A 288,358-nucleotide genomic window follows, 5' to 3' on the forward strand; every position below is an offset into this window, starting at 1 on the left:
TTTTCCCACTAAAAATCTAGTCAAAATATTAAATGAATGGCCTGAAAAGACTTTGATCCTAGAACTAAAATTCAAGAACTACAAGAGAAAATATCACACAGGTGAGGATAACAAGATTTTACATAAAATAGACTGGGAAGACTTCCACCTAAGAGAATTTAGACACTCGTGCTGCTGCTGAAGTTTGAAAAATATTCATATTTCAAGGAAGATGCAAACCTAGGTTGCACGTGCTAGGTGACCATAGTTGTAATACTGGAAACTGCAATGTGGTATTTCCAAAGGCAAACCAAAGAATGGTTTTCACATCTCTGTCTTAGAGCACTTATTAACAAAAACAAACAAACTTACTATTGTAAATTCTTCCTCTGTCCCTTTGGGATGTATATGTATCCCCTACAACCAAGGGTGTCTTTTTCAGGGACTTGAAAGCCATTCCTTTGAAATACGTAATCAGCAGGAAGGATGGGGCCCCTGCCTCCTGTTCTCTGTGGGAGGACAGAATCTTAACTTCAATAAGGGCTAGCTGGAAGGCACAGCTGGCCTCGAGGCAGCCTTGACCTTGACCTCTTACCCCGTTTTTTTGTAATGTTTCACTTCCCTGAATGTGCTTGGGCCTCTGCTCACCATGCCCTCCACTCCCCCACTCTTCCTTTAAAGCCCCAGTCACCCCCTCACCAGTCCAAGGAGGGCTAAGTTTACTCTGCACTCTTTCCTACTACAGGAAGTATGACTAAACAAAACGCTTTTACCACCTTGAACTAGTATCCAGCTTTATCTCTGACAGACAGCTGTTGTGTCGTGGAAAACATTTTGCTGAATTGCTGTGTATGGTTAACGGTAGGATCCACTGACAGAGAGCCTCCCTTTTGCCCTCTATTTATTTCATGGTCCTTTGCATATACAAGTGTCTACGATTACCACAGTTTTAAATCTGTCCTGTCATCCAGACATTACTAGTCTAGTTAAACTTTCTAGTTATGGATTTGCAGAACTCTGAACTATTGGACGTAAAAATGCTTTCACTCCCATTTGGTGATGAGCAGGACCCCCGACTGACATTATTTATCAAGTTGTTCTGCACATGGTTTTAAGGTCTGTAAATACTTCCTAGTTTTGAAGCCAATTGTTTAAATGTTCAGACTGTGCAGGTCATTTATTGTAATTACAGGGTAGTTAGGCTGACTATTTCATCTCTAAAACCCAATGAGAAACTATTGCTAAATGTAATAAACTGAGATTTGTTAGGCCAACATATAAATACATGCGTTTTGCAATTTTTAATAATACGATCCAAGCAGAATATTTATGTAGTATGTATGTAAGTCAAAACACATTTGAGTGTGTTTTGTTTTGATAAGGAGGTAAGCAGAATAGAACTTTTAAGTTTTAGGATTTACCGTAATAACAGATATTATTTATTATTTACATACTAGGAGTCAGAAACTTTATGTAGTTTATATTTAAGCGTTACAACAGAACTGCAGGGTAGGCAATACTTTTCCAACTTCAAAATGAAGGAAGTGAGACTCAGAAAGCCTTTGTAATATGGAATGTAAACCTCAGTCTGTGTTATTCCTAAATCTGTGCTCTTTCTACTATACCATGCTCCCTCCGGACTCACACACAGTTGACAGTTTGGAAAAGAAAGAAGTTTTTGCTGAACTATTCTCACGAATTTGCTCCAGAGTCAACAACACGGCAAAACTGTAAAGGGAAATCCCTGACTGAAACTTGGAGACCAAAGAAATGAGAATTTAGGGGCTGTTGCTTAACAAATAGAGCCAAAATAATTTCAAAAATAACTGCGTTCTATGATGACTTCTGTTTACTCCAAATTTAGAGTTCTAGGGGACCGTGGAGAAAGGTGAAAACTTGGCTGTTTTGCAAACTTAGAATGAATACGTTGTATACTATTTTTTTTTAATGTTGCAAAGAACTTTCCTAGGAGGTGTGCTAAAATTATACAAAGGAAAAAGCTGTGTGAAAGGAAATTGGAGAGAAAATACAATAAAAAACAAAAATATCCTCCATAAGTAGAAGTTAAATATTCCACTTGTTAAATGTTACCTCTTTTATGGTTTGTAATTTAATTTATTTTCTTGTCAGACATGGTGCTTAAGTAGAAATAACTCTGCCTTTTTATTTTTCTAGTGTGTTATTACTTATTTTTGCTTCTGCTCCAACTGGCAACCCTCTGTAGTTAAACTGCACTAATATGTTGAGGGTAATTATGACAATAAAATTAGTTTGCCTATTTGATATAATAAGTGGTCCCTATCCAAAGAATTTCTAGCCTTATGAATAAAATAAGTATTGTAACAGGGTTTGCTATAACTCTATAAGGCTAAGGGTGACATAGCATTTTTTCAATCAGGAACTGAATTTCATATCTCTGAAGGTTTCTAAATTACCACTAGACAGGGCTTAATTTTAAGGATCAGATTAAATTTAGAATCCATAGTATGAACTCTTTTAGACTTTAGAATTAAACATAATTCTACACAATTGTGGAATTTCTCATTTTGGCTTTGTTTTTCCTCTACCCATCTTGGGTTCGTTGCCTGGAGCCCTATACATTAAACTCGAAAAAAACAGATTACCAAGAAAAAACATGAACACAATTTTATTAACGTGCATCACGCATGTACACATGAGAGTACTCAGTGATGAGTAACACAAAAGGGTGGTTAGAAGTTGGGTTTATACACCATCCAAGGCTACAGAAAGGGAAAGGTTTTGAGGGTTGGGAATTCTGAGTGAGGGACACAAGTTAATGGAATGTGCCCAGGAAAAGTATGGTAAACAAGGGTTGTTTAGCATTTTTAGGGCAGATTTAAGTCAGAGATTTCTCCACTGATGAGTTAAGAGTCCTCTTCTTCCTGGTACAGGAGAGGGATACACCTTTACAAATGGAAATTTCCTTTACAAAAGGAAAACTTGTGCCCCATTTTTAGAGCTTTTCCCGGATTTGCTGATCCTCGTTGGCTTTTAGATCAAAATAATCTATATGCTAAAGAGGCATATTTTGCAGTGGCATATTCTGGTACCCTTTATGGTAATGTCTTTAAATCTCCCTTTTGTCTTTCAACATTTGGTCCACAGAATGGTCTTAGTACCCCCAACTATTTAAGAATAAATCCTTAAATAGTTATTATTATTATTTTTCATTTGGACACAACAGTAGAATTTCACAATCTCAGAAACAAAAAAATTTTTTTTGTTGTTGTTAGGGAATAATTTCTTTAAATAATCCAGAAAATCCAAATTAGTTGTTGTGTTTTCTTTCTGTGCATAAAGGATGGGGCTAATGAGAGGGTCTTGTACCCATCAATGTTTTTTATGGTATTGGGTTCACGGGGCGTCATGACAGCTTGGATTTGGACCCGTAGCTTTGGTTTGAGACAAAAAATACAACTGCAATGTTTTTACTTCTTTTTCAATAAAAATTTTTCCACTTTATTGTTAATAAAAAGCTTCTGCTTAGTTTCAGGGTTCTTCATCTAATGCTTTTTTAGTTTCTCATGCTTTATATCTTCTTATTGTATTTTCTAATCAACCTTTAAAGTGAAACTGTATGGTCAATGCTGAAAAGACCCAAAAAGCTTAAATAATTTTCACTGCCAAGAAGGTTGTTTTTTTTCAGTCTTGTTTTCTCCCTCTTACTGTCTCTCCCTCTGTCTCTCCATTCTTCTTTTGCTCACTTCTTTCCTTCCTTGCTTCATTCCTTCCGCCGTCTTGACACTTTTTAAAATATATTTCAAATACATTGAATATTAGCATCTTCTGGGCTTTTGACTCCCGCCCCTGCCCCCACCTAAGGAATCTAGTTTCTTCCTGAAGACTTCTCCCAGTTGTCCTATTTCTCATTGCTGTGTTATTTAGCACACGTTATAACCAAAAGAAGTCAGAATTAGAATTGTATGTGATGTAAATCAGCTAGGTCCTCTAATTTGATTACTTAAAATATTCTAGTTTATCTCTGCCCTTGAAATCTTTTCCCTCCTGCCCTTAACCCTATTCTACTTTTCTTGCCTTATGAAGTTGGATATAAACACAATTTAAAGAAGACAACTAGGTGTTACTGAAATCCAAATTAGGAAGCACAGATATTTCTAATAAACTTTCTCATTGTTGTGGTTTTTCAAACATGGAAACAAGCCCTGGTCTGAAAGCCCCAGTTTGGCAGTGTTGGGGGCAGCAGGCCTCTGGGACTCTGGGCTACAGTTTCCATGCGAATGTGTGCCCATCAATTCCTAGTCTACCCATTTCAGACTGTGACTTCTTACACTTAATAGAACAGAAAAAGTAATTAGAGATGAGAAGGAGTGGGAAGAGAGGGCATTGATAAGAGAGATCAGGGTTAAATCAGGTCTTGAGGGAGGACACCGTGTGGGGGTCAATAGTTTGAACTCTGTTTATCAGAATTCTATGAACATTTCCTACCTTTCTTATTTCTTCTTTCTCAGCCTTTGAGGAATGATGTCATTTGTTTCTAGTGTGTTATATAAGTCTTCTTCACATACATATTTTATTTCTTCTTTTTTCCGATACTTATTTTTGGATTTTATTCAAATATAAATATTTGAGTTTATGTTTTCATACTTCATATAAATACAGTTTTATAAACCACAAAGGAATACATTTTAGTCGTATCAAGTGACTATGCAGGTGGGAAATACCTAGACACTTAACTGGGGCCTTTAAGGACCTTCAAAATCTGATCTACACCAACCTGGTCATCTTCCCAATTCCCTTACAGAGAAACTTACTATCTGTTTGAGGAGACAGATATAAATACAAATAGAAGATAGAGATTAAAACTCAGACTGACTAAGAAAAAGAAGTGATACTTGAATTGGGCTTTAAGGGGTGACTGAAATTTCAGTAAGTCTTGGTGGATTAGTACCATCCCAGGAGTAAGAAACAATATGAACAAATTTCTGTATGATGTTTTGGCAAGTTTCCTGGTATGATATCAAGTTTCCTGGTATGATTCGTCTCCAGGGTTGTTGTAGTGGTTGGTAAAGAGAAGTATTTATTATTTTGGGTTAGTCATAGAGAGCCTTGAATAAGACATTATTCCATTGCTTCCAGAAGAATCATAAGGTATCTAGAGTGAGGAGAATGTTAAGATTAAATCTGTACTTTAAAAAAAATTGTTTTTTTCTTAAGCCATACCACCTTCTAAAAGACTATGCAATTTATTTATGTACTAAGTTTATTATTTACTATCTATTTTCAAGTCCACAAGAACAGGATATTTGGTCTGACTTTTAAAAATAAGGCTTCCAAATGGCTAGTATGTGCATGGTTCAGAGAAGATACTCAGTAAATATGTGGTGAATGAAAGAACAGATACACACTTTGGGAAGTTAATTCTTGTGATAATGAGAAGGGCATGCGCGTTGTCCTGCGATCCTGCTTTTATTCAGTCTCCAACTCGACTGGCTCACTTACTCTTTTTTTTTTCTTTTTCTTTCCCTTTTCTTTTTTTTTTTTTAACGTCTTTATTGGAGTATAATTGCTTTACAATCGTGTGTTAGTTTCTGCTTTATAACAAAGTGAATCAGTTATACATATGTTCCCATATCTCTTCCCTCTTGCGTCTCCCTCCCTCCCACCCTCCCTATCCCACCCCTCTAGGTGGTCACAAACCACCGAGCTGATCTCCCTGTGCTATGTGGCTGCTTCCCACTAGCTATCTGTTTTACATTTGGTAGTGTATATATGTCCATGCCAAAACCATAATTCAAAAAGAGTCATGTACCAAAATGTTCATTGCAGCTCTATTCACAATAGCCAAGACATGGAAGCAACCTAAGTGTCCATCATCGGATGAATGGATAAAGAAGATGTGGCACATGTATACAATGGAATATTACTCACTTACTCACTCTTAAAGTCATATCCTGTATTTCCTTCTTGCTAATCCTCTCCCTTTTACCTATAGGGTATTTTCTGTGACCCAAGCCTTCTGTTCACCTACTTGAATCTCACCCACGAAAAGGAATAGAGAGAACATTGTACACCTGGGTCCAAACTTTTTTTTTTTTTTTTTTGCTTCCTTAGGGCTGTTACCTCACCTACATGTAAAATGTGCATAAAAATACTGCTTCAGAGAATTGCTATGAGACTAAAATGAGAAGACTTATAAAATTCCTAGGAAAGTAACCGATATATTATAGAGGCTCACTAAACGTTAGTTTCCTTAGCTTTCCGTTCTTCAAGAGCTCAAGTTTCTATCAGATCCTTAAAGTCTTTTCTGACCACCAGAGATCATGGCGCTGGCCCTGGGTGCTGAAATACATCCTTCCTCACACACTCGCTGACGATGTCACTTGCTTAGCATCTGGACTCTCTTTTTGACGCAGAGCCCTGCACGGCCATGTATTCTAGCTGTTTCTGAATGTACGTGGCTTCAGAGTGTTACCACATCTGATTATCCTTTGCCGTCAACTAGAGTTACTAGCACATAACCTCATGTACAATGAACGTTCATATTTTTGTGTTTGCCTGCATTGCACTACTTTGTATTTAATCTTCCCCACATTTTATTCTTTCAGTATTATTTACTGAGACCCTGTTGTCTAGGCAATGGAGATACAACATTTTCTCTACCTCACAAAATTTACAATATCATAAAGTTTTATTTTACAACAACTTACTCCTACTAATAAAGTAACTGCTTTGTATTATTTGCAAAGTGTTCTCTGGAGTGCATGCCATGAAATTTCAATAAACTTGAACCTTGCTGGGTTTTTATCTGAAGGACAACATAGGAGAGTTGGGTTGTGCTCTTATCCATTTTTCTTGCATCTGTTTGCTGCCATACCATAAGTTCATTCTCTAAGTCTGTGAGTCTGTTTTGTAAATAAGTTCATTTGTATCATTTATTTTTTGTTTCCACATATAAGCAATATCATATATTTGTCCTTCTCTGTCTGACTTACTTCACTCAGTATGACAATCTCTAGGTCCATCCGTGTTGCTGCAAATGGCATTATTTCATTCTTTCTAATGGCTGAGTAATATTCCATTGCATATATGTACCACGTCTTCTTTATCCATTCATCTCTTGATGGACATTTAAGTTGCTTCCATTATTGGAATATTAATAGTCAGTTTGCCCAGAAACTGGGCTTTGTTGTATTTTGGGGAGATTAAAGTGTTTAGAAAATCCATTTTTTGGCAAAGCTATTTATTTAAGTCTGTAGGCTTATTGGGGTCTCAAAAATCTTAAATCTCAACATCTGAATATTGACAACACTTTCTTTACATTTTCTTTTTTTATCACCAATCCTGAGCCACCTTGAGGCAAAAGCATGCCTTTGGTAGAATGGAGATGAGGTGGGTAGAAGGAAACGCAAAGGAGAAAAGGCACATTCATCCCGTCCTATACATATGACCAAGCTGCGCTGGGGAGGCGGCCATGCCGTGAGGGAAGGGGCAAGGTCCCAGGGTCTTCATCTTTTGATAACAGAGGTGAAAGTTCACTGGGGAGCTCTAGGGTGGAACTTTTAGCAGGAAAAACTTCAAAACCAGGAAGGGCTTGGTGCTGCCATAAAGCAGAGCAAGAAAGTCAACCATGAAAAGGAAGCATTAAATCCAGCTGAGAAGGGAAGGAAGTGCAATGTCACAGCAGAAGTACTGAGGGCACCCAAGACTTCCCTGAATATTTTAGCTTCCTTTACAACCAGTGACATTACTCATGTGTTTCTCTATGTTGCATCTGCCGAGGGACTTATGAGAGAGAATAATTAGATGTATGGTATTCCTTAAGGATGGTAGGATGCTAGGTATACATTGCTAGTTGGGATGATGTTTCTTGTGGTCTTTATACAAAGAAAGTAGGTCGAGAAAATTTAGATTAGGTCTTGAAACCTATAGAACGAAAGCAAACCAAATTATCTAAGTCTTGGGCTTTTGAGCCTAATAGCCTATGCTGAAATTTACAATCAAAAGTCAAAAGATTAAATCCATGGGGAGGAGGTATAATGATGAACACTAGTTGATTGTGTTGAAAACTTTCATTTGAATACAGATCATCTGGGGATTTTGATTCTGGTTTGGTAGGTCTGGGCAGGGCCTGAGACTCTGCATTTCTCACAAGCCCCTGGGACAGTTGATGGCCTTAGTCATGGACCACCTTTGAACAAGACGCTAAAGAAGAGCTCTCAGAGAGACTTGATTGGCCTACTTGGGTGTCAGAATTGTCCTGGGGGGTCCTGGGATTTGTATTTTTCCAGACGAATTTTAGAATTCGCTTATGTAGTTAAGGGTGGCAGAAAATGCCACCCCAAAATATACCACTTGGCATCAGGATTATTTTGAGTTAAAGGCACTTGAAAAACAGCAGATACCAAAGGGATACTCTGCCTGCCTGCTTTCTGCCCGAAAGCAGGAGATAAAACTCCATGTGAGATTTGCCTTCTCTGTCCTAGGAGAAAAGAAACATTCTTATCACCAGAGATGCTGAGTTGAGCCTGAGAAAAACCTGTACAAATAGACTTTGAAAAATAACTCTTATCTTCCTTTCGCCTCCCTCTATGTTTTAGTTACTTTTCTTCGGCTGCCACTCTTTGTTCAATCTACTAGATAAACATCTGGGTCTTGCTGCTGCTTCTTTGGGTCTTTATTTCCTGTGGGGCTGTGAGGTACATGGAAATATCTGTACGCTTTTCTTCTGTGAATCTGTTGTCTCAGGCCCAATCACAGACCCTAGGAGAGCCCAGGTAAAGCTTTGCACCCCCTTACGGTAGCTTCATGAAAAATTCCCTGGATATTTTGGTTGAAATTACATTAGATTTGCAGATAAATTTGAGGAGAAATTGAGATACACATAACATTGACTCTTCCCACTCAGTATTAATGTCTTTCTCCAGTTATTTAAATTTTATTTATATCCATCTATGAAAATTTATAATTTTTCTGTATAGCAGTTTTACATTCCTTTTATTAATTTTGTTCCTAGAAGCACCATGTTTGTTGCTGCTATCACCATGTTTGTTTTTATGTTAGTGCTTTTTCTTTTCTTTTTTTTTCTTTTGGCCACACTGCACGGCATGCGGGATCTTAGTTCCCTGACCAGGGATCAAACCCCTGCCCCCTGCCTTGGAAGCTCAGAGTTTTAACCACTGGACTGCCAGGGAAGTCCCATTAGGGCATTTTCTAATGGGTTATTGCTGGTGTGTAAAGACACCACTCACTTCTCCGTATTGATCTTTCCCCCAGATTTCATGCAGAACCCTCTTATTTGTTCTAACAGGTTGTCTATATATATATATTTTTTTTAATTTTTTCTGTGAAAGCAGATGTTTACAGATGACAGTTCTGTCTCTTCCTTTCTTCCCTGCTGTCTCTTATTTCTGATACTTCTTTCTTTTATTGGCAAGGAATTCCAATATGATGTTGATTTTTGTCAATCACAATAGACATTGTTGTGTGTTCTTCTCTTAATGGGTGATACAGCTATTTGTTCTCAGAAAAATTAAAATGATTTCCTACCTCAGGAAACTTTCACCTACCATTTCCTCTGCCAGAGATGCTGTCTCATCCATATTCTTCCCAACTCTTTCCTTTAGGTCACTCATGCCAAAGCTGAAATCTCACCCGTGAATAACTCATGATTATTCATGAGTAATGCTACAGGAACCAACGACAAGCTAAGTAACTTAAGCAATTTAGGGGCAGTGCATTGGCCTCAAACTGAAACATGCGGAGGTGATTGTGGCTTTAGTCACAGCCGGGATTGGAATTGAGGGCTTCCTCTTTTTCTCTTTCACTTCTTAGACAAATTCCCTGTAGGTTGTAAATGTGACTGCGGCCAGCTTTTTTAAAGTTTAGCAACTCCACGAGATGGGAATTTTTTTCTGTTAAAGTACCAGATTCTGACTGCCCTCCTTTGGGTTATGTGCTCATCCCCAAACCAATCCCTGTTATAGAGGAAAAGACACAATCTTATCTCCACGGTAAGTGGACTATAGGCGCCTTGGCCAACGGTCTGTCCAAAATTTCTCAGTGCCGAAAATGAATAGCTCACAGATCAAGCTGGATAGACCAAAACATCTGAAGTCCACCAAAGTCGCTCAGAGGTATCCTTCCTGACACCCGCCCCCATCCTTTAATTCTCTCCCTAAGCCCTTTGTAACCCGCCTATCACTGATCCTGATTTGGAATTATTTCATTTAGGCGTATTTCCTGAACTAGAAAATAAGCTCCACAACGGATGGGACACCAGCTTATTTGTTCACCGTTGCATCTCCAGGGTATAGGCTGATGGGGGCCACATGGGAGGAATTCAATAAATATTTTGCTAAAAAGAATGATTAAATTTAACTGTAAATATCAGGAATCTGTACTTGAGAAGGATAATCTTCTAACCAATACTTATTGAGGCGACAATACTCAATATTATCATCTTCTTCACTTTTTTGGAAAAAAGTTGACAAGAGAAAGTGGAACATTAGCTTTTTGCTTCTCATTTTTAAGGAGGTCTGTTGCCAGTTAGATGCCTACTTACAGCCAAGCAGAGCTATGACTGTCACCGTGAACTTAAATGAATGAAAGGCCGATCTACATGAACAATTTATAAGGTCTCTTTTTTTCAGAACTACACCTTGCTTTTTACACGTATTGATTATCAGTATGTTATTATATGTGTTCTTGTTATGTTATCTCAGTCATCTTACTTAACTTCTCTAAAAGCCTTCATTATCATGTCTGTAAAACTGGAGTCAATACCTACCTCACAGGATATCAGGAAGATTAAATGAGAAGATATATTTTTGAAAACTAAGTACAATACTTTGCAATAGTGGGAACTAAAAAATGATCATTCTTATTGTAATTGTTTCTGGCCTTCTGGTAAAGAGTGTCTTTTTCGGGCAGAATTCTCGTCAACCGCGTTAGAGGTGGCTGGGTTCCCTTATAAGCCATCTTTCGTATAAAATCTTTGGCAAATATAGCATATACGTGGCATTCCTAGTACAGTCCTCTGTCTCTAGGCTAACCGTTTCTTTCAATTCTCTATCATATGGCAATTTCAGTATATGTGCCGCCAAAGCGAGCACTAAAAATCGTATTGCAGAGGACACAGTGACTAAGTAGAAAAGAGAAAAAAGGTATCACTGACATTTTCTCATAAAACATCAGTGCTCATGGCAGGCGCCTAGGCCTCAGGAACTCACCGATGTTCACGTGGGTGGTGGAGAAGTGGGAGGACGGGACGCTGGGAACTGAACTTCCTGTTTCCCACTGACTATTCTAAGGTCATTCCTTCTATGTGGCTTATGAAATGTTTCCTAGGGTTATTACAGATTAATGTAGTAGACGGGTTTATCATTAAAGACATTGGCTTCCATGTAAAGTCATCTAAAGCATGCCAAGTAAAAAATGTAGAAACAAGTGCAAATCGTTTCGAGCAGCAGCGATAGGCTGAACTGTCCAGATACGCTTGATGGACACTTTCCTTCTGGAAGGTCCACTCCTTCACCTGAGCCAGCTGCATTCACATTCTTGCTCCCAGATTCATGACTTAGCTTTGCCCTTCTAGAACTTTCCCAGTGAAGACACTAGAAGCAGCTGGGAAGGGGTGCTCAGCCAGAAGGGGCTGTGGGAACTGGATTTTGCAGGGAGAACTTCCTGGGATGTGAAAGCCCTGCAGGAAGGTGAAAGATACCTGGAACCACAGAGCCAGAGAGGCAAATAGTATTGAAAGCCTGCGTTCAGAGCCAAGCCCTGCAGGACAAAGGAGACAATAAGAGAAGCAGGTTAAGGTGTTCCAGTCGATTCCTTGAAACAGGTTTTGTTGTTTTATTACTTCCTCTTATGGGTAAGCCGTGGTGGTGGTGGTGGTGGTGGTGTGTGTGTGTGTGTTTGAATGTGAGGGTGTTTGGATGTGGGTGTGTGCGTTACAAGAACCTGGACGAGATAGACACATATCCCAGCAGTGAGCAAATAGGTAAGTCAGACTGAAACATACAGGGAACTATCAGTCATTAAAACCTCAGTCACTGGTGCTTGATGCACCTGCTGTCTGATTTTCCAAAGTTTTGTATAGATTGCCTATTTTTCTTTCCATTTATTTATTTACTTTCCCCTTTATTTCTCCATATCTGCTTGGATACTTTCCTACTGCATGTTTGAGTGTTTGACATATCTTCCAGGGACCAATTTCATTTCGCACGTATTTTCTCTTGGTTTCTTCTTGTCCGTTCATATTATTGCCTGCTTTTCAGTTCAGTTATTTTCCTCATCTTCTTTTGTTCCCGTGTTTATCCAGAAATTGATTTTATGTTCATCCTGACCTTCGATGCTGGTTTCAACTCGTAAGTTTTGCCTGGGTGATGACTCACTTCCTGGATTGTGGGACACGGATGGGTGGATTTTTCAAGCCCTGCCGTGGGCAGCCCAAAGAAACCGAGAAGTAGTGTGCGTGGTCCCTGGGGTGAATGAAGAAGGAGAAGTGTCTGCTAAAGGGAGAAGGCAACTGCTTCCCCAAACCTTCGGCTCTTACATACTTTTATCCAAATCTAGCCTGGCTGATCATAATTTGTTTGAATTTGTGTACTATCCCCCCAAGTGACCTTTCTGTCACCAGTCTTTGTAGCTCATCTGTCTATCACAACGAAGCCCTGATGATTCTTTCTTAAAACAAAGCAAGTATGTTCTTTTTTTTTCCCCCTGTGCTATACAGTAGGTCCTCACCAGCCATCTACTTCATACATAGTAGTATACATGTGTCAGTCCCAATCTCGCAATCCATCCCACCCCCTTCCCACCCCTGGTGTCCATACGTTTGTTCTCGATGTCTGTGTCTCTCTTTCTGCTGTGGGGAGGGGAGTGGAGAGGGGGAATGGAGAGTTAGTGTTTAAAGGGGACAGAGTTTCAGTTTAGGAAGGTGAAAAATTTGGGAGAGAGACGGTGGTGAGAGTTGTACAACAATGTGAATGTACTTGGTGCCACTGAACTGCACAGTTAAATATGGTTAAAAGAGTATGTTTTATATTGTCTTTTACCACAAGAAAAAAAGCATTTAAGACAAGTATGGTTCTCCTCCAATGACACTTTTTTCTTGCTTTCCATTATCTAAGAGAAAACCCTCTTATCTCTACAAAGTCCAAGCTCCATGATCAGGATCTTCACAGCTTTGCTCCAACACCATCATTCAAGCCTCACCGCCCACTACCCATCACTCTTGTTTCCACCCTGGGGACCTAGACTCCCATCTAACAGTACTTCTCCAAACCACTTGTGTTATTTTCTGATTTGTCAACATTACATATATTCCCTCAGCCCAGGATAGTTTTCCTTATAGTTTCTTCACCTCATCTTTTACAGCTCACTGTCAAAGATCACCTCTTCTTCCCACACTGACTTTCTGAAATGCTCACTCACGTTTAACGCATCTTCTTTATCCCTTCTTTGATAGTTGCTCTCACCCTCCCTCTCCTCCCTTTCACCCTTCTCTTCTTTTCCCTTTATTTCTTTCAACTGTAGACAGAAATAATAAACAATCTATAATACGAATAGAAAAGAGTTTTATTTGAGCCCAGCTGAGGACTGTAGCCTGGGAGACAGCCTCTCAGATAACTGAGGAAATGCTCCAGAGAAACATGGTTTTCAGAACAGTGTTATATCTTGTCAGAACAAAGAATCTCAAACAAGTCAGGTGTACATTTCTTCAAGGTTTCAAAAAAGAAAAAAAAAAAAACAAAACAGAACAGCTCAGCACATACACAGCAAGTCAGTATGGCCTTGGCACCTGGGAAGGAAGTCTTATCACTGAGGGAGTACAAGCATTGGTGTTCCAGGAAGGGAGACATTTAATTTTTATTTTTAACATGGACATTCTTTACTTCTGGTCAATGCACCCTTTTCTTTAATAATTAAAGTAGATGTACAATGTATGTTTGATAGTCCACAAACAGGCTCTTCTAGTTAGCATAAAATTCAACTTAAATTGTGTATAAGCCAGAATGACTTCCCTAGACCTCAATATGTGAAAATTGCTTTCATCACAACAAATATTTTTGGAGTGTACCCTTTGTGCCAGATGGTGTGTTAAATGGAAGCCAAGGGTCCCTATCCTCAAGGAGCTCACAGTTGCAGTGCAACCTCATCGTTTATTGCTTGTGTCCCCTACTAGTTGTAAACTACTTGCAGGGCAGGAACTGACTTGTCATCACATTTTCAGTAATAGTACAGCAGAGGGCACAGAATAGACTCCCAGAACTGTTTCTAGAAAGAATGACGAAAGAAGTTAATGAAGTTTTTAAATAAAAAAATTTTTTTCTAGCTGTATTATGCATATTTAGTATGTTTTTGTAATCTATCTGATAAAATGAACAGACAAAAACAAATGCAACACTACCATTTGGGCACTGGACTGAGCTTGTATGTGCATGATCTCATTTATACTTCACAACCCTCTGAAAAATGTTGTTATTATCTATAGTTGAGGAAACCGAGGCATGAATGGTCACTTGCAGATCTTGGTGGACTTCAGCGTCTGAGTTTTCAATCATTTGCTCTCTCAACTGTCTCTAAGTTCAGTCTTCTGCTCTCTCTTTGTAATGATTGGAGCTACAGTAAAACTGTTTTTTGTCATACATATACATTAAAACTCGAATGGCCTAATATTCAATGTATTATGATTTTTATGAAAGAAAACAATGTCCCACTTATAAAACAAAAAAGGGGGCTTCCCTGGTGGCGCAGTGGTTGAGAGTCCGCCTGCCGACGCAGTGGGCGCGGGTTCGTGCCCCGGTCTGGGAAGATCCCACATGCCGCGGAGCGGCTGGGCCCGTGAGCCATGGCCGCTGAGCCTGCGCGTCCGGAGCCTGTGCTCCGCAATGGGAGAGGTCACAACAGTGAGAGGCCCGCGTACCACAAAAAAAAAAGGAACATGGAATGTTATAGTACTGAACATACACTTTTGATTTTAAATATTGAAAACAAGAGTATGTCATAAGTGGATAAACAACAAGGCTCTGCTGTATAGCAGAGGGAACTATATTTAATATCCTGTGATAAACCATAATGGAAAAGAATATGAAAAAGAATATATACATGTATATAACTGAATCACTTTGCTGTACAGCAGAAATTAACATAACATTGTAAATCAACTATACGTCACTAAAATAAATTTTAAAAGAGAGTATGTCATAAGTTCCTTTAAGGTGTACACCAGAGTTATTGTTTGCTTAAGACTGTCTCAACTTGGTACAAAAAGTTCCTGCTTTAAATTTCAAACAGGATCACAGTAAATTTCATAATAACTTGTCAGCTTGTTTAAAGTAATGAGCTTCTGGAGGCTTACACCCCACTGGGCATATTCTAATGACAAGGAAATGCCAAATGAAAGTACAATAAATCTGTACCAATAGAGTCTGGGTGTTGTGACAGTACCATCATTGGAAGATTGGTTTTATAATTTATTCTGCTATTATATTCTCCTTAAATTTGGTCTCCATGCTGCTGGAAGGATTAACAAATGCCATTAACACATGTTTAGCCTGTTTAATGCTTTCATATACTAAATCAAATCTAAAAAGGAAGCACATTATTTCAAACATATGGAAAGTTTTCTTCTCTGCTGCAAATGTTAAATATAAATATTTAATATCTATAAATATTATATATAAAGGCAAAAGTACAATATAAAATGCCTACTTCACTCAACCTTAAGATCAGTGTTATAATATAAAATAATATAAATATATAAGTATTTTATATATCTATTTAACATATAGGTTATATGCTATAAGGGTGAGTGAGGTGGGCATTTTATGTTATACTTTTGCCTTTCCTGAGGGCCTACTATGCTTGTCTCTAACATGTTCACCATTTTACTTTTCAGAAATATTTATGGAGTATAACCAGCTGTTAGTTGATGTGTTAGTCTCAGGTACACAGACATAAAAAGTAAAGTTTCACCTCAAAGAACTCAGTAAATTTGGGACGATGGTCAAGAAAAACAATAATAACATAGAGAATAGCTGTTTTAATAGATGTATACACAGAGTATTTTGGAAGTCAAGAAAAAGTGACTCAAAGGAAAACCTGAGTTTACTATATTCAACATGCTTCTATAATCTACTTGATACTGTTTTCCAAGGGGAGCTGAGTATTGTAAGATGATGACATGATATTAACTGCACATATTAGAATGCCAAACTCAGAGAACAACAGGTATAAAGGTGCCCCTGACATATGGTAATATTTAGAAAATTTTCAGTAATTTAATATATTTGCAGCAAAAGATATATGTAGGTCCCAGCTGAGGGATATGGCTGGAGTAGTAGGATTTCCAGACCGCCAAAGTCAGTGATAGAGTTCCACTAGAGAATTTTAAGCAGTGATGTGACATGATCAAAAGTGTATCTTTCTTTTTAGAATTAGCCTTTTGGACTGGTTGAGGATGACTAAAACCTGCAGTATGGAAATTGTTTGGAATCCATATGAGAAAAGATTAAGATCTGAACTATAATAATGGCAGAGGGAACAGATAACAAAATTACCAGAACACATAGAGACCAATAAATCAAAGGGTGGATGGTGAGAGCAAGACATTTCAGATAACTTGAAAGTCTAGGGCAAAACCTAATGATGCTTCTGAGAGACAGAACACGGGAAGTTGTGGTTTAGTTAAGTCTGGCATTAGAAATGAGTTTAATGTGAGTTTAATGAATTTGGAACCCAGGTCAGTGAACTGGGCTGTTGATATTGACCTGAGAGTAGTTATCACACGGGTGACAGTTGAAGCTTTTTGTTTGGATGAAATTGTCTGAGAATCACACAAAGTGTGAGATGAAAAGAGAGCTGGGCATATACCCTGAGAAAACCATAATTCAAAAAGAGTCATGTACCACAATGTTCACTGCAGCTCTATTTACAATAGCCAGGACATGGAAGCAACCTAAGTGTCCATCAACAGATGAATGGATAAAGAAGATGTGGCACATATACACAATGGAATATTACTCAGCCATAAAAAGAAACGAAACTGAGTTATTTGTAGTGAGGTGGATGGACCTAGAGTCTGTTATACGGAGTGAAGTAAGCCAGAAAGAGAAAAACAAATACCGTATGCTAACACATATATATGGAATCTAAAAAAAAAAATGGTCATGAAGAACCTAGGGGCAGGATGGGAATAAACATCAGACCTACTAGAGAATGAATGGACTTGAGGACACGGGGAGGGGGATGGGTAAGCTGGGATGAAGTGAGAGAGTGGCATGGACATATATACACTACCAAATGTAAAACAGATAGCTAGTGGGAAGCACCCTCATAGCACAGGGAGATCAGCTCAGTGCTTTGTGACCACCTAGAGGGGTGGGATAAGGAGGGTGGGAGGGAGGGAGACCCAAGAGGGAAGAGATATGGGGATATAGGTATACGTATAGCTGATTCACTTTGTTATAAAGCAGAAACTAACACACCATTGTAAAGCAATTATACTCCAATAAAGATGTTAAAAAAAAAAAAAGAGCTAAAATTGAAGACAGCTGCCGTTGAGAAGCCCATGAAAATCAAGGCATAGAAGTATCCATTAGGGTTGACCATATTAAGGTTGCCTTTGGGAGATAAATTTAGTTAGAATATGTGGGGTTAGAGCCAGACATACTGTGATATAGATAATAATAATGTATTGACATGTAACAATCATTTTTTAAAATCTTTTATTTTAAGGGAATACAATGCCATTTTGATAAGTGAGTAAATTATATGCATAAATATGACAATTATATTGTTTTATGTCCTAGAGATCACCCAGTCATGCTCCATGTAAATAACTGAATGACTCTCAAAAACATATTAGTCATATGGGGACAAGAAGTTTTCCAAACGTAAATCAGTATATGAGTGGTGAACTCACACTGGCTGATTTGAGAAGTGACAAAGCACGCTATTTTGGAGATACTCTATATTACAGCAAGAGGACTTAACTTCAAAATCCAAGAGTTCTCATAAGGATTTGGGTGGAAGAGGTCTCTGCTCCAAAAGAAGTAAAAATTTCCCAGAAGAACAGCAAGTTTCACCAGCTTTCCTGACCAATGAAAAAGTTAATAGATTTTCAAGTGGATGAGGCATTTTTTTCTTTCCAGTCATAGAATTTGAGTGGAGGGCTTCCCTGGTGGCTCAGTGGTTAAGAATGCACCTGCCAGTTCAGGGGACACACGTTCAAGCCCTGGTCTGGGAAGATCCCACATGCTGCGGAGCAACTAAGCCCGTGCGCCACAGCTACTGAGCCTGCGCTCTAGAGCCCGTGAGCCACAACTACTGAGCCTGTGTGCCACAACTGCTGAAGCCCGCACGCCTAGAGCCCGTGCTCCGCAACAAGAGAAGCCACCACAATGAGAAGCCCGCGCACCACAAGGAAGAGTAGCCCCCGCTCACCGCAACTAGAGAAAGCCCGCATGCAGCAACGAAGACCCAATGCAGCCAAAAATAAATAAATAAATAAATTTATTTTTTAAGAAAAGAATTTGAGTGGAATTGCTGGTTGTGTTTCTTTTTTTTTTTTTTTTTTGCGGTACATGGGCCTCTCACTGTTGTGGCCTCTCCCGTTGTGGAGCACAGGCTCCAGACGCGCAGGCTCAGTGGCCATGGCTCACGGGCCCAGCCGCTCTGCGGCATGTGGGATCTTCCTGGACCGGGGCACGAACCCGTGTCCCCTGCATCGGCAGGCGGACTCCCAACCACTGCGCCACCAGGGAAGCCCACTGGTTGTGTTTCTTGAGTTCCACTCTTGTTTGTCTTCATGAAACATCCGAGAGCAATAACTATGTTCAAAGTCTCAATTTATTCCATTTTTTTTCTGTTGTCTTAATTTTTTGTTCTAAGCATATCTTTCTTAGTTGACTTTAGCATCTGTTTTCATGGAAACTTTTATTTTCTCACTGAATGTCCTGTTCACTTAGAACCTTCCATCATTTATTTGTTCTGCTTTTTCTGATTTTGGATATTATACCGGAACAGATACATGGAACAAATTTCTCACAGAAAAAAAAAAATCTTTGTAGTTACCATAGTCACCATATCATGAGTAGCATGGCTAGAAAGGGCAAGGTGATTAAAAATAAATTAAAAGATTGAATCCAAAAAACTTAAAGTATAAAGTTTATAAATAACCTAAGGTAACCTGTAACCAAGTAATAAGAAGCCTTAATTAATGGGATATAATTGGATTTACTTTTCTGGACTGATGTTCAAGAGGAAAAATAAATGAAGCGTTTATATCTGTGACCTGTATACTTCTGTATCTCTCTCTAAGCACAACAGAAGTTGTATTTGGAATAATTGCTTTTCAATATTTAAATTCTCATATTTTCAAACAACATAATTTTACTTTCTTACTATATTATACTTACTACAGGAGAAAAGTAAATTACCAAGTTTTGGAAAATTTTTCAGTAGCAGTACTCAAATTGAATAGGTCCTTACATTAATACTCAATTTAAAAAAGTCAAATAACAAGAACATTCATCCTCCAAGCATATAGATTGATTACAATTTAACTATGACGTGTATATAGAATACTTGCTTAGTAAATTATGTAATAATTTTAATACATGACAATCATATGTCACTGCCTTAGAATGGCCATATCAAGTAGCAGTGGATATATTTACATCATGGACAAAGTCTAGTACATCCCCAGGATTCAATAAATATGTTTTTAAACAGTTGAAATATTACAATCTTGTAATTTGACTAATAATGCAGATAAGACTCAATCCCAAAGAATCTGAGGTGCTTGATGACTGAATTATGTCCAGATCACAAGTGGGAAGACATGTGAGATCCACAGTATCTTAGATTGTCGTCTTATCAACTAAAAGGCTCTGTTTAACAAGGAAAATACAACAGAACACAATTTTCAAAAATATGAGGAGGTTAAGAATCCACTATTACTGCAGATCTTACCTTTTGAAGACATCATACCCATATTGAATGCATTTCTGAGATGTGTGCTCAGTTGAATCCAATTTTGAGCTGCTATTTTTAGAGTCTTGTTAACTGAATTGACTGACCTTTTTAGCCCAAACAGTTGAGCCATGTTTGCTTGTAGATGGCATTTTTACCAGCTATTCTTGGACTGAAAAGTGCTCTGTACTATGTGGTCTCGGCAATTCTGTTCATTGTATTTCTAAATGCTCTTAACAAAAAATCAGCAAGAACTCTTATATTCATACAATGGACTATCATTCTGCCATAAAAAGGAGTAAAATGTTGATTCATGCTACAACATGATGAGCATAAGAAAAGCCAGATACCAAAGGTCAGATATTTAATTTATTAATTAATTTATATGAAATGTTTAGAAGAGGCAAATCTATAGAGATAGGTCAGTGGTTGCTGACAGGTAGGGGGAATGGGGGAGTGACAGGTAACAGGTGTGGGATTTCTTTTTAGGGCAATGAAATGTGCTGGAATTAGATACTGATGGTGGTGACATAACCATGAATATACTAAAAGCCACTGAATTGTACTGTTTAATTTGTGGTATGTGAATGATATTTCAATTCAAATTTATAAAAATTAGCTACATCTTTAAGTCTTCACCTTTTGACTACTAAGCATGGATTAATTCAAAGTGTATTTTTAGCCTGTTTTGCAATTTATTCTTAAAAATGTATTTTTCGGGCTTCCCTGGTGGCGCAGTGGTTGAGAGTCCGCCTGCCGATGCAGGGGACGCGGGTTCGTGCCCCTGTACGGGAGGATCCCGCATGCCGCGGAGCTGCTAGGCCCGTGAGCCATGGCCGCTGAGCCTGCGCATCCAGAGCCTGTGCTCCGCAACGGGAGAGGCCACAACGGTGAGAGGCCCACGTACCGCAAAAAAAAAAAAAAAAAAAAGTATTTTTCTTAAAGGTAAATATGTGATGGGATGGACGTGTTAATTAACTCGATTGTGGAAATCCTTTCACAATGTATAGGTGTATCAAATCATCATGTTGTACACTTTTTATACTTCAATTAAACTGGGGGTGAGGGAAGAATCTAGTAAGACAAAAGAAAAAAGAAGGCTTAGAAAACTGGAGCTGGAGAATGGAGGATTGGGAAACTATAGATACATGAACAGTAAATAACCTGGTGAAAAGTAATATAAAGGAAATAGGAAGATTATGCGGGGATTTCTTCTATGCTTCTAAAATGCCATCTTAGTTATTAGAGCGTAGGTGTCTTTTATTTTCTCATATTAAAACTTCTCTGCTCAAATCAGAAACATCCAGGGCACTGATTTCACTTGGCTGTACACCTGAAACTAACACAACACTGTAAATCAACTGTATGCCCATAAAAAATTTTAAATGCATGAAGAAAGGAGGACAGCAAAAACAAACAGACAAAAAAAAGAGTATGTTTTTCTTGTGCTGATCGTAGTACTAAAGTGGTGTGAATTGTAAACCCTTTAATTGGGCTATAATTGATGTAGTCTGAGGAAAAACTGAACTTGAGACACACCCCAGGAATGGTACCAGTGGTAGTTTTGGGTTATGATGACCTGTTTCAGTAAGTGCTATTAATGATGTGATGTATGGTTAATGATTTGATTTATGTTCATGTGCAAAATAAAATAGAAGTGCTGTATTGAAGTGACCATGGTGGGAGTTTTAGTAGACCAATGTATGCCATAGCTGGACTTAGTTTATGTCCCATGTCTATGTAAATACTACTCCACATTCTGCAGTTGGCTCTGCTTGAAGGATCTGCATAGGTACAAGAGTGGGTCAGCGAAGGAACAGCCAACCCTTGACATCTGATGCTATTTCCACAAGTTTCTACCTAGTCCCATTTTATTTTGGCAACACAACTGGTGAATAACGGGATAAGTCCTCCTAAATGGAGGTTTCATTCCTCTTAAAACTACTCCTGGTGGATGTAATAATTTATAAACCACTCCTTATACTTTACATATACGTGGTTGCATCTCACCAATGATGCTGTTTATCATTTAGTATACTTTTGGGTTTCCCCCCTTTCCCAAATGAAACCATAATGTTTTATGAATTTGTCTTGGATAGGATAAGCAAGCATTTTGCTATTTATATGGTCCCTTTCCGGGAGCCTCCAAGTGAATGTTATTCTTACAGTCTCCTCAAGGTTTTCTTATACACAGATTGCATGTTCTATCTTTACTATCTCTATACTAGATGACTCTCTTATCTCGACCACAACTAATGAAACCAGAAATGGTTCCCTAAACCAAACTAGGTCGAAGTAATAAAGTGGGTGACAAATTAAGATCTAACAGAGATGCAAAACTCTGGCCGCCAGAAGCAGACTATATTGGAATGTGACAGGGTGGACCAGTTAAATTCTTGCTTTTGGGGCGGCTTAACTAGGGGACCTACTGAGGAAGTTGGTAGTTGGTAACGGTAACTAGGAGACCAAATGAGGAAGTTAGTAGTTGGTAATGGGAGCAGAAGCTGAAAAACAGTGTGGAGACATGACAAGTCTGGAGCAGCTATTATATATGGAGAAAAAGTTAGGGGAGACTCAGTCGTTATTCATGGGGGGAGTTGAAGTAAAGCTGGAGTATGTTTGAAACTCAGAGCCTTGGAATAAGTGAGCCACCGAGAGTAGGAAGCAGCGTGTGCCTGCCATTGAGGGTGTGACCAGGTAGTGACTTACGGCCTGTGTTCTGCTGTGTGTTTCGGATGGCTTCTCAAGGTCTAGGAACACTGGCTTTGCAGTGCCTTGTCACTATCTAGTCCACAGATACTTATCAACTGCTCTATGCCAAGTGCATATTCATTAATGAACAGGCGAGCTCTCACCCCTGTGGAGTTTATATTCCAGCAGCTAAGATTATTTTCATAATTTTCTCCATATCTTTATAATAAACCTTTATCACCCGAATTAATGCAAGTGTGCCTTTTTCCCTTGTAGTCTGAAAGAGTCTAATAAAAATGCTATCTCTTTCTATTTCATTTTCACAGGCATTATTTTAAAGTGGTTTATTTTTTACAAACATTAATGCATTAAACTTTCTTGATAATTCTAAAAGTATCAATTTTACAGAAGAGTCAATGAAGGGGAAAACGAGGTTTAAAGTTTTCGCCTAAAACAAGGTTTAAAATTTTCTCCTAGAGGCTTCTCTGGTGGCACAGTGGTTGAGAATCCACCTGCCAATGCAGGGGACACCGGTTCGAGCCCTGGTCCGGGAAGAAGTTGCAGGGCAACTAAGCCCACGCGCCACAACTACCATTGAGAAAGTTTTCCATAGGATTCTCACCTTTGCTACATGGTAAATCTCTACTGGTTCAGGTACAATTATTTTTTGCCTCTTCTTTAGATACTTTTATTCTGTGGAATTATGTGAAATGGTTGAAAACATGCAGACGCTTGGAATGATTACACAACCCCGGTTGGCCTCACTCTTGACTCTGCAATTTACAGAAGTGCTGACCTAGAACACAGACTGTTATGTTCACACTAAATTACTTACAAACATATTTTGAATATCATCTATCTTCTCATTTTTCTTTCGATTTATTGAATTTTGGTGTCATTCACCAAGATTCCCAAATCTACCACAAATGTTTTTGATATACACCTAGGAGCCCCAGTGGAGCAACGTTTGTTGAAATTCAAAGTTGAACATATCCCCTTGAAATTCACTAGCACAAAAGGCTTAAAATGTTTGAAATGCTGCAGGTGACTTTCAGATTTATTCCCTGAGGCATGTACCTGTTACCAAGGAAACCTTTGGCAAATGTTACTAAACGTCTCACCGACTTGCTTTTTCACGTGCCCCCCGGTTTGTGCACGTGTCCCCCGGTTTGTGCACGTGCCCCCAGTTTGTGGATTGGTGCTTATATATAGTCATAATATTTATATTTAATTTTTTAAAGGAAATTATTAAGGAAGCTAGGCTAGGAGCATTCTGACAATTCATTACATGCTTCAGTTTCTATAATAACCAACATTTGGTACTTTGCTTTAGTTAATTAATTTATTTATAAAACAATCATATATTGATTGATCACTTACTAGTAAGTGCTTGATGTTGAGGTTACAAAAATAACCTATGGTCCCTAAAGAATGCAGTTCTAACAGGGACGTGTAAAGAGAGGAATTATAGTCACGTGGTATTAGACATATGAATTAGGGAGAACATGTGTGTGTTCTATCGATCCTGACCCTCATTACTAGACTTTTAACTCCATCAACAGATTGTAAAGAATATTAGTCTTGTTATAGCTGAGGAATAGCTTGCTCATGGTTTCATGCATGGAATGACACTAGGATTAGGAAAAGGTGTAGGGAAACACATCTAATACTAGGTGGAAGGCTGTGGTTTTCAGCATTTATAACAAAGGCAAATCCACATAGTTTTGCCCTCGAGCACTCTTTTTTCACACCCATTTGTGTTTTTTTTTGTTTTTTTTCACTAGAGAAGACTAGAGAAAATTAATCTGGCTCAGAGGTGGCTGGACTACTGCTTGGCCACCCCCAAGGTTTAGGCTGCTTTTACGTGGACCAGTGATCTCATTATTGTGGTACATATCGAGCAGGACCCTGAGCCTTCTTACTCTCCCCTCAATTCTAATAGCTGATGATAACATAGGCAGGTATAAATATTGAAGAGGCAGACAACTTATTTATTTTGAAACATTTCAATGAAACTCAACCTGACTTTACTGTAATGGTCTGTAACTTGCCAGAAGGAGTCATATAAAAAATATTTCAGTCATTGAAAATTTTATTCATTGAAAATTCAATAAAAATTGAATTTAAACCATGATTATGGTTTGATTTTTGTGCTTGCTTTTCAGGTTTTGAAAATGGCAGCTAAGAAGAGTTTATAAACTGCAACAATATCTTAAGGAAATTTTATTAATAAATGTACAGAAAGTGAGAGTAAACTCATACTTTCACTCTTACACTGACCATTAAACAAGCAATAAAAATGTCACATATTTATTGAAGAATAAATACATACTTAAAGAAAGACATAAGGGTGAATAATAAAAGGCACAGAGACACCCAAATTAACTTTCAAACACTAGTTCAATTCAAATAATTTCATGTTTGCTTTCTTCCTCCAATGCATGCTTCTATATGTTACAATTTTAGCAGATTTAGCATAGTATTTCAAGGCTGCTGTCAATTCCTATGTTTTTAAATTAGTCTGAAGTTGGAGTAGATTATCTGTAATGTTTCTTCTTAAATTATAATTTTACCATGTACAGTAGTGGTTGATTTACAATATATTTTATTTTTCTTTAGGATGTCATAGATAGAGCAGAGATGAATAAAGAAATTTTATCTAAATGCTTTTCAAACCCAGGGATTCATGCATGAGATGAATGTTTTTAATGTCTAATTAAAATAGTTCTTTTAATTATTAAATAGAAATTGAAATTAGAAATGAAATTTATCCACGTATTGAAAGCCAGAAAGAAATAGTAAAAGGAAATATCTGAATTAACAAAGTTTCGTTTTTGTGGTTTAAGGAACAATTTAGGACACTATTGCTATTTTGAAAGTATAGATTTTAAATCATACATTGAAACAGGCAAATAACATGACTGATGGTTGGACTAAAACTTGGTCATCTCAAGACATATTTTAATTTTCCATAGATCATATCACTTAAATATTTGTGGGGTTACATCTTCTACAGTATGAGTGGCCAGTTCACTCAGTCAGAGAAATTAAACCAGTCGTGTCAGTGTTTTAAGATGGAGGTTCTTCGTATGCTGGGATGATGGAGAGACAGAGTAAGAATCTTTGTGTTCTCTCCTTTCCTTTTCTGTCTCTACATGTAGCATTTCCAACCTTTGGGGATCCAGTCGACTGTGGAAGAGTTAAGTTGACATGAAACGAAGCACAGAGAAATGGAACATGACTGCTGGGATGTAGATGATGATGGCAGCCCTGCATATGTTTTCTCGCTTTCAGAATTAGTATATATCCTCAGCAGTGCTGACTCTGTATTTATACTTCTTAAATTAGCTCCGGAGCAACTGCACGGCTCCCAGCAAGAATCCCTGATGAAATTGGAATGGAATTGGAAACCAAAATGGGCACCATGGCAGCTTTCCCTCTATAACACTGAAATTTCTCTTCTGTTTCTCCTTCTTATTTGTTACTTATTTTAACTTTATATTTCTTTCATGATATAGTTTTCTCAAACTTTATAGTGAAATTGTCACTCTAGAAAGATGTTAATATTTTTCTTGGAACTTCTGATCCCAGCAAACCAGGGCCCTCTTACCTCAATCAAGATCAACAACAGGGTCCACCTGAGAGGAGAGCCCTGCGATCCGAAGCATGGGGTAAGATTGCCTGTATCTTTAGGCTCCATTTCATCACTAGAAAAATGAGGGTTTTGAGTAGGTCATCCCTCAAAACTCTGTTTAATAAAACTGCTAAAGAGTAGGATTATACTGACGTGTATAATTTGTTTTCACTTTAATACACTCTTGTATGCCAAAATATTGCCCTATATCATCAGTGAAATGACATTTAAAATTCCCAAACCAATGGGAGGGAGCCATCTTGTGGTTTAGGCCCAGTGCAGCTTACATTTAGAAGAGAAAAGAATGTGAAACCTTTGAAAATATAATATTATATATAACATTATATATAATACAATAATAAATGATAGATAGTTTATGAATGTGATCTAAAGTCTTAACTTACAGGTAATTAAAAGAAAACCCTTCAATTCTGGGTATGAGTAATTGTTCTTTAGACAATTCTGGGAACTTGTTTGAAACTAAAGGTATATAGCACATACCATGTTGTGATTTATTTTCTTATTTAATGAAGATATTTCAGTAGGTACTGAGTTAGTAGTTGTAGTGCTTACTGAAGATGCCAAAGGGGTTTGGCCCATCTCACTTAGGAAATAATGCAGAAGACAGAATAATGATATGAAAAAGACAATTGCATATTACCTTTATATTCTGTAATTACTTTTCTGAGTCATAAGAATCAAACATTGATCTCTAGAATCAAACATTAACTCTCTAATTGATCAATTAGAGAGTTAAACATGCCGATAATGGCATGTGAGATCGCCATATTTTGTTGCTTAATAATACAATATATAACACATACTAAAAGGTATGCATGTTTAGCATAAATAACACCAATGTAGCAGTTAATAAAAATATGATAATAATATTAAATACTATCACATTAATATTACTTTTTAAAGTTTCCTTTTAGAAACTAATTTATATTGTCTGTTAGGTAAATAAGTCGTATGAACGTATTTTCCCTAGGTGCATTTCTTTATATAAATAAAACAACTTTTTTCATTTATCCCAATATTTTCAGTAGTTAACTTTCACAGACAATATGCAAAAAGACATTTCTAACATAAGCAATTCAGCATCAGTAAATGGGTGCTGACTTTTCAGATTCAAAGTAAATTACAGAGAATATATTATTTCCATTTATTTCTCATTCTTCTTCTTTTTCATTTAACATGGATAAAAACTGAATCAATAACCTGAACTGCAAAAATATTTTAACTTGCTATATGCAACACATCAATTTAAATTCCGTAATTTTAGAAAAGGTTGAGTCTTGTATAGAGATTAATGATTGCTCAGAAATGGTACTCACATAAAGTATGCATAAAATAAGCCTCTTGTCCACGACACATGGTTCCTGCAGATGTTCTTTTCTCCTTTGCTTTGCTTCTGAAGGTGTAGGAAGCTTTCCTATTTGCCGCCCCTTGCAGGAGGGACTCAGGAAGATTTGTTGGTGGTAATGATGGGAACAAAGGAAGAGCCCAGAGATAATATCTCCAGGTAGACTTCTGGTGCCCATTCTGGTGTTTATTAAATACAGCGTAATAGATTAAAACTATATTTCTTTCAAGGGGTTTAATAATCCATTATCAACCTTCTATCAGCAACTTTCTGGTAACTAAAAAAAAATAAATCTATGCTTTTGGATTTTCTACTCTGTTTCAAATAATTTCGAAATTTGAAAAAAATCCACTTTGTTTCCTATTTATATTTCATTCCATGTTTTTTTGGTTAGTCACTTAGCAAATACAAGGCTACACTTTGAATGATCTTGCATAGAACAAGTATTTCAAGCTAGGTCAATCTGTATGAAATTACTTTTTGGAAGAAATGTAACTGTTTCAAAAAAGACCCTGTAAGTCTAGAAATACAATTATTTCTGTAACTAGTTATTTGGAAGTCTTTTTATTTATGTATGTATTTATGTATGTATGTATTCCAAAGAAAATTGAATCTAACATCGTCTCAAAAGATTGAAAGAATGATTTTTTATGGATGACTTAAACACAGAGACCCATTTGGAAGAACAGGAGCCATTAGGTTACACAAGCAGATGTTGTCATTTGATTTCTAACTAGGATTCATTGTTTGGAGAACAAGTCTTCAGACCCTCTTGCCTCATGTCACAGCAAGGATGATGAGTGAGCCCAGCCTCCAGTTTCCAGTGTCCTGAGTGGGCTTTTTGGAGCAACACACTGTTGGGTAAAGACCGCCTACTGAGATAACTTGATAAGACAACACATGGGGTCAAATATTATATAGGGAAAGAGAAAAGCAAAATAGCTACATATTTATAGTATACCATAGTTCAGTAACTATGGTCAAATTCCAATTTAAGTTTTCCACGAATGGGTCATTAACAATGTAAATTGTACAAACTTATAAACAAGGAATATATACATAGAATATTAGTTTATCGAGGAAGAAAGCAACAGACAGCAAGAGTAAATTGGGATAAAATACCTAGAGAAAAACAACTAATTTAGTGGTATTGAAATGGTGAATAGAATGAGAATAATGAAAATATTTTAAACCATGAAAATAAACATTGATTTTTTTTAAGTTATAGTTTACCAATAAGTTACGCACATTATGCTTATTCACATACATTTTGGTTAAGTATCTTTCACCTGTCGATACCTCTAGCACTTGTAGATGACCTTGCTTGAGTCTAGGGCAGCATTTCAGTCTAGAGTTTCCACTGACATTATGGGATGAACAATTCAAGTGCAAATTAAGAAGCTAGTGAAGCCCAGCTCAACAAAGAAAACACAGTGCCAATTTAGCAAGGAATTTCCAATCAATTTTCCTGAACCTTGTGCAGCCAATAAATACATAAAGACATATAAATTATAGGTACTCCAAAAATGAGAAGCAAGTTATCATAGACCATACTGCAATATTTTCTTAAATTTCCTATACATTAATTTTTCTCTTATTTCTTTATCAACTATTGTACCATCACTAAACTCCAGCCTAATTGTGTAAAGTAAAAAAAAAGCATACCTAAATTCTAAAAAACAAAAAAAAAGACCAACATTCTATCTTGAAGTGGTCTCTATGGGCAAGTTAAATAAAAGTGGTTTATTCAATAAATAGATTTTAAGGAAAAGACTTCCAAGCAAACAAAAATTATAAAGAATGTCAAATCATTTTTCTACATAGTAACACATCTTCTCTCATTCTATTCTGAGTTGAAAAGTTCCATTCACCAGCCTCCTTACTGTACTTTTCCTATAATGGAAGGTGTATGTTAACGCTTCTCTGAATGATATTATCACTGGGTTTGTAATCTCAGTATAATCCTTTCCATCAGAACAGAAATGTATGACCTTTGTCAGGAAAACAACATGACCCCCTGATAAAATTTGATAAAATGGGACAAAAGAATTATTCATATTCTTGAAAAGTGTTCATTTTTATTGTTTTTGATCAAATAATCTGCAGTTACATGATAAATACCATATACTATATATGAGTTAATGACTCTGACTTGAGAATTTGTCACTTGCAGAATTGAACTAAAGGTAATACAGAGAGAAACAAGTTGATAAAACCATGCATACAATTTTAAATATATTTTCAGCATAGTTTCCTGAAAAATATGACATCATCTGGACAGGAATACAGACAGACATCAAACTCAGGAAGACGTGTTTTAAAACTACAGAAAAATAATTAACACCATAGAATAGCAATACTTTTTTTGGTAGTCTTTTAAACATCTTGACTCACTAATAATAAATCCCTGTATATGACATTACCATAGTACATTGAAAATATACGGCACATTTTCTTTTCATTTTGTTTTCCACAGCAGGTTATATAATATTCACAGAAGGGCAGGCTACTTCTCTCTATTTTTCCCCAATATCATCATCTATCATACATTAAAATACAAACTGAAGGAAAAGCCACTGCATAATTCATAGAGATGAAAGTGAAGGCGTGCAAAATTATTCAGGCACGTTCAATACAGTCTCATGCCGGAATCCTTTCCTGGCCTTTGACCCACAGCTTCTTCCTCTTTGTTTACATTACAAACCAGATTGGATAATGAGTCTGTAGAGGGGCTGCCAGAAGGCACGTTGGCTAAAACCACCACAGAGAAAAACCATCTATTAAAATAAAACAACTTAAATCACTATATTTTTATTATAGCTTTACTCTAAAAATATTATGTGTGGCTGATAGTTCTTTAATTCATATTACTTTGTAGGTTTTTTAAAATAATATATTCATATCATGAAATAGATTGTTAAATACTTAATTTAAAATTATTGTGTCATCATAGGAAGACATTTAAAATTACTAATGACAGTCTCTAGGTCCATCCACATCACTAAAAATGACCCAATTTCATTCCTTTTTATGGCTGAGTAATACAGAGTGAAGTAAGTCAGAAAGAGAAAAACAAATATTGTATATTAACACATATATGTGGAATCTAGAAAAATGGTACAGATGAACCGATTTGCAAGGCAGAAATAGGGACACAGATGTAGAGAGCAAAAGTATGGACACCATGGGGGGGGGAATCGGGGTAGGGGGAGTGGTGGTGAGATGACTGGGAGATTGGGATTGACATATATACACTAATATGTATAAAATAGATAGCTAATAAGAACCTGCTATATAAAAAAATAATAAAATTTAAAAAAGAAAAAAAATAAAGTTACTGCAAATGATTTACATAAACATTATATTTCATTATTTTATGAACCTGAAAACATCTCATCATTGTTTAACACAATGTGTATTGATGAGTGGCTTAAATGAGAATAAAGCTAATGATCAGGGATTGAAAAAGTGTATTGATGGAGCCTGCACACGGGCAGCAGATATGGAAAAACACACGATGAGCTGTCCTTAAGGGAATGGAGGAGACTTAGTTGGAATTTATTAAGTAAAAGTCATTTCTTGATGAAGATAAACTTTTTTTTTTAAATCACTTAAAGCTGTGTCACAGCAGAAGAGGTTGGCTTCAGAATAATGACCTACCTGTTGCTCTAAGAGCTTGAGGAGAATGTGGATAATTTTGTATCAGGAATGTACCAGGGATGGTGAAGATTCTGACATTGGAAGGGAAGCTGAACTGAAACAGCTCAAAGGTTTATTTTTAATTTTAAGGAAAAGAGAAAGAGTTAAAATGAATTTGAAGAAAGAAAAGATTAAAAAGCTTTCAGTGTTAAATCAAGTATTATTAGAAGAATAGGTTTGTGTATGTTTATGTCAGTTGTTCTCACTTGTGGAACTTTATCAATAATCCAGAATGTCATGCTTACTCTGAACATACCTTATTCACTTTTCACTCAGAAAAGTGCCAGGTACCTAAAAGGTGCTTAAGGAATAGTTGTTGAATCACTGATTGAATTATAATCTCTTATGCTGAACACTAGTATGTATACATGTTTAAAAATGTGTTTAAGAGGGCTTCCCTGGTGGCGCAGTGGTTGGGAGTCCGCCTGCCGATGCAGGGGACACGGGTTCGTGCCCTGGTCCGGGAGGATCCCACATGCCGTGGAGTGGCTGGGCCCGTGAGCCATGGCTGCTGAGCCTGCGCGTCAGGAGCCTGTGCTCCGCAACGGGAGAGGCCACAACAGTGAGAGGTCCACGTACCGCAAAAAAGAAAAAAAAAAAAAAAAAGTGTGTAAGGGATTCTGATGTACAGGTAGGAATCAGAATCACTATTTTTTAAAATACTACTCCACCACCTTTAAAATTCTCCTATTTTGTTTATGTGTGAGCCATAAAAAATACTGAGAAAACTGCCTGTTAAGACACTGTGAAATCATCCAATAGTACTAGTTATTACTGATCGTCTTTTGAAAGCACTGTTTGACAAATATTTAGTCATTCTTCAAAGACAGTCCGAGCAGTGTTTTAGAATTCTATCATTAATAGTTGGAGAAAATTTGATCCACATAGCTTTGTTCATGAGCTGTTGCAACAAAGTATTATGGTTTCATAAATAAGGGATGGCCAAATCAAATGACTGCACAGCTCATATTTCCCACCAGGAATCACTGATATTGCAAAACACATCACAGGATTATGGACATTTGCCCAGAAAAGTTGATTTCCTTTGCATTTCCAATTTGAAGAAATTTACCCCATGAACAACATATAATGAGAAGTGTGTGTGCACGTGTGTGTATGGGTGTGTGTGTGTGTATGTGTAAGAGAGGGAAAAGGAAAGAGATTAAGGCAACATAAAAAAGGTGGAAGAAAAAATTAGTAAGAGGATCCTAGCAACTAGCTCAGGACTCTGTCTTTTGGGCTGATTTCTGGTAGAAGCTTCTCCAGAATATTTTCCCTGCCCTAGTTATTTTCAAATCCTAGGGGGCTCTATTTTATGCATGGGCTCTAAGCATCCTGGTTATGGAAGAATATGCATCACTTTACTTTTTAAGTAATTAGAACAACAGCTGTTTCCCTCTGGAGGTTCAGTATATTCTTATAGAGGAACAGGGGCTGGGATAAAAGTTTAAATTTAAAGTTAATTAACAACACAATTCCTATGGTGTGCTACGTATTTATTCACAAAGAATTTATATAGCAATGAGAATAAAATGGGATTGTTATATTTTATCACTCTTTGTAGTATATGAACCAGAAAATAAAAATCAATGCATCTGCTGAGGAAGACAGCTCAGGTATTATGGGTGTTTTGTTTGTATTCAATCAAGAGGGAATGTGTGTGTTCATATACACTGTATTTTCTAAAATATTTCATTGAAAACACCCCATTGTCTTACAGCCACAAACTGTAATTCTTCTTATCATTTTTAGCATCCCTTTAAAATGTCAAAAGTGAGTTGACCTCATTTTTTAAGGTCTAAAATATGTCTTGGAAATGAGAGATGGTGTTTGCTTAGTTAAAGGTTGATATTCAATGCTCAATTCAATTAGGATGGACATGATTGTTTCTGCACTGCTATGAATGGTCCCAAGCAGAGGATACAGTAAGGAATTATGGAGGCATTGTGGAGAACAATACTTGGTCGCCATTATATTAAAAATTTCAGTCTTTTATAGAATTCTAATCTTCATGGTCATACTTTTCCACTACCCATTGTTCAGATAGGTTCAGCTAGGGAAAGTGGCCTTGTCAAAAATATTGGAAAAACTGCACCAGAAAGTCCTTTAATGTTGCTTGAACAAGTTAGACAATTCTGCATACACTTTTAAGAAATATTGAAATTTGTCACTTTAATAAATTGTGCAGTTTTTGCCACTAAATTATTCTCTGAAATGCATATGATGCCAGCAAGTTTTCATAGTCTGCCAGAGATGATGGTGCTAAAAGTTCCAACACCGCTACAATAGCGTGTAACTCAGTCCAAAAGCCAAGGCTAGGCAATAAAATTATCGAGTTCCAAAACTGAATACCCAAATGAACAAGCAAACTGTCGTTATCATAAATGTGCTTAAAAGGTAAGTATAATTCAAAAGGCAAGCTTGCAATTATAAAGGTGCAAAAACTATTCTGAGTCACTAAGACAATTTCCAACTAATCCCTTCAGTGAACTAAGATAATTATAAGTGCATAGACTATATTTCCATTGATGATATTTGCCTTGGATAGACTGTTAAAGTGCCTTGAGGTGGAAACCATACTTATTCTCTTAATGTGTTTCAATCAAGTTCATTACTTTGCAGTCTTCACCTTGTCAGCATGAATGAATATGGACTATATAAAAGTTAGTGCTGTGTCCTAGGAGTGGTCTGCTTTTCTTTACTAGGTCAGCATCAACTAGCTGAGAAATACAGATGGTATACCCCCGTAAATTTTGAGAGCTTTTGCTATTGTCTGTATTTCAAGGTCTGTGAAATCTATTTCAGAGTCGGACACATGACCTCAAAGATTGTTAATGATTGATTGGTCTAAGAACTGTGGCTTATATTCCTTCTGAGTTTCATTCTGAGAGGGCTCTAAGCGGCTGTCAGGGGACACCTGTGGATGTCAGTATTGCCAGCTTCCTACTTTTAATATTGAGAGTATTTTCTATGTTTAATATTGGCAAGTCCCATATTTCCTCCGGTCCATTTCATGGAATGTGTACTTTACCGATGAAAGAAAAATTTAGCTGCCAGTATAACATTCAGTCTTCCAAAGTGACTAGCAGGTGAGGTATATCATGTTAAGAATAGAAAAGTATATTTTTTAAATGGGATGAAAGACATTCAGAAAAGGGAATGTATAGTATGGAGGATACACGTATTATTCTCTTAAAATTATAACCACTTAAGTCGCACAGAGTGCTGAAGTAGTTAACATCTTGCTCTCTTCTATAAAACATGTTGGCTTATTTTTTCACATTTTTCCCTAAAATTTCCAGTATCTTCCATAAGATTCTGGGAGTTTATAAACCCAGTGTATGTATCTATATTTTAGGGGTATACAGATTTAAAGCATTTGTAAATCAAAATTAAAGTAAAAATTGTTAGAATATAGCCATAGAATAGGAGTTGACTGTAGGATAAGATAAGTAGTCATAACAGCCCCTTAAATACAGCAACTGGGAGTTGGATGGGCTCTCCAGGTGAGTCACTGTTATGCAGAAACATCCAGAAAGTATGGAGAAGTTTTAAAGACCCTTGGCTTTCTTGCTTCCACAGTAACTTTCTGGAATCTCTTAAATAGTAAAGAAAGTTCTAGGTCCTCACTGTAATTGAACTCCAGTTCTAATAGTTGGGAAAGAAAGAGAAGGATGGCACATATATACTAAGGTACAAGGTTTCCTAAAAATTCATATGGAACCACAGATGTCAATGGTTGAGATACATAATTATAAAAAAAAGTGAAGTAAACGGCATGTAGAAAAATTACAAACCTTCTAATGTGACTATTTCAAAATGCTTCAGAATATCCATACTAGAATTCCAGCTTATGTGTGGGTACTCAGGGTACATGCACACATTTTAATTTTCTCATCGTTAATAGATTTCTGGCTGGTTTAGTTTGAAATATTAGGTTTTGACACAGGGCTTATTTAGGCAAATACCATCTCGGGGTGTTAATTATAATGTCGTTTTCCCATTTTAAAGGGTCTATGAGAGTTCATTAGAGGGGACAGATTCCTTTAAACATTTTGAATTCAGCTGTATTTGCAATGTCACTGTTGCCATATGAGTGAAATGTCAATGCATTTTCTTAGTGTAGTGAGACAACTATATACACCTAAGCCAAGTGTAATCCTTTTGAGATAGGGAGATTTCTACCATACCAACGCCCCTGCTGAAAAAGTTGTTGTGTGGCTAGTATTTTTATATTCCAAGTTTCAGGCTTTAAAAAGAGACATTTTTAATATTCTCAAATATGAAAACAAGTGATGTCCATGAATTTCTTTGGGAGCATAGGTCCATTGTATTTGTGTTTGCTTTTGGCATAATTCACTTAATTTAAGCAATGATGAAGAACTTTAAAAATAAGATGTGTGAAGTACAGAAAAATGTATTCAAGTATTTCAGAGACACATTGAGACAATGTAGTTTATCATTAATTCAAACCAACTAGCTTACCCTCAGAGAACACCAACAGCATATCTTGGTCTAATCTATCTTGAGTACAAGAATATATTTTCATGGTTTTGGTTCATACAATCCTCAATGAAGAAGGACATGTTTAACTCTGGGGTGAACAGTCCTCAAAATAAGTAAAGTACACAGCAATAACTTCTTTCGGCTGTGGCATTTGCATTTAATGCCAAACATTTTTCTTTCCTAATAGTTTTAAATTACTTATAAAGGAGGGTAATTTGGTCTTTTACTAGCAAAAATTGCTAAACATACATTATTTTTTAAAGTTATTTAAAAAAATACAGTTAGATAGACCAAAGTTCAATAACATTGAGACATTTTAGCTTTAAATGGCAGTTCTTACTTTTAGTTTGATAATGGTTAAAAGGCAGTAACTGGTACCATCTATTTCAAGAACTGGCTTTTTTTTCCCTCTTAAATCTGAGTTAATCGTTTTCTTAATGGTTAAACTTTTCTCTGTCAATAATCTGGTACGAGTTTCCATCTAGTGAATCTGACCAGTAATTAAACATTTCTAAAAAGCATTCTAGAGCTTTTTAAAAATACAACATTAATGACAAAAATAATGCAAAAGTGGCAAAACTGGAAAAGAATCAGAGTCTGGTTCAGTTTAACCTAGAACTGTATCATATATTTGCACTTAATTACACTGCATGAAATGAGTTAATGCCCCATTGTAGTTGAAATAATTCCATGGGGATGCTGATAAATTTTAAGTAAAAATTTTATTTAGAATTATTCACATCTAGTGGATGGCTTATATATTGAAATCATTAATTCAGAAATATAAAATAATCAATCCTCACTTTGTAGGAATGACTTATTTATATAATTTAGAATTAAAATCTTCCATCTTTACATTCGGAGCTAGGAGTTGGAACCCATATAACTTTGATGGGAAAACTGTTCTTATGAAAAAATCTTTCTAAATCCATATTTGTTTTCAGTAAATTCATTTTTATCAAAATGTAAATACTATAATTCCATTGAATTTTAAAGTCTCATTCTAAGCTAAAATATAAAAGTCTTACTGAACTTTATTCAATTATATCAAAACAGTAAACATAATTACTTACAGACAATTAAGCAACTATTAAAAATCTAACAAAACAAAGATGCTGGCTTGAATTTTTCAGTGTTTGGCAATAATTAAAATTATTAAAAAAATTTAAAATACACAGCTGTAACACTTTTTAAAAACAATAATGTTTTCAGTATACCTACATTCATCCATAGAGATATAAAGTTATGAAAAGTAGATTTTGTATATAATATGATCGCTTAGGCCATTAAAAAAATTTCCAAAGAGGGAAATTTAGTATTTTAAACAACTAAATTTAGTATCTAAACAACAAAGTTTTTAATTTTAATCTTCTAATTTAAATTTTTTATTCCCTAAATTGGTTCTATAGCATGTGTATGTACAATCTTCCATCATTATTGAGCGAGTTTCCCACTGACTTATCTGATTATTTTTCTATTTTGTAACTACAGTGTAAGAAAATATTTTAAAGCCTCAAACTACTGATTTTTTATCTTCAACGTTTCCCCTTTTTCCTTTTCCAAAGTTTTCTGTGCAAATTTTACTTTTGTGATATTTAATATTGAATTAAAAATCAAAGAATTCCAAAGTAGTTTTCACATGTACTATTATGTGATATATTAGATACACATTGACAGCAATACTTCCACTTGTACGATTTACTGTGAAAAAACAGATAATCTTAAATTAATATGAAATAGAATCCCTATAATATATATATTTTGTATCCATTAAAGTACTCAACTGCCTCATGACTTTGCATAGCAAATCATAATAATACCTTTCCATATGCCACATATGACAAATGGTCATCATTTGTACACCACACACACACACACACACACAGCCCTATGGCAAAAAACCTTCCTTCTGAGTTGACAGTTTGCACACTTGCACACCCCCAGAGACTTAATCTTGTTGCTGATGAATATCCTCATGCCTAAGAATTTTATAGATAACCCAGTAGAAAATATTAAAAATCAAAAAGGCTAATGGGAAGCAGGCTCGGGAGACGGTGTCAATCTTCTTGGCCCGGTCAATGAAGACCTTCCTCATTTCATCCAGGCTCTTTGGCATTACCTGGACAGGATGGTTTGGGCCCTTTGGAGTCACACCGTCTTTTGTTTGCAGACACGGTCCCATTCCATAGGCTGTGAAACTGAATCGGCTTTCCCTTACCTCATCATCCTGTCATAAGAAAAACATTAGAAATCACTTTAACCCTGAGAAAACCAAAATTTAAAAAGAGTCATGTACCAAAATGTTCATTGCAGCACTATTTACAATAGCCAGGACATAGAAGCAACCTAAGTGTCCATCGACAGATGAATGGATAAAGAAGATGTGGCACATATATACAATGGAATATTACTCAGCCATAAAAAGAAATGAAATTGAGTTATTTGTAGTGAGGTGGATGGACCTAGAGTCTGTCATACAGAGTGAAGTAAGTCAGAAAAGAGAAAAACAAATACTGTATGCTAACACATATATATGGAATCTAAGAAAAAAAAAAAAGGTCATGAAGAACCTAGGGGCAAGACGGGAATAAAGACAGAGACCTACTAGAGAATGGACTTGAGGATATGGGGAGGGGGAAGGGTAAGCTGTGACAAAGTGAGAGAGTGGCATGGACATATATATACACTACCAAACGTAAAATAGATCGCTAGTGGGAAGCAGCCACATAGCATAGGGAGATCAGCTCAGTGCTTTGTGACCACCTAGAGGGGTGGGATAGGGAGGGTGGGAGGGAGGGAGACGCAAGAAGGAAGAGATATGGGAACATATGTATCTGTATAGCTGATTCACTTTGTTATAAAGCAGGAACTAACACACCATTGTAAAGCAATTATACTCCAATAAAGATGTTAAAAAAAAAAAGCACTTTAGTCATGGAATAGGGCATGTATAACAGGCATTTCAGAACGATAACTTAAGCTTTATCATGATAAATGATAACATTGTTATAATGAAAAGGTAAAACATATAAAGGTGAGTTGCTTTTCTTTCCTATTCAAGTTTTACTGATTTATCCTGCTGCATCATACAGAAGTGTTCATTCAATGAAACAGTCAAGTGTTATGTTTTAATGGAAAAATTAAATATTCTGGTATTGTCTACATATTGCTAGAATATCTAAATAAATCGAGCAAGAAAAAAATCTATTTGGATATTATATTATATATGTTCATGTACTAGATTTTTTTCACATCATGTGTTTAAATGTGTACATATATGATGTCAAAGGGAAAATACCATGATCATAGTTTGAATTTTTCTTTTTCATGGAGGCAAACATTTTAATGCCTGTTTCCTACAATTTCATGTTACTTCATTGGGAAATACAATCTAGATCGACAACACTGCTTGGTTATTGTTATTCTCACTTGATGTTTTATACTAACCCATTTGGCATACTATCAGATGGCCAGATATTCTAGTTCATATACTATTACTTTTAAGGTACATTGGTTTTGTTGAAATTATGAAGGAAATCTGGCAGAAGTTTCATGTTAAAGAAAATTATAACTTACCATGGTCCTAAAAGTATTGTTATTTTTCTCTAAAATGTTGCAAATTGAAGAGAATTCTCCATGTATATATATGAAAAAAACAAAATTTAAAGAAAAAATTACTTAATAAAAACACGATAGGGCTTCCCTGGTGGCGTAGTGGTTGAGAGTTCGCCTGCCAATGCAGGGGACGCGGGTTCTAGCCCTGCTCTGGGGAGATCCCACATGCTGTGAAGCAGCTGGGCCCATGCACCACAACTACTGAGCCTGCGTTCTAGGGCCCGCCCGCTGCAACTACTGAAGCCCGCGCACCTAGAGCCCGTGCTCTGCGACAAGAGAAGCCACCGCAGTGAGAAGCCCGTGCACGACAACGAAGAGTGGCCCTGCTCACCACAACTGGAGAAAAGCCCGCGCACAGCAATGAAGACCCAACGCAGCCAAAAATAAAATAAATAAATTTATTTTAACAAATGATAAATGAAATGTGTTCGTGATAGGAAAATATGGTATTTAATCCTTTATAATGAAATTCATTAATGAATAATTTAATGCATTTGTTTGGAATGTAACTGTAGGTAACTGCCAATTAATTGGATTTTTGCTACTAAAATTCAATGTTTAAAAGATGACATCTTAGGGCTTCCCTGCTGGCACAGTGGTTGAGAGTCCGCCTGCCAATGCAGGGGACACGGGTTCGTGACCCGGTCCGGGAAGATCCCACATGCCGCGGAGTGGCTGGGCCCGTGAGCCATGGCCACTGAGCCTGCGCGTCCGGAGCCTGTGCTCCACAACGGGAGAGACCACAACAGTGAGAGGCCCGCGTACCACAAAAAAAAAAAAAAAAAAAAAAAGATGACATCTTAAAAAGTTGTTACAGCTCAATTTTTATGAAAGTACTCTGTGATGGTAACATAAGAGTTAAAAGTAATTAACTGGCTCAAACTCTTGAAAATTATTTTAGGTCTGTGATAGTACAGGCCTAATGAACAGTATATTACAAAATATGAAAGCGAAAAATAGAAATTTTAATGGATTCTAAAACTGAGAGGATAATCAAAGTTGATGTAATAATGTATGAAACAGTTTTTTGGGGAATTAGGAAATAAGGCAATTATACCTGAAAAACAGAAAGATATAATTACTGGAATATATCTCAACTGTAAGATGTATAAGCAATTGAATTTTGAGGAAACAAGTCTAAAATAAAAGCTGATGATCCAAATTACATGTAACTGTTGCAGTCTTACAAAAATTGGAAATTGGTTTTCTAGTGGTCTTTAATAGGGATGTTCATTTATACTGCCAGTGTTTTTAGCCACCATGGAAATGTTAAGGCTAAGTAACTGTTTTCTTTTTATTGTCTTTATCTTTATGGGGAAATAATCGATACATCACCGTATAAGTTTAAGATATACGGCATGATGGTTTGACTTACACATATTGTGAAATGATTACCATAATAGGTTTAGTGAACATCCATTGTCTTGTATAGATACAATAAAAAGAAAAGAAAAAAATTCTCCTTGTGATGAGAACTCTTAGGGTCTACTCTCTTCACAACTTTCCACTATATCATACATGATATATCTTACAGCAGTGCTAACTCAAGTCATCATGTTGTACATTATGTCCCTAGAACTTATTTAAAACTGGAAGTTTGTACATTTTAACCACCTTCCTCCACTGTCCATCTGTTCTGGAGAATTGAATATTTTCAGACCTTTAGAGAGCCTCCCACATACACACTTGTCTCAAAACAGAGATTTAAGATTTAACATACATAGTGAACAACTATATTTTCTCAGTTGGATCTTTCCAGCAAACTGTGAGTAAAGGGGTAACACCAGGCCTGGCTGTTGAGAACTGCAGAGAAAGACCTAGTTTTTCCAGCATGATTTCCTTGAAAACAGGAATGTGGAGTTTTCTCCCTTTACTGTGGCACCTGCCCTGGGGGAGCAGTTCAGTGGCCTGAAGCCTGGAGGGGCGGGGGGAAGAAGCTCTTGAGTCGCTGTTGGACCTCCCCATGAAATGAAGATGCTGTGTCTGGCGTGTCACCTGCCTCGCATGCTCCTAGAGGACCAAGTAATCTGGAGGGTCTGATTGACAGTTTGAACCTAAAACCTCAGTGGTGGTGACGGAAGGAGACGTGGCTTTCAGATCCTTTCAGACTCAATGTAGCCAAAGGTTCTGGGAGGGAGTTCTGATGAGAACGTGACCCTGACCCTCCCTGGGTTTGAGGTTGCAAAAGCTCCACAGAAAATACTGGGGATGAATCATACTGTTGGGATATGGATGACACACACATATGCCCTGTTGAACTGGCAGATGGATGATGAGTGAGATAAAACCGAAGGGAAACAGGGTCATAAAACTGAGGAGAAAGCGGCTTTGTCTCCTAGTAACTGATTAGCTTTGTGCAGCTAAAACCACTTGGGGGAAAGAGAAACCAGAGCACGTACATCAAGCAGCTTTGCAGCCTGTGCTCACGATGAAAGCACAAGTCCAGTGGGGACCTGGAGGGACACCGCACTTCGTCTTGATGTCACTCCTCTGCCACCCCAGGCAAATGACACTGGAAACGAGTGACTACAGTGCAGCCCTGGCCAGTGGAAATATAATGGGAACCACCAACGAAAGCTATGTGTGTAATTTTAAATCTAAACTTTACATTAACTACATTTAAATTAAAAGAAATAGGCAAAATTAATTTTAATAGTATATTTTCCTTGACTCACTACGTCCTAAATATTATTCAAACGTTGACTCAAGTAGAAATTAAAGGAGAAATTTTGTGTTCTTTATTGCATACTAAGTCCTTGAAATCAGTGTGCACTTTACATTTATAACAACCCTCAATTCAGACTCCATATTTCTAGGGCTCAACAGCCTCATGGGGCTAGTAGACACCACACAGGACAAAGTAAATAGGAGCTGGGCCGCTTTGCTGAGAAGAACCAGCAGATATCTGGGAGGTTCACACTTGCCAGGATCTTTAGGTTAATTGACATAAGAGCTGATCATTTTTCTGCATGCTGCAGCTGAAAAACAACGTTTGATGTGAATGCGAACTCCTAACTTGCTGCAATGTTGCCGTTCGGGAATTGCTGGCAGGCGTAAATTCAAGGACGCTTTTGGAGTGGGTGAAGCCTTGGGTGATGTGAATCTATGCTGAGAAGGAAAGCCGTCTGTTGTCTTTCTGCTGTGTACTGGAACAGCCCTGAAGAAGACACAGCTCTCTTAAGGGATGTAGCAAACCTGGGCTGGCCATACAGTAATTAAAAAAAAAAAAATAATAATAATAATGCAAAAAAAAATGAGCCTCCCCAAACCATGTGCTCTGAGCTAAACTCTGGTAGACACGGTGATTCGGGGAGTCCCCCAGGCCTGGGTTCCCAGGTGGCTCTCTTTTGGGGAAGGCAGGAGAGTATATACAATTCATGGACACGTTTACTCTTGCAGCTGACATGCTGGGTTTCACTGAAGGAAAAAAAAATCTGGGCCATTCAGAAGAAAGAACTTGGCCAGAGAAGACTCTATCAGCTCTCTTTAGGTGGCTTTCAAGACACAGAGTGAAAAGAGCGAAAACTGACAGGATTCCTATGAAAGACTTCCTGGCACGTTGTCGCTAGCCGGGGGGGAAGCAAATCTGTTCTAGTTCCGGCAGCTGCTTCCCTGAAGGAGCCCTGTTAAATCTGGCACTTTCATCTCGGAAGTTAATCCAGTGGTGCCAATGGGAATGCAAACAAAAGGCGCTGACGCGGTGGCTGAATTGACTGCATCTGCAAAGACACAAAGAAGCCTGCCCACGAAGGCCAGGGTCTCCTTGTCCAATTCTGAGTGGGGTCCCAGGCTGTGTGCCATGGTTAATGGAGAATGGCCAGGGGTGGTGAACACAGCTCTTTGGGATTGTGGAAGCCAGTGCACCATGAGAAGTAAGACTGCTGGGAAACAAGAAGGCGAAGTTAACAGCAATGTTAAAAAGCTGGTGGAGCAGAGAAGGAGGCAGAGTTACGCTGTGTTCGTAGGTATCATGGTTGTAGTGAAAATTGCAGATAGGAAAAGAAGGGACTAAGACGTAGCCACTAGGCGGTATCACCTCTGGCTAAATGTATAACTGGGAAGGATGTGACTGTGGATGAAGGACCTTGCCATTTCTGGCGTGAGCCTAATCTTGGGCTGCTGTTCCTTAGCCCAGTTGCAATTGGATGTACTAAAATGGGAGCCCTTAGAATTGCCTAAACCTTCCGCTGTAGTAACTATTAAACAGCACAAGATTACAGGGAGGTAAAGAAAACTCAGCTCTGATTAAGGGCGTGATGGCAGCAGGGGTGCTAGCCCCTCGTTAATTTTCTCTGAAATAGTCCTGATTGGACTATGATAAAAATAAGCAGGTCTTGCAGGCTGACTGCTGACTACGTGGGTTCACTAAGGAAGTCCCTACAACTGCCTCCACGAGGTGGACATGGTAAAACCTCTCTAGGAGTTTCAGGACAGAGGAGGCTGGTATGCTTTGGTCCACTTGGCTACATCTTTCCTCTCAATCCCAATCTAAAAAAACCTCAAACAGGGCTTCCCTGGTGGCGCAGTGGTTAAGGGTCCGCCTGCCGATGCAGGGGACTCGGGTTCGTGCCCCGGTCCGGGAGGATCCCACATGCCGCGGAGCGGCTGGGCCCGTGAGCCATGGCCGCTGAGCCTGCGCGTCTGGAGCCTGTGCTCCGCAATGGGAGAGGCCACAACAGTGAGAGGCCCACGTACTGCACAAAAAAAAAAAACCCCTCAAACACAGTGAGTCTTCATGTGGGGTGGACTGTCACCTTACTCTTTGTCCCTTAAGGAAACCTGACTTCTCCAATATGTGTCACAACCTGGTTGGAAGCAGTTTGGTCCAAATCATTGTCAGACTAAGCTGGTTAATGATGAATGAGAACTTTCCTCTTGGAGGAGAAAGTCAGGCAAGGTTTGGGAAGTGTAGTAGCACACATGACTAGGTAAAGCTTGAGATTCACACTAGATGCAGCCAAGAGTCAGAGCCCAGTAACGTCAGTGAAGTTTCTGGAAATATCCTGGATAAACCACTCGAGACAATTCACAAACAGTAAAGGACACACTGCTATTCTCCTGGACCCCACTACGAGGAAAACAGCTTGCAGCACTGTTTGAAATCTGGCAGATACGTTCTGGGTTTCTGTTGGTCATGGTGTACAGAGTGACAGAAAGACAGGCTGAATTTTTTTTTTAAGGTTTTTTTTTTTTTTTTTGATGTGGACCATTTTTAAAGTTTTTATTGAATTTGTTACAACATTGCTTCTGTTTTATGTTTTGGTTTTTTTGGTTGCAAGACATGTGGGATCTTAACTCCCTGACCAGGGATCGAACCCACACCCCCTGCATTGGAAAGCAAAGTCTTAACCACTGGACCGCCCGGGAAGTCCCAAGACAGACTGAATTTGAAATGGGAACAAGGGCCAACTGTAAGACATCTGAGGCAGGCAATAACCCAAGCTGCCTCTCTGAGGCCTTAAAAGTCATCAACTGTAGAGGTATCTGCTACTAAAACATGCAGACTGGAGTTTCTGGGAAAAGCTCAATAACAGCACCCTAAGGTGGCTGCTAGGATTCTATACCAGAAAACGCTCTAATGCCATGAGCAGATTAACCTATTTGAATGACAGCTACTGGCATTCTCTTGGGCTCTGGTAGAGACAGTCCCTAGACTAAAGGAATCTGAAGAGTACCAGACTCTATTTACGTCTAAGATATCTACCATGTCATGCGTGATGTCAAAATGTCATCTCCATTCAAGTTCCCTGATAAAATTGAAAATGACATATTCAGGAACAAGCTAAGAGGAGTAACTTGGGTGAAGTACATCATATGAAAATGTATCCTTTCAACAATGGACCCATGATGGAAGCTACCCAGAGTGCTATGAACCTCATGCTTCTCTTCCCACTGAGGAAAAACAGGTCCCTTCGTTCACCAATGGAAACTCTCATATGGATGGTCAGGACTCACAGTGTACCTGCAGTGGAATGAGTAGGTAAGTCTACACAATGGGCTGATTTGAGAAGCAGTGAATGTGGCAGTATCACAAGAACCGGTTCTTGATCTCAAAGCTATAGCTTTATATCTGGATATTCAGAGACTCCTGGGTCCTGGCCAGTGGCCTTGCGTTATGGTCAGGCAAATGAGCCCTTAATTGGGCAGTTAAGAACATCCCAAGGGGGCTTCCCTGGTGGTGCAGTGGTTAAGAATCCGCCTGCCAATGCAAGTGACACGGGTTCAAGCCCTGGTCCGGGAAGATCTCACATGCTGTGCAGCAAATATGCCCATGCGCCACAACTTCTGAGCCTGTGCTCTAGAGCCCGCAAACCACAACTACTGAGCCTGCATGCCACAACTACTGAAACCTGTGTGCCCAGAGCCCGTGCTCCATAACAAGAGATGCCACCACAAGGAGAAGCCCGTGTACCGCAACGAAGAGTAGCCCCCGGTCGCCACAACTAGAGAAAGCCCATGCACAGCAACAAGACCCAACACAGCCCAAAATAAATAAATAAATAAATTTTATATTAAAAAAAAATGAAAAAACAATTTCCTCTTGAAAAAAAGGAACATTCCAAGGTGGGAGATGCAATTCCTTATAGAAATCCCAGGGTAGAATTAATTAGGTCATGTAGTCCCCATCTAATTACCAGCTCAGAAGGGGACTACAGCGCCAAGGCACATGTCTTGGATTGGTCTTTGATGTAGTCATGGTGGTGTCCAGGCCATGCAGCAATGGACAGAACGTGTCCCTCTGTTGCCCAATGAAGCCACTGATGTGGTCAGAGCTTGTCTGCAATATTAACAAGATAAAGAATTGCTTGAAAATTGCCTTTGGGTTGAATCTCCCGAGGACAAGAGCTAACACACAGCTGGCAGATAGAATGCTTAGGGTCTTTGCCCAAGCCTCTTGGAGGATTCAATGGATTTTAGCAGAAATAGATGGTCCATATTGGGCTTGTTTACACTGTAACAGAAGCCATAGCTGAAAGTACTATTAATGGCTTGGAACAGGCACTTTTATATCAGTCTGGGCCCCTGGAATAGACCCCTTTGGAGAAAGGAACACACTTACAAATGGCTAGTATATAAAATGGCCGAAGAACACAACATAGTAAGGGCATCTCACATCCCATCAGCTCACAGAGCTGAGGTTTAAACAGAAATTGGAAGGAGCAATGAAAACATTATTACTAAAGACAGGATGACCGGGACATGAAGGGCTGGTTGGTTCACTGGATGAGTGCACAGACCACGTGGGTATGAGCGACAGTAAGGGGGAACACCTTTACAGAGGTTTCTGGTTTCTGGTAGTGGAAGTGTCGGGGGATAGAGAGCAAGGCTGTGACTTAACTCTGTCCCACCTCACAGGTTTTTCTTTTGTATTACCTGATAGGATGGTTTTGGGTCCACGACTGCATTTGCACTGTCTAGCTGAAAGGATCGTTGCTACTTATGATACTGTATCTGTTTCTTTAGACTAGGAAGCCATTCATGCCCTCTGTAGGTGAGAGAACTAAGAGTCCTGTGTGCTTGAGAAGCTATAAGGCCTCGCACTTAGATGAAGACGCTTTATCTGCTCTCTCTCCTGCTTTTTATCCTACTGTAAAGCTGAGAAAATGACATATGAGATTAAAGTTTATTTCTGTCGTGCAAGTAAGTTGGCCTCCTCAAACCTGTAATCAGAGCTATGGAGTTATACTGACAAAGCCACTTTACTCTGGATATGTGTTTAAATAGAAAATGACACTTTGAACAATTTAAACTTCATCATCTTCATACAGCACTCGTCCATCATAAAAGCTGGCAACGTGTAAAATGACCACATTCTATGTACATGCAAGAATGACAGTCCAGACGAGGACAATATTTCTCACACTGTGGTCCACTCAGCAGCTGTCTCAGAATCGCTGGCAGGGACTGCTGAGATCCAGTTTTCTGGATCTCAGTTGCGGAGATTTGTACTCATGAACATTTAGGTTGTCCCAGTAATCTGCATTTCCAAGCTCTCTAGGTGATCATAACGCACAATTTGTGGAAACAAAAATTTCCAAGAGGCACAATGCAGCTCTCCTAGTTAGGCTGAATCCATGGTGATATAACATTTTTTGAACACCTCTAACACTTTCTAATTTAAATTTGAAGTGGCAGCTTATGAAAATATACTCTGTAGTGACTTCTGTGTTAGTATGGAGGTATTATTTTATTTTTTAATAATTCCTGTTTTTAAGTAAGGCTGTTTCTAGGAGAGGCTATCTATAAGGCTATTAATATGACCTGTATCTCTACTCATTTTTAAATTTATGACAGACCTAGGAATACTTTAGGAATAGACTTTGGACAATTACATTATATAATGTGACTTGGTGCAGTATTGTTTTTTCAAAAGCATCTGGAATATGATTTCACTAACAAATGTATCGCCAGTGGCTTTCCTGTTAATTTTGGAGGTGAAAAAATAGAAACTTTAATTTTAAGTAAAAATATTTCCCTTATTAAAATGTCTCATTCAAATATTTATTTCCTGGCAAAGGTAATAGAAAGCAAGATGTTGAAGGATTCTTGTTCTAAAAAATGAAAAATTGGGCATCTGCATTATTTTTTTAAAATGTCTGTGCTATAGGAAATAGTTTTCAACTATTTTATATAGTCACACAAATATATTCGATGGTCCAAATTTAAAATCTGACTCAAGATTGACATTGAAAATGCAAATGTTTTTATCGTAGTTAAGCAATTCCATGGCTTCATCATTTATTGCCAGGGGTCTGGATAGTTCCAGTTATTTAATTCTCAGATTCTTGGTTTCTTATTCTAGGGAAAGATGATTATAGCACTACATAGCAGATTTTTTTAGGGTGAGAAAAATACATACAACCCCCGATAATTGTTGCTATCGTATTATCAATATTTTGTTTGTTATAATTGTATTATTATAGATGTCACATAATACACAATGTGAAAGAAAAATACAGCTTAAACAATTTTACCATTAGATATTGTAAATCTACAGAAACTAAGCGAGCACTAAAGTTCTGTATAAAATAGGCCTACCAATTGCTGACTCCCCAGATGGCCTCACACTTGTAGACTTTTCACTAAAAATTAACTGACAGCATAAAACTAGGAGGATCACTTGGCTGCCTCACTGTCTTACTGTTGTGATGGATGGGCTTTGCTCTACAACTGCTGGGATTCTTGCAAACCTAATTCCTGCAATCAAGGAGGCTTTAGTGTTGTTAGTATGTTCCATGAAACAGCACAGGTATTTGGGGTGAGCCCATGAGATGAGGCACATGGAGTCATCTTATTTCTTAAGCAACAGGATCTCAGCTCTACTGGACCAGACTCCAGTCGCTACCCCGGAGAGAAGATGAGGGAAGCAAGGACCCCTGAACTCCAAAACGATCTTATAATTTTTTTTAAATGACTGGACTTTGGGGATCTTTTTGAAGGGCTACACTTAAAATAATAATTTTAAGCATGAATGAAGTTTTTCTATTAGCTCATCATTAATAACAGATTGCTATACTAGAAGGTGCATTAAATTATTTTATGACTCAACTAATTTCTCTGTTTTGTAAAACTCAGTCATAAAATTATCCCGTGTTTATATATGTTCAGAGGTGCGTGATATTCTTTATTCCAATTAACACTCAAATATTTTTTTGAGATAATTCAATTTTCTGGTGAGGTCTTTAGCTTGGGTTTCTAATGGACTAAAGGCCACAAAAGCAAGGTTTAGACAAACATCTAAAGCTTTTGGCTCAGACACTATATGTTAGCCAGTGTTCAACGTTCATAAAATTAAGCCACTTTGCAACTCAAAATACAGACAATAATAAAGATTAAATAGAATGAATTAAAATGAACCAAAGAACGTGGCTGATTAAAAAAGTAAAATTGAAGAAATAGCTTCATTTACCCACAAGTCAATCCTCTTATGCTTCAAGCAAGTTAGAAGGGTAGGCAATAAAAAATATAAAAAGCCATTTTGTTAGTGTATAATTCTTTCTACAGGAGGACTTGTTTTCACTAAATATGGAAGTGAGAAAAATGTTTCATTAATTAAGCAACAATACCATATTGTGAAACATTCTAAGTGCTTTTCACTTTAATTAGAGAATTATGCCAAAGACTAACTCATGTAACATGCATATTATAACTAGAATTATTACAGAAAGAAAGCCCAAGGGTAAATATAGTCATTCAGTTGAATTGCTTCATCTTTATCATCAAACATAATAAACTAACATATATATGAAACAAGAATTAATTTCCTATCCTCTTAGTCTTCAAAAATAACAATAACAAAAAATATTATTTGTTGCAGGCTTGGTGAAAGCATGAAGATTGCTAGTGAGCGGTGACAAAATATTAATTATGTAAAACAGCATAAGTGATGATTAATTATGTGAATTGCTGTGAGATACAATAGCACTAAATATGTTACTTTCATCCTAATGTTTTTTCCCTACTGGATACCTTTGAGATGTTCTTTATACAATCAAGATGCTAAGTAAATTATCCCAAAGGTTTTTTTGTTTAAATAATTTTCTGTAACTTTTCATTGTCAAGTAGGAAAATGACAAAGGAAGGAAAAGTGAATTGCTATTAATTCCCATTTATATGATTTCAAAGTGTGTAGATTTTGAAAAAATTATTAATAAACAAAACAATGGCTTGGTTTTGTTGAGAAAAAATCAACATCACTTACAAAATTCTAAGGTAAGATGAAGTATGTGAATGAATTAAAAGTTATTTTTCTGAAATAAGTATCAGCTTAAAATAAAACCCTCAGTTTAGACAACTATATACATCTCTATATCACTTAAAAATGGAAGGCTTAAAAAAATATAACTATATATGAGGTTAAAAATACTTTAGACTTGCAAGTCTATTGTCAATATAAAATTCCTTGAAATCCCAGGGGAACCTTGCATTTCTTATAGATGACATGAATTAATTATGAATTAGCCAAGTTTATGCTTGGCATATTGAATTTAGATTCAGAATGGTTTGGAGATTACTGAATGGTAAAATGTAAGCTTAAAAAGATGAATATTTTAGATGAAATATTATGAAAATGTAATACATATATTTTGGGGAATTGCTGAGAAGTCAATGAAATATTTTTTAAAATCTGTACATCTATTTCTATTTAATGTGCTAGATTCTTTCATTGCTAACTCATAATTATGGGGCAAAATAAGATACTATATTACAGTGGACAGCATATATAAAAAGCAGTGTATCTTTTTTAGTTAACTTTGTGATGGAAGTCACTAAAGTGTCACTAAATTAAGTAGAGATTATATTACTTTATTGAATATTATTTCCCTAAAGAGATATTTCAGAGGGGATATAGTTCTAAGAAATAGTTGTGTTTAACATAAACTCAAAATATTTGTTGGCAGGAAATAATTAAATTCTTACAATTTTTGTTTTACTTGAGAAAATGAAATTTCTAACCCCTGTGTATCAGAGTCACTCATATAGAATTTACTTTGAAATTATTGAGAACCTACTTTTTCTCAGGTATGTATCAAAGAAATTTGTAGGAAGTACTTACCTACTGAAAGAATATCTTCTACTCTAGAATATAGCATAAACTGACCTCAAATGGAAACTTTATTGAATAATTTAGTGTATATGGGTACCATGTTGCTTCCAAGCATGGAGCCTCATCCCTTCAACCAAAATAGTACACGTATATATTTGCATTTGTCCTAAGACTGTAGAGCTGACAAAAGGTTCAAGGCAGAAAAATCAATTATTTGTTATTCTTAAACGTTACCTTGAGTTATTTTTGAAGTAAGATAGGATATAAATACACACATAAATGGAAGTTTTTGTACTGATAGTTAAAATGCAGTCAATTATTTAAAAAAGATAACTATCACACCTAACAAAATACAAACTTGGTAATTATTTTTTGAATCTAGAACTAGTGGTCCATTCTTATTTCATTTGTGTACACAAATAATAATTAATGTACAGTAATAAGTAGGAAGATAGAGGTACTAGAACACGGTGTGTATGTGTTTTCACTCAGCAAACCATTGCAGTATTCTACTGCAGTGCAGAAGCTGCATGAAATGCATTAAAGCAATCCCATATCATCCATATTGCTCAACAAATAACATATGTTCGGAAATATTTTGAAGACTTTATAACCCTCCAGGACTCAAGTAATGATATCATACACAGGAAGAGCAACTTCCAACCAAAATACTTTCATATCATGCATGCACCCACACACACACAGCCCCGGGGATAAGCATTTATGACAAGGTGCAGCGGTGGGTGATCAGCACGCAGCAGGCTACGACAGTGTGGGGTGGGGAAATTTGGATACAAGAGTGAATGTGCATCCTTTCACAGCATATAAAAGGTTCCCTGGTACCTTCATAGAGGAAAAAGTAAGGTGTAAAACATTGTATGCAATGCCTAAGCCAATGCTGAACCAACTTAAAACTTTCCTTGGAATACCATGTACATCAGTGTACAGCCCTCTGTTGTGATCAAGCTTTCTCTAAGGGGGTGATTTTATTTATTGCCCCTTTTGCCAAACTAAAGTACTAAGAAGAACTCATGTAAGTCAGTACTCATGAAAAAGGGCGTGGCATCCACCTTGAGCCTCCTTTTCATTATATTGATTTAAAGATTTTGATTGCTCAGACCGTTTCTAAGCAAAGTGCATAGTTTAAAAAAAAAAAATGAGGAATTCATTCAGCCCAGAAGGCTATTAGGTTGACAAAAATCGTTTTCAAAGAGTGAAAATGATCAACCCCAAATTTGCATGATGATTAGAATATTATAAAACTAAATGGCGTGCACAGATTTCTAATCAATGTATTTGCATTTATTGTATTTTAGAGTGTGTTTGCATTTTAAACGATATTGTAAAAAACCATACTGTTTCTTTTTTAAAAAATAAGTATTTATTGACTGTTAGTGACAGAAATCTGATTTTTTTCATCAGAGCTCTTTCTGCATTGTTTTGTAAGGCAATATTTAATTGAATACATGTATTTTATACTAATGCTACTATATGTATGAACTGTTTAGTTACTGAAAATTTAAATATGTACCTTTCCCAAAGAGGCTACTATGGGCTATTATGCAAATTCAAGGCAATTAATTTTTTAAAAATTACCGTTAGGATAATCAAGTAAAAGTAATTGGATCATGTGAATTTTTTTTCCACCAGGGATGAAAACTGAAGAAGTAGCTAGCTATATTGGGAACAACTATGCAATTTTAGTAGAAAAGAAAAATAGTTCAGTGATTATTTAACTAAGGTGTGTAGTAGAATCTCCTGGGGAGGTTTTTTTGTTTTGTTTTTTTTGATATGGAGCTTTTTTTTTTTTGAAAGTCTTTATTGAATTTGCTACAATATTGCTTCTGTCTTATGTTTTGTTTTTTTTGGCCATGAGGCATGGGGGATCTTAGGTCCCTGACCAGGGATCAAACCCGCACCCCCTGCACTGGAAGGCGCAGTCTTAACCACTGAACGGACCTCCAGGGAAGTCCCTGGGGAGGTATTGTAAAATACACTGTATCCCAGAAATTTTTAATTTAGTAGACTGGACTGTTCGTATATGATTTCCCAAGCTAAATTCTTGGCTTTTGGTATGTTTAAAATTTAATCACTGAGTGCTATATTATGGACCTCCAAGTCAAGCTACTGATACGCTCTACTGTAGATTACATTTCTAAATATTTAGCCATTATAATTGGACATGTGTCCTTGTGACCTCTTTTTAATCGAACATTTCCGAGGATGCTATCAAAACCAAAATCATTCATTTACTCTAAAGAATTTCAACATGCTTTAACATTAAGAAAGGATGCTTGAGATACACAGGCTGGACAAAGCATTTTATTTTTGCCTTATTTTTAGGTCTCTATTTTCTGGCAAGAGGGGCTGTTTTCAGAACTTATTTATATAAATAAATTTCCCATTTATTTTGAAACTAATTTTGTCAAGGCATATGATTATTTCTTCTATGGAGACTATTATAAGATACATGTGATATTTCTGTTTAATATCTATTTTAAAATCATTTCGACCAGTTTGGTTAATAGGATGAAAGACAATATCTCAATATCTTTTGATTGAGTGAGGGAAGACAAAGGGAATTGTTAGAAAAAGAGAGTATCCTTAGCTGAAGGGGGTTGGCGGTTGTTCAGCTTTCAGCGTGCAAGGGGCTGTGTTTCCCCACCAAACACTGCCTGAGTGCACAGTGTGCTGTCTGCATTTTTACCAATGACCACATTCCTCTACTTAGAGTTAAGAAAGTGAATTTACCGTGTCTGAGAAACGGTAAAACTTCTCCAATGCAAAAGCTTCTGTCTGTGGGAAGGTAAAGTGGACCAAAAGGGATTGAGAAACCAGAGATAGATGATTAAAGTCATAGATGATTAAATATAATTGCACAATTGGTTTTAATTGCATAGATCATCTTAACATACATATGTATCAATTAATAGATTTTCACATATGCAAGGTATCCACCCCCCAAAGTAGGAAGTGAACTTAAAAAAAAAAACAACACTGGATTTTTTTTCCTGCACTAAATGTTAATTACAATATTTGCTCCCTGAATATTTCAAATAGTGATTAGAAAATAATCAGGTGTAACTATTTTTGCATTTTGATACTTTTCTAGAGTGCCAATCACTAGAAACATTAATCTTGCTGTCTTTCTGTGAGCCAAAGAATAAGGGGTGTCAAATATTTTTATCCCAATACACTTACAGGTGGTAAAATTGGATAAAGAGCTGCTTTGGTAAGGATTTTTTTTTTTTTTTAAGGAGAAATCAGAATTGAGTATCTAAACTTGTAGCCTGTTATGTTATCCATTAGCTACTCTGACTGCTGGATGTGTGATGGGTGCAGAAAATGTCTGAGCTCTCAGACCTCCCTTTGGACACCACATGTGAATGACTTCCCATTTCTGGTGTTTGCAGCACGTGGCTGATACATCCTACATGTAGGAAGGAGAAAAAAGGTACAGAAATGAAAAATAAATGTAAAAAAGTGAACGAAAATTAGAGGGGGAAATAAGTGTTGCTTTACTTCTGATTCATGTTAGAAGGAAAAAATAGTCTTAATCAGTCATTAATGGGAAAAAAGACAACAGCTTCACCCTGTGATACAGAATGCTTTGTTCTGTTACAGTGCTTCAGCCTGTGCCAGGTATCATATGAAACAGAGGAGCAAATGGGCAGTAAGGGAGGGAAAGAGAAGAGGAAAGAGAGAGAGGGAGGGTTGGGCAGAGTGAGAAAAGTATAAGGAAACCAGCAGACTGGGAGAGGTGGGGGGACAGGAGATAAAGAAAAGTTAATCTCTCCATGAAAATATATGTTAATGTATAAATGATGTGCTTTAATAGTTATAAAAATTTGATCAAATGCAAGCCCTGGCATTGTTTCTTCTGTCCACCGTGTTACCCAGAGTATTGCAATGCTGAAACTCCTTCCATGCAACAGTGAATTGGGGTATTTATTGGAGCAGGTGATGATTCTGGGGAGTCAATTAGACATGATTGGATAAGTTACTGCCTTAGAATATGTTTAATACTGAGTAGGCTTAGCACTGGGAGATCATGGCTTAGAGCTTCTTAAAAAAATTTATAAAATATATAAATCACAGTCAGTCATTCAGAAACCATAAGAAATTCCTTAAACAATTAAATCCTTAAAAATGCACACTACATATAAACCAGACTATTAATTTTAAGAGTTGAGAATGTTTTGACTTAAATATTACAGTATTTTGGATTCTGGCCACAATTTCTCCTGTAATATACAACTTTGATATTTCTCTTGATTAAGAGATCGTTTGCTTTCAAAATGTCAGCTGGCACATCCACATTAAAAGTAAACTCAAAGATATGCTGGTTGATAGAGACTCTCCCTTGCAGAAAAGGAAAGGGGCTAATTGAAATTATGTAAATATAGAGAGAGATGACATTACAAGTCTTAATAGAGGTGAACAACTGCCATCCTGTACTTACAAATCCAATTAGGAGATTACTTCTACAATTTCATGTGGTCTCCCAATGATGCTCTAAATAAAATTTCTTCTGGGTTTGACTTATCAAGTGATAGCAAGGCAAAAATACACCTTATTGTGTTTCGAGTGGGGATTCAGAAGAAATGTCTTAAAAACATAAAAGTATACATAAAAAGGAGACCACAGAGTTTTACATCAGCATCATAGTATTAATAAATAGGTGATATTTGATGGAAACAATTAAAGGAATTAGTTCGAAAAAAGGTACAACTTTAATAGCTATATTTGTTGACTTATGTCAAGTAAAACCATCAGAAACACTGCAACCTTGCAAATAAGAAATGATAGATTTTGTTAGTGGAAGCAAATAATGGTGTCCTTCCAGGACATACATTAGAAAGAAGCTGATAAAACTCTCAAGTCACCAGATCTGCTGTGTATAGTTCGATGTTACCATTTTCTCCCTGAGGCTATTTTTGACAATGTAAGTTTCAGCTGGACAAAACCAAAGGGACATCATTTCATTTAGTCCCTGTCCCCATTTCCTCTCTGTACCTCCCTATTAAATATCCCAAATTCACTTTCCAGGGAGAATTGTATCCCAGAGAACTTAATGCATTTAATCGCCTACCCTATTCTTTCTCTTTCGTCGAAATCTCAGAAGTTCTTTATGTTGTCTCGATACAAAATTGACAGCTGCATACTCCAGTAGTGCTGAAAACACGAAAAGGAGACACACTGCCATCCAAATGTCAATAGCTTTGACATACGAAACCTAGCCAGGAAAGAAACAGCGAGAAAATTGACTTGTCACTTCCATTGAGCACAATAATGAGTTATACTATTTATATACCAGCTTGGAAAAAAAAAGCAATGAAGTAACATTTCTTTTTTTTTACTTAACACATTTTTTTTACTTAAAAATTTTTCAGAAATTAATTCTGCAAGTTTTATGTTTTAGTCCTACATTAAAATGTGTATTTTTTCCTAATAAGTTTTTTCAGATGAAGCGCTAGACCAAATGTATGATGAAAGAAAATAAGATGAAATGTAATTTTACCTTCAGGGTAGAATAGTATCATGCTTGGTAAGTGTGCAGTAACATTGAAATATACCTATAAGGTAGCAGAATGCTTGAAAAAGTATGAAGTAATATTGAAACATAGATAATGCTGTTGAACTTGTAGCTCCTTATTTTCTTCATGAAAAATGTTTTTTATTTTGAAATAATTTTAACCCTACAGACACTTTGCAAGAACAGTAAAAAGAACTCCCAAGTTCTGCAGTTGTTAACATTAAGTTACATTTCTCTCCCTCTCTCTCTTTCATCTCCATCTTTATATGCTTTTCTGCCTGAATTATTTGAGTGTAATATGCAGACATGATGCCCTGAACGTTATGTGTTTTTTCTAAAAAAAAAAAAAGGACACTCTCCTACATACACCCAGTTAACCCTTCAGGTCTCACACTAAACTTCACCCAAATCCGGTTCAGAATCCCAGGAAACCTGTGCTTACCTGAACACATTGCATTGTAATTGCTTGTTTCTTGTTCTCTTTCTGTTTAGAGTGTGAAGTCTCTGAGGACAGATGGCATCTGTTTTGTTCTCCGCCACAGTGTTGTTTGACCCATGTGTGAGTGAATGGGCAGATAAATGAAGGTGTAAAATGTCAAAACATGGGGAAAAGTGAGCCATAGGTGATGATTCATATGGAAATTCACTTTATGGAGTGACACTCTGGTAATACCTTGGAATGAATTGATTTTCTTTTCAAAAGAGGTGTCAACTTACACCACATCCAATGGTGTCAACTTACATGTGAAGTATGCCAACAAAGGGACCCTCTGTGTCTCCTCCTGCATCTTTTTTTTCTAACACCTTTATTGGAGTATAATTGCTTTACATTGTTGTGTTAGTTGCTGCTATATAACAAAATGAATCAGCTATACATGTACCTATATCCCCACATCCCCTCCCTCTTGTGTCTTCCTCCCACCCTCCCTATCCCACCCCTCTAGGTGGTCACAAAGCACTGAGCTGATCTCCCTGTGCTTTGCGGCTGCTTCCCACTAGCTATCTATTTTACATTTGGTAGTGTATATATGTTCATGCCACTCTCTCACTTCGTCCCAGCTTACCTTTATCCCTCCCCGTATCCTCAAGTCCATTCTCTACGTCTGCGTCTTTATTCCTGTCCTGCCCCTAGGTTCTTCAGAACTTTTTCTTTTTTCAGATTCCATATATATGTGTTAGCCAACGGTATTTGTTTTTCTCTTTCTGACTTACTTCACTCTGTATGACAGACTCTAGGTCCATCCACCTCACTACAAATAACTCAATTTCATTTCTTTTTATGACTGAGTAATATTCCATTGTATATATGTGCCACATCTTTATCGATTCATCTGTCGATGGACACTTAACTTGCTTCCATGTCCTGGCTATTGTAAACAGAGCTGCAATGAACACTGGGGTACATGACTCTTTTTGAATTATGGTTTTCTCAGGGTATATGCCCAGAAGTGGGATTTCTGGGTCATATGGTAGGTCTATTTTTAGTTTTTTTAGGAACCTCCATACTGTTCCCCATAATGGCTATATCAATTTACATTCCCACCAACAGGGTGAGAGGGTTCCCTTTTCTCCACACCCTCTCCAGCATTTATTGTTTGTGGATTTTTTGATGATGCCCATCCTCACCAGTGTGAGGTGATACCTCATTGTAGTTTTGATTTGCATTTCTCTAATGATTAGTGATGTTGAGCATCCTTTCACGTGTTTGTTGGCAGTCTGTATATCTTCTTTGGAGAAATGTCTATTTAGGTCTTCTACCCAGTTTTGGATTGGGTTGTTTGTTTTTTTGATATTGAGCTGCATGAGCTGCTTGTATATTCTGCAGATTAATTCTTTGTCAGTTGCTTCATTGGCAAATATTTTCTCCCATTCTGAGGATTGTCTTTTCATCTTGTCTATGGTTTTCTTTGCTGTGCAAAAGCTTTTAAGCTTCATTAGGTCCCATTTGTTTATTTTTGTTTTTATTTCCATTTCTCTAGGAGGAGGGTCAAAAAGGATCTTGCTGTGATTTATGTCATAGAGTGTTCTGCCTATATTTTGCTCTAAGAGTTTTATAGTGTCCAGCCTTACATTTAGGTCTTTAATCCATTTTGAGTTTATTTTTGTGTATGGTGTTAGGGAGTGTTCTAATTTCATTCTTTTACATATAGGTGTCCAATTTTCCCAGCACCACTTATTGAAGAGGCTGTCTTTTCTCCATTGTATACTCTTGCCTCTTTTTATCAAAGATATGGTGACCTAATGTGCGTGGGTTTATCTCTGGGCTTTCTATCCTGTTCCATTGATCTGTATTTCTGTTTTTGTGCCAGTACCATACTGTCTTGATTACTGTAGCTTTGTACTATAGTCTGAAGTCAGGGAGCCTGATTCCTCCAGCTCCGTTTTTCTTTCTCAAGATTGCTTTGCGTTTTCGGGATCTTTTGTATTTCCATACAAATTGTGAAATTTTTTGTTCTAGTTCTGTGAAAAATGCCATTGGTAGTTTGATAGGGATCGTATTGAGCCTGTAGATTGCTTGGGTAATATAGTCATTTTCACAATGTTGATTCTTCCAATCCAAGAACATGTTGTATCTCTCCATCTGTTTGTATCATCTTTAATTTCTTTAATCAGTGTCTTATAGTTTTCTGCATACAGGTCTTTTGTCTCCTTAGGTAGGTTTATTCCTAGGCATTTTACTCTTTTTGTTGCAATGGTAAATGGGAGTGTTTCCTTAATTTCTCTTTCAGATTTTTCATAGGAATGCAAGAGGTTTCTGTGCATTAATTTTGTATCCTGCTACCTCACCAATTTCATTGATGAGCTCTAGTAGTTTTCTGGTAGCATCTTTAGGGTTCTCTATGTATAGCATCATGTCATCTGCAAACAGTGACAGCTTTACTTCTTCTTTTCCAATTTGGATTCCTTTTATTTCTTTTTCTTCTCTGATGTGGCTAGAACTTCCAAAACTATGTTGAATAATTGTGGTGAGAGTGGGCAACTTTGTCTTCTTCCTGATTTTAGTGGAAATGGTTTCAGTTTTTCACCATTGAGAATGATGTTGGCTGTGGGTTTGTCATATATGGCCTCTATTATGTTGAGGTAAGTTCCCTCTATGCCTACTTTCCGGAGAGTTTTTATCATAAACGGGTGTTGAATTTTGTTGAAAACTTTTTCTGCATTTATTGAGATGATCATATGGTTTTTCTCCTTTAATTTGTTAGTATGGTGTATCACGTTGATTGATTTGCATATATTGAAGAATCCTTGCATTCCTGTAAACCCCACTTGATCATGGTGTATGATCCTTTTAATGTGCTGCTGGATTCTGTTTGCTAGTATTCTGTTGAGGATTTTTGCATCTATGTTCATCAGTGATATTGGCCTGTAGTTTTCTTTTTTGGTAACACCTTTGTCTGGTTTTGGAATTAGGGTAATGGTGGCCTCATAGAATGAGTTTGGGAGTGTTCCTCACTCTGCTATATTTTGGAAGAGTTTGAGTAGGATAGGTGTTAGCTCTTCTCTAAATGTTTGATAGAATTCGCCTGTGAAGCCATCTGGTGCTGGGCTTTTGTTTGTTGGAAGATTTTTATTCACAGTTTCAATTTCAGTGCTTGTAATTGGTCTGTGTATATTTTCTATTTCATCCTGGTTCAGTCTTAGAAGGTTGTGCTTTTCTATGTATTTGTCCATTTTGGATATCTTTATTATCATTACTCTGAATTCTTTTTCAGGTAGACTGCCTATTTCCTCTTCATTTGTTTGGTCTGGTGGGTTTTTACCTTGCTCCTTCATCTGCTGTGTGTTTCTCTGTCTTCTAATTTTCCCTACCTTACTGTGTTTGGGGTCTCCTTTTTGCAGGCTGCAGGTTCGTAGTTCCCATTGTTTTTGGTGTCTGCCCCCAATAGGTAAGGTTGGTTCAGTGGGTTGTGTAGGCTTCCTGGCAGAGGGGATGGGTGCCTGTGTTCTGGTGGATGAGGCTGGATCTTGTCTTTCTCTTGGGCAGCACTGTGTCCGGTGGTGTGTTTGGGGTGTCTGTGAACTTAGTATGATTTTAGGCAGCCTCTCTGCTAATGGGTGGGGTTGTGTTCCTGTCTTGCTAGTTGTTTGGCATAGGGTGTCCATCACTGTAGCTTGCTGTGTTGAGTGGAGCTGGGTCTTAGCGTTGAGACGGAGACCTCTGGGAGAGCTCTTGCTGATTGATAATACATGGGGCCAGGAGGTCTCTGGTGGACCAATGTCCTGAACTCGGCTCTCCCACCTCAGAGGCTCAGGCCTGACACCCGGCCGGATCATCAAGACCTTGTCAGCCACATGGCTGGCATGCCTTCAGAGTTGGAGAAGCTGGCTTGCAGTGGCTGTCCTGCGCCGCACATTAGAATCACCTGCTTCTTCCTTGTTTTGCCCCAAAGGCAGTGTTCCACAGAGAAAAAGATTAGCCTTGAAAATAGTCACAGCTCTGTGATGGCTTTTTTTTTTCCCCTTTGTGCTTAGTCAGGTTTCACTTGCTCACAGGGGGCCATGTGCACCCAGCTCTTCTGACTGGAGTTACTAGTACGGAATGGCTGCTGCCAACACCTCAGCTCAGGCGGGCCATGTCAGTCCTCCTGCATCTTAAGTGTGATTTCTACTGATCAGAATGACCTCTACTGAGCAAAGAGATGTATGCCTTCAATTTATTCTAGTGCTGTGCTGAGTGTCCAGCTCTTTGTAAAGTGTAGATTTAAATCTCATGAGCTCTGCAATTATGTCAGAAATTTCTGGTTGCCCTCAAATACATACAGTCCTGGAAGATATAATACAGCTTTCAAAGGCACAGTCTCAAGCTACACCCTTCCTGGAAGAATATAACTCATAGAGTGTGTGTGCATTTTTTAACAACCTGGATCTATAATAACATGACCAAAGAGATTAAATCAGATATTTAACTTCCAAATGAACCCGATGACTGTTTTCAATGACAATAGACCTATGCAAACATCATCTGTGCAGCCAGCCTTCTGCTGCCTGTGATCCGTACCTGAGCGTTGAGCCTGAAAAGTCTATCTTCCTCATCCTCTCCTGACTCCCATCACCAACTTCAACTCTCTTTCTCCTCCATCGTCTCTGCCCCTCCGCGGACAGCAAGCACAGGCCCTGGGAAGTTTGGAACTCTAGCGCTAGTAACTTCAAAATAAAGCAGCAGTTCCTACGCCAACACGTTCACGATGTATTCACAACACACGACTCACTCCCTCTGTGACTCAGAATATCACCTTCTTTCCACCCGCTGTCACCTCTGTCCTTTGGGGCAGTCTCACTCTAAACCAGCCCATCCCTCTGGACCACCTTGCTGAAGTCCCATCGTCCACCGTGCTATTGGAACCCTGACTCTATTTTAAGCAGCCATCTCTCCTCAGTGTGACTCCTTGGACATATGAGTATGAGAAAATGAAACCTGAGTATCTGCTAATTAGACGCACCAGGCAGGAAGACTGTTGTCTTGGAAACCAATCCAAAGCCACGTGCGGAAGACCACCTCCTTCTCTCAAAGCACGCTCTTCCTGTGGCTCCTTGACCCACATTCTCCGGGTTTCTTCCCTCCACCCCACCCCACTTGGCTCCGCGGGCCTTTCCTCCCCTTCCTGAGATCCTCAGAGACATGGCCTGTGCCCCTTCTATTCTCACACTGACACTTCTCACTTCTAGCCCTTACCTGTTTCCATGGATTCAGCTCCTCCTCTGTGCTCAGGGCCTGCAAATCTCCATTTCCTGACTGAACCCCTCTCTAACCACGTTCTTACCTGACAGTACCTTTTGGATGGCACATGTACCTCAGACTTAATCTGACTTAAAAAGAAGCTATGAATCCCTACCAGACTCAGCCAAATGAACAGCAAACACACACAACGGCCACTTCCTCCTGGTGAAAAGGCGGTATGCTGTTCGTGGCTGTTCACCTCCAACTCTAGGATTCTCTCATATCAAAGACCCAAGCCTGGGAATCCTACCTTTTTGCTGTTTCTCAAATGTATCATTTTCTGTCCTCTCCTACTGCCATCGCACTGATCTCCACCACAATAACCTGTTTCGCAGTTTCTCCTAGTGCTGAAGTTACAGAGATGAGGAAGACAGACAAGATACATCTTTAATTGAACCTACATTCAAGTGGGGGAAAACATACAGTAAAAAATAATCACATAAATAAAGATAATTTAAGAGAACTGCAAGAATGAAACTACAATAGGGTAATGGGAAGAGAAGGACAGTGTGAGGGGGGCTGTGTTAGTTGGGGATGATCTGCAAAGGCCTCTCTGCAGATCTGACAGTTACCATCTCAGGCCACTTTCTTACTGGCTTACTGTGCTCTACTTTCCTTCCTTCAGTTCTTGGCACCTGAAAGCGATTGACAAGCTCCATCCTGACTCAGCAGCTTTGAACTCCTTGTTAACTTCTGGACAAGTTAACTTCTGGACAAGTAACTTCTGAACATTCCTTCCTTTGTGTAACTACTGGTTAATCCTTCAGGTCTCAGCTTAAAAACGACATTCTCAAGGAAACCTACAAATGCCCAGAACCGTACAGCCCCTTCCTGCCTTCCTACCTCAGCTTTGCTCCTAGAACCCTTGTCTCAGGTCACTCATCACAGTTGTAACGATGTTTATCCGTGGGTAGTTCTTATAAGGTGACTGCTGGATAGCATCATTTAAATGTCCCCCCTTCAGCCAATGACTCTGTTCCACAATCCCTAAGGGCTATTTTCCAAAAACTTTGGTTAGGAGGATTCAAAAATGAGTATGTTCTTGAGGATTTCAAGGTGAAAGATCTATATTGATATTTTAGCAAACTATGTGTTGATAGCAAACAACAAATAATTCATCTTATTATTGACCTGGCCCCACTGTATCAACATTATCCATTTACATATCTTTCTCCTTTTAGGCTAATATATCTTGTGAGCTAAGACAAGGGCCAGATCTTATTTGCCTTTGTATTTCTAGGACCCAACACAGTGCTCGTTATACTATGGGCTCTCAGATAATGTTCAACTGATTGAACCATGTGAAGTGACTTGCCATCATTGGCCATTTATTATTACAGAAATAATTATAATAACTAACATGCCAAGAATATTCTTAGTAGTGTCCATAAAACTACTGAGTATTCTTAGTAGTAACACTTCTAATCCCCACAATGGTTGAGGAAACTATTCCCATTTCAAAGATGAGGAGACTGGGACATGTAAAATAACTTGTCACATAGCTACTGCTATAGACTGAATGTGTCCCTTCAAAGTCCCAGTGTTGAACTAAAACCCCCAAAGTGATGGTATTAGGAGGTTGGAGTTTTGAGGGGTGATTAGGTCATGAGGGTGGAGCCCTCATGAATGAGATCAGGACCCTTATAAAAAGGACCTCAGAGGGCTTCCCTGGTGGCGCAGTGGTTGAGAGTCCGCCTGCCGATGCAGGGGACACAGGTTCGTGCCCCAGTCCGGGAAGATCCCACATGCTGCGGAGCGGCTGGGCCCATGAGCCATGGCCGCTGAGCCTGCGCGTCCGGAGCCTGTGCTCTGCAACGGGAGAGGCCACAACAGTGAGAGGCCCGCGTACCGAGGAAAAAAAAAAAAAGGACCTCAGAGAGCTCCCTTGCCCCTTCCACCATGAAAGAACACAGCTAGTAGATCACCAGCTATGAACTAGGAAGCAGGCCGTCACCAGACACTGAATCTGCCAGTACCTTGATCTTGAACTTCCCAGCCTCCAGAACTGTGAGAAATAAGTTTCTGTTGTCTATAAACCAGCCCATCTATGGTATTCTGTTATAGCAGCCTGAACAGACTAAGGCAGCTACCAAGTTGCAAAGCTAGGATCGAAAGACAGCTAATCTGGCTAAAGAGCCATAAACTCAACTACTATTGTATCAATATATCACCTGGTTATTAGGCTGCTTCTATTGAAGCTACCACCGTAAGTTAACAACTGTGAACACACTAAGTAGAAATAACTCTCTGTATCTTAATATTGCAGCCTCTTCAACTTTTATCTGAGAGTTAAGAGTGAAGTCAGTACATAAAATACATGCTGTAATGTCCTATATGTTTGTTGGTTCTGATCTGAAAATCTAGCAATCAGCTTCCTAAAAGACAATGTAGAAAAGGAGTTATGAGCACTGTAATTACCGCATAAAAACAAAATAATTGCTCTGCAGAAGCAAAACTAGATCAGGGAAACATTTTATCCTCAGAAATACAATGAAAGTCTCCCCAGCAACATTCTCACATTAACTATAATGAAGTGTTTTTATGAGCTGGGAGACCATTGACTACTTGCCATGTGATAATCTGGGACCAGATTAGCTTGATAAATTACCATTTGAATGTGCAGAGCTGGTTTACTGCAAGGCTTTATCTTTTTCATTCTAAAAAATAAGTTTTAGGGACTTCCCTGGTGGCGCAGTGGTTAAGAATCTGCCTGCCATTGCAGGGGACACGGGTTCCAGCCCTGGTCCGGGAAGATCCCACATGCCGCGGAGCAACTAAGCCCGTGTGCCACCACTACTGAGCCTGCACTCTAGAGCCCACGAGCCACAACTACTGAAGCCCACACACCTAGAGCCCGTGCTCCGCAACAAGAGAAGCCACCGTAATGAGAAGTCCGTGCACCGCAACGAAGAGCAGCCCCCACTTGCCGCAACTAGAGAAAGCCCGCGAGCAGCAACGAAGACCCAACGCAGCCAAAAATAAATAATTTTTTTAAAAATTAAGTTTTATAATGTAGGGAAAGGAATATAAGCATCATAGGTTCTGTAGACTTCTTTCCAGAAGAAAGTTTTTTTTTCCAGAAAAATCTGCATTTATTCTACTTTGCAATGTTATTAGAAAACAGAGAAAGTCTGCTTCTGGTGTCCTGAATATGTGTATACTGGATTTTATCATGATTAATTATCCTGGTTATAAAGATTGGAATCCATTGCCTGTCGCCCAATTTAATTACCGCTGATATTTACAATTTACTCTCCTTTAAAACTGCAGGGTATTTTTTTTGAGAAGAATGAGAGCTAATTAGAAAAGAACAGAGTAGTGAATACAAATACTTCATTTTCCTTCCCATCCCGTCTTTTCAGTGTAATGTCATGTAGATCTTTGTGTGCCCACACAATCATGGCATCCAAATATAAATATAGCAGTTAGATTTATATGTTCTGACAGCTGTAATCACTTCTGTAGTTGGTGTCTTTATGAAGAATAAAAACTTAATATGAGTGCTTTGTGACCACCTAGAGGGGTGGGATAGGGAGGGTGGGAGGAAGACGCAAGAGGGAGGAGATATGGGGATATATGTATACGTATAGATGATTCACTTCGTTATACAGCAGAAACTAACACACCATTCATTGTAAAGCAATTATACACCAATAAAGATGTTAAAAAAAATGTGAAAGCTATTGTTATGTTTTCTGAGAACCAATGTTTTTATTATACTGTACAGTAGATACATGGCAATAGTTAAATTCTTTTTCATTAATTTGGTGATTCTCAGGGGAATATATGATTCTACATAAGTAAAGAGTAATTCAATTGAGTTTTTACATTCTTTTTGAGAGAGATGAAAAAATGGCATATTCTTGCTTTTCAAGTTAACGATGGAGTAAAGGTTAAAAGCTCACACTGTCTTTAAACATCTGCATGACATTTACTCAGTAGGCCCATATCATGTACTGATTCAGGCTCTGAGGATAAAAGTATGTAAGACATAGTCTGTCCTCTCAAAAAGCTACCCCTGGTGGGGTTCACAAACAAGTTGAATGGGGGAAAATATTGCTGTATACCCAGATCTTCCCAGAGTTTTCTAAAGCAATTCTTTCTAGAATCATAGTTTACAAATTAAAATGATATTTTGTCCCTCCTATGATTTTCTCTATTCTTACCCATCCCTACACTTAATAAAAAATATAATTCCCTCAGTGCCAGGATCTTAACTATGTATCAGTGTAAATCAAATATATACTCAAAAATAGTTCAGTGACTAATACTATCCTCTTTTTGACCCCTGATTAAAATCTAATTCTCCCAAGGAGGATTGCTTTTCACATCTAAAAAAAAAAATCACAAAATGTTGGGAATCTCAACGAGTTTGGGGGAAAAGTTTTGGGGTGAGTGCGTCTAGCTTTTAACTGAGCTGTCTAACCTATTCTGCGTGTGGGGGAGAGATGGACCTAGAAGAGGAAAGGAGAGAAGGGACTTTGAATATGCAGGTCCATTTCCAACTGGAGGAGGAGGGCCAACCACAAATACATCTTCTTTCCCCCTCTTTCTGGACTTTCTTTTACTCTTAGAAGAACCATCTGTGGTCTGCTTCCCTATGCATCTGTAGTTTACTCCTTGAAGTCTGAGGCTTGGGTGTCCTTTCTGATGATTCCATGTGACCGTCATAAACATCTCAAACTTAACATGTTCAACCACAGAACTCTTACCTCCCCCAGCCTTCCCCATGAGTAACTATTACCACTACTTGCCCAGTTACTTAGCCTAAGGCTACCCTTGACTCCCACCTTTCCCTTACTCCTCAAAGTCCAGTTCATAAGCAAACCCTATCTATTTCATCTCTATTTGAGATTTTCTCAAAAAAAAAAATCTACCTCTTTCTAAATCCATCTGCTACTCTCCATCTCTGCGACTACCAATCTAGCCAGACCATCCTCTGCTCTGAGCTATAGTTTTCTTGGTAGTATCTCTGCTTCCATTTTTACCTCTTCCTATTAAGATTCTTGCAAACTCCATCCAAAATAAACTTAATCCTTACCAACTTCTATAAAACCCTCCACGATATGGCTCTATGATCACTGCAATTTCTTCTCACTCACTCGCCTCCAAATACACAATGTTAGGAAGTGTTCCTAAGTTTTGCAACTTTGAAAAAATGCTGGCCATGGGATGCATTGTTACCCTCTTCTGGCCACCTAATGCAGGCACTGCGGAAATGCCAGATTGCTCCAAGTTCCAAGAAATGAATCATAGGAGTCTTCTTGCTGTGGGCTATTACATGCCTGATTTATGACACTGCAGAAGCCAGTGCAACAGGAAATATCAGCAAGGAATCTCAGGTCTGTAGTTCACAAGGCGTTGGCTCAAGTACATTCTCTGAGATTTTCTACTTTGGGTCTTACTTGACCAGTTTCCAAGCTCCTTCTTATCTACAAGAGATGCATTGGCAGAGAGCCTGGACAGAACACTAAGCGATTATCATAAATTAGTGATTTATTGTTTCTTCCTCCTGTGTCTGATAATCCCCTATTGTTTTCCTGAATTTAATTTTGTTTTCCTCCTTCCTGGATTTTTGTCAGTATGAGAATGGTGGATGTTTCTGTGGCAAGATTTTCAGGCATTTGAGGGTTCTTTTGTGAGGTTGAGAATAGCAGATCTTAAGGTGCATGGTTTCAGACTCCTATTCCTAAATGCAAGTGTGAGTCCTCGCCCCTTGCCTTTCCAAATCATAGAATCAAGATTGCATTTTGCAAGAGAATTCTACTCTTTTGAATGATCTCATCCAATAGGATAATTCTTGTTTATTCTGGGACTTCAGCATATGTCACCCTGAATTATAATGTACATAATGTCTGTACATAACCCATTCCTTAACTATCACAAAGCCTAAGATGATATAATCACCAACTCTTAAGATATCTGTTTGCTAATCAATTCTTTAAATCTGTTATCATATTTCCAGTGTCTCTATGATCTGAGAGATGGAGAGGTTTTCTATATATCTATGTGTGTATTTGAGCTAATGATTGAAAATTTATTCCTTCCCTGAGATCACGGTGAAATTAATGCCTTTAAAAAAAACTTCTTGAGAAAAACTATGAAGTCATCTCAGACCTTTCTTTCCTTAAAAAAAAAAAAAACAAAAAAAACTCCTGTCTCTGTTCTGTTTTTTTAATTTATTGCTTTCTTTATTTCTGTTTCCTCCACCCAAACCTTCATGCTCTCCCAATTCTGCTTTCATCTCTGTATCCAGATGCCTTTTTGCTCTGCCTCACAGAAACTGTAATTTCCTTAAATGAATCACTGAAGTGCCCCACTATCTGGATAACAACTTACGGAATGAATGAGCTTTCATTTCTGTTTAGCTCGTGGAGAAAAAAATCGATGAGTAAACTGGCAATTTCATTTACAAATTGACTATGGAACTTCAACTATTACTCAGAGCCCTTGAGACATTTATCCGTATATAGAAAAGCATTTAATCTTATAAACAGATTTAAAATTTTCATTTGGATGATATTTTATAAAACACTAGTTGATACAGATCATTTTGAAAAGACAATTATGTGTTAATAAAAGTAAACCTTATTTTGAAAGACAACCATTAAATCTTAGCAAGGCACAGTGAGCATTGTTAAATATCAAGTTCTTCTGATAGTAAGTAACATTTTTAGTGATAAAATATCCTGCCAGCAACTTTTATTTATTTAGACATTTTTAATTGAATAAATTGAGCCAGAGGATGCAATTCATAGTAAGGGGTAAGGAAGCCATGACAGCAGATTTATAATTTACTTGGCATGGCAGGGAGATAGCATCAAATGCACCAGGAAAGTGAATATGATTTTATTACATTAACGTACATCATTGTAATGAAAAGAATAGTGAAGCTTGTTGGAGGTCAGACAGGATTACTTAATTTAGACAGTAGAAATTTCTCTCTTAGAAATTTTTTCATTTAGAAAAAGAAAATAATTTTCTATTGCTATGTTGCTAAATGCATAAAAAGGTATTCCTATGTTTTATTTCAGCACATCTTTAAAGCACACAAAGCATATTTTATAATAAAGTGTTAACTGTCTCATGTAATTTATTGAATATTGTACTGACCGTGGAAAACAGAATGGTTGTCTGGGTACAGAAGGGTTGTGAGTATATCATTGTTTACCCTCCTGATCACGTGGCTGACAGGAGCTGTAGCTGCCACTGCCCAGCATCATGAGAGCAGATACCACACGTCACTGGCCAAGCAAAAGATCAAAATTCAAAACTCGAAGTGTGGTTTCTACTGAATGCCTATCACTTTCACACCATATAAAAGTCAAAAAAATCATTAAGTCGAACCATGGTAAATCAGGGACCAACTGTAAATACTACTGAAAAAGATCTGGCCAAAATGGATAATGATATGTATACATATTAGTGCAAATATGCGTGTGTGCCCATTTAGCGCACTTACCTTTGGTAAGGAAGCTCGTGATCCTGAACTCTGTGTAGTCATAGTCAGCACGGTGGTTATTCCCAAGGCTACCCTGGCTGGAGCAGCATCCATATTGATCCAGAATGAAACCCAGGAGAGAATGACAATCAGGAGACTGGGAATGTACATCTGGATCAGATAGTAGCCCATTTGTCGTTCAAGATGGAATCGCACTTCTATACATGTAAACTTTCCTAATTGGTTGTGAAATAAATGCAGTAATTGGTAAAAATAGGTCTTTGTTATTGCAGCAAATGTCACAATTTTGTTTTCATCATAATTTTGCCCTACACCTTTCTGTATAATTATACAATTATAATGAAATTATATAACTATTATTTCTGTATAATTATAAAGTTATAATGAAATGGGATCCCAAATCATATATGCAAATTGTTTTCTGAAAAATAGTTTTCTCATTTTTCTGTTAGCACCTAGAAGCAATGTAATAGAACAGTGTACTATTTCAGGAAATAATATATAATCTTATTACTTCACATTTGATTAGCACTTCATACTTGCAAAGTACTAAAATGTCTATTATTTCACTTGATTCGTGTCTGCTTTTATACCTTCTTTTAAACACTGTACCTTGAGGTTCTAGCCAGGGTAATTAGGCAAACAAATAAAAGTCATTTAGACTGAAAAGAAAGCAGTAAAACTATCTCTATAAGTTGAAGCCATTACCTTGTATTTAGAAAATCCTAAAGAATTCACTAAAAATCTACTTGAGCTGAAGAGTTCAGCAACGTTACAGGATACACTATCAGTATACAAAAAGCAATTGTGTTTCTGTACACTAGCAATGGAAAATCCAAAAATTAAATTGAGAAAACAATTCCATTTACAAGAACCAAATAAAATAAAATATTTAGAGATAAATTTAACAAAAAAGTATAAAACTTCTACACTAAAAATTACAAAACACAGTTGAACAAAATTAAAGAAGATCAAAATAAATAGAAAGTCATTTTGTAGTCATTAATCAGAAGAGTTAATATGGTTAAGATTGCAATACTTCCCATATTGATCTACAAATTTATTGCAATTTCTATCAAAATCCCAACTGGCTTTTATGCAGAAATTGACAGGCTGATCTTAAAATTAGTATGAAAATGCAAGGGACCTACAATAGCCAAAATAGCCTTGAGGGAAAAAAAGAACAAATTTGGTGAACTCACACTTCCCAATTTCAAGACTTGCTACAAATCTACAATAGTCACAGAATATGGTACTGTCATAAGTAAAGATATACAGATTAATGGAATAGAATTGAAAGTCAAGAACTGATCATTTATGGTCAATTGACTTTAGACAAAGGACTGAGACTATTCAACAGGGAAAGCATGGTCTCCTTAACAAATGGTACAGGGAGAACTTCGCTTTTTGGAACTTTTCTGGAATTTTTTTTCCCAATATGTTCAATCCCCAGTTGGTTGAATCTTTGAATGTGAGCCCATGGATATGGAGGGCTGACTATATAGTGAAAGGCCAGGTCACAATTCTGGAAATGTTGAGCCCAAGAAAAATCATAGTTACTATATGGAAATAATAAGAGCAGCCACAGATGCTAGTGGGAGGCCACGCGCTCACCACTTTGGAGTGATGCATCATCTGTGGGCAGTTTAAGGGAACTTGTAGATTAGGCAATTAGAAGAGATATTACGGAAATAGCCAGTTCCAGTTGTGAGAGAAGTGAACAAATAACATGAAGGTACAAGTCTTGCAGTCCTTGATGTTGATGACTGTATCTGATATTTATTCTCAAAGGTAAAAGGCTACTGTGTCAATGTGAGTAGTAGGTGCTTAGTAACAATATCTTGAAATGCATGACATTGTGGCTAAACTAAAAATTTAGGCAAGTGAAGCCTTAAAAAAAAAAGTGACCTCTTTCATTTTTTAAGCAAACACAATGTTTACAGCTACAGGACAGTTAAAAAGTACATTTTATCACTCACATAGAAATTAAAGGAACTTTTTTGGAAACATCATTACTATGTAACTATAGGCATTTCACAACAAAAGAAATTAGTTAAATATAATTGAACACCAAGCATTTCTTTTTTTCCATACAAACCAATTATATAACAAGATGTGATGAGTCAAAGCTTCCGTAAGTTTCAAAGACATCCATTCTCTGCTCTATGACTATAAAAAAAATTCAGCTATAAATTGTTAAAATAATTAACTTGGCGCTATAATTAAGAAACATCTGAATATCATAAAACCGCAAGTCATAAGTATAATGAAGAACACTCAACTCCTACCTGTGTTGTAATGTTTAGTGCAGTATCGTAAATCTTTCTCTTCTTTCAACAGAAACTGGGGCAAAGTGAGTCCTTCTGCCACTTGCACAGGTGCCTCATCTTGCCATTCAAAAATGAGATCATTCATTGTGTACCCAACTAGGCAAAACATAATAAAAATATTTATAGCGAAAAGGGCATTCAAAGGAGTGAAATTTAAAATAATCACTTGTAGTGTTCCCATAGGATGGGAAGACCAAACAGTGTCACCTTAACTCTATTGATTGAGCTATGCATGGCACAATTCCAGTCTACTGAAGTCTCTTCATACAGAATATTTATCAAATAATGTAAGAGAATGTAGTAGGCTAATAATAAGTATGGCATGGCATGTAGGAACCTTAAAGAATAGGCATATACATTCTTTCCTTGGGATGGGCAGCTACTGCATTAACTCAGCAATTCATTTTGGTTCCACTCCATGAGATCTCTCCTCACCTTTTCTCAAATTATTCAGGACCCTTTCAACAAAAACTGAAATCATCACAGGTTAGGAAATGACCTAAACTATAACATCCATGGAGGGAACGAACCAGAGCTGATACCTTTCTTGGTTTAATCATTAACTATTTCAGTTTATGGCATCTGCTTCTACGTCCCGAGTCCCAAAATGGACAAAAGGATATCTTAGATAGAAATGTCTGCTGTTCAGGGAAAATCAGTATACAAAGAAAATCCACGTTTGTGGAGGGATAAACTCTTGCACATAGCATGAGTGAATTCTGACTAGAATTCACGAATGTATTTTGTAATTAGCCAGCGTCTTTTAGCAAATTAAAATGTCATCTGTCTATAGGAATGGTATCTAAGGAAAGCAGAATTTGATCTTTTTCTTCCCTCTGAGTGAGAAGCTGTTGAAAGGTGCACTTGAAGGCCGTTGCAGAGAAGGAGTCAAAGGGAACTTCACCTGTGGGGAAGATTGCAGGTGGTCAGAGTTCACAGCTGCCCCGGAGGTAGGAAGAGAGGAAGCAGCACAGTCTGGCCTCTGAACTAAGGCAAGGGGCCAGGTAAAGGAAGCAGAAGCTCTAGGTGCATGAAGCAAGCGGCAAACAAGGGAAAGTGTCCCAAACAAATTCTCTGGTAGCTAATGTTGTCGACAAGGGGCTGTGTGCATGATTAGAAACAGCTGGCGCGGGGAAGATTAGGCTGAGCAGGGCGAGGTGTCTGGAAGGGAACTGATCACCCTTCTTCCTCCCGCAATACCTGGAAGCCATCTCCGAAAGAGCTGAATCTGATCCAGCTGTGGTTATAGTGACTAGAGCCAGATGCCCAGCCCACCCTCCTGACCCGTGGGCACACCTCACGACATCCACTCCACTGGCTATGGGAAAGGTGGCTTTAGCAGCAGCAGCATCCGTATGATGGCTCATTACGGAGCAAGCGCTATTTGGTAGAGGTTGTAAAGTCCTCCAGACTGAAGGGGACACGCCTGAATTCTGGTTCCAGGACAGATAAGAAGACCTGCAAGACTGTCCTCTAGACCATTGGACTTAGCACAGCAAGGACTTATGTTTGACTTGCTTATACTGGAATACATTTCATTGAACCCTGCAATTAATGATTTGGTGGCTAATAACAGAAGGCTTTCACTTTTATTTGTAAGTCTTTTGATATATCCATTGTCTATACCATCTTACCTAAAGAGAAAATAGATGCACATTTCTCAAGGATCAAAAGGAAAATAGGCACTGATTCTTATTTACTTCCAGGTAAGACAAGTACCCTATTCTTCCATATGTGCAATCCCTGAAGACAAAAATATGTGAGATATTTCCCAATTTAGACAGATAAATGGAGAAATGAACTGAAACCCTGTTTTGTTTTTATGTTCTAAGTTTTTCTTAGGGTTTTCTATGAAAACAAAGTAGCTCTCTGAAATTCCCTCAAAGACAAGGCTTAGTTAGTCTCTGATGCAATTTATAGACAGCATACTCAGCTTGCTCTTGTGTCAAATAATCATGCACACTAAGTGATTTAGGCATGGGCATATCCTAATCAAGCTATGCTATTTCCTTAAGGTCCATAAAATATTTAAGTTTGAAACCAGAAGGAAAATAGTGAAATGACAATTTTAGGCGGTAATGCTTTTATTCTAAGTAACTAAGTGGATGTTCAAGGAAATTAACTAAATGGTAATTTTGCCTCAATAAGCCTTCAAACATAACTTTTAAAAAAAATCAGTACTTTTCTACACAGTTCACAGTGTTTTAGCATCCTTATGCTTTTGGTTGGCAGAACTTTATACAATTCTGAGAATTGCCAAGGTGAAGAGACCGGCTAATGAGATTCAGGCTGTGAGCTGAATGGCCTTGTACCATAATGAGTTCCACAACAAGGAATACTTCATTGAGGGAACAAAAGCATTAACCCTACCTTCAGCCAACAGTCTCATAGGGTAGCTGCAGGGAAACGTGTAAACAAATGACTCAATGCAAGCAAACACTTGTTTCTTCAACAAGTATTTGTTCGGCACAGACCATATGTAAGGCATCCTACTGGGTTTCATGGGATGTGAGGTGCTATTACCAGGTAGAAGATAAGTGGCAAGGGGGAGGTTCAAACTGCTATGTGCTTTCAGAAGAGGGATCTATAATAGCCATTTAAGCCTCATTTGAGTTGCACCTTGAAGAAAGGCAAGACCAGCATATAAAGAACGTGAGAGACAGTGAGGCACTCAGGCAAAGGAAACAGTATAATTGGTTGAAAGAAACCACAAACTCCCAAGGTTTATAATAGGAATAGCAATAACTTTATTTATCTAGAGCCAGTTTGCATGAAGAAGCATATGGAATAAAAAGATGAATTAATGTAAGATTATGTAAAATTTACACTCCAGGTTGCAAAGTTTGATTTTTTAAAATTCCCTGTGGGCAATGATAAACAATTGAAATCTTTTGAGCAGGGGAGTGACATGACAAAAATTGTGCTTTAGAAACATTACTCTAGTAGAACCTTCTCATGGGATTCACAAAATCCAAACTGCTTTCATATTCATAAGACATTATCTGCCTTTTTTCTTGTGTTGACGTTGGTCCAGATGGTGAAAACACAGTAAGTAAAACTTCTAGTGCTTTAGAATAAAAGTGGTGGCTGCAAACTGTGCTAGTCGTTATTGTATTCTTTACTGCCGTATCTTGCAGTATAAACAATGCCATTTTATTTAAGAATGTCCTCAATCCTTGATGAAACAATAACAATTACAATCTTAGTAAATTCTGACCCTTATATAAATGTCCTTTTAATATTCTGTGTATGGGAATGGGAAGTACGGATAAAGCACTTCAGCTGCACGTTGTAACACGATGGTTCTTTTAAGGGAAAGCACTGGTGTGATTGATTTGCAAGTAAACCAGCTGGTTTTGCTCGAAACACCATTTTTACTTGAAAAAAAAATGACTGGCAAACTGCGGTTATTACAATTAGGTATATGGCCAATCATTTTCTTGAAAATAAAAGAAGTGAGTGAACCTATCGTGTTGAGGGAAACAACTGACAGTATTTGTTGTCAATGGTAGGTTTTGAGCTTTCTACTTAACATTAAATTTTGGAAAAATTATTTTCCCAATACTTAAAGATTTTTTTGATGAGCTCAGCGGTGATATTAACAGATGTGACTTTTCAATATTGTATAATGTCATGTGTCAATGTTTGGAATATCTGAATAACTCATTAAGCTAATGTTTTCCAAATGATCAAAGCATGATGTTAAAAATCATGCATAGGCAAAAGATCCATTTAACGTTCAAGACACAAACAGATTTTAATTTACAAGAGCATGAAGAGTTCATTGAAAAATATACAGCAAAGTGATTTAGTTATATATTCATATTTTTTTCAGATTATTTTGCTGTACTTTACTATACACCTGAAACTACCACCATGTTGTAAATCAATTATACTTCAACAACAAAAAAAGAAGAGTTCATTGCTATGGTTTCCAATTTCACATTGCAACCAAGATTTAAGAAATTACCACCTTCAGAAACTAAGGGTTTTTCCCCCATATTACAGAATTTCCTTCTTTTTAAAGGCTGAATAGTACCCCACTGTATGTATATATTACATTTTTTGTTCATTCGTCTGTCAATGGACATATAGCTTATTCCCACATCTTGGCTACTGTGAACAGTGCTACAATGACCACAGTAGTGCTAGTATTTCTTCAAGATCCTCATTTCAATTCTTGTGATAAATACCCAGAAGTAGGATTACTGGATCACACGGTAGTCCTATTTTTAGTTTTTGCGGCACCATGGATGAAGCTCAAGGATATTGTGCCGAGTGAAATAAGCCAGCCACAGAAAGACACATACGGCATGACTTCACCTGTACGAGGCATCTTAAATTATCAGATTCATAGAATTAAAGAATGGAATGGTGACTGTCAGGGGCTGAGGGATGGGGAAATGAGAATACTCAACAAGCATAAAGTTTTAGTCAAACAAGATGAATAAGTTCTAGAGATCAGCTGTATCGCCTCATACCTACACTCAACAATAATGTATTGTACGCCTAAAAATCTGTTAAGAAGGTAGATCTCATGCTAAGTGTTTTGAACACAATAAAATAAATTAAATTTTAACAGGTTTATCTGCATTCTTGAGAAGGTAAAGAAAAAATTTTCATTCTTCCTCAATGGTTCTTCAGGAATATAAGGTAGAGGTAATACTTCAGTAGATCATTTTGTCAAAATTGGAAATTAATTAAATATATAGTTAAGGGAAAATAAGAAGTTAAAGAACTTTTCAAAGTTTCAAGTCTAAGTCACTGACAAGTAGCTATGCCACAGTCTTTGCTTACGTCATGTCAGTAGAGTAGCCTTCTCTGACCATCTTATAAAATACTTTTCTTCCAATGAGTCTACATTACCCTTTCCTGTTTATTTTTTTCCTTTGAACTACTCTTTGCCTGCCATGGTATACAGTCATCAAGTTTTTATTTTGTTTATTTTTTATCTAGCCTCCTGGAATTTAAACTTTATAAAAACAGAGATTATTCTATTTTAGTCACTGACATATTTTTCCAGTACCTAAAATAGTATGTAACGTGTACGAGGAGGTTGACTGTTTGAATTAGAAATAGATAAAGGGAAAGGAGGAAGATGGGCTTGTGTGTTTGTATCTGATGGGTTTACTTGCGGGTACACTGAATTTAAGATGCTAGCAGGAGACGCAGGTGTTGCTAACAAGTTTGAACGTTGATTTATATGTTGAAAATTGTTGAAATCACGGACCTATACATTGAAAGTGAGATCAGGATTGTAGTTATAAGTTTGAGAGTCACCTACCTAAGGATGATATTAAAATTATAGACTATCTGAGATTATCAAGGGAGATAATATATAAAGGAAAAAAAAAAGCTATAGGAAGGATCAGAGAATTTTCACCTTGGGAAGAGAAAGGTGAAGACAGAAAAGTAACAAACAGGAAGTTCAAGAAGGCACATTTCAGCTAAATAAGTGTAAGTGAGAATGTTCTAAAAGAATTTCACAGTGGAATTGGTAAGGTAACAAGTTTCCCTCAAGCAGAGGCTAGGAAATGATCTGTCAGGAATGTTATGAGACCCTTAATCGTTGTGTTAGTTAAAATAGATGAACTCCAAAGCCTTTTCCAGCCCTCTGATTTTATGATATCATTGAATATAGCCTTATAAATCTAATTAAAATACACTACAAAAAAAGAATAGGAGGGCTTCCCTGGTGGCGCAGTGGTTGAGAGTCCGCCTGCTGATGCAGGGGACACCGGTTCATGCCCCGGTCCGGGAAGATCCCACATGCCGCGGAGCGGCTGGGCCCGTGAGCCATGGTGGGCCCGTGAGCCATGGCCGCTGAGCCTGCGCGTCCGGAGCCTGTGCTCCGCAACGGGAGAGGCCACAACAGTGAGAGGCCCGCGTACCGCAAAAAAAAATAAATAAGAATAGGAAAGGATTAGTTACTGTTAAAGAAACAGACAGACTGATCAAAGGAATCAAAGATAAAGTGTAGAAAGCTATCTAAGCATGTATAAACATTAAAAACTTGTGCCAATTGCATGCGGCACTATAACTGGGGGGAGGGGGTTGTAGAACATCAAGTGGACCATAGCAGTGTGAATATCTGTGGTGCGGGAAAGTAAGACGTAGGTATAATCTTGAGATGCAGAAAAAGCTTCTGGAGCCTGAACTTCTTGAGTGGTACCTCTGGGGCTAGTCGAGAGTGGGCCATAGCAGAACGCAACCCAATGTTCAGCCTCTGGCAACGACATTGATGTCCATGTGGAGAAGCGGCAGCATGGCCATAATAGCCTCAAAGACTTTGGTTCAAGACTCACATAAACCCAGACACTGTTTCCTAACACTATGAAGGAGGGGGCGTCCTGAAGAATTTATGATGTTGGGCTTCTCATCAACTTTGGCGAGTGGAGAGCTTGCAATGGATGTATGCAGAATTTTTTAAAACGTGTATAATTTTGTGCACGCAAATATCTTAGAAAATACACTCCTGATATATATTTAAATAATGAATCATAGTTTGAAGCACCAAAAAATGGGTTCAATAGATATGCAATTAATATGCTGTGGAAGTTTGCAATATTTGAAAGAATTGTAATTTTTCCTTGAGATCTTTTCCAGCCCTCTGAAAAAAAGCCCTCATGCAAATTCCCAATTTCTCTGGCATTAGATAAGAAAATAGTTTTTTAAAAACTCTAATTAAACACAAGAAATGGTAGGGGGCTTGTGTAAGATATCAGGAGATATAAATTTATAATCTTTTAAAAAATTCTTGTTATGTCATTAGAGAATTTCATATTAAAACAACAAGAAACCAACACACCTACTAGAATGACCAAAATCTAGAATACTGACAACACCAAATACTGACGAGAGGATGTGGACTAACAAGAATTCACTGCTGGTGAGAATGAAAAAATGGTACAGCCACTTCAGAAGACAGTTTGGTGGATCCTTATAAAACTAAACATACTCTTACCATATGATCTAGCAATCAAATGAGTTGAAAACCAAATGAGTCGAACATATGTCTACACAGAAACCTGCACATAGAAATTTATAGCAGCTTTGTACATGCCAAAACTTAGAAGCTACCAAGATATTCTTCAGCAGGTAAGTGGATAAGTAAACTGCAGTACATCCAGATGATGGAATAGTATTCAGCACTAAAAAGAAATGAGCTATCAAGCCATGAGAAAACATGGAGGAACCTTAAATGCATCTTACTAAATGGAAGAAGTCAATCAATCTGAAAAGGCTACAACTCCATGACATTCTAGAAAGAGCAAAACTATGGAGGCAGGAAAATGATCAGTGGTAACCAGGGATCTGGGGGAGGAAGAAGTGAATAGGCAGAGCACAGAGGATATTTAGGGCAGTGAAACTATTCTGTACAATACTACAATGGAATACATGTCATTACATATTTGTCGAAACTCAGAGAATGCACACCACCAAGAGTGAACCCTAATGTAGGTCCACGGATTATAATAAACGCACCACTCTGGTGTGGGGTGTTGACACTAGCAGAGGATGTGCATGTGCGGGGTGGGTAGGGAACTGTAAGGGAAATTGTCAATTTCTGATCAATTTTGTTGTGAACCTTAAACTGCTCTAAAAACTCTATTTTTAAAAAATCTCATCTATAAAAATATTCAAATATTACCAACAAGAAAAAATTTTATTACCGAAATGTTGCCCTGGAATTAATTTAACTAGTTCATTAATTTAATAAATAATTGTTGAGTTCCTACCCTATATAAGTACCTAGGTAAACGGCTGGAACTGCCCAGCTCCAGTCAAGATGCTCGTAGAACAGTGGCAACTGACAATAAAACAGATAAACTAACAGATTGTGAAGAGCCTGATAGAGAATAAGCAGAGTTCTATGTGAGTGCAGAAAGGGGTCTAAACTAAGCTGGAGTACAGGAGCAGAAGGAGAATCAGATAAAGCCTTCCAGAGGAAAGACTGTAACAATTATTCAGGTGTAGCAGTGTTAAATTAAATATTTACTATTCTCAGATGTGAAAACTAGAGGGGTGTTTGTTTTCAATCATTTACAACTGTTTGTATCTTAATATGATGCCTCCATCCCATCTGATTGGGGTAGACTTAAAGATGACTCAGGGACTTCCCTGGTGGCACAGTGGTTAAGAATCCGCCTGCCAATGCAGGGGACACGGGTTTGAGACCTGGTCCGGGAAGATCCCACATGCCGCAGGGCAACTAAGCCTGTGTGCCACAGCTACTGAGCCTGAGTGCTAGACCCCAGGAGCCACAACTACTGAGCCCGCATGCCACAACTACTGAAGTCCACGTGCCTAGAGCCCGTGCTCCGTAACAACAGAAGCCACCACAATGAGAAGCCCGCGCACCACAACGAAGAGCAGCCTGTGCACAGCAACGAACAAAAGCAGCCAAAATAAATAAATAAATTTATTTTTTAAAAACAATGACTCAGTTGTTTTTTGAGAGCTTAGTGTCTTAAGAGAAAAAATATTCAATCTTCCAGGATTTCCCTTTTTCTTCCTTTCTCTTAGTAAAGGAGTCAATTGGTTATAAGAATTCTAACCATACATCTTCGTTTGCCAAAACAGCCCTAGATTACCTTTTTTTTTCTCCCCTATGTCCTCTCTGACTTATCAGTTGTTCTAGATTCTTCATTTTTAGATTAGGTATCATTATTAATCATTGTTTGAAAATACATCATTATTGGTTTGGTATATCTTCAATTTTACTTCTAGATTCTCCCATAGTATAATAGAGTATGAAATATTAGGTTAAACCTGTAAAACAGCCCGCTTCAGCAATGGTCCCTCTATCTTTATCAGACCCCTTCAGTAACTAATATTTCAAGGGCAGCTAACTCCTGATCGCAGTAGTGGCAGTACTTTTCACCTTTGTTACCCGCTCTGGGCACTTGGTATACAAACCTGGGACATGTGTGAAGTGTCAAAGTGCCTAAGTGTCACAGAAAATTATGTTAGTTGTAACTGAAAGCTGAGTACTGCTTAGTACTACTAGCTTAGTACTGCTAAGGATCATATAGGAAGTAACCCGAATGCTTTAAAACCTACAAACATTTATTTTATTATTTGGCAACACTCATATTTTGTAATAAACTCTCCTAGCTGCAATGGCTAAAAGAATTCAATATTTACTGAAAAAGAAAGCACCAAATTTCCATTTCACACAAAAAGTTGATGGTGAAGGTGCAACTTGAACAAAATGTTGTTTATATTTAACATTCACGAAAGCGGCTACAAGGATAGTGCTGTCCACATAAAAGCCACAAGACACAAATGAGCTGAAAACATATCAGCATCTATTTCAAAAGATATAGTCATTTTTGGAATACTGCCCAAAGATGATCATTTGATAAGTGTGTTTGCAGGGGGAACATTTACGTATCACTCTATGAAAACTGAATTTTTATTTAGATCGAATGATTATTTTTCTGAATTAATTTCACTCTTTTTTGACTTCAGGTTTTCTTGGAAAAGCGCATAACAGGAAATTTGCAAGCAATTAAATGATGGCAGTTTTGTTTCAGTATCATTTCCTGCTTCAAAGAGAAAATTGGTTAAAATGATTTTAAATGAGTTTGATTTTTAAATCTAATTCTTTTGGAATTACATGTGTTGAGGATGAAGTATGTGATGTCACTGTAAATTCTATTGTAAAGTCTGTTAAATTCATTTAAAAAGTTCAGCGTTGAAAATAAATGTCACTTGTTTGTGATGGATCTGAATAAAATATTTGTTGGAACTCATCACCATGTTAAAAATTATGTTCTTACTAAATTGAAAAATCTATGGAGATGCAGTATTCTTGAAATTAGTAACGATGCATATATGATTTATTTTACATCCATAAGCTCTGCTCCATTCCATCAATTGAAGAGAAGTGATAGTTGTTAAATTTTACATTTTTATAGGAACGTCGAGTTAAGTGAACTATAATTCTCTGTGTGACAAAGCTGATGTTGAATTAAAAATTATATTTCATCATGGCATAACACATTTCTCTATTTACTGCTTGCCATCAGATAAATTTTTTTTTTAAATTTGAGCATTTGAAAGTACTTTAGAAATGAACTTATTAAAAAAAATGAACTTATATATTCTGCAATGGTATTGAACTCTCAGTAAATAGGTTCTCTAAATTTCGGTTGCATTTGTTCAAAATCAGTTGGAAATATTTAATCAAATTATGTTATGAATGGAGCACTAAAATTTTAGATTCTGAAACTTTTTATCAGATAGGAATTATAAATATGATGTTTCTAAACAGGTACACATTGAGATTAATCCCTACAATAGTAAGGGAGAACACTGAAGTCTCAAATGCTGTACAATATTTATTCATTATTTATTTAATAAATGTGCTTTGGAATATATTAAATTATGAGAAAATTATATTGATGGACTGCTTGTTTTTAATTGGATAACTTATATTGAAATTCAATGGAATTCAGAAGGCCTATTTTCCAGCGTGTGAATTAGGTGAAGAATTTTAAAAGATTCCTAAATAAAAGCAACTAATTTGACTGAGTTTTGTTCTATAAAAACATTTTTTGATAAAAGGTACTCAAGACAAAGACAGAGACAATATCTGTAAAAATATATGGGCTGAACTAGTTACCTACTTCAATACAAAGAAAAGTAAAATTAAGCTCTAAAATTATCAAGTACTTTAGCTATCTCAACTGCATACAGATTATTTTCTTAATAAAACCATTATAGTCTATATAGCAAGATCCACTAATGGTGTCAACAATTTCAAATTTAGTACCAAAATTGCAGCTTTAAAGATGATTCCAAATTAGTTTGGTTTGATTTAGGACGGATTATATTTAAAAACCTAGAACGATACTCATCCACTAATATAAAAATCATGTCAGTTAATAAATATATATTACAAAGATATAAAAATTTAAATACATGTGGTGCCCTTCATTTATTCTCCTAAGTGTCCCCATTTTGATGATAAATTATATGGTCACCCCTGTCATCAGGTATACTTTATACCAGGAGGAAATCATAAAAGTAATACTTATTTAAAGAGAAAATGTGGGCTGAGCATACATTTAAGTTCAAAACAAGTTTGAGATTTATTAGTAAATTATAGATTCACATTTAGTTCTAAAAGTGAACTGGAATCATATTTGGTCACATATAATCACATATATACATAATCACACACACACTCATACACACGAGTAAAGGAAAAAGGGTCATGAGACAAACTCCAAAAGGGTTAATACACGTGAGGACAGTTGTGAGTCAAGGTTAAATCATGTCCCTCTTTGTTTTTCTATTGTTCAAATTTTCTAGTACAAATTTGCTGATTTTGAACACATCATTCAAATGTATTCCATTATCATCTTTAAAAAATTTCATCTTCGGTCATTTTTTAAAAATAGGTTAAAAGACTACAGAAGAAAGTCAGAAAGAGAAAAACAAAACAAATACCATATGCTAACACATATATATGGAATCTAAAAAAAAAAGAAACGGTTCTGACGAAACTAGGGGCAGGACAGAACAAAGATGCAGATGTAGAGAATGGACTTGAGGACATGGGGAGAGGGAAGGGTAAGCTGGGACGAAGTGAGAGAGTGGCACGGACATATATACACTACCAAATGTAAAATCGATAGCTAGTGGGAAGCAGCCGCATAGCACAGGGAGATCAGCTCGGTGCTTTGTGACAACCTAGAGGGGTGGGATAGGGAGGGTGGGAGGGACATGCAAGAGGGAGGGGATATGGGGATATATACATACATATAGCTGATTCACTTTGTTATACAGCAGAAACTAACACACTTTTTTTTTTCTTTTTTTTTTTTTTGCGGTACTCAGGCCTCTCACTGCTGTGGCCTCTCCCGTCGCGGAGCACAGGGAGGCTCTGGACGCGCAGGCTCAGCGGCCATGGCTCACAGGCCCAGCCACTCCGCGGCATGTGGGATCCTCCCGGACCGGGGCACGAACCCGTGTCCCCTGCATCGGCAGGCGGACTCTCAACCACTGCACCATCAGGGAAGCCCCACACCATTTTTTAACATAACATTTTTTAACTCCAATAAAGATGTTAAAAAAAAAAGACTACAGAAGAAAATAGGTTATTGCTTAATACTTTATACCAGGAGGAAATCATAAAAGTAATACTTATTTAAAGAGAAAATGTGGGCTGCGCAAACATTTAAGTTCAAAACAAGTTTGAGATTTATTAGTAAATTATAGATTCACATTTAGTTTTAAAAGTGAACTGGAATCATATTTGGTCCAGCTTCCTCAATTGGAAGAGAGAGAGAGAAAGAGACTGGGATTTCAAATCTTGTGTTCTTAAGGAACAGGTGGAATTTAAAAAACAAAAGGAAGAAAATGCTCACACTTGGTGGGTGCTGGCTGTCTATCGCCAGGAGAAATATTACTGCAGTAAATTTTATTAACCTGACAAGGAACAACTGCCATGTCAAAATGTATTTAACTAAAACACTGTAATTTATAATTTGTGCATTTAACTTGAATAATATTACCATAAACCAGGTTGTTACATGCGGTTTCATTTAAGTTCTTAGGCGCGCTAAATTATTTTCTTAGTATTTACACTTTCTCTAAAATTCTCTGGTGTAACTAACCTATCACCATTATTCTACTAGTACTTTGGTTACATTTCTCTCTGAAGACCTAAAAGACTTTATCATAGACGGTCAGTGTAACCTTTCTCCCTCTCTCTCTTAGGATAATGGTGGAAATAAAATTTGTGACTCCTAATTGGTCTCCTCAAATGACAATCATGCTGATAACATTGTTCACATTTTTCAAAACTTCACAAAATTACCACGCCTTGAATGTACAGTGTTTTAAAGTTCATGTGAGAAATCTCAACTAAAATCAGAAAAGGACCTGATCTTGAGCCCATTTTAATGAGGAAAATGTGTATATTTGGTTCTGCCCTGAGAGAGGTATGGGAGGGATCTGCCCAGCTACCTCTTTGGAATAAACTCCAGGTTGTGAAAGAACATTCTATGTCTGCCTATCAGAGGGTTGGAGGGTCAGATCTGCTCAAATTTATGAACTAATCAGTTTATTTCATAGACCCAAACTATTCAAACAGACTCTGTGAGCCAACGTCAGTTTTGCAACACCTAAATGCTGTCTAAAGTTGGAGTAGAGACTAGGAAGGCACTATAATAATTCTGGAGAGGGTGTGGAGAAAAGGGAACCCTCCTGCACTGTTGGTGGGAATGTAAATTGATGCAGCCACTATGGAGAACAGTATGGAGGTTCCTCAAAAAACCAAAAATAGATCTACCATATGATCCAGCAATCCCACTACTGGGCATATACCCTGAGAAAACCATAATTCAGAAAGTCAGTACCACAATGTTCACTGCAGCTCTATTTACAATAGCCAGGACATGGAACCAACCTAAGTGTCCATCGACAGATGGATAAAGAAGAAGTGGCACATATATACAATGGAATATTACTCAGCCATAAAAAGAAATGAAATTGAGTTATTTGCAGTGAGGTGGATGGACCTAGAGACTGTCATACAGAGTGAAGTAAGTCAGAAACAGAAAAACAAATACCGTTGGCTAACACATATATATGGAATCTAAAAAAAAAAGAAAAGGTTCTGAAGAACCTAGGGGCAGGACAGGAATAAAAACACAGATGTAGAGAATGGACTTGAGGACATGGGGAGGGGAAAGGGTATGCTGGGACAAAGTGAGAGAGTGGCATGGACATATATACACTACGAAATGTAAAATAGATAGCTAGTGGGAAGCAGCCACATAGCACAGGCAGATCAGCTCAGTGCTTTGTATCCACCTAGAGGGGTGGGATAGGGAGGGTGGGAGGGAGACACAAGAGGCAGTAGGTATGGGAATATATGTATGCCTATGGCTGATTTACTTTGTTATACAGCAGGAACTAACACACCATTGTAAAGCAATTATAGTCCAATAAAGATGCTAAAAAATAAGTAAATAAATAAAACAGTTTAAGAAAAACACCTTGAAGAATTTGACTTCAGTAGCTTTTACTTTGACAGGATTTTCTTAGCATCTGCTAAAAGAGTTTAACAAACAGTATCTCTATTGTGAGCTAAATTAATTTCTAATAAGGGGGCAGGAAGTGTTTAATGACCGAAATATGAAAGGGATACTTGAGGCAGTCTACCAACTCTTGATAAAGAAATAAGGCGGGGCGTCCCTGGTGGCGCAGTGGTTGAGAGTCCACCTGCCGATTCAGGGGACACGGGTTCGTGCCCCGGTGAGGGAGGATCCCACATGCCGCGGAGCGGCTGGGCCCGTGAGCCATGGCCGCTGAGCCTGCGCGTCTGGAGCCTGTGCTCTGCAACGGGAGAGGCCACAACAGTGAGAGGCTCGCGTACCGCAAAAAAAAAAAAAAAAAAAAGAAAAAAGAAATAACGCGGAGGCAACAAGAGGCTTTGCTTTCCCGCACTGGGTTTTTGATTGATTGGAAATGTTGTTGGAAAGGCAGGAAGATGAAAGGTCTTGTTACATGAGCATGTGTGTCTGCAAAATAGCCCAGGAAGCTTTCCTTATTCTAACGAAGTCCAGTGAGCCAGCTGTCCTTAGGCCCTGTACCCTCTCATCTGTAATAACGAACATTCATGGAACTATGGATTTCACTCACTGCTACCACTTGCTCATCATGTTCCCCCTTTTTCTTAAAACTTTTTGGAATCCAGCTTTGAGCCTCATCATTCTAATCACATTTGTCTTTATCATCAATAAAAATGACTTTTTTCAAGTACTTAAAAAAAAAAAACACCATTTCACAGCACTTGATGCTCTTAAACAGATCTCCTCAGTTGCCCCTTCTCTTTTGAGATTGCATGATTGCGATTTTAATTTGCTATCTATGACAACCCCTTGACTGGAATTCCTTCCAACAACCTCGAAATGAAGGCCTTTGTTAAGCGTTGGCTCTTCTTTGTGTGTTTGTTTTCATCTGTGCATTCTCTCCACTAAAAATTTTGTTATGGTTGAACCACTCTGTAGATGGCTGTTAATAGTATGTCTTCAGGTCTCACTCTTCCCTTTGCTTTATACCTAAATTTCCCGAACTTCAAATATATTAAGATTGGATTTATCAATATTCCCTTTAACATTTACTTATTCTATGTTTTCTTTCTCTGTCAGTATTTCCAAAACGATTCTACCTATGAAAGCTCTTTAGCTCTGACTCACTCATTCCCAGAGCCTTTGCATCCACTTTGTATTGAAGTGAATGAAGAATGGTGGAATATGTGCCCCCTAAATATGCCACTTTAGTAGAAGGATTATTTTGAGCTAAAGGCACCTGAAAAACAGCAGATGCAAGAAGACCATTCTAATCTCCCCTTTTCTTCCTGAAAACTGTAGATAAAAACTCCCACATGAAAGACGTGCTCCCCGTACCAGGAATCAAAGCCAAGAGAATTCTGTACACACAGACTTTTTAAAATAATTCTCATCTTCCTTTAGTTTCCCCACACAGTCTAGGTACTTTTCCACAATTGCTTCTCTTTGTTCAACCTGGTAAAAAAGCATTTAGGTTTGGCCACTTCCTTGACTAGTCATCTCCTTATGACAGATCCCATGTTATGTAAAACTTAACATTAAATAAATGGGTATCCTTTTCTTCTGTTAATCTATCCTATCTCCGTTTAATTTTCAGGCCCAGCCTGAAGAGCCTAAGAAGTTAAAGATAACATTTTGCCTTCTCTACAGCATCAACCTGTACTGTTCCTACCTTCCACATTGCTCCTTTTTGTCCCCACTTTTATTCTTTTTGTTGGAGTATTATGAAACCTTCTTAAATAACCTTGGTTCCTCTGGCTGAGAGAATTTTTAACAGCATAATATTGACCAACTCATTTTCTTGCTCCTACATCTTGAATAGCTCCTCACTATTGGATAACATCCAGCATCCTTGGTTTAGTAAGTAATTAGGGAACCAGTGTGGCTTAGACTATTTTTCATACGATTTTTTTTCTCGATTACTCTCCCATGTACCTAATTTTGCAACCAAGAAGCCTGTCCTCAAAGTGCCTTCCTGGGGACTTCCCTGGTGGCACAGTGGTTAAGAATCCGCCTGCCAGTGCAGGGGATATGGGTTTGAGCCCTGGTACGGGAAGATCCCACGTGCCGCGGAGCATCTAAGCCCGTGCACCACAACTACTGAGCCTGCACTCTAGTGCCCAAGCGCCACAACTACTGAGCCCGTGAGCCACAACTACTGAGCCTGCGCGCCACAACTATGCCTAGATCCCGCGCTCCGCAACAAGAGAAGCCCCCGCAATGAGAAGCCCACACACCGCGATGAAGAGTAGCCCCCGCTCACGGCAACTAGAGAAAGCCCGCGCGCAGCAACGAAGACCCAGTGCAGCCAAAAATAAATAAACGAATTAATTAATTAATTTTTAAAAATGCCTTCCTGGAACAGTTAGAAATGCACACTGCTGGGAATCCTGTCTTTCTCCCCACCACCACCCCGCATTTTTTGCTAAATAGCTCCCCCAACTAAAACTAGATTTTTATTTTCCTTTCATTTAATTTAGTAATTTGTCCATGAGTATGATTAATATTTAAGAACTACGTATAAAAGTAATGCATTTGAATTTAACAAGAAGGCGATATTATCAGAGAAACGGGTATTTCCACTTCCTCACTTTAATAAGAATCACCAAATGTGGAGGGCGGGTTCCATCCCCCCACGACATAGGCACGCCATCTAGTGGCAGCTCCCCCGCACTACAGACCTGGCCTCTGAGGCCTGCAAGTCTGAAGATCCACCTGCAAATTTTTTCTCAAGGAATATGTCAAACAGACATTTTTTTTCTTGATATAACATAGTATAACAAGAAAAATATTGCATAATGCTTACTTTCTGTATGGCATTAAACACTGAAAACCAATTAAGTTTGGGCTGATTCTATAGATAAGTGCAGAAAAACAGAAGGACCTTAAGTTTTCGTGTGTTAACATTTAATCCGTGATGCACACGGATCCACTTTGAAAGAAGAAATTTAAAGAAACGCCTATAAGCTTGGATAAATCTCTGATAAAGTGTGAGAAATGTCTTTTCTCCGGAGATAACACACAACACAGCCAGCAGTGTACTCTCTGAGTAAATACTGAGGGGTCAACAAAACGGTTCAGAGTAAGCATAGCCTTTGAAGCCAGATGGTTTGTTGTTACCACCTCCATAAATTGGGGCAAAATCACTCAAAGTGACCATTTCCATATGTGGAAACATGGGGATAACAACATCTTTGTTGTGAGCATGAGAAATAATATATTCAAAATGCTTGGACTACAGCAGACACTCCATTAAAAAGAATGGTAGTTTGTCTTTAATGGTCATCATCCTTTTTATCTTTGATTTGTATAGAGAGAATAGCTGTTTCTCAAGCTTAAAAACTGTTATTTCTAGTCCTGAATTTACTTCTTTATCACAGTATAGAGTGCATGTGCTGATAGACATCATTCCTTTCCATACTATGTAGAGGATAACATGCCCATTTAGGAAATGTTAGACAAAAACAATGACAAAATAAATTATCTATATAACCCATCAAATATACATCTACTCTCTTTTTTTAAAGTATTCAGAAAAAGGAAGTTGTTCCTACTTACAGCTTTCCAGTTGCATAGTACAGGTTTGCACATCCATTGGAAAATTCTTGAGATCCATTGGACAGGAGAGTGTTAATGTCAATCTGAAAGAATTCAAAGTAATAAATTTTAAAAGAAATTTATAATATCATATTAATATTCTATTGTTCAAGGTACAATTGGAAAACCATGTTGCTTTGGTAATGACTAACATCTACTCAAATAAAATTTGCTCCAGCTTGGGTATGTCATTTACTGCAAAACAACGGTATCCTTTTACATCAATCTGGTCTGGGGGGAAAGAAAAGCTGTATATATAAACGTGCAATCACGTTTATTTATCTATTTATGTTTTCCTTCAGAGAGGGCTAGAGGTGTCTGAGACCCTTAAAAAAGATATTTGAGTGTGAGTTTTATAAAACGAATACCGAAGGCCAAAGACACACTTCTCCCAAATCACTGGGACAGCACCCCTGAGGAGGGAAGGAGATCCAGGGTTTGGAGTATGAGTGTGCAAAGGCTGGGTGCAGGGAAGCAGTTTGTCTGACAACTTTTATCGTCTTTGTAACTACACTGAAGAACTTCTCAGTGAACACCCAGAGTAAAACACTCAGAATCTGGAGGTCTCCAAAATTCTCGGTATTAAAGAGGGCTTCCCTGTCATGGAATTAGAGCATTTCACCAGATCTTATCAGGGCCACGAAATAGCCCTCTCGAATACGTGGGACACAATTCCATGCTTAACAATTGAACTTCTGATGTGGCTTCCCACAAAGTGAGATGACCTGATGGCCACCCCAGCGTTCCACCCACTTTTCCCCCTTCCAGAAAGCTTTAGTATGTCGGCATTCCAGATAATTCACTACTCTTGAATGTCTTTTTCTTCGAAAAGTATATTACTGAGATATCTTCAAGGATTACCAAGAATTTGTAGTTTCTGGACGTGAGCAAAAGAGGCCCAGATCCAAATAAACCTAAGTTTATTCAAACGAAGTTCTTTCCGGAGAACTCTCTAGAGAGCCCCTTGTATTGAAAGTCTTCCCACTGAAATGCAATATATTAGTGGGCACCTAGGCTGAGTCATTCACATAGACTCTGTGACCATAGAGTTTATGGTCTCAGATCACTTCATTTCACTCTATTTCAGTTTTCACATCTCCAAAAGGAAGATAATAATGGTACTTACTCTGGGGACATGTGACCAATACATGAGTTAATACGTACAAAACGCTCAGCTGAGTGCTTGACACATAGTAAACACTAAATCAACATTAGTTATTAAGGATTACTAGTACATTCTCCCAACCCCAGCCTTCCCCATCTTCTCCTCCCCCAAATTATATAGGATGCACACAAAGATGACTGAATTAAATCACTGATAAGAAACTAAAGTTTGAACAAAAAAATGGCCATCAGCTCCACTAAATGTAACCACATTCCCCAAAGTGACATTTTTATGTAGCCCATAGACATAAAGTTATAATGGTGTATGTTTGACATTGAATACTCTTGGTGGGGCCCCAGTGACATCATTTGAGAGACATAAACGGACAGATGTGAAGCTGCTGGATTTTTAAGAGTCCCAGGGGATCATCTGACAATTCATTCAAGTCAGAGTCCAGAGCACACTAAAATAATTCACAGAATTTATTCTTCAAAAGCAGCTTTCTCCTAACTCAGCTAGGTTAAGTGATCCTGTAAGTGTGATCTTGTCCATTTGCAAAGTTCTCTCTTCAAAAGGCAATTGTAAAATCAGCTGGACACAATGTTCTCTGTCTTATAAAAGGGTTTATTAGAAGTGTATGAACAAATACATTTTGAACGTACACCCATTAATTTTCCAAACATCCAAGGCTCTGGGGCCAGCCAATTTCAAATGTTGGCTTAGAGAATTAATTCTGTGACCTTTTGTATGGAAGTAAATAGCATTCTCAGAATCTTTTCCAGATCTCACCATGCTTGTGATGTCAAATTCATATCCTAGCTGTTTTTCTGGCGTAAAAAAAGAGATATTACATAATTCTTAGAAAAAAAAAAAGACCCCGGAAGAAATTATTTGGCAAAGAAAAACACTGTTTATAGAACTTCTGTCATAACTCATATCCTGAAAAAGTCTATTTATTGACTTTCTTTTTGTTTAAGGTACAATACAATTGCTTCTTTAACAGCACAGGGATGAAAAAAATGCATCGCCTTGGTGACTGTGATCCTGAATTTCTTTATCAAAACATTACATATAAATTAAAGATTTGTCCTGACCACATCAAAAGAAAACTAAATCAAGAGGTAATTAATCGCATTCTCCTGTTTTGGAAATATCTTCCTGTGTAAGAGAGGACACAGAGTTCTCTTTTCTGAGACAAGACACACAAACAGGATGTGCGTTTTTTTAATTTTCCCCTTAAAAAGTCTTGGCTTAGTGAAGCACTAATTTTAAAAAAAGATGCCTATAATCTATGACAAACAATTCACCTCATTAAAATCAAGGTATTACCCATTTTCAAACAAACATTTCCCAGAGTATGCTGTCTATCTCAACCACTAATTGAAGTATTAAAAAAGGCTTTCTGACTCCACTTTAAGTTCCTTATGCAAAATATAAGTATTTTAATAGTTTTTAATATTTCTAAATTTAGTGTTATAAGGACAATTGCCTCTTAGCTATCAGCTTTGAAGTATTATCTGTAATATCATACTAGGTAAAACAGCTTTTGCTTGCTATGTGGTAGGCACTATTTTAAATACTTTATATCTGTCTCAACTCATTTATTTCTTAACATTTATTTCTTAACTCATTTATTTCTTAACATTTATTTCTTAACATTCTTAACTTTATATCTGTCTCAACTCATTTATTTCTTAACATTTCTTATTTCTTTATTTAGAGATGAGGATATTAAGAGGTTAACTCATCTGATATTACAAAGCAGAAATTGATAGAGCTGAATTAGACGCTCTGGGGGTCTAGCTGTCCATTCTATGCCCTTAACCTTTAAGTCTCCTGCCTTTCAAAGGCATCAGAACATTTTTCATGAAAATGAGTTATCTAATTAATATGACTTTTAAAATATATATTTCTATAACACAAGAAATGATACATCTCACACACTATTCGTTATTAAATTTAAAGTAAAAGATACATAAATGGGGCTTCCTTGGTGGCACAGTGGTTGAGAGTCCGCCTGCCGATGCAGGGGACACGGGTTCGTGCCCCGGTCCGGGAAGATCCCACATGCCGCGGAGCGGCTGGGCCCGTGAGCCATGGCCGCTGAGCCTGTGCGTCCGGAGCCTGTGCTCCGCAACGGGAGAGGCCACAACAGTGAGAGGAAAAAAAAAAAGATACATAAATGATTCTTCCCCAAAAAATCAGTTAACTTTAGAAAATATAAGGAATTTGCCCATGGATTTTACATATTTGCTTGAGTGATTTGATATTTTATCATGAATAATTCTACAGGAGAGATGAGATTGTTGGAGCACTAGAAGGAACATTGGTACTAGCGTTCTAATTGGAGTTTTGTTGTCATCCGATGATAGAGACGATCATAAAGCTTATTAACCCATCACAGTGCAAACTCAGTATTGTTGATGGTCCCTTCAGGAAGCTGATATAAGCTGTGGACCTCTTCAGAAAAATATATAAAATCACACACATGCAGAAATCTACTTACAACATATATTTTATGGCATTGTAAATTGATATCCTTTGAATAAACAGCCTCTTAAAAAGCATCTGTTGAAATCAGTTTGCCTTGTCTTTTAAAGAATTAATGTCTGTCAAAGTTCAAAAAATAAGTACATATTGTACAAGGAAACTTTAATTCTTTTCACAACTGAATTTCAAAGAAAGTGGTTGTATTTAGCTTAAGTAAAAGTTGAAAGTGTGTTATGATCTTTGACAGCTCGCCGTGTTTGGTATTTTTGATGTAAAGTTTCTTCCTGGTATTTATTTGACGGTTAATGCAATAATGCTTCTGCACTGTAAGTAGTAGGGTTGGATGTCCTGGTACATGTTAGTAGTATCAGTAAATGGAGCAGCAGATAATATTTAACTGCCCATGACGTGCTTCCATTATCTTGTGGATAGGATGTTACCATCCCCATTTTCAATTGATAAAACCAAGGCTTAGATAGATTGATAATTTGCAAGAGTCCTCAAATTTGCTAATTTATGGATTCTGGAAAAGACCAGAACTTAAGCTTTTTTGGGTTTTGTTTTCTCTTTGCAAAGATAAAAATTAAAATCTTTAGTGCTAATTGTACGCCTGGCACTATCCTGAGTGTTTTACATAGATTATTTCAGGCTCAAGGTGATTAGTATTTTCACCATCACGCATGTAAGAAAAATGAGCCTTTCATAGGTAAAGAGACCTGCCCCAAATCACAGCTAGTAAATCACAGATTTACCTCCTGCTGGGTCTACCAAGACGGTAAGGCCCTGACAATACTTTCACCTGAGCCGTTTCTCATGGCTGTTTGTGTAGCTGCTAATTTTGAGAGATGAGATAACATCCCCCTGGACAAAGAGAAGGTTTGCTTACAGCTTGCTATAAAAGCAGTGGATTCCCCACACTCAGTGTTCCACAGCTGTGAGGCAGACCCGCAGGTGTGTTGTGCCCACCTGAGCCCGATGTATTGTTCCCATGAGACCTGAGGATGATGGGGAAGTTGAGCAAAGACCCTGAGGCTCCTGCTGCTTGCTGGCAATAAGGAATAAATTCCTTTGTCTCTGGCACTGGAGTCCTGTGTCTGCAGTCAGCACTCATGAAATAATGGGTTGGCCAAAAAGTTTGTTCAGGTTTTTCCGTAATGTGTTATACATACATACATATGATACATAATAGGCTAACTTTATAAGTAGAATAAAATCAAATCCCAAACTTGACAATCTAGAGTCATGTGTCTCACCCCAACACCCTCACTTGAAAAGCACTTCATTTAAAAAGTATCAGTATAATTCATGGATATCATTTAGAAGTTCAGACAGTTATAGAAAACATACCAAAATCAGCTGTACCTTTGCCCTGCCCATCCCTATCCCCAGTTCATTTCTAGCTCCTCAGAGGCAGCCTTCTTTAGATATGTGTCTGCAACTTACATTCATATATTTAAATTGCTATCACGTTATGCTTGATTTTTAAAATTTGCGAAGGTGTCTATTAAATTGCTACAAAGGAAAATAAGAATTTACTGCCCTTATACCACACTCTGTGTACACAACTCTCCAGCAGAATTCGAAATTCAGTTATGTAAACATTAATGGTTAAGTTAATATGCAGTGTTTACATGTTGTGAATATGTAATTACTGTTCATGGTGAAGCTTAGTCATTTGCTGTAATTACAGTGCTTGGATAGCATTTTGTTTTCCCTAGTGTTAACAATTGTCTCATTTTAATCATCTCTGCCGTTTCTATTCCCTACTATTACTTCACACTCAACAAACTCCCTTTCAGAACCAAATCCCTCTCAGTGATTAAACAGAGCAGGCAATGGATCAATTCCTTGCTTTTCATAGAAATCTCATTTCTTTTTCTCATCTTCCTTTCTGGTCAGATATTGAACCTCTGTATTGATACTCTGATTTTCATATCTTTTCCTTCTGATTTCCTATTTCTTAATATCTTGATTCTACTTCTTGGCAGATTTCTTCACTTCATTTGTCCTTTGCAAGAACAAATATTTGATTGATGTTTTTTCCACTTTGGTTTACTATTTGCACTTTCTACGCTCTGAATGACTCCGTTTCTCCTTTCCTAAATGTCTCGTATTTCATGCCTGCTGTTGTATCATCTGTCCAGAGACTTTTATTTTTTCTTTATGGCCTTTTCTGCTCCCTGAATTTTCCCTTGAGTCATTTCTTTGTTTCTTTAATTTTCTTCTCTTTGCTCTTTATTTCCTCTGCATGTGTATTCTGGCCTCTGCTTCTTTTTTCATTACTGGTCCTATTGCAGGATGTCCTCCAATGTCTGTTCATATTGAAGAATGAGGTACTAAAAACTATTTGGAGTGCAACTAACAGCAGATGATCCACTGAGTAATGGTCTTCACCATAGGATGGCTGCCCAGATTTTTCACTGGTGGTTCCCCGACTGTCTGTACATCCTTCCTCTTGGGCATTTTAGGGGGAATAGGAATATCACCATTCAGTGTGCAGAACTCACAGAGCCCTCGTTTTCTTGGGGTGATGCTTCACCACAGATGCCAGTTGTGCCTGGAGTCCCTACTCTCCAGAAGTTCTTGGCCCAACTTGTGGAGGTTTTCTGTTCTCCTGCTTTCTGCCCAGTTCAGAAGGCAAAAAGTTAGATCCTAGTCTGAAGAACACAGGCAAGAAAATCAGGATAAAGGACTCACTGTCATTCCTGCTTAGGTTACATCAACTCTTTTGCTTTATCTCCTTTCTAGCCCCCATTTTATTATTTATTTATTTAGGCTGTGCCAGGTCTTAGTTGCGGCATGTGGGCTTCTTAGTTGCGGCACGCATGCAGGATCTGGTTCCCCAACCAGGGATCGAACCCAGGCGCTCTGCATTGGGAGTGTGGAGTCTTGCACACTGGACCACCAGGGAAGTCCCCTAGACCCCATCTTCTGAAGTCCTACCTGCCTCGAATTTCTAAAAGTTTGAGGATATTATTTTCTTCCTTTTGCATTCCCCCACTTTGGCTTAGGTTTTGGTTATCTCTGTGAAGTCAGTTTTCACAAGTGCATTCATTTTCAAGTTTCCTAAAATATCTTGTCATTACTCATCTGTCACTGTTTTCTTTCCCATTACTTTCATCTTCCTGTGTGTTAATGTCATTTCATTCCTTATTCAGTTTATTTCTTTGTTTTAGTGGCTTTAAGAAGGAAGTACATCAGCCATAAAAAGGAAAGAAATTGGGTCATTTGGAGAGATGTGGATGGACATAGAGAGTGTCATACAGAGTGAAGTAAGTCAGAAAGAGAAAAGCAAATATCGTATATTAATGCATATATGTGGAATCTAGAAAAATGGTATAGATGAACCGATTTGCAAGGCAGAAATAGAGACACAGACGCAGAGAACAAATGTATGGATACCAAGGGGGAAAGGGGTGGGGTGGGAGGAATTAGGAGACTGGGATTGACACATATCCATTATTGATACTATGTATAAAATGGACAACTGATGGGAATACACTGCATAGCACAGGGAACTCACCTAGTGCACTAGGTGCACTAGGGAGGGAAGTCCAAAAGGGAGGGGATATCTGTATGTGTACGGCTGATACATTTTGTTGTTCAGTGGAGGCTAACACAACATTGTAAAGCAACCGTACTCCAATAAAAATTAATTTAAAAAATGATTAGAAAAAAATTTTAAAAGGAGGAAAGAGATTTCAAAAAGTATAATTACAAATTATACTGTCTCCAGATGATTATCAATTGAAGTAAACTGGCCTCCTAATGGTAGTTCAAGTAATCACAGATTAAGCTAAAATGCTGTCACCAAGGTGCTAGGAAATATGAAGAATTTTAAGGCAGAGAAAATGAAGAAATAAACATGTACAAAAAAAAAAGAAGGAAGTAGTGAGAAATGGATAAGTTCAATAAGTCAGGTTTGCCAGGATATTTTGCTTCTTTCTTTGAACAGGCAGGAAAGCAGATCTCTCATGAAACATCACAGATGCTCCATTTGTAAACTGAACAAGATTTTTTTTTCCTAGCACAACTTCTGTTAACAAAGAAACTGTTTGCCATTTGAAAATTTCAAAGTCCTGTGAGATTTCCAAAAACAACTCACAAAAAAATGAATTTAGTCTTTGATCATGTGAGTCAGGATAGAGCAAACAAAAACCAGGGGCCAAGAGACATCATCAGTTTCATCTGAACTCATACTGAAAGATGAAAAATGCAATTCTGAATTATTCTATAACTTTTCTCAAAATATTAGAAGAAACGTGGGAAATTCATAATGGATGGCACCATTTTCCAAGTCCAATGACTTGATATAAACAGCTAATAGCCATAATCATATAGGATACAATAGAATACACACACACATTGTATTTCAATTCTATCAATGGAAATCTTCTAGACATTATTATTTTGCAGAATGATTATTTCATGCTACCTGGTGATATGTTCTTGCAACCCATGACACCCAAAATCTGTCTGAAATGAAAAGGTACCTTACAATTAAAAATAAATTATACCTTTCACAAAGTTAATTTTCAAATTAGCAGGAAAAAAGGTAAATTTGCTTTGTTTACACCTGGCATGGATCCCCTGATAGCCATCAGAAATCCATATCACAGAGGAGTCAAGGGTCGTGACTTCAGGTTAAAAGCCTCTGTCTCTTAAAACATATATATTTAATTCATAAGTAATATATAACTCTTACTGAAAAAGTCAAACAACATTAACTTACATATAGTGAAATCTATAGTTCATCTTTATTTCTACCCAAGTTTTACAGCTCATTTCCATAACTGGTTATTCTTAACCAATTGTGGGCATCCTTCTGCACTTCTTGTATGAAATTAGATATACGTGTATCTTTCCATACACTTTTAGGCTTAAATATATAGAGTGTTTTAAACAAAAATAAGCATGAAACATTTCTAACCTTAAAGATATTTTGGAGGCTTTTTCTTATGAATACATTTAGGTCTATCTCACGCAGACCCTTGATGTTGGGCTATCATTGTGTTCTGTCTTGTTCTCATTTGTGAATACATAGGGTCTTTTCTTTTGTTGCTATTTCAGTGGTGCAGCGGGCATCTTTGTAAATGTGTCTTGTGTACACGTGAACACATAAGTAATGTAAATTCCTAGAAGCAGAATTGTTGAGGTGAAGGATAAGCGTATTTTATATTTTTATATATACTAAGAAATCATCTTCCCAAACAGTTAATTTCAAGTCATATGCCTACAAAAGGGTATTAGACAATGCTGACTATTACATCTTGTTAATTTCTGCCAATATGTTTATAAAAAATGTTTTATTATTTATTTTTCATTTTCCCTTACATCAATGTTATAATTTTTGCTTCAACTGTCAAATATAATTTAGAAAACTTAAGAGGAGAAGAAAAGTCTATTATATTTGCTCATATTTCTGATGACAGTTTCCTTTCTTCCTTCTTGACGTTCCAACGTTTCTTCTTTTATTATTTCCTTTCTGTTTAGAAAACTTCCTTTAGCTATACTTTCAGGGGAGTTCTACTTGTAACAAATTCTCTTAGTTTTCCTTTATCCAAGAAGGTCTCAATTTCCCCTTCATTCCTGAAGGATATTTTCACTGGGCACAAGATCCTAGGATGACAATTCCTTTCTTTCAGCACTTGAAAAATATGTCACTTCTTTCTGGTTTTTGTCATTTCTGATGAGAAAATTTTTTTCATTTCAACTATTTTTCCCCTACAGATAAGCTGTTGTTATTCTCTGGATGTTTGCAGGATTTTTATTTAGTTTTCAGAAGTTTGTGTATGATGTGACTTGGTATGAATATCTTTGGGATTTAATTCAATATCTTGAATCTGCAGGTTTATGCCTTTTGCAAAATGTATATGCAAGTTTCAGTCATTAATTCCTCTAGTATTTTTTGTAGCTCTATACCCTATTCTCCCTCTCCATCTGATTGTTAGACTTTTGTTATACTGCCTGAGGTCCCTGAGGCTCTGTCCTCCCTTGGCCCCCAATCTACCATTTCTCTGTTGTTCAGAGTGGGTAATTTTTTTTACTATTCTTAGAGTTCACTGAATCTTTGTCCTCTCCATTTTTCTACTGAGCCCATCCACTAGGTTTTTATTTTAATTATTGTATTTTTCAGTCCTAAAATTTTTATTTGGTTCCACTTTATACCTTCTATTTCTTTGCTGAGGCTTTCTATTTTTTTTTTATTGGTTTCAAGCATATTTGTAAGTGTTCACTGAATCATTTTTGTCATGGCCATTTTAATGTCTGTCGATAATTTTAACAACCTCATCATTTTGTTGTTGGCATCTGTTGATTGTCTTTTTTCATTCAGTTTCAGGACTTTCTGGTTCTTTGTATGGTGAATGATATTTGGTTGAAGCCTAGACATGTTTATAATATTTTATGAGACTCTGGATCTTATTTAAACTTTCTGTTTGCACTGGTTTTCTCTGACACTGCTCTGTCAGGGCAAGGGGGTGTGGGTGCTACCTTATTCCTTCCAGGTAGAGGTAGAAGTCCAGTTCATATCCCAGTCTAAGATTTATAAAGAAAAAATTATCCCACGCATTCACTTCCATGTTGTTTCTTGGGTTCCAAGGTCCTTACTCAGTCAATGTTATTATGACTACCATTGGGAGTCTCCCCAAGTTTGTGATATACATTGTGTCTAGGGTTTTCAGTTGTACTTGGCAGAAGAAATAGGGAAAACTATATCTGCTCCATCTTCCCACTATCTTTTGATACTTATGCTTTTTAGTAATTTTCCAAAAAGGTTCAAAATTCTCTTGCTTAGACCTAGGATTCACCACTAAGCTATTCATTCATATGGGAGCACAGGGCTTAATTAGTGAATGAGACCTGAAATCTTCCTTTATGTATTATGCAACAATTAATGATTCTGAATTATATTAACACATATTAGCTAGTTTTCAGAAATCTGATGAAAGTGTCAATTCACAATAGAGTGATGTCACCTTGTCATTCTTAAGAAATGATAAATGTATTGAAAGGAAATTTGTTCACATGGAATAGAAAAATATGCAAAACAGATATAATATACTGGGATAAAGATATCAGCATTATTTACAAAACCACTTTGTAGAAAAATGTTTTCAAAATCACTAAGCTACTAAGATTAAATTTTCATTCCTGTTATTTCTATTTTATACTATTACCTGGCAAAAATAGCAACCATCCCTGATATTGAGCAGATGAACTCAAAATCAAATATACCCATTCCTGATGAGAAGAAAAGTTAACAAAAGGGAAAATAGAGAGGTAAAATCTAAGGAATTAATATTCAGGCTACAGCTCCAATATTAAGTTTACCTTGATACCTTTAAAACATGTTACTGATGATACAAATATTTTTGAAGCAGTTGCTTATTACAATAAATAAAGCATATTGTCTCCTCTAAGAAATATGACATGAATTCTCGTCCTAACTTCCTGGGTTTTTTTTAAATTGAACTAAGTGATAAAAATAATTATGGAAAATTTGAGATAACCATTTTATTTTAGAATGTTTAGAATAGTTTTCAGATGGCACACAAGTCATCAAGTAGATTAGTGTAGCTATTTACTGAATCTATACCTGTTTGCTATTAAATGAACAGCCAAAGCTAAATGAGTTCTAAAGTTCAACTGTCAAGAAATGTTATTTTTTGTGTTTATATTTTGGTATTATTGTTATGTTTTGATATTAGCTTTAAAAGGCTACATGGTCTTCTGAGAAATGTATAATAAATAACTAAAATGTAAATAAGATCTTTTTCTAAAGGATGACCACAGAAGCTCAAGGACATCTTAAAAACTACATACACCTGATAAATAATTTATGGGAAATGAATCCCAGACAAGAAAACTTAAATATTTCTTCACGTATAAATATTTAAAGGAAGTATGCATACATAAAAATACAATCACAACATATGATTCAGGCTACGTTCAATTTGCCTTTAAACCACCCACTAACTTGGCTGATGTAAGAACCTGGGCCATTTGTTAAAAAAGTGGATTTCCAAGAGTTACTCATATAGTTCTTGGATCTGGAACTTGGTGTCTTATTGCTGATTAAATATATTTGGGAAATGGTATAGTGGGAACTTAAGTGGAACAATGAAAGCACTTACTCAAAAATTTTAAAACACTCACTAAAAACTAAAAAAAACCTGCTACTCTGTTTCACTGAAATCAGGGATTTAAGCCTATGGCTCACCTTATTGAATAAAGAACATTCCCATTCTTGAAAATTCGTAACAATTTGTTGTCTGTAGTAACTTCATGAAAGTTGGCTCCCTTTTCATTGGCAAAGAACAAATCAGGTTTCCAAATGGAGTCCAACATGGAAGGGTCTAGGTCTAAGGAGTCATCAGGATATTCACTATATGCAAGTCGAGGATCGTTCCATTTCTGACGAAGAAAGATATTCACTCTGTAATCCTGTGACAAAAGAAAGAAAGGGTGAAAAAAGCCTGGTTTAAAATATTTAGACTTGTATGTGTTAGTCTTTGGGCTGCTCTGAATTATAGCCAAAGCCACTGACATCCTTGTGAGCTTTCCATACCCCTCAATCCTCACTTGTTACCACCAAGAGTCATTCTAGTTCTGAGGATTTGCCCAGGTTTTTTGTGATCTATATGCCTCCAAAGAAAAGGCCACAGAAGAGCACAATTTTATCATGCTTGTATTTTGCTGTTCCATTAGAATTTTACTCTCCTGGCTTGTCCGAATAAAATATTGGATTGCTATTAAACACTCAGAATAAAATATTTTTGGATTTGCATTTATTTTCTAGAACCATTTCTTTTAGTAGGTATCCATTAGCATCCAGAACGCATTTAGTGAAATTTTCTTGAAAGCTGTCTATTTTCTAAAAATGAACATATGTACTTCTTTACAATAAAGGCACATTTTCTCATCTTTAGTATAATATGTAAGTTCTATGAAATTGGTGATTTGGTAAAAATAAAAGGTGGTTTTCAAATAAGGGATGAAACCTTTTGCTAGGTGTCCCATGTGTTTTCCAAAGTGACAAATCCTTTAAGATTTGACTTAAGAGATTTCCCAATTAGACCTTTCATAATTAAGTTAAAAGAAGAATCAATGATTTCAAAGTCTTGCTCATGATTTCCGGACTAATGTATAGAGTGACAAAAATTGACAGCTACGTGTATGTGTGGTATTTTTACACAGTATATGAGTATAAGTACTATCTATGACTTTACAAATACAATTTTCCCCTTAGACTTTTGAAACGAGCAAATAAACATGCAGACTTCATTATAAGTATAAGTGAACATTTTAAGAAAGCTTCATTTCCACAAAAAATAGCCAGGGCTGGAGATATTCAGAGAAACTGAATATCAGTTTTCGTCTATTTTTTCATTCCTTGAATGCCAAATTACCAGTAGTCAGAATACAGTGACCAAGCAATCACAAAGAATGCTTCCGTAATATCAGACCCGTAGATTGGTTATCTTGCAAGGAGGTCAGATTCAGAGTTTGTAGTGAATGTTACAAATGTATATGTGGCCTTGATCATTAGTTGTGCACTGAGATCCCTGTCTTCTAACTGTAACTAAGGTTACATACCAGATAGTGTTTTTTCCGCTTTCTAGGTGCCCCATGTATTTTCCAAAGTGACAATGGAGCAGAGGTCACTTCAGCTTTCTACCACAAAGCTCACAATAATGTGGAAATCTCACCAGCCTCGAGGATCTGCAGAACTTATAAACGGGGATACATGAACAAGCTTCTACCAGACAAGGACGGGTCATCCTCTCCTAGACTAGGGTTCAGAGCCCCAAGAAGCACAGCTCCATGGCTGGTGGCCAGTTCCTGCATCCCTCGCTGTCCTGTAATCTGTGCATCCACCCTAACTACCACCAAACACATTTAGTCCAATGATTGGACTAAAGTCAGTTTCTCTCTGCCTGACCTCTAGGGAGGACTAAAGCAAGACAAGTTATAATGATACTTGCCAGGAAAAATAACTGACTCGTAAAGAATTTCCTTTTGGACTGATTCTTAAGACATATTTTTAAAGGTGAAGTATTTTTATGCTGTAATGAATTTATTGATTGAGAACACTCTGTGATGCTAAAATAAAAAGTCCTTTTAAGCTGTAGTCTATGTGATAAAATTTGGTAGACTCTCCCCATCTTTATGTGATTGGTTTACTGATAAACTTTATAGACACAATCTCAGATCTACCAGGAACGCTTTTTGCTCCAAGAAGAAGCTGAAAAAAGACATCAAGTAGCCTTCAGTTTCTGTTTCTAAATCACACAAGGAAAATATCAACTGTCATCTGTCACCAAGGCCGAATGTTATCCTGTATCCATTGTGCTCTTTTTGTGAATAACCAGGACTATCTTTGTTTACTAACATGTTGAGGTCTTTGGTTTAGAGCCAAGGTTCAAAGCAAAACTGAAAAATGACCATTTCCTGAAAACCCAGAAACTTAGGTTTCAACAGTCCTCACAATTTGGGTTTTGACCTGCCTGCAAATGAACATTGTAATGGGAAGCTTCCCTATCAAACAAATTCAGCTTTTCAAAAATAAACTTTTAATTTTAAGCTCACCTCATAGCCAATGTACCCCATCTGTGCTCAGCAACCGATTATATTATTTCTGAATCCTGATCATAAGTGAAAATGTGCAAAGAAAAGGGTATAAAAAACATTCAAATAATACCACTCTAAAAAAAGTCCTTGTAACTCAAGTTGAAATAGCTTGCTTATAATAAAAGGCCATGGACCAAAGAAGGAAAGAGCTTTGCAAAACAGAGACAAATGGATGTGTATGCAGCGTATGAAAAAAAATGTCAAGTGGACTTACTAAAGCCAGTTTAAAAATTCAGTCATTCCTTGGACATACTTAAAGACTAAGTGTTTTTGTTTGTTTGTTTGTTTTGGGGGGAGGTTTCTGTTTTATTTATTTGTTTATTTATTTATTTATTATTTTTATTAACAGTATTGTGTTAGTTTCAGGTGTAAGTGTTTTATTAAAGGAATCTTCCCTATTCGCCCTGGCTATGCTTCTATAAGGGTGAAAATGTAGAAAGCTTATATGTGAGTAAAAAAAGAAGAAGAATGAATATGAGATAATACATCATGAGAATGAAGTCAATATTTGTATCCCACATTTCTAAAATCTACCCATGTATTGAATTCATTCATAAATCTTATAAGGCAGCTGAACTGACATTTACATGTATGGAATCATTATATTTTAGAACAGAGACATTAATGATTCTTTTTCCCTAGAAACTTCTTTTGTAGTAATATACATTTTTGCAAACCCTTCAGAAGTTAATTTTATTTTTTCATCATTTTGCATGTTACACAATGAGTTATTTTAAATGTTATATAAGTGTATTATTAATCTTGTACAACAGTGATAGAAATGTAATTATTTCATAATATAGAAAGACTAATTTTGACATTTTGGAAGTCAAATTTTATTATTATTATTATTAGAATAGAGTGTATCACGCTATTCTAATCACTTTAAATTAATTGTGTAGGAAAATATTTTGTTGACCAAGTAAAATTATATATCGTGTTTGGATTCGAAAATAAGTATCCATTAATATGTGGTTTAAATTCCATCTGTATGTCACATAGTAAAAGAAGAACCACACTAAATTTTCTGACCTAGTATTTGAAATTCTTACATTATGAGGTACAAATAAATAATAATTCTATTAGGCGAATATTATAATGATTATAATATACCAGGCTCAGAAGTAAGTCTTCTTGGGATCAAATGTCAGCTCTCACAGTGAATAGCTTTCTAATCTCCCTGCACCTTGTTTGTTCAACTGTGAAATAGGGATGGTTATAACAGCACATCCTCTGATACAGTTCTTGTGAACGTTGGATTGATCCACATAAAGTACTTAGAACCACACTCATTAAATGTTAGACCCCCAAAATTAGAAGCCATATTAGATAGAAATTTGCTTGCATTTTCTGTTTCTAAATTAGTTTTGAAGTACTAGGGGCATTTTGATTTGAATCTGAGATAGTTGAATTTGCCATAGAAGAATATGGGACAGATAATTGTAATGTTGAAATCTGGTGAATAATATTTTTGAAAATTTGCAGAACTATTATGATAAGCTTATCATTGACTTCTGTATTTCAACATTTCTGTATTTTTATATTTTGTCTTTAATCAATTGCCCCTCCTCCCTCTTTATATATAAACATACATACATATACATTTTAAATTTGTTTGTTTGAGTATATAAGGCCCTTTTCCCTCGTAGCAAATACAGCTGTTCACGTTTCACTTTGTGCCAGATGTTATACTAGGTGCTTCATGGGTTACTTCTACTATTCTCATAGCAAATCTGTGAGGCAGGTGTGATTATTATGTGTGCTTAGCTTCACAGATGTGGAGAAAGGAACAAAGACACATTAAGTAACTTCAATGGGATTACAGAGCTAATAAATGAAAGAGCTATAACCCAGACCACAAGTTCTGATCTCAGCGTTTTAACGATATACTGACTGCATAATACACTGACACTCATGATTGTCTTGTATGCAAACCAAACATTTCATAAACTAATGCAGATTCTGGTTTATGGTGGGGTCTTTTGGTAAGGAATTTGGGGATTTACTGATCAACATGCTCACTGATGGGAAATTGCAAGCACTAAAACTAAGTGTTCCCAGATTAAATCAAATTGTTGCCACATTGTCATTTGTCCTTAGGGGTACCCTGGTGGGAGACCAAATTTAGTAGAGAGCACAACCCTATGTATCAGCTAAAATGACATATAGAATATTAGTGTCATCTTTTGCCTTACAGGGAAGCATAGGATTGCTAGAAATGAACTGAAATGACCAATTAGAAAAAAAGTAGAAAGAATCACCTAAAGTTAACAAAGAAAGTTAAGTACTTCTCTTTTCTTTGGTTCATAATTCAGTTAATTTTTAAATTCCTTAGTGTTTTCAGGCAATTTCTAATCCAGTAGCTAAGCCTACCCCCAACCCCTTCCCCCTTCCTTTTCTCCCTCCCTTCTCACTCCCTCATTTCTGCACTTTTCTGCCCTTTCCTCTCCTTCCTTCTCTATTCCTTTCTGTTTCTGTGTCTCTGTCTCCCTCTCTTTCCCTCCCTCTCTCCTCCTCCCCTTCACTCACAAACCTGCGCGCAGCACTCCTGCCCCCTCTGCCTCTTTAAAACCTGCTGCCAAATTATTATTTTGTTGTTGTGGGCAGGTGTTTTTACATTGTATTGTTACAGATCGAAGAAAATATGTATCTACAATGCTGCCACTGTTGATACCTTAATACCTTTGTTTTCTTTTCTTCCTACACATTTTCACACAGTTGAAATTTATCATACCTGCTCTATGCATCCTTCATTTCACTTAATGTATTTTATGCATTTCCTGGTAATCCTCTTAATCATCATTCCAGTGGCTATATGATGCACTTTTCTTACACAAATACTTTTTCATGTGATTGAAAAGGGTCTAGTGCCTATGGAATTACACAATTTGTGAAAAACTGAAATGTGTTCATTTATTTTCAATAACCAAATATATTTTTTTGCTTTATGTCTCAATAAATCTGAGCAAGAATTAGGAGTATAAAGTATTTCTAAAATAGAATGTGCCAGGCATATAATCAGAAGGTAATATGTCTAAAACAAGACTCTTTGAAAATGGCACTGTAAAAATAATCATCACAAAACGGCACAACAATAACTACCAAGTACAGTATTTTTTCTGGACCACTTGAATGCTTTCCAGTTGATTGTAAAAATTTTCGTCTAAAATGGGGTTTGTAGTGGCAATTATCACTGCCTTTCTTATTTATAATTTGATTTAATGAGAATGGTTTTACGAATTCAACATTCAGTATACTAATTAATCTTCTGAAAAAGATGCTCTTTCCCAGGTTAAAGAATTCAGTTTCTACCCCTATTTTTAAAGTTATTGATGATACTGTTGAAGCTATTGTTAGGAAGTGGTACTTAACCTTATTAAATTATTGGAAATTTATTTGCAAGTCATGTGATTTTTAACTTGATATAAATTTTGCCCCAGTATATCATTAATCATTTACTGTCTGTAAAAAGTAAGATGTGATTACCTAATGGTATATACATATATTGGAGCACATGTATATTGAAAAGTTGAGATAGATTATATTTTTTTAGCTAAAAACTCAACAGAATTTATTCAAATATTAAAAGGTCAATATTATTCTCAAAGTTATTTAGCATTATGCAGCAAATGCTTATTTTATCATATATTGCCAACCTGGAATTCAGTTTAGTGTTGATAATACAATAGTGAAAGATAATCTCTGCTCTCCAATTGCTCACTATATTGTAGAAGATAGCCTGTAAACAGATAATTTTTTTCACATTATAATTGCTATGTTGGAGGCATGTACAGCAAGCTAGGAAAACACAAAGAAGGGCTAGCTAATAGGGACCAAGGTGGAGTGGTTGGGGAAGACTTCCTGAGGAAAATCTAATTGGGCTTCGTTTTCAAAATGAAATAAAATTTAGCTGGGCAAACATTGGAGCCATAATAAAATGTGTCCTATAAAATATTGGACAGAAAATCCAGTAACCACTAGATTTTTGTATGATTAATATAGGAATTTGGCTGAATCTTAATTATTATAATTTTTATATATATATATATATATATATATATATATATATATATATATGGGGCCCTATGACTGCAAATTATTTTCTGGATGAAGGTACAAACTATATATACTTCTTAAAAGTATTGCTGTCTTACAAGACAAGAAGAGGATTCTTCAAAGACAAAAAGAGTAGCAAAAATAAGAGTGAGCTAAAGCCAAAGGAATTATAAACACAAATGGCTAAACTGGGTGACTGAGCCTTGGGCCACCACAAGGTAGAAAAACAGAACTTGTGACTGAGGATTAATTAATTAGACCATCAATATTATCATAGATTAGGTTCAAACAAATATGAGCTCATAACAATGACAATATTTTAACTAAAGACAAAAGAAACCAGACATGAGCAGACATGGACTTCAATGGAAATACCAGATCAAGAATAGGAAATAAACATGTAAAATGTATTTAAAGAAATAAAAGATAAAGTTGATAATAGGAAGCTATAATACCAGAGATAGTTTTTAAATAATCGAATAGAATAATAAATGAAATGAAAATATAATTGTTGAAATTAAAAGTTTAATGAATATGTAAAGCATATAAGAATCAGTTGAAATGAGAATTGAACAGAATGTACAGCTAAAGAAATATCCCAGATTAAAATAGTGGGAGAAAGGGAGAAAGAAAAATGTTTTAAAAGCTGAGTCTTTAAGGATAAAATGGAAAAACCTCAAGTAATCTGCATCTAATTAGGATCCAAGAAGGATGAATTAGAGTAGAGAAAGCCAATAGTCAGAGGAAATGACAAGGATTTTCAGAACAAACATAAGAAACTAATGCTCAGAGAACTCAAAATATATCAATAAAGGTATGTAAAAATAAGTTTATATGAAGACATTATATGAAAACTGCAGAATAGCAAAGGAAAAGAAAATACCTTTTAAAAAAATCACCTTTCTATTGCCAAATAATATTTCATTGTGTGGAATATCACATTTCATTTATTCATTCATCAAAAAGGAATGGAGTACTGACACATGCTACAACATGAATGAAATATTACACTAAAGAGGCCAGTTACCAAAGACCATGTATTATATGATTCCATTTATAGAAAATGTCCACATCAGACAAACCTATGGAGACAGAAAGTAGATTCCTAGTTGAGGGGAAGCAGGGAGTGACATGGATGCTAGGGAGTGATAAATGTCCAAAAATATTTGTGATGATGTTGTGCAACTGTGTGAATATTCTAAAAATCATTTAATTATAGACTTTAGTTAGATTAATTGTATGGCATGTGTACAGTAAGTACTTATCACCTATACTGGAAAATACTTAGACTGGCAGCAGACTTCTCAACATCAATAATGAAATTCACAATATAATGGGTCAATTTACTCAAAATACTAAGAGAAAATTACAGTGAACTCTGAATAGTGTACTCAGTAATATAATCTTTCAAAACTGAAGATGAAAGAAAGTCATTAAAGAAAAATACACAGCTTAATCTTGAACAGTTATAAAGTGGACTTCTAATCAATTTACTTCAGAAAGACAGAAAAAAAAAAAAAAGCCACAGAATCCTGTTCCAAAATGCAAACAGAAATGATGAGAGGGCCTTCCCTGGTGGTGCAGTGGTTGAGAGTCTGCCTGCCAATGCAGGGGACACGGGTTCGAGCCCTGGTCCGGGAAGATCCCACATGCCGCGGAGCGGCTGGGCCCGTGAGCCATGGCCGCTGAGCCTGCGCGTCCGGAGCCTGTGCTCCGCAACGGGAGAGGCCACAGCAGTGAGAGGCCCGCATACCGCAAAAAAAACAAAAACAAAAACAAAAAAAAAACCCACAAAGAAATGATGAGAAACTGATTAAAGTGAATATAAATTCAACTAGTCTTCCTCTATATAAAAATGTTGCTATGAATGCATAATTTATGGGGTTTATATGAACTGAAAGATTGGAAAGACAATATCATATACTAAGACTAAAATCGTATGTAGAAATACATCCAAAATATGTTAAAGACTTTTATGCAGACCATTTTATAATTTCTTGACAGCATAAGTACTTAAATGGAGAGAGATGCCATGATTATACAAAAAAGATTAAACATTATGAAGGGAGCAATTGTTTCCAAATTAGTTGTTAGATTTAGTGCAATTTTTGTCAAAGTCCAACAAATTTTTTGAGGAAATTGACAAGCAAATCTTTAATATATATTTATAGTAATCACACAAATTATAAGCTTCAGGAATAGCCAAGGCATGTTTATAAAAGAAGAACAAAAGTAGAGTGACTTCCTGTAATAGATACTTAAAATGACTAAAATGCTGTAAGACATTATGATATTGGTGCAAAGATAAACTGACCAATGGGACAAAATGAAGCATCTGAAAACAACCCTTATTTGATATATAAAGGAAATAGTTTGCAGATTAGCGTTGGGTGCTTAATAAATGTTTCTGTATATGACAAGAAGTTCACATTCTATCCCAATGTGCCACCACTCAAGAAAGCAAGTTTGGGTAAAAGTTCAAGTATAAGAGTAAAATTTTTAAAAATGGAAGATATAGCAGAGTATTCTATGGCCTTGAGGTAGGGTAGATTCTTTAATAAATTCTATGATGTCAAAATTAAGAAATTCTATTCATCAACAGGCCACTTAAGGAAAATGGAAAAGCAAACCACAGTGGAAAAAGATATTTGCCACACAGGTATAACTGACAATTGGCTACTGCCAGACTATAAAAAATCTCATACCAATGGATGAGAAAAAGACAAAAAACTGAGTAGAATATAGTCAGAAGAAGACATGTTTCACTGGGCAGAGACCACAAATGTCCAACAAATATGTGAAAAAATGTTCAAATTCGCTGGTAAACAAAGATGTGCTAATTAAGATATTGAGTACCATTTTATACCCACTGGGTTATTAAAAATAAGAAGTTTGATGATACGCAATTTGGCAAGGATATGGAGCAAAATGATAGCTTATATACTGCAGCTGAAAATAGAAAAAGTGGGAAAAATTGACATTGTATTATAAATTTGATATGTGAATACTCAAGATACAAAAATTTTAGTTCTAAGTATAAATCTTAAAGAAACCCTTCCACATGTGCACCAGGTGACATATACAAAATATTTATAGCAGCACCATTAGTGATAGTGAAAAACAAAAGCAAAACAAAACAAAGACTGGAACCAATCCAAACATTCATTGGCGGGAAAATGTATAATAAATTATGTCAACAAAATCAGATACCATATAGCTGTGAAAATGAATTAACACTACTATTTGCAATGAGGATAAATCTTAGAAATGTTAAATTTAGTAAAAAAAAAAGTATCAAAGATATGTTATAGCACCATTTTCATAAAATTCAAAACCAAGCAATCCCTCTCTCTCTCTCTCTTTCTCATTTATCTGTCTATTTCTATCTATTTCTCTTTCCCTCTCTCTAATAAAATTTTGAGAGCAAAGGAATTATAAACACAAAATAGTTCACAGTGGTTACCTAGGGAGATATTAGGAGAATGGGATTTGATGGATTATACAGGTATGTTTAATACTGGTAATATTTTAGTTTTGAAATTAGATGGTGGTTTCAACAGTGTTTGTGTTATTAAATTATACCTTGTCACTTAAATAGATTACTTATGCAATTACATACCAAAATATTATATCTGAATATGAAATTAATCACTGGAAATGCTCATTGGAACTACCCTATTCATTCATGGGAAATACCCTACACACTGTAGTGTTTTGTCATTTATATACTTTGTGCAATATATTTTATGATTTATAACATGTTTTTATTAGCATCTTGTTATGCCCATCTTACATGATGTTGTAGTCGGTAGAGTGATGACCCAAAGATGTTCAAATTTCAATCCTCGGGACCTGTGAATGTGTTAACCTTATTTGGCAAAAGAGATTCTGCAGATGTGATTAAGAACCTAGAGATGGGGTTATCTGGGTGGGCCCAATGTAATCATGAGGATCCTTATGAGTGAAAACGAGGCAAAGAGTCAGTGTCAGTGATACAATGTGGGACTGGATTGGTTTAAGATGGGGGAAGAGAGCCATGCGCCAAAGAATGCAGGCAGCCTCCAGAAGCTGTAGAAGACAGGGATGAATTCACTCCCAGAGCCTCCAGAAGGAACATCGCCCTGCAGACACCCTTATTGTTTATTTTTTGGACTTCCAGTAAGTAATTGTTCCACTATGGGAATGTATGATTTGGATCACAAAAAGCCCAAAGTCTCTTGGAAAATGAACTATTATTTGGTCTTCAGAACATCCTATGGTCAATCAATACTATAAGAGCTCCTCAAATCAATCAAGAAATTCTAAGGACCCACTATTAGGAAGAAAACTTTTCTGAGGATAGCTGAGAGACACTTCACAGTTTAAAAGATGGATAATAGCACCACATAATAATAATTTTTTGAGGATTTTCCAACTAGTGTTTCCTTGAATGTCTGATGTGAACTGTGTTATATTTTATGTGTCTTTTTCTTTAACTTAAATTGTGGTCAAATACATATAACATTTACCATCAGTGACTTTTAGTACATTCACAATATAGTGCAACCATCACACTTTCTAGTTCCAGATAATTTTCATCACTTAAAAGGAAACTCTGTGTCCATTAAGTGGTCACTTCTCATTCCCCCTTCCCTCCAGCCCCTGGCGACTGCTAATCTGTTTTCTATCTCTACAGATAGGCCTACTCTGAATATTTCATATTAATGGGATTATACAATAGATGGCCTTTTGTGTCTGGCTTCTTTCACTTAGCATAATATTCCCAAGGTTTATTATATGGGTGTTTTTAAAGTGTATTTAAAAATACATAGACATCATCTGCTTAATTTACAGAAACGTGAAGGGTCTCATTGAGATAATTATACATACCAGGTGATACAATTTTAAAGATGTGTTTTTAGAAGTGAATGCCATATATGCCATATATATACATATATATATAATCAAAATCCACAAGAACATAAAAGATGAGAACAGTATTTTTAATTGAATGATTACTTTCAGGCTTGAAACTAGATACCTTAAATAAAATTTGTAATTGAAAAAAATATTGATTAAAATCTGCCTTGCGTATAAGTTTTCAGGAATATATTTAATCTTGTAAATGACTAACAGCCTCACCTTGCGTTACAAGTCTTTTTCAATGATACTGATATCATATCATTAATATTGAGTATGATAGCAGAGTCTGACACTAACAGAGCATAGCTAGTCTTTTCCCACCAATCAGGTCTTAATTTACTACCATCTGTAATTTGGGATTAATGTTACAGAACAGACTAACAAAGGAAGATTTATTCTGAACCTATATAACATAAAACATTACTAAAGTAAATAAATTATGCAAATCCTTTCTTTACCTTAAGGTATTCCCAGTTTAAATACAGATTTTTTAGTTATACACTAACATAATTTTTAAATTTAATATATTATTTTGCAACAATGTTCACACTTCCCTTCATAATTTTAATGAACTTTTAACACAGCTTGGATTTGGGAAAAGACATAGTTTAATAAATAAAAACAAAGGAATGCATATTATTGGCAAAGGATTTTTATTTTGTGTGCTTTTACATTTGTCCTCAGTAGAAAAGTTGGTCGTGTAAACAAATTATTCTAATAAATGTTTTCAGTATTTTTAAATTGTTAACACTGAGGCTTAAAATATGACACTTTTATATTTTAATTGATATTTAAATTTTCAGTGGTTTTTCTGAAAAAACTCCTTATGACCTTTGGAAATCTTTTGATTCATGAGGGCTTATACTGTATATTATTTACTATGAAATGGTAGAGGTTGAATATTAAAAGAAAAATGTTCCACTTTGGAAAAGTTTTAGTGAGCTAAATTTTTTTTTTTTTGGCGGTACGCGGGTCTCTCACTGTTGTGGCCTCTCCCGTTGCGGAGCACAGGCTCCGGACGCGCAGGCTCAGCGGCCATGGCTCACGGGCCCAGCTGCTCCGCGGTATGTGGGATCTTCCCGGACCAGGGCACGAACCCGTGTCCCCTGCATCGGCAGGCAGACTCTCAACCACTGCGCCACCAGGGAAGCCCTTGCCACATTCTTTTTGATTAAAGCAAGTGACAAAACCAATCCAGGTTCAAAGAGAAGAAAAATAAGATTCATTCTTCCTTTTGATGAAAGGAGCAGGAAATTCACATTTCAAAGAAGTATGCAAAGAGGCACGGAAAGTTATGGCAGTGATCTTTGCAAATCATCTACCATAAGGCATCAGGGCAACAGATGGAAAATCATTATAATGAAAAGACCACAACAGGTGAAAGGAAAAGCTGGCCTGTATTTCTCTCCAACATGCATACCTCACAGAGCTATCACTGCTTTAAGTCATAGTAGTAAAACATTTTAAAAATATTATTAAAGAAAATTTATAAATTAATCAGACTTGCTCTTAAAAACAGTACATTGACTACTTTTCTTTTTTCTGACTTAGACAACTTTCTCACGAGTAGAAGGATCACATAAAGTATTTTTAAAACAGAGATTTCTTGTGCCCATTTATATCCTAAAAATCACAAATACATCATAATTAAAGGCTATGCAGAAAAAAACCTAGGGAGGGCCATATAACAAGGGCATTCTGTATTTTGAATTTAATAAAGTATTACTTTAAAACTACAAGAATGATATCTTTTTATGAAGCAGAACCTAGGTAGAAGAGATCTAACACTGCATGAGGTAAGAGATTATTTGCTCATCTCTTGAGTTTTGTTCAGCTTTGATCCAAATAAATAAAATTTTTCTTTTTTCAACACACATCATAATTGGCATGATCTAGAAATTTCATAACATGTTTTTGTAAAACTAAAATTAAAAAAAAAACAAGTATGACAAAACATAATACAGCTCAGCGATTGTGTTTTTAAAAGAGAAAAATACGAAGAAAATATTTTAAAATTTTAAGAAATATTTTTTGTTAGGACTGACAAGCCAAAATTGAGTCATATTTGCATTCATATTGACCAGGGGCATATCTAAGTCATTTGGGGCTAAGAGAATGTATTGTTCAGTGTTTTTAATATATATGAAATATTTTGAAAAATCCGATTTGAAGAGTAAGAGCAGTAAATCTTGCTTCGAATATTGAGTTGGTCAGAATGAATTAAGTTTTATAACATATTCCACAATAACTGTAGTACTAAAAATTGTCAAGTGCAAACAATTTAGCCTTAATAAGTAATAAGAAATAGAAGCCCCAGAAAAGAAAGAGGATTACAGAACTATATTGCATTTCGAATCCAATAGCCACTGGGCTTTTAGGGGGCAAGATACTGCTTCAACTGATGCAGAAATTTAAGAAGGTAAAATATCTACCTCTTTTGTTTGAAATGTTTGCTTTTTCCTCTCTGTTTCAAGAGAAGAGGGAAAAAAAGGTAGTAATTCAGACTAGCAATATGTCATTTGCAAGTTGTAAAGTTGCCATGATCACGGCAGGCAAATGACAGCTCTTACAGCCATTTCATCACCTTTCCCAGAAGGACATAAAGTACTAGAAGAGAATGTCTGTGAATACATCATTCCCCTTCTTAAGATACCCTGGTCCTTATGAAACCCAATCTTTATCCTAAGGAGTGGAGCTGATGGGAAGGGATGATGCCGTAGAAGAGAGATGGCGGATGATTGAAGGCCCATGCTGTGGCTCTTCTGTTTTACCCTGCCCTTCTCATTTCACAGCAGCAAGAAAGAACCACCTGTGTGATTATACAAACCTCCATGTATGTTGTGGAACAAAAGCATTTCTTTGGGAAATACAGAAATAAGGTATTTCCTCCAGTCTAATTTTAGACTTGCTGACTTACACAAATAGTAGAGAGTTCCTGTATCCTCCTGACCCAGCTTCTCCTAATGTTAATATCTTATATGACAATAGTATAATGTTTGGAACCAGAAAATTAACATTGATATGATACTATCAACTTACCTACAAACCTATTTTAAATTTCACAAGTTTTCCCTCTAATGTCTTTTTTTCCTTGGCCTAGATTCTGATGCAAGATCTCACATTGCATTTAGCTGTTCACTAGCTCCAATCTGTGACAGTCTCTCAGCCTTTTTTGTCTTTCATATCCTTGACGCTTTTGAAAAATACTGGCCAGTGATTTTATAGAAGTCCCTCGATTTGAGTTTTTGTGATGTTGTCTCACAGTAAGATTGGTATTGTTCGTTTGTAACAAGAATATCGCTGAAAGGATACTATTTTCTTCTAAGTGCATCCCATCAGGGCAGACGATGTTGACATACCTCATTATTGGTGATATGAAGCTGGATTATTTAGTTAAGGTGGTGTCTGCCATGTTTATTCACAGTGAAGCTAGAGTGAAGTTTATTTGTTACTGTTTGCATTATATTTGGGGTCTTCCCACTCCAAATCCTGGCTGATTTCAATCATTTCTCTGTTTTTGCTGAGATAAAACCTTACCATAGTTCTATAAGTCAGAGCTATACAAAATTATTCCCAGAGATCCCTAGGGCATTTTAAAGACTTTTTGTTATTTCTGAAATCTGTATGTTTCATACACTAGACGTTTACACTTAAGTCAGTATTTCCATAATTTTAAGTTGAAAAACTCTTATTCAAACAAAGGTTTTTTTTTATAAGTGACAGCACCTTAGAACGACAAGTGAACTCACAGGAAGGATGGAGCCTTAAGGTTGAAGAAGTTAGGTCTATCTCAACTACATTCAGAATTTCTTTTACATACTCATAACCAAACTACACATGCTATAGATCCTATTGTGATATGTTCTATTATTAGTCACCCAATATTCTTGCTTTTCTCTTTGTGGCTCTTTCTCTGAAGTGGAATTATACATCCCTGCCTTCTGAACTCAGGAATGGCCATGTGACCTAAGAGGTAAATATGAGAAAATTAGACAGTGAGGTGGTAGGGGTAGCAGTAGAGGCAAGAATAGCTGAGGAAGGACCAGAAATGCAAAGGAAGGAGGCAAGATAAAATATGGCGCCTGGAAAAGGTGAAAGTTCCATGATTTATCCGGAATGCAGAGTGGGTTAGGAGTTGGGATGGAGAGAAACATGGGGTGGGACAGGTTATATAGGCTATAGTAAGTCAAAGGAATTTGAATTTTTCTCTAAGAGCAAATAATTGGGAACCAATGAAGGAGCAGAAAAACGACAGGATCTTATTTGAACTTTGAACGATCCCTGTAGCTTCAGGGTAGAGGCTGGACGGGCAGTATAGCAGGCGCCGAGTTAGATGCTGTGGCTGTGACTGTCATGGCAGTGATAGATGATCTCTAGAATGGTGGCAAAGCAACAGATTTGAAGAAATATTTGCGAAGTGAGTTTCTGGGACTTTGTGATTCATTAGATATTGGGGTACGAGAGAGGAAGAAATGGATTCTCAGTTTTCTGGCCAATGCTATGAGATAGCCAACTCAGGAGACAAAGCAGATTCAGACACGGTGATCTTCAGGGTTTTGTGCAATTGCAGAAGATACACAGTTCAGATATTTGAGAAAAACTTATTAACTAAAGTGCAGTATCTGTGTACAATTCATTTAATATTTGCTATTACAGCATATGTACAGGCTAGTTCAAATACTCTGTTCCAAAGTTATTTATGTTTGTTCTTTGCTTTCCCATCCTTTTCATGTAGAGACAGGCTACAGCTACTGAGATAAAAATTACCACTACATGTGTGGATGGCAATTAAAACCAAGGGAGAGGAGTAACTCACATAGAGAGGATGAATATAGCAAGGAAGGGGCCTGTGATTGAATCCTGAGAATGCCCAGCATTCGGAAAACAGAAGGAAGAAAAGGTGATACATTTATTTGGGAAGTAGTGGTCAGAGTCAGAAAAGCAGGAAACCAAGGCAAGAGAGTTTTCAGGAAGAACAGCATGATCAATAGTGGCCAGTTTGCAAAGAGGTCAACAAAGTCAAGGGTTAAGCAATTTATTGCGGTTATTGAATACACTGGAAATAGGAGTTTTAGTGAAGTGATTGGTGAGAAGCCAGATTGAGGAAAGAGTACTAGATAAGGAATTGGAGAATGGGATCTTGTACAACAACTTGAAGTAATTCAGCTGTCAAAGGAAGCAGAGAAATATGGGAACAGCTAGAAGTGGATACGTCATCCAGGGAAAGGTTTAACTTTAAGAAGACAATTAGCAAATTGAAATGTTTAAGGGAGGACACAAAGAAGGCAAGATCATAATGCATTGATAAGACATTGAAAGTGGTCCCGGAATACAAATGACTTCAGGATTTGATCTAGAAAAAATTGGGAATCAGTCTCATGTGAAAGGAGGGAAATATGCCTCAATATATTATCAGGAACATTGGTGTGGATACAGGCTAGCTCTTAGGTTTGGTGGCAGGTAGATAAAGGGGGTTTTGTGTGCTGGTTTCTACTTTTTCTGTGAAGACAGAGGTAAGGTCCTCTGTTCAGAATGGGAGGACAGGTTTGGAAGTTTGACTACAGTGTGGTCTGCGTGGAAGACCCACACTCAACTCCACTTGACCCTTCTTCTAATGCATCTTCCTGTGCTGCAGACACCAGAAAGATAGAACATTAAAGCGAGGGATCTTTAGACAGATAGAAAGATATTAACAAAAACTGTAAGTATTTAAGGTGTACAACATTATGTGCAGCATGTATATACGTATACATAAAGAAATGATTACTTCACTCAAGCTAATTAACATATCTCTTCACAGAAGTTACATGGAGATGTTAACTTTTTTTGTGATGACAACACCTAAAATCTACTCTCCTAGCATCTTTCAAGTGTTAAATATGGTATTATTAACTATAGTCATCGCGCTGTACAAGAGACCTCTAGACTTATTCATCCTATACAACTGCAATTCAGACCCTTCGATGAATTCCTCTGCATTTCTGCCACTGCCTACTCCTGGTAGCCACCATTTTACTCACTGCTTTTATGAATTCAGCTTTTTTTTTTTTTTTAAGATTCTACAAAAAAGTGTGATCACACAGTATTTCATGCAGTATTTGTTTTTCCATGTCTGGCTTATTTCATTTAAAATTAGCCATCTTGGGAATTCCCTAGAAGTCCAGAGGTTGGGACTCAGAGCTTTCACTGCGAGGTCCCAGGTTCAGTCCCTGGTTGGGGAAACTATGATCGTTCAAGAAGCCACATGGTGCAGCCAAAAATAAATAAATAAACAAATTTTAAAAAAATTAAAACATAAAATTAGCGATCTTGATGTCACTTATGTCTCACCATTCAGGTGCACTTCTTGGCTTGACCACAACCTGCTCATTCTGAGTTTCTGGGGTTGTGATAGCATTGACTTTTTCTGCAGCAGTATCAGTGGAGTACCCATTTTTTGTCACTAGTTTCATTCTTGTTGAATTGGGTCAACAGTGCATATCTAGTAGTTCGTGGTGGCTTGGTTGTGGTGATGGTTTCCTGAATCCTATATTTTAGCAGACAGTGTGATCCTGGGACCTCCTAATTCACCTTCCTTCTGATTCATCATCTTGACAGCAGCTTTGCTGACAAGCAAAATCTGTAGTATAATTCTTCTTCCACTTTCCAGGAATTTTATAGGCATCTGATTCCCAGGAGTAAATCCATTTCTGTGAAGTAGTTCCTGTTACAGCCACTGAACACCAACTGGATCAGTATTTGTCACCAGAAGTAAGTTACAAAAAATGGAAACCACGGACTCTTCAATTGGCCTGTTTGTCTTTGAAGACCATGCTTATTTCAACCACAGAAAGGAGAGGACACTAATAGTGCATGGAAACCAGTGGGAAAATGAACTGAAATTTTTAACCAGGACCATCCAAAGTGAAGTGTATGAAAAATGTAAGGCCATAGGATTCAAGGCAAGAGAAGTGGGCTGCTTGCTTCTAACTGTACTGGGAGTTTAAAGAAAAAAATATTCAGTTCAGGAATTTAAATCCTTAGGTGAAGGCATGGCTGGAAAGCCAGGGATTTCTCATGATCTTCTTCACGAGTGTCTTATCTTCTGTAGCTTCCTGGGTGAAGATTGTATGGCTGAGAACTAGATGCAAAGGATGAACCTGTGGATTACTAAACCAGAAAGCACTTTCGATTCACTTCTTTGCAGGGTGACATATGTGAATGTTAGGGCCTTGACTGGGAAGGGGTGAAGCTTCAAGCATTAGAATGGTAAACATTAGGAAGATTTGGAAACCTCCAAGTATCCTGAGCAGCAAAACTCCACTGCTCCTGTGTTTGCAAAAGCTTCTTCTTCTGGCCAGTGTGATGAGGGGTATGCCTATTCTCACTGTACTCTACCTCAACCAACCATCGTTGCCCCCAGACTTATAACTAGGATTAGATCTCAGAAAGCAGCCAGTGAGCCAGTTACAGGCAATCCCAGGAGAAGTTTTATACCCCAAGGTATTGCTAGATGTTCCTAATTTATATGTGCATAAATATTTATATGTGGAATGGATTCTGAGAGTACTAGACCATGGAGTGTGAAATGAAATTTTAGAATTGGTTAAATTTATTGATCTGGGTGCCTTTACTGAGATTCTGGATTTAATGTGTTAGCTCAGGGAGCTAGGAGTTGTTCCAGTTGCTTGCTGATTTGGTTAACTAAAAGCTGGAACAGCAGGGACCTGTGCAGAATGAGGTTGGTATACTATACATTTGTTAGTCAATCACAGAAGATATCCAAAGACTTAGGAAATACGAGACATAGAAATGGATTTAAAATGTGTGACCAGTTTATTCACTCCTCCCAGCTTAGTACCCTGAGAGGGCTTATTTACCAAGGCTTTGAAAAATACACTGGAGAGTGACAGAAAAGCATCTTTTTAAAAAGCACTGCGATGGTTGTCCTTTGAAAGCAATTGCCATCATAAGATATTGCCACTGAAATGTGCTCCTAGATTTTAGTGGTGAGATAGTTGCCAGGGTGACAAATATCACTTAGCATTACTTGCTTAATCCCAGAGGCAAAATAGACATAGTTCCCATAACTGGAGCAGAGTTGGAGTGCCTATTCAGAACATGTGAACCACAGTGATCTTTGATGGTAGGTGGTTGATCATGGGGGTCAATAAGTCTAAAATATACGGGTAACTCATTAAGGAAGATCCTACTTGTTCTGAATAATCGAAAGAACTCTAGGGCTGACGAATAGAGAATTTACTCAGGTTACCAAGAGAGACACAAACTTCATTTAATTAGAGGACATGAGTTCACAGACTCAAGCTCCTTTGGAGAAGGACCCTCAGTACATCACAAATGCATGCTGTGTTTCTTCCTACAGGACTCAGAAGCAATGTATTATGACTGCATGCTGAGAAACAGGAAGTACAAAGATCAATCCTTCTGAAAATGTTGGACCACAGATCTCAGTTAATCCCAGTTCCTGGACATACGAACTACTACTATTGTCAACTGGTCAGAGTGGCAGGTTATGGGAGAGTTAGATAGTAATTAAATTTTGACGAGAACTTATCTCACTTTGGTTTCAATGATTCTGTGAATCCATTCTGTTTTATGTTCTCATTTCCTAAATGAACGGCTGGAGAGTTTATATATATAAAACCCCACCAACTGCAGAATTCTCACATAATCTCTTTGACCTGTGAAGTAAGAATTATTAAGATGAGAAGACTCATATGGAATTCTCTGAAGCCCTTTTCTTCTCAATACAGCAAATGAAGAGTAGCGTTGAATTCCTGGGAGAGCCAATGAAATGAGTGACTCCTTCAAAGACTTGCATGATGGTGGGGTAGTGATTCCCTTCACATCTCCATATAACTTTCCTTTTGGCCTATGCAGCAGACACTTCAATCTTGAAAAATGACAATGGACTATTTTAACTTCATTCAGCTATTCTTCAATTACAGCTATTGTTCCATGTGTAATCCCTTTATTGCAGCAAACCAGTAGTACTGTCACCAGCACCTGGTTTATGACTGATGCGTTAAAGACATTTTTCTATATCCTAAAGCAGAGAACATCAGGATCATTAGCTTTCATCTGGTATAGATATCTCTGCTGCTCTGCAAAGAAGAAATGGATCCAATTCTGCAGCCTAGTGCCATAATTGTCTATGAGAACGTTGATCACCCAGCTTCACAAGACATCCCACTGTTTGGCTATATTGAAGAGATCATGCTGCTAGAATAGGTAAGTAGAAAATAGCAGATGCCTTTAGAAGAGCCAGAGCGTAGGAGATAAGCCCCAGGAGACTTCAGCAATGTTTTAGGGCATAGAGGGATTGGAGCATGACTGGATAACTCTTTAAAAATGAAGGACAAGCTTTTTCCTTCCCACCGAGAGAGAGAAACAATACTGACTGGGCCTTTTTGAATTATGGCAACAACATATACCACATCTGAGTATGATGTTTTGCCCTGTTCACTAAGTAACCATGAGAATGCGAATTTTGAGCGGTAATCAACCTACCAACACTTCCAACACTTTTATAACTCTCTTCATCTTTGCACTGTATCCATTTCCACATAAAATAACTAGAGTGTGTTTTCTTTTTATGCAACTCGGTGCCAAAAGACAGGAGACAAAGAGATCTGAAATTAACATCAAAGCTTGAGATTTTTGAATTTGTTCCAACTTTGGAGGAAATTTCATGTTTTGACCAAGTGCTGGGTATCCATAGCGATGGGTGATGGAAGTTAAGTAAAAAAGATGTTTATTGAAGGTAAGCTCGGGGGCATGGAGAGGATGGATGCTCCACCTGCTTAGAACTAAGGCCGACCTGGAGACGGAGGACCGCCAAAGTCTTAAATGCATGAGTAGAGTGACCACAGCCCTGGTGTGTGACAAGCCTATGCAGGGAAGGAGTGTGGATGGTTGAAGATAGTAGTTTCAAAGCCGAATTGAAGAGGAAAGGTCGGGAAGTGGAATAAAGAAGTAAGGAGGACACTGAGATACTCCCTGACCTGAGGTTCGCAAGCGATGGAGGCTGAATGGCCTGCTCTTCACAGGTGACGGAAGTAATGGAGAAAGTCCTCCTTCAGTAAAATCAAGAAAATGCAGCTACTCCTCATGGGCAAGGGTGTGTTTGTGTGTGGTGGGGAGGCAGCAGCAGAGGAGCAGGTAGGAGTAGGAAGAAGAAAGCTGTTAATCGGGAAACAGGGCTTGTAGAGGCAACAGTGGGCACATTAAGGAGGGAGACAAGACGTGGGAGGAGGGTCATAGGTGAGGCTGAGAGTAACAGTTTACTCCAAGTGCTGTGAATGAAAATATGTGGAATGTGAAACATAGCATCTGGGACCAGCATCAAGCTGTTGAAAAGATGACCCCTAAGCCCCATTCTGGTTAATGGAGGTGGAAGGGAGAGGAGGACAGAGGCCCATGACTGGGCCCTGGGCATCTCCCTGCTGAGGCTTTACTAATAAGTGGGTTGATCTTCAAGTTCTTAAGGAAGTTTTCAGGCCATTCTTGAAAGTGACTTATGAAGCACTTTCCCCTCTGTGACTCTATTTCCATTTTATAAATAACTTCATTTGTACCATTTTCTTAGATTCCATGTGTAAGTGATATCATATGATATTTGTCTTTCTCTGCCTGACTTACTTCCCTCAGTATGTCAATCCCTAGATCCAGCCATGTTGCTGCAAATGGCATTATTTCATTCTTCTTTTATGGCTGAGTAATATTCCATTGTATATATGTACCACATCTATTTACAAAAGAGAAATAGAGTCACAGATGTAAAAAACAAATTTATGGTTACCTGGGGGGCAGGTGGGGGAGGGATAAAGTGAGAGACTGGGATTGACATATACACACGACTATATATAAAACAGATAACTAATGAGAACCTGCTGTATAAGCACAGGGAACTCTACTCAATACTCTGTAATGGTCTATATGGGAAAAGAATCTAAAAAAGAGTGGATATATGTGTATGTATAACTGATTCACTTTGCTGTACAGCAGAAACTAACACAACGTTGTAAATCAACTAGACTCCAATAAAAAATTAATAAAAAAAAGAACTTTCCCCTCAGAGATCTACTAAGGTACAGTGTCTTCCTAGTAAAAATTACTCTTATAGCACCTTAACAAGGAAAAAGAGAAGCTCATCTATTTATCTATCAATCAATTTATTTTTGAGTAAATCACGCTTTTCTAGAACCTTCCTCTGGCTAAGCCACAATAGTAACATTATATGTCATATGTACTACGTGTGTTTCACAAAGATCTGTCGCCACTGGAGCAGGCATGAGGGATGCACTCCATGGAAAGTATTTTGAGAACAATTTTATCAAACAGTGAAAGATACGATGCAGCGATGTTTATATAAGTGAAGTCAAAACACAAAATCATCACAGAAGCAGAAAAGGAAATAAATTGGGCCCTTGTGTCAGACATAGAAAGTAAATCTGAAACAAATGTGAACGTATTTACAATCTGTATAGGGGTGTGTGTGTGCAGGCACACACATCATGTTTGAAAAATAACCTTGAAAGAAGAATAAATTCATACATTAATAAAAGGGAGCCTATAGTTTGGCCTCCAGTCCGTATGTATTAACAGTTTTGTAAACAGCTAGCGGCATAAAAATGTATCCATTCCCCCTCAGAATCCCCAGTGTTTCTACCCCATTTTCTTCTGCTGTTCCATATCCACCAAGCAACTAGGAGAGAAATATTAGCCTTGGGCAGTGCACTCATGGGCACCCCCGTGAATACATACTTTAGAGAACACATTCTCAACAAAGACAATATTGTTCCCAAGGGAACAAAAATTGGTTCTTAGTGGGTGAAAAAAACTTACTCTTTTTATGTATAATCCAGATATATACACAAAGTATATAAACAGATATACAGTATATCTGAATTATTAAAATTTCCTGGGAAGGACAATTAGGGGAAAAGATGTCTAAAAAGGCTCCTTAAGGAGGCATAGTGGGGAAAAAAGGTTGAGAAACACTGCCTTAGAAAAAAATAACGAGAAAAAGTGATACAGAGCATATTCATTTCTTTTTGTGTCTGCTGTCAAGTTTTGATTAATCACATTTAATTATAGTGCATGGGTGAGGAACAGTAATTATCTTTATAGCTCGTTAAAATATGATAAAGAGTAAAATACATTCAGAATCTGAATTTTTAGGCTTTTTAGTAGCTGCTTCTTGGGATGCGTATATAACAAGCATATAATACAGGGTATGTTAGAATGGCCAATGATTGTTGAAAGATGGGATGAGCAGAAACCATGGGAAGACCAGATGCAGGTAAGAAATGGCTCTAGGAAAGAGAAACCCAGTGAAAGAACCACCTAAAGCAGACAAAATAACTTCCACCAAGGAAAGGGGTTAAATTTCATCTAATCAGCTTAGAGAGGGATCTTGGCTGCTCCCTTATTACCTCTGGGGGAGAGTCATGTGCCCGACTTCCTGGAAGTCTAGAAGTGAAACACCACCACTGCCCAACACCATTAAAGAGAACGGAGGCAAGTCCAGTGGAGAGACAGGGAGATAAGAGCTCAGTAGGATAAAGTAGGGGGAATTCTTCACTAATTCCAAGACAAGAAGAGTCCCAGTTGGGCTGGGAGATTTAAGGAAGAAGCAAGCACCCCCAAACGTCTTCCCTACCCTAAGATGGAAAACAAGACTTTATTATCATCTACAGAAAAATCGAATGGGTTTTACAGATGATGGCAGCCCAGCACAGATTGTGAATATTTGCACTTTATCTTCTTGATATAGATGCTGATATACGTTATAAGTTCATTTTTGTGAATTAAACCTCTTGATATACCTTTGTGGCAGGATTATTTGTTTTATGCTTTAGCTAGTCTCTGGAGTGTTGGAAATGTCCCAAGAAACTACTAAGGAGATTTTCTAAAAGTTGGTGCAGATTATAGTAATACATATGTGCTAATCAATCTGTGCTGCTTCTCCCGTAGGACAAAGAGTCCATTACCAAGCCTCCTTGACAAGATTGAGAGCAAACGATTTCCCTTATATTTTAAAAACCAAATCTTGAAGTACTAAACTCATTTGGGGGATCTATACACATCATTGCTGAGTGGGAATTTTCCATTTTCTAATTGACTGCCCAGCAACATGAGCTACCTGACTCTGTTGCCTGATCTGGTGTATTTGATAGGACACTTGTGGCACGGCCCCAGGTCCCTGTCAATCTGGACTGTTTGAAGCCCACCTGAAGCATAGTTAGTTGGCTTGTTTTTTTTTTTCGATTAGGCTGTTAGTTTCATTCCAGCAACAGAAATGTGTCATCTAACTGGTCTAGAGAATGTCAGTGTTAACTTTAACTCACTCATCTGTGGAGATTCAGCATCACAGCTGAAGAGCTATTTGCAATTTAAATTGATTGCCAAGTATTTAACATTAATTTACATGCGAAATCCATGACTAAGTAACAAATTACGACTAGTGCCAATCATCTTAGAGAACACAATTCCCCATCTCGCTGCCCATTTTGTATTTAGAGGTTGAGATGACATTTTGGAGTGTATTCTTTCAGAAAATCAAATTCTCTTAGAAAAAGGTTCACGATGATAAAGGCCATGAAGAGGAACACCATTGCTCTGAACCGTTTATGGACTCTCAGATCATTTCTACGTCTTGTTAGGTGGCCAACAAAAGTGCTTAACTGATCTGGTAACAGTGAATTCTAAAAAATGTCTTCCTCTAGAGAGGACCTCATGCAAATAATAGTCACTTTGCATTACAAATTAGCTTTACAGTAAGGTAGAGAGACCGGAGTTAAATTAAGTGCATCCATCTTTGATACTACATTTACCCCTAGAATCTTCTTCATTTTCTCCCCACCTCAAATATTTCACATGCTTAAACAAAATACAATTTTTCAATCTACTCAGCCAGAGTAAAAGGAAGCTCTACAAAGATATATATTCAAATAAAGGAGAGAAGTTGCAAAATATGTGCGCAACAACTACCCCTCCCCCGCCCCCGCATAGAGTTTTCTTTCTGTTTTCTTGTCATCAGTTTCTTTTTGGCACCCTCCCCCCATAGAATTGGAAATGTGCTTTCAAACGTTGTGTTTGTTTTAACAACACTGTAGCACAACTAGACAATTGTACTCTTTGTTATACCCTTTATAAGAAAATTTATCTGGGTGAACAAGATCTGCAGACTGTCTCTTTTTGAGATACGGTGATTATAAGGATGGTGTTGAGGATGACTACGCCAGGCAGAGATTTATTCCTATTTCTGATGGGGTCACCAGGATGTGTAACCTTCATGCATACCTATCTCTCTGCAACCTCTTCCATAAATATGCCCTGTTTCTGATTCATGCTTATAAATGAGTTCAGAACACATTCATGCTGCCAGTCACTGGTTACTCATGCTTGAAATTAAAAATCTTTCAGACCAATGTTGCTGTTATATCTGGTGAGGCTTTGCCTATTACTCAAAGTAAGAAAAATAAGACAGAGAGGATAAGATGTTAACAGATATAATGTGGAAAAGATAGCAAGATGCTTTTGGGTTATTCTGAAAGTAAGTGAAATGGCATCTATCTAATCATATGTTATATTAACGTTATTAAATTTAGAAATATGAATTAGACAGAGCTAGTCACTGAATACCATTATGGCACTCATAAAGTAAGTTCTTTTACAAGAAGTGAATTGTTTGGCAATAGATACAAAGGACCCATGACTCATGTGGGGAAAAGGTTACAAAAGGAGAGAAAAAATGGACTTCAAATTACACACATTTCTTTCCAAATGTCATGAAGAAAACATTACTGTGAAACCTAATTGATACCTGAAATAATTGCATCTTAATATTTCTGAGTTTTAAACATTATTCTTCAATTACCATAAGCACTATATAATAGCTCTAATTTCTTATCATAGAGAACTACCCACACAAAATTTTAGCATGCGTAATGAATTTATCTCTCCATCAATACAGCTGAAAAAAACACTTTTTGAGGACAGATTTTAAAATCCCAGGGGAAGATTTGAATTGAAAAGCCAAGTTCATTTGCACAATATGAGCCAACATTAACTTGTGTACAATAGTTACTTAGCTCCTATTTTAGCAACTGTAGCACCAACTTAAGATGGTGACAAAGACTCAGATGGCAAAAACAGATCATACTGCAAAGCAGTAAACATAAGTTTATCCACTTGTGTCAAGTACACAAGAGCGAAGTTCTCTTTTCAGAAACAATACTTTTGGTTAGCCAATATATATATAGGGCAACAAAGAATATACATACATATATGTGTGTGTGTATGTGTATATTCAACAATACATATTTAAGAGCTACTTTGTGCTAAGATTATCCTAGTTATTAATGATATAATGATGAATTTATCAGAGTGGACTGCTGCTCCATGGAGCCTATTATCAAAAAATTTTAAATAAATGCCCATAGAGTTAAACAAAATATTAAAAAGGGAAAGATAAATAGAACATAAATTTGGTTAAAATATAGGATGTCAATGAAGTCTATTTGATAGAGCAGTACAAGGAGTTAAATGCCTTCCTAACAGAGCCAAATAAAGTAGCATAAAAAAATCATCATCAGGGCTTCCCTGGTGGCGCAGTGGTTGAGAGTCCGCCTGACGATGCAGGGGACACGGGTTTGTGCCCTGGTCCGGGAAGATCCCACATGTCACGTAGCGGCTGGGCCCATGAGCCATGGCCACTGGGCCTGCGCATCCGGAGCCTGTGCTCCGTAACGGGAGAGGCCACAACAGTGAGAGGCCCGCGTACCGCAAAAAAAAAAAACAAAACATCATCATAATGTGTGAATGAATTGCCTTTATGTAAGTTGTTATTTGCACTGAAGGAATCTAAAATGTATTCACATGAAATCACAGGTTATTTGAGACTCATATGAATTCCCTACAATTTACTTATTAATCACAATTCTTAAAGACAGGGAATATGCAGCAGAGAAATATAAAAGAAACTCTGATGGAGGGAATGAGGTATAGAATATCCAGTGTAGTAGGTTTCACAGAAAGAACAAATGGAGAAATAAAAGTTGAGAAGTATTATTCTTAGAAGATTAATATTAATCATAGATTCAGAAAGCAGTGAAAATTCCTTGCAGAATAAAAATCCATATGTAAGCTAATGAAGAAAAAAAAGGAGCTAAAACTAAATCACCAACAAGAGGAATGAAAACGCAGTCATTACAAATATCCCTCAGATGAAAGGATGAGGTATTGTAAATGTTTATGTCAATAATTTGAAAATTTTAAGGAAATGGACAAATTCCTTGAAAAACAAAACTTTTGCAAAACGTACACAATAGAAAAACTGAATAGTCCTATATTTGTTCAAAGAATGAGATCTATGATTTGAAACCTTTCAACAAGTAAAATGACCGACCCAGAAAGCATAATTGGTGAGTTTTACCAAATACTTATGGAAGAAATAACACTGGTTTTACACAAACTATTTTAGAGAGTAGAGGAAGAAGGAACACTTCCTAATTTTTTGAACTATCATAATATTTTTTTTCTTTCCTTTTTCTTTTTTTTGCAGTACGCGGGCCTCTCACTGCTGTGGCCTCTCCCGTTGCGGAGCACAGGCTCCGGACGCGCAGGCTCCGCGGCATGGGCATGTGGGATCTTCCCAGACCGGGGCACGAACCCGTGTCCCCTGCATCGGCAGGCGGACTCTCAACCACTGCGCCACCAGGGAAGCCCTATCATAATATTTTTACCACACTCTGCTCTTAAGATTGTAGAAAAAGAAAATTATAGTTCAATATTCAGAGTGGACATGGCAAACCAAATATTAAAAAATTAAATCCAGCAATATATAAAAAGGGTAATCAATTGTGATCAAATGGGGTTTATCCAAGGAATGCAAGATGATTTACTATTTGAAAACCAACCCATATTTAATTTATTTGTATATGGTCCATAACGTGAACAGGATGAAGGAGAGAAGTCAATCATTTCAATGAATGCTGAGATAGTACTGAGTAAAATTCAATGCCTCTTCATGATTAAAAAATAGCTAACACAACATTGTAAAGCAACTATACTCCAGTAAAAATTAATTAAACAACAACAACAAAAAACCCTCAGCATCCAATTAATGGAAGAAAACTTCCTCAGTCTGATAAAGATCATTTAGGAGAAACCTAAACTCATTCTTAACTGTGAAATATTGCATGCTTCTTAACCAATATCAGAAAAAAAGACAAAGTTGGCCATTCTCCATCCATTTGTTTCAGCGTTGTACAGGCGTTGTGAACTAGTGCAGTAAGATAGGAGGGGAAATGAAGAGAGGACGAGGAGGAAAAGGAGAAGGACAGGGAAAAGAAGAAAGATATAAAGCATAAAGATTGGAAAGGAAGATGTACAACCGTCTTAACAGCTTGCATGAACATAGTCACAGAAAATGCAAAGAAACTGGCAAACTACTAGAGCTACTTGTTACCAAGTTCTTAGAATATATGACAATATTCCAAAATATATTGTCTGTCTAAAGATTCATAGAAACAATTGGAAAAAGTTTTTAATTATAACATTTACACACACATACACACACACACACATTTCCGAGCTCTGTCTGCTGAAGGGGCCTAGAAGCAATGAATGATACTTCAGCATCAATGAGCACACCTAGTACCAAGATCTAGGTTTCTAGTACCATTCTCTAATAAAAGGAACTGAGGATCCTTGGAGAAATTGCTGATTCTAGGGCAGGAAATATACAAGATGAGCCTGGAATATCCTATACTGGCAGAATCCAAGGAAGCACACAAAAACCAAAATGATGCAGATATGTCAAAGGGACACAGGAGCAAACAAGATGAGCCAACCCAATGGCCAAAACTAGAACAATTTGTACAACAAAATGTATAGCGTAGCATTGAATTACAACCCAAAATACATATTGATATAAATAAATTATTGAATAAATTAATGGAAAGGAATAAATAAATGTCCTTTATCAAAGAATCCCAAATAATGCATAGATATGACCCCATAAAGGAGGTAGAGCATAACTCTCCCCTACCCGTAAGTGTGGGAATAGTCACAGTGACTTCTTTCTGAAGAATACAGTATGGAGAAGATGAAAAAAAGGGGTAAATTTACAATGGAGTAATCTGACAAACACTTACCTCAACCATGTGATCAAGCTTAACACACTACCCTAACTGATAATGCGTGGCTTTAATATGAAGTGATGAGAATGGCACTTTACCTCTCTGGCCCTCCTTCAAAAATCTCATGATCCCAGTCTAGTCAAATAAAAATCTTCAACTGAGGGACATTCTACAAAATACCTGATCAGTACTCAAAATTGTTAAGGCATCACAAACAAGGAAAGTGTAAGGGAGACATGACAAATAAATACAATGTATGAGCCTAGATAGATTCTGAGACAGAAAAAAGACATTAGTAATTACTAAGGAAATCCTAAAAATGTAGAGACTTTAGTTTATAATACTGTATCAAATATTTGTTCATTAGTTGTGACAAACGCATCATACTAATGTGAGATGTTAATAATAGGGGAAACTGGGCAGGTGGTTATAAGGGAACACTCTGTACTAACTTTGCAAGCTTTCTGTGGATGTAAAACTATTGTAGAATAAAAATTATTTTAAAAATTTAAAAATATAACATTCATAACCATACATCAATACTTAGAAATAAATTTAACAAAATATATGACAACTTCTGAACAATGTAGGTGAAAGGACCTGCGGAAGACAAATCATTACAATATGTTCATGGATTAGAAGACTTAATACCTGTTTCTGATTTGTTTTGTATTTAATGATTTCCATGTTCTGCAGACAGTGTGATGAGTGGGAACTTTAAAATCTAATAAAGGATATCTACACCAAACTCAAGCAAATACCAATTTTATTTTAGAAGTGTTTCCTTTAAAGTCAGGAACAAAATAAATTTCATTCAGCACTGTTTTTGCTAAAACAGCAAGACAAGAAAAAGATACAAAGCTTATAAAGACTGAAAGAAAGGAATTAACATGCTAATATTCCTAGACAATATGATTGCAGGAAGGAGCTATAAAGTATTAGGCCTGAAATGAGAGTATGTATATTAGGGCAATGTGAAAACAATCATGTTCTTATATGTCATCAATGAAGAGTAAGAAAATATTACTAAAATGTTGTAATTTTTTAAATATATTTTAAAAATAAGGTGGAAATTGTCAAATTTAACAGATACATAAGAAATTTTTGAAAAGTTATATGCCTTTGTTGAAAGATATTAAATAATACTTAAGTAAAGGGCAAGATATATTGTATTCATGAATGGGAAGACTCAATATTTTAAGATGATAATTCTTTCAACACTCTGCATATTCAAGTTTATTTTGTGGAACTGACAAGATTCTAAAATTTATATGAAGAAGCAAACTTCGAAGAATAGTTAAGAGTACTCTGAAAGAAAATAAAGTGTCTGTTTGGGAAGTATTAAATATCAAGTCCAATTTAAACCTATATTAAATTAAAAAATGTGTCATTGGTACAGGTATAGACAAATTGATCACTGGCACACAACTGAGAACTTTGAAATAGACTCATTCAATTTAGGAATATATATGTCAGAGGTATAGTTACAAATTATTGAAAATAATTATTCAAGTGTGAAACAAATAAAACTTAATTCATCCTGCACATCATACAAACATATAGAACTACACAAAATTCCAGGTTAACTAAAACCTAGAGAGGAAAAGCAAAAAAATTTTAGGAGAAAATATAAGAAAATCTCTTTATGAATTTAGGTGAAAGAAGGATTTGCTAAGACAAAGAAGCACAAACCAGTAAGTAAAACAAGGTTAGATTTTGTAAATGAAAATTTAAATTATTTCTACATTCCAAGACACCAAACACACATTGAAAAGAGCAGAATGGGTATTTTAAATGCATGCAACTGACAAAGTATTCACCTTCAGAATAATACATGTATGTGTGTGTGTGTGTGAGGGTTATTTTGTGTGTGTATAATAAAAGCAAACAAATATAAATGGGGAAGCAACACACAGAGGCGTTTCACACAAAGGACACCAGAGTGGCTAAAAATCATTCAAGAAAAATGAATAACCTCACTATTAATCAAGGAAGTACATGATAAGAAGCAATTAAAATCCAAGTGGGTAAATACTAGCTGTGGGAGATGTAAAACTCTAAATCTCATAAAATTGCTAGTAGGTGCTTAAAGACAGACTGGCCACTTTGGAAAGCAACTTAGTTAATATCTGAACCAAGTAATTTTACTCCTGAGAATATAACCTTGTGCCAAATAATTCCACTCCTGGGTATATACCCTACAGAATATCTTGCATATGTATACTGGAAGATAATGTGTGACAATTTTCAATGCAGAGGGTTTTGTGGTAGCAAAGACATTAGAAATAATCAAAATGTCCAACAAATGTAGAATGAATAAATACATTATGGAATATTTACTCAAATGAAAATGAATATAATAGTATAAGCATGGATTACCTCAAAAATATACATTTGAACTAAAAAATCATGTTATATGTAAATACTACAGTGTGGCAATCTGTTTATATTTCATTCATGCAGAATGAAATTTTATGTCTATCAAATTCAGGAACGAAGCTTCCTTTGGAAGGTAGAGAAATGTGCTTTGGGCAAGAGTTCATGGTCAACTTCAATTTATTTGTAATGTTTAATTTCTTAACATGGCAACGGGTGCATGAGTGTTACTTATTACCTACGCAAAAAGTGCATAACTTTATTTGATTAAAAAAAAGCTTTATTTGATTAAAAAATACACTTACAAAAAAAGAATGTGTAGGAGTTTAAAGACTCTGTTAAGAATATGTGAAGGAACGCTATCAATTTTTTATGCCACATTAGCTTAGATTTCTCTGGTGAATCTAACGACCCAGTGATTCAAAGAAACATTTACATGTGCATGATTACTGTTGCAACTAAATGTGAACCTTTAATTTCTGTGGAAAATGCAAGAACTGTACGGTTTGACCATTCTGTAAGATCACAGAACACGTTCAGACACTCTCATCCAGCCTCACCATACACTTCTGTATACAGGCATCTGAAAAAGCATTATACCAAAACACCTCAGCGGTTTTTTTTTTAACATCTTTACTGGAGTATAATTGCTTTACAATGGTGTGTTAGTTTCTGCTGTATAACAAAGTGAATCAGCTACACATATACATATAACACCATATTTCCTCCCTCTTGCATCTCCCTCCCAACCTCCCTATCCCACCTCTCTAGGTGGTCACAAAGCACCAAGCTGATCACCCTGTGCTATGTGGCTGCTTCCCACTAGCTAGCTATTTTACATTTGGTAGTGTATGTATGTCAATGCCACTCTCTCACTTCGTCACAGCTTACCCTTCCCCCTCCCCGTGTCCTCAAGTCCATTCTCTACGTCTGCATCTTTATTCCTGTCCTCCCCCAGGTATTACAGAACTTTTTTTTTTTTTTTTTTAGATTCCATATATACGTGTTAGCATACAGTATTTGTTTTTCTCTTTCTGACTTACTTCACTCTATATGACAGACTCTAAGTCCATCCACCTCACTACAAATAACACAATTTTGTTTCTTTTTATGGCTGAGTAATATTCCATTGTATATATGTGCCACATCTTTCTTCATTCATCTGTCCATGGACAATTAGGTTGCTTCCATGTCCTGGTTATTGTAAATAGAGCTTCAATGAACATTGTGGTACATGACTCTATTAGAATTATGGTTTTCTCAGGGTATATGCCCAGTAGTGGGATTGCTGGGTCATATGGTAGCTCTATTTTAGTTTTTTAAGGAATCTCCATACTGTTCTCCATAGTAGCTGTATCAATTTACATTCCCACCAACACTGCAAGAGGGTTCCCTTTTCTCCACACCCTCTCTAGCATTTATTGTTTGTAGATTTTTTAATGATGGCCATTCTGACTGGTGTGAGGTGTTACCTCATTGTAGTTTTGATTTGCATTTCTCTAATGATTAGTGATGTTGAGCATCCTTTCATGTGTTTGTTGGCAACGTGTATATCTTCTATGGAGAAATGTCTATTTAGCTCTTCTGCCCAGTTTTGGATTGGGTTGTTTGTTTTTTTGATATTGAGCTACATGAGCTGCTTGTAAATTTTGGAGATTAATCCTTTGTCAGTTGCTTCATTTGCAAATATTTTCTCCCATTCTGAGAGTTGTCTTTTCATCTGTTTATGCTTTCCTTTACTGTGCAAAAGCTTTTAAGTTTCACTAGGTCCCATTTGTTTTTGTTTTTATTTCCATTTCTCTAGGAGGTGGATCAAAAAAGATCTTGCTGCAATTTATGTCATAGAGTGTTCTGCCTATGTTTTTCTCTAAGAGTTTGATAGTGTCTGGCCTTACATTTAGGTCTTTAATCCATTTTGAGTTTATTTTTGTGTATGGTGTTAGGGAGTGCTCTAATTTCATTCTTTTACATGTACCTGTCCAGTTTTCCCAGCACCACTTATTGAACAGGCTGACTTTTCTCCATTGTATATTCTTGCCTCCTTTACCAAAAATAAGGTGACCATAGGTGCGTGGGTTTACCTCTGGGCTTTCTATCCTGTTCCATTGATCTTTCTGTTTTTGTGCCAGTACCATACTGTCTTGATTACTGTAGCTTTGTAGTATAGTCTGAAGTCAGGGAGCCTGATTCATCCAGCTCCGTTTTTCTTCCTCAAGATTGCTTTGGTATTCAGGGTCTTTTGTGTTTCCATACAAATTGTGAAATTTTTTGTTCTAGTTCTGTGAAAAATGCCATTGGTACTTAAATAAGGATTGCATTAAATCTGTAGATTGCTTTGAGTAGTATAGTCATTTCCACAATGTTGATTCTTCAAATCCAAGAACATAGTATATCTCTCCATCTCTTTTTATCATCTTTAATTTCTTTCATCAGTGTCTTGTAGTTTTCTGCATACAGGTCTTTTGTTTCCTAAGGTAGGTTTATTCCTAGGTTTTTAATTCTTTTTATTGCAGTGGTAAATGGGAGTGTTTCCTTAATTTCTCTTTCAGATTTTTCGTCATTAGTGTGTAGGAATGCAAGAGATTTCTGTGCATTAATTTTGTAGCCTGCTACTCGACCAAATTCATTGATGAGCTCTAGTAGTTTTCTGGTAGCATCTTTAGGATTCTCTATGTATAGTATCATGTCATCTGCAAACAGTGACAGTTTTCCTTCTTCTTTTCCGATTTGGATTCCTTTTATTTCTTTTTCTTCTCTGATTGCTGTGGCTAAAACTTCCAAAACTATGTTGAATAATAGTGGTGAGCATAGGCAACCTTGTCTTGTTCCTGATCTTACAGGAAATGGTTTGTTTTTCACCATTGAGAATGAGGTTGGCTGTGGGTTTGTCATATGTGGCCTTTATTATGTTGAGGTAAGTTCCCTCTATGCCTACTTTCTGGAGGGCTTTTATCATAAATGGGTGTTGAATTTTGTCAAAAGCTTCTGCATCTATTGAGATGATCATATGGTTTTTCTCTTTCAATTTGTTAATATGGTGTATCACATTGATTAATTTGTGTATATTGAAGAATCCTTGCATTCCTGGGGTAAACCCCACTTGATCATGGTGTATGATCCTTTTAATGTGCTGCTGGATTCTATTTGCTAGTATTTTGTTGAGGATTTTTGCACCTATGTTCATCAGTGATATTGGGCTGTAATTTTCTTTTTTTGTGACATCTTTGTCTGTTTTTAGTATCAGGGTAATGGTGGCCTCATAGAATGAGTTTGGGAGTGTTCCTCCCTCTGCTGTATTTTGGAAGAGTTTGAGAAGGATAGGTGTTAGCTCTTCTTCTCTAAATGTTTGATAGAATTTGCCTGTGAAGCCATCTGGTCCTGGGCTTTTGTTTGTTGGAATATTTTAAATCACAGTTTCAATTTCAGTGCTCGTGACTGGTCTGTCTATATTTTCTATTTCTTCCTGGTTCAGTCTGGGAAGGTTGTGCTTTTCTAAGAAATTGTCCATTTCTTTCAGGTTGTCCATTTTATTGGCATATAGTTGCTTCTAGCAATCTCTCATGATCCTTTGTATTTCTGCAGTGCCAGTTGTTACTTCTTTTTCATTTCTAATTCTATTCATTTGAGTCTTCTCCTTTTTTTCTTGATGAGTCTGGCTAATGGTTTATCAACTTTATCTTCTCAAAGAATCAGCTTTTAGTTTTATTGATCTTTGCTATTGTTCCTTCATTTGTTTTTCATTTATTTCTGATCTGATCTTTATGATTTCTTTCCTTCTGCTAACTTTGGGGGGTTTTTTGTTCTTCTTTTGCTTTAGGTGTAAGGTTAGGCTGTTTATTTGAGATGTTTCTTGAGGTAGGATTGTATTGCTATAAACTTTCCTCTTAGAACTGCTTTTGCTGCATCCCATAGGTTTTGGGCCGTGTGTTTTCACTGTCATTTGTTTCTAGGTATTTTTTTATTTCTTCTTTGATTTCTTCATTGATCTCTTGGTTATTAAGTAGTGTATTGTTTAGCCTCCATGTGTTTGTATTTTTTACAGATGTTTTCCTGTAATTGATATCTAATCTCATAGCATTGTGGTTGGAAAAGATACATGATATGAATTCAATTTTCTTAAATTTATCAAGGCATGATTTGTGACCCAAGATATGATGTATCCTGGAGAGTGTTCCATGAGCACTTGAGAAGAAAGTGTTTTCTGTTGTTTTTGGATGGAATGTCCTATAAATATCAATTAATTCCATCTTTTTAATATATCATTTAAAGCTTATGTTTCCTTATTTATTTTCATTTTGGATGATCTGTCCATCGGTGAAAGTGGGGTGTTAAAGTCCCCTACTATGATTGTGTTACTGTTGATTTCCCCTTTTATGGCTGTCCACATTTGCCTTATGTATTGAGGTGCTCCTATGTTGGGTGCATAAATATTTACAATTGTTGTACCTTCTTCTTGGATCGATCCCTTGATCATTATGTAGTGTCCTTCTTTGTCTCTTGTAATAGTCTTTATTTTAAACTCTATTTCGTCTGATATGAGAATTGCTACTCCAGCTTTCCTTTGATTTCCATTTGCATGGAATATCTTTTTCCATCCCCTCACTTTGAGTCTGTATATATCCCTAAGTCTGAAGTGGGTCTCTTGTAGACAGCATATATATTGGTCTTGCTTTTGTATCCATTCAGCCAGTCTATCTTTTGGTGGGAGTATTTAATCCATTTACATTTAAGGTAGTTATCGATATGTAGGTTCTTATTACCATTTTCTTAATGGTTTTGGGTTTGTTATTGTAGGTCTTTTCCTTCTCTTGTTTCCTGCCTAGAGAAGTTCCTTTAGCATTTGTTGTAAAGCTGGGTTGGTGGTGCTGAATTCTCTTAACTTCCGCTTGTCTGTAAAGGTTTTAATTTCTCCGTCGAATATGAATGAGATACTTGCTGGGCAGAATAATCTTGGTTGCAGGCTTTTTCCTTTTATCACTTTAAATGTGTCCTGCCACTCCCTTCTGGCTTGCAGAGTTTCTGCTGAAAGATCAGCTGTTAACCTCATGGGGATTCCCTTGTATGTTATTTGTTGCTTTTCCCTTGCTGCTTTTAATATTTTTTCTTTGATTTTAATTTGTGATAGTTTGATTAATATGTGTCTTGGGATGTTTCTTCTTGGATTTATCCTGTATGGGACTCTCTCTGCTTCCTGGACTTTATTGACTATTTCCTTTCCCATATTAGGGAAGTTTACAACTATAATCTCTTCAAATATTTTCTCAGTCCCTTTCTTTTTCTCTTCTGCTCCTGGGACCCCTATAATTCCAATGTTGGTACGTTTAATATTGTCCCAGAGGTCTCTAAGACTGTCCTCAATTCTTTTCATTCTTTTTTCTTTATTCTGATCTGCAGTAGTTATTTCCACTATTTTATCTTCCAGGTCACTTATCCATTCTCCTGCCTCAGTTATTCTGCTACTGATTCCTTCTAGAGAATTTTTAATTTCATTTATTGTGTTGTTCATCATTGTTTGTTTGCTCTTTAGTTCTTCTAGGTCCTTGTTAATCGTTTCTTGTATTTTCTCCATTCTATTTCCAAGATTTTGGATCATCTTTGCTATCATTACTCTGAATTCTTTTTCAGGTAGACTGCCTATTTCCTCTTCATTTGTTTGGTCTGGTGGGTTTTTACCTTGCTCCTTCACCTGCTGTGTGTTTCTCTGTCTTCTCATTTTGCTTAACTTACTGTGTTTGGGATCTCCTTTCACAGGCTGCAGGTTCGTAGTTCCCATTGTTTTTGGTGTCTGCCCCCAGTAGCTAAGGTTGGTTCAGTGGGCTGTGTAGGTTTCCAGGTGGAGGGGACTGGTGCCTGTGTTCTGGTGGATGAGGCTGGATCTTGTCTTTCTGGTGAGCAGGACCACATCTGGTGATGTGTTTTGGGGTGTCTGTGACCTTATTATGATTTTAGGCAGCCTCTGTGCTAACGGGTGGGGTTGTGGTCCTGTCTTGCTAGTTGTTTGGCATAGGGTGTTCAGCATTGTAGTTTGCTGGTCATTGAGTGGAGCTAGATCTTGGCGTTGAGATGGAGGTCTCTGGGAGAGCTTTTGCCGTTTGATATTACAAGGAGCTGGGAGGTCTCTGGTGGACCAATGTCCTGAACTTGGCTCTCCCACCTCAGAGGCACAGGCCTGACACCTGTCCAGAGCACCAAAACACTGTATGCCACACGGCTCAGAAGAAAAGGGAGAAAGGAAGGAAGGAAGGAAGGAAGGAAGGAAGGAAGGAAGGAAGGAAGGAAGGAAGGAAGGAAGGAAGGAAGGGAAGAAAGAAAGGAAGGAAGGAAGAAAGGAAGGAAGGAAGAAGGAAAAGGGAAAAGAAAGTTATTAAAATAAAAAATTTTAAAAATTAAAAAACTAAAAAGTAATAAAAAAGAAAGAAGAAAGCAACCAAACCAAAAAACAAATCCACCAATGATAACCAGTGCTAAAAACTATACAAAAAAAAAAAAACAGACAGATAGAACCCTAGGACAAATGGTATAAGCAAAGCTATACAAACAAAATCACACAAAGAAGCATACAAATACACAGTCAGAAAAAGAGAAAAAGGAAATATATTTTTTTTTTTAAAAAAAGGAAGAGAGCAGCCAAATCAATAAACAAATCTCCCATGATAATAAACTCTAAATTCGAAACTGAGATGAACATAAAACCAAAAATAAATTAGATGCAGAAAGCAAACCCCAAGTCTACAGTTGCTCCCAAAGTTCACTGCCTCAATACTGGAATGATTCATTGTCTATTCATGTATTCCAGAGATGCAGGGTACATCAAGTTGATTGTGGGGATTTAATCCACTGCTCCTGAGGCTGCTGGGAGAGATTTCCCTTTCTCTTCCTTGTTCGCACAGCTCCTGGGGTTCAGCTTTGGATTTGGCCCTGCCTCTGCGTGTAGGTCACCTGGGGGCATCTGTTCCCCCACCGCCAGACAGGATGGGGTTAAAGTAGCAGCTGATTCGGGGGCTCTGGCTCACTCAGGCCGGGGGGGAGGCAGGGGCATGGAATGCAGGGCGAGTCTGCAGCGGCAGAGGCCGGCATGACGTTGCACCAGCCTGAGGTGCACCATGTGTTCTCCCGGGGAAGTTGTCCCTGGATCACGGGACCCTGGCAGTGGCGGGCTGCACAGGCTCCGGGAGGGGAGGTGTGGAAAGTGACCTGTGCTCGCACACAGGATTCTTGGTGGCTGCAGCAGCAGCCTTAGCGTTTCATGCCCATCTCTGGGGTCCGCACTGATAGCCGTGGCTCGCACCCATCTCTGGAGGTCATTTAGGCAGTGCTCTGAATCCCCTGTCCTCGCTCACCCCGAAACAATGGTCTCTTGCCTCTTAGGCAGGTCCAGACTTTTTCCCAGACTCCCTCCCGGCTAGCTGTGGTGCACTAGCCCCCTTCAGGCTGTGTTCACGCAGCCAACCCCAGTCCTCTCCCTGGGATCTGACCTCCAAAGCCCAAGCTTCAGCTCTCAGCCCCCACCCACCCTTGTGGGTGAGCAGACAAGCCTCTCGGGCTAGTGAGTGCTGGTTGGCACCGATCCTCCATGCGGGAATCTCTCCACTTTGCCCTCCGCACCCCTGATGCTGGGCTCTCCTCCGTGGCTCCAAAGCTTCCCTCCCATTACCCCCTGTCTCCACCAGTGAAGGGGCTTCCTAGTGTGTGGAAACTTTGCCTCCTTCACAGCTCTCTCCCAGAGATGCAGGTCCTGTTTCTATTCTTTTGTCTCTGTTTTTTCTTTTTTCTTTTGCCCTACCCAGGTACGTGGGGAGTTTCTTGCCTTTTGGGAAGCCTGAGGTCTTCTGCCAGCGTTCAGTAGGTGTTCTGTAGGAGTTGTTCCACATGTAGATGTATTTCTGATGTATTTGTGGGGAGGAAGGTGATCTCCATGTCTTACTCCTCTGCCATCTTGAAAGTCTCTCCCTACCTTTATTGTTTTTATTTTGTAAAAATAATTTATTCTATGGGCTCTGGTGAAAAGTCATGGTTCATTGAGTAAATACTGACTTAAGGCACACAGCAGAGCAATTCTCTCTCCAGCATATGTGTGACAAGATGGAGAGCCATCTGTTTGCTGAAGATAGGACGTTATGACAATATATCCACTTTGAAATACAGCTCTATATACACACCCTAACTGCTATACAGTTACACATGAATTTTTTTAAAAAAATTCCAACTTACAAATGCTGTCACCCCAGAATATAATCCTTATCCACAACTCACCACAGGTTTGCAGGAGTACGATTACTGAGAGTCACTTAACGTGGAGATATTAAGCTTCACCTCATTGTAACAATAAAAAAAATTATGCTCCTTTTGTCACCACCATCTTAAAAGACAGGATAGACGCACCTCTCTCACCAAGGCCATGTTGCAAGATGGAAGCGTGACTGATGATGGTAAACCAGCTTTTATTTCTAATTTAATCTTCTTAAGAACTGTGGTTTCCAACAGTTGTTGACTCATCATCTGCTGAAGAAGAATGTGAACTTGGGGTAATGGAGGCTAAACAAATCCTCAGAGACCCCATTGTATATAATGACGTATGATTCAAATGTGAGGGAAATGAGGGAATTTCCACAACGTACATAGAAAATGTTTGATGACTATATGTCAAGCATAATAAAATTGTACTCAAGTGAGAATGGTTGGCACTACATTAAGTTAATTAGACAAACACTGGGAAAGGATGAGTTTAACAGTTAAAAAGAAATTTGTGCTTAAGCTATTGGGGGAAAAATGCACATAAGTATTAAGGAAAACAAAGTTGGTGCAAGAAGAAGATGCAAAATATGTTAAAGATTCAAATTGACTTAATTTTCAAAAAATGGCTAAAGTAGAATATCTACTAGAGATATTTTCTCAAGAATCAAATAATTACCTCAAATGGGACTAAAGCTTATTTTAAAATGGGGAGAGATACAATAGGTTAGAAACTAGACCAGTAGAGGGAGCATAATATAGTTGGTCAACGAAGACACTAAGCATGGTTAAGATCTCTGTTAAGCAAAGATATAAAGATTGGGAGAATTATTCACTTTTATTTTAGATATGAATTCTCAGATGCAAAGATATCCATTAATGATTACAAGTAATTTAAAATTCCATCCTCTCAATTTAATACATTGTTTCAGTTGAATTCAGTTATTTGTATTGTAGGAACAAAATTAAGTATATTCGTATAAAAAATGTGAATGTTAAAAAAATAAATGCAAGATTTTGTAAAAATAAATTAACTTAATACTATGGCAAGTAAAACAATGAGGTAAAGTTTAGTTGCAGAGCTGTGATGGTGGAAACTATGAATAAAATACATCAGAGTAATCAAGTGGTAGCAAAATATTTTGATTCTTAAGATAAAAAAAAAATAATCTAATTTTCTCTATGCCTATGTAGATGGACATCACATTGCAGCTATCCTACCTGATACCAGTAAAATTTTTTACAAATATTGAATCTGATTATGTGAACAGAAATAATGTCACATGTTTATGAGTCTGGAAGGTTAAAAAGAAAGATATCAAGGTGGACTTAGTTAATTTTATACTTTACCTCTGGGGTGTTTGATTAATGTTCATTGATGCTGCTTGTGACTCTGAAGAAGCAAGTGATAGATGCTAAAAATGATTTCAAAAGGATACATTATGATGGAAGATGAAGGAATGGAAGGGATTTCTATGCTGGAGAAGGGAAATAAAACTGAGTGAGGGTCCCTGGGAGGGTGTATTTGCAATATTCTGCAAGCTTTTGGCATAATATTATTCTGCAAAGGAAGTCTGTCTAAAATTATTAAAGGTAAGAAATTCAGCAGATGTAGTCGTCATCCTATGGAGTGTGTGTTATAAGCACTTAGTGCTAGACTGATGAACTATGTCATAAAAAGCAGCGACCTTCAGGAACATGACAATCTTTGAGGTTTTAATGAGGAAATCCAACCATGTCTTCTCTTTTTTCCAAATCCCTTCCTCCACCCCACAAAGAAAAGTCAGGCTAGAAACCTTTCCAACTATTGCTGTTGAAACTGTTTCACGGAAGTGATCTTGCAAAAGAGAAAGTATAAGCATATGTCCAGGCTTTCAGGATGATACAGTGTTGTATAGTAGCAATTAAAATGAGGAAGTTGTCAGGGCTAGAAATATAATTTGGGAGGTCTAGGTAGAAAAAAATCCAGTAGAGATTCCTTTGTCTATAAACATGATTTGAATTGGGTCTGTATAAATACAGGGAATAAATCAGGACCAGAATAAATAAATAAAAGTCATATGAGCATCCTAAAAAAAAAAGAATCAGGACCAGATATTCAACCAGAATCCAGAATATGTCAACTTCTGAAACAGGATTATAGTGACTTCAGGGTCAAAACTGCACCAGAACCACACTGTGCTTACACTAGCAAATCATGTCATTTCCTCTGTGTTTACACACAGGTACACACATTAGTGTTAATTTATATACTGCAGTGAAGATAATTCTATATAATGCCCCAAAATGAGTTCAGTTCTTCTCCACTGAGGCTTTTATTGTAATTATAGTATATTGAGTTTGAATAGAACCACAGAGATGCTGCTAAATGACTAAATATTGCATACATGAGGAAAATAGCATTTTAAAAAAGTGGTGCCTGAATAAAGTCTCTCCCAGTTGAGAAAGATCCTCTATACACACACACACACACAAATCTACACAGCCTCCCACATAATAATTTACATATAGATTTTTCCTTAGAAAATTTGTTATCAAGTCATTCTGATATATGTAAAATAAGAATAATTCTCTTAATAATGGCTTTAGAAGCTAATAAATCTTTAAGCTTTTCATATCCTATTTTAGCTAAAATCAACTTTGAAAATTAATGTACATTATACTTGCTAAATTTAGGAATGGACTATAATTCTAGGTAATTTAAGAACCACAATACATAGTTTCAATTTTTAAAAAAGTTCCTAAAAATAATAAAAAATAAAATTAATTAATTAAAAGTTCTGGCTAGACAATCTTACAGATATTCAGTGGTTCATGTGTCTATTTTATTTTAGCTAAAATGTACAATGAAAACTATAAGGCAAAGAAAAGATACAACATGATCTTTAGAGAAAGTTATAAAATTAGAAACAGAATACATTTGGTTTGGAAATGATAATATTTTAGCTTTAATAGCTTGATTATGTAAAATGTTCTCAATTACACAGTGATGAAGTCTCAGTTCAGTGAGTTCAGTTAAATTAAAGCATATACCACAGTTTGCAAAATAGTTATGATATTTGATCAAATATTCATTTGGAAAGGTAATCAGAATACTTAAAATAACGTTATAAACACATTTATAAGTATACAAAATAATTAAATGTGACATTATTTACTCTATGCTTATGTCTGCTTATTAAAGAACATTGACAATAAATAAATAATTCATAAGGTAAAGTTTTAGTTTTAATTCTCTGAGATCTAATATTTAGTTACTGAAATGGGAAAAATCAATCTTGTTTTCACTAACCACGTCTAAATGAAACATTGCCTGCAGTTGATTGTAATTTAATTATACTATTAAGTTTATCTTTTAAAATCTCACTATATGAATTTTGGCTTTCAATTACATATTACCAGCAGAAAAATTGCCATGAACATGATTACAAACTACCCCAGTGTGAAATTCATTACGAAGTCAACATGCCTACTTACCATGGTTGTCTCAGCGATCGAACCAAAGCTGTTTATGAATATGTTGCACGTGACATTAACTGGAGAGCCTGAAAAAGAGATTAAAACAGAAAAGCTGTTTAGATACTGATCTAAAATATTTTCAAGTAGCTCCATGCCTCTAATTTGTAGTTTAAAAAAAAAAAGAATTCAAAGCATTTCATTATCTGGCTACAAAGCTTTGTCATTAGACTTGATAGCTATACAAGTAAAAAACACTGAAATATTGTGTGGTAGGGGTTAAAATAACTCAGTTAATCTCTGCCTAAGCTAGTCAGATAAAATCACACACAAAAGCCAATATCTAAGCCTAATTTATTTTGTTTGTTTTTACATGAACGTAATTGAGCCACTTAATTTTACAAGGTTTGCTACAAAAAAAGACAGCAGCCCCTTCCCCTATACCCCCATTTAATCCCTCCCTGGAGATGATCACTTCAACTCATTTAAACAACTCTTTGGATGTTTACCTCAATTTCTCTGAACAATAAGTTTATTTTACTCCTTTAGATGTTTTCATTTTAGACATATGTTCTGACGGCCACAGCAGAAGGTAAGGATTTCGCTTTCTTTCACACCTTATTCCCACCCCTGCTACCTTACACCTTTTTTCTGTCCTCCCATTACCCAAATACAGCTACATTGTCACTGTTGTTAGATCACTATTCACTTTTTACTTTATTATGACAAGGTAAATGTTACCTCCAACTAACCATATAATATACTATGATCACTCTTTCCTGCAGAACATGTTCCTGAGGTCGATAATTGTTTTATATATTTCACATAGTTTCCTCCATAGGTATCATTAACTTATGCACAAGTTCTGAAATGTCTAAACTGTATTTCTGTATCAGACTCATCAGATACTCTATTAACTTTCTCTTCCATCAGGCTTACTCCATCCTAGATTTGTTGTCCTGGAGCATAGCAGTCATCTTATGCTTTCCCATAATCCTCCTACTGGAGATGCTCATCCTTCTCCTTTGTGGGACCTCTTTTCGTGGTCCCCATTCCTTCTTCTTTCTTGGCCCATTTCTTCATTTTAGTGGAACATGTCCTTCAGTAATTTTTTGAGAAATGGTGCACAACGATGTGAAGCTTTTCAGAACTTGCTTGTTTACAAATGTTCTTTTTTATGCCCTCACACTTAATTAACACCTAGATTTGGTACCACATTTTAGGCTGGAAATTGTTTTTTCTTCTGAATTTTAAAGGCATTTCTTCATTAGCTTCTATTTTCTAGTATTGCTGTTGAAAGGTCCAAAGCCATTCTGATTCTTGATCCTTTGTCAACATAAAAGGGATGTTCTCTTTGTACCAATACTTTTATTCTTTAAAAAAACGGCTTCATTAGTTAAGATAGCTTATCACTCAAGGTTTTAATTTACATTTACTTAATTACTGGTGCACAAGTTTCATCTTTGCTTTTCTACTCATTTTCTGATAGCATTTATCTTGCCAGAATGAGGTACAGAAAAAAAAATTATTTAAAAGTAAAGTCTAGGGCTTCCCTGGTGGCACAGTGGTTGAGAGTCCGCCTGCCGATGCAGGGGACATGGGTTCGTGCCCCAGTCCGGGAAGATCCTACATGCCGCGGAGCGGCTGGGCCTGTGAGCCATGGCCGCTGAGCCTGCGCGTCCGGAGCCTGTGCTCCGCAACGGGAGAGGCCACATCAGTGAGAGGCCCGCGTACCGCAAAAAATAATAATAATAATAATAAATAAATAAAATAAAAAAATAAAGTCTATCCATAGGCCTATGAATTCTATGTACATTGAAATCACCTGGTGATCTTTAAAAAAGATTGATACATGATTCTTACCTTCTAATTTAGTTGATATGACATGCAACCAAGGCACTGGTATTTTTAAAAGCTAGCTACATAATTCAGATGTGCAACATAAGAAATTCCAGAGTAGGAAACAGCTGTGGCCATTAGACCATAGGACTAAAGTGAATTGGGGTTTTATTAGAGATAGAGAAAATGAGAGATGGGAGTCAGGACTTAGAACAGCAAAGCTATTCATTTTAATAAGAGAGCTGACTATTATAAATTTGGTCAACCTGCTAACAAAACATGGTGGCTGTTATGTACTTAGAAAGAGCCCAAATTCTATTGCGTCGAGATGCCTAGAACATAACATTCAAACAGATATAGAGGCTACATTGTTTGAAATATAAAGGATGGACATTTAAGAAAACCTCATAAAAGTTCTGAATCCTGGAGGTGCTATAATTAGTTATTACTAGTAGAATGGGTTTCTTTTTTAACTTTAAAAAACGTTTTTTCAAAATGTTATTTCTAAATATTAACAATTTTTTTAAAATTTGTAGGATGATAGAAATGTCTTGTCACCACGTAAGAGAAGAGAAAGCACAGGTATTGTACTCCACGATTATTTTATCCCACCATAAGAGAAGTATGAAGTCACAATTAACTGTTAGAAGATACATATATGTGTGTGTGTGTGTGTATACATATATATTTTTTTTTAACTTAATGTAAGTCTAAGGTGGTGAATTCTAAAATATATACACAGCCTGACTGGAATCTTGAAAAACTAAAAGCCAATCTTTGATATTCTCTAGGCTATTCTCTTTCTTCTTGAGAACTCTAAAATTCTGCTATTTTCGTTTGCTGTTAACAGCAACATGAATCTGGGGAATATCTCTTCCCTCAAGACATATTCTGTCATTGACTCAAATCCATTGGAGGAGGGAAAACGCAAACGTTTTAGTATTGGGTTAATTCATCTTCCAGTAGAATGAAGCTAGAGGTACATCCATGTTGGGGAAACATGGCCCTGTAAGAAGCTGCTGCTACACAACTGCCAGCTCTATCTGACTGTGATCTCTTTGGCTGAAACTGGAATAAAGGAAAGTGGGGGGATGAATTTCTTATTTTAATTCAGCAAGGGGCAGAGCTTTTATTTTTTAGTCTCATCTTCTAAACTTAATCATTATGCATAGAATTACAGATAATATTGGTGAAAAATAGGATGAAGGTGAAAATTCAGCATAGGCTTCAGTGACCTGAAGTTAGTAATGTCTGTTCTGATGCATTTCAGGGTCCCCTGAGAGCAGGTGCTGTACAGCACATCCTAATGATTCCAGAAAGGTTCTGAAAGGGAGCGATATGAAGTACTGTGCTAGGAGGAGGACTCCTCTGATGCATTTGTTTTCTCCCTAAAATAACATGTTTCCGTAGAAGAGCAATAGTCCCAGGAGAGGGGGCTACTTTAGGCTTTCACTAGCAGCTGGGAACATGATGCCTCACACTGTATGAACCAGACTCCAGCCCTTGCTTCTCCAATGCCTCCCATCAGGTGCAGAAAACTTCCTAAGGTCAGAAAGTCAGCCTGCCCTAAGCTTTATTGTCTAATCCATCAGTTATCAGATGTGTTCCTCGCCTGGTTATTAGGACATACAAAAGTGCTATTTAGTTTCCATTTTACTACTTATTTGTATGTATTCTCTTCTTCAGCATAAAGAAAGGTGAATGGATTCAGGCACCAAACTTTAATTTCAAATTTGAAAAATAGAGCACTCACTTGAAAGATATACATATAAGATATATACTCACATGATATATATATATATAATACATATATAGAATTTATTTTATTTTAAAGAAATTTAAGATATATTAAGGTATGAAGCAATTTGGAAATAAAGTCTACTGTTTTTAAAGATAGTCTTGGGGTAGATCATAGAATTTCTTCAATGTAATACCAAGGTATTTGGAATTTACTTTATGAACATGAAGGAGTCTTTACAGATTCTTGTTCATGAGAGTGTAGTAAACCAACACAACATGGTGAATGGTTGAATGGATAGCAAAAGCTTAAACATAGAGAAAACAGGAATTTATTGTAACAGTTTAGATGGGAAATACAATGGCCCTGACCAAGGACAGTGACAGTGGAGATAGAGTACAAGGAATGAAGTGGATACAGTTTACAAGGCAGTATATTCTACACTTTAAGATTCTGATCCATGTCAGATCAGGGGAGCAGTCTTGGAGTAGTCTTTCTACCCTCACTATTAACATATATTATATATTCAAAAATTTTGTAGGGAATGAAGCTCAGAGGGGATTGTAAATCTTCTATTGCCATTACAGAGAGCACCTGTTTAGCAGTCATTGGTCAATCTGGTACTTCTATGTGCCAAAGCAAAAAACTGTTATATCCATCTAATATACTGCTATGTTTAGCAACAGAGCAAATAACTGCTATAGCATCCATATGGCAAATTGTGCTTTAAAATTGTTCACTGCCTTAGCCATCGTCGGCCTGAAAAGCAAATGACAGTAGTCGCAGATGTTTTCAGCAGCATGTCTTCTTTTAGATGCCTCTTAAAGAAACAGAACATGGGGCTTCCCTGGTGGCGCAGCGGTTGAGGGTCCGCCTGCCGATGCAGGGGACATGGGTTTGTGTCCCGGTCCGGGAGGATCCCACGTGCCGCGGAGCGGCTGGGCCCGTGGGCCGTGGGCGCTGGGCCTGCGCGTCTGGAGCCTGTGCTCCGCGGCGGGAGAGGCCGCAACGGTGAGAGGCCCGCGTATCGCAAAAAATAAAAATAAAAAAAGAAACAGAACGAGGCTTTTAAGCTCAGAGATGGACAAAAGCAAAATGGCAAAGTACAATGCAAAGCCTTGGCAGTTACATTATTGTTATTCATGTTGGGGAAAAATTGTTCACCAGGCAAATCTAGAGCAAATAAACATAGAGACAAAAAAATAACCCAAGTGTTCATGAAAATGACTCTAAAAAACTTTTAATGTAATGCTGCTTTAAAGCCACACCATTTCGAAAGACATAAGACTGCAATCAAAACACTGAATTTCAAAAAAATCTGTTTAGTGATTTGTTTTTATTTTAGATAAATATATATATTTATGTAGTCAGGTCATGAGGAAAGATATTTATTTTTTAATTGACAAAAGCATATTTGATTGCTGTAAATCCATATTTTAGATTATTTTTTAGATACTTGAAAAAAGGTTTGAAATTTATGGCATAAAAATAGGATCCAATTTATTCTTCCCTTTCCCTTCCCTTTCCTTCTTGAAAATGTAGCCGAAATCCATTCTCTTGGGCAGTACAAGATAGGCTTCCACGCTGGGGATGGCTGTGGGGAGTGTGGACAACTACAGCACGGTGAGAAGGACATCAGCAGGGAAGGATTTCACAGCATGGAGTGTTGAAGCCTGAGTGGGGCTGCCTTGCATGGGGAGTGAGAGTCTGAACAGGACCCTGAGGAATTTGTGCAGGAGTGGGAGTGGCAGCAGACAAGGGAGATTCATTATGTATTGATCAAATATGTAATTATATTAAGGATAATGGGAGCCTTACTGTCAAATGAGAGATTTAAAATATGGAGACTCAGAAACTAGAATACACCTATGGTAGTAGAGATACCAGGGAGAACTCATGGTTTTCAGCAGATAGAGAATTAAATACATAGATCTAAATGAATATATGTGTGTGTGTGTATATACGTATGTGTGTATATGTATGTATACTTATGCATATATGTGCATGTATACTTATGCTCATATGTGTATGTATATAAATACATTCTGGCAGACACCAACTTAGCCAGTTAATCAAAGTGAACATCATCAGTCATGGTAAAAAATTAACATCATCCACAACCTAATAAGATGCAATTAGAACACAGCATCACTGCTGTGATATTCCTATCAAGATGCATTACCTAAATTGAATCACGAGGAAACATGAGACTAATGCAAATCGAGGAATATTCTGTTAAATAAAGGAATAATAATATCTTTTTAAATGCCAAGATCATGACAGTCATAGGAAGAATGAGGCTCTGTTTGGACTGAAGGAGACAATGAGAAATGACCCGTAAAACACAAGACATGATTCTAAACCGGACTCTTTTGCTGTGAAGCCATTATTTAGATAGCTGATAAAATTTGAATGGGAGCCTGCAAATTAGATCGTAGCAATATATCCATGTTAATTTGCTTATTTCAATGATTAGACTGTGGTTATCTAAGATAATGTTCTTTTTGGCATGATACACCCAAGTATTGGGGCATCAGGTCAACAACTTACTTTCAAGTGGTTTGGGCAAAAAAATAGTTTGTGCTATACTTGCAAATCTTCTGTTAGTTTGAGAATGCTTTAAAATAAAAAAAAAAGAGAAATAAGTACTACAGAGAGAATATATTAGAAAATAATCAGGGGCAGAGTCAAGATGGCAGACTAGGAGGACGCGGAATTCTCGTCTCCGCACAACTAGGGCACCTACCAGGCACCGGTGGGGGACCACGGACAGCTCAGGGGACGGGAGGAACCCCCAGCAACTGGGTAGGATGTGGAGTGTGGTGGGAGTGAGGGGAGGAGAAGTGGAGGCGGGACAGGACTGGCGTCCCTGAGGGGAGGCTGGGGAGGGGAAGGGATCTCACGCCCGAAGGGGGAAATTGGGAGACGACTGGGAGGGCAGAGGATCAAAAAGGAGCGTGGCCAGGTTTCCCCTGCCCACTTGGGCCCCCAGGAACCTGCTGAGATGCCAGGCGTGATCCTCTGCCCACCTAGGCCCCCTCCAGATGCATGGGTCCTGAGGGAGTGGGAGGGAGGGAAGGGGGAGCAAATGTGAAGGCCAGACCTACGGGAACAGCACTCCTGAGGGGCGGCTGGGGGAGGGGAGGAATTCCTACACCCAGCAGGACCCACCTATGGATAGGGGTCCAGCAGAGATGGGGGAGACCCTGGGGGTGATGGGGGAGGGGCACAGGGGAACAGAATGGAACGTGGCCAATGCCTTCCCTGTCCACTTAGGCACCCGGAGCTTGCTGGGCCCCCAGGCCTCGTCCTCTGCCCTCTGAGCCTCCCTCCTGCCGTGCAGAGCAGAAGCCCCACCCCTACACCCCCACCCAGGGCCCCACCTCTACACTCGGAGACCCCCTCTGAGACCCCCTCCAACGCGCTGGGCCTAAGCCCCACACACACACCCTCACTCAGGGCCCCACCTCCAAACTCCAGAACTCCACACTCCAGAGGCCCTCCTTCCAACGTGCTGCCTCTCCCCTTCCACGCAGGTCCTAAGCAGAGGCCCCTCCCCACGCTCAAACATCACCGCCCCCCACCCGCCTAGGTCCCACCCCAGCCTAAACCCCACCACTGCCTAAGTTCCACCCCCTACCTAAACTCCACACCCACTAGCAAGGCTTTTTTTTTCTTTTTTCCTCTTTTACATTCCGGCTCTGTTTTACCTTGTTGATTCATTCTTATTGATTCATTTATATTTTTATTTTTCCTAAAAAATCTTTTATTTTTCTAATTTTATTTTATTCTTTATACTTTATTGTTCTCTCCTTTTGGCTTGTTCCCCCCGAACCCCCATTTTTTTTCTCTTGTGGTTTTATTCTACCTTGTTGCAGTTGTTTCAATTATATTTCTAGTTTTCCTAATATATTTTTTATTTTTATTTTTTTTTGCGGTATGTGGGCCTCTCACTGTTGTGGCCTCTCCTGCCGCGGAGCACAGGCTCCGGACGCACAGGCCCAGCGGCCATGGCTCACGGGCCTAGCCGCTCCGTGGCATGTGGGATCTTCACGGACAGGGGCACAAACCCGTGTCCCCTGCATCGGCAGGCGGACTCTCAACCACTGCGCTACCAGGGAAGCCCCTAATATATTTTTGATCTTTGTAATTTTATTTTGTTTTTTATTCTTTGATATTGTACTGCTCCTTTTTTTCTTTCTTTCCTTCTTTTTTTTTTTGTGTGTGTACCACACCATGCAGCTTGTGGGGTCTTGGTTGCTAGGCTGGAGGTCAGGCCCGAGCTCCTGTTGTGGGAGCTCTGAGTCCAAACCACTGGACTAACAGAGAACCTCAGACACCAGGGAATATTAATCAGTGAGGCCTCCTGGAGGGCCGAATCTCAGCACCAAGACCCACCTTTATCCAACTGCCTGAAAACTCCAGTGCTAGATGCCTCAGGCCAAACAACCAGTAAGACAGGAATACAGCACCACCCATCCAAAAAAATGAAATGACAAAAAAAGTTACAGACGAAAGAGCAAGGCAAAAACCTACAAGACCAAATAAATGAAGACAAAATAGGCAACCTACCTGAAAAAGAATTCAGAGTAATGATAGTAAAGATAATCCAAAATCTCAGAAACAGAATGGAGAAAATACAAGAAACGTTTAACAAGGATCTGAAAGAAGTAAAGTGCAAACAAACAGTGATGAACAACACAATAACTGAAGTTAAAAATACTCTAGAAGGAATCAATAGCAGAATAACTGAGGCAGAAGAACGGGTAAGTGAGCTGGAAGATAAAATGGTGGAAATAACTGCCAGGGAGCAGAATAAAGAATGAAAAGAATTGAGGACAGTCTCACAGACCTCTGGAACAACATTAAATGCACCAATATTCGAATTATAGGGGTCCCAGAAGAAGAAGAGAAAAAGAAAGGTACTGAGAAAATATCTGAAGAGATTATAGTTGAAAACTTCCCTAACATGGGAAAGGAAATAGTCAGTCGAGTCCAGGAAGCACAGAGACTCCCATACAGGATAAATCCAAAAAGAAACATCCCAAGACACATATTAATCAAACTATCAAAAATTAAATAGAAAGAAAAAATATTAAAAGCAGCAAGGAAAAAGCAACAAATAACATACAAGGGAATCCCCATGAGGTTAACAGCTGATCTTTCAGCAGAAACTCTGCAAGCCAGAAGGGAGTGGCAGGACACATTTAAAGTGATAAAAGGGAAAAGGCTACAACCAAGATTATTCTGCCCAGCAAGGATCTCATTCATATTCGATGGAGAAATTAAAACATTTACAGACAAGCAAGAGCTAAGAGAATTCAGAATCACCAAACCAGCTTTACAACAAATGCTAAAGGAACTTCTCTAGGCAGGAAACAAGAGAAGGAAAAGACCTACAATAACAAACGCAAAACCATTAAGAAAATGGTAATAGGAACATACATATTGATAATTACCTTAAATGTAAATGGATTATGCTCCGACCAAAAGACGTAGACTGGCTGAATGGATACAAACACAAGACTGGTACATATGCTGTCTACAAGAGACCCACTTCAGACTTAGGGACACATACAGACTGAAAGTGAGGGAATGGAAAAAGATATTCCATGCAAATGGAAATCAAAAGAAAGCTGCAGTAGCAATTCTCATATCAGACAAAAGAGACTTTAAAATAAAGACTATTACAAGAGACAAAGAAGGACACTACATAATGATCAAGGGATCAATCCAAGAAGAAGATATAACAATTGTAAATATATATGCACCCAACATAGGAGCACTTCAATACATAAAGCAAATGCTAACAGCCATAAAAGGGGAAATCGACAGTAACACAATCATAGTAGGGGACTTTAACACCCACTTTCACCAATGGACAGATCATCCAAAATGAAAATAAATAAGGAAACACAAGCTTTAAATGATACATTAAACAAGATGGACTTAATTGATGTTTATAGGACATTCCATCCAAAAACAACAGAATACAATTTCTTCTCAAGTGCACATGAAATATTCTCCAAGACAGACTATATCTTGGGTCACAAATCAAGCCTTGCTAAATTTAAGAAAACTGAAATCGTATCAAGTACCTTTTCTGACCACAATGCTATGAGACTAGATATCAATTACAGGAAAAAAACTGTAAAAAATAGAAACACATGGAGGCTAAACAATACACTCTTAAATAACCAAGAGATCACTGAAGAAACCAAAGAGGAAATCAAAATATACCTAGAAACAAATGACAATGAAAACACGACGACCCAAAACCTATAGGATGCAGCAAAAGCAGTTCTAAGAGGGAAGCTTGTAGCAATAAAATCCTACCTCAAGAAACAAGAAACATCTCAAATAAACAACCTAACTTTACACCTAAAGCAATCAGAGAAAGAAGAACAAAAAAACCCCAAAGTTAGCAGATGGAAAGAAATCATAAAGATCAGATCAGAAATAAATGAAAAATGAAGGAAACAATAGCAAAGATCAATAAAACTAAAAGCTGGTTCTTGAGAAGATAAACAAAATTGATAAACCCTTAGCCAGACTCATCAAGAAAAAAGGGGAGAACACTCAAATCAACAGAATTAGAAATGAAAGAGGAGAAGTGACAACTGACACTGCAGAAATAGAAAGGATCATGAGAGAATACTACAAGCAACTATATGCCAATAAAATGGACAACCTGGAAGAAATGGACAAATTCATAGAAAAGCACAACCTTCTGAGACTGAACCAGGATGAAATACAAAATATACACAGACCAATCACAAGCACTGAAATTGAAACTGTGATTAAAAATCTTCCAGCAAACAGAAGCCCAGCACCAGATGGCTTCACTGGTGAATTCTATCAAACATTTAGAGAAGAGCTAACACTTATCTTTCCCAAACTCTTTCAAAATATAACAGAGGGAAGAACACTCCCAAACTCATTCTACGAGACCACCATCACCCTGATACCAAAACCAGACAAAGATGTCACAAAGAAAGAAAACAAGGCCAATATCACTGATGAAAGAGATGCAAAAATACTCAACAAAATACTAGAAAATAGAATCCAACAGCACATTAAAAGGATCATACACCATGATCAAGTGGGTTTATCCCAGTAATGCAAGGATTCTTCAACATACACAAATCAATCATGTGAAACACCATATTAACCAACTGAAGGAGAAAAACCATAATGATCATCTCAATAGATGCAGAAAAATCTTTTGACAAAATTCAACATACATTATAAAAAATCTCCAGAAAGTAGGCACAGAGGGAACCTACCTCAACATAATAAAGGTCATATATGACAAACCCACAGCCAACATAATTCTCAATGGTGAAAAACTGAAACCATTTCCTCTGAGATCAGGAACAAGACAAGGTTGCCCACTCTCACCACTATTATTCAACATAGTTTTGGAAGTTTTAGCCACAGCAATCAGAGAAGAAAAAGAAATAAAAGGAATCCAAATCAGAAAAGAAGTAAAACTGTCACTGTTTGCAGATGACATGATACTATACATAGAGAATCCTAAAGATGCTACCAGAAAACTACTAGAGTTCATCAATGAATTAGGTCGAGTAGCAGGATACAAAATTAATGCACACAAAATTCTTGCATTCCTATACACTAATGATGAAAAATATGAAATAGAAATTAAGAAAACACTCTCATTTACCATTGCAACAAAAAGTATAAAATACCCAGGAATAAACCTACCTAAGGAGACAAAAATCCTGTATGCAGAAAACTATAAGACACTGATGAAAGAAATTAACGATGATAGAAACAGATGAAAAGATATACCATGTTCTTGGATTGGATGAATCAAAATTGTGAAAATGACTATACTACCTAAAGCAATCTACAGATTCAGTGCAATCCATATCAAACTACCAATGGCATTTTTCACAGAACTGGAACAAAAAATTTTACAATTTGTTGGAAACCCAAAAGACCCCAAAGAGCCAAAGCAATCTTGAGAAAGAAAAACGGAGCTGGAGGAATTAGGCTCCCAGACTTCAGACTATACTACAAAGCTACAGTAATCAAGACAGTATGGTACTGGCACAAAAACAGAAATATAGATCAATGGAACAGGATAGAAAGCCCAGAGATCAACCCAAGTACATATGGTCACCTTATCTTTGATAAAGGAGGTAAGAGTATACAATGGAGAAAAGACAGCCTCTTCAATAATTGGTGTGAAAAACTGGATAGCTATATGTAAAACAATGAAATTAGAACACTTCCTAACACCATACACAAAAATAAACTCAAAATGGATTAAAGACCTAAATATAAGGCCAGACACTATCAAACTCTTAGAGGAAAACATAGGCAGAACACTCTATGACATAAATCACAGCAAGATCTTTTTTGACCCACCTCCTAGACAAATGGAAATAAAAACAAAAATAAACACATGGGACCTAATGAAGCCTAAAAGCTTTTGCACAGCAAAGGAAACCATAAACAAGACGAAAAGACAACCCTCAGATTGGGGGAAAGTATTTGCCAATGAAGCAATTGACAAAGGATTCATCTCCAAAATTTACATGCAACTCATGCAGGTCAATATCAAAAAAACAAACAACCCAATCCAAAAATGGGCAAAAGACCTAAACAGACATTTCTCCAAAGAAGATATACAGATGGCCAACAAACACATGAAAGGATGGTCAACATTACTAATCATTAGAGTAATGCAAATCAAAACTACAATGAGGTACCACCTCACACCGGTCTGAAGAAAAGGAAACCCTCTTGCACTGTTGGTGGGAATGTAAGTTGATATAGCCACTATGGAGAACAGTATGGAGGTTCCTTAAAAAACTAAAAATAGAACTACCATATGACCCAGCAGTCCCACTATTGGGCATATACCCTGAGAAAACCATAATTCAGAAAGAGTCATATACTACAATGTTGATTGCAGAACTATTTTCAATAGCCAGGACATGGAAGCAACCTAAGTGTCCATTGACAAAGGAATGGATAAAGGAGATGTGGCACATATGTAAAATGGAATATTATTCATCCATAAAAAGAAGTGAAACTGAGTTATTTGTAGTGAAGTGGATGGACTTAGAGTCTGTCATACAGAGTGAAGTAAGTCAAAAAGAGAAAAACAAATGCCATATGCTAACACACATATATGGAATGTAAAAAAAAAAAATGGTTCTAATGAACCTAAGGGCAGGACAGGAATAAAGATGCAGACATAGAGAATGGACTTGAGGACACGGGGAGGGGGAAGGGTAAGCTGGGATGAAGTGAGAGAGTGGCATGGACATATATACACTACCAAATGTAAAACAGATAGCTAGTGGGAAGCAGCTGCATAGCACAGGGAGATCAGCTCGGTGCTTTGTGACCACCTAGAGGGATGGGATAGGGTGGGGGGGGAAGGGAGATGCAAGAGAGAGTGGATATGGGGATATATATATGCATATAGCTGATTCACTTTGTTATACAGCAGAAACTAACAAAACATTGTAAAGCAATTATACTCCAGTAAAGATGTTGAAAAAAAAAGAAAAAAAGAATCAAACAAAATCTAAAAATACAGGGTGCAGAATTTAAATCTGTGAACATTTCAGGTGTTCATCTACAGTTTTAGAAAGCCTTATTTTTTTTTTGAAGTTTTCAACTTTTTTTTTTTACATCTTTATTGGAGTATAATTGCTTTACAATGCTGTGTTAGTTTCTGCTTTATAACAAAGTGAATCAGCTATACATATACATATGTTCCCATATCCCTTCCCTCTTGAGTCTCCCTCCCTCCCACCCACCCTCCCTCTCCTACCCCTCTAGGTGGTCACAAAGCACCGAGTTGATCTCCCTGTGCTTTGCGGCTTCTTCCCACTAGCTATCTATTTTATTTTTGGTAGTGTATGTATGTCCATGCCACTCTCTCACTTTGTCCCAGCTTACCCTTCTCCCTCCCCGTATCCTCCAGTCTATTCTCTAGTAGGTCTGTATCTTTATTCCCATCTTGCCCCTAGGTTCTTCATGACCATTTTTTTTTTTGATTCCATATATATGTGTTAGCATATGGTATTTGTTTTTCTCTTTCTGACTTACTTCACTCTGTATGACAGACTCTAGGTCCATCCACCTCATTACAAATAACTCAATTTCGAGAAAGGCTTATTTTTAAGAGATTTTTCTTGTTAAAATGACCTTGTATTACATAAAAATGAAAATAGAAAATACAGTTTTTTCAAAAAATAACTGTGAATTTTATTCAAGAAGCATTGTATCTGGATGGATAGGAATAATTAAAATGGATAAAGAAGATTCTAACACTTTCCCTGAAAAAAAATATGTGCAGAAATGAGTAATAGGTACACATTCCATTCTGGGGATAGAATGAGTTATAGCAGAAGAGACTATGAAAATTGCACTTGTGATGTGGGAGAAAAGGATTAATATAGAGAAATATTACAGATGAAAAGACAGAAACCACAGAGACATAGTGAAGGCGAACAATGTTATTTCTAGATAAAGAGAATGGTCATTGGAGGCAGAATGATAAAACCTAACGAAAATGCAATAAATATATAGGAGGAATACACAAACAGGTGATTGCTGACAGAGTACTTTCTGCCTGAATCCAAATTAGTTTTAAGGTTATCAAAGACCAACTGAGCGCCTAAACAATAGAGTCAAAGGAAAGAAACAAAATCTAGAAAAAGCTGGTAGACAGTCTAGTTAAATAATATTTTATTGTCTATGGATTTACTTTTATTTTCTATGCAATTGCTTTTTTTCTGTTAAACTGGTTTCCAGTTTCCAATGATTCCTGGAAACTTCTATTTCAGGATGGAGGATCGAGCATAGTTTTCTTCTCTCCAAATGCATAAAAATGATATTATTGAATAAAAATGAGACTAGATATATCACACCAAAGAGAACGAGAGGAAAGTCAGAATTGGTTTAATCACATAAAATATAGAAGGCAGAAGAAAATGGTTGACAGACAAAACAGAGAAAAGTCTAAAATAAATGATGATTAGAACTGCATGGAGAAGGAAGCTAAGTGCTAAGAGGCACAAAGTTCAGGGTCATCATCCACAGGAAAGGAGGTGGGTAGTTAGATTGGGCAGCAGGGGAGGCCATAGACGCCTGTCTCAGGAAGCTCCCTGCTCCCTTATTCATAGTCCCCTAGAGCCGGGATGGCCTGGAATTTCCATGGGTTTGAAGGATGCACATAACTTTTTTTTTTTCCTTTTGCAAACATAGCTTATTAAGGTGATTGGAAATAATATGATTCTGTAAGCAATGCTGACTTTTTAAATGTTTTCTTTTTCCAGCTTTATTGAGATATAAAAGGCATACAACATTGTGTAAGTTCAAGATGTACAACGCGTTGATTTGATACTGCAATAAGATGATGACTTTAGCATTAGCTAACACCTCCACCATCACATAATTACTGTTTCTTTTTTGTGGTGAGAACTTTTAAGTCTATAATAGAGTACTGTTAACTATAATCTCAAGGCTATACATTAGATTCCCAGAATTTATTCAACTTCTCTTTGCAAAAAAAAAAAAAAAATTACTGGGGAAAACAGGGTTCCTGCCAGGACCTCAAAACGAAAGTCATCGCTATTCTGGCATTTGGAGAACCCCAGAGCAAAGCCTTGCCACTCAACACTCACCTAAAGCAAAGCTGTGCCCAGGGCAGTATCATCTCTGTCAGATTTCCTTTCCCAGAGAGAGAAACAGCAGAAAACTATCTCTCTCCATACACAGCAGACAAAACATGTATCAGCACCCGGGCAAATCAACTCAGCCCTTCCTCAACGGCAAAGCATTTCCAACACATGCAAGAAAACTAATGGATTCAAGAGAGTGAACAAGATGAATAAACATAATTATTCCTGCAGGAAAAAAAGAGAAATTATCGGGCAGAAAAGAAAAACAGAAGAGGTAGAATGCAAGAATGGAGGCATCCAATTAGCGGTCTAGTTAGTGCAAAGAACTTTCATAGCACTTTCTTTGTAAAAGGCCTGGAAAGCCATCAAAGAGATTAAACTCACTGGAAGTGACCAATTTTCCTTTTGGAGTGTTTGCCTCAAAGAAGTAGAATTGTGCTGAAGGTCTGCTGAGGCTATTCATCACTAATATTTTTGGACAATTTAATTTTTACCCAATTCAGGTCCACGATTTTTACTATTATCATAAAACAACAAACAGATAAACATACAAAATAACACCCGCCTGGCAATGTGCAACACAACCTTCCTGCAGTTTGTGTGGCTTATGCCTGTTACTGCAGTGTTTTCTCTCAAACAAATAGGATTTTTAAAAGGTGTACTTATTTTAGAGAAATGATGCAAAATAGTACAAATAAGTATCATAATTTTGTTTAAAGAAAAATGTCTACATCTAGAGTTTTTCAAACTTAGCAGTATATAAAAGAGCAAATACAAAGTTACATTTTTTTTTTTTTTTTTTTTGCGGTATGCGGGCCTCTCACTGTTGTGGCCTCTCCCGTTGCGGAGCACAGGCTCCGGACGCGCAGGCTCAGCGGCCATGGCTCACGGGCCCAGCCGCTCTGCGGCATGTGGGATCTTCCCGGACCGGGGCACGAACCCGTGTCCCCTGCATCGTTAGGCGGACTCTCAACCACTGCGCCACCAGGGATGCCCCAAAGTTACATTTTAATAAAGTCATTTTATAGTTTTTTAATAATTGTTCTTTTCTATGGTCTGGAAGGTAAATTTTGTTTTAATGTAAATGTATTTGTGAAAACAATCACAAATTTAAAATCAGTATTCCAGAAATAAATTTTATAATAATGTGTTTGAGACTGAAATAATTATCAGTAATATTATTGTTAAATGTTGATAATTTGAAAGGCGAAAATGCTGTCACATTATTATAATTTGCACTTCATTGATTGTTAATTAGGTTGAATATTCTAATTTATCTTCTGCAAATTGTCTGAGAATGTCTCTACTAAGATTTTTTGTTTTCCTCGTACGAAATTTATAAATTCCTGAAAGGTCAAACATACAGACTTTTCTCAATAATTTTATATTTTAAAAACATTTTCCTATTGTCTGATCAGTTATCTAGGTATTTTCTAGGTTGTTTTTTTTTTTTTCATTAAGATTTTAATCCATGTCCAGTGGTCAGGACTCCGTGCTTCCACTGCAGGGACATGGGTTCCATCCCCGGTCGGGGAACTAAGGCCCTGCATGCTGCACAGCACAGCCAAAAAAAAAAAAAATTTCTTTTTAATCCATGAAGAAGTGAATACTAAATCATTTAAGTTATTGTAATATATTGTCACATCTGTTTGGCAAATTTCTGTTCCTATTCTTTTTTAAAAAATATATAGTTAATTTTGCTCCTTTATTTTTTTCAAAAAAACTTAGACTAGTGGAATATCACATTATTGATAGACATGCCCCTAAAATCTCACAGTATTAATTCCTGGTTTTTGACAAATTGGAAGGGAAAGCATATATAATATCCACTTTAAATTAGTTCATTTGATTCAGTAGGCACATTTTTTAAAAGAGAAAGAAAATAGACAAGGGAATAGAGGGGAAGGTGGTAGGGTGATGACTGAAATAGGTGAAGGAGATTAAAAGTTATGAACTTCCAGCTGTAAAATAAATAAGTCAATGGCGATGTAATGTACAGCATAGGGAATATAGTCAACAATGTTGTAACAGTTTGTATGGTGACAGATGGTACCTAAACTCATTGCAATCACCATCTCATAGTGTATAAAAATATCAAATCATGAGATTGTACACAAACTAATGTAATGTTGTATGGTCCAAAGAAGACTAATTGTGAGAGCTATTAACATGAGAATATATTTCTTCTTTTAAGGCATATCTTTGACCAATATAGTGCTTGGAGGATTATTGGAAATAAGCTTTAGAATTTGGGGGGAAATCAATTTGAAAATTTATCTTGTTTCATCATCTGTCATACAGAGTGAAGTCAGTCAAGAAAGAGAAAAACAAATACCCTATGCTAACACATATATATGGAACCTAAAAAAATAAAAAGGTTCTGACAAACCTAGGGGCAGGACAGGAATAAAGATGCAGATGTAGAGAATGGACTTGAGGACATGGGGAGGGGGAAAGGTAAGCTGGGGTGAAGTGAGAGAGTGGCATGAACTTACATACACTACCAAATGTAAAATAGATAGCTAGTGGGAAGCAGCCGCATAGCACAGGGAGATCAGCTCGGTGCTTTATGACCACCTAGAGGGGTGGGATAGGGACGGTGGGAGGGAGGGAGATGCAAGAGGGAGGAGATATGGGGATATATGTATATGTATAGCCGATTAACTCTGTTATAGGGAAGAAACTAGCACACTATTGTAAAGCAATCATACTCCAATAAAGATATTAAAACATAATAAAAAATAAAACACATGTCACATATTCTAGTAAGTAAAACAATTACCTTTAAAATTGGGTCTGATTCTTGCATCATACCCCGACGTCCTTCCCATTAATTTATCCAGAAAGTCAGAAGGTGACATTGGGGCACTTCGAGACCTTGCACTATCTGTTTCCTTTGTTGCAACCAAGCTGCAAATGAGAAAAAATAATACAGATTTTACCCAAAGAAAAAGTCTTCCTAACAGTTGTTACCTAGAAATAGAAAATAAAAATGCTAAGCAAAAAAAAACAAAAAAACAAAACTTTAAGTTCAATAAAACAAAAAAATACAGTTTGGGGCTTCCCTGGTGGCGCAGTGGTTGAGAGTCCGCCTGCCGATGCAGGGGACACGGGTTCGTGCCCCGGTCTGGGACGATCCCACATGCCGCAGAGCGGCTGGGCCCGTGAGCCATGGCCGCTGAGCCTGCGCGTCCGGAGCCTGTGCTCCGCAACGGGAGAGGCCACAACAGTGAGAGGCCCATGTACCACACACACACAAAAAAAATACGGTTTGAAAACACTAAAACAAAAAAAAAAGGTTTATATACTGTATAGTGAATATTATCATAGTGACAGATAGGTATTTATAGATTTACAGTCAGAATTTATAATTTTTCACATGTATTCAGTAGTGACAATATTTGAGTTAAGTCTGGAAACAAAGCCACTCCAAATTATTAGGCTTCCAAAATTTGTATTTATCCAAATTTGATTTCTGATTGCAATTTTTAGCTAAAATTATCCTAAGTTGTTCAGACATAAGAAAATATGAAAGTTCAGCTGTGAAATACAATTCTTATTGCTTTTATAGAGGAAAAGAACATCACCTTTCAAGTTTTAAGAATTGTTCTCAACAGTAATAAAACTTCGGTCCTATAGGTTAAACAACAATGTTCTTTTCTTCAATTAGAGTGAGTGCTTCCTATATTAGTAACATACTCAGTTCAATTCATTCTGCTTTCACTTGGTGTCATTCATACACAGTACATTTTGTTCAGACCTAAAATTTGTGCATGGAGTTTGAGAAATTACCATAAATGTGGTCTGTGCAGTTGGCTATTATGGAAAGAGAACCTGTGTCCAGGAAAGTTAAAGGGTTATTGTATTTTTTTCATTCAAACATTTGCCTTTTTCTGCAGCTGCTCATCCTAGAAGCCCACAAATGACTGAACCCCCGACCAGCTCCTCATTTACCTAGGTTGGTCCCAGAAGGTCTAGGCCTACTTGCTAATATCAAATGATTCTTTTTATCCACAGAGTTTGCTCAGAAAAGTGAAGCAGGCTTTCTGAACACACATCTGTTTGAAATATTTATATTCAACCTGACGTTACTTCCTGCGATTGTCAGTCATCACGTCCTCCCAGCTCTGTCACTCAACTTAGAGCCTCGCCAAACCCTGAAGCTTTGTGGTCACTCTCAGCAGTATCAAGTTATTAAATTCCTCCTGCCAGAATGTTTAATAAGAAGGGAAAATAAACCTTAGAGCCATCACCATTAAATCGTCTACCACACACATATATTCAGTAATTCATAATCACAATGGTAAAATCCAGTATCAGTGGTAATGTGAGAACAATATTTCTGAAAGTATAGTATCACAGTTAACAGCACCTATTAACTCTTGCCCTGTTCTAGAGGATCTATCTAGTTCTGGACATTCTGAATCACTTATCTTCTCAATAACTTTCATTCTGTCTTTCTTTCTTTCTCTCTAAACAGAAGCTTCTTCTCTCCCTATTCTTCTGGTTCCATATTACTTTGTAAGCCTTTATCTCTGATTATTACTAGTCAGTTGAACTCCTTGCCATGCTGATCCCTGGAAAGTTTATTCTAATGTCATCATCATCATCATGAAAGGAAAAACAACGCTCCTCTCCTCTCAATAACTCCAGAACTTTCTTCTACCATCTGGTTTTAAGTAACTTTTACCTGCCCTCTTAAGCAGCATTTGTCCACTTTCCATGGCCCAAGAACAGCAGGCAGAAGAAGGCATTGTCAGAGCTCTCCTAGCTACATATTACTGCTTCTAAACTATTCCCTGTATTTCCTTTGCAAAACCCTTCCTTTCAGTTGTCAGAAAATAGTACATTCTTTCACCAACAAATAAACCAACTTACCTGGCTCTGAACCAGTAATACTGTGTCTCCCTACTTTAAAAAAAAAATTATAGTTAACTATGTACGCTGAATTGGCATTCCCTCACACTTTGCACTGAATGGGGGAGATTATCATAGGTTATCCATGTCAGCCCTATATGCAGTGACATGTATCCTTAGAAGAGAGATGCAGAGGTATATTTGATGGCAGGCAGAAGAGGGAAGGCAGTGTGGCCGAGAAGCAGAGATTAGAGTGATGTGGCCGTAGGCAAGGAATGCCGGCGTTCAACAGAGGCTGGAATAGGAAGGGACTGAGTCTCCCCTAGAACCTCCGAGGGAGCATGGTCCTCCTCACATCTTGTTTTGGGCCCAGTGAACTGATTTCAGACTTCTGGCATCCAGAACTCTGAGAAAATAAATTTCTGCAGTTTTATGCCACCCAGTTTGTAGTAAATTGTTACAGCAGTCAGAGGAAACTAAAAGAAGCCTTCCTGTGAATTTTGCATTTTAGTTACTCTACCGTTCAAATCCAAAATTTCTCTGCTGTTCTTTCTGTAATTTCTATCTCTCTGTTGGTATTTTGTATTTGGTGAGATATTATTGTCATACTTTCTCTCCAGTTCTTTGGGCATGGTTTCTTTTAGCTCTTTGAATGTATTTAAAATAGCTGATTTATGGTCTTTGCCTAGTAATTGACTTTTCTGAAGAAATTCTGTAAAGTCTATATTATTTATCGTATATGACTATGCGATATCTTTTCACTTAGCTTAGAGATCAGCTAATAATTGGACAGGGATTTTTTTTAATTCCCAGGACCAATAAATCTCATAGTATTTGCTGGGGGTCCTGAGTTCATGGGGTTTTGCTTCAACTTTGAGTCAGGCAGTTGACAAATCTGCCTTAGCCTTTACCTCCTATTTACACAGGGCCCAAAGGCCCCCAGAGTTGAGAATTCAGGGTCTCTCTGGGTTCTTCCTGAGCATGCATACAGCCCTGGGTGTATTCATTTGCCAGGACTCTCTTAACAAATTACCACTGACTGGGTGGTTTAAACAACAGAAATTAATTTTCTCACAATTCTGGAGGCTAGGAATCCAAGATCAAGTTGTTGGCAGGGCTAGTTTCCTCTGAGGGCCTCCATCCTTGCTTGTGGTGGCCGTCTTCTCTCTGTGTCTTCACATGGTCCTTCCTCTTTGTGTGTCTATGTCTTAATCTCTTCCTAGAAGGACACCAGTCATATCAGATTAGGGTCCACCAATTTGACTCCATTATATCTTAATTATCTACAAATAAAGTCATGTTCTGAGGTATTGGGAGTTAGAACTTCAACATGTGAAATTTTGGAAGGATGCAGTTCAGCCCACCATACTGAATGCTCACAGCCTTGTACATAATGTGTGGACTTCTAGATGCCCAAGAATATGTGGAGCTTTTCTAAACCCCTATGAACATATCATTCTGCTGCTTTTTCTTTTAAGATTCATGGTTAGTCTGCACCCACTGTTCTCTACTGCCTCAGGTACTCATGAAGTTAAAAATTTGACAAACATCTCCGGGAAAGGGTAAGCTCCAAGTTAGGTCAAATAAAAGTCTTGCGAGTGAGGTATTCCAGAAAACCTCCAGACAGGTCAAATAATGACAATTTTCCAAGAATATGGTTTTAAAGGAATTCAAACTCCATTCTGTCCCCTCTGGTACCTGCCAGGCTGCTGTTTTTACTGTTATTGTAGGCTATAGGCTTACAATGCTACCGTGGAGCTCGAGACAGGGGGATGGGAATAGGGCAAGTTATAACACCAGAAATCCCACTGTTCTTACCAAGATTCAGATGTTTTTCTTGATTAAACTAATTCGTGGATTACTGCACATCTCTGATTAATTACCAGAGTTCTGAACAAGTTGATTGTCACTTTTTTTGACAGTTTTCTCACTGCTTTTACAGAGGAGGGAATTTACAGAGGTCGGTATTCCACAATTTTGCTATCACTGATCTGACAGTGTGTTCCTAGATTTCTTTTTATATTTGTTTTTACTGTATTTGTGTTTTAAAGAGCCACACTCCTCACAGCTCCATCCATCTTTCTCTCTGGATAATTGTAGTCACTCCTGGTAACAGCTAACTCCCATAATACTATTTTGTAAGACTCTAAAAAAAAATCTTTTCTCATAAGTAATGTAAAGATTTGCTTTCAAAAGAAAAGATACAGAGTTTACCTTCTGGGTTTCCCCATAACAAATAGTCAACACTTGTAATTGACTAAATACCAGTAAATATTCTATTAAGAGACATTCTTTTGATGTTATACTTAAAAATTAATAAAATCCCTAATATAATTTGATTAATGAACTTTGAGAAGAATACATGAAATACACATTGGACTGAGATGGAGTGAAGGTAGGTAAGAGATGATAAATTATTTTAAAATTATAATACATAAACTTTTTAAAGACTTGTATAAGCTGAGAGGTTTACTAACAATACAATTAAAGCAACTTATAACAATAAAATTGTAAAGATATACTTTCTCATGCCAAAATGTATTTAAATATCTGTTAAATGTTGAAACAATGAATTTTGAGTTCTCATATAATTTGTTAGGTGCAAAGCACTCTGTTAGGAATGGTAAGTATGTATAACACAAACTTGAATCTGTACTGTTCACAGTTCAATAGATTACTCTGTCTGGGCCCATTTGGGTTCTACAGAGAATCCTTGGGAAGGATCAGAGCACAGAAGCTGGGAAGTGAGATTATAGTGAGGAGAATGATAGGCTGGCTCCTTTGTTCCTGCCACTTAGAGCAAAACCTTCATGTTTTATAACAGGGATTCACAACCAAGCTCTGCATGATAATACCTATTAATAAATGAGAAAATTCTGAGCAGAGAAATAGTCCAGATTTCTTTACTAGTTATATTTCTTTCAGTGACACGAGAGCCATTCAATGACTTATGGACAATTGATTTTATTTCTAAAGATTCACAGTTTTGACTCAAAAGGAATTACTGTTGGCAAAATTACATTGGGTATTTGGCTGAAAAGCATTTCTACACAGGCTATCCCTTCGCTTCTGAAAATGGTGGAATCTGTGCATATGGGGAGACTTCTAATCACCTACAACTCTTGCTCTGGTATATTTCTCCTAGAACTTTCTTCCTATTACAGTAATATCTAGCACCATGGAGACTAGCACCGTAGGAAAAATGGTAGACTGTCTTCAGACAACTGTAATCATTTAAGAGAGCTTATAGTAATAAATATACATACACAGTATGAGGCTCTGTGTGACCAATCTGAGATCTTACTCTAATTTTTAAATAGTCAATATCATCTATACTTACATATTCAAAAACATTTTTCTTAAGTTGTTAAAACTCAGGGTGGGGGGAGCTACCATATGATGCAGCAATCCCACTCCTGAGCATATATCCAGACAAAAACATGGTTCGAAGGTACATGCACCCCAATGTTCATTGCAGCACTGTTTACAACAGCCAAGACAGATCGACAGATGAATGGATAAAGATGTGGCACGTATATACAATGGAATATTACTCAGCCATTAAAAATAATGAAATAATGCCATTTGCAGTAACATTGGTGGACCTGGAGATTATCACACTAAATGAAGTAAGTCCAACAGAGAAAGACAAATATCATTATGATATCACTTACATGCGGAATACTTTAAAAAATGATACAAATGAACTTATTTACAAAACAAAAATGGACTCACAGACTTAGAAAACAAACTTATGGTTACCAAAGGGGAAAGGTGGAGGGGGAGGGATAAATCAGGAGCTTGGGATGAACATACACACACTACAATATATAAGATAGACAACCAACAAGGACCTACTGTGTAGCACAGGGAACTCTACTCAATATTCTGTAATAACCTAAACGGGAAATAATTTGAAAAAGAATAGATATATGTATACGCATAACTGAATTACTTTGCTGTACACCTGAAACTAACACAACACTGTAAATCAACCATACTCCAGTATAAAAAAAAAAAATTCTTAAAAGGAAAAAAAACTCAGGTTAGGGGGAGGCAGTAAGAAGAAATCTAAGTTGCATTTATAGTGGATTTTTGGGGTTTTTGTTTTGTTTTAAGATCTTTTTTTTTGATGTGGACCATTTTTAAAGTCTTCATTCAATTTGTTACAGTGTTGCTTCTGTTTTATGTTTTGGTTTTTTGGCCCTGAGGCTTGTGGGATCTTAGCTCCCGGACCAGGGATCAAACCCGCATCCCCTGCGGTGGAAGGAGAAGTCTTAACTATTGGACCGCCAGGGAAGTCCCTAGAATGGATTTTGGATAAGAAACTTTATTATGAAGTCCATTTTTTTTTTGTCTAAACCTCGTCTTTCAACATATTTATAGCAAGTTACTAAGTTGTTAGCAAATGACTCATGATCAGTATTTTTGAAGGAAGCATCTTTGGATATTTTAGAAGTCTTTTATTTATGAAAATCTCAAAACAATCTCTGCACAAATTTGCCTGGCTCCCACACTTGGCTTGTCTTTTCTATGCTGTGCCAAGTACTGAATTTACTATTAACTTTCTTGGAAACTCTATGTGGGCTCATACACATTCCCATCAATTAACACATTTTTCACTTAAGAATCTTATATATTCTTATTTTTATAATGACTTGTCACTTGAAAGTTGAGAGACTTCAATTTCTGAGAGACTGGCAGAAGCCTATATTTTTTAAGCATTAAAATCAAATACCAAAATCCATCAAAAAGATAAGTCCCTGCCCCTCCCCTTCTATCCCCTCCCTTCCTCTTTAATGAGACAAGAAAGTAAAATATATCCACTTTTGGAGGGCAGAAATAACTACTAAATAGAGATGCTGTAAAGATGGATTTAATATCATTGTCCATACTTATTTCACTCTGCTAAATGCACCTTAAAATTGAGAGAAAATATGAAAGCTGTAGCTAGGAAACGTAATATGGGTTTGAGATGAGTCTTGGCACGAGGGCCACAAATCTCTGTGCATCTATTTTCATGAGTTGATTTGCACAGAAGCACAGTGACTTATGGGGAATAAATCAGTGCCCAGACTCTTGAGGCAGAGAAGGTTTGGGGTATAAGGGGGAAAGACAGTTGACTATGTATTCTCTAGCTTTATAAACCAGTCCTATGGGGTTACAACTCTTAGTGAAAAAAAATTGTCACAGTTACTATTATTTGGAACTTTCTGAGCTGCAGACACAAGCAATTGATATTTCAAGCCCACAGTTTGAAAAATAAAACCCAGAATTGAAGAGATGAACATTCTTTCCAATTCTTTATGGCTTTAGTCTCTTTATGGGAGAACTAAAGAGAAACTGAAACATCTGAGAATACGTGATGTTTTGAGCATTTCACACTAAAGCATCCTGCCTTAGAAGAGGACGAATTGTTTGCCATGATGACACAGGCAGTGAAGCAGGCTTTAAGTTGATTGTTTAATATTAATTATTTTAAAAAGAGGCCAAAGTGGAAGAATATAAAATAACTATTCTAGAATACCCTTGGAGGCTCAGAGAAATAACTCAAAATTAAAAGGGTACTGGGATCTTGATTCTTCCCACTGTGAGCAATGTGCCAGTGAAATACGATTATCATTTTAAAGCAATCTCATTTCTCTCTGCAGTTTGATGAGGCTTGGGTTATTTTAAATTCACCTAACAATAAAAATGGTAGCTGCTTCCTGATCTCTCAGGCACAGGATTCATGTATATATATGATATCATTTTATTCTCATAACAACTTTTCTAGTTAGATATTATTACCTATGTATTACAGATGAAGACACTAAGGTAAAGAGGTTTTTTCCCAGGCCACTCAGATATTAAATTTATAAGCCAATATTTTATTTTTATTTATCTTATTTATTCTATTTTTTAAATTAATTAATTAATTTTTGGCTGCGTTGGGTCTTCGTAGCTGTGTGTGGGCTTTCTCTTGTTGCAGCAAGCAGGGGCTACTCTTCATTGCGGTGTGTGGTCTTCTCATTGCGGTGGCTTCCCTTGTTGCGGAGCACGGGCTCTAGGCACGTGGGCTTCAGTAGTAGTGGCACGCGGACTCAGTAGTTGTGGCGTGCGGGCTCTAGAGCGCAGGCTCATTAGTTGTGGTGCACGGGCTTACTTGCTCCACGGCATGTGGCATCTTCCCGGACCAGGGCTAGAACCCGTGTTGCCTGCATTGGCAGGTGGATTCTTAACCACTACACCACCAGGAAAGTCCCTATAAGCCAATATTTTAAATCAAATTAAACTTTCCACTGAAAACACTAGACAAGGTTAAAAAGAAAACAAAACTGTGCATCGGAGAGCTAAAAACACAGTGAAAAGTCACATGGCTAAGATCTAAGACAAGGAAACTTACAGAAGTGAGTTTCCCTTAAGGATGGCAATAAACTTCAGAGTACCAGCTGAGAGGTTAACAATCTGTGTACAAGTTTTGAAAGCTTTATGGATTTTAGGGGGACAAAAAGGCGTGAACTCCTATGAGTTGGTCTGAGATCGCAAAGAATTACAGCTGCTGAGTAAGAATGAAACAGAAATACAGAAGTCTTAGCAGGAAGCTAAGCATAGCTTGGAATTGCCTCCATTTCTGAAACTGGAATAAAATAATCACAGATTGCTAGCAACCTAGCTCTCTGATAAAAGCAAACATACATTAAACTCCTGCTATTCCCACACAAGCTTGTTTCTCTTCCATTCTTTTCAAACTTGGTTAATGGTAACAAAATCTTTACATTTCTCAGCTGGAAAATCTTTGATAACTCTTGACTCCTCTTGTATTCCACATATCATATCCTTCCAGTTGGTCCTACCTTATAATTTTATCCATAATCCAACCACATCTCACCATATCCTCTTCAGCTCCTCTGGTACAACCTACTGCTAGGCATTACCTTTGGAATACTCATTGGTCTTCTATTAATTTAATTAAATTCTACTTATCTTTGTGATCTTGGTATAAGCATCATTTCCTCAGGAAGCCTTACCTATTCTATCTCATTCTGCAAAATCCTGTTACAACATTTATCAAATTTGTATCTCATTAACAGCACTTGTTACAATTGTAATTGTATTTTTAATAAGATTAATCAATCAATGTCTATCTCTGACTTTATAGGATCTTCTATTTAAGCAAAACTCATGACTGTTGCATGTGTTTTAATAGCCCCAGAAGTAATCCAGAGCACCCACAGTAAATAACTGGATAAGTATTTTTGAAATGAATTAACTAAATATAGTGATGGAGAGGTCAAACATTATACACCAGAGAGTGTCCAACATTTTCATCCTTCTGTCCTTCTGCCCAAGTTAGGAGTGATGCTTATGAATAATCAGGGAAGAACCTAGAACAAATATTTAGAAACAAGGGGAAATCAGGATATAGAAATCTGAAAGAGAAAATTAAAGCAAAGTTGTATGTCTGAAAATCATCATTTAATGGTGGAACTGGAGAATTGTCAATTAGAATGTGATGGGTGCTTTTTTAGCCAGACCTGATTGCAGTGGTGCCTACATTCAGTGCTTACATAAATTAGGCCTTAGTAGGTATGTCTGTTCAATGCTTGCTAGTTGTCAGTGATAAGTTACATATTGTTTGCGTGTTTGTATATGAAGGGTTAATATAGGGTTATAGGTGCGGGATAGGAGGTGGAGGGATAAGACAGGTGGAGAAGGAGGACTCCAGTAAAGTAGATGACAGGCAGAGTGAAGTAAGTCAGAAAGAGAAAGACAAATACCGTATGCTAACACATATATATGGAATTTAAGAAAAAAAAAATGTCATGAAGAACCTAGGGGCAAGACAGGAATAAAGACACAGACCTACTAGAGGATGGACTTGAGGATATGGGGAGGGGGAAGGGTAAGCTGGGACGAAGTGAGAGAGTGGCATGGACATATATACACTACCAATGTAAAATAGATAGCTAGTGGGAAGCAGCCACATAGCACAGAGAGATCAGCTCAGTACTTTGTGACCACCTAGAGGGGTGGGATAGGGAGGGTGGGAGGGAGATGCAAGAGGGAAGAGATATGGGGATATATGTATACGTATAGCTGATTCACTTTGTTATAAAGCAGAAACTAACACACCATTGTAAAGCAGTTATACTCCAATAAAGATGTAAAAAAAAAAAGTAGATGACAGGGATAGATAGTGTAGTCATCTGAGGTTTCTTAACTCTCATCTTTATACAAGTTTGTTCGTTTCATCTACAAAATTTATTTTTATCATAAAGTCACTCAGTTTTACTAAATGCTTTCAAAATGCTGTGCTCAAAACTCATGCTAGTTGTTATAACTTCTATGGAAACTGTCTATTCTCATGGGTAGTAGTTTACTTCTTTATATTTTTGACATCAGCTTATTTCAACTGAAAAATCTAAAAGGCCATAACACAGCTAATTAACTCATTGATTTGTAGCTTCTTAATGACTTGTTTATTTTAAAGAAAACTAATTAAGCATTTCAGAAACATTGAAAATTACTTAGAATAGACTCAATAGTTCCTATTATGTGTCCAGTGCCCAAGATAATTAAATGAAAATCATCATAGTAGAATGGTTGAAGCTCCAGATGGACAGCCAGGAGGCTTACATTTTGTTCTAGTTTTGTCATTAACTAGTTGTTTCACGTTGGGCAAGCCAGATATTCTTTAACCAGTATAAAAATGGAGACTTAAAAGTAGTACACATTTTTCACAGAAAATTGCAGTAAAACAAATGACATATTCTACACATATGTTTCAAAAAATGTCAAATTCTTATGCCAATGTTTGGATTTTGCCTTTGATAGCATGACTCTTTTGGTCAGGGATATTTTTAATTGAAATAAAGAGAAATTCACTCAAGCTAATTAATGTAAAAGGGCCCTGAATGGTATAATAGTATCTCATGAAATCCAAGTGTAGAAAATACCAACAAACTCAGGAAATACTGAGCACCATAAAGAAAAAATCTGATGGACCCATCCTAGCTTATGAATTCAATTCACGGTTGAAGGCACCTTAGTAAGAGAAGTTCAAAGTCATATTGCAAATGTATAATTACAGGGGCCCTAACTGACACACTTGTTTACCACTCTTCCTTAAATAACTTCTTATTCAGGACATTTAGTTTTCAGAAATCAACTACTGAATGAATATTTAAAGCAATTCTGGTTTTATATTGTCTTTAGTTTAATAGTTTTATTTCACTTCTGGTATTCTAGCAAGATTTTAAATAATCAAAAGAAGTCTATCAATTTGTATAAATTCAGTGAACACTTCTAGGAGGAGGGGCTGCTGAAATAGTAGTCCAGAATATCAGGCAGAAAAAGACTGAATAGACATACAAGAGAAAATATCTTAGAACCTGTGGTGTTATGGGAAGGACAGAGACTAAAGGAATGTTACTGTGTCTGGAATAGAGACAGAAGGTGTCAACGTAATAACAAATGAGGCTGGAGACGGCTGTAGGTAGCCAATCATGCAGTGCCTCATGGATCACATTTTGGACTTTTGTCTTTACAGCTCCCATTTGGAAACAACTCCTGCGGTCAAAGTGAGAGCTGAGGATAGTGTGAGGAATTTTGATCGCAGTGGGGTTGAAGAGAGTAGAATAATCTAAGAGATATATATATCACTGATAAAATCCACAAAATTTAGTGATGGTTTGGTACTGGTTGGGAATGAGGAAAATGTTTCAAGCGTGATTGCAATGATTTTAAAAATGCTTATTTAAATTTTTTGACACACCTCCCTTCAAAGGGTGGAGCCTAATTTTCCTCCTCTTGAATGCTGCCTACACAAAGTAAATTCTTGATGACATGAATTCTGTAGTTTGATCATAAAATGCATTGCTCCTTCCACCCAGCTCTCTTCTGGGTCATCCACTCTTCCCTCAGCCACTCAAGTAGCTACATGGAAGAAAATGAGAGCTTCTACCAATAGGATTCACGAACTTGCCGGTCATTTGACTGAGCCAACTTGAAATCAGATTCTCTTCACCAGTCAAGCCTTCACGTGGCTGCAACCATGGCTGACATCTTGACAGTAACCTGACGAAAGATTCTGAGCTAGAACATCTACTTAAGCTGTTCCTGAATTTCTGACCCATGCAATGAACATTCATTGTTGTTTTAACGCACTAAATTTCAGGATAATGTGCTATGCAGCAGTAGTTAAGTGATGTCGACCCAGCTTTCTGGCTAGAGCAACTGTATGGATGGAAACATCATTCACTGATACAGGACAGCGGGAAAAGGGGGACCAGCTTTGAGAGTTATGATAATGTGTTCAATTTTGGACCTGATGAATTAAAGCATGGTTTTAAAACATCTAAGAGACACATATCCAATATCATAGGTTATCTATATTGAAAAACAGAAATTTGCAATGATATTTTAATGGATGGTTTCTTTGAAAACTTTTAGTAAGTATGCTGGCACCTAAGGGCCATCACGCTTGCCACCCCTTCTACCTAAACCAATCTCCTCTAGATCCCACTGTATGGCTCCCTCGTCACCTTCAAGTCTTCACTCAAAAGGTCTCCTTGAAAATGTCTTCCCTTCTGCATATACACACTGCTATATATAAAACAGATAACTAATAAGGACTGACTGTATAGCACAGGGAACTCTACTCAGTACACTGTAATGACCTACATGGGAAGAGAATCTAAAAAAGAATGGATATATGTATATGTACAACTGACTCCCTTTGATATAGAGCAGAAACTAACACAACATTGTAAATCAACTATACTCCAGTAAAAATTAATTTAAAAAAAGAAAATGTCTTCCCTTCTCACATTTTCTCTCTTCCCTATCTGTTTCTGCTTTACTTTTCTCCATAAAACATATTATTAGATAAAATACTATTCATTCACTTATTTATTTTTATGTTTTCCTCTACTGGAAGATAACTTCATAAGAGCAGGGATTTTTGCTTATTTACTATTATACCCCCAAATCCTGGAACACTGATTGAGATATTATATAAATATACTGAGACATTATATAAAACCACTGAGATATTATATAAATATTTTTGGACTAGAGGAGTAAAAATAGTACTTGAAATATATCATGAGATGAATAGGGCTTCCCTGGTGGCACAGTGGTTGAGAGTTCGCCTGCCAATGCAGGGGACACGGGTTCATGCCCCGGTCCGGGAAGATCCCACATGCTGCAGAGCGGCTGGGCCCGTGAGCCATGGCCGCTGAGCCTGCGTGTCCGGAGCCTGTGCTCTGCAACGGGAGAGGCCACAACAGTGAGAGGCCACAACAGTGAGAGGCCCGCATACCACAAAAAAAAAAAAAAAAAGAATTGTGCTGCTCTCCTGAATCTTATTTGACAAAACACCACTTAGACCTTTTAAATGTGCATAAAACTTTTTAAAAAACACATTCTCTAAATTTCATTTTAATCTATTAATCTACTGTATTTCATAAAAATACAGTAAAATAAGGGAAAAAAAGCACCGTAATCCCACAAGCCAGAAATGAGTGATACAGAAATCATCCTTTTACTTGAGATGTTTAACTGAGTTATATTTACAAAGGAAACAATACAGCAGAAGTAGTGCTGCTTTATTTTGATCTAATTGTGCTTGCATGAATGCTTACTAATAAAATGCACTTTTATAAATCCCCAAATCAATAAGATTGAGGGCATAAAACCATGATATTTTTAAAGCACCAGTCTCTGAGTCTCTGAACCTGAAAAGAATATTAAAGTGAAGCCATGCTAAGGTTTTTTTTCTATAATAATATTGAATCAGCAGAGCACCGACTTATTCAGATTATGGTAGATATTCCCTTTTGTGTGACTACAAATGTTTATGTTAATGTCACCTTTCAATGGAATGTGTTCTGACTTAAGCATATTTGAGTTATTGGACATTTTTCTTCCCGTGGTGCAGGAAGCCCTACATTTGTCTGTTCGTTACATTCCTTTAAGGAGAGAGGAATGGCACAGAAAAAAGAAGGGAATCAAACAATAAAGCAAAAAGGAGTTTATAATTGGAAGTGGTAAGGAAAGGTAAATACAGCAGTGAGTATAGTGTTGTTCAATTTCCCTCTAGCGAAAATTAGACTACACATCAAGGTTTTTATTGGATTATATTCTTTTTAAAAATTAAGAGTGAGAAGAGCTTAGCAAGATACAATCAGTGACTGTACATCATACTTAAAGCTAATATTCATCTGAGGTTATATCCACCCTTCTCCCTCTGCCTCACCTCCATTCTTTCTTCCCCTTTCCACCTTCCTTCTACTTAGGTGCCTAAACTATTTGGGGCGAGACATTTACAGTTTCCCAGGAAACAAAAGGATTGTAAAAGCTTCTGGATTATAGAAGTTATTTCCTCTTCCTGTAAGAACATGTTTTCCTTTAATCAAGCATAACAAAATCTCTGGAGATAATGCCTCCTAGGAAAAGACTACCTATTTTCAAGATTGAAAAGAAACGGGCCAGAGATGTGAGTGGACACACCTACACTGCCACACATGGTGTTCATGTATAGAACCCTGAGAAGAGCAAAAAGTTTGAAAGTGGGTCTCATTCTTATATTTTTTGATGAAACTATTCATTAAAAAAAACTTACTGTGATTCTAGCTGAATGAGCCACATTTCACCTTTTAAAGAATGATGTGATCATTCCTTTTTCTAGTGTAGAAGAGCCTAAATCACTGTGCTCTTTTGGAAAAATAAGCAGTTAATTTGAATTAGGTGATGTGGGCTCTACCTCTGACTTTGCCACCTAAATGAGCGAGGGCTGAATAAAGATCATGTCCTAGGCTTCATCCCACTCCCCTGCAGAGTGATGGGGGCTTTTGCTCTCACGGGGCTGGACCGACTCTTCCAAGAAAGCTGGGAGCACAGCCTGCCCAGTACCAGAGGTAATGTGGACTCAGCTATATTCTGTGTTTTGTAACCGTTAAATCAGCCTAAACCTGTCTGCTTCGTTGTTCATCTTTATCTCGACTAATGACCTTGTCTCCTACTTCAAAGAGATAACTGAGCATGCAACTGAATAACAAAATCACAATTCCCGTCTCTACCGCCTGCCACATTCTGCCTCCGGTCCCAGAGAAAGACGTAAGACTTCTGGTTCAAAAGCTACCCCTCAACGACCGCTCTCAAAACTCTTCCTTTTCACCTCATCAGTGACTTTGCCCTTTCTCTTCTGAACCTCTCTTGTGTTTTCCTAAGCATTTCCTAATCTACTGACTTCTTTCTTCCAGAATGTGAGCAAGCTCAAATCTCCTTTCATTGTAAAAGCAAAATTAAACAAGCAAATGAAGAAGTGCCTGCCACATCTGTGTCCACTGTTACTTCCTCATGCAGTATAGCCTCTTCTAAAAAAGGGAATCTATATTTTTCTTTAACGCACAATTCAATGTTCTAACATAGCTGTACATGTATTTTTGTACCAAAAGGCTACTTATAATCTTCCACATTTCTTTTGGTTTTTATGGCATTTGATATTATTGTGTTATTGATCATTCGTTTATTTCCAAAACTTTTCTTTTTGGTTGTATGACGCACTCTGTGTTAGTTCTCATTTTTCTCTTATCATAATCCCCATCCTTTTTTTTTTGGCCAGTACCTCTCCTTCTGCTCTTCCCTTAGAAGCTGGTGTTTTTAAGACAGTGCTTTTCAAATCTGAATGTGCTTTATGACTCATCTGCCGGGCTGGATAAAATGCAGATTCTGACTCAGTGAGTCGTGGTGGGATTCAGAGTTTGCAGTTCTAACAGCCTCTCAGGTGATGGTTATTCTTCTGGTTAAAGGACCACATTTTGAGCAGCAGTGCCCTCGGCAGGGAAGGACTTTTTGACATCTGCAAGCCCCAGTGGATTACAGGTGTGCTGTGTTAGCCACAGCTCAGCCTGCAGTGTGTGAGATGGTGCAGCTAGAGCCAGGCTTGAGGACTGAGAGTCACCAGGCTTATTTGTTTGTACAATGAGATGAAACATCCATGTGTGCTCAAGTATTAAAAAATGTAGGAAAACCTTGCCCCAGAATTCTAGCCATCCAATCTTATCTAGTCCCAGGTCTTGTGTTCTCACCCCTGTGCTGAAGTTTTCCATCAACTGGATATCTCATAGGCATTACATTCACCATACATATCTGGAACTTAACTTATGATACTTTTCTACATGGCTATGCCTCTTCTTTTATGCCCTATTCTTGTCGTGGCACTATTTTTCACCCAGTTACTAAAGGTATAAATATGAGGCTTATCCTAGACCATTCTCTCTGATCCTCCACGTCCAAGCAGTGGACAAGACTTTTTTTTTTTTTTTGGTCATTTCTCATATTGCTCCTTTCTCTCCATTTTTGGGATGTCCTATTGCATTAACCGTTTTCTACTCTCCCTGAGGCCAGTTTTTCCCTTCCCCACTGTGAACATACTTTCTGTTAAGTTCTCCATATTGCTTCCTTTTTTTGGATAATAGTTATACTTTATTTGTATACTGGAATATTTATTCTTATCACAAACATTCAACCATTCTGCTTGAATATAAGCAGCATAATGTGTTGTAGAAAAATAATAAATTTCCCCTTTCTCTTGAGAAAAATCAAGGTAATGATCTCAAGTTGTGTATTTTTCCGCAAATATTAGGATTGAAAAAATAAGAAAAAGGGGATAAAAATAAAAATAATGCTAAACACTGAAAATTAGAAGAGTCAACCATGATATCTACTATTTAGAATAAGCTGATGTTTAGGAACATTTGAAAAAGTCTTGGAGATTTTCAGAGGTCTTAAGTTTTCTTCAGTGTTTGCAGTAACTTTAACTAACCTGCAAAATTATCAAAGTGTTCCCTTTTTTCTATATAATAATTTGGAAATGATTCATATTATAAAAAAGATATACAACCCCAATTTTAAAAATTAATATTTGAAAAACAATTAATTTTGGCAAAAAGTAAAAGATGGTATAGTTGAAACATTTTGAGAAACATTTTAAAATGGAAACTTCTTGGGACTTCCCTGGTGGTCCAGTCGTTAGGGCTCGGTGCTTTCACTGCTGCGGCCCCGGGTTCAATCCCTGGTTGGGGAACTAAGATCCCACCAGCTGCGTGGTATGGCAAAAAAATAAAATAAAATGGAAACTTCCCTTTATTCTGGAAAATTATATAAAAAATATGACCTACATCCCCTCCAGCCTTCTCTCATCCCGCGCATGACATATAATGTAGCTTCCAGTCACACTGAACCAGCTGTGGTTCCCACATTTTTCATGCTGGTTTGTGCATACATCTTTGCACAGGCAATTGATTCTGCCCAGATCACCTTTGCTTCTCACTTTGACAATTCAATTCAAGGACCACATCTTTTGAAAAGTTGTCCTGCCTCCACGCTGCACCCCCCCACTAACAATTATGTGCCCTCTTGTGCACTTAGTGAATCCTATGTTCTCATTAAAGCAGTTCTCTCTCTCTCTTTCTCTCTCTCTCTCTCACACACACACACACACACACGTATTATCACTTTCCTGTGTATCTCTCCTCTAGACAAGTGCTCTCCAAACTTCTATAATTGCCCACTCCAAAACTTCAAAAATATCCAAACATGCACTTCCAATAAATGTATAACATTATTACGTATATGCTTGCATGTATACGTATTGATAAATATGTTCCTTGACAATATTTTACTCATATATATGCATATTACTAGTAATCTATATATCAAATTTGCCTGAGGCTTATTTTATTTTTATCAATTTTTATTTTTTAAAACATAGTGATTCAATATTTTTATAGATTGTACTTCATTTGTAGTTATTATCAAATATTGGCTCTATTCCCTGTGCTGTACATTACATCCTTGTATCTTATCCATATTACTTCTTTAGTGATATTTCTGAGACACAGTCTGATCATGCTCCTTTCCTACTTGTAATAATTCCCTTTGGCTTCACTTGAAAGACTGAGTTCCATAACGGTGAACGTAAAATATGAGCTGGAGCCTCTGGACCTCCCTTCGCATGCACTTCCAAAAAGCCAAACTTGCCACTTCCATTTGCAACTTAGTGGCCGGAACGTGGCCACATGGACACTCAAAGCTAAGAGTGAAACTGAGAAATCTTTAACTTCTTGGAAATGCCTTTAAAGATAAGCCTCTTCTTCTTTTCTGATAGCTGGAAAGCAGCTATGATTTCTGAAATCAGAGCATCTATCTTGGATCTCAAGGAAGAAATCCTACGTTAAGAATGACAAAACAAGAAGATAGAAAGATCAGTGAACTCCCATTCCAGATGTGGTCTGGTTGCTTCCATGGTTTTTCTTTTTCTTTTTTTTGAAAGAAAAACAAATCTTTCTTAAACCAATATTATTGTGCACTTTCTGTCAGTCACAAATGAACCTAATCTGAACTAACACAGCTATAAAGGGCTAGTCTGTTTATCCCTTGTTTATTTTCCTGCCACTCAACATCTTTCACATCTACCACTACAATGGATTTTAGAAAAAAAAAAGCTGCTTTGAATAAAGGCTACTGATATTAGGTGAAGTGAGAAATTAGAGCTGTAATCCTAAGTACATATTTTCCCTTAAGGAGAGATTAGTGCGTTTCTGACTGTGTTCGTTTAAAAAAAAAATGTATTCCATAGATGGATACAGCTTTACCCATTACATTTTTAAAGTAGCATGTTAAGTACAATCACTCAGTGTATAGAAAAGCCACCCAGCCCTTCAAAGACAGAGCTGAGATCTGACCCTGAGTCGTCTTTCTCTAAATTCCTTCTTGTTTTCACATGTGCACACAAGTGCATGCACAGAGAAGACTGAGGCAAGAAAAGTTAGTTTCGAAACCATCTAAAATAAACTAGCTCTTTCCTGTAGAGGTATAAATCTCATCTTCTTTTTACTACTGTATTTTTGAGCTTGAATTTTCATATGTTCCAGGAATTTGAATTTTTTTCATACTGATTAAGATTTTCCGATGTAATTTTTGCTGTAAGTTGATGTATATAACCGTACAAAGGCACACAAAGAATGTCACACACTTTGGCCTTTTGAAGTAGAGCAAAATTTTAAGTTTACATATTATTATTTAGGGGGAGATAGTTAGGCTACACATAAAACCTAATTCTCTATATAATCTCAGGAGGCACCAACTGAGGTCTGCAGTAGATTCTGTGTCTTTGATGATACGTACCGTATTTAAGATTTGTAGGGAGAAAGAGATAAGCCCAATTTCAGGAATTTAAGAGGGGAAAAAAAGATTTCATAATCTTTTAAAGGGTTTTAAAGTTTTTAGAAAGAAGCAACATGAGGCAGAAGGGAGATTTCTAATGGTTTTATCCATATAATCCTCTGCTACCTCTATTCTTCCCAATAAATAAAAAAAGAGGCAAGAGAAAAACACGGAAGGTGCATTTCTTCTTACTAGGCAGTACTATACAAAGTTGGGTCCCTTAGTGTTTTAATAGACTAAAGGTAATTCTCTTCTTAAATAGGAGCAGTTTAAGAACTGGTGGAAAATATCATTTAATGCATATTAGTGTTTTATTATTTTATAATAAGAAAGGAATTTATAGAGAGAGATTGCTTTTAAGTTTTTCATTACGATTTTATCATGTGTCATTCTTCTTTCCCTTGTCAGGAATGTAATTGTTTATAAAACTATGAAAAGTCATAAATCTCTCCTTTTCTTGGATTTTTGTTTTATTTGATCTACTAATAATTAAGTTTCAGTACTCAGACTTCAGATACACATTTAAATGATACAAGTTAACAAAAATATATGTATAGTGATATCAACAGAACTAGTGAATACAAAGTAGCTTATGTGAGTGTTCTCTTCTCTCATAAGCAAGTGATAACAATGAAATATTTTGTTTAGAAATAGAGAAAACTATTATTGGAATAAATATTTGTGGATGTTTTCTAACACGCTACAATAGTCATATAGATTTTCCCCAGGAAGTTAGTTCTAAAACAACATAAAGCATGAATTTATTAGACAGGAAAACTTGGGGGGCCCATGGTTGAGATGTTACTATGAAGTTTGCTGTATCCTCCATTTCACATGGAGACTGGCCCGTTGTCTTTTCTAAGGATGCTTCTTCTGTCTGAAACACTCTTCCCTCTTTCTTGCCCACTCACATTCCATCAACTGTTCACGGTCCATTTAAATTCCCTGCCTCTTTATAAAAATTTTATACTCCTCTGCATTCCAAAAAAGATATTTTCTTTTCCCAGTATTTATAATTGTTACTATTTTGGGTAGTTGTTCATGATTACATTTTCAACAATTGCCAGCAAAAAAGAAATTGTCATTCAACCACCCTTTATAGAGTCTCTTGGGCTTAAAACATTAAATGTATGTGAGTAAACAGATTAAAGGCAAAAATAAATATTCTGTGATATCAATGGTTCTCAGTTTATCTAGGGAATTGGAAACGTGTCAGTGATTCTGATCCCAGAACTGTGAGAGGTGCCATAATAGAAATTCAAACATTATGCATTGAGAACATGCATTATTTATTTGATTATTATTTAGAATGGTCATTTAATTATGTCTTCTTTTTTCACTGCAGAGATCTTACAAAAAGTAATTAAAAATTATATGTTGCTTTAAAATGTTTTATATATCTATATATGTATTTTATATATACATGAAATAGTTATTTGCTACAACCATTTTTATATTAAGTGCTATTCCCTTTTTCCAATGTTTAAAAGAAGAAGCTATCATGACATGGAAGCTCAGTACTGCTTCATTTTGTAGGGGTGGGGATGGATCCCAGATAGGAACAAGTGAGACATAGGTAAGTACTGAGGAAATGGAAAAATGTAGAAGAATATTTTCTGTGAAAGAAAAGAGAGATAAGAGGCAAGTGGGTAAATATATTACCACAGACATATAAAATTGGGAATAAAGAAAAAAAACAAAGCACCAAATCTCTCACTAATTTTCCTCCTAAATGCTAGAAGGAAAGAAAGACGGCATAGTATTTTTATTTATGCCTAGAATTATTTATTTGAAATTGTAAATCTGCTTTGGGGGGGTGGGGAGAAGTGTTTCATTTCAGAAATGAGCGAGCCCTGTCAGTGTGCAAGACACTCTTTTAAGCCCTGGTGATAGAACTAGAAATATGTTACTGTCGCTGCCCTCCAGGGCTTCACGGTTTGAACTAGAGGCAGTATTCAGGCCATTACCACAGCCCTGGGACATATGCAATAATAAAGGTACTGTATTCCTGGAAGCACAGAGGAGGTATCCTCACCTAGACTTGGGGGAGCTCAGAGAAGGATTCTTCAAGAAGGTAAAGTGAGTTGAGTAGAAATTAGCCAGACAGATAGAATGCATATGGTCCTCCCAGGCATTTGATGGATGGTATTTGAGTGGTTGTTTCATCAACGTTCACATCATTTATCTTCCCCCAATTCCCCACCTTAAGTATTGTATGGCCAATAAGAGCCAAACCAAAGCAAAACAAAACCAAACAGCAAGATAAACATCGTTTTCTGATGATTTGCTGACACCTTACTGCCAATTAATAATCATTCGTACTTTCTTTTCTATTAGTAGCATTTTACTTGTTACTCTATTTTCTTTCAATCAGTTTTTTTGTTTTATGTGGACCATTTTTTTTAAGTCTTTATTGAATTTGTTACAATATTGCTTCTGTTTTATGTTTTGGTTTTCTGGTCGTGAGGCATGTGGGATCTTAACTCTCCGACCAAGGATCGAACCCACACTCCCTGCACTGGAAGGTGAAGTCTCAACCACTGGACCGCCAGGGAAGTCCCAATCAGTTTTTATTTTAATGGTAACATTACTCTCAGCTTTTTGTACATATCCCTGAACTCCTGAATTGAAGAATATCCAGACCTTATGTCAGTACTAACTGTTGAGATCCTTTCTATAATAACTATAAATTTAACTTTAAAAAGGAATTTGAACTTTTTCATTTATCTTACTTTGAAAACAAAAGAAAGTCAACAGAGTCTAAATCATAGAAAAATAAACTGTAAATGATATTATCTCCAAGAGTTTTTTTTTTTAAAAATAGTTTCATGAAATTATGAAAGCCATTGAACAGTGATGTTGGTAGAGGCAGCTGTGATTTGAAATTTATTGATGGAAGCCTAGTGGCTTCTGGGAACTTTATGTATTTACAGAAAAAGATGTCACTAAAGTTTCCTAATGCTTTTAGGATTAAATTATCTTAAACGGTGTCAACAGATAAATGATTGCTTTACTTCTAGGTCATGACTCCAAACAATGAAACTATACAACTATAGTCTAAGTATCATAAAAAGTAGCAAGTTTTACACCATGCATTCTCAAGAGGGGTGTTATCTCCCCAAGGAGGGTGGGTGAGAGTTTTATCTTGGGGGTGAAAAATCTTATTCTTCTTACATATAAAGCACAAATCTATCTCTATCTCTATGTATCTATGGCTATATACTACACATGAGCAAATATACAATGTACTGTGATATTACAATTTCATGCAGGCAATTAGAAAAAAAAAGTCTAAAAATATCTTTAAAGGGCTCCTTAGGAGGCAATGATGGGGAAAATAGGTTGAGAAATAATGCATTATACAATAGAAATTTCAATTTCTCATGGTGATAAGAAGCAGCAAATCTATCACTTTTCCACTGGGAGCTGCCAATTTATGTCTGTTTTACAACTTCTCAGAGCCGGTAACATCTTCTGAGGCAATTTATTTGATCTTATAGCCTTTATGATATCTTGAACACAAGATTCCCTTTCCACTCCAAGTAATAACACAGGTTGAAATAAAATTCAAATCTAGAGTTATAGACAGATAAACAGAGATGACAGGTAGGTAGGTGTCATCTCAGTGCTGATCTGTTGTTTATCAAGCATCTACTCCACGCATGACATTGAATTAAATATTATGGCAGTAAAACAAGATCAGAAACAATCCTATCCTCATGGGAGTTACAATCAAGAAGGAGAGACAAGACTTGCATGAAAATCTAAAACACACATTTGAAGGTGATGTCACGTCCCCCCCTCTACGGTGGCATATTATAGAAAGTTGAGATTCTGCTTCTCCAGCACATTGCACACTGCCTGGAAATGCAGTCATTGCTCCATAGACTTTTATAAAGTTACAAAGAGATTCAGGTAGACTGCTACAGGCACCCTGCAACTGGAGCATACAAGCTTCATGCATGGAGCAACCACATGGAAAATATTATCAATTCAAACTGTGTCTCAAATAAAAAACACACTCTCCACAAGCAGGATGGTCATTTTAAGTGAAGAAGCAAGCATTAAAAAAAAGGAAAAAAATACAGAAACAAATATTTGGGGAGGGGGAGCACATGTGCCCAAAGGAAGTTTCCTATGTCCAGGAGAAAACAGAATGACATTTTGTTTTTTATTCATTAAAATTATTTGATAAATATTTTCCTTTTCAGGTAAAAAGGTCCTTATTGCTGGAAATTTTAACGTTTACAGGATGACTACCTGTTATAGATTTTTTTTTTAAATATTTATTTATTTAGGCTGCAACGGGTCTTAGTTGCGGCACGCGGGCTTCTTAGTTGCGGCATGTGGGATCTAGCTCCCAGACCAGGGATCGAACCCAGGCCCCCTGCATTGGGAGCACAGAGTCTTACCCACTGGACCACCAGGCAAGTCCCTGTTATAGATATTTTTGAGAGATTTTCAAATTTAGGTACAATATTGGATGGACTAGTTACCTCCAATGTAAGCCCAACCAACCTATATTGGCAATGTTTGTAAAGTAGTATCAGAAATATCTCAGGGTCTATAAATCCTAATTGGTTATTTTTGTCAGTGTGCAAATTTTGCATGCACTCCTAGAGAATGCTTCATCGTTTGCATTGGAAGTTATTCCATGCAATAAACTATCTCAGAGGATGTTAATAACCTTTCCGTTTTATGCTATTCTTAATTGTACCACTGAGGTTACTGCTTCTGTGCATCAAATTGTCTGAGAGGTACTGGTAATACTTCCTCCTAAAAATATCTCTAGTATGGAGATTCTGAAAGAATTTCAGAAATACACTGTAACGGAGCTGCTTTATTTTATTTTATTTCATTTTTTGCTATTGCTTCCTCTTCTGACAACATCTGAGGATTTCAAACTCTGTTTCTTAAAATGTGTGTGGTTGCCATGCAGGTGTTAGAATAGCTTCATTTTCTGGGGCGAAAGAGCTCATTCTATTCACACACTCTGTTTGTTACTAAACAGTTGGTCCTGTCTTAGAATGCCTGCCTTCACTCCAGAACCAGTTCTCGAAGCTAACTCACTTATCTCTCTTCTTGATGCATTTTTGCAACAAGACAAAGCTACAGCTTTCTTCTAGTGGAGAAAGACAAACCACCCATGTTTCAAAATGGACATCTGCATACACAGGAGTTCATTTTCAATAAATACAGTTAATCCAAGTATAAGGCTAATCATTTGGCGAAGAGTTTAAGAGACAGGTTTGGTGGGAAAATCAAGGAGGATTCATCCAATATGCTTCATGTAGTAAGTAAAAGTTAAAGATGCATCTTCTCCAAAAGAATTCCAAAATAATTCCCTAAAAGTCTCCTGAGAAAACTTAAGTTTTTAATCATCCGTGATTGTGGACTAGTTTATGAGATTAGTTGAAATTAGAGCATTCAAAGGCTCTACAGAAAAGGGATAGATATATGCTATTGATAAGAGCAAGTCCTTGGGATCGACAGTATAAAATTATGATAAATCTATGACTTTGTCACTTGTTTATGACCAGTCGCACCTCCACAGTTTAGCTGAGGACTCTCTCTGAGTACGTCTCTGTGCCCTGCTCTAAATGTTCTACCTTCATCTCATATAAATATTTTTTCTGTTTTTTGTTCTTTGCACACAGTGTGATCACCTTTGTAACAGTTTAACTGTTCAGTCTACAGTTCAAGCATTGTCTCTGTGTTCTCAGCTGACAGCAGGATACCCAGATCTACTGCTACCATCTCAAACTCAAAACCAAGTTCACTGTCCCCTTTTCTTCCAACAATCCAAATCCTCTACCTGATTTTCTTTCTTTAAAGAGATCATATTTTGATGAAGAATTCAAACATGATCTCCAAACTCTACAACAAGCAGATTGTCCTTTTCTTCTAGTAGTCTTGTCATTGTTGTCTGTTTACATAGTTTTTTACTATTACTGATGATTATTAGCAATCTTATGATTAATTGTAATTTTGAGGTAAACTCCACCTCTGAAAGAAAGGCATTTATAGAGATATTTTGAGCCAAGTTACCAGACCATTCCTATAATGATAACTATCCAGTTATAATTAAATGATTTGCTTCTAAATTTCATCCATATTCCATTATGAAAGGAAGCTGCAACTCCACACTTCGGCTGGTTTATTATTGTAGTCAGCTCAATAGTTGTTGCTAGCAGAATATGATTTTAAACCATAAATTGGAAATCTGTCAACTGAATTTGACCATCACCATTCCCTTAGCACATGATAGGCTTGTATCATTCCTATTGCATAGAATATTTTCTTTATATCTCATTTCTGCCCATTGAACAAGCATCTTATAAGATCCAGCACAAGTACCAACCCTCTGGGGAACTTCCCTATTTCACATTGCCTAAAACATTGCTGTTTCTGTTTGTCTTTTGTCACTGGCCCTTTGTATTTTCTTTCCTGCTAGACTCTAAGTTCCATGATGAGAAAGGGGATAATTTCCCAATCATCCATAGCCAAACTGTACCTAGCACAAACATGTGTGCACAGAATGTGATGATGAAATCTTGTTGAATTGCTTAACATTACATGTTAAACACATATTTGGTGATTAACTTGCCTCAGTACATAGCTGAGTGATCAAGGGAGAGAAAAATTACATACAAGAGGAAATATTTAAAAGCTGTTTCCTGAGTCTGCAGAGCAAACTGCTTGAGGCATTGACTAGAGAACTGGGCCACGATCCTTCTACACTTAGGAAAGCATATGATTATTTATAGATACAAAGGGAAGAAGCATATATTATGTGTAGCATAATTTAAAAACACTATGTAGAATCCTGCTACAGTACCTACATACAAGAAATCATCATAATAATGACTTTCCCCTGAAGTACATTTTTCTTCAAAATCTTACATAAGAAAATAGACCCAACATTAGAAAGAATTTTCCCCATCCTCCAAAACGTACCAAAAGCAAAAAATAAGAAATTCTATGCCAAAATGTTTTTCTTAGGCTTTGAAGTAAATCAAGAAAACATTTTGTTTGTGATTATCATGAAGTATGAAATTCATACATTCAGTGTTTTGACACAATATACCATAATTTATTCAAATAGCAAGTCTGTGCTGGTATCAAACTATAAAGATGAAAAACAAAATTGTATGTTGTGAAAATAATTAATTTAGATGAAATATTTTTGGCAGTTCTCCTGCTTTTGGAATTTGCTCTGTAAGCTCTTCATAATCATCACTTATTTACATTTCAAAGAAAGCTGAACACTGGTGTTTTGTTCTTTATTTTATTAGTATGAGAAGTAGAATCCAAAAGCCATAGGAAAATTTTTTCAAAAAACAGCAATATCTGAGCAAAATGTGAAAATTTTAAAAACTTCACTACTATGAAAGTTAGATTTCTTATGTCTGTGTCTGACTTGTATTTATTAGAAGAATTCACCTCTTTAATAAGTTTCCTTTAAATATTACATTTCTAATACCTGATGTATTCTGATAATGAATACTCCTAATTATAGCATAGCAGTAAATGTTTTTGTTCTGCTGTTTTTGCCTTAATAAAACTCATTTACTGGGGTTTCCCTTGTGGCGCAGTGGTTAAGAATCTGCCTGCCAATGTAGGGGACACAGGTTTGAGCCCTGGTCCAGGAAGATCCCACATGCCGCGGAGCAACTAAGCCCGTGCGCCACAAGTACTGAGCCTGTGTGCCACAACTACTGAAGCCCACGCGCCTAGAGCCCGAGCTCTGCAACAAGAGAAGCCACCGCAATGAGAAGCTTGCATACTGCAATGAAGGGTAGCCCCTGCTCGCCTCAACTAGAGAAAGCCCACGCGCAGCAACGAAGACCCAATGCAGCCAAAAATTAATTAATTAATTAATTTTAAAAAATAAAGTGGTACTGACTTGTAGAATCTCTGTGGGGAGAGAAACTTCCTAATTAAAAAAAAAAACTCATTTACTAAAATGTAGAAATTATGCCAAGATAGAAACTAAAATATTATCTGTGGGCTTGCAATAATAGTCTACGAAAGCACTATAAATTTTTCTAGTAATGTTGCACTGATCAAATTTTGTACTAGTAATAGCAATAGGAACTCTCATATATTACTGATAGGAGTTTAACTAGGTACAACTACCTTAGAAAACTTGCAGTATCTACTAAAGCTAACCATACTCATATCCACCCTATATTCTAGCAATTCCTCTGCCTAGTGAAACTCTTGGACCCAACTCATATAGTCCCCAAAATGCACGTATTCACATGTATTCACCAAAAAAAGGCATGATCAAGGAGGTTCATAGCAGCACTAGCCAAAACCTAAAAAAATACCCAAATATTCCTCAGTAGGACAATGGGTAGATTGTGATGTCTTCATATAATGGAATACCATACAGAAATGAAAATAAACAAGCTACTGCTACATGCTATAACACAGATAAATCACATATGTTTCATAAAAATAAACCAGACTCAAATAAGTATATAAAGTTCAAAAGCAGGAAAAAGTTTTATTGTCGCATAAGTCAGGATAGAGATGATTTTGCGGCAAAGTAGTGCTTGGGAAAAGATATGGTGGTAAGAGGGGGCATGGTGAATGCTTGTGTGATGCTGACAATTCTACTTCTTGATCCGTGGTCTCTTGACATGGTGCTACCTTTGTGCCACTTTATTTGGAACTCTGTTGTTTGCACATTTTTCTTTGTGCATTTATATCTCAATAAAAATTTTTAAAACCTTAAACCTATGAAAAAAACGCTTCTACTAGTATGTTATTTAATTAAAACTTCATATATGGTTTCTGGTGGTTGTTCTTACTTCCAAATTTCCCTGGAAATAATATTTTTCAATTAAAAAGATATATTTATGAATTTAAACAAAATACTTTTTTGACTTTAGTTTTTCCTTTACATCTTTCCTTTTTTGCTCAATACCTCACGAATAGGCTTAGCGAACAAAAAATGGTCTCCATAAAGAAACTGTATTTTGCAAGATATTTCCAGTAGAGGGAGCTTCACTTTCTAAAGGAAATTTCTATAGAAAATTTTCCTTCAAGGACCATCACTAAAAAATAAAAATACTTAATTTTTTTATGTATGATTAAAGTTCTTCATAGAGTGATGAGCTACTCTCATCTAAGACCAGTCTAAGATAGAGAAAACTTTTTTTCGATTTGTGAACGAAAAAAGAAAAACTTGATGAAGAATATATGTATCACCAAAACTTCTATATTGGGTATGTCTTTTTCAAGTGATTATATTTTTAGACTATTCATAAAAAACATTTTAAACTAAATTATTTAATATTAATGAAGATAAATTCTTTCTAAGAATATATTATAACAAATACCATGGTGATTTGCCATTATACAAATTTGACCTCATCGATCAAAATATTTTAGTTATTAACATTAAACTTCCTAAACCTAAGTATCTATCAACTAAGCTCTTCTGATTTCTTTGAAAAAAATAAGTATGTGTATTATCTAAGATATTAAGAATTATGGTAAAATAATCAATTTATCTTATGACATGAATTTTGTACTCCTTTCCATACAATTTACATAAATGTAAAAGGTCTACATTCTTTGCTTTGATCACTACGTATGAAATTTGTAACAACTGTAAAGTTACAAAAATTTACTGTCATTAAAATATTTTTCACTGAAAATATTCTGATTTACAATGGTTTCAACACCTCACTTCAGAAAAAATCGATAATTCCAGAAATATAATAACCTTCACAACTAGTTCCTGTTACTAAAGGTAGTTATTATGGGATATGCTATGTTTTTCTAATGTGCCTAACGATGATAACTTGACATAGCAACCCAGAAAAGAATATTTACATACTTCAAATGGAAATCATTATACAAATAACTTAGTTACTCTCATTATTTGATTTCAATCTTCTTGAAAGTCTTGTGAGCCAAAAAATGGAAATTTTAAGGTAATTATAATAGTAAAGTAAAATTTATATTGTTAGTTCAAAAATCCATATGAGCAGTATCTTGCTTATATATTGTTTGATGAAGAATGGGGGTTAAATTACTTGATCTGTGTTTAGTCTCTCTTCTCTTTTAATTAAAAAGAAAAAAAAAAAGAAAGCCTACCAAATATGACTGGATATGATAAGAAAATGACACATCATAGAACAATTTTACCATTCAATAGGTTTCTTATTACTTTCTCCAAAATAATTATTCTTGGCATAGAACATATCTGGTGATTTATTATTTTGCCTCCATGAACAAGGTTCTTTAGAAAATAGTACTTGCAAGGCCTTTATTATTCTATTCATTTGAACTTAACCTCTAGATATATCAACAATGTTCAGAATATCTCTGATCACTAAATGTTTATGCTCTAGATTTTTTTTGTCTTTTAAAAAGTAAGTAATGTTCCATTTCTAATTACTAAATGTTTTGTAACTTTCAAAAAAGAGAGTAACACCCAGAATTTATAATTCACTTAGAAAAAAGAAACACTTAAAGCAATTTGAGAAGGAAGACCTAGGCTTTGGAAATATTTTTTTGCTAGGGTAACCTCAGCTGCAAATAATATAAGATGCCAGTTAATAAAATACATTAATTAGTGAAAACAGAGCAAAGTTATATGTTGTAGAGGTCTCAAGAGATAGACTGCTAGATACCTTTAGATAGAAAACAATACGATTTAAGGGACACTTTCAACAAGTCAACTTCGAGTTGCATTCTTGGTTTCATCCATGACAAGTACTTGCAAGGCTTGAATGAGTTCTCCAACTGTTAAATACAAGTGGACTCACCTGAGTAGCAGTGCTGCTTCCCAGAAGTAAAATCCCGAAACTAATGTCCGAAAATGTCTCACGTAGGCCATGATACGGAGGGAAAGATTCACGACTCTGAAATGAGTCTTAGCCAAGGCATGGGGAAGGAGAAAGCCGGGAATGAGAGTGTGCAGTCTAACTGCGTGTGGTGTTGGTGGAGAGCAACGCCTGGAAAGCTTCAGCACCTGAGACAGCTCCCCGCGATCCGCGGAGACCCTCTCTTTCAAACACTTGAAATTCCCTTTCGACCCCTTCTCTGAGCAGGAGCTGAAGGGAGATTCACAGGATTACACATGTGCAGGTGATTTATACAGTGACAGCGAAATAACGGATGAGATGAGAAGTCTGAGGTGCCTAGGTTCTGGGCAGCAGTTCACGGGAGCTCTAGCGGCAAAAGAAGAATGCTAGTCCTTTCCTGACTCAGACCCACGACTGGAGAAAGAAGAGCAACAGCGGGAGCAAGGATGCGTCTGCACCTGCTCCAAGCGCCGCCCGCCCGAATCCCACTGTCCACCTTTGGGTAAACCCCGGGCCACTAGCGTGGCAGAGGGAAGCGGGGGCGGGGCCAGACAACACGGTCTTGCCAGCCAATCACAACCGCACAGCGGGGCAGAGTGACAGGCCACTCACGACGGTAGGCGGTGCTTAGCTAGCCAGGCTTTAAAAAAAAAAAAAAAAAGAAAAGAAAGAAAAAAAAGGCGTTGAGTAACTGGTGCAGAGCCTAAACCGCAACTGGAAGGAACTGGGGGAGGGGAAGCCTCTGCGCTAAGAACTGGGGAGAGTCAGCAGCATTTATGGATTAGGTAGCAGAATCGCGCTAGAGGGACCCTCCATTGTTCCCTTCCGGGAGAAGGCGCAATTTAGTAATAAAAGGTCTTTTCGGATGTGACCCTGTCTCTTTGACCTTACATCAAAATGCAAGAGTCAACAGTAAACCCAGACCCTTGGAGAGGTCTAGGGAAGAGCAGAGAATGTGGTGCTGAAAACCAGCGGAAGAGGAGAATCAGCTGCTTCTAGAATCGTCTCACAACCCTGGCCGGCTTCTGGCCGGGAAACGTTGTTGACTAGAGTCAATTGAGTTTCCTTCAGTGACAATACGGGTTCTAAAAAGATGAAAGTGGGAAATCTAAAGAGATGGCTTCTGAGGGGACAACGCTACACACCCGTTTTTTCTTAGGCGTTTTCCATATCTTAACATTAAGCTCCAGGGAGAACGACAACTAGGTCATATGGTTCATCTTTTCTTCTGCCATCCAACTCTCTCCCTCGCCCACCCCTCCCTAACCATTTATATGGGGACTTGGATTGGAAGACTGGAAAGGGAAAGTGAGTGTGCGTGTGCGTGTGTGTGTGTGTGTGAGAGAGAGAGATCATGCACACGTTTCTATGCTTCATGCACCTCAAAATAATGGAATTTTTAATCATTAAAACTTAGGCTATTAGATCTTTAAGTGGCTTTTATTTACTATCAACTAGGATCAAAATATTCACTCCTTGAATCTTAGCTTTTTCCCAAAACTCCCTCAGGTATTTATTCTGAAAGCCCTACTTTAATCTCTTACTTTTCTCAATGACCAAACTACATGCCAAGAATGTCTTTCCTTTCTCACAAACGTTTTCTTCTTAATTAAATCCAAGAGCAATTGACATATCAATTATCCCATAATTCTCTGTTTAACTGGAAAAGTATGTCACTAATTTTTACCCCCCAAATGAGGGCACAGTGAAAAAAAAAAATCTTTCTCTTTACTCTTTAGTAGACAAGCTTATTTATATTCCGTGTAAATAAAGAAATTTTGGATTTATTTCCAGACATTATTATTAAACCTGCCTCTTTTCACATTTGGTTTTCCGACTTAAGTCACAAACTTCCAGACCTCTTAAGGAATATAGTTGATTCTGCCCATGAATGTTTCTATCTTGAGAAGTTTCATATAATTTTAATTAACGCTGTTTTTCAGTGAATCTTTTGAAAGCTTTCTAAGTGCAAATGCTTTTTAGTTGGTCATTCTTTGAATAGCAGTAATTGTTTTAAAAACCACACACAATCAAAAAACAAAACTTACTATATTTCAAGAAGACCTGGGTTCCTTGCCTTGCTTCATCACTATCTTTGGAAAAGTAATACATTTTTTAAAATACTTTTACTTAATATATCTTTAAAAATATATATTTATTGAGGGAACTGAATGAAATGACTTCTGAGATTTATACTCTGGCCCAAAGGAGACAGCCAATGAACGTTTAAGTGAGCAAATCAGTGGATAATATTTAAAGCTCTGTGTTTACATTAATCTGGATAATTATGTTACATGATAGCTTAAAAGGCAGGATAATTTTAGCTGTTTCATCTCATCATTAACATGAAAACATAGGAACGTTAGACTTTATCAAATTTATATAGTCAATCAGTTTATTGAATATAACGTCATATAAGAGGATGGCTGGAATCTCCATATTACTTGTTTTTCTATTTCTTGCTTTTTTTTTTTTTTTTTTGACTGCGCCCTGAGGCATGAGGAATTTTAGTAGTTCCCAAACCGCAGAATGAACCCGTGCCCCTGCAGTGGAAGCGTAGCATCCTAACCACTGGACCGCCAGAGAATTCTCCCCATATTACTTGTTTTTCATAGCATCATGATTATTTCCTTCAAATTACTTATGGCAAGCTACCATTCCCCTCATTTATTTGTTTGACTTTTCCACCAGAGTGAAATAATGGCTGTTATTTAGCACAGCACCTAGCATACAGTAGATACTCAATGTTTGTTGAATGTGTCAATGATCATACTAGAAATATGATTATTTTTAAATTAGTAAACGAATGTGTGGGGTACTAGATTAACTTTGATTAAATAATTAGAAATGAATCAAAGTGCGTTGTACTGTCTTGTTTCTTTCAACATTTGATGATTAATTTCCCAGTGCTTCTTGTCTATGGATTTTTATGTTGTTTATTCTTAATTTCTATAAAGTCAAAATAAATTTTATGCAACTACATATTGTGGTAGCCATTCTTGTAAATTTTACTCTTTGGAGAATAACTGTCCTGATTGTATGGGTAGGTGAATGAATGTGTTTTTGGGAAAAAAGACCATTTTATGGCTGATGAGCATCTGACTAGCATTCATGTAAAATTAAGCTGGATTCTGATATCGCCAAATCTCTGCTCTTCTTCTTCAGGCCTTTATTATTTCCTTCTTGTACTAATAGATTATTTTTCACATTGGACAAGACATGGCACTTCTGAGCTAAATGAGATATTAATCTTCCTCATATTTAATATTTTCCTTTTACAAGGAAGGAATTGTAGCCCAAAGTGGTTAAGTGATGGTTACTAACCTTCGTATTCAGCAAGCTGAAGATATCAAAACTGAATTTGGTGCTTCAGGTGCATTGTCCAGTATTTTGCATACTACCACAGAGCTATCTTTAATGGTGTATTTTCACTATTGTTTCAAGATATATGCATATTACTTAAGCTACAAAAAAGTAGATCAATTTCAATGTAAAGATAAAGCTTTTTTCATATGCTCAATTGTTACTACCAATGAGCTAAACATATATAATATTTTGTACATATTGCTAAAATGATTTGTTATTTAGTGAAAATTTTACTTACTTTTTTGAAGTTAATGTAGTATCGGGTTAATAACTACTGAGAGTCGATCAGATTCAGTAGCATTGGGTCATTCTAGCCATCTCATCAAAAGCTTGTGTATGAGTCAAAGTGTCAGTTTTAAAACTTATAAAAAGCAATGTCACTTTTGGAATAATTAGAATAGTCACATCTTTGAATTAACACTCTGGGAAGACTGAAACAAAGCTTTAATTTAGGGCTTCCCTGGTGGCGCAGTGGTTGAGAGTCCGCCTGTCGACGCAGGGGACACGGGTTCGTGCCCCGGTCCGGGAAGATCCCACATGCCGCGGAGCGGCTGGGCCCGTGAGCCATGGCCGCTGAGCCTGCGCGTCCTGAGCCTGTGCTCCGCAACGGGAGAGGCCACAACAGTGAGAGGCCCGCGTACCGCAAAAAAAAAAAAAAAAGCTTTAATTTAAAAATCAATCAGGAAGTCACATGTTTAATACAAATTAGGTAGAGGAGAATTAATCCTATCGCAGTGATAGATATCATCACCAAGTATGTGTGCCTAGTGAATTTGTCTTTTGCATAGGGATCTACATACTGAACAAACTACAATAATAATGACATGTTAGCTGATCAGGTGACCCTCTTTTTTTGAAATAGTAGCAGAAATATCCAATGATTTATCTCCTTTTCTTTTTTTTCCAGGCTACAAAATTTTTCACATGGATCTCAGCAACAGTCTCCTAATTTTTTCTCTTGCTTGCTCTCTTATTCCCCTCGATTAACCCTCCACTGTGAATATTAGGGGTTTTTGTTTGTTCTGTTAGTTTTAGTATACCGAATGATGTCACTTCTATTCCTAAGACTGTTCAATGCCTTTCCATTGCAACAGATTGAAATCCACATTCCTCTTCACAGCCGGCTCTAAATGATTTTCCACTGACAATCTCCACAGCCTCATTTTTTCTAGTGTGTTTTTCCCCCATAATGCACCAGTCACATGAGCTGTTTCTTATCTCATGATTTCTCTACTTCAAACTTTCTTCCTCTGTGCTTATGTCTAGTCTCTTTCAGCCATTAACTCACAGTATAAATCTCTCTCTTCCTTTCTTTCAACAAGATTTCCCCTAAACCTTTATATTAGGATTTATTTCCTTCAGAAATCAAACTAGAATTTGTTTGTCTTTGTGTGAATACTCCTGGAAGGCAGGGGAAATGTGCATCCTTATGCCTGGCCCATGTCTGGCAGGTGGTAAATGAGCAAGAAATATTTGTTGAATGAATGAACAAATGCAGAAACTTTCTCTGCTCTTTAGTTCTTTCTTTTCAAGATTCCATTCTTACTAATCTCTTTTAACCTATTCTTTCGTCATAAAATTGTTTAGATTATAGTGTTCTTTCCAGGCCAGATATATTCCTTAGCCATCTAAAAGTAATCTTTGAGTTTATATGTGGGTCTTCAGTTCACTCTGAGAGTGCCTTATTTATAAATAAGATTAATATAATACACTCTATTATGATATTTACTTTTTTAACTCTCAGACTGTCATCTTTTCTCCGAACTGCAGTGAAAATTTGCCATAATTCCCTAAATGACTTCAAATAGTGGGATATTTGAAGCGCTTAATTGACTGGATATTTTGTTCTTTCTCTGAATATCTGGTCTCAAGTAGGCACGACTTGTAAAAGTACTTCCAAATTATTTCCTTAAACAGTTCCTTCACCAACAAATATAAGGTTTATAATATGCACCATCTTGGGAGCTTCCTGAGATATACATGTGAATGGGAAACAAATCTTGTCCTAGAGGAACTATAATACACATAGTGTGTAAGGTGTACGTGAATATTCATAGTATCTCATAGAATGTTTTAAGTATTGAAAGAAGCAAAGAGAAATGCTATGGGAATTCAAATGCATTACTTCAAAATAGAAAGCACGAGTAGATTAGAAAATGTTGATAGAGTGGGGAATATTCAACAAAGCTTTGAAACCAGTTCATGGTTCATTTTTAGAATTTGAATGAGTGGAAACTATAGCAGAAAAACTTTGGGGCGAATAGGATTTCAGTAACAATATTTGTGCAGTTAACTACTGTATTGGATATTTTACATCTTATCTTAATTTCTGCTCTCAAGATTCTAAGGTATACATATTTCTGACTATGTTTTAATAATGAGGAAACTGAGTTCCCATGATTTTAAGAAGCTTTTCCAATATCACACTATTATTATTTTAAGGCAGAAATGACCTTCAAATTGTATCTAACTTCTGAACAATTTATACTATTGATATGAAAAAAAAGGATGACTGAAGGAAAATAGTGGTAAATAAGTTTGAGGCATATCATGGAGGACTGTAAATACTGGGTCAAATAATGAACAAATTTAAAAATTGTTGCTAAGTTTTCTGGTTAGTTGACAACATGTAAATGTGGTTGTAATGTCAGGAGATACCTTCACCCACTTGTTAATACACCAACCAATAAAACCTCCATTTCATACTTACACTCCTGAGGAGGTTTTCTCATCATGTAAATTTTTTTCATCACAGGCCTCTTATATAAATATAAGAAATATAAAAAGCTTTAAAACAAACAAAACCCCAAACACCATAACCTTAACTGATGTTTTCATTTTTCACCTGAGATGAATTATGAGTATGATACTCATTCTCAGTATCATATATGTGTCATGATATGCTAAATTGATTATGGCAGTCAACTACAGATTGGAGTATATTGCAATATGTTATTTTCAAAATGAGTAACAACACTACTTCCAAACAAATCCAATAGAATATTTTCTCCAAAACTCTGATTTAATTTGAAAATGAAGAATATTCATATATATTGTTAAATATCCAGGTTAGAAAAAAACTGAAAATTTCAGCAATCCCTTAGCCTTATCATACTTTATATATTCATGCTGATTATCACTAAAATAATATTATTTTCTTCATTCATAGGTCAGCCACAGGACACGTACTACTACTAAACTTTAATTACTTGTGATTTGAAGTCTAAATATTCTATTATTGGTGGATAATACATAATAAGGCATATATCCATCTACACAGCTTTTGTCAGAAACAAAGTAAGAAGATAATTAGGGTGCATATACAATCATCAGAATACGTAAAGATATGCTATAAAAATTAACAATTTACCTCTATAGAAACAATTATAATCCATGAATTGAGATAACTAATAAATATTCTATGATTTTGACTATTAATTTCTAATTTCTGAAAATGAACAAATTTATATGTATTTTACAGGAAAATTATCACTCCCAAATTTCTCCAAAATTTCTTTAAGATTTTCTTAATGATTTATTTTTAGTATTTTTGACAAACTAAAAACAAAAAAAGCCCATTCCCCAAATACCTAAAGTATGAAGAAAAAAAAAGCTCATCCCCCAAATACCTAAAGTATGAAGAAAATACTTGTTTAAAAAACCTAAGTGGTAAGCTGAGATTGCATAGAAATCAGAGGCCCAAACTGATGAAAAATCAGGAAGCTAAAAATGCAAATGAGAACTAAAACAGAAAAGATTCCAGTAGTAACAAGCTGATCCCTCTTGGACTGGAGTTTCAGTGTTTACCAGTTGCCCACTGAATTGGAGACAAGAACTAGAACTCAAAGACCTAAAAGACTTGGTTTTTTTTAACCAGAAATCCCTGGAATTGATAACCACAAGAAGCAATTGAGAAAAACTATACACATCCCAAAGGATTCTGAGAAAGAAACTTGTCTGTCCCAGCTTTAGCTTGGAATGGAGAAAAAAAATCTCATTGAAGAGTTATTTGCCAAAAACTAGCTCACACACAGTTTTGAACCAGAATTAACACCACATGTGGCCACATAAATGCAAGTTACAAATGTGTATTTAATTGGTGCTGTCAATGTAATATCCTTAGAAAACTGGCAGAAACAACTATAGTTACTTGCTAGAGGAATATATCTTAGGACCAAGTCTGAAAGAATTTCCTTAGATAAAAGTCCAAAGAACATATGCTCAATATCAAAAAACAAAACACATGAATAGACAAGCACCATGAGTTATAGTCAACAAAGCAGTTAAAACAGAATTACAAGTGCAAAGACTGTAGGCATTTGAATAAATGGCTACAGAATATAAAATAAGTGTGTTTAATATGTGAAAAGAACAAAAATATGACTAGGACTATAAAATTGGCCAGGTAGTTGTGAAAGATAGCCAAGAGAGTATCTAAAAGTTACAATAGCTGAAATTAAAAAAGCATTTGATAGCTGAAATAGTGGATTTAATATGATAAAATATAATTAGTGGGTTAGAAAATAGATCCAAAAATTTACACAGTATGAATCATGCAGAATAAAAGATATTCAAAACAGGTTTAAAGACACAGCGAAGAGATTCATAATTTCTTACAAACATTAGATTTGTGTTCCCCCCAAAAGAAAGATGTGTAAATTAAATGGAGTGTAAGTAAAATATGAAAAAATAATAACTGGAAATTTTATCAGAATGATTAAACACGAATTCTCACAATATAGAAGTGCAAAGTGTCCCAGTAGGACAGGTGGAGAGAAAACTACAACTAGAGTCATCTTAATACTGTTAAAGAAAAAATATTCAATACCAATTGTTAAAGCACAGTAAGGAAGACTTTATTCAAGGGGGCAAGGGGACTATCACAATAGGTAGAGGACCATTGAGATGGAATTTTGCAGTGGGGGAGAGAGATTAAACTCAACTTCGAGTACAGCATGGGCGAGTGGTAATTTATAGCCAAGGAGCATGGTGGGGGTGGGTGGCTAGAATATTACTAAGAGGAAACAGGGGTAAGGGGAGATTCTGGCTAAACCAACCTAACAGGATTCTTGCTATGGGGCAGGTCAGCCCACCTTAGGGCTGGTGGAGGACGAGATACTTGATGAGATTATCAATGGTCATCAGATATTGAATCGGGGAGGGGATTCTGATTAAAATGACTTAGCAGAATTCTTGCTAAAAGTGGACAATGCATAGATGAACACAGAGGCCGAAAGTCAGGCCAAGTTGGAAAAGAGTGCAGGGGAGGCTGAGAAAATTTTGTCAATACAACTATGTATTACTAAAGACAAATAGAAGGTCTCAAAATCCACTACAGAGAAAAGACAGATTATTTTTTAAAAATGAAAATAAAGAGTAACAGCTATATATAGTTTATAAGAATCAGGAATAAGCTAAAGGCTATCTAGAAGGGTAAAACTAAAAGGAGGGGGGAAAGTACATCAGGTAACTGCTAACCAAAAAGAAACAAAGCTGGTGTAGCCCACTAATTTTAGACAAAATTAAAGGAAATTACTTATGTACAGAGAAAGAGGGTCTCTACATAATGAAAAAAGTTTCACCAAATAGATATGAAAACTAAATTTGTATGCACTTAATGAATAATACAGCTTCAAAACTGTAGAGCAAAAAAAAAACAAAATCCACCATTATAATGGGATAGTTTAATATACTATTCAGTATCTGTTGGACCAACCTTACAAGAAAATCTGGATATGAATTTTGAAAAAATTCTTTTCAATGCTTTATATATAATATATATGTAATTAACAAATTCGTTCTAATGAATAGTTATACAATATTACATCCCAACATTTTGTAGTAAGCATTCTTTTTAGGCCTGCATTGAACATCTATAAAAATTGAACATAATAATGTGGGCTATAGATAAGTTTCAACTAATTTAAAGAAGTGGTTATCATCTCAGAAAATGAACCCATGACTGGAATTCAATAAAATTAAAATGAATAAACATGCATTAAGAAGCTTGTGGATATAAGCAATGATATATATAATAATTAAAATTTAAAAATAAAAATACTACATATTAAAAGAAGATAAACCTGTGGTTAATTAGAAATGTATAGCCTTAAATGGTCATAAAATAAAGGCTGAAAATTAATAAGATACAGCTTATGATGTTGGAATGAACAAATGAATGAATCTCATAAATGTAGAAATAAAAAACAAGAAACGTAAGAACAAAAATAATTTAATGGAAAACAAATATGAAATAGATGATCAGGAAAGCAAAATGTTGTTTTTGAATTTTATATTTCACAAATTTAATAATAATATATTAGTCAAGTACTGGTAGGCAGAGTATTTCTTAAAAAATCAAGAAGAATAAAGACTGACAACCCAATAGAAAAGAAATATGGAAAGATTTCAGGAACAGGAATTTTTTTAAAAAAAGAATTAGGTCATTTATAAAGTTAAAGATGTTAAACTTTATTTGTAGTTAAGGAATGCAAATTAAATGAGACACAATTTTAGAGCCAACAGATGGGCAAAGTTAAGTTTAATCATAATACCAATTGTCCCAAGAATGTGGATCAATGTAGAAGTTATACAGTGTTAATGAAAATATACATGATATTATACCAGTTAATCTAACGGTTGTGAGCACGTTGTGTATTTTGTTTGCAAAAGGAAACTGTCTATTTTCTCCTTTTAAATTAAAATTCTCTAAAAAATTATTTTGAGTGGCATATTTTAGAATATTTCTTTTTAAAAAATTTTTATTGGAGTACAGTTGTTTTACAATGTTGTGTTAGTTTCTGCTGTACAGCAAAGTGAATCAAAGAATATTTCTTTTTTAAAGTCTACTTAGCTAAGAAGTTAATAACTATCCTATTTAATAAAAAGTGACATTGTTTAAAATGATTCACTAATTCTTTTGAGTCTTCAAACTAAAGCTTCTTTTCCTTTCTGTAATTTTCCCTGCCTTTCACTAAACTTAATTGAAATGTAGGCTATGAGTTGTTTTACTAGAGAGGGTCCCACTTGACACTTAAAGTGATTAGACTTAAACAATGACAAGTTCTTAAGCCCACTAGTTACTTTTCTGCTTTAAAAAAAAATGTATTGCAAAGGCAATATTTTATGCTTTATTGTTCACTCAAGTGAAAATGCAAATAAATTACCCAAAAGGTGGTTTATAGATAAGAGAGTTTGTAGTAACAACAATGCCTTTGAGTGTTTTTATAAATACTCATTTATTTTTCAGCTGGTAATATGTACGATGAACATTTGAAATTTTAGTTTCTTATGATAATTGTCTCTTGGCTCTCATGATCCCCTCAGGTCTTTTGGACTAGAATCCTTTTATCATTCTATCTACCTGAAGAATTTTGTGTTGCAATATGCCTACCTTAACGGCATCTGAGGTCATCACCAATCTAGAGCTTAATTAATATATTCAGTAGAGTCTCAGGGATAGACAGTTGACTTAAATATGGCTGTTGTGGGTTGAACCATATCCCTTGAAAAGAGATATGTTTGAAGTCCTAACCCCCAGTACTTCAAAATGTGACCTTATTTGGAGATAGGGTCTTTATAGAGATGATCAAGTTAAAATGCATCATTCATTAGTTTGGGTTCTAATGCAATATGACTGGTGTCCTTATAGAAAGGAGAAATTTGGACACAGAGATAGACAGGCTTAGAGGGAAGATGATGTAAAGAGACACAGGGAGAAGATGACCATCTAACAATCCAAGGAAAGAGACCTGGAGCCAATCTTTCTCTGTCAGCCTTCAGAAAAAACCAACTCTGCCAACACCTTGATTTTGGACTCCTACACTCCAGAACTGTAAGACTGTAAATTTCGGTTGTTTAAGCCACCCTATTTGTATTACACTTCTATGGTAGCCCTACCAAATTAATAACATGGCTCTCTACACCTTTTCTCCAAATTCCTGACTACCTGTCTTTTCCAAGTCAAATTGGTGTTGAAATTGACCTATATCTGGGAACAGGTGAAGGTTTAGGCTCAGAGGAGATCTTGATGGAGAGAACTGGTACAGACTCTTTCTTCCTTGGGATAGAGTAAAGTTAACCACAATCTTGGAAAAACCTGGCACAGAGATTCTTAGAGGAAATTTTGACATTGATGGAAGTTTGTCCAATAAGTGTGACCTTAGGGACTATGGGGGAGCTGGACTAGGTCCTCTGCTCCTGAAGTTGAGAATAAACTTGGAGACCTGGGAACAGGGAAGCTTTAGCCTGCTACTCAGCGGGGGACCTGCAGCCCCTCTGCCCCGCGCAGCTAGCTCAGTGTTGCAGAAAAAAGCTCCACTTGTTTACTTCTACCACCAGATCTAAGGGCTAATAAAATAACAAACCATCTAAGGGATTCTAACAGCCAGAGGGAGGAAGATCCAGTCAGTACAAACACATTTCATGCCAGCAAAGTAGAGTTGCTGTAAGAGACAGAAAGCCACTTGAACAAACAAATAACACAAACACTTAAGGAAACTCAAGTGTATCCCAATCACTTGAGTTTGTTTTGAGGAACTATAACTGAATTAAACATTTTTAGGCCCGTTTCCTTGTCAGTTACTAACAGAGAGTTTTTCTCATTTTCTTCAAATTATGAAAAATCTGTTGACATCAGCCAATCAAATTAGTTTTTGCCACATGTACAGTTTTGTCAGAGTTTTGTTCCCTCATGTTTATTGGTGCTTGAAAATTTAATACTTACTATGTCACACAGAACATTGCTGTTTGAAAATTTGTTACTGTATCACATATATAATGTTTATGATATCAATTCTGTGGCTAAGAAACAATATATTTTATGTGCTTTATGGGTTACCATTAGAAATTTTGATTTGTTAATATTAACTTCGCCTCAATCTATGTAGTGTTTAGGAAAATGAAGAAGAGAGTTATAAGAGAACAAAACTTGTTAAGTCCTGTGAGTTGTCCTTATTATTTTTGGAATTAATAAACAGCTATTACGTACTTAACTCTTTTGTCCTCAATATTTGAATTATTCTCAGAATATCATGCTTGTTGTCTTTATAATACCAATTTAAACACAGAAGTACTCTTAAAGATGTTATAAAACATTTATCTTAATAAGATTATGTATAATATATATTTCCTTTTTGAAATAATTTTTCCTATTATGATATCATTTATGCTTTATTTTGGCATTCATAATTTTGCTTTTAGGCAAAGCATTTTATCATAATTTCATTACAAAAGATTTTCTCCAGTCAGATTATTATATTTTCCAGTTAATAATTTCTTGTTTTTTTCTATCTTAAAATAGAATTTTCCTACATGCTTAACTTCTTCAAACGTATTAACTAGCGTATTAGTTGAAAACTACTATAATATCAGAAGAATTATGATAATTTGCTTTGCAAAACTTCAAATGAGTTCCAATCTCTTAAGTGTTCTGTTTTATACATAATATATGATCTGTTTAGGGGATAATGTGATTCATTACACTTATGCATAATTTTGTGCTCTTACTTATCTGAAACTATACTGATTTATTTTCCTGAGCACAGTAGTTAGGTTGTAGCTGAGGGTTGCTTTTTTTTTCTTTTAAATTAGTCACCATGCTATACTTTATATCCCCAGGATTTATTTTATAATTGGAAGTTTGCATATTTTGACCCCTTCACCCATTTCACCCACCTCCCAACCTCCACTTTTGGCAACCACCAATCTGTTCTCTGTATCTATGAGTTTTGTTTTGTTTTGTTTGTTTGTTTGTTTTTAGATTCCTAGAGAGATCATACAGTATTTGTCTTTCTTCTGTCCAACTTATTTCACTTAGCATAATGACCTCAAGGTTCATCCATGTCATTTCAAATGGCAGAGTGTCCTTTTTATGGCTGAAAAACATTCCTTTGTACGTGTATATATGTATTTTATATTAAGTATGATTATATATATATATATATATATATATATATATATATATATATATAAAACATTTTCTTTACCGATTCATCCATCTATGCACAATTAGGTTGCTTCCATATCTTAGCTATTGGAAATAATGCTGCTATGAACATGTGGGTTGCAGATATCTCTTCAAAGTAGTGTTTTCATTTTCTTCAGATACTTACCCAGAAGTATAATTGCTGGATCATATGGTAGCTCTATTTTTAATTTCTTGAGGAACCTCCACACTGCTTTACATAGTGGCTGCACCAATTTACGTTACCACCAACACTGCATGAGGGTTCCATTTTTCCACATCCTCGCCACAACTTATTTCTTGTCTTTTTGACAATAGCAATTCTAGCCTGTGTGAGGTGATACCTCATTGTGGTTCTGATTTGCAAATCTCTGGAGATTAGTGATGTTGAGCACCTTGTCATGTACTGGGGCTTGCTTTTTACTTCAAAGCTGGAACAGTTGCAGCTTTAATAATTGTCACAAATTTATTTCGGAAAACGAATTCTTCTTAACTGACAAACTTTAACACCTCCATCCATCTACCCACTTAATAGATTTAGATATCCCTCCTCTATACTGTATGCTTATATCAATTATAGAATTTATTATATTTCAAATTTTTATTTACATGCTTGCTTCTTCAACTGAACTGGGAGTTCCTTTAAGGATAATATTGTCTTTGGTCTACATCACAGCCTTGAAACTTACTTACATACCTGACACAGAATACAGGCTAAACAAATGTTTAGAATGAATGAATGAGTAAAGTGTGTATTTTTATTAACAATTGATGTAGTATCTCTTTTGGTTACGTTGGAATTTTTAGCCAGAGTGACTGATTTGCCCTCATTTAATAGTAACAGAACTAATAAATGGTCTACATATCAATTCAGCCTGTTTTCATACCAAAGGATATTTTTCATATTAAACAGATACTACTGAAACAGATGTTCCTCAATTAGGTGCCCAAAACAAATGAAACAGAGCTGATGCCACATATACAAACAAATGTTTCACAGTTGCAGTTTCAAATCTGTGGTCACGATGGTTAGTATTCTATTTGTGTGCAAAAAAATTTTATTAGCCATTTTCTGGACATGTTTGAAATGCTAAGTATCTGAAATACTTAATATGCACTTTCCCTTTCTTATGCCCTGGAGGAAATCTGTGAGAAGTGTAAATATTTTAAAAGGATTAATTTTTAACACCTTGTAGATTTTTTATTATTTGCGTTCTAGAAATATAATTTAATGTGAGAAAGATATTTATTTGCTGAGACACTGGAATTTTAAGGAAACTTCAAGACCAAAAAAGATTTTTAGCATTGGATATAACTGGTCTGAATTCAGGTCCGAAAATTGTCGCTTAACCTCCTTGTTATTTTGGACGAAATCCTTGTTCTAACTTAGCTTTAGTTACTTATTATAAAATTAAAGTTATGATATTTTATATATTTTCCTTTCCTCTTCAGTTTCTCCAAATAAGTCTGACTTCTTTAGAATTTCTCTTGAAACTTCCATAATTATTAACTGAAAAGTTTGTTACTCTATATTCCTATTTGATTTTATCTACTTAAAAAACATTTTAATGTATAAAGATATTTCTATTTTATTAACTTTTAAAATAATAGCTTTGGGGCTTCCCTGGCAGTCCAGTGGTTAAGACTTCACCTTCCAATGCAGTGGGTGAGGGTTCCATCACTGGTGGGGTGGCTAAAATGCCATATGCCTCGCGGCCAAAAAACCAAAACATAAAACAGGAGCAGTACTGTAACAAACTCAATAAAGACTTTAAAAATGGTCCACATAAAAAAATCTTTAAAAAAATAAAAAATAAAATAGTAGCTTTATTGAAATATAATTTACATTCACATTATACAAATTCACTCTTTAAAATTACCTTTTAAAATGCACATTCCTCCATGTGCATTTCAGTGGTAATTAAGTTTATTCATATAACTATGCAACCATTCCCAGTATCCGATTTCAGAACATTTTAACCACTCAAAACAAAACAAAACAAAAACCCATACCTATTAATAATCACTTCCTATTTTCCCTGTCTTCTGCCCTTGGGAACCACGAATCTACTTTCTGTCTCCATAAACTGACCTATACTGGACATTTCATATAAATGGAATCATACAAGATGTGTGCTTTTGTGACTAATTTCTTTCATTAGCATAATGTTTTTCAGATTTGTTGTAATACATTGACCCTGATATCCTAAATTAGTTTGATGTCTAGCAAACATAAGTACTTATGGTTCTATTTTGTTTTTATCTAATAGACTTTATTTTTTTAAAACAGCTTTATGTTCACAGCAAACGAGAACAGAAGACACAGAGATTTTGCATTTTCCCCCTGCATCTACTCATGCATAGCCTCCCCATCATCAACATCCCCAGACTAGTACATTTGTTATAATTGATGAGCCCACATTTGAACATCATTATCACCCAAAGTCCATAGTTTACATTAAGGTTTACTCTTGGTGTATCACATTCTATGGGCTTGGACAAATGTATAAGGACATGTACCTTATAGTATTATACAGAATAGCGTCACTGCCCTAAAAATCCTCTGTGCTCCACCTATTCATTCCTCCCTTCCTGCCTCCAAACCCTGGGCAATCACTGACCTCTGCTTATAATTTTGCTTTTTCAAGAAATTCATATGGGTAGAATCATACAGTATGTACTTCTGACTGGCTTTTTTCACTTAGTAATATTCATTTAGGTCTCCTCCATGTCTTTTTTATTTTTAAGATTTTTTTCTGATGTGGACCATTTTTTTAAGTCTTTATTGAATTTGTTACAATATTGCTTCTGTTTCATGTTTTGGTTTTTTGGCCACAAGGCATGTGGGATCTTAGCTACCCAACCAGGGATCAAACCCACATCCCCCACATTGGAAGGCTAAGTCTTAACCACTGAACTGCCAGGGAAATCCCCCTCCCTGTCTTTTAATGGCTTGATAGCTTATTTCTTTTTAATACTGAATAATATTCCATTGCCTGGATATACCATAGTTTATCCATTCACCTACTGTTTCAATTCCATTTATTTCTTCTCCAATTTTTATTATTGCTTTTGTTTTGCTTACTGTGGATTTAATTTGCTCTTCTTTTTAGTTTGCTAAAGTGGAAACTTAGAGTATTGATTTTAGATCTTTCTTCTTTTCTAATATATTCTTTCAGTGTTATAACTTTCCCTATAATCACTTTTGCTGCATCCCACAAATTCTGGTAAACTGTGTTTTTATTTCCATTTAGTTCAAAATATTTTTAATTTCTCTTGAGATTTCTTTTTGACCTATGGGTCATTTAGAAGTATGTTGTTTATTCTTCATGTATCTTGGGATTTTCCATTATCTCTCTGTTATTGATTTCTATTTTAATTCCATGGTGGTATGAGAAGAGATATTATATGATTTCTTTATATGTTAAGGAGTGTTTTATGGCCCAAAATGTGGGTTATTTGGGGAATTGCTTGATGTGAACTTGAGAAAAATGTGTATTTTGCTGACGTTAGAGGAGATAGACTGTAGATGTCCATTATATGCAGTTGATTAATGGGGTTGTTAGTTCAGTTATGTCCTTACTGATTTTCTCCCTGCTGAATCTATTCATCTCTGATAGAGGTGTGTTGAAATCTCCAATTCTGATAGTGGATTCAGTTGCAGTAGTAGAACTGGTGTAAAAAGACTGTAGTAATGCCATGGTGAGGTGCGGTCGCGTTACACATTCCTATGCTTAGTTCTCAGTCTTTTAATAAGCTTATGCCCTCTGGGTGGTAAACTTCACCAATGCTTCTCAGTTGTTTCTTTTTTTTACCCCTTAGGCAGTACAAGATGGCTAGAATGGTCTGGAGTTGGGTATTCTCTTCCCTCAGGTCAGTTAGGCTCTGATAAAACCCAAGCAGTTTAAATTAGGCGGTAGTTAAATGGTTTCTCCTGAGGACAAACCTTGTAAAGAAGAACAGAATGCTCTGGTGTCTTTAAAAAAAGGCTTCTTTCTCATCTCCCTCCTGGAAGTATGAGAGGAAATTTTCTCTGCTATTCACCCTGAGAACCTGGTAGAGCTCCAGGATGTAAAACTCACAGAAGTGTGGGACCCACTCCCATGATTCTGGGTCCTCTGGAGTTTTTTTTGTTTTTTTTCTACAGGTGCTCAATTTTAGTAGATGGTCAACTTCAGTAGTAATTATGGAATTCCAATGAAAATAAAAAATGAAATATTATTGACCTCAAATATACTAGCAACAATTAACATCCTTAGCATTACTAAGCAGTGGCATTCATCGCTTGTGAGAAAGAAAATTCAAATAATCACATAGAAGAGCAATTTGGTAATATCTATCAAAACTAACTATGCATGTACAATTTGACCCCTGAATTAGTCTACTAACTATACATCCTAGAGAAACTCTAACACATGCAGGCAATGAAATGATATTCATTACAACACTATTTTAAGCCCCACAAAATAGAGAGAAAACTTGTGTCCATCAATAGGAAAATGAATTGTACTTTTTAAATAATATTATACACAATGTTAAGTGTATGAACTGGAGCTCTCTGTACCAGCTTGGACACAAAGAAATAAGCTCTACCCCAGGATCTGGCCCTGCCAATCATCAGTTAGATAGATAGATAGATAGATAGATAGATAGATAGATAGATAGATAGAACATTCTGTCCAAAAGGTGCAGAATACACACTCCCTTCAAGTAACATGGAACATGCCCAAGGACAGACCACATACTAGGCCACAAAACAAGTCTCAACAAATTTAAGAAAACTGAAATCATATCAAGCATGCCCCCTGACCACAATACTACGAGACCAGAAATCAACTACTATGCTGTACACCTGAAACTAACATAATATTGTAAGTCAATTATATTTCAATAAAAAACAAGAAACAAGTTGCAGAAGAATATATGTAGTGTTACAAAATTTAAAGTCAAAAAAGAAAATAATTCGTTTAATAATGCAGTTATATGTAATAAAAGTTTACATGGGAATGATAAATAACAACGTGAGTACCATGATTACTTCTACATAGGGAAGGGACCGGATATTATGTGAGTGGAATACCAACCAAGGGGTCTTCAACTGTATTTTTTTTTTAACATCTTTATTGGAGTATAATTGCTTTACAATGGTGTGTTAGTTTCTGCTTTATAACAAAGTCAATCAGCTATACATATACATATATCCCCATATCTCCTCTCTCTTGCGTCTCCCTCCCACCCTCCCTATCCTACCCCTCTAGCTGGACACAAAGCACCGAGCTGATCTCCCTGTGATATGCAGCTGCTTCCCACTAGCTATCTATTTTACATTTGGTAGAGTATATGTGTCAATACAACTCTCTCACTTCATCCCAGCTTACCCTTCCCTCACCACGGGTCCTCAAGTTCATTCCCTACTTCTGTATCTTTATTCCTGTCCTGCCCCTAGGCTCTTCAGAACCATTGTGGGTTTTTTTAGATTCCATATATATGTGTTAGAATACAGTATTTGTTTTTCTCTTTCTGACATACTTCACTCTGTATGACAGTCTATAAGTCCATCCACCTCACTACAAATAACTCAATTTCATTTTTTATGGCTGAGTAATATTCCAATGTTTACATGTGCCACATCTTCTTTATCCATTTATCTATCGATGGACACGTAGGTTGCTTCAATGTCCTGGCTGTTGTAAATAGAGCTGTGATGAACATTGTGGTACATGACTCTTTTCGAATTATGGTTTTCTCAGGTTATATACCCAGTAATGGGGTTGCTGGGTCATATGGTAGTTCTATTTTTACTTTTTTAAGGAACCTCCATACTGTTCTCCATAGTGGCTGTATCAATTTACATTCCCACCAACAGTGCAAGAGGGTTCCCTTTTCTCCACACCCTCTCCAGCACTCATTGTTTGTGGATTTTTTGATGATGGCCATTCTGACCAGTGTGAGGTGATACCTCATTGTAGTTTTGATTTGCATTTCTCTAATGATTAGTGATGTTGAGCATCCTTTCATGTGTTTGTTGGCAGTCTGTATATCTTCTTTGGAGAAATGTCTGTTTAGGTCTTCCACCCATTTTTGGATTGGGTTGTTTGTTTGTTTGCTATTGAGCTGCATGAGCTGCTTGTATATTTTGGAGATTAATCCTTTGTCAGTTGCTCCGTTTGCAAATATTTTCTCCCATTCTGACAGTTGTCTTTTCATCTTGCTTATGGTTTCCTTTACTGTGCAAAAGCTTTTAAGTTTCATTAGGTCCCATTTGTTTATTTTTGGTTTTATTTCCATTTCTCTAGGAGGAAGGTCAAAAAGGATCTTGCTGTGATTTATGTCATAGAGTGCTCTGCCTATGTTTTCCTCTAAGAGTTCTATAGTGTCTGGCCTTACATTTAGGTCTTTAACCCATTTTAAGTTTATTTTTGTGTATGGTGTTAGGGAGTGTTCTAATTTCATTCTTTAACATGTAGCTGTCCAGTTTTCCCAGCACCACTTATTGAAGAGGCTGTCTTTTCACCGTTGTACATTCTTGCCTCCTTTATCAAAGGTAAGGTGAACATATGTGCGTGGGTTTATCTCTGGGTGGGTTTGGGGGCACTGGTGTGCCCTGTGACCTCACTTCTCTCTTATGAATTTAGGCAGAGTTGTTGATTTTTCACTTTGCTTACCTTTGTACTTGTTAGGATGAGTGGCAACTTCTGCTGGACCAGAAACCTGAAGTTTCTGATAGTCTTAAAGTATTTTAAAAGCCTGACCTGATCTTAATTTTTTGGGATTTTTCACAGCTTTGGGGATTTCTTGTCTTTTTTAATTACTGCATATTTTGGTCTGTAAAGAAGACTTTGCTTGAGACTAAATCATATTCATTTTAAGATGTAGGCATATTTAGGGCATTTCAAGAAGGCAGTAGGGTCTATATACATGTATAAGTGAATACTAAGGGGGAAACTTATTTTAAAGTAGAGTCAAGTCATGTAAATTCAATGATAAATTAGCCTCATTTCACTTCCTCAGTATACTTAAATATACTTAACTCTCTCTTGCTTAAAGAATTTAAATTTGTTTTTGCCTCTAAATTGAATAGTTCCTCTCTGCATTATTGACTCCTCTTGTCCTTCATGCCTCAAGTTGAATAATCACCAAGGAAGACCTTCATGACCAGCCTGTGTAAAGCAGGCACTATACCTATAACTTTCTATTACATCACCCATTTTATGTACCTCACAGGTGATGATTATTTATTTATTTTTTATTTTTTTATTCTCTGTCTCTCCTCCCCTAAGGTAAGGTCCAAGAGGTAAATACCCTCCTTGACTTCCAATCTGCATTTCCTGTGTCCTAAGATTCAAGAAAGAGAATGAAAAAGAGAGACAGATAACAGAGAGAAGGGAAATAGGTGTTTTTCTATAATGTGGGATATGAAAATTTGAGAAGTCAGATCAGAGACAACATTTATGCTGATTGATGAAGACCAAGGTGAAAAATGGCAAATTTGGGAGTATTCCTGGCCTAGGCTGTGGGTCCTCAACATTATAAGTCATCAGTAGTTGGTGCAAACGTCAGCACCAAGGTCAGCTCCTGGGGCCAGACATTTGAATCTGTGAAACAGCAGATGCAGTTGAGTCTCCAGTAGGTATTGGTAGCACAGTTGACACTTGGGGGATAGCAACAACTGAGATATGCAGTGAGCAAAAGAAGAAAGAGAAAGTGCTAAAATACATGCAGTAGTCATGGAGACAACTCAATTCTTGGAGCACTGAGTATGACACTTTCAGGAATCTCTCAAAATTATCTAACAAGAAACTGGGGGAGGCTGGATTTCCTGAAGAATAAATAAGAACATACAGTACCAGAGAAACTTTACTTTGTAGACTTGTTTTTAACCTTTTCGTATTGTCAAATGAGGTTTAAGAAATAAAGGTTTCCTTCTGCAAATAATTAATTTTATTTATTTGTCCCTTTGAGAAAGAAATCAGGACACCAAAAAAAAAAAAAAATCACCACCTATCTCTAAGGATTTTCTGTACACAAGAGAATATAAAAATCTAAAACAAGTAATTGTTCTCTTTTTTTAGCCATAAATTAGGGGGAAAGTAGATATTTAGAATTAAATTGTTTTTTTTCTAGTGCCTTAAGTTCAAAGCCATGTTCTCTGAAACTTAATGTAGAAAAACATCATGACAAGTATTATTAACTCACTTTTCCAAATGTCCTCATATCCCAGTCATGCTATGTAAATTCCCCCCAGGGTAAAGCACATACAAACACTTAATATTTGAGTGTCATCTTTTCTGTAGCACAAAGTGAAATTTCTAGCAACCCAGTATTGGCTATGAATGTGGGCATTGCTCTTGTCTCCACTCCTAAACAATAGACCACTGGTGGTTACTTAGGTTTTGTATGCCAGTTTTTCACAATTGTGAGAAAAGGATTTCAGCTTGGTCACAGAGTTTCACAAATAAATGCTGAGTAGATACCTTGGTCATTGCTCTTAAATTTTTGTTCCTTACTTTGTGTAAATACCTGTGGTGAGTAAGGTTGTGAGTTTTCTTGTGTCTTACACTAATCTATATCATATAGAATATATTCTTTCTTACAATGACTTTAATATAGTTAATGTGATCTACCATTTCTCTCTACAGAGAATCACTTCAACAGTACTTGAAGACCATGCATTACTTTCAAGGCCTAGGATCACATGATGTTGAACCATAATTTTTCATCCAAGTCTTATACCTTGCACCTAGATAGTATTAAAATTTCATACTTTCTTAGATCTAGGGGCTGACAAAACCTTAAAACAGTTTCAGGTAAAATTATGTTTTATGTTTATAGATGAAGCCTAAAATCAAATTTATTGTTAAATCTTGACATTTATCTAAGAGGAGATTCAATTTAGAAATAGCTAAAGGAGGGCTTCCCTGGTGGCACAGTGGTTGAGAGTCCGCCTGCCGATGCAGGGGACACAGGTTCATGCCCCGGTCCGGGAAGATCCCACATGCCACAGAGTGGCTGGGCCCGTGAGCCGTGGCCGCTAAGCCTGCACGTCCGGAGCCTGTGCTCCGCAACGGGAGAGGCCACAACAGTGAGAGGCCCGCGTACCGCAAAAAGAAAAAAAAAAAAAAGAAATAGTTAAAGAGTATTTCTGAAATTAGAGATGAGATTTGAGGGTCAAACATAAAGAGGATACCTTTTATTTTTCAGTCATTTTCTTTTTCCCAATGTTGCTCTAGGTAAAACAGGTGCATATTATAGTTATTGTTGGATTTTCTCCAATTTATGACATTATGTATTTTACATTCCTGTAAAACTGTCTGTGAGAATAGGGATTTTATATCTAGAAAGTAAGAATGATATTTATAAATCTACAAGGCAGGACCTATAAACTAATATTTCTTGCTCAAAAAGATCTCATAAATTATATATAGCAGATACATGAATACTTACTTTCCTTTCAACTATGCTCACATTAAAACATGAATCTTTAGCCTTCTTTAATTTTTCCTCAAAATATATATATATATATAAATATATAAATGTTTTCTACTTTTAGAGCAAATATAGTAGCATAATATTATGCCTATGAGGATAAGACAGTATAAATATCAAAAGAAATAAATGAATTACTGTTTATGTGCATAGCCACATCTTTTAGGACAACAGACAGTCACAATATAAATTTAAATAAGTGATCATGTCTCATATCAGAACTGTTTTAGCCTGAAGATTGTGATGCATTGTCATTTACAGTAACAACTGCTTCCTTAACAAACTGAAAGAAATTTTATTTTTTTCCTCCTTAATCAACAGAAAGTCATGGATCCAAAAAGAAATATACACCACAAACTGGAAATCATGACCTGTATGCCATGTTCCTGGAGCTGGAAGTTTGGACAGATCATATTTTCACAGCAGGAGTGCTGTCTGTCTGAGAGTCCTTGGCTCAAGTGGAGGTTTCAACATACCCAATTCTCAGACTACATGCATGGCAATTCTACAGCACTGCATAGCAGCAAGCCATGGTCTCCTTCCTCTTAATGGACCTTTACTGCTCAAAGTCTACCACTCCCAAGACCTGTGTTTGGGATAACTGTAGCCCCAAAATGTGTTCACACAAGCACTGGGCTTTAGTTATTGTACCTGAACTACACAGTAGGTGTCCTGCCTGCTTGATGGACTTTTTGCCTCTTGATCTTGGCTACCAGTGTCATGTCTTGTTAAAACAACAACTTGATCACAAACTTCAAACCAGTTGAATTTCTCAAACCACTTGAAATCCAGCCCTAATTCATGCACCCCTCTGTAACAAATTTGACTAAATGCTTCCAGACTTTTACCCCACTCCCTGAGCCATGTCTTTTTCCAGAATTTTTTTTCATGTTTTCAGAGAACATTTATTAAATGTTCATGACACTTCATTAAATAGAAAAATGTGAGTTACCAGACTGTGTGTTTGGACTAAATGTTTCTATTCCTCTCCCCACAACCAAAATTCATATGCTGAAGCTCTAGCTCCCCAGTGTGATGGTTTTGGAGGTGGGGCTTTGGGGAGGTAATTAGGTTTAGATGAAGTCATGAGGATGGCGTCCCATGCTGGGATTAGCGCCCTTATAAGAAGAGGAAGAAAGATCAGAACTCTCACATTGCACCACGGAAGGACACAGCAAGAAGGAAGCTATGTAGTAGCCAGAAAGAGGGCCTTCGCCAGGAACTGAATTTGCCAGCACCTTGATTTTGGACTTCTCAGCCTTCAGAACTGTGAGAAACAAATGTCTGTTGCTTAAACTACCTAGTCTGTAGTATTTTGTTACATTAACCCAAGCAGACTGACATAGTATGCATACTGTGTTCCCGTGTTCTTCCAGTATTTTTTTGCATGAATCTTCGTCTAGGATGCCTAGATTAGAACTCCCTTTGAATCCTAGCTGCTTAATCCACTGATGCCCTGTGTGCCTGACTTTAAACTTTTTCTCTAGAAGGTTTTTAAAAATTAAGAAATCTCTACTTTTTAGGGTTTATTCCAAAGACACATGAACCTAGCTAATATAAAACTAGGACATTTGCATTATGGTGGGAAGCATCATAATCTTAACACATACTTGATAAACTATTTTAAAAAAAGCAAACATTAATTGTGTGTGTACTATATTTCAGGCACTGAGTTAAAATTTCACACACTTTATCTCATTTACTCTATCAAGAGCCCATGAAGGAGTTGCCAGTATTATTTCCATAATATAGAAGAAGAAAGCAAGACTTAGAGATGTTAAAAACAAGACAGCAGACCCAGAATGGAGTTGCTTATGCTAAACCCTGTGTCACCAAGTTAAGACTTAACCTAATTACAGTTTCTGCTTCAACAGAATCTTAAAACCAGTCAATCAGAAATCACCTGATCAACACTAGTTAGTTAATCTGCCTGATAGACCCCTGCCAACCTCCAAAGGAAATTATTCTTGCAATAACCAACCTGCTTTTTGCTTATTATAACTTCCTCGTTACTGCTCCATTCTGCCCATAAAAGTCTTTCACTTTATACAGCTCCTTGGCCCCTCTTTCTATCAGCCAGATTAGATGCTGCCCCATTCATGAATCACTGAATAAAGTCAATAAAATCTTTAAAATTTACTCAGCTGAATGTTTGCGTTTTTTTTAACAGAGAGATTATGTAATTTGTTTATGGCCAAACAGCGAGAGCAGATATGACTCATCCCTATGGCTGTCTGACTCCAAAGGCTATGTTCTTACCTACATCTCACCAACATTAAGATTTAATGTTAATTAAATCTTACCCACCTCCGAATGGAAGGCTGAGGAAGATGACTTGATTTCTTGTTGCTTTAGACAGGGTATGCTGCCTTACCTATGAATATATTTTAGAGTCATGAAAGGTGTAATTGATTTTTCTATTTTAAAATTATAGTCAATGTTTATGATAATCTATAGCTGGTTAGTCAGGCTATAAGAACTATGCTGCTAACAAATTTTCATTTCAAGTTGGTGTTTTGCTAGCCATTCACAGACACATTTAATTGGTTTCAAGGAGCTCTGAGGATTAGTGTGAGTCCATAACCAAAAACGGAAAAAAAATAGCAAAAGCTGGTGTCCTAGAATATGGTAGTAGTTCAAATGACTTCATGAATCAATTTTAATTTTATTTTAAATAATAAATAATTGAGTTTTAATAATATATAGCTAACCATTATGTTTATCATGATAAAGTTTCAAGATAAATGATAGTACCTCAGTATAATCTACATATGATACATGGACATCATGAAATATTATCAATAAATTGAGAATATAAAAGTAAGAATATTTTCATGTTTTTGTAAATGATTTTTTGAAACTAAAAATCTTAAATCTAATTGGTTAGAAGTAGAATGCACCATTTCACCTGCCAAGAGCCTTGAGAGAATATCCTCACATTGGAAAGTCTGGGCGCATAAGAATCAGCACCATCGGATGATTGTGTCCCCAGGATGTTTTCCTCTTCCTGGCACAGGAGAAGGAGACATGTTTACAAATTTAAATTTCCTTTATAAATGTAAATTTCCTTTACAAAAAGAAAGTGTTTGCTCTGTTTTTAGAGCTTTTCCTGTGTCTGCTGTTCCTCTGTTGTCTTTAGCTCAAAATAATCCTTACGCCAAAGTGACATGTTTTAGGGTTGCATATTCTGGTCCCCTTCTCTGATTAACCAGCAGGTAGGGTAAAATCTCAAACTGTTCACAGTTCTTGATGGTTTTGTCTGTGGAGGAGTGCTGCTGAAAGAGGAAGGACAATGACCTCACACTCTGAGATCAGTGATATGATTACCTGGAATTCAGTAGAGAGTGTTGTCAACCACTTGTTGAATGTGGGGAGGACTAAGGGACAGCAGTGCCCTGCCTGTTAAAAAAAGTTTAGAGGCTGAGTGGTGAGCAATATGACTGAAAAAAACTGGTCAGATGGTGCCTTGGTCATTTTCACTCTTATCTGGGTGAGTGGAGGAAGAGGTATTATCAGGAAGATGGGGTGGCCATCTCCACAGTCCCATATGAAAGGTAATGCCATTGTGGCTACTGAGCCAGGGAACTCCTAAACTGAAATAATGTTGGCAATGAGGACTTTGCTCTACAGTATGGAAGTGTGCATGTACTGAAAGTGTTAGAAGTTCATCTGGTTGAGTAGAAGGATGGAAGAGATTGGAAGATGGCGGAGTAGAAGAACGTGCTCTCACTCCCTCTTGCGAGAACACCAGAATCACAACTAACTGCTGAACAATCATTGACAGGCAGACACTGGAACTCACCAAAAAAGATACCCCACATCCAAAGACAAAGGAGAAGCCACAATAAGACGGTAGGAGGGGTGCAATCACAATCAAATCAAATCCCGTAACTGCTGGGTGGGTGCCTCACAAACTGGAGAACACTTATACCACAGAAGTCCACCCACTGGAGTGAAGGTTCTGAGCCCCACATCAGGCTTCCCAACCTGGGGGTCCGGCAACAGGAGGAGGAATTCCTAGAGAGTCAGACTTTGAAGGCTAGTGGGATTTGATTGCAGGGCTCTGACAGGACTGGGAGAAACAGAGACTCCACTCTTGGAGGGCACGCACAAAGTAGTGTGTGCATTGGGACCCAGGGGAAGGAGCAGTGACCCCAGGGGAGACTGAACAAGACCTACATGCTAGTGTTGGAGGGTCTCCTGCAGAGGTGGGGGATGGCTGTGGCTCACCATGAGGACAAAGACACTGACAGCAGAAGTTGTGAGAAGTACTCCTTGGCATGAGCCCTCCCAGAATCTGCCATTAGCCCTGCCAAAGAGCCTGGGTAGGCTCCAGTGTTGGGTTGCCTCAGGTCAGAAAAACCAACAAGGAGGGAAAACAGCCCCACCCATCAGCAGACAAGCAGATTAAAGTTTTATTGAGCTCTGCCCACCAGAGCAACACCCAGCTCTACCCACCACCAGTCCCTCCCATCAGGAAACTTGTTCAAGCTTCTTAGATAGCCTCATCCACCAGAGACAGCATTAGCAAGAAGACCTACAATCCTGCAGCCTGTGGATCAAAAACCACATTCACAGAAAGATACACAAGATGAAAAGGCAGAGGGCTATGTACCAGATGAAGGAACAAGATAAAACCACAAAAAAACAACTAAATGAGGTGGAGATAGGCAACCTTCCAGAAAAAGAATCCAGAATAATGATAGTGAAGATGCTCCAGGACCTCAGAAAAAGAATGGAGGCAAAGAATGAGAAGATGCAAGAAATCTTTAACAAAGACCTAGAAGAATTAAAGAACAAACAAACAGAGATGAACAATACAATAACTGAAATGAAAACTACACTAGAAGGAATCAATAGCAGAATAACTGAGGCAGAAGAACGGATAAATGACCTGGAAGACAGAATGGTGGAATTCACTGCTGCAGAACAGAATAAGGAAAAAAGAATGAAAAGAAATGAAGACAGCCTAAGAGACCTCTGGGACAACATTAAACGCAACAACATTCGCATTATAGGGGTCCCAGAAGGAGTAGAGAGAGTGAAAGGGCCCAAGAAAATATCTGAACAGATTATAGTCGAAAACTTCCCTAACATGGGAAAGGAAATAGCCACCCAAGTCCAGGAAGCACAGCGAGTCCCATACAGGAAAAACCCAAGGAGAAACAAGCCGAGACATATAGTAAACAAATTGACAAAGATTAAAAACAAAGAAAAATTACTGAAAGCAGCAAGGGAAAAATGACAAATAACATACAAGGGAACTCCCATAAGGTTAACAGCTGATTTCTCAGCTGAAACTCTACAAGCCATAAGGGAGTGGCATGATATACTTAAAGTGATGAAAGGGAAGAACCTACAACCAAGATTACTCTACCCAGCAAGGATCTCATTCAGATTCGATGGAGAAATCAAAAGCTTTACAGAAAAGTAAAAGCTAAGAGAATTCAACACCACCAAACCAGCTCTACAACAAATGCTAAAGGAGCTTCTCCAAGTGGGAAACACAAGAGAAGAAAGGAACCTACAAAAACAAACCCAAAACAATGAAGAAAATGGTCACAGGAACATACATATTGATAATTACCTTAAACGTGAATGGATTAAATGCTCCAACCAAAAGACACAGGCTCGCTAAATGCACACAAAAACAAGACCCATATATATGCTATCTACAAGAGACCCATTTCAGACCTAGTGATGCATACAGACTGAAAGTGAGGGGAAGGAAAAAGATATTCCATGCAAATGGAAATCAAAAGAAAGCTGGAGTAGCAATACTCATATCAGATAAAATAGACTCTAAAATAAAGAATGTTACAAGAGACAAGGAAGGACACTACATAAGGATCAAGGGATCAATCCAAGAAAAGATGTAACAATTATAAATATATATGCACCCAACATAGGAGCACTTCAATACATAAGGAAACTGCTAACAGCTATAAAAGAGGAAATCAACAGTAACACTAATAGTGGGGGACTTTAACACCTCACTTTCACTAATGGACAGATCATCCAAACAGAAAATTAATAAGGAAACACAAGCTTTAAATGACACAATAGACCAGATAGATTTATAGGACATTCCATCCAAAAACAGCAGATTACACTTTCTTCTAAAGTGTGCACGCAACATTCTCCAGGATAGATCACATCTTGTGTCACAAATCAAGCCTCAGTAAATTTAAGAAAACTGAAATCATATCAAGCATCTTTTCTGATCACAACACTGAGATTAGAAATCAATTACAGGGAAAAAAAACGTAAAAAACACAAAGATATGGAGGCTAAACAATACGTTAGTAAATAACAAAGAGACCACTGAAGAAATCAAAGAAGAAACCAAAAAATACCTAGAGACAAATGACAATGAAAACACAACCATCCAAAACCTACGGGATGCAGCAAAAGCAGTTCTAATAGGGAAGTTTATAGCTATACAAGCCTACCTCAAGAAACAAGAAAAATCTCAAATAAACAATCTAACCTTACACCAAAAGGAACCAGAGAAAGAAGAACAAACAAAACCCAAAGTTAGCAGGAGGAAAGAAATCATAAAGATCAGAGCAGAAATAAATGAAATAGAAACAAAGAAAACAACAGCAAAGATCAATAAAACTAAAAGCTGGTTCTTTGAGAAGATAAACAAAATTGATAAACCATTAGCCAGACTCATCAAGAAAAAGAGGGAGAGGACTCAAATCAATAAAATTAGAAATAAAAAGGGAGAAGTTACAACAGACACTGCAGAAATACAAAGCATCCTAAGAGACTACTACAAGCAACTCTATGCCAATGAAATGGACAACCTGGAAGAAATGGAAAAATTCTTAGAAAGGTATAACCTCCCACGACTGAACCAGGAAGAAATAGAAAATATGAACAGACCAATCACAAGTAATGAAATTGAAACTGTGATTAAAAATCTTCCAAGAAACAAAAGTGCAGGACCGGATGGCTTCACAGGTGAATTCTATCAAACATTTAGAGAAGAGCTAACGCCCATCCTTCTCAAACTCTTCCAAAAAATTGCAGAGGAAGGAACACTCCCAAACTCATTCTACAAGGCAACCATCACCCTGATACGAAAACCAGACAAAGATACTACAAAAAAAGAAAATTACAGACCAATATCACTGATGAATATAGATGTAAAAATCCTCAACAAAAAACTAGCAAACAGAATCCAGCCACACATTAAAAGAATCATACACCATGATCAAGTGGGATTTATCCCAGGGATGCAAGGATTCTTCATTTTACACAAATCAATCAATGTGATACAACATATTAACAAATTGAAGAATAAAAACCATATGATCATCTCAATAGATGCAGAAAAAGCTTTTGACAAAATTCAACACCCATTTATGAGAAAAAGTCTCCAGAAAGTGGGCATAGAGGGAACCTACCTCAACATAATAAAGGCCATATATGACAAACCCATAGCAAACACCATTCTCAATGGTGAAAAACTGAAAGCATTTCCTCTAGGATGAGGAACAAGACAAGGATGTCCACTCTCGCCACTATTATTCAACATAGTTTTGGGAGTCCTAGCCACGGCAATCAGAGAAGAAAAAGAAATAAAAGGAATACAAATTGGAAAAGAAGAAGTAAAACTGTCACTGTTTGCAGATGACATGATACTATACATAGAGAATTCTGAAGATGCCACCAGAAAACTACTAAAGCTAATCCATGAATTCGGTAAAGTTGCAGGATACAAAATTAATGACAGAAATCTCTTGCATTCCTATACACTAATGATGAAAAATCTGAAAGAGAAATTAAGGAAACACTCCCACTTACCATTGCAACAAAAAGAATAAAATACCTAGGAATAAACCTACCTAGGGAGACAAAAGCCCTGTATGCAGAAAACAATAAGACACTGATGAAAGAAATTAAAGATGATACCAAACAGGGCTTCCCTGGTGGCACACTGGTTGAGAGTCCGCCTCCCGATGCAAGGGACATGGGTTCATGCCCTGGTCCGGGAAGATCCCACATGCCGTGGAGCGGCTGGGCCTGTGAGCCATGGCTGCTGAGCCTGCGCGTCCTGAGCCTGTGCTCCGCAAGGGGAGAGGCCACAACAGTGAGAGGCCCGCGTACCACACACACAAAAAAGATGATACCAACAAATGGAGAGGTATACCGTGTTCTTGGATTAGAAGAATCGATATTGTGAAAATGACTATACTCCCCAAAGCAATCTACAGATTCAATGCAATCCCTATCAAATTACCAATGGCATTTTTTATGGAACTAGAACAAAAAATCTTAGAATTTGTATGGAGTCACAAAAGACCCCGAATAGCCAAAGCAGTCTTGAGGGAATAAAACAGAGCTGGAGCAGTCAGACTCCCTGACTTCAGACTATACTACAAAGCTACAGTAATCAAGACAATATGGTACTGGCACAAAAACAAAAACATAGGTTGATGGAACAAGATAGAAAGCCCAGAGATAAACCCATGCACCTATGGTCAACTAATCTATGAGAAAGGAGGCAAGGATATACAATGGAGAAAAGACAGTCTCTTCAATAAGTGGTGCTGGGAAAACTGGACAGCTACATATAAAAGAATGAAATTAGAACACTCCCTAACACCATACCCCAAAATAAACTCAAAATGGATTAGAGACCTAAATGTAAGACAGGACACTACAAAACTCAAAGAGGAAAACATACGAAGAACACTCTTTGACATAAATCACAGCAAGATCTTTTTTGATCCACCTCCTAGAGTAATGGAAATAAAAACAAAAATAAACAAATGGGACCTAATGAAACTTAAAAGCTTTACACAGCAAAGGAAACCATAAACAAGAGGGAAAGACAACCCTCAGAATGGGAGAAAATATTTGCAAACAAATCAATGGACAAAGGATTAATCTCCAAAATATATAAACAGCTCATGCAGTTCAATATTAAAAAAAAAACAACCCAATCCAAAAATGGGCAGAAGACCTCAATAGACATTTCTCCAAAGAAGACAAGCAGATGGCCAAAAAGCACAAGAAAAGCTGCTCAACATCACTAATTATTAGAGAAATGCAAATAAAAACTACAATGAGGTATCACCTCACACCAGTTAGAATGGGCATCATCAGAAAATCTACAAACAACAAATGCTGGAGAGGGTGTGGAGAAAAGGGAACCTCTTGCACTGTTGGTGGGAATGTAAATTGATACAGCCACTATGGAGAACAGTATGGAGGTTCCTTAAAAAACTAAAAATAGAATTACTGTATGATCCAGCAATCCCACTACGGGGCATATACGCAGATCCAGCAATCCCACTACGGGGCATATACGCAGAGAAAACCATAATTCAAAAAGACACATGCACCCCAACATTCATTGTAGCACTCTTTACAATAGCCAGGTCATGGAAGCAAGCTAAATGCCCATCAACTGACAAATGGATAAAAAAGATGTGGTACATATATACAATGGAATATTACTCAGCTATAAAAAGGAAGAAATTAGGTAATTTGTTGAGATGTGGATGGATCTAGAGACTGTCATACAGAGTGAAGTAAGTCAGAAAGAGAAAAACAAATATCGTATATTAACGCATGTATGTGGAACCTAGAAAAATGGTACAGATGAACCGGTTTGCAGGGCAGAAATTGAGACACAGATGTTGAGCACAAATGTATGGACACCAAGGGGGGAAAGCGGCGGGGGGCGGGGGGCTTGGGGTGGTGGTGTGAGGAATTGGGCGATTGGGATTGACATGTATACACTGATGTGTATAAAATTGATGACTAATAAGAACCTGCTGTATAAAAAAAAAAAAAAGTTCATTTGGTTGAGCCCTGAGTGATTGACAGCTGAAACTGAAAACAAATGTGCCATGCTTACCAATGTGAAGCTGTGTTCTCCCTCTTCTCCCACTGGACTCTCACCTTCCTTGTATTGCAATTTCATCTGCTTTAAGGATAAGGAGGATTTGTGGTGAGCCCCAGATCTCTCTGGTCCCAAGGAGGACCAAAGGCCATATACACTCTGAACTATGGGATGGAGACGGTTTTAAACTTTTATAACTCTATTGGATCTGGCACCCAAAGTGCCAACCTTCTCGCTTCCATGGGGCGAAGAGGTGTCCAAATATAGCTAACGCAGTTAGGCTAGAGTTCATAGGGGTCACGGTAGGTGAGAGAAGTTTGGACCAACTCAATGTACTTTTTTTGGCTGCTTCTACATCTCATGTATAGTAGGAATGGGTATATTATATGCATGTACTTCCCATCCCAATAGTGTCAGGGGGGTTCTCCTAGGAGTTGCTGTAGAAAAGTTGCTTCTACCTCTGGAGTACTGCAACCCTAGCTCTTTGAATTTCAGTGACTGATGATTTTGCGATTGGAGCCTACTGTGGGTTGAATTGTATTCTCATAAAAAAATATGCTGATGTTCCAACCACCAATACTTGTAAATGTGATCTTATTTGGAAATAAGGTCTTTGCACATATCATCACGTTAGGATGAGAGCACAGGGAATTCAGTTGGGCTTAATACAATGTCTGGTGTCCTTGCAAGAAAAAATACATTTGGACAGACACATACAAGGGGGACACCATGCGAAGGTATAAGACACACAGGGAAGAAGACCTTGCAGTGATGGAGGCTGAGAGTGGAGTGAGTCAGCAGGAAGCCAGGGAATGCCAAGTATTTCTGGAAGCTTCCAGAAGGTAGGAAGGGGCAAGGAAGTACCTTTCTCTAGAGACTTCAGAGGAAACATAGCCCTGCTGACACCCTGATTTTGGACTTCCAGCCTCCAGAGCTGTGAGGGAAGAAATTCCTCTTGTTTTAAGCCACCTAGTTTGTGGTACTTTATGATAGTCCTAGGGAACTAATACGTAGGCTCTGGTTTCCACCTAGAGTGGACAGTTGGGGGTTTGGATTCATCACCTGCCTGATGTGACTATCAGGAATAGATCCTTTGAAAAGCAGCTATGAGCTTGGTACCGAGCTTTTGTCGAAGCTAAACTCCTGACTTATGCAGTCACTGTTGTTAGTGCCAAGTTCCTGTGCCGAATGCACAGCAAGGCCAACAAACCAAAACGTCAGAGTTTGGAGCAGAGAAAGGTTTATTGCAGGGCCAGGCAAGGAGACGGGTGGCTCAAAAATCAAACCCCTGAGCTCCCCAAAGGGTTTCAGAAAATCATTTTTAAAAGCCAGGTGAGGGATGGGGGTCATAGGGTACGTGGTCAGCTTGTGCACACGTCTCTGATTGGCTGATGGTGAGGTAACAGGGTGGTATCACAGGGTTTAACATTATCAGTCCTTAGGCTCCTAGAGGCCTGGGGCTATGTGCTCATGGACACCAAGTAGTTAACACCTTCCATTTGGTGGGGGGTTTTCACATCTGTAAAACAACTCAGGAAATGTGCATCAAATACTATTATCTAGGTGCTTCAGGGAGGAGCTAAAGCAGAGGATATGGGGAAAGGGTCTGTCCCGGGAAGGCCCCATAGGGTCCTGCTCAGTTACACTGTGACTCTCCAGTCTGATATTCCCATTTTGGGGTGGTTCAACTCAGCCTTGATGATCAACAAGGTGGGAAGTAACTATCAAGCCTCACTTGTTAAGTAGAAGTGACACATTCAAGCATGCAGCCAGCTTTGTTCCAGTGGAATCTCTGCTTTATGTGAAAAGGTGGCAGCTGTCCCTTTGGGGTAAACATTATATCCCACTCTACAGCCTAAAGCAAAATTGCTAGCTCAGTGGGGCCTACTATTCACAAAAGTTTCCCTAAAGGCCTGGTTCTGAATCACTATGGTATTGATAAATGGAATACTGCCTGCCATATCAGTAAACAAAGGACGTCACAGTCATCAGTGATTGTAGCCCCAGCCTGAGGTGAGCTGGTGAGCCCTGAGGGAACTCAGGAAGGAAAGAATACCTACCATCTAGCAGCCATCAGACTGCAGCCACTCCCCACAGTGAGCCCTGAGGAAACTCAGGATGTGAAAACACAGGATACTGGCCTCAGAGAGCTGAGGTGCATATCAAAGGAATGATTTCAGTGAGCCCAGGCTCTTGCACCTTCCCATACACAGAAAAGCACTAAATTCCTTAACTTGACGTATCTGGTTTTCTTTAATTAACAATAATCTTTTGACTTTCACACTACCTGCCCTTGGTTGCAAAACTCCTACATATCCTGGCTCCCCCCACCCTCTCCCCACCCTCTCCTCCTTGAAGCAATTCTCTCAGGGTTATTTGAGATGCTGCCTCTGGAGCCTGAAGTCCTAAAAATTCCCACCAAATAAAACTTAACTCTCAACTTTTAGGTTGTGAATAATTTTTTAGTCGACAGTAGCCACTGGCATACTGGACTGTTCAACTTCAGCCCTGACTATGGCAGAACCAAAAGCACTGGTGTCACTCCACTCAGCAGGCAGAAACAAAGGCTATTCCCATATCTCTGGCCAATACCCGCCTTAGTAAATTGTTTTCTATATTTTTTCTGGATTGTGAACTGTTGCAAGTGACCTAGCTGTTAGGCATGCCATTTTAAACATTGCAAGCTGGCACATTAAAGACACCTTTCTTCGGTATTACAGGCTATAGAAACAAATTGCAGTTGCTGTTCAAACTCTCCAGTTTGCCCCTATAAGTGTTCATGGTAAGGGCCTGTTTTCTAATACCAACTACAATGAACAATGGGCTCATAGACAAGGTATTTGATGGACTTTTCACACTCCCTACTATCCACAAGCATCTGGTATTACTGAACTTCGGAATAAACTCTTCAAAAATTTACTCAAAAAATTTTCTGAGTCTATATCCTTTCCTTCCTCTTGAAACACATGCTTTAGAAAACCACGTTAGTCAGTGACTTAGTCTCCAGAGATGCATCATTTCCTCTTGGGTGTTTCCTGGGTAATGATCAGGATGAATGTGATGGGGGTTATATAGACCGGTTTTGAAAATTCAGGATTCTGCCCTGACCATTCCTGGGTATGCTGCTTCTATTTCCCCCCTAGCAAGAACCTTAGTCTGGCCTTGTTTGTGTACCCTCTTGGTAGCAATCCAGTGAAAAGAGGACCTAGGTGATGCAAACTTAGTTCTGATTTAGCTACTTCGGTTATCTTATTGGATTAACATGGTCATAGAACATAATGAAATGATTACTTACTTGAGTACACTGCTTGCAAAGTTCTTCTTTAGTGGCCCATGTGTACACTTTTGGACAATGCAGTGGGTTTCTTTAGGTTTCATAAAAATTCCCTTGTACCTCTTGTACCTGAATTTTCCACATAAAAGGTTTGGGTGTGAGTAGGGAATGGCTGGGTAAAAAAAAAATAATAAGATTCAGTTATAGGTACTGGAAAGGGATTTGTGTTGTAGCAGACAGATACTGTAGCAGACAGATCCCCAGCAACTCCGCCTCTTTATGTATGTGGTGACAGAAAGCTTAGCAAAGTTGTCTACCAATGTTAGCAGAAAGCAGAACTTGTAAGTGATGAACTTGTTTGTTTAGCGGAGGAGATTTCCAAGCAAAGTGGTAAATGTGCCACCTGGTTTCTTCCTTCTGCTTATAATAAAACTACAAGTGAGAGAAATTGAGGGTAAACTGGTCAACAAAAAGGATCCAGGACTTGATGAATTTGGAAATCCTCACATGTTCAGATGGCAAACGATGCTGCAGTTCAGGCATCACTTCTGAAATCTTGGCATAGGGAAAAAGCCAAGGATGGTGACTACATAAACTTCTGCTAAAACTTCAGCAAAAAAGTTATCTATTCTCACACAAAAAACCTTTGAAAAGATTAAGGGTGTGCCTCTTAGATCCTCTTAATCAAACCATAGGCCTCCAGGAGGCTTAAGGGCACTGACCCTTATCCGTCTCCACAGGAAGCTAAAACGGAGAAGGCAACAATTTGGAAAGATCTGTAGAGATGGATTTTGTCAAATGGAGTTAACTCCATTGAAGTCCAGGGAAGTCCTACAAAGTTTTTAAGAAGCTTATTTCAAAAAAAACACAAAACCCCACTGATCATTGGACTGAAAGGGGCAGAAAGAGTGTAAGATGAAAAGAAGTTGTCAGATCTCCAAAATTCTGCTGGCAGGAAGCAGGCTGACAAAATAATTCAGCTTGAGAAGTGTGCAACCTTCTATCAAAAAGGAGGAAATCAAAGAGTGGAGCTGAATGACAGGGAGGGTTAACCCCAGATTTTGAAAACTAATCAAGAAATGCAGGGCTTCCCTGGTGGCGCAGTGGTTGAGAGTCTGCCTGCCGATGCAGGGAACACGGGTTCGTGCCCCGGTCCGGGAAGATCCCACATGCCGCGGAGCGGCTGGGCCCGTAAGCCATGGCCGCTGAGCCTGTGCGTCTGGAGCCTGTGCTCCGAAACGGGAGAGGCCACAACAGTGAGAGGCCCACATACCACAAAAAAAAAAAAAAAAGAAGAAAATACTTTATTGGGCTTCCCTGGTGGCGCAGTGGTTGAGAGTCTGCCTGCCGATGCAGGGGACGCGGGTTCGTGCCCCGGTCCGGGAAGATCCCACATGCCGCGGAGCGGCTGGGCCCGTGAGCCATGGCCGCTGAGCCTGCGCGTCTGGAGCCTGTGCTCCGCAACGGGAGAGGCCACACAGTGAGAGGCCAGCGTACCGCAAAAAAAAAAAAAAAAAAAAAAAGAAATGCAGAAACATTTGCCCAGCTGTATCTCAGAACTGCTGAACCATTGGCCCCTTTGTACCTCCCAGTGTCCCTCCGTTTTGACTGTTGATGCATAGCAGAATATGCCTCCCCAAAACATGACTTTCTAGCATAAGGATCATTTTGACCTGACGTTTTTGAAAAACTGCAGACACAGGAGAAACTCTGAAAACAGAGAGGTTACCCTTTACTAAAGGAAATCTATATTTATAAACAATTTTTACATTAGAAAGGGGTTCTCTACTAGGAATGAAACCGAGCAGGACCCTGTGGGGCTCCTGGGCATGGAAGCCTGTCTGTGTCCCCCATTTCTTGTTTTTAGGGAACAGACTCCAGTCTCCATGACCTTCTCTGAGTTCCAAAGGGCAGATTCAAACAGTTGCTAATCAGGGAAGGGAGGGGTGGCAGAGACAAGGGAGGAGCAGTCAAGAAACAATAGTGCAGGCTTGGGGCAGGGTCCTGGTTCTGCCTCAAGGGATACACACGTAACAATATCTTTGAGCTCTTCTGCAGAACTAAAATCCCCACCAAATGGCAGATGTTAGCATTCTTCATTCCAGAGAAGACCACCTGAGGCCAGATTAAAGAAGTGCAGGCCCTGCCCATGCCCTAATCCTTATCAGCAACCCCACCCTTGAACCATTGCTATAGAACTCCTCACCAAATCCCCCCAGGTTGGGACACACAGTTTTTGAGGGCAGGAGCCCACTGTGTCCCCCTTTGCCTGACAAAGCAATAAAGTTATTCTTTTCTACTTCACCCAAAACTTGGTCTCCAAGATTTGATTTGGTATCGGTGCACAGAGGCCGAGTTTTTGGCATCAGGAAGACAGCTATTAACAGAGATAATTTTTTCACCTGAGAGACTTATCTGCAGGGCAGGGCAACCTTTGTTTATCAAACATTTTCTGCACTGGCCTTCCCTTGAATTTCCTCTCCCCTCCCCTTTTTCTTTCTTTTGTCTTTAGCTGAAGATGATATTTAAGCTGGTGGCTTGGGCCAATTCAGGGAATTAGTTTTCCTGGGTATCTCCCATGTATACATGAAGTATACATGCTAATAAAACTTCTATTTATTTTTTCTTTTGTTAATCTGTCTTTTATTATGGGGGAGGGATGTCTCAGAACTAAAAAGAGTAGAGAAAAAATTATTTTTTCCCTTTCACACAGTCTTTAGCTCTTATTCTATGTTATTCTCACCATTTTATATTGGTGTTGTGGATGTTGACGGCTTGTCTCTAGTTTTGCAGGTGCACAGATGGAGAAGAATTATGCCCTAGGAACAAAGAATTGCCTCACATTACAACCAGGAGTCTCCTCTGCACCTGGACCTTATTTAGACGATGAGATTTTGGACTTTGGGTTTGGTGGATGAATAACAACCTTGAGGCACTGAATGTATGTTGCATGTAAGGATGGACACATGCAAATCATTGAGGGGCAGAAAACAGACTCTGGGAGCACAGACTACAGGATGACGCTCACTCAATAATTCCTTCCTCTTGGTGTACATTCCCCTGTATAATCTCTTTCCATTGATCATGGGCATTGTGACAGCAAAGGTGATGTCATCCCATGATTATTTTACAACCTTATATGGCAAAGGTGATGAGATATCACTCCTGTGACTATATTGTGATATCCACATGTTGCTGGCCTTGAAGAAGTGAGCTACTGTGTAGCAAGGAACAGTGGGTATTTTTTGTTTGTTTGTTTGGTTTTGGCCATGCCATAGCTCGTGGGATCTTAGTTCCCCGACCAGGAATTGAACCAGGGCTCCCTGCAGTGGAAGCATGAAATCTTAACCACTGGACCACCAGGGAATTCCCAGGAACGGTGGTTTCAAGAGCTGTGGGTAACCTCTAGTTGCTGAGGTAGTTGCCAGTAAGAAACTAAAGTCCTAGTCCTACAGCCACAAAGAAATAAATTCTTCTAATTATTTGAGGGATCTTGGGTGCAGACTTTCCCTCAGTCAAGCCTCTGATAACACCACAGCCCTGACCAATACCTGAACTTCAGCTGATGAAACCCTGAGCAGAGGATCAGTTAAGCCATGCCCAGACTCCTGACCTATAGAAATTGTGAAATAATAAGTGGCAGCTGTTTTAAGCTGCTAAATTTGTAAAAATTTTTTATACAGCATAGAAACCTAATACAAGGGTGATGAAGGAAGGAAAGCCTCAGCGTTTTGGGAAGGAACAACACAGACCCCAAGAGGGAGAGAGAAAAAAAGGACATTATTTTTTTTTTAATCTTTCTGACAACCCAAGGAACTTTTCTTATGAAGAAAAATGCCTTGATATGCTCTGTGATGGTTAGTCGTATGTGTCAACCTGACTGGGTCAGGGGATGCTCAGACAGCTGGTAAGACATTACTTCTGGATGTGTATGTGAAGGCGTCTCTGGGAGAGATTACCATGTGAGCCAGCAGACTGAACAAAGGAGATGCCCTGCACACGTGGTGGGCACCATCCAATTGGATGAGCATCTGAGAAGAACAAAAGGGGGATGAAGAGCAAGTTCACTATCCTTGCTTGTGCTGAGACACCATCTTTTCCTCTCCTTGGACATCAGTGTTCCTGGTTCTCAGGGGTTCAGGCCTTCAGATCTGGACAAGGGTGTCACCACTGGCTCCCCTGGTTCTCAGGCCTCCAGGCTTGGACTGGAAGTAAACCCCTGGTTTTCCTGGGCTTCCAGCTTGGTGATGGCAGACTGTGGGACTTTGCAGCCTCTATAATCATGTAAGCCAATTTCTCATAATAAATCTCTTCTTATATATCTCTATATATCCAGTTGGTTCTGTTTCTTTAGAGAACCCTAACACTTGTTCTCACAGACTGTTGCTAGCATCTTAAATTTTATTGACTGCTGGGAATTCCCTGGCGGTCCAGTGGTTAGGACTCCAATCTTCCACTGCAGGGGGCACAGGTTCCATCCCTGGCCAGGGAACTAAGATCCTGCATGCAATGCAGCTCGAAAAATTTTATAGACTGCTAGGTCTACACATCATCACCAGGTGACAAACACAATTTGATCATCAATCTCGTTGATAATTCTACTGAAAACTGCAGAGGATGGCTCCAGACCCTTTACCTGCTTTGGGGTAAGTAACAGACTGTCCATCATTTCTGACTCAGGAATTTTGTGCCTTCTGTCTGTACCCATGAAGTTGTGGCAGTCTAACCTGTGAAGTTACAAGTAGGGAAAACTCAGACCTTTCATAGTTCTCAACAAGGTGATATGTGTCACTTCTGGGCCAAGACAGAGGAGAAAATTGTATGCATGTTCTCTCCCCCCCCCCCTTTTTTTTTACCTCTATTAGGCAGAAGAATGCAATGAAAGGAACTGTTTCTCTCAATCACTTCATGAAAGACAGCCCCCAGGATAACAGGAAAAATTCGTTGTTCTGTTAGATAAGAGAGAAATGATTTTTTAGTATACTAACTCACTGAAATATTGGGATTTATTTGTGATAGTGGTGGGAGGTGTGCATTAATTTGACCAAAAAATGAGAGACTGACAAATGTGAGTGGCTGGACAGTACACACATGTGGACTCCTGAAAATACTTGTGGAAACCAGCACTGATGAGTGCTTAAGGCAGTCCATTTTAGTAGGCACCCGAAGGAGTGATTCTGTTTACTCATCTGCCAGGTTATATAAGCTGTAACGTCAAGGCCTAAAAGTTCCATAGAGTAAAGGGTGTGGGGAGAGGAACCAAGAAAAGACAGGCTTGAGAACGATTTCTAAGAAAGAATTTTGGCATGGTTCCTGGTACTCTGAACTGGCTAGAAGCAAAAACCTTCCCAAGTCATAGGGAATTTTATCACCGAAGAAACCAAATCCCAGCATAGAAAGCCTTCGACATTTGTCCCTTAAACTGCCACTAGATCCCAAAACTTACCGAAGCAGAAAGCAGTCTGCCAAAGTTACCAGCATGGAATATATAAGTAACATTCACCCTACCTGTGACTCTACAGGAAAATGAAGAAGGAAAAACTGTGCAGAACATAGTCAAGGTTCATAGAGAACAAAGTTCTGGGTCATTAGTTTCCAAGAGCAGAATTGTGATCTAAGCAAGTAAATTTTCCACCTCTATCAGGGCAGGTCTTTGTGGTACCTTCCCACAGGATTCCCTTCTCTGAATGTCCAGGTGTTTTTTTCCATATAATGGATCTCTTGTCCTTGCTCTGTAGCTGTATAGTGGATGGGTGAGGGGATAAGGGTATATGATTATACCTGACAGCAAGATCCTGGATTTTGAGCCCAGAGCAGACTGTCTGAGCCAAAATTTAGAAGCAGTCTGAGTGCCTGAATCGTCAAGTGGAAGAAAGAGCCACAAGAATAAATTTGTGAGAAATGCAGTTCTATTATGTTAAGCCACTGAAATTGGAGATTTATTTCTTACAGGACTAGTGTTACCCTAAGTTGGTGATTCTCAAACTTACTTTCATTTTCAGCCCGTAGAAAGCTTTTTTTTAGACTTTTTTTTCCTAATCACAGCCTCTGCATTAAATTTTAACACCATAGATATAATCTATATCTGTTTACTTACTATATGTGTATGTCACTGTGCTTTACAGAGTAAAATTCACCTCCTTCCCAACCCAGAACCAATTTTTGTCCCCTTGGGGGCACTGTTGCCCTGGTTGAGAACACATGCCATAAATGATAGTAAAATGTATCTGCCTCCTGTTCACCTCTCTTACCTCAAATTTCCCTCCTGTCCCTGCATACTGATCATTTATTTTAGCCTTTTTTCAATTCCTTGAACATACCAAGCTCTTCTGAACCTTAAGAACTGGTTTCCTGGCTTCTTTTTTTTCCCCTTGAAAACTCAATTTCAGGATGCACTGCTGTCTTCCTCTAATTTTTCATAATATTTCTTAGCATTTTCTTAAATGATACTTTTGCAGAGAAACCTGCTTTTAAAGTGGTTTTCACATTTGTCTCTTAGTACTATTGTTTTCTTTAATACCACTTAGGACAATTTATAATAATATATTTAACTGTTTTGATACTTAACGTCTGTTTCACTCACTGAGAGACACTCCATATATACTCAGAACGTAGTGTTGAAATAGATTTCTAAGCCCAAGATAGAGCTGCTCCTCCCCGGGGTGCTATGTCAGAAGACTGAAACGTAGGTAACTCTAGTGTCCCTGTAAATGCTCCCCTTGACTAGAAATGCAGTGTGTGTAATCTGGCAGCTAATCCCCAACTGCCAAAAATCTGTAATGATTTCCTGGTTCTAAATAAGGTCAGATATGCAACCCCAGCCAACCAACTTAAACCAAATACTCTCTTATTTCCTGATTGGCCTGCTAGCTTTTAAGGAAACCCCTGACCTCCTAGCCATTCACGCCCTGTTTCTGCATACTACTTCCAACACTTTACAAAACTTACTCTTCCTATATATCCAATGACAAATTTAAATTATGAAGGAGTGATCACAGTTCAGGCGGACAAAAATAAAGTCAGGCAGCCATTGAGGATCTGGTCTCAGACACGCCTCTGCACCACTGAGAACTTGAACTTTCTCTGAACTGTACCACGTTCAAGGACACCACCAGCTGTATTCAGAACACCTGCCAGCTGCAACCTTGTGGTCTCAAGGTCTCCCCTTATAACTATGGAAGCTTTTCGGACCCCAACCAATTCTTATCCAGCATCCCCACTTCTTGCCAGGTCCAATTATAATTCTTGGTAAACAACTCATGTAACTCTCTGTAACCTTGCAGTTTTTTGCCTTTATAAGCCTCTCCCATTTTGTAGTCCGAGGGAACACAATTCAAGTGCTTCTTGAATCTGTGCCTGCCATACTGCAAACCTAACAAGCCTCAAATAAACACCTTTTAATTTCAATCAGGTCTCTGTTTCTGAAATTTTGGTTAACACATCCCTTGGGAATGCTCCACTGCTTGTGAGGCACTGTACTCATCCAATCCATGGGTTTTCCCTTGAATAAAGGACATCAAACTCATTATGAAACTGAGCAGGACCTTGTGGGGTCTTCCTGGGTACAAGCCCCTCCATGTCCTCCACTGCTTGTTTGGCTTTCCCCAAGTCCCAAAGGGCAGACTCAAGCAATACATGATTAGAGAAGTGGAAAAGGCAGAAATGAAGGAAAGCAGTCCAGCAAGAGAAGTAATAATAGCTTGATCAATAGTCACAGGACTCCTAGTTCCTCCTGAAGGGATAGAAATAACAATCTGATGCATCTCTTTGAGTTGTTCTGTGAGACTAAGACCCTCACCCAGTGGAGGATGATGACTACATGCAGACCACAAACATGTAGACCCCAGACTGGTTGGAACCAGAAAGTCAATGATTAATATTCTCTAAACATCACCCTACTACCTTACCACCAACCAATCAGAAGAATGTCCATGAGCTGATCACACATGCTGCAACCCTCACTCCAAACCCTTCCCCGAAAGCCATTTGGAAGTTCAGGTCTTTTGAGCATTAACTACTCATTCTCCTGGCTTGGTGCCCTGCAAATAAATGCTGTACTTTCCTTCACCACAACTGGTGTCAGTAGATTGGCTTTGCTGCCAAATCTGGACCAAGTTCAGTTCTGTAACAATTTCAAAAAATTTTTTTGTTATTTGACCATAGCTAATTAATATTGAAGAGTGGATATAAAAAAGTATAAATGAAGAAACAAAGGCAGGAAGGAAGGAGGGATAAGAGGAAGAAAAGAAATCGACAGCAGGTCAATTCCCTTCTTACTTTTATAACCTTCTCCTCCTTCCATTTTCTCTTTGCTCTCTGGAGTTCAAAGTTCATATCTTGAGTAGGGGAGGAGAAATAATTTTCCCTCTGCCCTTCTGAGTTCTTGACTGAGACCCCTTGTAATAAAAGACAGATTAACAGAGAAAAGCAAACAGAAGTTTATTAACATGTATAACTCATGCATACACAGGAGATACTCAGGGAAAGTGCATAAGTCCCTGAGATGGCCCAAGCCACCCACTTAAATACAGTCTTTAACTAAAGACAAAAGAAAGAAAGGTGTGTGTGTTTGGGGGCAGCTATGGGAGGTTACAAGGAAAAGCAAGGTAAACAAGGCTAATGGTTTGTTATACAGTTAAGTCATTGCCTTCTCCATTGATAAAGAGCTTCAGGTGTTATAGAGTTAATTCTTCTCCTGGTACAGAGAGGGAGACACCCTCAGAAATGGAGATTCCTTCATAAATGTAAATTTCCCTTACAAAACGGCAACTTCTGTTCTTGTTTTTAGAGCTTCTCTTGTGTCTGCAGTTTCTCAAACATGATAATCTAAAAATAATCCTTGTGCCAAAGAGGCATACTTTGGGGTGGAATATTCTGCTACTCTTCACTACTTATGGTAGTTTGTCGCTAATACTGCAAAAACATATGACGTGATGGGTCTAACAATAATCAATACATGCTGGACAGTTTCAACCACATAGTCATTTGATGTTTCACACTCAGACACTCAGCCTCCAACAAGGCCCCCAATCCAGAGGTTGTACACAAGTGGTATGCAGTTCCCTGCTGAACATGGGAAGGTCAGATTCCACAACCCTAGTGGTCTGTGCTGTGACTCTCTTATTCAATTATTCCAAAGACTCTATGCAATATTCTTTTCTATAGCACGGGTCAGCATACTCTAGCCCATGGGCCAAATCTGACTCAGGGACTGATGTTATAATTAAAATTTTATTGGAACACAGCCCTATCATTTATGTATTATCTGTGCCTGCATCTGGACTACAACCATGGAGTAAAGTAGTTCTGGTACAATAACAGGGTTAAATAGCTGCACATCAGCAGAATTTAGTAGTGGTCACAGAGCCCCAATGGCCCTCAAAGCCTAAAATATTTACCATCTGGCCATTTGCAGAAACAGTTTGCTGACTCCCGCTCTATAACATCATCGAATCCACTAGATCACATGACCCAAGTGGTAGAGCTCTTTGTACTGTAGCCTAGTGGTCCCCAACATTTTTGGCATCAGGGACTGGTTTCGTAGAAGACAATTTTTCCACGGACGGGGGCAGGGGTGTGGGGGGGATGGCTCAGGCAGTAATGCAAGTGATGGGGAGCAATGGGGAGCGGCAGATGAAGCTCTGCCTACTCGCCCGCTGCTCACCTCCTGCTGTGTGGCCTGGTTCCCCAACCCCTGGCACTGGTCCACAGCCTGGTGGTTGGGGCCCCCTGCTGTTGCCTACATCTGATGCAGCACCTTCTGCTCTGTACCCCATTTGAAATTGGCAGCCTTCTAAGTCACCCTATAAATGAATTAGAGCAATATTCCTAAGTATGGTATATGCTCTTCCAAAAATATCTACCAAGCACAGTGACTCTTTCTTAGTGGCAGAAAGTTCCAATGTCTTGGCATGTACCAGATCATCAGATCCTTCAAAAGTTTTACGAATGTGGCATAAAACTTCAAAAGTTTTATGAATGTTTTATGAATGTGTCTCGCAAGCCCTCAACTTACCAAGTCATACAGAGTATTTACTACTTCTTGCTTACTAAGCCCTCAACAAAGAATCAGAGAGATGTCCCACAGAATGTTCAGGTAATTGAGACCCCCTTCAGACTATACTCTGACAGAATGCAGCAGAGTTAACACAGTCTAGAGCAGGACTGTTTTCTTTCCTGATGGGGAATGAAATGAAATGCAGATTATGTAGATGAATAGCTACCGTATTAATTTTCCATTGCTGCTATGACTAATTACCACAAACTTAGTGGCCTAAAACAACAGAAATTGTCATCTGTAGATCAGAAATCTGACACAGATGTCACTGAGCTGAGATTAAGATTTCAGGTGGAGGGCATTCCTTTCTGGAGGCAGGAAATTCCTTTACCTTGTCTTTTCCTGTTTCTAGATTCTGCCCATTTTCCTTGGCACGTGCCTCCCCCCTTCCACATTTTAGATCCAGCAGTGTTGGGCCAAGTTCTTCTCACTCTGCCATCTCTGTGATTCTGTCTTCATCTTTGCTCTTCTACTTTTAAGGACCCTTGCAATTACATTGGGTTACTCAGATAATCTCCCTATTTTAAGATCTGCTGCTTAGCAAACTTAACTCTCCTTTGCCAGGTAACCTAACATATTCACAGGTTCTGGGGACACAGACATCTTTGTGGGGTCCTTATTTTGTTTCCCACAGCTAAAAATCAAGGGCAGAATCTATGTTGCTCTGTTCTAGGAAATATACCACATCTGGCACAGCAGCTGTGAGAATGGGTCTATCTCTTGGTTAAACGTGTGAAACTCCACTGTCACCTGCCATGACCTATGTGAATTTTCTTATATGTGGCTATTGGTGAATTAAATGAGGATATAAATGAGGATCACAAAACTTAATTTTTTAAAGTCTTTTGAGTTTGGCATTAATTTCTACCGTTTGACTTGAAATGCAGTTGTGCTTCTCATTTACTAGCCTGACAAGGAGGAAGAAACAGTATCAAAGATTTCTGCTTATTCTTTTCTTTCATAATGGTCCTCATTCTGATGCCGAAAGCTCAGCCTCTGTACACCAGTGCCAAATCGAATCTCGGAGACAGAGTTTTGGGTGAAGTAGAAAAGAACAGCTTTATTGATTTCCCAGGCAAAGGGGGACACAGCCAGCAGGCTCCTGCCCTCGAAAACTATGTGTCCCAACCCAAGGGAGTTTGGTGAGTTTTATGGCAATGGTTCAAGGGTGGGGTTGCCGATAAGAATTAGGGTGTGTGCAGGGCCTGCACCTCTAATCTGGTCTCCAGTAACCTGATGAGTTTCTGTGGTTCCTTTAATCTGGCCTCAGGTAATCTTTTTTTTTTTTTTAATAAATTTATTTATTTTTGGCTTTGTTGGGTCTTTGTTGCTGCGTGCAGGCTTTCTCTAGTTATGGTGAGCGGGGGCACGCGGGCTTCTCATTGCAGTGGCTTCTCTTGTTGCGGAGCATGGGCTGTAGGCACATGGGCTTCAGTAGTTGTGGCTCGTGGGCTCTAGAGCACAGGCTCAGTAGTTGTGGCACACAGGCTTAGCTGCTCCGCATCATGTGGGATCTTCCCGGATCAGGGCTCAAACCCATGTCCCCTGCATTATCCGGCAGATTCTTAACCACTGTGCAACCAGAGAAGTCCTCAAGTAATCTTCTTGATGAGCCTCTCTGGTTCCTTTAGTCTGGCTTCAGGTGGTCGTCTCTGGTATGAACAATGCTGACATCTTCCTTTTGCTGGGTTTTAATTCTACAGAAAGCTTAAAGACATTGTTATGTGTGTCCCTTGAGGCGGAACCAGGACCTGCCCCAAGGCCGCACTATTGTTTCTTGGCTGCTCCTCCCTTGTCTCAGCATCCCCTCCCTTCCTGGACTAGCAACTGTTTGAATCTGCCCTTTGGAACTCAAGGAAGGTCATGTTGGCTGGAGTCTGTTCCCTACAAAAAACGGGGTACATGGAAAGGCTTCTGTGCCCAGGAGCCCCACAGCGTCCTGCTCGGTTTCAGTCCCACACACAGAACAGGGAACCAATATGAGGGTTCTCTCAACTGCTTAGCATATTGATGTCAGCACACTCAGGAGCCACGAAGACGACCACAGAGGGTCTGCTGATCTACTACTGTACATGAACTGGATCCAGGCATGCAACATCTGGCGTCTATGCCCTCAACCCACTTTAACAGGTGAGTTATGATAATGTTTTGTTTTTCTTTGGCTGAACTTAGCTCAGACTTTATTTCCAACGGCTCTAGGAAGATCTTCAAATTCCTCTTTCTACAATATACAATTACTTTGCATATTGGATGGAGGCCACTTAGGGAAAGACTGGGAGACTATCTCCTGTACATATTTATTGTGGTATCAGGATCCTTCAACCTAAGGACCTGATTTGCCTTTCAAACTCCATTAATAAAATTTCTGAAAGGGAGGTAAATCTGCTTTGTCAAGAGCGGTATTTCTCTATAGAGACATTAGTGTTGCAGAACACATTATTAACAATAGACTTTGTGGTAGCCAGAATTCCAAGTTGGTCCCCAAGATTCCTTCCCCCTGGTGCACGCATTCTTATATAATTCCTTCCCCTTGAGCGTGGGAGAACCTGTGAATATGATGGGATTTCACTCTTGTGATCAGGTTCTTATCAGTGGACTTTGAGTTAATCAAAAGAGAGATTATCTGGGTGGACTTGATCTGTTCAGGTGAGCCCTTAAAAGGGACTGAGAATTTCCTGAATTCAGAGAGACTGGAAGTATGAGCAGGCCTACGGAACACCTGAAGGCAGCACCTACAAACTAAGAGCAACCCCGGGCCAACAGCAAGGAAGAAAAAGGAACCTCAATCCTGCAGCTGCAAGGAAATAAATTCTACCAACATCTGAATGAGTTTGGACAAGAACCCCTAGACCCTGCTAAGAACCCAGTCCTGGCAAACAGCTTGCTGTCAGTCTGTGGGGACCGTGAGCAGAGAACACTGAATTTATGGTAATTTGTTATGCAGAAATAGAAAACGATGAGTGCACATGTCATTCATTTAACAAATATTTATAATGTTCTTGCCAATAAACTAAACAAAGTGTTACAAAATTTTCTGCTTAAATTAACCAAAATGAGTCTGGCAGTCTGTATTGTTAAGTGTGTGTGTGTGTGACAGATATTTTAAGTTCTTTTCTATTTACGGGAAATCTTTTTAAAATTAATATGATTGCTATAGTCTGAAATGCTTGTGTCCCCCTAAAATTCATATGTTGAAATCCTAACCCTCAAAGATGACGTTGCTAGAGGTGGGGCCTCTGGGAGGTGTTTAAGTTATTAGGGCAAAGCCCTCTGGATGCGATTGTCGCCTCGTAAAAGAGGCTCCAGAGAAGTACCTAGCCCCTTCCGCCATATGAGGACACAGTCAGAAGGCATTCACAGTGAATCAGGTAGAGGGTGCTCACCAGACTATGACCATATTGGCTCCTTGTCTTGGACTTCCAGCCTCCAAAACCATGAGAAATAAAATTCTGTTGTTTATAAACTTCCCAGTCTATGGTAATTTGCTATGACAGCCTGAATGGACCAAGATGATGATCATAATCAAAACCATTGGGACATTTCTTCGTGGTGGTCTTTATGAGCATATGAAATACCTGGTTTCTGTTTATATACATTTTTTTACTCATATGTATCTAAAGTAATAATGTTTGAAGATCTATTTTATATTTTAATTGCCAGCATTTTCCTGTATAATGAGTGCAATTTTTTTTTTTTTTACTCTTATGTTTAACTAGGAGTCTGAGATAAAAATGTCAACTTCTTGTTTCAAGGAAACTATTTTGCCTTCTCATCTGTGATACACATTTCAAAGAAAACCTGGCGTTATTTTATTTGCTCTAATTTTAGAAGTAAATATATAATACTTTATTTGTATTAATTTAAACATATAATTTCCATTCTATGCTCTATTTTTATGTTTGGTTTTTTAAACTTTGCTTGCATTTTCATAAATATTTAGAGTATCTATCTTTTTATCTTTAAAGATTGCTATCACCGATAAGAAGTGAGAAAGGAATATTTAAGGAATACACTGTACTCCTTGACTTCCCCCACGAAATCTCCTGCCTGGTGATAATTGGAGTAATATTGCTTCAGATGACTTGCTAAGTAACACAGCGAGTCAGTGGGAGAACCAGATTGTCTTAAACATAGTTCACTACTTTTGACCATATCAATGGCTTTTTAAAAATAGAAATGACACATATGACAGAGAAAAATTAACTTATCTGTCCCTAATAGTCAGCATGCTATATAAAATAAATTGTCCTTTGGAAAGTGAGATGCTGATGCAAGACATCGCAAAATAAAACAAAACAAAAACAAAATGTTGAGTTTCCAGGTAATAATTCAATCAGACCACATCACGTTAAATACCTGAGGTATCCTGTAAGCTCAGAAATGTTGAATATTAAATATATGGAGTCTCTCTCGTAGCTTCTAATTCACTATCCGCTACATGTATTATATGCAGATTTTTCTTACTTCACCAAGGATAAAAAAGTAGGATGAAGCATCACTATCTTTAGAAACTACTTTACTCACCATCCTTAAGAGTCGGGGCATGCTGGACAGAGGGTTTGCCTTTGGAAAGGGATTTCTGATCTCTATCAAATGGAGGTGCCCAGGGAATCTGAGCCCCGGGTGGCAGCAACTCACTGGAAGCAGAGTAGTCGAATCAGTGGTGTGCTTGGGCAGGCTCATCTTGGCTTGCAAGAGCTGACTGTTACATTTTCAGAAATATTGTGAACAGATTGTTAAACTGTGTGTATCTGTGTGTGTGTTTATATGAGTGTGTTCTAAATATATACATGTATATATAATATGCATATTATATATGTTTATCTGTGCTAGGTATATATAACATATATGTGTATCTATCATATATGTTTATATATAGTGTATATATGTATACATAATAAATTACATTAAAAACAAAGAAAACAATTTGGAAAAAAATTTCTCCCTCTCTATAATACAACTAGGCAGAAACATAGATATAAGCAAGAACATATATATATATATATATATATATATATACATACATACATATATATATATATAAAACTTGTTTTGCTGTGTCTCAGGTAAGAATTCCTATAGCTGAGCTTTTATAGATGCAATGGCAGGCAGTGTAGAATTGAACAGGAAGTATTGTGAGAGAAGACATTCACAAGAGGAAATACATAATTCATGAAGGAACAGATGGGTTTGTAAAGTTCAGAGAAAATAAACAGCTTTGTTGACTTCAGTGAGAAAAGAGGAAAAGTTGGGAAATAAAAAGAGATGAAATTGTTTAAGTAAAAGTACATACTGGAGTATGTATTTGACGCTTGAATATTTAGGCCATTTAAAGTATCCTCCAATGAATAAAATGTAGACTATTTCTCTAATAATCAGATAAGCAGGTGCAAACTGGAAAGTAGGAGGGGGATTTTAAAAAGTTACTAAAAAAAATCTTTTCAAAAAAAAATAATTTTCCCTCATTGTTTATTCTAGGTCCCTATCTCAGCTGTTTGTTTTTTAACAGATGATTCAAACGTATACAAGGTAAGTACATCATGGATGGTGGGAATGGGGTTTGTGGGTTGGGTGTGGTTCTCACATCAGGCCCAGCAAACTGCGGGAGGGTACCATCTCTAGAGCCCATCTTCCTGGTTCCTAATGCCAGGTTAAGCACCTATTACAGTAAGTCCCCTACTTACAAACTTTCAAGTTGTGAACTTTCAAAGATGCAAACTTGCACAGAGAAAGGACGAAGAGAGACAAGAGGAGGAAGAAGTAACTGAAGAACCGAAGAGATTCACGATGCAGGAAATGGCATGGGATTATCTTGATTTGAGGAGGCACTGTTAGTTTCTCAGGCACAGGACCTGAACATAGAATGGTACACGAAGGTTGCAGCAGCCGTTCAGAATGCAATCCAGTGCTACCATTCCATCTTCAACAAGAAAAAAAGAGCTACTACCCAGACATCACTGGATTGTTTTTTTCAAGAGGTTAGACAGCACTGAATCCAGCAAAGAACCAGAACCTGCGCCATCAAGGTCAGGCGTGAGTGAAATTGCAGCCTGCCCTCCATCTCCTATTGCTGACCATCCTTCAGCTCTACCATCTCCCACCTCCCCTCCCTCCTCCAGTCAGTAACTCTTCTCGCCTGTTCACTCGATGCCAGCCCCTGGATGCCAGCTGTTGTACTGTACTACTGTACTTTTCAAGGGACTGTACTGTAAGGTTAAAAATGTTTTATTTTTTGTGTTTGTTTTTTATGTATTATTTGTGTGAAAAGTATTATAAATCTAGTACAGTACAATATAGTACAGTACTATATAGCCAATTGTGTTAGTTAGGTACCTAGGCTTTGTTGGACTTAACGAACAAATTGTTCTCAACGAACGTGCTCTAGGAACAGAACTCGTTTGTATGTAGGGGACCTACTTGTAGTGTCTCACCTGGGGAAAATTACTTAACCTCTCATTCCTTGTCTATAAAATGTGGATTGTAGGATCTACCTCTGAGGGTTATTGTAAGGATCAAATGAGACAATATCTTCAATGCCTGTAAAAGAGTACCTGGTGCATATTAAGGTCCATATGAAGATGTATTAAGTGCAAACAACTTGATTTGCTGCTTTTACATTTAACAGACCCCATAGGGTAGCAATCACCATATCACATTCCCAGAAAAGGAACAATATGAAATTTTTGGAAAGGTCATAAGACTTGAAATAACTCAGTATGAAAGTATGAAATTAGTTAAATAAGTTTGTAAAATGTGTCATAGTTATTATATAGACAATAGTAAATGTACATTAAGAGAAATACTATAAAGAAAGGAAACATAATCACACCAAACCTGGTGGTACTAATCGGTTTACCACTATTTTATACTCTCTCCTAAGTGCCACATATATATACATAGATGGAGACGGTGACCTCAATCACATTGGCTGAACAATTTATAATCATTATATCCAAGTGATATAAAATATCAGCAGAAAACAAAATAAAAAAATGAGGATGCAGGCTTCCCTGGTGGCGCAGCGGTTGAGAGTCCGCCTGCCGATGCAGGGGAGACGGGCTCGTGCCCCGGTCCGGGAAGATCCCACATGCTGCGGAGCGGCTGGGCCCGTGAGCCATGGCCGCTGAGCCTGCGCGTCTGGAGCCTGTGCTCCGCAGCGGGAGAGGCCACAGCAGTGAGAGGCCCGCATACCGCGGAAAAAAAAAAAAAAAAAGAAATGCAGATGCTTACCCAGTTGTTTGCTCTTCTTTATACCAAACATACAAATACTGTTAATATCTTTGCATATGTCTATATTTTAAAGTTATCTCACATTTTGACAAAGTATAGAGACAAACATTGAGAGCTTTGAAAAATTACAGGGATTTGGAAGTTAAAATAATTTCTGAAAAGTGTTCCTATTATGTAACAATTGTTTGGCATCAACACTAAACCATATTCAATACAAAACAAAGATTTAATCATAGCTCAAGACTATAATCTTTATTAAAGTTCCACTAATGAGCAACTGCTAAGGTAGTATTTCATTCCCAAAACAAGAAAGTTCTAGTTTCCAATTTAAATGCATTTAAATTAGCATGTAAATGTATCCTATAAACATGTATCAGGCTGAGATATTATTCAGTATGATCACTGTTGTGGTGATTATTATGTGCCATTTAGTGAACATTCACTGTGTACTTGGAGCCTTGCTAATAAACACAGTGTTTAATTCTGTGGATTTCTGATGACTTTTTTCCCATAGGAACACAGAATACATTATAACATCTCCCTTCAAGCATAACACATAGTGTAAAAAGGTTAAACGAAACTGATGTATTTTTTATTTTTGTTTCTTAACAGTTTTGTCTATTCATTGGAATTTAAGAACTCAGGAAAATTTAATATTTTAAAATTATAACTAATTGGCTGCCTGGCTCGCTATATTTCTTGTGAATTTTATGGATTTTATTCTGAGACTGTATCTTTTTTAAAAACAAACATTTTAAATATTTTTATTTTTTATCTAGTTATTTGATCAGTATTCTCTGTACACAATGCAATTTCTGTTTTTATCTAATATATATTATTTATATTTTACAATTTTAATTCAAATTTATTTTTATTAATTTTGAAAAAAGCACACTACAATTATTATATAATGTTACTCTACAAAACACTATTGAATATCATAACTGGAACAGTATTTTGTGTATCAAAAACTGCTTTTTATTTTGATTAAATTACAGAATATTTTGGTTGGTGATCTTTCAGTGCTCTCCTTCAGTTACTTGGATATCAATGCATTTGTTTATAGACAAAAACTCATTGAAGAGCTGAAACAACCACATTCAACCACTTCCCTTGTTCCTGTGAAAGTCTATAAAAAAAAACAAATTGAGAAATAAACAGTCATCACAGAATTAATGTCACTGAATACCAAACACTGTTTAATATTAAATATTGTAGTTGGAAGTATATTAACTTGGACATTTCTTCAAAGTTAGGAACTTTGCTAATGTCAAATCATTTGACTGGAACCATTATCTTTCAAGGGTTTTGTTTGAAAAAGAAATCTTTCAAAACCTAGCTGTTGTGAATCTTCTCAGTGAAACAGTGATCACATGGTTCATAAATAAAATATTTTGTGGTATGAGATGTTAGGCTAAAAATCCACAAATTCAACAAATAGCAACTCAGTAAGATACAGAATTGTGTTACACTTGATCATCTTGTAAGTAAAAATAATTTATCACTGCATTAGGGTGCATTTCTTTATTTATATATCAATGAAAATAAATAACACAAATGTATACGAAAAGGCATTATATACTTTCATTAATAGCTATTTGGGGGCTTCCCTGGTGGCGCAGTGGTTGAGAGTCTGCCTGCCGATGCAGAGGACACGGGTTCGTGCCCCGGTCTGGGAAGATCCCACACGCCGCGGAGCGGCTGGGCCCGTGGGCCATGGCCGCTGAGCCTGCGCGTCCGGAGCCTGTGCTCCGCAATGGGAGGGGCCACAACAGTGAGAGGCCCGCGTACCGCAAAAAAAAAAAAATGAAGAGTTTATTTGAGCAAAAAATCAATTCAAATTGTGCAGTGCCAAACCAGAAGTGGTTAGGAGCATGCCATCTACAGGAGTTGGGAATGACTTGGAGGAAAATGTGGAAGCAAAGAACTATTTAATTGGCTCTAGCTTAAAGCCTACTTGGTTGTGATTGGTTGTCCTTAAGTTTTGATTCCGTAATCTTGAGGCATTTACAGGCTTAGATTTTGGTTTACTCACAAAAGCCACCAACGTATTAGAGCCGCCTCAGTTTAATGGCCTCCTTGTTTAATTAATTTAACAATTCTTCCTTTTTGGTCATTTTCTCATACATGAGAGATTGACCAAAAATTTGGTATTAGTGTCACTCCCAGTCACCATCAGGTTTAAGTTGTTCTATCATGAACAAAACACATAATTAGTATGCCTGAAAAGAGTCTTACAAGGATAAAATCAAGATGTCAGCAGAGCTGTTTCCTTCCGGAGGCTCCAGGGTAGGACACTTGTCCTTGCCTCTTCCAGCTTCTAGAGGCTGCTGGTGGTTCCTTCCCCCATTGTCAAGGCAGCTGGGCAGCATTTTCTGTTCTCTCTGACCAACTGCTATTTTTTACAAGGACCCTTATGACTACACTGGACCCACCCAGATAATCCAGGCTGGTCTCCCAATATCAAGATTCTTAAACACACCAGCAATCCTTTTTACAATATAAAGTAACATTCACAGGTTTTCCATGGATTAGAATGTGGACATCTTCAGAGAGACATTATTCAGTCTATTCTAGTTATAACAGAGTTTCTTTCCTTCATTTATAGAATGTGAAGCAAAATGCCCTAGTAGTACATGAAAAAGCTGCAGACATTTAGCATCCTCTAACACAGGGAAATGGTCTTTCTCCCTGCATATACTGACTTCCAAACAAAATTATTCAGTTTTTGAGAAGCAATTTACTTCAATTTTTCACGTTGAACTCTGTTAGCTTCCCTTTTGTTCCTATTTATTTATTTATTTATTTATTTTGCGGTACTCAGGCCTCTCACTGTTGTGGCCTCTCCCGTTGCGGAGCACAGGCTCTGGACCCGCAGGCTCATCGGCCATGGCTCACGGGCCCAGCCGCTCCGCGGCATGTGGGATCTTCCCGAACCGGGGCACGAACCCGTGTCCCCTGCATCGGCAGGCAGACTCTCAACCACTGCACCACCAGGGAAGCCCTGTTCCTAATTTTTGATTAGTAGGTGGTAGCAATGAAAGCAGAATGGAGAAAGTGTGTGTGTATCTGTGTTTGTGTGTGTGTAAAGGTCACACTCGTTTTTAGCCTTCCAGGATGTAAGCAGGAAATATAGATATACCTTCTGTGATAGATCATAGAAATAATGTTATTTGATATAATTCCTTGTAACTGTGTTCAGATTCTAGATGACTGCTAGCACTATAGATTTATGAAACTACAATTTTGTCATTTAGAAGTTGCTATAGACTGAATGTTTGTGTCTCTCCTAAATTCATGTATTTAAATCCTAACCCCCAGTGATATGGTGGTAGAGGCTTTGGGAGATGCCTAGGTCATGAGTGTGGAGCCTTCATGAATGGGATTAGGGCCCTTATAGAGAGATTCCAGAGAGCTCCCTTGCCCCTTCTGCCATGTGAGGGTGCAGAGAGAGGACAGCTGTCTGTGAACCAGGAATTGGGTCCTCACAGACACTAAATCTGCCAGCACCTTGATCTTGGAATTTCCAGCCTCCAGAACTGTGAGAAATAAATCTCCGTTGTATTTAATAATAGCCTCAGCTAAAACAGGAGGTGAAAATAATTGGGCAGACTATAGCATGCGATAGTATTGACAATTTCATTACTATACTCTTTCACCTTATTTCTGCTCTGAACAATCTGACATGCATCTCTTGATTCTTTTTATGTCCCCAAATATCAAGGTTAAATATCAAGTTTAAAGAAAGTGAAAGACTACGTAATCTTTCATTCTTACTCCATGTAAAATACAACAATAGACTTGGTTCTTTACACATGGCAATCAAATATATTTTATACACAGTCTTTATTAACAAACCTGAAGAGATCAAAGAAATGCTTTCACATTCAAATTTGAAGAATAAAATTATGTTAACAGCTTTCTTTAGAAGTCCTTCTGATTTCAGACTACTTTTGCTCATCAGGTGCTCAGATATTCAATTCATGGGGTCTCCTTTATGCCAAATGAGGCACCCGTGTTTCTTGTCCCTCTCATGATTGTTCATTCTTCACACCCTCTAATGATTGTTCATTCTTCACACTTGGGGTCATCATTGAACCTCTGTTTTCTGGATCTACTCTGAGGATTCACTGTTATTTTTTCTCCCCTATAATTTCCCCACAAAATGCTATCTGATATCCTTTTTTGTTTTCTTCCAGTTTCTATAATCAATACTTTAGCCTGTTGAAACTGCTTCTTGACTGTGTTTCCTGCTTTCAGTATCAACTTCATTTACCAGTTTGATTACTCCGTCTGGACTTGTGAAGGCCTCTTCTAGCCTGTCATAAGGAGCTTTGATCTCAGTGTACGTAGATTTTCATGCCTATTGTGGTAATCATGAGGATTTAGTTATAGTTGAATAGCAGTGGAATTTTTCAAAACCTTGACTAAATATCAAAGGATATAACAACTCACTACTAAGTTGTCTGTAGTCATCACATGTAAATATATAATAATAATGTAACAGGTGAAGTTACAACTTGACGTTTGGGGATTGACTGATGGATATGCTGCATTTCTGGTCAAGTGGGGCATTCACAGGGACATGAAAGTTATCTAAGTTTTGGTTTGCTGATGTAGTACCTCTGGCAGAGGTGGTTCCATCTTGGGCCTAGGAAGTTATTTCAGCAGATGCAAGCTAAATGCCACATTAATTACTGAAGGCTGCTTAAGGCAGAATTTTGTTTTTGCAATTTAATTATAGTGCTGTGATTGATTTATTTTGACTAGTATGGTTGCAAAAATGTAGAGTTTATTTTGTAATGTTTTCTTATAAACTTGTATAGAGTGATTTTCTCATAAAAGTGGAGAAAATGTATTTCCTATTGATGGGAAATTTAGAAGAATTATGTAAGACTCTCAAAAACTTAACATAAAATAACTGCTTTAGGTAAATAATAACTGTACTTTGTCATATGATAAAGCTCAGCTTATTCAAAGTATGTTTAAGAAATTATTCATCGAAAATTCTTATAGATTAGAAAGCATAGCTGTAACATAGAACTCTTTTGAATTAGACCTTGTAAATAATTACTAATGGTGACAAAAATAAAATGATAAACTTGAAATGTTTTACATTTCTCTGCACATTTTGTAAGCTCATTTTACATTTTGAAAGTTTATCTTTGCTTACACATGAAATTATAAATGACATAAGTTATTACTCTGCAATACCTCATAAATTATTGAACAGCTACAATTAATAAATTAAAGGTAAGAATAAGAAAATTTTAAATAGATTATAATGTGTCAACAGATGCTACTCTTTCATATTATAAATTTATAATTATTTGATTTCAACACAGAAACCTGTAATTAACTTCTATTTATTTATTATTTTTTCATGGTATAACTTTTTTTATTGAAGTATAGTTGATGTACAATATTATATGTTACACGTATACAATATAGTGATTCACAATTTTTAAAAGTTATACTCCATTTGTAGTTATTATAAAATATTGGCTATATTCCCTATGTTGTACAATATATCCTTATACATTATTTTATACATAATAGTTCGTACTTCTTATTCCCCTACCCCTATATTTTTCTTCCCACCTACCTCTCCCCACTGGTAACCACTAGTTCATTCTCTATATCTGTGAGTCTGTTTCTTTTTTGTTATATTCACTAGTTTGTTGTATCTTTTAGATTCCACATATAAGTGATATCATAGAGTATTTGTCTTTCTCTGACTTGTTTCACTTAGCATAACACCCTCCAAGTCATCCATGTTGTTGCAAATGGCAAGATTTGATTCTTTTTTATGGCTGAGTAATATTCCATTATATATATATACATACACACACACCACATCTTCTTTATCCATTCATCTGTTGATGGACACATAGGTTGCTTCCATATCTTGGCAATTGTAAATAATGCTATGAACATTGGGGTCCATGTATCTTTTTGAATTAGTGTTTTTGTATTCTTTCAATATATACCCAGGAGTGGAACTGCTGGGTTGTACAGTAGTTCTATTTTTAGTTTTCTGAGAACCCTCCATACTGTTTTCCACAGTAGCTGCACCAATTTACATTCCCACCAACAGGGTACAGGGGTTCCCTTTTCTCCACATCTTCAACATTTGTTTTTTTGTCTGTTTTTTAAATTTTTATTTATTTAAAAAATTTATTTTATGGCTGTGTTCGGTCTTTGTTGCTGCGCGCAGGCTTTTTCTAGTTGTGGCATGCAGGGGCTACTCTCTGTTGCGGAGAATGGGTTTCTCACTGTGGTGGCTTCTCTTGCTGCAGAGCAAGGGCTCATGGGCTCTAGAGCACAGGCTCAGTAGTTGTGGCGCACAAGCTTAGTTGCTCCATGGCATGTGGGATCGTCCCGGACCATGGATTGAATGCATGTCCCCTGAATTGGCAGGATTCTTAACCACAGCGACACCAGGGAAGTCCCTTGCCAGCATTTGTTATGTGTGGGGTTTCTTTTGTTTTTTGTTTATTTTTTTGCGGTACGCGGGCCTCTCACAGCTGTGGCCTCTCCCGTTGCGGAGCACAGGCTCCAGGCGCGCAGGCTCAGCGGCCATGGCTCACGGGCCTAGCCGCTCCGTGGCATGTGGGATCTTCCCGGACCGGGGCACGAACCCGCGTCCCCTGCATCAGCAGGCGGACTCTCAACCACTGCGCCACCAGGGAAGCCCTGGTGAATTTTTAACAAGAAAGAAATCCAGTATCTTTCATCTGGAATTTAAATGTGGATTTGTTAAAATTTAGTTGGATAACACATCACATGCAGGTAAATAACCCGTACTGCTCATTATACTCAGTGTCACTCTGGGTCAAATATTATAACAAGGAAGGGACTTTGTATAAACCCTATTTTTTAGTATCATAGCCGTGTTAACTAAAATATTTGGCCTCTTAAACATTCCCCAGCTTCACAAACCAACACTGCACATGGTTTGATGATTTAATAAAGGTGATCTCATGCACACATACACACAAACACACACACACACACCCTTTCTGTTTCCTCTTGACTTTTTAGATAAGCCTGTGGGCTAGTTGAGTTTGAGAAGTGAAATGAGAGATTTTAGTTCCTCTGAGGACTTCTTACACTTCAAATTATTTAAGAAAAGGGAAATATACACCTATTTGAATTACTGTGTTTAACCTGAGAATAACCCATAAAAAAGACCCAGATAGATGTGTAGAAACTGACATATAGAGCTACAGATATTTATATAAAGATACGAATGTATATGTAAATAAAACCCACTGGTAGAATCAGTGGGAATATCTCTCAGTGTCTTACCAATGATTTTAATCTGAAATGACATTTTCCTCTCTGATATTAACATGAATTATTGAGGCTAGGATTTTAGTCAAACTCTCAGTTTTATAGTGATATTAATTTTAAAAATTGACTTATTATATGGACTTGTAGTCTCATAAATAGAGCCACTGTTAACAAATTACCCACTACCAAATATGGAATGCAGAATTGAAGTATAAAATTATTATTTCTGGTTCCATCTAAACAAATTCATTGGTTTTGAAATTAGTGTTGAGTCATATAATTAATAAAAAAGCAAGTTCATTTTTTGATGTATAAGCAATCTCTTCATAAAAACTGATTACAATAATCATGCAAAAATGAAAACAGGAGCTTAGAATTTAGCACTATTTGCTAATTTACTCTATGATTTATTATAATCTCCTAACCACTCTACACAGCTAGTGATCAGCTGACTTTCCAGAGAAAATGGCTTTGTTTAAGACACAGTACTGGAAAATACTTTAGATTCAACCAGAATGGTAGGAAAATTGCATAAAAACCAGCTGCTGCTAGGTTCTGATGTCTTCTCAGAGATGTGGAGAAATAGATAGTGTTTCCCCCTCCCTTACAATAAGAAAAAACCTTGAAAAATGGAAATTAATAAATTTTTCAATTAGATAATAAAAATTTCAATGGAAAACATTTTAACTAAAATCAGGAATGTGAAAAGCACTCTTGGGGAGACGCAGGATCCAGCAATTTGCTTAGTTGAGACATAAGATGCTGAGTGGCATATAAGCTGGTAAGAAGAATCAACCAGATTTTAACTAATTGCTCAAGTCTGAGGATAGGTGAGGCTGAGAGAGACACGAGCAAATTAAGTTTGCACCCTTCTGCAAACTTCCCCTCCAGGAACCCCACAGGTACTCACAGGGAAGACTGGAAAAAAATCCTAAGAAAGTTTCCCTCCAGGTGCTGTCTGGGGAGTGAAACAGGAAATACCAATATCCAAATACCAAATACCTAATGTCCACCCATCTCATCTTTCTTATCTGTCCTATGGAAACAAAGCCTTAATATGCAAGGTCCTCAAAACCTGATGCCCGAGGACACAGATGGGAACCCACTATAGTTACAGAAAAACAAGGAGAAAAAAAACCCTACCCCTTGTGAAGGGTGAACTCATACTAAGCCCAGCATTACCTCTCGAGAAGGGCCAGGATCACTCGTGAAGACCTCAGATCTGGGTCCCGCTGTTTATAGTACTTGCTTAGGACTGCAGCTTAAGGAGAACTTCAGAGAATGGACCTTCCTGCCCACCCTGCCCCAGCATCCAGCTACCATACTCACAAGATTTGAGTAAAAGTACAAGTGGAATATAGCTGAGAGAGAGGCAAGAGAGAGATCGTTTCTGGTGAGAAAAAGTGAAGAATAAAATGTGAAATTTCATATAGAAAAAGAGTAAAGCTAGAATTTCACAGTAAAACTGTATTAAATCCTGCTTAGCAAAGGCAGGAGACTGTCCTTGAAAATTCTTTCTTAAAGACTCTTCCTTAACTCCTCAAATGTGTACACTTTGAACAGAAAGGGTATTGGAAAAATAGTTGCACCGTTTTTTTAGCTAAGATACAAAAGGAAAAAAAAAAAATAAAGTGGGGCAATTAATGAAGTTTCTCCAAGGGGGAATCAAGTGACCAATTTCCTTTTATTTCAAGGGCCAATTTCTCTAAATACTAAAGAAAAATCTTGCAAATTTTTGACTGATAGGCTGTATGACATCTGTCATATTTCCTGAAACTCTTCTCCAGCCTCTCACAGGGAACCAACAGCTATCATGTGCTAGGTACTTTCAATACCCTTCAAACACTTTGCCTGGCCCAGCTTGTCAACCTCAGACCTTCAAGAGAGAAAATTCTTTCCTCCTTTGTGACATCACACCCACTAACTAAATGGGGTGAGATGAAGGATTTACTTTAAAATAGATGCTCTCCTGATGGCCTATTCCTGGACATTCCTGAGGACTCCTAGATCATAATCAGGTCATAGATAATTTAAACATTGGTTTCCCTGTACTCTTAATAGAAATTAAATGTCTAAGGAATAATCATACTTCTGGGCATAAATTATGCTGATTTTCCAACATTATTTGAGCTGAACCTATCAGACTGAACTCTCCAAATATCTCCCCAGGTTTGGACCATACCCTCTAAAACCAGAACCAAAAGAAGTACTAAAATCAAAAAGATAAAAACCTAACAGAGAAATGAATCATTAACCCTTGTATCATTCTTTGTAATACTTCTATTCTCTAAGCTAAAAAAGGAAAGGAAAAAATAATCCAAAGGGCAGGGATATAGATCCGTTCAAAATCTCAGGAGTATAAATCTAATAATCATTTCCTACTTCCTTATAGTACCAAATCCAAATATTCTCTTATTTTGGTGCATATGTTATAGCTATAAATCTGTTTTCTGTTCTTTAACATCTTTTTTATTTAGTTATTTCTTTGCTCTCTCTTCGGAAAATCAATAAAGTCCTCGACCAAGACCTGAGTTACATTCCTTATATTTTTATCTCATATATTGGTCATCTTTTTTGGACTCAAGTTCAGTTGAGCTCTAGAACTGACTCCATCTATCTATTTATTGTTTCTTCTCTAATAGGCTATACACTTCCTGAAGAGAAGTAAAATTTCCGTCAAAGTAAAGTATATTCCTTGGGTCATAATTTATGTCGAGGAGGCAGATTTCTCAATTCTGAAAAATTGTTAACAATTCAGAATTTTTCCTGGTTAGTAACCAACATACATTTATAATATCACAATGCCCATGGATTAGGGATCCAGGCACAGCTTAGATGGGCCCCCTGCCCAGGGTCTTACAAGCTGAAATCAAGGTATCGGCCACATTGCTGTTCTTATCTGGAGCTGGAAGGCCTCTTCCAAGCTCGTTAGGCTATTGATAGGATTTAGTTCCTTGTGGTTATAGCACTGATGTCCTCAGATCTAGAGGTTGGCACCCTCCACTGGCAGCTTTCAACCTGGTTGTTTCTTTCTCTTTGAGGAAGAGCCTCTTGCTTTTATGGCTTTCACCTGATTAGGTCAGTCCCACCCAGAATAATGTCCCTTTTGAATCACTCAGTCAACTAATTAGGGATCTCAATTATACCTGTAAAATACTGTCCCCTTTGCCATATAACAAAATCTAGTTACACAAGTGCCATTTATCATGTTCACAGACCCTACCTACATGTAAGTGGGAAGGACTATACCAGGGTGTGAACATCAGGGAATCTGGGGGAGGGGCTATTTTAAGCATTCTGCCTGCCACACCAATTTACAGGAATTGCTCCAATACTGTACGACTTAACCATGTCTTTGTTAACCAAATCTCTTACCTGGGAATTTAAGCATGAATAGGCAGTTTGTGCTTTAAAAAATCAGCTCTTCAACAGCCTCTCACTATGGGCCTACCTTGTCATAAATCTTGCTACCTATTTGTACATAAGAGATTTGGACAAGCCCTTGGTGTTCTGACTCAACTTTATGGAATAATCACAGATCAATACCAGGCAACTGTTTTTCTAGTATTAGCCCAGTATCAAGGTCCTCCTCATTTAAAGCTGATTGCCAACATGGTGGAGACTTCTGCTAACATAATTTCTTTTAGAGTCTGTCTTAAACCTAATGGTTTAAGTTGCCAAACTTTGCCACCCACTGAAACAATGCAATATTTATCAGTAAGAAGGCTTATTTCTTATCAAGTCATATTTCTTACTGCATTTCCGTTCATCCTTGCAATACTTTAAATTCTACTTCTCTTCTTCCACAGAAGGGAAGTTCATGACTCCCTAATTGCTGTTTTTCAAATATCTAATAGATTTATCAAAACACTCCTAATAAGTTTATTAAAACATTCCTAGAAATCTAGATTTAATCTTGCTCTTCAGTCATCTCTTAATAACAGAGCCAGAAAATATCAGGCTGAATATATTATAGCAGATCTCAACTCACCACTAGAATATGACTCCTTTCCAGAGGCAAAATCTTCCCAGATGACAGAACTTGTTGTGATCCCAATAGCTTCCTGGCTAAATAAAAAGAATAGGGTTTTATACACACACTAATAGTAGAAATACTTTGGAAATAGTCTATTATTTCTGAAAGCTTTAGAGAAAAATAAAGCTGCTTAACCTAAGTAGGAACCCTAGTTTAGAATGGCCAGCATATTAGGGACATTTTTTTTTTAACATCTTTATTGGAGTATAATTGCTTTACAATGGTGTGTTATAACAAAGTGAATCAGTTATACATGAACATATGTTCCCATATCTCTTCCCTCTTATGTCTCCCTCCCTCCCACCCTCCCAGGACACTTTAATAGCTATAATTTTTTTTGAGGAGTTGGCTATTTTCAAGATAGAAGCCCATTCAAAGAGAGATATCTAAGCAAAAGGAAATGACCTCGTCGATCATTGTGCCAAACAGGCAGTCACCACCAAGATCCCAAACCTCACAATACTAAAAGAGACCATGACTTTGGAGAAGTTCAAAGAGAATATCATGCAATACTGTATGATGCAAGCCTTTGGTCCAGAGTAAGAAAAAGCCATTTATTATGTGGAAATAACTCTTTCCACACTTAGAGTGGCTGCTTGTGGCCTCAGAGAAAATCCTGAAAATTTTTACATGATATATATTACCCACACATCTAGGATAAACTGGCCACTGTATTCAATCAACGTTAGTGAGGAAACAAATTTCACTGCCTGTTGTTCATGAGTGGTACCCAAAATTTAAAATACTTCTGGACAAACCCATGAGGGCATTTTAATAAAAAATCGTTGCGTGCTCCCCAGCAGCTGATATTGAGTTGGGAATACAAAAGCCTACTGGCTATAATCCAAATTAGTATCCAAAAACTGAATAGGGATGTGTTTCCTTGTTAAAGATGCCTGCCTTAAGGATAGTAGCTGAGGACATCACCCAGCATCCATTTTAGCTCATCAATTTCCACTCTCAGAAAGACTTAGTTAAATGAATTCAAGAGTGAGATCATCTGGACCTGGATTTTAGGACCAAAATCCTAATCACCTAAGGGGAATTTTGGATTTTTCTTCTCTCCTCAAGCCTCTTCATTTCATGCTTTACAAAACAACCAGAAATAGGATGAATTCTACATGCTATGGTTCAGAGGCTAGCCAAGGGCAACTAGACAAAGCCACCAACTCTTATCCAAAAATGTCACTCAGTTGGACAGGTAGGTAGTAGTTGAAAATACAGCCACTTTAGATTTAATAGTGGCTTTTGAGGGTGAATCTATGTGATTTTAGGAGAAAATGTTTGAATCCCTACAAATCTCTCTGGCATTTTTAATACTACTAAAGTAATCTGAGAATGAATGAAATCCAGCAAGGAAGTACAGACGGTTCCCAATATGATGGTTTGACTTATGATTTTTTGACTTTACTATAGTGAGAAAGCCATACAAATTCAATAGAAACTGTATTTGAATTCTAAGGTTTGAACTTTTTTCAATATTTGGTCTGATCCTCTCTTGTGATGCTGGGCAGTGGCAGCCACAGCTACCCATCACCCACGTGATCACGAGGGTAAGCGAACCGAAACCTACTTACCACCATTCTCTACCCACACAACCATACTGTTTTTCACCCTCAGCGCAGGATTCAATAAATTACATGAGATATTCAGCAAATGGGCATTGTGTTAGACGGTTTTCCTCAACAGTCGGCTAATGTAAGTGTTCTGAGCATGTTTAAGGCAGGCTGAGCTAAGCTATGATGTTGGGTAGGTTAGGTCTGTTAAATGCATTTTTTTTGTTGTTGTTGTTAAATGCATTTTTGACTTAAGATGTTTCCAATTCACAGTGGGTTTATCAGGACATAACCCCACTGTAAGCAAGGAAGATCTGTATTTCCTTTGAAGACAAGATATATATATATGAGAATGCTCTGGAAAGAAACCTATTTTTTTAACAGTAGCAGTGATTTCAAAGGTAAATATATAGCATTGCTCAAAATGAAATTGTGAAGAATGATGTTAAAATAAGGCTAAAAAAGGTGAAGAGCATATTTGATAATGTGATATCATTTTCAAATATATGATATTTAACTCCCAGAAGCCACTTTAAAGAGAAATGGTTAATGGTCCTTAAAATTCTCTTCTACATAGTGTAATATTGTTATACACTTAACTGTAATACCTTTTTTTCATATTAATATATGTTATATGGTGCTTTTCCACAGAGTACTAAAAGATATATATAGAGTGACATCAAAAGAAAAAGTTACAAAAACTACTATGTATTATACTAACTACATACATGTTCCTGCAGGAGTACTTGTTGTGGTTTTAGTAATTATTTATTAGAAACTAATGTAAGCCACAGAGCAACCAAGGCTCTCCCCAAGTGTTCCTTTGACTCATTCTCTAGCCTCAAATCTCCTAGACCCAGCACACACTTTGTACTGTCATACTCAAATACTTTCAATTTTCTATTCTTGATATTCTTTTTTTTATTAAGGCAAATTTTATTTTATTTTTCAAGGTTATTTTTAGTTTTTTTTAATCTACTTTATGTATTTATTTTTGACTGCATTGGGTCTTTGTTGCTGCACACGGGCTTTCTCTAGTCGCGGCGAGCGGGGGCTCCTCTTTGTTGCCGTGCACGGGCTTCTCATTGCGGTGGCTTCTCATTGTGGAGCACGAGCTCTAGGTGCGTGGGCTTCAGTAGTTGTGGCACACGGGCTCAGTAGTTGTGGCTCATGGGCTCTAGAGCACAGGCTCAGTAGTTGTGGCGCACAGGCTTAGTTGCTCTGAGGCATGTGGGATCTTCCAAGACCAGGGCTCAAACCCGTGTCCCCTGCATTGACAGGCGGATTCTTAACCACTCCACCACCAGGGAAACCCAAGGCAAATTTTACTATTTTTTTTTAATTGAGGTATAGTCAATATAAAACATTAGTTTCAGGTATACAAAATAGTGATCTAACCCTGCAAAATGATCACTACAATAAAACTAGTTAACATTGGTCACCATACATAGCTGTAATTTTTTTTCTTGCGATAAGAACTTTTTTAAAATCAATTTATTTATTTATTTTTGGCTGTGTTGGGTCTCTGTTGCTCCGTGCGGGCTTTCTCTAGTTGCGGTGAGTGGGGGCTACTCTTCGTTGCGGTGTGCGGGCTTCTCATTGCGGTGGCTTCTCTTGTTGCAGAGCACGGGCTCTAGGTGCACGGGCTTCAGTACTTGTGGTGCACAGGCTCAGTGCTTGTGGCTCGCGGGCTCTAGAGCACAGGCTCAGTAGTTGTGGCGCACGGGCTTAGTTGCTCTGCGGCATGTGGGATCCTCCTGGACCAGGGCTCGAACCCATGTCCCCTGCATTGGCAGGCAGATTCTTAACCACTGCATCACCAGGGAAGTCCCGCAATAAGAACTTTTAAGATCTATTCTCACCATCTTTCAAATATGCAATATGGTATAATTAACTATAGCAACAATGCTGTATATTACATCCCCATGATTTATTTTGTAACTGGAAGTTTGAACCTTTTGACTCACTTCACCCATTTCATTCATCCCTCACCCACACTGCCTTTGGCAAACACCTATCGGTTGTCTTTATGTGAGCTTTTTTTTTTTCTCTGTATTTTTGTTGTTATTTTACCTTGCACATATAAGTAAAATCACGTAGTGTTTATCTTTATCTGGCTGACAGTTCACTTAGCATACACACACACACACACACACACACACTTCTTTATTTGCATTTTCTTTATCCATTCATCCATCAATGAACAATTAGGTTATTTTCATTTCTTGGCTACTTAAATAATGCTTCATGAACATGGGAGTGAATCTACTTTTTGAGTTAGTGTTTTCGTTTTCTTCAGAAGTGGAATTGCTGGATCATATGGTAGTTCTATTTTTTGTTTTTTGAGTAACCTCCAAACTATTTTCCATAGCGGCTGGGCCAATTTACATTCCCACCAACAATGCACAAGGGATCCCTTTTCTTCACATCCTTGCCAACACTTGTTATTTCTTATCTTTTTGATAACAGCCACTGTAACAAGTGTGAGGTGATATCTCATTGTGGTTTTAATTTGCCTTTCCCCGATGATGAGTGATGTTGAGTACCTTTCCACGTGCCTGTTGGCCATTTGTTCGTCTTCTGTATGTATGTTTAGGAGCTACTCAGTCAGTTTTTAGGTTTTTTCCAGAGGATGTTGTTCCATATGTAGCTGTATATTCAGTGTGTCTGTCAGAGGAGGTGAGTTCAGCATCTTCTTGCATTGCTGTCTTGAACCCCATTGTGTAACTTTTTTATATGCTCTGTGCATGAAATTTTCTTCGAGCAGAAGCTTTTGACAAATTCAATTTCTTTGACAGATTAATAGCAATTGAGATTTTCTATGTAATCTTAAATTATTTTTGATAAATTGTATGTTTCCAAGGAAATTATTCATTTCATGAAGTTATTCATAATATCCCTTTCATCCCTTTAATGCCTGTAGGGTCTGAGGTGATATCACCTGTTTCTTTCTTGAAATTGGTACTGTATGTTTTCTCTTTTATTTCTTGATTATCCTCACTAGAGGCGTATCATTTTTATTAGTTTTTCCAATGAAGAAAATTTGGCTTTGCTAATTTTCTGTTTCCTTGGTTTCTACTCTTTATTATTTCCTTCCTTCTGCCTGCTTTAGGTTTAATTTACTCTTTTTCTTCCCTGATTCTTTCTTATTAGAAATTTTCTAATAATAGCATTTTCTAGTGTTTTCTAATAGCATGTGTCTAGTATTTCCTAATAATAGCACTGCTTTAGCTGCAAACTACATAATTTAGATGTTTTATTATTCATTACCATTCAGTTTGAAACAGCTTTTAAATTTCTCTTGAGATTTCTTTATTGACACATAGATTATATGGGAGTGTATTGCTCAGTTTGCAAATGTTAAAGGCTTTTCTAGATATCTTAGTATTAACTTCTAATTTGATTGTTATAGTAGATAACATACTTTAACTATTTCAATATTTTGAAATTGATTGAGTCTCAGTTTATGGTCCTATAGATGGTGTATCTTACTGAATGTTCCATGCACACTTGAAAAGAATGTGTGTTTTACACAGATAGGGCATAGTGTTCCATCAGTGTCAGATCAAGATGTTTTACAGGGTCATATTTTCTATGTCTTTACTATTTCTGTGACTATCAACTTCTCATATAAAGTATGTTTTCAGACCACTACAGAGTTAAGCTAGAAATAAAAAATAAAATAGAAAATTAGCTGGGAAATTTCCAAATATTTGGAGATTTAAAAATTTGCCAATAGCTCAAAAAGATGAAAAAAAAACTTAGGTTTAAGTATAACAAAATATGTGCAGGATCTAAGTGTGAAAAACTAAAAGACTCTGATTAAAAAGATCAAAGAACATCTATGTAAAAAGAGAAGTATTTCATGTTTATGGATTGAAAAAACTAAATATTATTAAAATGTCCATTCTTCCCAAATTGATCTATACATTCAACGCAATTACAATCAAAAACCCAAGAAGTTATTTTGTAGATATTTATAAACAGATTCTAAAGTTTTAAAAAAAGGCCAAAGACTTAGAATAACCCACATAATTTTAAAGAACAACAAAGTTGGAGGACTATGCTATCTGGCTCACTATAAAGCTATAGTTAAAAAAAAAAGCACATGGTATTGGTGAAAGAATGTGCACATTAATGAAACAAAACAGAGAGCCTAGAAACAAACCCACACAAATATAGTCTACTGATTTTTGTTGCAGTAATAAAGGCAAATCAATGGAGAAAGATCATCTTTTGACAAATGGTGTTGAGAATATTGAACATCCAAAGACACAAACCTTACAACTTCCGTAAGTATTAACTCAAAATGGATCATAAACATACATATAAAACACGAAACTATAAAACTTCCAGAAGAAAACATAAGACAATGTCTGGATGCTTTGACAACAAATTTTTAGATATAACACCAATAGCATGATTCATAAAAGAATAAAAATGACATATTGGATTTTATTACAGTTGAAAATTCTGCTCTGTGGAAAACACAGTAAATAGAATTTTAAAAGTTAGTCACAGATGGGAGAAATTATATACAAAACATATATATGATAGAGGATTTGATCCAAATACAAATCACCCTAAAAACTCAACAATAATAATACAAACAACCCAATTTAGAAATGGGAAAAAAAATCTGAACACTCCATCAGAGAAAATGTACAGATGGCAAATAAGCAGAGGAGGGGATTCTCAACATCATTTGTCATGAGGAAATTGCAAATTAAAACAATGAAATACCCCTACATACCTGTTAGAATGAGTAAAACCCAAAAAGCAGACAATACAAATTGCTGGTAAGGACGCAGAGCAAGAGGAACTCTCATTCATTACTGGTAGAAGCACAATGGTACAAACACTTTGGAAGACAGTTTATAAGTTTCTTGCAAAGTTAAACATAGTTTTGCCATAAAATCCAACAATCGTACTCCTCAGTATTTATGCAAGTAATTTGAAAACTTATGTTCGTACAAAAACCAGAACATGAATGTTTATAGCAGCTTTATTCACAATCACCAAAAACTGAAAGAAACCAAAATGACCTTCAATATGTGAATGAATAAACATACTGGTTTTATCAACACAAGGGATAGCATTCAGTAATAAAAAGAAATGAAGCAACAAAAAGACATGGATGAACCTTAAGTACATACTACTAAGTGAAAGAAAATCTGAAAAATGTACCTAATATATGATTTCAGTTATATGACATTCTGCAAAAGGCAGTAAAAAAACAATAAAAGAACTAGTGGGTGTTAGGAATTTAGAGGAAGTGCATAATTCCCCATTCCTTAGATGTGGGCTGTGCAAAGTGACGTCCTTTCAAAGAGTACAATATGAAAAAGGGAAAAAAAGAGTAACTGTACAGTGGAGAAGTTGGACAAACACAAACAAGCTAGATGAACACCATCAACAGTGATATCAAGTTGACAGGAGGCACACTTGATATGATGTGATGAAATGGAACTTCACCTCTGTGGCCTTCCTTACAAAAACTTATAATCTCAATCTAATCATTTAAAAAATCAGATAAGCCTCAATTGAGGGGTATTCTGCAAAACATCTGCCCAGTACTCCTCAAAACTGTCAAAGTCATCAAAAACAACAATGCCACAGCCAGAGGAACCTAAGAAGACATGATGTCTTATCATAACATGGTGTCCTAGACGGGGTCTTAGAACTAAAAACAAACATTAGGTAAAAATTAAGGAAATCTGAAATAAACATGGACCTTAATAATGTGTGAATATTGGTTCAACAGTGAAAAGTGTACCATTTAATGTAAAATGTTCCTTATGGGGAAAGAATGGGCATGAGCATATATGGGAACTCTGTACTATATCTGCAGTTTTTCTGTAAATCTAAAACTGTTCTAAAAAGCCGTTTATTTTTTTTAAATACTATTAAAATATCATAGCTGTCTTGCCCATTTCATATGTTCATGCCTCCAAGGCTAAGAAATATAGAATTAACTAAATGGATCTTTTGTTAAAGATGAGCTAAAAGGAAATACCTCACAACGAGACAGGGGAAATGACTTTAAACTATGCAGTTTTCCCTTTTAAAACTGTTCAACTCAAATGTTCTCAAAAAGATTTTGTTTTACATTATTAAATCTGAAAGAGTTTTCATACCTCTTGTACTTATGCCAAAATTAAAGGAGCCAGGAAAAGTATCCATTTCAAAGGAAAAAGGAAGTGACTCTCCAGTTTGTTATGCAAAATCCTGTGCTCCTGAAAAACAGAGAAGTGAACAAAACAGAAGATAAAATGTTAGAGGAAAATTGATGACAAAAATTACCTTAAAGGCTTAGAAAAAGCTGGAAATTCATAGTGTGTATTTTCTGTTTTTCTTGCTTGCTGAAAAAGAAACAAAGTATTAAGGTGCAGATGTTTCTAAAGATACGGAATCACACATAGAAACGCTGCTTCAAACAGACACTCTTTAATGAAAATCCATTTGTTTAGAAAGTTATTTCCTGTTCAGTATAAAAGAAAGAATAGTTTGTAGACAGAATTAACTAGAAACTTGTGAAATCATTTGTTGGTTTTATTTAAAAATAATAAAACTATTATTTATCAAACATTTAATATGGTAGGCATTGTCCCTAATATTTTACCTCGGTTATCTCATTTAACCACCAAAACCATCCCAGAAGATATACATTTCATTTCCATTTTACAAGAAAAGAAACCAACTCTATGAGAATTTAATCAACATATCTAGTAAGAATAAGTCCTGGTATTTGAACCTAGCAATAATGCTTCAGACTGATGCCTACTTTGTAACACTGTCTCCTAGTCATGGGTATAAATAAGACTACTTAGCCTACAGAAACTTTGCTTCAATTGAAAGAGGATATAAATTTGTAAATATTTATGCATGCATATAAATCTATAAAGCAAATATTAACAGACCTAAAGGGAGAAAAGGACAGCAATACAAAAATAGTAGAGGACTTCAATACCGCACTTTTATCAATGGGTGGATTATCCAAACAGAAAATCAAAAAAGAAGCACTGGACTTAAAACAACACATTAGACCTATAGGCCAATATCCCTGATTAAGATAGATGTAAAAATCCTCAACAAAATATTTACAAATTGAATTTGGCAATACACTAAATGGATCATACACCACGATCAAGTAGGATTTATTTCTGGGATGCAAGGATGATTCAATATACACAAATTAATTAGTGTTTTACACCACATTAACAAAATGAAGAATAAAACTCATACGATCAACTTAATAGATGCAAAGAATCATTTGACAAAATTCAATATCTATGTATGATAAAAACTCTCAACAAATTGGGTATAGAAAGAACACACTTCAACACAATAAAGGCCATATTGTGGCCTCACAGCTCTTATCACACTCAAAGGTAAAAAGCTGAAAACTAAAAGCATTTTCTCTAAGATCAGGAACAAGACAAGGATGTCCAGTCTTGCCACTTTCATTCAACATAGTACCAGAAGTCTTAGCCGGAGCAATTAAGCAAGAAAAGAAATAAAAGGCATCCAAATAAGAAAGGAAAAAATAAAACTAATAAAACTATCATATTTGCAGATGTAAAAAATCCTAAAGACTCCACCAAAAATTGTTAGAACTAATAAGTAAATTTGCAGGATACAGAATCAATACACAAAAATTTGTTGCATTTCTATACACTAATAATTAACTTCTGATAGAGAAATTAAGAAAATCTCATTTCCAATTACATCAAAAAGAATAAAATACCTAGAAATAAATTTAACAAAGGAGACGAAAGACCTGTACACTGAAAACTATAAAGACATTGATGAAAGAAACTGAAAAAGACAAAAAAGAAATAGGAAGGTATTTTATGCTTATGGATTGGAAGAATTAAATTGTTAAAATGTCCACACCAGGCAAGAGAGTTGATGCAATTCCAATAAAAATTCCAATGGCATTTTTCACAAAAATAGTACAAATCCTATAATTTTTATGGAACCACAAAAGACCCACAATAACCAAAGCAATCTTGAGAAAAACAAAAAAGCTGGAGGCATCAAACCTCCTGATTTAAACTATATTACAAAGTCATAGTCATAGTTTTCAAGAACACAATGGGGGCTTCCCTGGTGGCGCAGTGGTTGGGAGTCCACCTGCCGATGCAGGGGACGCGGGTTCGTGCCCCGGTCCGGGGGGAATCCCACATGCCGCGGAGCGGCTGGGCCCGTGAGCCATGGCCGCTGGGCCTGCGCATCCAGAGCCTGTGCTCCGCAATGGGAGAGGCCACGGCAGTGAGAGGCCCGCGTACTGCAAAAAAAAAAAAACAACAAAAAAAGAACACAATGGGGAAAGAACAGTCTCTTTAATAAATGGTGTTGGAAAAACTGGACAGCCACATGCAAAAGAATGAAGCTGGACCACAATCTTTTACCATAAACAAAATCAACTCAAATTGGATTAAAGACTTGAATGTAAGACCTGAACCATCAAACTCCTAAAAGAAATCACAGGGGGTAAGCTCCTAGACCTCAATCTCGGCAATAACTTTTTGGATTTGACACTGAAAGGAAAGACAATAAAAGCAAACATAAATTAGTGGGACTGCATCAAACCAAAAAGTTTCTGTACATCAAAAGAAACCAACAAAATGAAAAGGCACCCTACCAAATGGGAGAATATATTTGCAAATCATATATCTGATAAGTGGTTAATATACAATATATATATAAAACTCATACAACTCAATTAAAAAAAAACCCAATTAAAAAATGAGCGTGGGAAGTGAATAGACATTTATTCCAAAGAAGACATACAAATGGCCAACACATACATGAAAAGGTCCTCAACATCGGTAATCATTAGGGAGATACAAATCAAAACCACAATGAGATATCACCTCACACCTGTCAGAACGGCTATTATCAAAAACACAAGCAATAACAAGTATTGGCAAAGATGTGGAGAAAAGGGGACCCTTGTATACTTTGGTAGGAATGTAAATTGGTATAGCCACTATGGAAAACAGCCTGAAGTTTCCTCAAAAAATTAAAAATAGAACTACATAATCCAGTAATTCTATTGGGCATTTATTCAAAGAAAACAAAATCACTATACCAAAAAGATATCTTCACTCTCATATTCACTACAGCATTATTTACAATAGCCAAGGCATGGAATAGTCTAAGTGTCCATTGATGGCTGAATGGATCAAGAAAATGGATGTGCGTGTCTGTGTGTGTGTGTATCACATATTTTTATTTATTTTTTATTCAAAAAATAAGCTATCTGTACTGTATTTTTAGTTTCTATTTATTTCCACTCTGATCTTTGTTATTTCTCTCTTTCTACTAGTTCTAGGCTTAGTGTGTTCTTCTCCAGTTCTTTTAGGTGGAATGTGAAGCTGTTTGAGATTTTTTCTTGTTTCATGAGGTAGGCATCTATCATGATAAACTTCCCTTCTAGAACTGCTTTTGCTGCATCCCATATGTTACAGTACGTGCATTTTCATTTTTGTTTGTCTCAAGGCATTTTTTGGTTTCTCTTTTGATTTCTTCTTTGATTCAATGTTGTTAACAGTATGATTTTAAATCTCAACCTATTTGTAAATTTTCCATTTTTCCCTTTGCCTTTGATTTCTAGTTTCATTTAATTGTAATCACAAAAGATACCTGGTATGATTTCTGTATCTTTAAGTTTATTAAGATTTGTTTTGTAGCTATGTGACCTATTTTGAAGAGACATCCATGTAATCTTGAGAAATTGTATTCTGCTGCTGTTGGGTGGGATGTTATGTATATGTCTTTTAGATTGATTTGGTCTATAGTGCTATAAAATCCTTTATTTCCTTGTTGATATTCAGTCTAGATGTTCTATCCTTTGTTGAAAGTGGGGTATTGAAGTCTACTTTTATGGAATTGTTGTCTATTTCTCCCTTCAGTTCTGTCAATGTTTGCTTTATATATTTATATTGCTCTGATGTTGGGTGCGTATATATATTTCTTATACTTTCCTGGTGGATTAATCCATTTATCATTATATAATGTTATTCTTTATCTCTTTTGACAGTTTTTGACCTAAAGTTTATTCCATCTGATATGTCTAGTCATTTCTGCTCTTTTGGTTACCATTTATAGGGAATATCTTTTTCCAATCTTCACTTTTAGCCTATGTGTTTCCTTACATCTAAAGTGAGGATTTTTCCTAGACAACATATAATTGAGTCTTATTTTTTTACATCCATTCAGCCACTCTATGTCTTTTAATTGGAGAGTTTAATCCATTTATGTTTAAACTTATTATTGGTAAGGAATGATCTAATATTATCATTTTGTCCTTTGTTTTCTATTAATCTTTTTTGTTCTTTTGTATGTCTTTTTTCCTCTCTTGTTGCCTTCCATTGTGTTTTGTTGAACTTTTTTGTACTTTATATGCATTAATTCCTTTCTCTTTTTCTTTTGTGTAACTTCTATAAGTATATTTTTTGTGGTTACCTTGGGGCTTACATAAAATATCATAGTTAAGGTAGTCTATGTTAAGCTGATAACAACTTAAGTTCAACTGCATACAAAAACTCTACACTTAACTTCTCTTTAGCTCACACTTTATGTTGTTGTTGTCACAACTTATATTTCAATTTCTACTGTGTATTCTTTAACATGTTTTTCAGTTTTAGTTACTTTTAATACTTTCATCATTGACTTTGATACTAAAATTAAAAGTAATTTACTCATCACAATTAAAGTTATAATGTATTCTGGTTTTATCTATAGATGAGTTTACATTTATATGTTTATATAATATATATGTATGTATATTTCATACTTTCTTACACTATCATGTTGCTGTTTAGCATCCTTTCAACTTTAAAAAATCTCATTAGCACTTACAGTGCCTTACAGTTTATCACAGTTTACAGTGATAAACTCCTTCAGCTTTTGTTTAGTGATGTCTTTATGTCTTCTTTATTTTTTGAAAGACTGTTTTGCCAGGTATAGCATTCTTAGTTGATAGTTTTTTTCTTTCAGCATTTTAACTACATCATCCCACTCCCTCCAGACTTGCAAGATTTCTGCTGAAAAATCTACTCACAGTTTTATGGTGGTTCTTTTGTATGTGACATGTTGTTTTCTCTTGCCACTTTCAGAATTTCTTGTCTCTGACTTTTCACAGTTTTAATGAGTCTTCATCTGGGTTTCTTTGGATTCATCTCATTTGAGACATTTTGGGCTTTGTGCATGTGGATGCCCATTTCTTTTTTCAGATTTGGGAAATTTTCAGCCATTATTTTTTTTTAAATAAGCTATCTGGTCCTTTCTCTCTCTTTTTTTCTCTCTCTTTCTATGATTTCCATCATGTGTATACTGGTCTTCTTGTCGGTGTCCTATAAGCCGCTTGCTTTCTTTATTCTTTTTTTCTACTTTAACTGAATAATTATCAATGACCCATCTTTGAGCTGAGTGGTCCTTTCTTCTGCTTGATCTACTCTAACATTCTGGATTTAACTGGTGTCACTGGTCCATATTCATATCTGGAGATGTGAGAAACAGAAGCCAATAGGCTGTGTCTATGTCATTTGGTGAAGGGGTGGGATATATCAGGCTTTATGAATGATACTGCTATGTTTAATATAGGGTTCCATTCCCTGCCCTAGTGTTGAGCTGAGGTTGGGTCAAATTGTTGGGATTTTGTTGCTGCCTCTGAAGGCAGATAAGGTAGTTAGTTACCTAGATATTGAATCAGTGTTAGGCTGGCCTGCCAGGGATTTTATATTGCCAATGTAGGTGGATTGAACAGCCCACCAGTGCACTGATTGTGGAGTGTGTTTTGGGTTGGCCTACAAGTCTTTGAGGTTGCTGCTCTGGATGAATCAATCCACATGTGTCTTGGCTCAAGAGCAGATGCTGGAGCACTTTACTGGTTCTCTGTTGAGCTTTTCCATTCTCTGTCATGTGAACAGAGAAAGAAAACTATTCTTGAGGCTTTTTGTTTGTTTGTTTTTGTCTACGCCTGCTGGTGATTCGGTGTTAAAGACCTCTCCAGCACCCAATTTGGGATATCTGAGAGCAATTAAAAGAAAACCCAGGGAACTCACCTTGTTGCCATTCCTCAAGTCTAGAGGTCTCTAGCCAGTCTGTCTTTTGCTTTTTAGCTTTCAGAGGTATTTTTTTGTCTTCCACTTAATTATATCCAGAGTATTTAGTTGTAAATAGAGAAAATAAACAGGGAAAACTGAGTCTATAACACTTTGTTCCAAAAACAAAATTGGCCACAGGTGTTGAATAATATTGTACATTAAAATGTAATCAAGTGTAAATACCTTTTGAGTAACACTCCAAGGCACAATAAAAGTCAAGTTGACCATTCTTTACTATATAAAGAATTAAGCTAGGCACTTTGGGGATACTAACATTTGTGAAAGACATAGATAATGCTCTTGAGTACTTCTAATATGACAAGTCTAGTGAGGAGAGTAATGTAAGAAAGATAAAACTAAACATTTTGTTCTAGGGAGGTAATAAGTACTATAAAAGAGATTTTAAAATAACAGGAGAGTGTTGTTGTTGTTGTTGCTTTTAATATGTATCTCAGGTAATTGGGTAATTTAGGACTTGAGGTTGAAAAAAACAGTTATTATTACTTATACCAATTTAACGTGTGTAAATTAGGAAAATCCCAGCAATCCAAGACATATGGTCACCTTACCCTTAAGATTTTTTTAAACTATTTATTGTGGAAATATTTAACATATACATATATTTAGAGAATAGTATAATGAATCCTTAATTGCCCACCATCCTAGTTCAATAACTATAAATCTATGGCCAGTTTTCACTCTTCCATACTCCCCCAATGCCCCTCTGCCTTATCAATATTTAAAAGCAAATTCTGTGCAGTTTCTAGAGTCAACCCTTGATCAAAACACTAATCACTTTTGTTGTATGACTTTCTCTTTCTCCCTATTAGGCCCTTTTCTAATCACCCCCATCCATATGTTATATTTTGTTTTACTTGTAGGGCTTATGCTCTAATGGTTCAACTCTGCCAGAAGACAGATACTTAATGATAAGCTCTGTACACTAAGCAGCTCAGAATAAGGAGCCAGACCATCTGTGACTCCCAACCCTGCCTGCCTTCTTCTCTGGACCAATAATGGTAGCTTCATAATGACTGTGATTAAAGCCCTGTTGTACATGAGGATCATACTCTTGCTACACTGGCTTGGGGTGTTTCTGTCTTTTTCAGGACACATCCGGGCTGAACACCCCCAATATCACAGTCCTCCAGAAGTGGTGATTCCCTTGAAGGTAACACACACTGGCAGAAGCATGAAGCCTCCAGGCCAGCTCTCTTACAGCCTGCATTTTGGGGGCCAGAGACACGTTCTCCACATGAATATCAAGAAGCATTTGCTGTCCAGACACCTCCCAGTGTTCACCTACTCAGACCAGGGCGCTCTCCTGAAGGACCAGCCTTTTGTCCAGAATGACTGCTACTACCATGGTTATGTGGAGGGGGACCCAGAATCCCTTGTTGCCCTCAGTACCTGTTCTGGTGGCTTTCGAGGATTATTACAGATAAACGATGTTGTTTATGAAATTAAGCCCATGATTTTCTCTACGAAATTTGAACACCTGGTATATAAAATGGACAGTGAGGAGACCCAATTCCCAAACATGAAATCTGATTTTATGCAAGAGGAAACTGTACACCAATTTGAGTTTCAAGAGACTGATAATTCTACCCAGAAACAAAGTCATTATGATGGCTGGTGGATCCATTCATTCTTTGTTGAAATTGCACTGGTGGTGGACAATACTCTATATAATCATTTTAAAAGGAATGTCTCAAAGTTGCAGGAAGATCTATTTCTTATTGTAAATATAGTGGATTCCATTTATCAGGTAATGGGTATGAAGGTGTTATTGTTTGGTATGGAGATCTGGACTAAAAGAAACCAGGTTGAAGTGGATGCTGTAAGGAGGTCTCTGAGAGATTTTTGCGATTGGAAGGCTAATACCATTGATGCCCGCATGGCACATGATACTGTACATCTTTTTATAAATAAGACCTTGAGAGGATTAACTGGTTTAGGCTATGTTGCAGGAATGTGTAGGTCACACTTTAGTTGTGCAGTTGTTACTTTTGCAAACAAAACCTTGGCCATTATTGGAATTGCAGTAGCTCATCATATAGGTCATAATTTGGGTATGTTTCATGATAATGTATTGTGTGTGTGTTCTGCAGGTTATTATAGATGTATAATGCGTCATGACAACCCACCAATAGCCCAATTTAGCAATTGTAGTTATTCTTATTTTTGGGGATATTCTGTACAGCAGGCAAAATGTTTGCAGTACACTGTATACACAAAGGACATGTTTTCAAGGAAGCGCTGTGGAAATGGTGTTGTTGAAGAAGGAGAAGAGTGTGACTGTGGATCTTTTCAGGATTGTTCAAAAGATGCCTGTTGTCTGACAAACTGCAGTCTGAGTTTTGGGTCTACTTGTGCTTTTGGGCTTTGTTGCAAGGACTGCAAGTTCTTACCATCAGGAGAAATGTGTAGAAAGGAGGTCAATGAATGTGATCTTCCAGAGTGGTGCAATGGATCATCCCATATGTGCCCAGACGATGTATATGTAGAGGATGGAATTCCCTGTAATGACAATGCCTACTGCTATGAAAAGAGATGTAATGACCGCAACGCACAGTGTAGGCAGATTTTCGGCCAAAAGGCAAAAAATGCAAACGACAGTTGCTACAAACAAGTAAACACTCAAGGTGACCGTTTTGGTAACTGTGGAGTCGAAGGCCCTACATATCTAAAATGCAGTATGTTGGACAGCTTATGTGGGAGAATTCAGTGCGATAACGTGGCAGAAATTCCCCTTCTGACAGAGCATTCTACTGTGCATGGGACTCGCTTCAACAATGCCACCTGCTGGGGTACAGACTACCACATGGGGATGACCATACCTGATATTGGTGATGTGAAAGACGGCACAGAGTGTGGCCCAGAACATGTCTGCATCGGAAGGAAGTGTGTCCATCTCTCTCGCTTGGATAGTAATTGTTCACCTAAGTTCTGTAACATGAGGGGGATCTGCAACAATAAACATCACTGCCATTGCAACTATAAGTGGGACCCTCCCAACTGCCTAAAACAAGGCAATGGAGGTAGTGTTGACAGTGGCCCACCCCCTAAGAGAGAGAGGATAAAGAAGATTTACCTGGCCCTAACATGTCTTATTTTGTTGTTAATTCTATTATGCTGTCTTCTATTGCTCTGTATGAGGAAAAAACCTAAGGAAAAAAAGGAAGAAGTTCAGCCTCAACCTGAAAAACCCAAGCAAAAGACTCAGACTCAACATGGGAAATAAAAACAATTAGTACCCAAAAATGTATCTGAATAGATATGCATTAAAAAAGGTAACTCCTATAATGTTTCTACTTATTCTTCTTTATTTTAAATAATTAGAAATTTTATTTTTCCTGAAATGTATTTCTTTATATTTTCTAGAAAAAGGCATGGTACCTGGGTGGTGTACCAGTTTTTAAGTTACTGCTTTTCAGTGTCAAAGCCCCTTCCCATTTTGTGCTCTGCATTATAGGAACCACACTGCTGCTGTATCAGCCCTCTTTCTACAGAGATCTGCAGTAGGGTGAATGCAAGGGGATTTGGGAATCTGGGAGATCTGCTTCCTGTATGTCAATCTTAATAACAAATTTTACACTGGCAGTTATACTTAGTTTCAATATCCTTTAAAAAAAAAATTCAATCCAGACCAACCTCATTGTCAGTCTAAAAGATACCAGCATAGCTGTCTGAGTCTGAGCCCCAGGTCTTTGATCTCTCTACCAATGTCTCAGATCCTCTGCACCAGCTTAGCAGTACCTGCTGTGGGAGTTTTGAGTCTCATTTTTGAGATTCATGGGGCCAGCCTTACAGTTCTCCAGATTCAAGTAACCCTACTTCTTCCCTTTGCTCTTCAGCTCCATGAATGAAATCACCTTCTTGCAATTAGTATTTTATGGTTATTAACCAGTTACTAGCACAATGCCTCCCTTAACTTGCTGTGTTCTTTAGTAGCTGGTTACCCAATGCCTTATATTTAATTCCATCCCCCTAAAATCACTGATTTTTTTTTTCTGACTGAATTCTGTTATAGTACTCATCTTGGTATAATGAAGTACTTATTCATTAAGTACCATTCATTGGGAGTGAGGAAATATCAATTTTTTTTCTTTGTTTGATTGAGTTTTTCTTTACCACTGCCCTTAACCATCTTGGGAAAATTACTTACATTTACTGCAAGTTTCCAACAAAATTTTAAAAAGTACAGAATGATAATAATAGTTGTCTCTAAATTTCTGGGTTTCTTTGGTTATAAAATAGGGTAAAAAAGATACTTTCAATTTTAGTTAGGTCTATGCAGACAAGCAATTTTTCTGAAAATGACAGCTATACAATGCCAAGAACATTTCTTAAAATTTTATTTTAAAAGTATCATAGAACTGTGGAGGAAATGAAGATTAGAAGACTTAAAAATTACAAGGAAGGGAAAACAATTTAAATTATCAGTACTTTTTCCCCTGGAACAAAAATCTTTGTTCCCTGTAACATGATGGTTTTTGAATATAAATTAATGATCAAGCTTGGCCTACCCAGTTAGAATTCCTCTGTTGAAGAAAGAGAAACCTGAAAAACTCTTAGTGTGCAGAATAGACTAGATTGATAAATTAGGCACTTAAGGGCATCAAATTCAAAATGAGTTTTTCCCACACCATTTTTGCTGAGTTTAGATCCATTTGCTGGGAAATAGGTTAAAGTCTTTAAAGACAAAGATATCTGCAATCTATTCTAGTTAGGAAGCAAAGACCTAGTGGAAAGGAGTTTGCCTCAAGGACATGTAATGCCTTCTCTTTAAAACATCTGGCTGATTTTGAAGGAGCTTGGAATATAAGCTAGAGAACTTGGTTTTGAAGATTTGAGTATCAGAACATAGTCACCCATTGCTTTCAGCGCTGAGAAAATAGAGGCTTATGGGCTCCCAGTACAAAGTCCAGTAAAGTATATGTGTCTCACTAAAACTACACTATCTCTGACCAAACTCAATTCCTTATTGAATTAAAGTCATCAGTCACTCAGCCTAACTTCCAAACAGAGGAAAGATAGAAACTTCTCAAGTTGAAGGTAACTCCTATGGTTCCTTATATAGAACATCTAGCATACAATAAAGCATTATCACATATATCAAAAGGAAGAAATTATGGCCAATAATAAAGGGAAAACAACAACAAAGATAGTGAAAGAAAAAATAGAAGCCAGCTAAAAGATCCAAAGAGTGGAAAAGATGATAATGAACAAAAATTCCCTATGGCTAGTATTTTAGAGAAACTGGAAGAAAAATGAATAGACCATGTGAAAGAAGGTAGATTCATTTCACCAGAAAATTGGCATCTATGCGAACTTATTAAATTCAGAAAATCAGTAAACAGTTTGAATTATTGACTGCATTGTATAATTAGCTAAATTAGTTAACTATAAGAAAAGTTAATTTTAAAAAAGTCAACGACTGACATAGAAAAAAGCATTAAAATAGAGAAGTGATATGTGAAACACATCAATAAATCTGAAATCATTCAAATAGAGTATCATTTGAGGAAGAAGAGAATTCAATAGAATAAAAAACATATAATGGCTGAGAATTTCCCCTAAGTATGGAAACATATTATGCCACTGCTTTAAGAAAATCAATGAATTTCAAGCAGAATAAGCACATGGAAATACACACCTAACCATATCATAGTAAAACTGTTGAAAACCAGAGACACAGAAATCTTAAGAGCAGCCAAACATAAAATATCCATATCTTAAAAGAAATGACAATAAAAATAGATGGTTGACTTCAATAATTGAATGCAGAAGACACTGAAATAACACATTTACTCAATAAATTGTAGTTGCCAAACTAGAATTCTTTATTTTGTGAAGATAACATTCAATAATGGAGAACAAAACTTTCCTTTGGCAAACAAATCATTGCCAGCAGGCCAGCACTCAAAGAAATATCATTTCTTTTTCAGTCAGGAGAAACATGATACCAGAAAGAAACATGAATGTGCAGGTGGGTGTGCAGTACACAAGAAGCAGTAAATATGTGGGTAAACTAATTAAAATTAACTGTACAAGGATACTAGTAGTATCTTATGGACTGTAAATATATGCAGAACAAAATGCAAATATATATTTGTCACAAAAGCTGGGAGGTATGTAAATAGAGATAAAAGGTCTAAACTTCTAGCAATATTGGGAAGAGGTAAATTAATGATGTGGATTATACTATATGATGTTGCAGATGCATGTTGCAAATCTAGGGTAATCGTTAAAATAATAAGACTACGTACATATAAGAAATTTACTGAAGGAACAAAAGGCATAATAAATGATATTTGTTTCTACAAGTATAGGCAATTGAGGAGAAACAAGCATAACGCAGACGTGAAAATAAAAAAACCTGGTAGATATAAGATCTATGTAAAATGTATTACATTAAGTAGAAGGCTGACATATTTCAAGTGAATAAAGTATAAAGTCTAGCATTATGCCATTGTTTATTAGAAACAATTTAAAAATAAAGACATGGAGAGTGTAAAAACTTAAAAGAATTTTCATGCACATATTAACCAAATTAAGTTAGTATAATCTTTTTAATATCTGATGACAAAGACTTTAAGGCACAAAGCATTACTATAAATAAGAAGGAATATTTTGTAATGATAAAAGGCAAATCACTAGAAGATATGACCATCTTAAATGTGTATGCATCCACTAATAGAACTTCAAATATAGAGGAGAAAATATAGAAATAGACAAATCTACAATTACTAGTAGGGATACTTTTAGCCCACTTCTCTCAGTAGTAACAGAAAGAGTAGAAAATAAATCCTGCAGGATCAGGAGACTTTCAATACATAATTAACAAACTTGATATAATAGGTATACAAAGAGAAGGGATAAACCCAAAAGTGGATAAATTCACTTTGGTTCATCTGCATATGGACTACTACCAAAGTCTACCTTATGATGAGCCAAAGAAAAAGCCCCAACAAATTTCACACGGTTTTAATTAAAAAGAGTATATTTTCTCTAGACCTTATATAATTAAGCTGGAAGTCAATAGCATTAAATATAACTAGAAAAACTCCAATTGCCTGGTACAGTTCTGACTCTGATCCCACATCTGACACCAACTAAGATTCTGCACCCAATTTCAATGTGTTTGGGGGGTTCCTTACACCTCCAAGAAATTCTCCTATACCAGCTGGGTGTTCTACAATTCAACTCAATTCTAATACTACCTGCAGACAGTGTCAGATCCCAGAGGTTAAGGGCTCAGCCCAACATGACTGCTCTCCCCTCTTTCAGATACCAATCACAAGTCCAGGTTGTCACCTGTGCTTCTGACCAACAAGCTATAGGTTAGAGGTTCCAATGACCCCCTACTTAGGTTCAGTTAATTTGTCAGAACAGCCCACAGAACTCGGATAAACATTTTACTTACTAAATTACCAGCTTATTATAAAAGGATATAACTCAGGAACAGCCAGATGGAAGAAATGCACAGGGCAAGATACGTGGGAAGGGTGCAGAGCTTCCATGCCCTCTTCATGTGTACCTCTCTCCCTGCATCTCTACGTGTTCACCAACCCAGAAGCTCTTCAAACTTCACCCTTTTGGTGTTTTATGAAGGCTTCATTACTTAGACATGATTCATTAAATTATTAGCCATTGGTGACTGAACTCAATTTCCAGTCCCTCTTCCCTCCACGGAGGTAGGGGGCAAGGGAGGTTGAAAATTCCTACCCTCTAATCACGTGGTTTGCTCCACTGGCAACCAGCATCCTTCCCTAGGTGGTTTCTAAAAGTCACCTCATTAATGGAACAAAGGACAACTTTACTGCTCTCATCACTTTAAAAGTTCCAAGGCTTTTAGTAGCTCTGTGACAGGAACAAGGTTAAAGCTCAAATATATATGTCTTATTATAAATCACAATATCACAACTGGAAATAAAATATATATATTTCTAAATAATCTATATGTCAAGGAGAAATCAAAACAGAAATTAAGAAATAATTTGAATTGAAACACAAATAACTACAATATATGTATATTACATAGTATTCAACTAAAGCAGTGTTTTAAGGAAAATGTATAGTCTCATATACCTATGTTAAAAAAAAGAAGACTGAAGATGCACTGATTTAACTTTATATGTCATGAATTTAAGAAAAGGAATAGCTCAAAACTCTACGAGACTTGGGGTCACTTAATTCTCAAACCTGACAAAGGCATTACACCCCCAAAATTTTCCTATTTCTTTTATGAAAGTAGATATTGTAAAAAATAAATAAATAAACAATAACCTCAATTAAATAGAGTTGTGAGACCAGAAGGAAGAGTTCTCACACCCTGAATGATAGCAGAACTCAACAGGAAGAAGAAAGGTCCTTCTTCTTTCTTGGCAGCAACTCAGCTAATGAAACACCATGGACTCTTTGTTTAGTATGGCCTACCCAACTTCCTTTTCCTATCTACAAAAGAGTTCTCCTTCCCTGTGTGTGGGAGCTTGCACATGGCTTGCCATGGTTGCAGACTCTGAGCTGCAATTCTTTGCTGATCCCAAATAAACCCAATTTAGCTAGAGAAAAAACTGGCAGTATATTTGTTTCAGGTCAACAATATAATATTCTTAAAATGTTTGTAAAGAAAATAAATTTTGGCATGTTTTGTAGACAATAATGCATCCTCGTGATCAAATGGTTTATATTTTAGGTATTTCTAAATTATCAGAAGAGCAATCTCTATAATTCACATTAACAGAGTACCTGAGAAAATCATATCTCAATAAACACAAAAATTATTTCACCAAAGTCTACATTTATTAATAAAATTGCTTGGTCTACATGGAAGAGAGGGGGATTTTCTTAATATAATCAAGTATATCTAGAAAAAAAAAATGACCTAAAATGCCCCACAGGAAATATCATACATAATGGTGAGCTGTATGAGACTTTCTAAGGATATTGATGAAGAGACAAAAATGGCACCCTGTCGCTACTTCTTATGAACATGTTACTAGATGTGCTAGACTGAATAAAATCAGAAATAAAAGAAATAAAATGGTATAAGAATAAAGATGGAAGAAATAAAACTGCTATTATTCACATGTGGCATTATACTATACCTAGAAAATATAAATTAACAGAATAACTAAGTTAATAGAGCAAGGTTGCTGATTACATGGTCAGTATTCCATGCTCATTATCTAACTACCAGTAACAAGCAGGTAAAAACGAAATCAAAAATTCATTTTATTTGCATTAGTATCAAACATAACATTTCACAATATATAAATATATCAAATCATTGTTATACACCTGAAACTAATGTATTATATATCAGTTATATCTCAATTTAAAAAAAAAAGAAACCAGCTGAAACTCTGCCAACAGTATAAGCTGGTGGGAAAGACTTGGGTCTGCAAGGATTCCAATCATAAAAATAAATGACTTAGGCCTACATCCCACTCCTAAGATTGCTAAGAAAGCAGTAGTAGAGGAAATACTTTGGTAAGTAGAGAGAATGTAATTAAATCTTGATCTTTCTCACGGTGTCTTGTTAGGAATATTCAGAAACTTCAACATGAGATCAAGAAACAGCTATTATGTCCTGGCACTGGTGGGCACCATTTTTGACATACATCATCTACCCTGCTAGCACTGCTCACCCCACCCTGGTGTTCCCCTGCAGACTTGCCCATCCTGACCAGCACCTCTCCAAAGCAGCTGCCCCCCTGACACATCCAGTGGGCGGCCAAAGTGGCTCCTGCCCCACCACATCTGGTGAGTGGCCACAGCTGGAACAGGCACCGCCTCCAAAGAAATTCTTGCTTTGCACACACAGCAGACAGCCTAGACCTGTCAAGTGCCTCTCCAAAGCAGCTCTTACCTTTCATACCTTGCCAGAGACTGGGTCCCCTCCAAAGTGGCTCCCACCCCACCCAGGGCACCCAAATAAAAACCACCTTGAGACAAATGAAAATGGAAACCCAACCTGTCAAAACCTATGGAACACAGCAAAAGCATTTCTAAGAGGAAAGTTTATAGCGATACAGACCTACCTCAAAAAATAAGAAAAATCGCAAGTAAACAATCTACACTTAAAGGAATTAGAAAAGTAAAAACAAACAGAGCCCAAAGTTAGTAGAAGGAAGGAAACAATAAGGATCAGAGAAAAAATAAAGAGATACTAAAAGAAAACAATAGAAAATATTAATGAAACTAAGAGCTGGTTCTTTGTTTATCTGAAAAGATTTTAAAAACTGACAAATCTCTAGCCAGACTCATAAAGGAAAAAAGAGAAAAGGCTCAAATAGTAAAATCAGAAATGAAGAGAAGTTATAACTGATACAACAGAAACATAAAAAATCATAAGAGACTGCTGCAAAAAATTATACACCAACAAATTGGAAAACCTAAAAGAAATGGATAAATTTCTAGAAACATACAAATTCCAAAACTGAATCAGGAAGAAATAGAAAATCTGAAGAGACCAATTACTAGTAATGAAAATGAATCAGTAATCAAAACAATCCCAACAAACAGAAGTCTAGGACCAGATAACTTCACAGGTGAATTCTACCAAACATTTTAAGAAGTGTTAATACCTATACACCTCAAACTATTCCATAAAACTGAAGAGAAAGAAAAATTTTCAAACTCATTCTACAAGGCCAGCATTATCCTGATACCAAAACCAAAGACAATATGATATATATATATATCTCCAGTATTTTTGATGACATTGATGCAAAATTACTCATCCCAATATTAGCAAACAAAATTCAGCAATACACTAAAAGAATCGTACACCAAGGTTAAAGTGGGATTTATTCCAGGGATGTAAGTATGGTTCAATATCTTCAAATCAATCATGATATACCAGATTAACAAAACGAAGGTTAAAAATCATATGATCATCTCAATAGGTTCCTGTGTGATACTATACACAGGAAACCCTAAAGACTCCACCAAAAAACTATTAGAACTAATAAATGAACTCAGTAAATTTGAAGAATACGAAATTAAGGGAGAGAAATCTGTTGCATTTCTATACACTGATAATGAACTAACAGAAAGAGGAATTAAGAAAACAATCCCACTTACAATCGCATCAAAATGAATAAAATACAGGACTGTCAGTATCTTGGTGGCATGAGATGTTCCCATTGTCTCACCCCTTCTATCTACAACCAGTAAAACATCCATAACTCAACAAAAGTACCTGTGCCCAACACACCAGGTCATGAGAAAATCCTGCACATCATATATCTAAAGGTGGGTGAACTGGACCACACAGAGGAGATGGGACCATAGAACAATGGAGGTAGTGCTTGTAATCCGAGACCCCCAGCAACGGTGGCTGAACCTGCAATCCCAGAGAGCTGGGCAGCTTCAGGGGAGGCACCACACTGACCTCACAGCCAAAGTGGTACCTGCAGCCATGGGGAACTTGACAGCAGTGGCAGTGGAGCCTGCCAACTTTGTCCCTCCAGTTGTGGAGGTGCCCATGACTCCACCCCCTCCTGCTTACAGTGGCAGAGCCTGTGAACCTGACAACCCTGCTCACGGCTGAGACACCTGCAATACTGGCTCCCCCTCCTTCTCTTCCTCCCCTTGCAGTGGCAGAGTCTGTGACCCAGGAGACCCCAGACAAGGTGGAAAACACCCACCAGCTTGGTGCCCCAGGCAGTGACACCTGTGACACCAGCAGCAGCGAGGCACCAATGATCTGGTATCACAAGCAGCAAGGAGGGCGCCAGGCAACACATCTGACAGAGGTGGTAGAGGGTAAAAGATGCCAATTCTAAAATATAACCAGAGGCAGCGCAGGTATAAGAAAATAAAAGCTTGTGCTATAGCACCACCTACCGGAAAACAAAAAAGGCATCCAATTACTAATCTGTTGAGTCAGTATAATCAAGTTTAAAAAAACAGATATATTTAAGAAGAGCACTGTTCACTACTTCAAATATGACAGTTCTCTAGGAACCAAATTTAAACTCATGGAATATTGTGATCTGAGAGAGAATTCAAAATAGCTGTCATGAAAAAAATCAAAGAGCTACAAGAAAGAAAGGCTGTTCAAGGAGAATATTAGTGAGCAGAAGTAATACTTTACTAAAGAGATTGAAACTCTAAAAGAGAACCAAACAGAAATTTGGGAGCTGAAGAATTCAATAAGTGAGATGAAGAATGCACTAGAAAACAATGGAAATATTGCAGACCATATGGAAGAGAGAATTAGTGATCTAAAAGATAGAAATCTAGAAATTATACAGGTAGTAGAGGAGAGAGAATTAAGATCCAAAAAACATGAAGAAATTCTATGAGAACAATCCAACTCTATTAGGAAGGGTAACATTAGTATGCAAGGAGAAGGGAGGGAGAAGGGGGCAGAAAGATTATTTAAAGAAGTAACAGGTGAGGGCTTCCCTGGTGGCGCAGTGGTTGCGAGTTTGCCTGCTGATGCAGGGGACACAGGTTCATGCCCCGGTCCGGGAAGATCCCACATGCCGTGGAGCGGCTAGGTCCGTGAGCCATGGCCACTGAGCTTGCACGTCCGGAGCCTGTGCTCCGCAACGGGAGAGGCCACAACAGTGAGAGGCCTGTGTACCACAAAAAAAAAAAAAAAAAAAAAAGAAAAAAAAAAAGGAAGTAACAGGTGAGAAATTCCTAATCCTGGGGAAGAAACTAGATATACAAGTCCATGAAGCTACAAAAACAACTAATTACCTCAACGCAAAAAGACCTTCTCCAAGACATATTAACAACTGTTAAAGTCAATGGCAAAGGCACATTATATGAAAAACTGTCAGGGACAAAGGAAAAAATTAAAAGGGTGGCAACCTACGAATAAATCACCATTGGGCTATCAGCTGATTTCTCTGCAGAAACTCTATAGGCTGGGAGAGAGTGGAATGCCATGCTTAAAATATTGAAAGATAAAAGCTGTCAGCCAAGAATATCCAGCAAAGTTATTCAGATATGAAAGAGAAATAAAAGCTAAGGGAGCTTATCAACACTAGACCTGCCTTACAGAGATAAACAATTGTTGAAAGGAGCTCTTCTACCAGAAAGGAAAAGGCAAAAGTACACAAAACTTTGAGTAAGTTGATAAATAGACGGAATTAGAAAATTGCAACTCTAACAGGTTATTAAACAATTATAGCACGAAGGCTAAAGGGTATAGACAGTAAAAATCACTACAGCTGTTTCAATTTGATAGCAAACTCACAATATAAAAAGGAATAATTTGAGACAACAAAAACCCAACAGGGGAGGTCAAAAAGGATGGAACTCACATAGGCAAATGAAGATAAAACACCATCACGACAGGAAAAGGACTATTTTATCTATGAGATATTTTATACAAACCTCATGGTAACCACAAAATATAAATCTAGAGCAGAAACACAAAATGTAAAAAAAAAAAAAAAAAAAAGACAACACTGAGAAAAACATCATAGAAAACCACCAAACTAAAATGGCAGACAGAAACACAGGGGAAAAAATGGAGATACAGAGCAACCAGAAAAAAAACAAAAGATAAACTGGCAGTTCTAAACTGTCATTTATCAATAATCACCCTAAATTTAAGTGAACTGAATTCACCAATCAGAAGACAGAGTGGCTGAATGGATTAAAAAACAAGACCCAACTATATGCTGTCTGGAGGAGACGCATCTCAGTTCTATAGACAATCATAGGCTCAAAGTGAACAGGTAGAAGACAATACTCCAAGCAAATGGCAACCAAAAGTAAATGGGTGTAGCCATGCTCATGTCTGACAAAATAGGCTTTAAGCCAATAAAAGTAACAAGAGACAAAGATGGACATTATATAATGACAAAGGGGAAAATTCATTAAGAATGCATAACAGCTATTTTAATATATGTGCACTTAACACAGGAGCAACAAAATATATAAAGCAATTATTAACAAACCTAAAGAGAAAAACTGACAGCAACACAATAATAGTAGGGGACTTTAATACACCACTTACATCAATGGATAGATCTTCCAGACAGAAAGTCAACAAGGAAACAGCAGCCTTAAATGAAACATCAGACCAGATGGACATAATAAATTTGTATTGAACATTCCACCCCAATGCAGCAGAATGCACATTCTTCCCTCTCAAGGACAGACCATAAATTGGGACACAAAACAAGCCTCAATAAATTTAAGAAGATTGAAATCATATCAAGCATATTTTCCAATCACAATGGTATGAAACTAGAAATCAATTGCAAGAAGAAAGCTGGAAAAATAATAAATATGTGGAGACTGAAAAACATGCTACTGAACAACTATTGGGTCAATGAAGAAATCAAAGGAGAAATTTTTAAAATACCTGAAGACAAATATAAAGGAAAATGTGATATAGCAAAATCCACGGGATACAACAAAAGCAGTACTAAGAAGGAAGCTTAGAGCAAAACAGAAAAACCGAGAAACAAGAAAAATCTCAAATAAATAGTACAGCGTTACACCTAAAGAAACTAGAAAAAGAACAAACAAAGCCCAAAGTTGACAGAAAAATAAAGTTCATAGTGGAAATAAATAAAATAGACACTTAAAAGGCAACAGAAAATATCAATGAAACTAAGAGCTGATTCTTTGAAAAGATAAACCAAGTTGACAAAACTTTAGCTAAACTCACTAAAGGGAGAGAAGGCACTGAGAAGTAAAATCAGAAACAAAAGAGGAGAAATAATAATGGATTCCACAGATATATAAAGGTTTGTAAGAGAATATAACGAACAGCTGTAAGCCAACAGATTGGACATATGACTGGTGTCCTAATTAAAGAGACAATTTTGGACCAGGAGAGAGCATCATATGAAAACTGAATCATGCTGCCTCAAGGCAGGGAACTACCAGAAGCTAGGAGAGAAGCCTAGAATAGATCCTTCCCTAGTGGCTTCAGAAAGAATAAGACCCTGTGGACACTGACACTGGACTTCCAGTCTCCAGAACTGTCAGGCAATAAATTTCTGTTATATCACTGTTATATCACTATATATTCTGTTATATCACTCATTTTGCCTTCTTTGTTAGAACAGCCCTAGAAAACTAACAGAAAGATGAACAAAGTCATAGCCAAATTTGGTCGTTTAAAAAAGTAGCTGTGATGAAAGCCAGAGAGAAAGTGAAATTTTCCAATATTGGATAGTACAGATATGGACGTCCTAAGGTAGAAAGGCAATAGAAAGACACCAGCAGACACCAGACTTACAGACGTTGCCAACCTCCTCTTTGTCCCATGCATAAACTCTCAAGGATAATAAATACCTAATCTTGCTTCCTTGGTTTACCCAGGCCAACTTGCTAATTACCGTTAACTTATGATATCAATTTTTAAATGCCAGCTAGTCAATTTACCTATTAAATTTATTCCCATGCTGTTCTTTACTCATTTCTTCCTCTAAATTTAGCTTGCTTTTTTTTCTTTTTTTTTTTTTTTTTTGCGGTACACAGGCCTCTCACGGTTGTGGCCTCTCCCGTTGCGGAGCACAGGCTCCGGACGCGCAGGCTCAGCGGCCATGGCTCACGGGCCCAGCCGCTCTGCGGCATGTGGGATCTTCCCGGACCGGGGCACGAACCCGTGTCCCCTGCATCGGCAGGCGGACTCTCAACCACTGCGCCACTAGGGAAGCCCTAGCTTGCCTTTTTTAATGACAAAGTTTCCACAAGAGATGAACTGTATGTGCACACATGAAGTGCCTCTGAGTTATTCATTGACCTACAAAGAAATAATAGTATGATCAAAATTACTGAAACTAAAGTGCTTATACTGTATGTTGGGAGCTCAGGGGTTGCAGATAAGGAATGTAGTCAGATTTGTTCAGATTGAAAAGTAATTAGAATTAAAGTTTGATGGAGATGGTGGAGCCACAATGAGGAGAGACTCTAGCCAGTTGTCATGGTCTATAGAATTAGGAGAACCTTGTTGCTAAGCAGCTACATCTAGAATTTAATCAAATTAGAGACAAAACAGAAAGGGGTTTAGATTTCTCTTTGTCATGTGAGCTCTGGAATAAAAACTTTGTTCACAGAAATAGGCAGTACAAACTCAATGAATATGGCTATAGCTAGAAAGGACCATGGGAATTACTAATTCATCTGGTAAGTCATTCAAAGAATTTAACTGTAAAGGACCCAAGCACTAGCATTTGTGTATCTCTGAAAACACACACACACACACACACACACACACACACACACACACACACCAAGAGTCTTTACCAAGTATTCAGATCTTGAGAGGGAACTATGACATTTATTATTTCATATTCTACTCTAATTTGCTTGGTTGAGAGCCACAAAGTTATGTTACTCATATTCTGGATAACAGTGAATTAAGCTACAAACGAAAGTGAGGGACATGGTAACTAGGGTACAGAGATTGATGACTTTGATGAAACTGTAGGGAGATAAAAAGAATTTGTAAAAGATGATGTACAACAGTCTACTTGGCAGCCTCTGTACCACTGTACACTATAGCATGTTATTAGTGATAACGTTACATTCTCTCAGGAGGTGTAGCCTCTGTAGTCATTGTATAAATAACGTAATAGGGGCAAATGTAGTATTGCCTTAGTATTCTTTGGAGTTTGTTTTCCTATTACCTGCTTGCAAGCTGAGATCTTAGGAATAAATTCTGATGATATCATGCTGTTTCAGTTTACTCTCAACAGTACTCTATTATTCATAAATAATTCTTTTTTTATCACAATAACAATTCATACTCCATAACAATTACCAAATATATATCAAGAGAGACATGGAGAGTAAACCCTTATATTAGGATTATACTAATAATCCTAAGAGGTATTGGCTTCAAAAT

The 288,358-nt window shown here is 37.1% G+C and overlaps 2 protein-coding genes across 3 annotated transcripts; one reads left to right on the forward strand and one right to left on the reverse strand.

Moving 5' to 3' along the window:
- Positions 1–37,785: 37,785 nt before the first annotated feature.
- Positions 37,786–193,357, reverse strand: GLRA3 (glycine receptor alpha 3). Of its 2 annotated transcripts, XM_029203388.1 has the most exons (10): positions 193,237–193,357; positions 163,161–163,288; positions 145,154–145,221; positions 101,551–101,774; positions 89,696–89,778; positions 72,006–72,143; positions 69,718–69,932; positions 56,093–56,236; positions 53,752–53,796; positions 37,786–38,064 (listed from the first exon to the last, which is right to left on the reverse strand). In XM_029203388.1, exons 1-10 carry the CDS (start codon positions 193,305–193,307, stop codon positions 37,786–37,788), a joined length of 1,395 nt encoding a protein of 464 aa, XP_029059221.1. In that variant the 5' UTR covers positions 193,308–193,357. The 2 variants fall into 2 exon arrangements, with proteins under 2 accessions (XP_029059221.1, XP_029059222.1); XM_029203389.1 differs by lacking the exon at positions 53,752–53,796 and having other exon boundaries at positions 193,237–193,307.
- A 79,218-nt stretch (positions 193,358–272,575) lies between these two features.
- On the forward strand, positions 272,576–274,762 carry ADAM29 (ADAM metallopeptidase domain 29). The gene has a single exon (XM_029202106.1). The coding sequence runs from the start codon at positions 272,576–272,578 to the stop codon at positions 274,760–274,762; it is 2,187 nt and encodes a 728-aa protein (XP_029057939.1).
- The last annotated feature ends 13,596 nt before the right edge of the window (positions 274,763–288,358 follow it).

The sequence above is a fragment of the Monodon monoceros genome, unplaced genomic scaffold (assembly GCF_005190385.1).
Source record: "Monodon monoceros isolate NGI ecotype Baffin Bay Population unplaced genomic scaffold, NGI_Narwhal_1 Super_Scaffold_5, whole genome shotgun sequence".
In the NCBI taxonomy this organism is placed as follows: domain Eukaryota; kingdom Metazoa; phylum Chordata; class Mammalia; order Artiodactyla; family Monodontidae; genus Monodon; species Monodon monoceros.

Coding starts and splice junctions, on each gene's coding strand:
- GLRA3 (XM_029203388.1), bottom strand. CDS start 193,307: ATGGCCTACGTGAGACATTTTCGGACATTAGTTTCGGGATTTTACTTC. Junction 145,222..163,160: donor AATCAGACCCAATTTTAAAG/GTAATTGTTTTA, acceptor TCTCTTTTTCAG/GCTCTCCAGTTAATGTCACG. Junction 38,065..53,751: donor TTTACCGTTTCTCAGACACG/GTAAATTCACTT, acceptor TTCTTATGACAG/GATGATGAGGTAAGGGAAAG.
- ADAM29 (XM_029202106.1), top strand. CDS start 272,576: ATGAGGATCATACTCTTGCTACACTGGCTTGGGGTGTTTCTGTCTTTT.